Below are 230,886 nucleotides of genomic sequence, written 5' to 3' on the forward strand. Positions count from 1 at the left end.
TTACTATAAGTCATTTCATAACAAATCAATAATGCCAACTTTCTGATGGTGCTTGGCTGACTCACAACAGACTTCATCCTCACGGGGACAATGAATGTTCTGTATCGCATTTAAAGTAAATCTATCAGATAGAAATATTCAAAGAAGTAGACCAAACTTAAAGCAACTGTCCATAAAACCACCCTGCTCTCACTGATTTTAAAAAGTCTAGTGTAGCTGTCCTTAAAAGTTCATGATGTTAACTTTCCATCAGTATAAGTTCCTTTATAATCTGCAGTATCGCTACAAAGCGTGCCTACATTTCATCAGGGGAGAATATACAGCTCAGTGCGTATACCGCCCACCTTCCCTCTCCACAAGCAGCCCACAAGCCCCAGTGGTCGGGTACCTTGCCAAGGCCTTTTGTTCTCAGCCATAATACATCTTTATTAGTATAATCCCACTGCTCCTGTGCTTTACTCACACTCAATTAGTCTTTATCCAAATCATGTAGTTACAAACAGACTGTCATTGAAGGCAGAGAAATACTCTCAAGACGGCAACGATGGATAATTGCTTTAACTTTTCGACTAACTGTAAAGCCCATCAAGTCTCTGAAAAAAAGCCTTTGGCAAAGAGACACAAGCAGTCCACGTTTGGAGCTAAGCGCTGAAATGAAAAGCCTCTTTCTGACAGTTACACTGTTTCCTTGTGGAAGAAACCTGGCTCTGCTCAGTCCCCATTTCTCTCCCCGAGTCTGGATACAACAGTGTGCACAGGGGTCCCGAGATTTATGGCAGTAGCTCAAAGTAGCTGGTGGGGGAAAGTCTTTGGGGGTTTTCACATCCCTCCATTTGTTTTGCACATTACTGATGTTTCCCTTAATGTGCTCCGAGCATCCCCTTGAGAAGTTTAGATGGGGCTGTTCTCAAGTTCAGGCTTCATTTAGTTTCCCCCTGTTCTTCTCTGGAGATAAAACCTGACATACAGACCTCTCTGGCTCTCCTGAGGTGCTATTAATACGGGAAAAGAAACAGAGGAAAGGAGGTGGCGAGCCCCAGATCCACCTGGCAGACCATGCACTGCCATGTTTATTTGGATCGTACATGGGAAATGGATGAATAGGCAAGCAATGGCTTTTAGTAATGGTGGCAAACTGATGCTTTTCAGGTCCCTGATGAGCAGTGCCAGCCAGAGTTCTCTTGCACTAATCAGACACCGTCTAAACACCATTAATAACCATGAAATGTTCAAATCGTATATCTTCCTGAAAGACTTTCTAAAATAGTTGACTATCTTAGATGTATGGTCTCAAGTATTCAAGAGAAATGCAGGAACAATAAGTTTAGGCTTTGCGCCAGTGTATTCAATAATTTCAACATTCTTAGCATAGGAAAACACACACAAATGTCTCCGCTTACACATATAGGCATACATTTACATCTATTATGTAGTGAGGATGGCTGACCTCTTTCTTCTCACTGAATCCATAAACCATGAACATGCTGTACACAGTTAAAGGAAACTTTGGTAAACCCTGCACTCCTCTGACCTGAGTCTTGAGCGAGTCATTAAGGTTCTGACTTCATGGTGAATGCAGCATTCACTCGACAATGCAGATACACAATAAAGCTGAAAATAGGACAACATTTATTTGGGAATGCAGTAGAAAGGTTCATTGTATTGACCAGCCCTTTACTAAATCTTTTATCTAAAAGCAATGGACATGAAATGAAAAATGAAACTATCTACAAGAAGACAAACCCAACTTCCAAGGTTCTTTTTGCTGCTGCTCATAGACTGTGTATATGGAGATGGACGACACATCTCCACTCCCTTCCACTATCCAGAAATAATGCCAAAATATCCTGAATCCAAATGCTGCCATCTTGTGCCGATGATGTCATTTGGAGCCAGGGTCTCTACAGTTGCAACCGGGGGATGTGTCCAAGTCCCACTGATATATATCGCTTGACTAATCACGAGTTATTCTCAGCAGTCAATCATGATGATGTTTCACCCATTTAGTATATCAAATAACTTGAAAATATATCAGTGTGATAAGAACTTCCTGAAATTGACAGAAACGTTTGGTAAGTTCGGTTCCTGTGTCATCAGCAAACATGGAGGAGGCAGGGGTAATAACTTATACTGCAACCAGCCACTAGGGGGAGATCCAAGACACGTTGGCTGGACTTTTGTGGAGCCGTCATGTCGTCCATCTTTACATACACAGTCTATTAAACTCTACTAGTACTATTGATCTTTATTTTGGTGAAGTTTAATCTCTTGCTCGCTTAGAATTGAAGGATTTCTGTAAGTGAAAAACAATATTTGAAAAATAAATTAGCGGTACTTCTAATAAGCATTTGCCTTGTATTATAGTATTTGCATATATTGCTTAGCAAAGCTTGAGGCTGAGTCACACCCGAATTGTCCCGATTGCAGAAGTCAATGATATATGTACAACAAATATCAAGAAAGAAATCGGCTTCTTATACCAATGTGAACTACATTTATCGTTTGTGTAACTGAAACCAAGGTGATCAGCTGGAGATGCTCATGATATATTGTAGCCTATATTTGTTTTCAGAGCAAGGCTGCATTTGGTGGCCTTTCATTTAGATATGCAAATCCAATCGATGAAGTTCGAACAATTGTGTGAATGTGATTATCCTTGTGCTCATTTGTTTCTTTTTTTATTGTAGATTTCCACAACCAGCCCACGGAAATTCAACAAAAACAAATTCCATGGAATCTACCTTAGATAGATAAGCAGGGCTAATACTCACGGACAACACTTTATATGCTATATTCAGCAACATACATTTTCACCGCTCAGCCAGATCACTTGCCATGCCTCAGTCTCCTCTGGCTAGCAGTGCCTTAACATAAGGACAATGAAGAGAAGGCGATAAATCTTTATTGAAGCAATTATAGAGCAAATGTTATTTACACCACCTAATTGGGCCTGGGTATCTCTCTGCTCATAGAAATTAAGGCTCGAGGGGAGTTAAAATGGACACCAATTAATTTTTGCTGACAGAATCAGCAAAACAGCAAATGGCAACAAAGGCCGATTCCCCGGGAGGCAGTGACTTTAGAGGGAGGTGAGAATAACTCGACTAATGTAGTCACAACATCACACTATTTCCATATAAATAACTCTCAAAGAAATAAGAAACTCATTTGCGCAGCTGAAAAGAAATCAATTACGGCAACAAACAGACTGACTGCAATCGCCTAGACCTTGAAAAGTACAAATGACATGGTTATAGTACATTCTAATGCTCTGTTGGGGTTCGAGTAGAATATGCATAATGTGCGCTGACGGACAGGGAGGGGTAACGTCAGCTAGTAAATGTCAACTACACATACAGGACCACACACAGCTTATTAAAAAGCTGTCACTTGGGGAGAAGAAGCTAACAGGATGTACCAGACTTGATGAGGATTTATTACCCACTGCCATCTTTACTAAATGGCATTCTTAGACTGCCTGAGTCTTAAAATAAATCACCCTGCTGATGTGTGTGCGTGTGGCTGCGGGTGTGTGTGTGTTATTTGTTCACTTCGGAAAAGTCATTATGTTTGAGCATAGCTTTTAAGAGTATAGCCTCAGATTTAACTGCACTGTCATTGTACAGTAAATCTAATAATAAAGAGTAAATACGGCCGTGCTTATCCTTCAACCAAATTTTGGCTCCATTCGAGAGTTGTCAGTATGTATCAGGCGGTATATTGTTGCCACTTAAATACAAAAGCACACAGTCGGTTCCAGCAATCAGGGACGCCACAGGAGCGGGACTGGCCTGAATAATTTAGGGGGACCATATCTGAACAGAGCTGTGGTTCAGATATTTATTGTTCAAGAGCTCTTGAGTTGTTGCCAGGGGTCCCAGATATACAGCCACCCCGCAGGCAGATCAAAACAGGCTCTTTCTTTGACACGCACCAGTTCGGTATTGTCACAGTTCGTAAAATAAGCTTGTCTCAAAATGTGAATAACATTTCTGTTGGAAGTCTAGCCATATTTCTCTCCCTGAACGGACTGAATGAATGAATACACCAGACACAGGCATTCGTTTGACATTTAATTATAAAGTACACATGGAAAGAATCTCCTTTAAATAAAAGTGGTGAAATGTTGCTTGAACTCCACTGTTTCATTGTTTCTACCCATCTTCTTGTCCCCTGGGTCTTGGAAGGTATTGCCCAACAATGTAACGGAAACATATCATAAGAACACAGCCTAGCTCTGCTACATCCCTTCTTCACCTCTCACTTTTTCAGATGTGGACCTTTTATCCACAGTTATGTTTCAGAACATAAGCTGTGACCTGGGGAAAAACCCAACACACTGCATCAAGTGTTTCACCGCCTGACATGTCCATCTGTCTGGCTACTATCAACTTCAACCTGTGAACCACAGCACTGCTCACTACTCTGCCTGCAGGATGGTTTTACCTAGAACTTTGGAGATGTTGACTAAAAAGTTGTAGGGCTTTGCAAATATATTATTATACATTATCTTCAAGAGAATTAGAAGAATAGAGTTTTCTGCCGTATTTCATCTGAATAAGTTTAGCCAATACAGAACCTGTCACCCACAACCACTGATATTTGAAACAATTATCACTAATGATTTGGTAAGATTGGATTGAATTTGGCTATATTATGTAGTCTTTGTCGAGGCTGTCGCTATGTTTTTATATAAGTGTAATGTTTAAGATATATTTACTGCTGGTGTGAGAAAATCCTTGAGCATCAGTTGGTTCACACAGTACCTCATCTTCTATATAAACACATTCTGCTGAATTAAAGATATCTTTCACGTAAAACGTTTTCCATTGTAAGAGTTCAAATGTTGTAGCCCATAGAGAATGGAGGCCGAGTCAGTCAGCGGTGCAGCTGCGACACCATTTTTCGACCATCACATAGCTCCTCATCTTCTTTATGAACACTTTAGCTGAATTAAAAATATCATTCACACAGATAGAAAAACATTTTCCATGGAAGCGCTAAAAATGTTTTAGCACATTCAATAACTTTAAATTGAAGCAGCACACGTGTCAGCTGTTTAGAGGATAAGGTGATGGAATTCAATCTGTTGAACAAACTGGGAGCAGTCTTCATTTGGAGTCGAAATGAGTGGGGCACCAGTGGGAAAAAGCAATATTGCCTGCTCTTCCCTCACTGGACAAGGTCAATTAAAGAAGGACATGGATTGGCAATCAAACCTGACACCAAAGATTGACTATGGTGATTATAACCATGCAGATGGGAGGCTTTAAAGGTTATTAATAATGATTTATGGAATTAATTAAAGAAGTAAGATAGGATTCCGTGCTTTAAATACATTATATAAGTCCAGCTGAGGGGACATTTACCACTTGCAGGAACTCCAGTTATAAATGCAATACATTCCATGACTGGATGGTTTGTCATTTGGGCTGTGGTGGAGTTATGATTATGATTGCAGAGAGTGATGATAGATTATCTGAAGAGACGCAAAACATAAATATCACATTTGAGATTCCGTGGATTGATTCTGAACGTGTCGATTTTTCTAAGCATACATCATTTATGACAAATGCGTTGTCTCTTGAAGACATAATTGATTACTGGTCTGAATAAGGCATCAAAATGTAGATTGTGTCTGTCTTTAAAGAGGTGTTTCTGCACTTCACCCCAAGGGGACTGTTTGTGTCTGCACCTGTGTGTTCAGTGTTGCCTTTTGATGCTGAATTTTAGTTTCTGTGAGTGTGGTTTTTGTCTGTTCAGCTATTAAAGCTAGGGATGCACCAATTTATCGGCCGAACATCGGTAGCGGCCGATATTCGCCTCGTTTACTGATATCGGCTTATCGGTAATAAACTTGACTTTCACCGATATCATTGGCCGATGTTCATATTTGTGGTAAAACCGCTGGGCACGTGCCGCGGCTGGGGGAGCAGTCGCTCCGTCGCCCTCCTCTCCGCGCCGCCGAAGGCTCAGTGTGCGGCACCGGGAGGTCCTCATCCGGTGGCACCTCACGGCGTCACTGGTGGGGGGGCTTTCTTTCTCTTGTACCGCGGGGCGGTGTCCATCGCCGGCAAGGAAGGCGGGCCGTTGGAGGGGACCGGGTACGCGGTCAGCGGCGGCCACTCTGGACGCGTGTCGGGCCCTTCTCGCGGATCACCTCAGCTACGGCGACCGCTGGGGGAACCCTCCGGCTGGCGCCTAGCAGCTGACTGAGAACTGGTGCGGACCAGGGGAATCCGACTGTTTAATTAAAACAAGCATCGCGAAGGGCCACGGTGGGTGTTGACGCGATGTGATTTCTGCCCGACACTCAAAACAGGTAAAACTGAGGAGGGCTTGTTAAGTTATCTTGACTCACGCAGTGTAACTTGGTGTAAAAAGTATCAGCGTAGCGTCTGTTTAAGTACTTTATTCTCATGTGCACCGGCTCTATTCATCCATCTCATGCACAGGTAACAAGGGAATTGACAACATACGTCATACACACAGAAGCCGTAACACATCTAATAAACGGGCAATACTGCTACTGTAAAACAATGAGAAGAGTGTTCTCTATAATGATACTTTAACAGGGCTGTTTTAGACAGGGTAAAAAGGTGCTGTTTTAAATTACCCTTGTGGTATTTTGACCAAAATATGTTACAGACATTTCATTAAGATCCCAAGGAACCATTTCAACTTGCGGTAAAATGGGCATAATATGTCTCTGTTAAATAAAGTTTAGTTAAATCAAAGATTGTTTCATAAATCTGATTCAATCTGTGCTCATTAAAAGATAAGAGTGATGAAGGGCTGAAATTTTTTTAAATAGTGCTTTCTAAATAATGATTAAATTATTTTTCTGGCACAAAAGGGTGAATGAATAACAACAAAAAGAAAATAAACAAATATCGGTATCGGCTATCGGCCAGATTGTTATTTTAAATATCGGTATCGGCCAAGAATTTCCATATCGGTGCATCCCTAATTAAAGCTTTATGTTATTATAATAATTGGCAAAGGGTGCCACAAAATATTAATATTTTAATTTGTGTACATTTTGTACAATAAGAAGTTGTATACAATTAGGATTTATTTTGTTCTTATTGTTTTGTACAACAATAATACCCTAAATGCCCAGGCCACAATCTGCAAGCTCTTCTAGAGAATCAAGGGCTGGCCTTTTCGTCTTCTCTGTGTACCATGCACAGTTCACAGCAGAATAGATGGTTTAGGATCTTTTATCACAGTTTGTATGTCTATCTGTCAAATATGTCACAAACATAAATGTTTGCAACACTTCCTGTTTCAAAGTATAAGAACTCTCAAGTTTCTGTTGACTGAATCCATTGATCTGTTTTAACAAGGCTTTGATTGTTATTTCAGGAAGATGCATGGCTTCATACTGTATAGTACTGGCATTTAGTTGCGTAATATACAGCGATCATACCAGAAACATCACATTGCAGCTCTGCTGCAGAAGAGTCGTGCAGTTGCCGTGTCTTGTTTCCTTTATTTTTTCATTTTTGTGTCTGTAGCAGGTTAAATACATCATCGCTTACTAATAATGAATCGTGCAGGTGTTCACACATCGGCTCCTCCGGACTTTCTGCAAACATTTTGCCAGGGGACTGGCAAGAAAAAATCTGCAGTAACTCTGGAGGCTCTCACTCTGACATATGCAAACAATAATGCATACAATATCTGACTGACCTGAATTGTTTTGAGGTCCCAAAAGAATAACAATAATATTAATTCAATAAAAGAATGATTTTGAAGATCCTAAAATCATCCATAGAGTCAGCTGATGATTAAATATCAATATCAAGTAGGCTTGCACCTGGGCAACAATGCCTGTGCAAGTGGCAAATGACTGCACAGCAGATCTGTACCGCCATGTCTGTTGTTCACAAAGGCAGCTTGTCTGCTCTGTGCCGGTTGCTGTCTGTCTGCAGTGGAGCTACAATGTGAGAATTTATCTTTTCTTGAATAAAAGTACGGCTATACATGCAAGCAAATGACAGGAAACTATGCTATGAAGAAGTGCATCTTCCCATCCTGAAATAAAATTAAAATCCCTGTTTAAACAGATGCAAGCAAGCTTTTCCTTTGAAACATGAAATGTTGCAAATATTTTTTTGGCAAATTCAACAGATAAACACTGACATTTTCAGTCATTTTTTATGTGAACATTGCAGTACAGGGCTCACGCAGGTAGTGCGAATGGTCTAAAATGATAACATAGTCGCCAAAATTAAAGGCAAGACGTTTTTCATATCCAGCCAATGTGGCCTTGGCTTGACGCAGCAACGGGGCAGCTAATGACATAACAGGTTTGAGTTTTCCAGGTGCACAGCAGACAGACACGCCAACCATTAATCTCAACATAATCGGACATGACAAAACCTGAGATGGTCAATAGGTGCATCCCATGAAAATAATAACTATGTAGGACTGCCATCAATCTGACCCTTTCACTGTCGATTGTGCCACTGGGTGACCCTGTGTAGCACACGGAGAGGAAGAATGATATGATCTTAGAAATGAGCCGTTGTCTATTCTGGCTACACCAATGCTGCAGGCAATCCCTGTGCCCTATTATACTGTATTTCATAGGGACAACTATGTGGGAACTACAGCCACTGCATCTGTGTGCATGTCTGAACAGTAAAACCAACATTGACCTTCTATACCTATAGGCTGATACTTTTCTCCACAGTGGACACAATCTGTAAACACGGTTTCATTTCACTTTGGAGAAATTCTACAAGATGTAGCCCTCAAGCAGTTCAATATATAAATATTGCATGAAAGAAAGGTTTTCAATACACAGGTTGGATCTATTTTAGCCGAAAGGGCTCAACAACCAAAAGAAAAGCTACAGGCTGCATCTGTGATATATTGTATTGGTTTTCAATTAAGAAGAAATATATACTTTTAGTTTACGGAGAAATTGCTGCACCTTGCTTTTCTGGTAACAAAGCAAATCGCACATCGATGAGAGTAGCAACACAAACATTTATTTATTTGAAAATGTGCGCATACGTTATTGCCTTAAAGGCAAGTGCAACCCTGAAAAGTGAAGTCCTTTCTTTTTGCCCAATGGCCGTTTCAAACTGTGAGTAGCTCTTCTGTCTTGTTAATCATTCCCCAAGCACAGTCAAAACTGACATGATCATTTGATGCATTACTGTGCAATGCTCCAGTAATTATTCTTTCCTTTAACAAGGCAGGCAAGTGAAACCAGACTGCCCCCCTTGCCTCCCATGTCTTAGTCATTTATTTCTTCATTTTCTCTCAACTTAGGAACAATCCCAGTCGTACCAGAGCATGGAGGAAATGTGGCCACGGGAATGGTGCTCTTTAACTAATCTCGGATGGCTTATCAGTGTGAAAGTACTGTGGAACGCTTTCCTGAGACACATGATTTTTGTTCTTAACGTATATTTAGTCAGGCATAAATATCTTTATTTTCTTCTATATACGTTTCTACTTTCAAGCATACACCCACATGAGTTTCAGATTTTATCTCCACAGCCAAGTAAAGGGGTTAAAGGGCTTTGCCCAAAGGCACCTTGGTGGTAGCTTCTGACTAAGGTCAGCGTGTGACTCATTTGCTTCCTACGCAGACGCTTGAGCCTTTTTGGAAATTGAACCAGAGAACCTCGATGTTGCACGGCAAATTGTGATTCTTGCTGCAGCACTCTGTTGATTGTCAGAGGTTTCAGAGAGACACTGGCTGTAATTACAGGTCAAGGCTTTAGATTTTCAGGAGACCAATAAGTGAAATGTGTTTTTTTATATCGGAGTGAAGTCTTACTGCTTTAACCATGGAACCCCTCTCTACCTAGTTTTCCACTTACATCTGCAGAGCTGCAGGATGGAAGAAATGATTTGGGGGCTATGGTTATAGCAATCCTATGTAGATGTGGAACTCCTTCAAAGATAGATAATGGTATTCATAATGTTGGGTGACAGACAGTTGGAATACTTCCAACGATCGGAAGGACATGAATTTGTTTTGGGTGAATCATCAGGACAACATATGTGCAACTGGGTTTAAAATGTTCTGGTGACTAGATAAGAAGTCAAAAGTACAAGCTTGTTTATATTTACGACTTAAATACCACTCCTACGGTGAATTTAAAAAAGAATCATCCAATCTCCACTATTGGCAAGCAAGGGCTAAAAATAAGGGTTATAGGCCTGAGATAGCTCCTCCTTCTTTACAACTCTATTATATTTTCATTATCAAATGAAGGTCAATAGCAACAGGGGACAATGACTACTTAGTGTGTGTGTGTGTGTGTGTGTGTGTGTGTGTGTGTGTGTGTGCGATGGTCAGAGTCAGGTAGAGAGAGATGAACAGGTATAAAAGAAAGTCGGTGAGCCATCGAGAAACACATCCTACATGGTTCAAGAGACTAATTATACAAGAAGGCCAAGCTAAGTCGTCCACTTCAGAGAGTCCGCAGGCTACACAGGGACCAAGCGACATGGATACCCCATTCAGAGGAGAGAAACAGCTTCTCATGCATGCCTTATTACCCTAAAGACCAGCGTCTGTGGCAGATAAGTCACCCACTCCTTCTAGCCCTGCTCCTCTGTGGACACAGATCCTGTAATGATACATTTCACTTCTGGCGATTCCGGTTTGATGGGTTGAAACGTGAAAACAAAAAAAGGAAAAAGTGTGCAATGTGGGACGTCATCTCTGACCCCCATCAAAGAGTTCCCTCTTCACGTCGCGTGGTAAGGCGACACAGTGCCAACCCCTCATTTTCCTACGGTCCATCTCTAATGGGATTTGGTTTTATATTAAGTCCGCCATCCCCTCCCACCCTCCCCTTGTCCTGACACTGCGGTGTAAGAGATTTGAATTTAAAAAGTGACTAAATCCACAGAGCAGGCTTCAAATAGGATTCCAGGTAAGTCTGCCCTGGAAAATGACAGAGGAGGTGAGGGGTGCGGTTATGTAGGGCATCACTTATGCACGTGCCTGCTCACAAGACAAAGCTCTCTCAGATCATCTTGTACGACTCGGCAAAGCAGATTTTCTGTCTCAGAAATACCGTTGGCTGGTCCTCATCCAAAACATCAGCAGACTGTCAGTGGGGCAATTCGTGGACATGAACTGCTAGTGCACGTTTTTTTTCCACACTGCTCTCATTATGTGCAATAATGAAGGGGGATGAGAGCCTATTTAATAAATGGTTCAAGGTCAAGTACAGAGTAACATCAGTTACATGAAGCGTTAAACAGCTTTAGCTGTATACTCGATCATGTGCGACCACTGCAGCTATGATCTGACTGTATGATATTACAGAACCTTGGAAACATGTTGCATGGAAATTGTGTTTATCACAGTGTTCTGCAAAAGCTTCATGTTGTTTTCTGCTATGGCAAAGTAGCGTTTGATAATTACCACAAAACACAAGGTACAGCTGAGGCACATGGCATAACTTTGTTTATTGTCATAAACCAAAGTGAGAAAAACATGAGCTTAAGCCAAAGTTTCACCACCAAAGACAATATCAAAATGAAAAGAAAGTAATGTCAGTTGTGTATCTCAAAGGACGTGCTTGCGGACAACACCTGCAGTTTATCAAAGCCAAAAAAGATTATGAAACGAGAAAAGATCCTGGACGAGCCCTCACTTCATGTTCTGTCCCGTCTCTGTGTGGATCAGACACAACATGAGTTTGCAGATAAATAATCTAACAAGCATTATTTATCTTGAAGTCAAACATTGCAATAATCTATATAAATCTATCTATATATCTATAAATTAAATCACATTTCTATACGTTAATACCTTCTTAAGCAAAACAGGAGAAACAATTACTAAATGAAAGAGATGATAGTAAGGACCCTGCTAAGTCAACCAATCACCATTCCATCCTGGCACAGACCTGTTTGTAGGCATTACATACGCAGGCCAACTTTTACCAGGAGAGAGAAACACAAAAAGATTACAGATACAAAAGACAGCGAGCGCAGTTGTGACAATACATTTTATGACAAGAAAAGTTGTTTGAATTGATATCATTATTATAATTGATTGATGGTATAGGTCGGAGAGAAAACAACACAGAAAACACAATACATTTCAAGCAGTGGCATAATGCTTATATGAATAAATGCAATAGGAAATATGATTTAAATGTAAGTATTTTTACTACTTGCATGTGCATATATCAGTTCCATAAGTGTATGCTAGACTAGCAGTCTATAGAAGGTTTGACCAAAGAACTACTGTAGTTGAGCTTGTCCGTAATAGCCTCAAAATTGTGAATGCAGATGTCGGATCTACTCCTCTTCTCAGCCCAAACTTCTTTAACAGACATCTGCACATGCAAGCTCTAAACTACAAGCACGCTATGTTCTTAAGCAAAATAAATTCCTTCTTTCAGAGCAGTTACTGGGTTGGAAAAGCCCAGCCGTCTTTGTCATTGTCCCACAGTGCTTCTCGGGTGCAGGGCAGGTGGGCAGTTGTTCCTTCGGAGGGTTCCCATTCATCCACAGCCAATTTCCTGCCAGAAAACGCAGCCCTATCCACACCTCTTCTGTCTGAGCAACTAGGATGGCTTTTTTGGCGGAGTCAATGTCTCCAGAGGGCACGTAGAGGTGAGCGTCTGTATCAAGAGCCCAACAGTGTTCCAGAGCCTCCTCCCATGTCTTCTTCTCTTTCACTAAGATAAGATTATCTTCATAACACAAAAATTCCTTTTGAGAACTACATGAATAATCAGACCATAACTTCAAACTGTTGATTAGAACACAATCTTCGATTCCAGGAAGGCCATCGGGCTGCATCCAAAACGGATTCCAGTGAGTAAATGTTGCTGCCACACCCAGATATCAGAATGATCTTCATCTCTGTGAAGACCAATCCAACACTTTGACCACAACGGGCAAGCAGGCTGCATTCTATCTAATTCACTCTTCTCGTTAAAACTGACCAAATCGGTATGGTGCTCCCTGCAGTAGGTTTGAGCTTCAGTTCAGGTCACTTTGTGCGCCAAATGAAAATACTTGTGTTGGTGAGAGGAGCTCACGACCAGAGTGAGGATGAAGATAAAGTTGAGAGGAACGCTGAAGAGAATCCTGGAGCTGTTCTTCGTAGGCATGACTCCCCGAAGGTAAATTGACTTTGCTCAATGGCAGTTCTGACTTGCAGCATCCAGATCTTGACTGTGCTCTCTGAGTCACATCCCTGTTAAGTACCTTAGAAAATCTGTGTGGGTTGGGTTGTGCCAAAGTGATTGCTGTCTCACATGAGGTGACAGCATTTACCTATGAATTGAGCCTGGACTTCACTTGAAATTCACCATCACTCCCTTCATGGCTTCTACATCAAACTGACCAATAATGTCACTCACATTAGTAGAGGATAGTATCAGAACACACAACACACAGGCTCTTCCTATTTGTGACGGTTAATCATAGATAGTCACACTTGAAGTTGAATGTCTTAAAGAGTGTCAACCACCAAGGGTCATACTTTTCATTGATTTATAAACAATAGCGACAGCAGTCTCCTAAATGTATTTTGAGAGAAAGTGTATTTTGTTCTTAAAATGTAGTGAAGTGGTATCATTCTACAGGAGTGAATATACTGACATGTCCTCGCCAGGGTTCACAACCTCCTTTTTTTCTAATTTGGTTGGTAAATCTGGAAACCAGGCAAATCATCCTCTGCTTAATATACAAATAGGCTTGATGCTAGATAATCTGAAAGTCACATCATTGACAAAGTCAAGATCAAACTGGTCCGTGAAAAGAAAAGCACGGAGAAGGTTGCAGCTAAGGTCCTACACCACTGGGGTCAGCTTTACCTAAACGAAACAATTTTTATCTTTTTAATGTTCACATCCAACGTGACTTGAACCTCCTTATCTGGAAACGTTCTGCAGTATTCTTGTGTTTTTTAAGCTTATTACACAAACAGTGTAGCTCGAAAACACAAATGAAGAAACTCTCACAAGTTCTCACAAAAAAAGGATAATTCTCAAATGACATAATCAATGTCAAAAATATAATAATATAATATGTAATCAATGAACGCAAAACTGGAGAAATTTCAAATGACTCATATCCCTGAAAGCTGTATCCCTGTGACTGTCCCTCCATTTAGACAGCGCTGAGTGACACAACAGCTTCAGGGTCCAGGAAAACAACCGACTGACAGACACAGATACACGTTCAACCTGCTTTTCAGCCCAGTTCAGCTTGGCCTCTATGGGAGCATTGAGAAAAAGGGGCAGGTTAAATCTTGTTTTCACCAAAATACATATAACAATGATTTAAAAAATGTAAAAAAAAACATAAACCCAAACGACGCAAAAAAAACGGTTTGAAATCCAACTTCTGGATCAAAATGACACTTTCAACTCCCTGATGGAACATTCCTGGATTCATGTTGAGACCTGACGGTTAGATCTTTTGCAAGACGTCCTCCATGTGAATCAGTGCTCTGAAGATGACACTGTTGCCCTGGTTAGAATTACCTGACATAATCAATGTAAGCTTGTTAGTATTTGACCCCTTTAGGGTAAAGGGCATCACAGATGATATAGAATATGGTCAATACGTCTGACATGACTTGCTAAATGCTGTTAGTAGTTGTTGTAACACACAGTTCCACAAATATGATTCCAATAACTAAAGCGTTTCATTACTATATTTATTCAAGAGAGGGGGATTTTATTTTGAGAGCATTATTACCTTTGCTAAGGAGGTTATGTTTTCAGCCTGGTCCCTGTGCATTTGTGAGCAGTATTAAACAAATCTACTGGATGGATTACTGCAAAACGTGGTTGAAGGATGTAGTATGGGTCAGGGAACGTGTCGTTGCTTTAAACTGGGGCCTTCCTGCTAACGTCAGCACTTGTGCAGTTCAGGCGTTTTTTGTGTGCTCACAAAACATCTGTTCTCATATTCATGCTCTCACTCTTGTTTTGTTTGTTTTTTGACCCTGTCATAATTAGCCAAGCAATAGAATCTCAGGTATGTATGATCATCACTGCCTCATTCGGAGTAGTGACTGTTCAAGATCACCAGATCACTCGACCGCATAGTTGCTGAAAACTAATCAGGCTGCAAAGTTCTCGAAAGAAATTCACTTTATATTCACTTGCAACTGAGGCTACAACCACATCACGATGTTTTAATTTTAGAATGCATCCCTGTTGCCATGTTCTCGCCTGCCATCCAGACTGCTCCAGGGTTTTCAAGCACCTAAAACAGACAAACGCTGAAGGCTGCCTTGTTTTAGTTAGAAAGCTGCTTCTTGCTTACATTGGCATGCACATGCCCAATGTATTTGAATGGTTGCCTGCATCTTCAGAGTTTTTTGTATGGATAATTGAGAAGGCCTAAAATGCTTATATGGATGGACATCCTTTTAAAAATGTGGAATCTAGTATCATGGATGTTGCCGTAATGATTCATGAGTGAATGTGGAGTGATGATAGTCAGAGTCAGGATGGCTGCCCATCTATTTTTTCTTGTCCATGAAGTGATGTAATGTTTATGTGTATGAGCACTTTGGGATTCTTGAGGGTTATGGCCCTCTGTGAGGCCCCAGTGACTCACCATCCATGGATTTAATTGTTGTTGTTGTCATAGGTAGAGATTATTTAGTTTAGTTTGAGGTTTAATAAGTGAAAATGTTGACACCAGCTTGTTAGAGCAGGACTTCTGAGCTAACACCACAGCTTTTGCATTGCAAATACTGTGTGTTCCTGAAGATGCAAATGTGTCATTGTGTTTGCGTGTGTGTGTGTGTGTGTGTGTGTATGTATGTATGTATGTATGTATGTATGTATGTATGTATGTATGTGTGTGTGTGTGTGTGTGTGTGTGTGTGTGTGTGTGTGTGTGTGTGTGTGTGTGTGTGTGTGTGTGTGTGTGTGTGTGTGTGTGTGTGTGTGGTTATTTTGAGTGACAGTGACTATGAGTTCACAGATGAGCAGTGAGTAAATGGCAGCCTGCAGAGATGGAAATGAAGGAATTGCCTAGAACCTTAATTTACTTGATGCCATGTGATCGGAGACATGAGGTGATGTTGTGTTCCCTAAGCAGAACTGGTCCTCATCTCTCAAGTCACTGCGGAGCTGAACAAAACTAAGGCAAATATCTGATTTGCATCAGCTACCTATTGGTGTTGGTATCTCCCGCACATCCACAAACATCCCAGAGGTACAAACTGTTTATCACACTGATTTACAGCAGGTGAGCGATGTGGTCAGGATGGACAAGAGAAATAAACACCGGCCATAGACTTTACAAACACATCACCAAGACCCATCATTCTGCCCAGGGTAATGTCCCATGTCGCCATGTCAAATCAGTATTAACTATCTAGAGTGGAGGCCGGGCATATTCTAATATGTCCTACCAGTTTCATATTGAGCCAAAACATTAGTTTTACACATTCATAATAAAATGAGATCTCTTACTAGGTGTTTTGCTCTGTTTCTGCACTGTTTAGCTGTGTGCAGCGTTATTTGCTAGTGCTATTGTCCATTAGGTTGTTAATTACCACACTTACACAAAGTAAGAGAAATGAAAGTATTTGACATGCTAATTTATTCCAATCTGCACCAAACTTTAAATGGTTCTGCTCCTAACCCTTACAGCATTCTTCCACTAAGTTTCATGGTAAATCCATAGATTTTATGTAATCCTGTTAACTAACATACAGACAAACGAAATTGAAACATAGCCTTCTGGGCAGAGGTATTTAAAAGGGTACTTGCAGAGCACATACCTCTGACAGCCTTATCTTGCTATGTTAAAGAAAGTGGAATAAAACCACATGGATCCACCCCCTTAGTGGAATCCTCTCCAGAAGGTCATGTTAATCCTAACCCCACCCTTCCACCAAGTTTAAAAAAAGAGATTCACAGAAGAAATAATTCTCTCTAACCTTAAAACAGAAAGGAGCTGCGGCCTTGGCCTCACCTCCATGGTCTCCCTGAGAGATCGAGCTCTCAGCCTCAACTTGACCTGCTTCTGTGGAGTGACTGAGCGGTAGAGGAGCCCCCCCCCCCCAACTTGCCTGCGTGTGCTATAGCTGCAGGTGGCTGTGTCTTCTTTGTTATTTTGCTTCAGCCTTTTAGTAGTGAATCCAATTGTTAAAGATGAAGTGAATAATGTGTCTTTGATTTTATGATTTTAAGCACTTTCCTTTCTCTCTGATGCATTTTCCCAACTTAATTCTTAACCAAAGTGTAACCCCAACGTTGATGCATGAAAATAAAATGCTTTTCAGGTAAAGGTTTTCTAATCTAAACTATACTACATTTGGAATGTGGACATTTTACATCAGTGCCATCCACTAAAGATGGCCTCACAAGATACAACTGGTTACTCAGTGGCAATTTAAGAGGAATCACTCATCAACATTTTTATCATAATCATAATTGCGAGATAAAAGTGTTGTGATTTGAATTAACAGCACTGCTTTTACAAGATGCTTTTACTGATAATTGGTAGTGACAAACATTTTTATGTTTTTTTAGGGGATTCAGTGGAGATCACCCCATGATAGAATGCATTAGGAGTAAACAGGAAAAGGTCATCGCATGTGTTACCAGTACACAGACCAGCTCAGCATTGCAGTTTTAACGAGAGCACCAGGCCTTTGCCTTTATCTTATTTTCCTCCTTACTTCTTCTCTCAGTATCACCCTGATTACAATACAGTCATTTCATGGATATGAACAGGTGCCGTATTGCTGTCACGCTGCACCATGGACAGCTGTCACAAGCTATAACAGGTACTTTAAAAGCAATATGTCACTTTTGCAGGACATTTTTATTGTAATTTTTTGCACACTATGCATTACCACTGATATTGCCTTCTGCACATATTTCTAATACCTAATTTCCTTTCAGTTTTAACCACCTCATCCTTTAATCTTCTGTTGTTCTCAGCCATTTTTAAATGCCTTGTGCAGACTCAGGTGAACAACTTTGTGAAGCTCACAGAGAAACACTGAGATACCACTTGGAGGGAATTTCTTAATCATTAATCAACTACCTACAATTCAACTTTATATCAGTAAACACTGAATTAAACAACCCAGTGTCCATGAGTATGTGCGTGGGTTCCCATGTGATGGACCAAACGCTGGTTTAGCATCATTTCCATTTTAACTAATCACCTAAACAATGGCATCTGTTCTTGCCACTTTGGAAAGCCTGGATCCTACGTGATCCAGCATCCAGCATCACATTTACATTTAATCTTTAGGCATAAAGCAACATTATGACAAAATTCAGTTTAATACTAACAGACTAACTGTTTTGTTTAGCCCTCGGGAAAATAAGTTGTTTTGAAACAAACACATTTTAAATAGACTGGACTCATAATTAAAGATTAAAAATAAAGACATATACCACAAGTGTGGATGAAACACACTAAATGTTAAATATAATGTAGAGCCAGTAACATATTTACATCATATAACATAAAAAAATAAAAACCCTTTGTTATTAATATTACATAAAGGCTTTATTGTTTTTATTATCTATTGTGTTATTATATGATGTTAGTATTTTGTGTTTTCATTATTTTGTTATAATATAATATTACATTTTTATCAGTACATTAATGATATATAATATGTTGTGATACTTTGTAGTTATTTAATAACATTTTATTTATTAATATTATTTATTATATTTCATGTTTATGTCAATGTTTTCATCTTATTTTAATTCTTGGTGTTTTATATATTATTCTCAATATTATAGACATATTATACGGGCACCGTATGAAGAAGACAATATCATAAGGCCATTCAATTTGTATCAAGGATCATGGACAAATCTAGGTTTCAGTCTAAAATATCATTTTAAAGATTACTGTGATATTTCTTTAAGCATAAAGGCTCTATCCCATGTGAGTGGATTGTCATCTCAGATTTATCAGGCCAGCAAACGTGACAACAGCCCACTAGCAGCCTCTTCTTCGCCGGCCGGGAAGAGACACGATCGCTGCTGAAGTGTGAGGACATTCCGGCACCAGCTAATTAATTGTAATAAGGCTGGCTGGCAAATACGCTGGCAGTGACAGGCACGGGGTGAGAGGCGACGGCTCAGCTCCCCTACTAAAGCCAGTGTGGAGTTTGAGCCGTCAGGCCGCTGCGCTCCAGAGACTTGCTCTGGCACTCACCTAGATACACATCTGCTCTGATTAATCGCCTGCTTCGCCCAGTGCATACATTTCATTATCAGCTTTAAGTGGGCGAAAACAACAAGGATCAGGGCGTCGAGCAGGGCAGTGACAAGAGGAAAGATGATAGAGGGGAAACAGGGGTGGAATATATTGGGTGTGGATCTAATGGCTCTTCTCGTTTTCCTCTTAGTGACATTGAAGTAGGTTTGACCTTCATCAACCTCTATTGACAAGTAGCTGCAAGAGCAATTCCACAAATCGTATCTGCTGCTACACAAGTCCCCCAATCCCTTTATGGTCTTGAGCAACAGTAGCTTGCTATGACTGAAACAATCAATAGATAAAAAGACATCTAGAAAAAACAGCTAGTAAAGAGGTAACATATCACATATATGAAATGCTGGTGGATCAAATTGACTTTTCAGAGTTTGAGTCTAAAATCACTGGTTGTGGCAACGTGCTGTTGAAGGAGGGGGGTTGCTTTAGCCCCTTGCTACATGTCCCCGCTTTGATCAAAACCCAAAGCAAGATTCCCTACAACAGCTCACGGTAAAGAGCCTTGCTCAAGGGCAACTTGAAGTGAGGGATGGCGCAAACAAATGGTAAATGGTACTCGGTTTTAAAAAGCTGCATTCTGCAAGTGAAAGCAATTCGGATGAGGGGGCTTCACCCTCCACACTATACCAGCTGAAGGATGAACACTCACTCACGTAATTAACAAAGACTCTCTTGTCGATCAGCTCTCTCATTGATTTCATAATTTTTCGCGTCCTTCCTTGTCGAGAGCAAAACTTCTCTGAATTTGTTTTCAAGATATAAGAAAAACTCTAAAAAAGAAGGTTAAAAACACTTATTTTCCTCAAGGACCTTGGGTTTCTTGTCAAGCCATTTCACAGATTCCGCGTAGAGCAACACTGCCATCCCTTGGCAGCCTGTGTTCATTACTCTGACATTTACTCATGAAGCCAATGCTGCAGAGGGGCACCAAACCTTTAATAAAGAACCAGTTATGAAGGCCTAGTATGGAGCATTCAGAGGAGCACAGTGGAACTGGAAATGAAATGGGTCAAGGAGATTTAGATCTGGGCCATTATTGTCAAGAGAACAATGAGCATGGGTTTAAGAATAATTGGTGGAAAAAGGTAACAGGCATTTGTCATGTTAGTTCAGACTGGCTTCTGTGCATACTTAATACGGTTTCACACAATTTCCTGAGGCGTATTTTATCCATCACAGTCAACACTTTGTCCCCAAGTAGAATTAATACAGTTTGAGGAGTGTGTCATTCTTCAGCTGCTTGATAAAGAACAATTTAGAACATCACAGATTCAAACAGTTTACAGTGGGGATTTCACCTGTGATATTTCTGTTTGAAAGTATCAAAACAGCCATCAATTTAATTCAATGAAAAATTTTTGTTATGCTTTTAGTTAGACACTAAAATCAGAATACTAACTGACAATCCTAAACTGCTGATATCAAGAAGCTTATTTACCATGTCTTATTTTTAGCTTTCACGTCAGAATGCTAACGTTTGCTTACCAGCACTGAACTCAGGGGGAAGCTGAGGCTGATGGAGTTTTGCAAGTATTTGGTCCTGAACTAAAGCAATGGTGGTCAATGCAAAGTTGACAGAATAGCTTTCAAATTTCATAGCAGTCCAGCCAACCTATGTCAAGTTTACTAAAAGTATAAACTTTCACCTTCAAGGTGGCGCTATATTTTACGCCAGGGATCATCCAAGTATTTAGGCTTCATTCCTTGGAACCATGAATGTTATATAATATGAAAAAGACCTTGTCAGAAACAAGGTTCATGGCTTTTTTCAGTGGTTTACTGATCTGGTTAGTTTTGGTTTCACATTGTAATTTAAGGAGTGCACTAAAGACCTCTGTATGACATGCGTCTGCCTGTCGTCATCTCCTACGTGGGCTGCATCTGTAAAAAAAAAAAAGGATCGGTAGACGGTCCTGTGTCTGCCACTGACATGTTTTCAATTCAGCTACTGTATTCACTCACCACAACTTTCTTGAATAGAGTGCATTTAAAAAAAGTAGCCTTCTGCTTGAATGGAGAAAATGAATGAGCTGGTTCACTGAGTTCATTTTGATGCCTCTGTAACATCCTTATTCTATTACTACCTGAAAAATAGACGTCCTTGTCATTCAAACATTATGGTTTAAGATGGAAACTACAAGCAACCCTTCTGCCGCTTATGCATCGTTTATTGTGTAATGTTTAATTTAAAAAGAGAAATTGACACTGAAAATTAACCTAACCGTGGTTCAGTTTGATCAGGGTCAAGACTGCCTCCTTTGGACAAAACATTTAGGTTCCTTTCCCACCTGCAGACTAAACTGAAAAGTCCAAAGGGTCCAGACCAGAAGAGCATTGCGTGAAACTCAGAAACTCTATTCAATAGGTGAAATATTTTAAGTTCGGTCCAGAGTTGTGGACTCGTGGACCATCCTACAGAGTGTCACTGACATTCCTAAAGCTATAGCACCCATAGCATGGCTAAAAATAATGAAGACAACACCAGGGATGTCCTTATTGTATGAAGTGTAGCAGTGATAGACAAGGAAGTTACACAAATAAAACCAAAACTCCACTTAAAAAAAAAAGCTCCATTCCTATAAAGAGTTTCAGATGTACCGTATGACACAGAGGATCAGAGACTGTTTGTCTGTGTCACTGTCTGCCTCGCTGGACTGTCAGTGGGTCTGTCGTCATCCACACAAACACACACACACACACACACACACACACACACACACACACACACACACACACACACACACACACACTGCCTCCTGTTCAGAACAGATCAAACTCTAAGTTGGTCGGGAGTCACTGGATGAGCTTGCTTCAGGATACTCAGTAACCAGACTCAGTAGCAGACAGTGTGGCCTCACCGGATGAGCTTTTCTAGAGGAAGTCACAGTCCTACGTTGGAGTTAAAAGTCACTGAGGAAAAGCCCAGGAGCCACATGTGTTGTCTGTCTGTCTACATAACACAGAGAGCAAACAGCCTGAAGCCCAGAGGAACAGGTGGGAGTTGAAAAAGTCAACTGAGGGATAAATAAATTCATGGCATCTCATGAACGATTCAAAAATTCCTAACCCAACAACACTTTTAAGTTGCTTTCACAGTCTCTTCTATTATTCGTTTCTTTGTTGAGGTGGAGTCAACAAACATTAATCAATCCTACACATCATTTCCACGTTTATTCTATTTCCTCAATTTTTTGAGCAAAAACGTGGAAACAAATGGTAACAAAACAATCAAAATCTAAATCTGAACCAGGATGATAAACACAGGAAAGCACAAGATGCGTTTTGCATGGGAGACATTTTGAAAATGGCAGCTGTATTTATTTAGCATTAAAAAGGGGAGCACTCTATTTCCCTGAACTGTAGGTTCACCAGTTTCAGGGCCCTGCCAGTGTGCAGCCTCACTGACTGTGGCTTGAATGCAACAAAAGCACCATCGGTTGGTAACAATGACTCCTGTACTGTTCTGGCTATGAGAAGTTGAAATGAATACATTGTCTGATCATTTTGTCTGAGCAATGCCGAAACAAATGTGTTATATCATAATAATCCCAAAATCATTCCTACTATATGATCATAGATTATTTTACGATCTATGTAGATCCGCTTTCAAACATTTAGTGATCTCCGGATAATTTCCAAACCTTCTCCGGAGAGTCTCTATGTGAGAATGCAGATGCCCCAGTAAGAGCCTCCGTAGTTTCTCTGTCCAACTCCGTAGTGAAAACACCGTGAGAATATCCAAATGAGCCTGTGAGAACACAGCAAGCGATCCACTGCATTATTAACCAGGAACAAATGATGACATTCCTAAAACTTGACATACGCAAAAATAAAACATGAGGAAAATCAATATATCAGAATGAAAAAGTGGTGACATACATGAAGAAGACACCGATCAAGATGTCAAGGGAGCTTTTGGTGATAAGAGCCGACACCAGTATTGATGTGTAGTAAACAAAACACATGATCTCCACAGTCGGATTTCTGCGTTACATCCTCCGCCTGCTGCACCAACCCTCCCCTGAACAATCCCGAGATTCCAGATGTGTCTGAGCAGAGGATCTCCTGCTGCATTTTTCATGTGTGAAAGGCCAACTCCTGAGAAAGTCCAGACCCAACCCGACATCCTTTTCTGACTTCTTCATGAGATCACATGACCTCTCTCCTTGCATTTGGGTTATTTTGTATACACACACACACACACAGACACACACACGCACACAAACACACACACGCACACACAAGTTTAAACAGAAGTTTTTGCCATTGCTGGCTGACTCAGATCACTTGCCCTTACAACTGACACATTTGATCACTTACCATTATTCCAAATAATTGCCACTATTGGTCACAGTAGCTGCTGCTCAGCCACAAGTGGGACAACATTACCGTGATGTTTTAGTCTCAATTGGCCTTTTCTTAAGACATTTGGACATGTCACAGTGGGAAAAGTGCAGGTGTAAATCTGAACCGTCATTGCAGTCAAATTGAACAGATTGTTAGTGTTACTAGTAAAACTCACTGCTTTTCCTACTGTGACAGATGAAAATGTCTGCAGTGAAAGTTTCATGTTTCAGTTTCATGTCAATCTGCAGCAGTATCTTGTGCTGTGCTGGCTCGGGCATTAGAACCCTTGTCAATGGTTTTACTCACTCATACACAAATGATATTGTTTGGGCATATATTGACCTATGAAATATAGAAAATATGTACGTATAAAGTACAACCCTGTACACATGTACATATATGTAAGCAATGTATATTAAACCTATTGGTAATTGGAATAGTTTCTTATATTGACATACTGCATATGTCTAGCCCATATATTTGTTTGTATGTGTATAATAATTCTTTGACATATATTTCACGAACATAATAATCTACACATATACTTGTATTTATGTGCAATATACAAATTACAAAAACATGCATAGTAGACTACATATTTATATGTATATTTCACGTATATATATATATGTTATTCAAAGAGAAATTTTATATATATATAAGGTGTGTTTTGGCTCAGTGTACATTTTTCTTAAACAGATGTGTTAAATATTTACAAAATATATAACATAACATATGGTAACATTTATGTATATTATTTACACATATAATATATGCTGACACTGTAGATATTTATGTTACATACTGTACATATATATCCATCCCAAATCAAATATAGGGTAATATTGTAAATATTACCATGTATGTTTAAAATAAAAAAGAATGAACCACATAGAATGTTATATATATAATAACATATTGCCTTTATGGCAACTTCCCTCTTAATATCAGGGCATATGGGTAAATCAGCACATTTCCTGCTGTGACTTAAGACTTAAAGGAACAGTCAGTTTGAGAAATACGCTCTATTTTCTTGCCAGAAGTTGGATAAGATCGATTATATTCCCACAGCCTTCATTAAATATGAAGCCACAGCCAAAAGACGGTTAGTTTAGCGGAGCAATGACTCCCTGTGTTAATTAGTCAGCTTAAGAGGCGCTGGATGGCAGATTTTGTTGCATTTGGACTCTCTCAAAAAAGCGTATTTCACTGAGTGTCAGCTTACCCGAGGGATAATGGAATCCACTTGGGCATTAAACATCCCTCCTCCAGCCTGTTTCCCAGCTCTTTCTGATGGTTTGGGGCAGGAAGTTCAAGAGACAGACCCTGGAAGAAACAATATATTACAGTAAAAACTCCAACCAGCCCAGACTGGGAGCTTTTAAAACCAGGTCACCCATTTGGCACTACAATAATTCAAGGGAGGAGTTGATGCTATATTTTTGGCAATTGCTTTTATCTTTCCACACTCTGGGCCATTATAAACACAGATCCAACCATGTGAACGGGCGTGTATCTGTGTGAGAGTTGTATCTCTCCACCCTCTGCAGGTAGGTCTCTTTAGAACTGTATGTACAAACAGCTCGGTATGGCCACCGCCCTCACCGCGCCCTGTCCTCCTCTCCGTCATCTTGGCAGGTGAGACCCGTTCCTCTGTGTGTGTGTGTGGGTCAGAGTTTTGAGTTTATACCCTTCCAGGTATAGTTCAATGGCACCAGGCACATCCCGCATTTTGCAGGGAGCAATTACATGACAACAGTTGTGTTTCAAGCCATTACAGGCTCGGATCTAAGTCATATTTGTAGGTTTATTTGTTGGCAGGATTACACAGAAATTACTTGATGGAGAAATGGGGACTACATGGGAAGAATCTGTTCAATTTTGGTTCTTTTCATTGACTATGTTTTATAACTATTGAATCAGTTAGATTACCAGACCACCTAATTTCCTTTCTATAAGAGCATAATAATCATACATAGAATTGCTGGGCCTTGGCGGAGGTAGTTTTTTACATAAATAGACTAAAATTGAAATGGGAAGACTTACTCATGAGCAGTTATGACAATGCTCCTGCAGCGTGTTTATCTCTGAGAAGATTGTTATTGTAAAGATTAACTTTGATGTAAGGACAGGGATAGGGGCAAGTGATTAGGATACTCCACTGGTCAACTTCTTGTTGTAGTCACTTGATTACTACATACTATATAGATGTTCCCTGCGCCTGTAAAACCAAACTGAATAACATTTATTTGTTGCTATTCTTAGGATTTTTTTCATTCTATGCAACTAAATTACTTTTATTCTTCTGCCACCTATCTGACAGCTTAGCTCATAGTTCACTTTGAAGATTGAAAAATGCAAACCTGAGCCCCTAAAATGATGTAGTGTTGTAATATCAGCTTCTCTCCAATTAATGTATGTAAAATTAGTATAAAGTGCTTTAATATCTTAATTTCTCAATTTAAAAAGCTCTTTTTGTGATTATTATCATTTTCATAAATTTTCCATCATTGTCAGATAAAGTTGTAAAAGGAAAAATGACATTCAAGTTACAAATTAATCTACTATATGCATTTCTATATTTTGTTTGATCCCTGTTGCATCGAGTCCCTGAAGAAGATGAACCAGGTTTAAAGATTTGTCCTTCATCCCCCCTAATGAGCCACTCAGTGCATCCAGCTGTTCTGTCCCAGTGCTGCATCTCAGTAAGAAGTGTTCCACTGGTAACTTTAACATCTTGTGCTCCATTAAACCACTATGAGTACCGCTATAACATGGGAGTTAAGATGATAACAGAAAGAAGGCTGTTATTTAGTCATTTTACAGCAAGATATTGGAAATGCTCGTTTAATGTCCTTTGAAAGCTGTCATGATTCAGTCACCTGACCTCTGCCACCACTTCCTGGTTCTCTTATGCTCGGACGGTACCAAGCCCGTGTCTATCCACTCCTAGATATTCTTCTTCTTTTATCGCCCACTGAAACCTGCATCAAATTGTTCAGCCTCCCTGATATAAGATTACTCAGAAAGCATCTACAGGGAATAGAGTGACTTTGGTAACCATAACTTATAGCAAAGTTATTTATGGAGGGACTGCAATAGATCGGTAAGATTTATTATGTTCCTGGAGAGACCACTTAATTAAAAACTACAGTTTTTTGTGTGAACCCATTTGTTCATGTGGAAGATTTCTTTGAAGAGTCCTCAACTGAACTGTTTTCACGTTGTCATGTAAAATTTATAATTTTGACCTTGTTAAGAATTCTGTTCAATGGAGAGAGTTGTTCACTGACCTGCCTGCTCAGAGCCTGGAGATGTTTTTGTTCCAGGGTGGGGCATGCATGGAGCAGCTAGAAGGCCTCATGGGCCCTCTTCACCTCTCCGACCTGCAGCAGGTGAACAGCCGGCAGCTAACTGCACTGTGACTCTGTAAGAGTTGATATAGGCCACCAAGCCCGGACCTCATTGTCCACTAGCAGCAGTCTGGAGAAGAAAGTGTCAGTCCACCATTATGAGAATAAAAAAAAGACCTTGTCTGGACTCCCAGGCCATGATGAATTTTAAATGGGATAAATATGAACTCCTGATGAGAGACAAATGGATGATCGCATCGAGTTCATCGAAGAAAACAGCAGCAAAGTTACTGCAGCATAAATTAAAACTAAAATAGCACATGAATAAGGATGTCTGAACATCAACTGAGAAACCAGTGATTGTGTAAGGCTCGAATAAATGAACAAATAAACAAATGTGCTGTACAAAGAGTACAGCACAGAGGAAGTAGAGGAATTCTGACAAATAACAGATCATGAACTTAACTGAGAGCTGGTGGAGCAGGAGGTCCAGGGAAAACAGATCTGAATCTTCTTCAAATGAGGGAGGCTGATTCAGAGCATATGGAGAACAAAGGGTTAAGATACAGGCACAAGAAGCAAAGCCATCAAAACTCAGCAGAGTTCTGCCAAAGCAAAAGCACCCGGAGGTAGTTGACTTTCTGTCAGAGGAGGAGTGTCTGAGCCGGGTGCTCTTATACTGGTGCAGGTGAGTGAGTTGACTGATGGTTGACTGATAGCCTGTGTGAAGAGTGATATGCTAAACGGGGACCAGAATTCCTGACCCCAACAGTGACACGCAGCACCGTCATCACCACGTGCACTAGCTCACCTGCAGGTTTTTTGTCAAAAGTAAATAATTACATGCAATACCAACATGAACTGTGATATACATCTGAAAAAGACAACATACATCAAATCTTTCCTCTGGATGGTGGTGGCAGTAGACCGAGGATTTTAAATACCACCTGATCGTTTTGATCTACAATATGTCTGTTCACATACTGCTGTGACTGGTGTGATGAAAATTTGACCCATGGTGAGGCGCCTGAAATAAAGAGATCTGAGACCAGTAGTCTTTTAGTGAAGGTAGAAGGTCAGACAGTCATACAGCATGCGAGGAACATTCTGTAGAGGGAATGACGAAGAAACCTTCGCAGGCTAGCTCTTTTATGCAGATTAGGTGACCCTAGCGTTGAAGGGGTGAAGTGTGTGTGTGAATAGATTGAAAGGTGACATCCCAGGAGGTAGAAACATGCTGAGGGCCTCTTCAAGGTCTTTGCAGAGGATACGAATATACAGAGTATTATATCAGAGCTCTGATGTCTCCAGGTCGGGCTTTTAGGCCGTGGACCTTTCAGAGGTTGACACCAGCGTGAATCTGCTGTGAGGCCAGTTCATAAAGGTCACATTGGCAGTTACACAAGCAAAGATAGTATAATAGTAGTGTTATAGTATAGTGATAACTTTCATTACAGTCCTCTCTTTTGATTATACAATGATCACAGCTGTAGATACAAAACTCCATAATAGACATCAGACTCCATTGAACAAAAATTCCATCCAGAACGTCATCAACACGTTGATAAGAAAGCAATTGCTGTTTGTTAAAGAAGAAATTCTTATGTTATTGAGCAGGAATGGAGATTGTGCTCAAAGCATATTTACACTAAGTCATCGTCAGAATCAGTTTCAGTGCTGGAATCGCTGTGTGAGTGGCAGATGCATCACGATTATGGTAATTACAATGATTAACTCAATTCCGTTCCTCGTAGGCAATACCTCTATCAGTACCATTCCCACTGCTGCTTCCTTCATCTCATCAATGTTGTAAATATTGTTATTATGTTGATGTACTGTACTACACACGACAGACATCTGTTCTATATTATTCCCCCAGTTAAAACGTATTTTGGTAGCTTCAGCTAGTCCTTGTCGAGGGATAAGGACAGAGGATTGTCACAACTTGGGAAGCCGAGACTAATTGTGATTTGTGAATATGGACTATACAAACACAATTTGATTGATTGATTGGTTTTATGTGTGTGTGTGTGTGTGTGTGTGTGTGTGTGTGTGTGTGTGTGTGTGTGTGTGTACGCATTAATTACCTAACATAACAGTGGGACATTTACAAGGAAGACATTGAAACATGCACATAATGTAGCGCCCCCAGCTTTAGTCTTTCGAAATCTCTGTAAGTTTAAAGTTGTATCATTCCTGTAAGTGCTGCTGAAATCCATGTAGGTTTACTTAGGTCATCCACAATACGGAAGAAAACTTCACATCAGGGTCGCTCCCCTGTTAACCATCACAGAGAACATAGCCCTGGCTCCACCATGTTGGTTTTAGCGATGACTTGTCTCTCCCTTAAAGACTCTTCTCCCTTTATTCCCCTCTCTGACAGGAAGGTGTGAGGTCAGGGAGAGCAGGAGAACACCACCCTGCAGCTGGACTCCATTGTCTCTCTACAGCCTGCTACAGCTCTGCGGATGTTTGCTAATATGGGAATCACGCCACATGAACCAAGGTTGTCTACTTGAATGACTGCCTTTTAAATCACATTGCATTTTTGTCATGAGCTCATGGTCCTTATTCATACATGTACTTGTTAGTTAGCCCTCCACACAGAGAGTTGTTCTCCTGATACACTGAGATGAGGCAGGAACTTGACCGGTCAAGGCTGATTGACTGCACAGTACAGAAGTGCTTCAGTTCCTTTAAGTGACATAATCCATGCATGATGACCTCCTCCTCTACCTTCTCCTCTCTCACATACCAAACTTGATGGGGCTCCTGCTCCTCTGCCACGTCAGCAGCAAATGGGACCCGGAATGGATGAGCTGCTTGCACAGAGCGCCACCCTTAGGCAGAGCAGCACAGGAGCACTGCAGAGCAACGTCTGTTAGGAGGCCTTCAGAGCAGAGGCCTCTCTCAGGGCATCCAGCAGCCCAAGTTTCTCACATCATGGGGTCTTTGCAGTTATATTTATTTTCCCCTATCTTTATTCAAGCGTGTGGTCTTTCAGTTTGAGACCAGGACTTTTGGATTTCACCTTCAGATTTTTTGTAATGCTCTCACTCAAAACCCTGCCCTGTGCTCACACCAAATATACCCTGCTTGAACTCAGATTTCCTGGGCTCCCGCCTCAGCTCCTCTCGGGCTTACGCTGCCTGTGTACACACATGAAACGTTTGCTCTCTGCATCCTAATGGTTGGGAATTTTGACAGACTTTTTGCACATAAATATCCAAGAGCAGATGAAAAAATACAAGAGAGGACATTTCAGAAGCAGCATGAGCACGAGGAGAAGAGCTCCAGCTTCTCCTCGTGGTGGAGCAGGACTGAACAGAAACAAATTAACACAGTTTTACAACATCTTTCCTAGTGAGCTTTGTTTTTGTGTGCTGATTGTATATGCATATTTCTATCTGTATTACTGGTAAAAATGTGTGTGTATATACAAACAATTATATTGAATTATAATTATCACATTAAATAAGATTATATTGTACTGTATTAGATTGTATTAAATTCTATGACATTAGATAAGATTCCTCATCTATACTGCTTATCGAGGGTCACACACGGGCTGGAGCTAATACACATTTTATTGAATATAAATATTATTTTAGAAGCTACTCCTTTCAAATTGTATCAAAACGTAAATGATTATATTTTGGATGGTTTGCAGAAGTCATGATCATCATGGTGGGGCTTCTCTTGTGGTTTGCTCCTCAATATAGTTTGATGTGTTCCACATCACCCATCTAACAATGACATCGACCAGGATCACATGCATGCAATCCACATTATGTCACTAGAGTTGTCAACAGAGTGGAAATGAGACGACAGTGGCTGTAAGGAGAGGGGTGCAGTGGGGGAGGGTTAAGAGACCTTTAGGCTGCAGCAGATTTAAATCAATGGGCCTGTTAAGGCAACAGGATTGGTTCATAGATTAAGATAAAACTAGGTATAGACCCTCACTATGAAAATGTTTATCAATCAGTTAATTATTCTGTCTATAGAAATCTGTGACTTCCTCTGCTGTCTGATCATCAGTTCTCATCCTACAGATATTCAGTTTACATTCATATGAAGAAAAAAACAGCAAACATTCATTCAGTGTCTAAAATGTTAGTTTTTTGAAAGATTCCAAACTATGTATTGATTTACAAAAAAGTTGTTTTGTATTGATCAACTAATCAATAAGCTGCATGTAAGCTTGACTGCTCTTGGCACTGAGAGTTACAGTGACCTTTGGCACAACACTGGCATTCTCATAATTAATCTCAGTGGGAATGGACCGGGCAGTGATCTGCTGCACAGATGTGAAACAAATATCTGGACTTGGCAACATTTAAACAGTCAAACTTCACAACTGTGCTCAGAAAGGTAATGTCTATTTACGTGTTGTCTGACCAGGCTGCATTTACGCTGATAGAAACTCGGTGTTGTCCTGCTTTCAAAAGCTGTGAGTCCATGTGAAAAGAGGTGTGATGTTTTTGCACTCAGTGTGTACTTTTTACACGTATGTGGAAAAAGTGCCTGCAGCTCCTTAATTAAAACGTAACAGGCCTAGTCGCTGCAATGCATGCTGGTGTATCGAGTATTTTGCTGCTCTGGCACTTGGTGAGCCTGCTCTCTGACCTGAACACCGATCTCTCTCAACTAGTCACACGACGATTGCCCCAGTTTGACACCACACTGCTGCACACAGTTGTTACTTATGCAACGAGGCTTCTTCCTCATCTCAAGCTTCCTCCCGATGACGAGTAGAGTCAGACAGTAAAGAGAGCCTCCTGCTTGAATGATAAAAAACAGCTCTGATATGACTTTTGACAAGAAATCTCTTGTGCCACTTTTTTTTCTCATGTCAGTCTTGGGAAGAATATATATATATACACTTTTTCAACAGATGTATTCAGCTTATCACCTCATCAGTCAAACCACTGGCTGATGTTTGGGTAACGACTACAAGTTGCATTAATAATCAGGAGTGTTTGGATGGATATAGGAGGCCTCGGCCATAAGGGACAAATCACCCAAAAAACATACAACCTACATCATTACATTCTTCAATCTTCCTGCATACACTAAGTTAAAAGAACAATAGTTAAGAGTTATGTCAAAAGCCACACCACCATCCCAGGCACATCAAATACATTTAGACACCCCAGTGTCGAACAAAACCTCTGTAATGTTGACGCTGTTGGCAGGAGGATAGTGGCATGGGGCCTCGTTAGAGGGTTTTCAACAGTGGTGTCTTTTCAGTCTGCTGTACAAAGCCCATCAGAGACTTCAAGGGGGTTCTTACATAATTAACATTTCTGTGGACAAATCAGTCGTTCTCAGGGGCCCCCTTTCAGCTCAGGGCCATGGGAAATTACCTGCTTTCCAGACCCAGTTGCAAAGCTCATGTCAATATGATATCATAAAAGACAATGATGGCTCTATAACCTTTACTAAACACACACACACACACACACACAAATATGTATGTCCCATGTATTTTATCATTTGCATCATCACCATCTGGTAAAACTGTTTAATTTGTCCTGTAAAATATCTCAGCATTTGTCTGAGATTGTTAATGCTGACGGGCAGATGTTAGCATGCTAAACTATGATGGAGACCATGGTGAAAATTACAAGACAGAGACGTAATAATTGTCATTGTGAGCATCTCATCATGTTGACATTAGCTTTCAGCTAAAACTGCAGCATCCCAGAACCGCGAACAAACTTGTCATCTTGTTCATGGATAGTAATTAGTTTGACCTCTGAGATTTATTCAGCATTAACATATTAAATCCTTCTGATGTTTTCTAACCACACCAGAAGAAAGAATGGAGATATCACACTCAGGGGAGACATGATACAGCTGTTAGTGTTCTGTGTGCCAAAAAATAAATCACTTCACTTTATGCATGATGCCACATGTCATTATAGCCAATTTCTAAAAAAGCGTGTGTCATTCTATTGGGGCGTCAGGTAACAGACAGTCTTTGCAGGTGGGCAACCATCATCATCGATCAGCCCATTGTCTTCTCCACATGTGCTAGTTAGTTAACCAGCCAATTAGTTTAAACAGACAGGGACATACTGTGTTTACCATTAACTGCTGTCTGACAACTGCAGATCATATGCTACTTCTCTTTAGTTGATCATTGTTTTACTTCAGTCCCTACATGCATAATTCTCCCATTTAGAGAACTACACAGACTGTCCCAGATTACCCAAATTCACCCCAATAGATATAAACTCCTGACATAGAAATCCTCGACTATTCTCTATTTATATTTGTGTAAGAAAAACAGAAAATGTACGAATATAATGAAGTCCAACACCACATCGCTGCATTGTTATAGGAGCTTTTTATTGTCACTCAGTGGTTGACCAAAGGAATCCACAAGGGTTCTGGTTGTTATTACATCATTATAATTAACAAGATTAAGAATAATATATAATTTATGTTAGCATGTTGCCGCAAGTGTCACACAAAAATCTCAAAACACATTTTCCTGAACATTTAAATTCCCTTTGAAGAATTGCTGGTGCATTAGCACAGCACTTTAACAACAACACTACAGTCCAGTGTTAACTGTAAAATGAACCTGGATTAAGCCCCAGGACTGTAGCGATATTGGCACAGATTCTGGATAATATGACTGAACAAAGCCTGAAACCTGCTTGAACATGAGAAGCGTTCAGTGGATGGACAAATGGAAAACCCTTTGTTCAGAAATGTTATCCACATTACTCAAGTAAACCTCTGGGACAATGTATAATGATGACTTTTTGTTCATTTAGCTTAAACTTATAAGGTTTAGGTCATTCAAAAAAAAACACAGTTAACATGATCGGGTTATCAAAACCTGATTTACGTGGATGTCCTCTAACCTAAGACCTGAGATGTAAAAATGTTAAAAACAGTGAATTCAGTTTTTAAAAATAACATTAAACTGCTTTGACATTATGAGCAATTTACGTGAAAGGGCAGTCTGCAGTTTCTATAAAAAAGTCTAAAGTTTCTATAAAGATGAAAATACTGTTTGATTTCTTCAATCTTATTAAAGGAAACTGATGTAAATCTATGTGGAGGCAGCTACATTGCTGCTGTAAACAGAGGTGTTTAAAAAGGAGTGTGTAAATCATAAATAATAGTATTACTGATATTTTAATCATCTTCTAAACATAAGTACGCTAAAGGTTGCACAAAGGCTTAACACATAACCAATAAGTGATCTCTTATATTCTTCCCTCTTATATCAAGTACTGATGGGTGAACAACATGATGGAACATGGTAACCACAGCTGATCTGAAACCTGAACACTGGTCTAGGGGTTGGGATATACTAACAAGAGTAGCTTTGGGGAATTATGCTTATTTGCTTGCTCTTGCTGGTAGCTAACCATGAAGCTATACTCTAATGTCAGTCTGTTTAGTATGAAGACAGGAGGGGATTAGTTTAGACTGGCAAAAATACAGGAAGCAAGTTATAACCCTAACCACAATCAACACATTATGATTAATTTGTCTGGATTAGGACATAATGCTATTCAGCTCTACAACTGCTGGGATGCTCAGTGTTTCACCCTGCTTCCAGTCTTTATGTTGGGCTAAGCTAACAACTGCTGTAGCTTTATATTAACTGACCAGGCTTATGAGAGGTATCAATCCTGTCATCTGATTATTAACAAGAAAGCAACCATTTGTTTGTTCAAATCCATCTTGATTTACCTTTACTTTTAATAAGATAAACACTGTCATTATTTAAAAGAATCCTACAGGGAACAGCAAGAGCACCCTACAGTGCTGACCAGCCATTTGCAATATTTCCTTTACAACAGAGAAGTCAGTAAAATATTGTTCTATATGGGCGCTGCCTACATCTGCATAGTAGCCTTCAGTTCCTGGAGGATGTCTGTGCCGCTGCTCCAGGCAAGGACTCTGGCTCTCAAAGACGTGTCGTGTTCCTGCCCTTCACGTTTGGCCAGCAGTTTCTCCAGGGTGAACCCCTTCCTGGGCATCACAACATCATGCCTCCTCAGACAGGAAGTAGGGCAGAAATCGTTCCCGCCATCGCCCACGTAAAATATACGCTGATACTCCACACTTACATCTGACCGCCCTGACAGGTAAAGCTCCAGGACTTTCCTCTTACAGAGGTTGACGGGGCATCGGTCGCAATCGTGAGAGTGGTAGCACTTTACCTCCAAGTACCCGAGCTCGTTGAACTTAGCTGGGTTGGTGAAAACCTGGTCAACCGCCACCTGGAGCCCAGCTGCGTGGAGGATCCATTCTATGAACATGGTGTTGGAGTCGGAGATGACGATGCAGTCGATGGTGCTTTTATTCTGTGATATGAACGTCAGCAAGTCTGTCATTCCAGCTGTGAAGGGGATGGTCTCCATCACACTTCGGACACTGTCAGGGCTGACCTCCTGGTCTCCTGGGCGAATGGACAAGTAGAAGGGGGACTTACATTTTGTGCAGCTCTATGCGTGCATGAGTGAACACCAAATACAACTAATTCTCACCTATGTAGTTCATCACTCGGCCCATGAACTCAGTCCAGTGGCCTTTTCTGTAGGAATTCTTCACAGAGTCAGGGAGAGTCTGATCTGGAAGGCATCTGAAAACACAGAGAACAAGAATAGACCCACTGTGGAGAAGACTTTGGTATTGCTCTTCATACAAATATAAAGAAAACCTGTTGTAGATCTACAGTAATAAGGCCAACATTAAACTCGGTCACTGATAGTGTTATCTGGTGATGCAGTCAGTGTGGTACATTGATCTACTCGTGTAAAATGAAAGCAGCAGTTCAATAGATTAAAACACACGTTGAATATGTCAGTCTTACTTGTGGTTGTAGGGGATTATGTTGTGATTCATTCATTGATCAATCAATATGTAATTTACCTGATCACCCAGGTATCACTGTTGTCATCAACCACAGTGTGGTCAAAATCAAACACCATCAGAGTCTTCATTTCTCACCTAGAAAAAACAATAATATGGTCTTTAACATAAAGTCTCTTTAAATAGCTGCGCAACAATTCTTGCTAGATAAAGCCATAGTACACATATTAACTCAGTCCTGTAAATAAGGACTGTTCGTATATATTATTAACGTATTAATATGTATACATTATCTAAGTAGATCATGCTATCTCAGACCATTACCGTCTCCCAAAACACTCTTTCATATCAATAAATATTTTTCCTTCTAAAGCCGATTGAATCACAGCAACCGAAAACATCCTGCAATGTTTTGAGTTAATTTGTAATCACCACAAAGTTTAACTTTAAACTGACTACGTTTCAAATGACAGTTTAATCAAGAGACCGGTTTAATCTGGTCTGTTTACATCAGATCGGCCTAGCACAGCAGCTAGCCCTTCCATTAAAATGCTGCTACGACGACTCCCATAAAATAACACATATTACAGTGATTTAAGCATTAAATTAACCCAAAGTGCAACGCTATAAACACATGCAACTATAAGAAGCACAAGAAGTGATACGAGACGTTACCGGTGAACTGACGTCAGTCTGACGGACATGAATCTACCGCTGGCTTCTTCGTCTTCTTCTTCTTATGATACAAGAAAGACATGCCACAATTCTCACTGCAACACCGCCACCGGCTGTTGAAGTGTGTTACATCTACAATATTACTACAAAGTCTTCTTCTATTATTCCTAATACTACGACTACCACTAATAATAATACAAATAATACAAATATCATAATAATTCATGGATCTAGACACGTTTAATGGACAGATATGTATGACTTTGTGCTATTTTAAATAAAAACCCAGATCTAGGGAATTTTTATGAGAAGTCTGAAGCATTATTATTATTATAACTTTTTATTATTATAATTATTATTATTATTATTGCATATATAGCAGCTGTCGTTTATATGTTAAATATAAACATGTTATCATCATTTTTGTATATTCAATATAAGTTTGTTGACTTGTTGTGATGAAAATTTTGATTTGGTTTAATTTTTGACATTAATCCAATTAATTTCTTTTGCTATTTTCTTCAACAAAAGGTAAATAGACTGATAGTCAGTGGAGTGTCAAGTGAAAGATCTGCAACCTGTTGAACCAGAACACATTTGGGGCACCATTCCACCCTCTGAACACTGGGTGGCAGTAACAAGGAATTTAACTACACCTAAAAAACAACCATAAAAGAAGAGTATTTCCTGGTGGAATAATTCGACAGTCACCTACTGTCCTCGCTGTTTTTCTTACACTTAAGCTTAGTGTGGTTAGCAGCACCATGTTTAAGGGTCTGGGGTCGTGGTTGGGTTTGGAGAACCCGACGTTAGTGAAGACGTCAGATGACAGCGAGCAGGAGGAGCAGGAGGAGGTGAAGGTGGAGGAGAAGGTGGTGGAGGCTCAGAACGAGGTAAACAAACAGCAGCCAGCTGAGCAGCATGGAGGAGAAGCTGAGGCCAACCTGGAGAACACGGAGCAGGGCAAAGGACTGGGAGGTGAGGAGGAACTGTTCACTCTGGTTGTTTTACTCAAAGTGAGGTTGGTTAGGAGCTCTTTGTCTCCTCGGTGCGTGAGGACATTGTTGACATGTTCACGTGACGTGGATCCACCTGTCTGTGGTCACTCCTCATTAAACCATTACATCAGTAGAAAGCAGCTCTCGGTCAAAGGTTCCCTCACTCGGTTCTGCTAAGGCAACTTAGTCTAGACACAATCCGATGTCTGCTGATGGTGTAGTTACAGTGCTGGTTTACAGCTACTGCTTAGTGTGTTCAAGTTAGGGTGTGCAGACTGTGCACTAGGACATTTAATACAACTGCACGAAGGGTGTTGACATGATTGTTAGAACCAAGGATGACCACAAGCCAAATCGTCATGGCAGACCAAGTCATTAGTGTCGTGACCGAAGGGAAATATCTGGGTCACACCATTGACAATCATTTATGCAATGATGAAGATGTGCAGCCAACAAAAATGTTTCTGTGTGTACTGATGATTTTAAAATAACCTCCAGTCCTATTCTTCCTCCAAATGAAGACTACATCTTCAGTTTTGCCTCCAGTGCCAGCAAGAAGATCACTGAGTCCATGGCAGAGACGGCTCAGACCATCAAGAAGACGGTGGAAGAAGGAAAGATCGACGGCATCATAGACAAGGCACGTTGCTCTGTTGGCTCGCTCGACGAGTTCAGCAGCTTTAGGAAGCACTGAAACAGCCGCTCAGGGTTCACGAGGCAAATGTTGTTGTCGTGACTTTGCTCAGCATGACACTACAATATCATGACTATTGACTTTTGTGGGTTTGTTTGTGTGCGTGTGTGTGATCAGACGTTTCTGGGTGACTTCCAAAAGGAGCAGGAGAAGTTTGTTCAAGAGAAGAAATCAAAAAAATCTGGTAAGATCAGAAAAAACAAAGTATTATTTGCAATAAATGTCCAAATATTAAAAATTCTTCTGTAATGTCTCTTCTGGTAAAGAATGTTGCTTTTGAAGGTTAACTACCTTGCAGTAAAGTCACATGCTTTTCACATCACATACATTGTGGCAAACGCTGCCGAGTATTTCCCTTAAAGCTTGATGATTGTAAGTTGATAATGTCGCCTTTCCGCATACACAACTGTAGAAGTAAAATCCAAAAGAAATACATGGTATTCTATTCAGAGTATTAATTCAGCTTTATTGGATCGATAATATTGACATTGTGGTTTTCATAAGTACTCAAAATGAGACCGGCTTCTATTGTTATGCAGGTGATGTGACACCTCTCTGAAACTAGTTCTGTCTGATGCTCCTTTGTATGTTATGTCAATGTTGATGAAGTCACTGCACATCACTGAAGGTTTGTTTGTGTGTGTGTATGTGTGTGTATGTATGTATGTAGAAGCAGCAGTGCCTCCATGGGTGGGCTACAATGAGGAGGAGACAATCCAGCAGCAGATCCTTGCTCTGTCGGCTGTAAGCAAAGAGACATAAACCATATTAATAAGTGCAGTGTCATTATCACTGCATGTGTGTGATTCTAACTCTGTCTATTGATTCTAGGACAAGAGGAATTTCATGCGGGACCCCCCCGCAGGGGTTCAGTTCCACTTCGACATGGAGCAGATGTATCCTCTGGCTGCTACGATGCTGGAGGAAGATGAGCTTCTAAACCGCATGCGCTTCGACCTGGTTCCCAAACAGTGTGTAGCCTTTCAGCATTGTCACTTTGTGTGTCTGTGTGTCTGTCTGTGTGTGTGCGTGCGTGCCCCTGTGTGTGCCCCTGCGTGCGTGTGTGTTCGTGTGGTAACAGGAGACAAGTACTTTTAGCATTCATTAAAATGATATCACAGAATCGATATTGATGTGTTTCTGTTGTGACAGTGTGAAGGAGGAGGCGTTCTGGAGGAATTATTTCTACCGGGTGTCTCTGGTCAAGCAGTCGGCTCAGCTCACAGAGCTGGCAGCCCAGCAGCAGCAGAAGGACGGTGAGGACAGAGGAGCCAGTGTTTCACCTGAGGACGTCGTCTTAGCAGGTAATATGCCTCCTCTATGCTCTAACTAGGGTTCCAATCACAGGATATCATGGTATATTCTATTTCACTATTATTATCAGTATTACAGTGACCCTTCAATGAATGAGACATTAGGGTTATTTTGGTTTAACAAACATTTTATACAACATACAAGGGATATTCTCCATCTGTTCAGTTTAAAAATGCATCAAGGTGATGAGGTAACAAGCCAGTAGCCACTCAGATTTACCTTTAGCCTCAGCATATCAGCCTGTATCATTGATAACAAGGCCAAAACACTTAATGACGCTACGGTACACAACTTAAGTTATGTCCTTAACACCTGCTGGGAGAAATTCAAACGTACACGAGATATTCATCATCTTGTCCTGTATTCTAAAATATTATAGTTAAAGGTTGAATCTATTTTTGAATGGAGGTAAGGGTAAAAACTAGACTAAATAATGAAATAAAATAAATAAGAAATCAATGCATCTCCCATTAAAACAACAGAAAGAACTTGTACCGCATTATAGACAATATTCCCTGAGGATCCGTTTCTTTCAGAATTACACTACCGGTAGACAGTGTGAATTCTGTTTTTACACATTTCAGCTTTGTATCAGAAATAGTCTCCATCCATTATAACACACCTAAAAATGCATATCACATGGCCATTCACATCCACTGAGCTTGAGCGTGCCAGTGTAAACAGAAAGCAGATTTGAAAGGGAATTTTAGTTGCAGGCAAATATTATGAAAGAGAAACAGCATTGTTGAAAAATAAGGGCAGGGTTTTCTTTTCATGGTCCGATGACGAGGGGAAAGTGTGACTGACATGTTACTGTAGTCACTGCTGGTAGTCAAGTCGATGAGACCATACATGTATCAGGGAGAGAACATAGAGAGAGATAACACTGCATCATTGTTTCCAGAGGATCCTGTGTGTCCTTGTCCCGAGAACAACAGCTCCTATTTTAGTTCACAATCTGAAATAGGGTCAGCAGGATTTTCAAAGGTCACCGGAGTTTAATAAACTCCAGGTGTAACCAAAAGTGATGTCTTTTATACCTCACGTAGATAGGTTCTATCTAGTGATGTGTCCTCCCGTGTCGAGGCTTCGAAGCGTGTGTAGAGTAATCGAGGATGATTTTTGTGAAGCGCATATCGAGGCTTGTGTTGATGACGTATATGATGACGTTCGAAGCCTCGCGAGCCGGCCGAGCACGTCACTGATTCTGGAAATGGTTCGCGGGTTTGGTGTGCGATTCAAGATATAAGGGGCCACGAAACGCAATGGATTCCCCCTCACACTACTTGCCTTGGGACTTTATTGTGCGTTTGCTTGCAATATATTCTAGAGTATTGGGGGGGGGGAAATAATTTATTTCTTAACTTGTACAAACTTGCGGTATCTTTTCTTGTACCCCAGCTTCGTCTGTGCCCTTTGAAAGGATCGTTTCTAAAGCAGGCGAAAATAATTTCTAAAAAAGGAAACCGCCTGAAACCCATCACTGTTGAGAAGCTGTTGTTTTATAATAAAAATAAACTATTATCCCTATTGTACATGTGCCAAGTATTGGCATCACAAACATCATTAAATCATTTATTCAATTCAAAGCTTCACACACCAAAGCCGTTGTTTCATTATCATTACATTTACATTTAATGTCCACTTGATGGCGCAGTAGAGCAAATGAAGCATCATGAAGCTTCGGACCATGAGGAACCAATTGGATGGAAAGCTTCAAAGCTTCAGGAAGCTTCATCTCGCCATCACTAGTTCTATCTGTGTTGGTCGCTGAGGGGCAAAGAGTGGGACAGATCTGCCACAGACAGAGCTCTTGTAATGGAAACAGAGTTTATCTGTAATGAAAGAAACGTTAGGACATTTAATATTATGATAATCAAGTTCTCATTGTTTTTAAGATTGTGATCATTTATGAAGTTGATACAAAAAAACTCATGGCTGTGGTTTTATGGAATGGAACATTGTGATTTGCATAAAACTAAGTCACTGTTTTATTTCTTCACAGACAATGTCAGACCAAAAACTCCACCAGTTTCCATCAGTGACAAACAAAAGGTACGTTTGTTTGTGTATCTGTGTATATTCCAACATTACTTTAAAAGTTGATGAAGAGTCGCACAGGGACTTACTTTATCTGTCCCGTCTGCATCCTTGTCAGCCCCCTCAGGAGGAAGAGGAGGAGATGTCCACGAGTCCCGGAGTGTCCGAGTTTGTGAGCGATGCTTTTGACTCCACGGGGATCAACCAGGAGGACCTGAGGAAAGAGATGGAGCAGCTGGTGCTGGACAAGAAGGAGAGCCCGCCCTCCCCCGACGGTTAGTTTCAGAAGAGATTATATTTGATGTGCTTATTCACCCCAGTTAGGATTTTGTAAGAAAATATTTTGTGATTGATTTGCTCATAACCTATCTTCTCCTTCACATCCAGACGAGTCCGCAGACTGGGAGAAGGAGCTGCAGCAGGAGCTCCAAGAGTACGAGATGGTCGCTGAGTGCGACAACAAAGATGAGCAGTGGGATCAAGAGATCGAGAAGATGCTCCAGTCCGACGACAGCTAGACGACCACTGTGTGTCTGTCTCCTGTACAGGCGGTGATCTGGCACCAGACCTGATGAATAGTGACCAGTGATGCACATGGGGACGAACTTCCACATCTTCTGCCCCTCCCAACTGTGACTACAATCTTGTTATTGTGTAGATCCAGTTAGTGTGTCAGTTTGTCTTCTGTGCTGGAAGCAGTGGTTATGGTCAGGTATATTAGTGAAGTACTGCTTCATTCCTCCTTCTTAAATTTGTTTGCTGTTCTCGGTTTCCCTTCTCTTTCTCTTTCTGATGGGAACAGCAGCTAGGGGGCGCTGCAGGGCAGGTACCAGGGATTTTCTAATGGAGAGGGCTTGTTGGAAATCACAGATCTGCATCAAATTCTGTCTTTGTTTCCACTGCTGCTTTGTGGTGGTTCGTAAAGACTTAGTCTAGTTATTAAACGGTTAAATCAAATGTAAAGTTACATTTATGTAAATAAATGATTTAAAACTCTATACTTCACTTCAAGTTGCATTCCCCTGTCATTATATCCGCTATTTGTACCACGGCAAACTGTCCTGTCCGCATGTCTTCTTTAAATCGTTTTACATTGCAACTGTATGTTTTCTGTGTCATCAGTCATCCTTTAATAAATATTGATCTGTTATTATGGAAAATATACATCATGTTTGGACATGTGGACATAAATCAGTGGATCAACTTTATCGCTAAGAGGTGTGTCAGTTGTTTAGCTGATCCTCTGATTTCATTAAACATACTGTAATACAGAAATGGTCATATTAGTCTACATTGGTTTCAGCTAACTGGACCTACTAAACTGCCAAGTGAGTGTGACTTTATATACAATATATTTGGACATCAACATTAAAACAATTATTTAGTCTGTTGATTAATTCTCTTATGAAGAACTTTGTAACTATGCTAAGAAATGTGCTATACAAATAAAGCCTATCATTGTTATTATTCGATTTTACAGGATAAATAACTTTTTATTGACTAGTCCTTGGATATACAAAGAAATGCAAAGACCAGACCATAATAAATGAACAATGAATACAATGGACTGTACTTATATATTGAAACATATGTAGAAAATGGTCTTTTAGAAAGATCATCAGGACACAAACTAGAGTTTGAATCTGGTCTTGTTGATTTGCTTGGAGGCAGCAGAGAAGCATTTAGATGATATGACATAGTTTTGTAAAAATGCAGCAGTATATATTTGATTAGGTCGAGCTTATTTGATTGATGGCCCATTGGATAATAGATCAGACAAATGAACGCAATGACAAAGAGACCCCTTTGAAATGTCCTTGTACTTGTTTATTCATGCAATTGTAAGAAGATGATACATTTACATTGAAGAGGAAAGCTCTATCATCATGAAGGAATAGTTGAAAATAAGATTTGTTTTGCTTTATTGGTGAGAGTTGGCTGAGATCTTTGATACCACTCATCTGTCTGTGAAATAGAAGGTCACAGTCAGCAGCACTTGTTTTGTGTGGAGTTTGCATGTTCTCCTCGTGTGCGTGTGTTTCCTCCTGCTCCTCCAGCTCCCTCATGTCCAAAAACATGCAGATTTCTGTGAGGTGAATTGGAGACTCAAAAATGTACTGTAGGTGTGAATGTGAGTGTGAATGTGTGTTCTCTGTATGTCAGCCCTGTGATGGACTGGAGAGCTCTCCAGGGTTTTACCCCAACTCTCGCCCAATGTCAGCTGGGTTTGGCTCTAACTCGGCATTCCGACTATTGGATGGTATCTAAGAGGTCCAAGACATTAACTGTGCCTTTAGACTGAGATGTCTCACTGTGTTCAGCTCTTTAGAATCGCATGATCATTCCAGGAAAAAGCCCACATCCATCCACACAATATACTCTTTGAGCATGAAACTGGATATGTGGTTTACATGCACCAACACACTGCTAGGCGAATGTAAGGTGGAGTGAGGGCTGATTGCAGAGGTGGGCGAGAAGAAAGTCGTCGGGGAGAGTGAGTCAGTGAGTGAGGAATGAGGGAAAGAAGGCCTGGATGTTTTGGGAACAGAAAGTATGTAATCATGTTAAATGACACAAACGCATAGCTGTGCTGGTGCCAGCCAGACAGCCAGACGTGTCCCTGCATGCTCCTCACATTTCCGTAGAAAGCAGTTGCTGCAGCTGGAGTTTCAACACTTCTCCCACCACCATAAAATTAAGCAGAGGATAAATACTCATTTGCAAGTGGCAATCAATACTAGGATCAATCAATAAGCCAATGTGTGTTGTGCTCTCTTTTTCCTTCTTCTACTCAGCAAGGTGTGTGCCCTGGCATAATGTGGAAAACAGGCGGCTTAGCGAACAGACTAAGTGCTGCACAGTGTGTTCTCTCTTTTGTTATTTTGTCTGACACACACACACACACACACACACACACAAACCTGTCAATCCTATCTCAACATCACAGCCAGGGTCCACCAGCTGGTCGCATGCAGGTCACACAGTTGTCACCATGGTGACAAAGCTTGGCAGATGAGGGTCCCATGTGTGTGGTTTATTGCTTGTGTGTGATGTTGGTTTAACATTCGTTTAATAATGCATAAAGGCGTCTGTGTGTGTTTGCGTCTGTGTGTGTGTGTGTGTGTGTGTGTGTGTGTGTGTGTGTGTGTGTGTGTGTATGTGTGTGTGTGTTTGTAGCCCTCATAGCCTGCAGATCTCTTTGTGTGTATTCCAGACAAAGAGACAGAATAAATGGATGTATGATAACCACGTCGAGAGATTGTCTGAAATAACTCAACACATCAGAGATTGTGACCTTAATGTCACACACTATGAATCCAGCTTAACCACAACACAGTATTTTCTAATTTCGTTTATTTTAAAGCAAAGCTCAATAAAGCATGCTACATATACAGAAGGGATGGAGCCTTTATACAAAGGATCATTTAGTATATTTAGCATATTTTCAATTTTTTTAGTACAACTGTGTTTCAAAATTATTATTAAAATTGAAGGTGCAATACCTCCCAGGTCTAACTGATGTTAGCTGTTCACTGTAGTGCTTGTATTTCTGCTAGATGAAAATAAACATCATACCTTGGTCAAATAATGTCTACGGAAGCCAAATGAGGCCAATATTAAGTGTAATTTTATAAGCATACTACTGATGATGTATTAAAATAAACAGCATTGACATATTTTTATTTGAAAACCATCTGAACCTGTGAGGTTTAAAAGCTAAAATTCACATCGAAAGGCTCCCGGATTTTGATTCAGGTCAACTAAACATCATGTCTTTTGGATCATGTGACTGACCTGATGAAGGAGAGGTCAGATCAACTCCTTTCAGGTTTGACTCCATAAGAGAGTAGAACTTCAAGTGTTGTGTGTGAATTTTTTTTCCATTTCAGCAGCTGGATCTTAAAGGAAATGTCTGGTTCTATAGGAGATCAATACTTCATGATAACATAGCTGTTTGGCGCTGAGCAGGTGAGTTGGTTCAGCTTTCACTGAAAACAGCAACCTGCTGTGATCCAAAGCAGCAGGTGGTTGAGTCCCTGAGAGACCACAGAGACAGATACAATTGGTGTGTAAAATAAATAATGCAATTAAAATCAGATTTTCTGTGTCTCCCTCAACCTTTGGGGTATTTGTATTGTTTTTACATAGTAGGTAAGCTTCGGCCTTCTTGGTTTCATGCGTGTGTGACACAAACCACAGCAAACCTATATACAGACACTTGAAGTGAAAGTAGGAGTCACCAGTTCATCCAATGAGATCAAAGTAACTATTGATATGTGGCAGAAACTGAATTGATTCAGCTTCATTCACTTCAACCATTTTTGCAAACAGACCTGCTCGAAATGTGCTTGAACACAAACTTCTAAAGTATAAATGGCTGAACATGTGAAAGGTGTAGAGCTGATTTAAACCACTGTAAAACTGTTGTGTGAATGGTGAATGGTGCCTTTTCCTTGTTTTTATGATAGTGTTGTAAAGCCATTGAATGAACAGTGGGTGTGACCCTGAGGCCCCGAAACCTCGGAGGTCATTGTTGTTGAATTTAACAGGAACAGTGTGTGTATGAGTGGTCTGGAAAACAAGTCTGTGCTTTTTGAAACGTCCTCAGTGAGACTGACTCTGGGATACTTGAAGGATTTCGAGTTTGAGGATGTGAGAGCATTGCATGGAGGTGAGATTATAGGTTATGGTCAAAGTTCAGTTGCGGAGAGAATGCACATCAAGTCAGAGCTTGCATCGGGAGAAATGCATCATGATTATTAGCATGTTGGTCCTTGTAAGTGCAGTAATACCTGCATATGTTTTCAGCATGTACAGTGTATTATTGTTAAAAGCTCATGTATTGTGTTGTGTCTTACTCAGAGCAGGTTGTTTACACACGGACACTGGAATCAGACATTCACAGACACAACCCTTCATTATCAACGTGAGATTGGATTTCTGGATGTAATTCCTTAGTGGTTGCTGGTGGGAAACCACAACAGCAAGATGTTAGAAAGTGACTGAAACACCAAGTGCTGTTTATGTTACCTATCAGGCCGACGCTCATGTAACTTGTGCCGCATAACAGACAACAAAAAGTATTTTCTTCAGGTTCAGGCTCACACGGTTTCTTTTGACCATACTTGGAGCTTTTGACTGGAAATAGCGTTAGACACTCAGGGGCCATAACACAAGTGTATGACATTGTTTTTATGCTCACAAGTGTGCACAGACATTTGCTGCACCTTGCCCTGTTAACACTTATTGGTTAATGGTTAATATATTACTGTAAAGAAGGCTGCAGTCACCAACACTGTCTGTTAGAATATTGTTTATAGCATATGAAGATGAAGTGTGTCTGTGTACTTGTTTTTGTTGCCTCTTTAGGATATTTTTGTGAATAAACACTGATCTTGTCAGGACTGGTAGACCTCATGGGGACCAAAGCCCAGTCCTAATTTGGCAAAACACCATTCCTGAAGTTTTGTTTAAGTTTGATGGTGAGATGTGAAATGTGGTTAGGTTAAAGTAAGGGTCAATCATGAATTGGTCATGGTTAAGGTGAGGCACATTAAGGTTTTAGTTAGGCTGTCCAAAATGAATGGATGTCCTAAGGTCCTAATAAAGATGGCTGCACAAACCTGTATGTGTGTGTGTGTGTGTGTGTGTGTGTGTGTGTGTGTGTGTGTGTTGTTTGTGTGTATGTGTGATATTCCAAGCGCACCTGTCATCACCAAGACAGTGAGCCCTTTATTTCTCAAGCCACAGTTCAACTGACAAATCCTGATCCAGTAATTCACACACCCACACACCCACACACCCATCCCCCCCCCCACCCCCCCCCCCCCACACACACACACACATACACATACACGCACACACACACACACACACACACACACACACACACACACACACACACACACACACACACACACAAACTATCAGGCTCTATCAGCCAGGTGTTGAATCGAGCCATTTCCTACTCTCCCGCTCCCCCACATTTCTCTTCTTTATCTTTCAAAAAAAGACATTTGTCTAAACTCAGGAGTTTAGAGTGGCGTTTAATTGTGCTTTTAATTATCAGGAGAGCAGGAACAATGTCATCAGATAATGAGTGGGTTTAAACATTAACTATCCCCTGCAGCTTCAGCTGTATCACGGATGTGGTTTACTGGACAAAATGTATTGGCAAGGAAACACAGGATGATTTACATAAAAATGAAGAAACTGTAACTATTACAACAGAATAGAATAGAATAGGACAGAATAGAATAGAATAAAATAAGATAGAAAATAATATATCTTTATTGACCGCTAAGGGGGAAATGTGTCTTCGGCTCACCACCCACCAAAGAACAATATAAAACCAACATGCAGCAACCTCACGATGAAGCTGTGGTCTGAGGTTACTACTAAAACCAGTGAGCGTGCCAGCTGCCTGTGGCACTGAAGTAGCACAGGCCAAACAGTGTCACACACACTGATATCAAAGTCAAAGATTGGCATGAAGGAAGATAAAATACTTCTGGGGTCACTGATAAGATAAACTGCTGGAGCTGGGTAATGTATTTTCCTGTATTGAACTGTGGGACTGAACAGCACAACCATTATCACAATGTATAAGATAAATCCAATAGGGGGAGGATGTAACACCAAACGCCTAATACAATGAGGTGTTATGGGCCAATAACGATGACATTAGAGGGTTATTACACTGACTCTGCGATGCAGAGTGGGGAAAGTGAACGACCAGTGATCACTCACAGCCCTGCAGCCCCCCCCTCTCTGCCCACAGACACAGCCACCATGTCTGTTCTCCGCTCAACACCTTGCTGAGCTGACAACAGTCAAGCCAAACAGACAGCACAGGAAAACCCGGATGCTCGGCTCTTCAAAATAAAGGCCGAGCATCCGTTCAGGGGCAAACGCTGAAAGGATATCTGATAATAGTAATCATCCATCCATTATCTTTATCATTTATCCTTTAGAGGGTCACAGGGGGAGTAGGAGGCAAAACAATAATAATTATAATGATAGTAGTTAATAATAACAACCATTATAGTAATAGTAACTATAATAATGCATTAACTATTCTTTAAAAAGAATCAAGAAAAATATTTACAAAAAAACACCCTATCTCACAATATGAAAAAGAAAGAACAGAAGGTGAAAGAAAGAAAAAGATAAAAACAACTTAATTAACCAATTGGTCGAAATGATAACAATAATAATTATTATAATAATATTTATTATTATTGTTATTGTTATTATTATTCTAATAGAAGGTTTCTACATCTATTATTCAGCTTCTTATAAGACTTGACCGTTTAATTGTTAAGGTCCTTAGCGGAAGTAGCTCCCTTTCACTATATAACTTTACGGTAGCTTGCGCTCACACCTCGGTCTCGCTGACAGTCAGTCGCAGCCCGGCCAGACTCTCCGTGTGGCGGTCACAGTTCACACGTCAGCCCGGCCTCTGGTTCTCCGCGCTGCGTTCTTTTCTCCACTGTGAAAACATTTGTCACCGTGTGAGGAGCGTCTCAGAAATGATCTGAAGAATTAAAAGAGTGAGAGAAGTGAAGTCTTATCTCTGCGCGGACTCTCCCCGGGTCTGGTCTGGACTTGTACCTGACTGAAGAGGATCACAGCATCACAGACACGCCGACAGGGAAACTAGCGCCGGTAAGTCACCTCTACACCTTCATTTCAAATAGGACGCTCAGACTCAAGCGGTCACATCCATTTCAACTCATCACGAATCCACCAGTCCACCTCTGTGAGTGAGCTCTTTCAAACATGTAACACTATTTCAATCGTAAATACAAAAACATTAGTATCTATACATCTCTCTATCTATTTTCAATTATTTGTATAGACATATAGATGATGTGTCTGTGTGTATTTTGAATATATAAATATACGTGCTATATTTATATATTTATACTTGCATCTATCAATATACAGGACACTGAAATAAAGTTCTATACACGATTTGTTTCATTATGGAGAAACTATATATAGTTTTAGATTTTATTTCATTTCATATTATTTAATTTGGCCTGTAGAGTGTAACAACTAGGTGACACTCTGCTGTTGTATTACAAATGTAGTGTCGGCTCCATATGATTTCAGAATTATTTGCGTTTCATTCTGAAACCCCTCCCTGCAGTAGTGGAAGATGTTTGTCTTGTTACTGGTTTTGATGGGCAGACATCACAGGCAGCAGCACCTCTTCAGTGCTCTTTCTACAGCTGCGAATTGCGGTTTCCAGACTAAACACAATCAAAACACAGCATTCAGTTACCCGCTCTGAAAAGGGAGTTTTATTCTCTGTTCCTGAAGACAGCATGGCTTGAAATGCAAATTGCTGAGGATGTGTGACTCATTGCAAAAAGCCCATTCTCCTTTGTGCTGACTTCATTTTTTTATAATGAGGAAAAGAAAGGCCCTGATGGCTGACGGAACCCCGTGACCAACACTTATAAGGCCACACTGGGGGTGATTAAGTCCTAACAATATTCTGGCTTTTGTCTGTGTGTGTGTGTGTGTGTGTGTGTGTGTGTGTGTGTGTGTGTGTGTGTGTGTGTGTGTGTGTGTGTGTGTGTGTGTGTGTGTTGTTTTATTGATTTATTCATAGCCCCCAAGGAAATATCTGCTACATTCCACCTGCTCCTCCAATTTCCTCACGGAGGACATGAGGAAACAGATAAAGGAACTCGTACGCACTCACGCAGACACACGGCATCACTATGGTGCTATCACCAAGAATGCAAGGTCCTAATACAATTGTAGCCTAGGGAGCATTCCACATGCGCCATATCCCATCTAGTCTTCCACTTCAACTTGAGACGTATCTGTGTAGAGGGTCTTCGATGCTCATTCCTGCTTTTAGTGTTTGCTGCAGCTGGTGAGACGAAAAGAGAAGTCTAGTCATTCTGATTACTTTCAATTAGATGTTGTGAGTCTCACTTTCAGAAGGGTCCCCTGTAGCTGTGTGCCGTTCCCACACACAGGTCCTGAGCCGCTCGTGCTACGTGCTGTAAATCAACATGTCAGACAGCAGCCAGCTTTCTTGGGTAGGAGAACAAAACAAATCTTGTCTGTGAGCAGTTTGGCAGCCGCAGCGCTAGACATTGTTGCGCAGGGAAATCTACCCACAGCGACACAATGTGCAAAGGCAAAACTAAAACACACAAACAAGGTCAGGGTGTAACTTTCAGAAGAACAAGTGGGATGCTTTTGAGCACCGTTCGTTTGATTTCTGCCTAAGTCTCTCGGTGGGAACTCGAAATAGCTGGAACTTAAACCCGGAAAATGAAAATACTATCTACCACGGAGCTAAAGGCACTCATGGTACAATGTGAAGGCAGCTTCTCAAAGTAGTCTTTACCCTCAATACCTGGCCTTTCATTTTGTGTTGTGTTGTGCAGGGAGAGTGAACTGTTTGTGTGGGTGTGCGCGTCTCTGAGCCATCGACTTGAACAGCCACGAACCAGCCCCTGATCTTTGACCCTTATTCACGCTCGCTGTCACTTCAGCTCTGAGGCCCGACAACAAAGAGCAGCTTTTGTTCCCGGGATTACTCTTCCATGCACATGCATTCTTTGCTCCTTCAGTCTGCTGCGTGCAGAGGAGCCGACTGAATCTGTCCCAGGACAAACTCCCAAACTCTGTATTCAGTCTACTGTAGATGTAGGTGCAAGATAATGGTGTAGCTGTTGGTACCTGTATCTTAAATGTACTGTGCAACAAAAGTTTATAAATAAATTCTCCATGCAGATAGAAGAGACATTTTCTATCTGCATGGAGGCACACACCTCAATTTTAGATTGAGGTGCGTGAACAGCTACAGAAAATTTGTGCTCAAATTTAAAGCACTCATCTGTGGAAAACCTTTGAAAGTGCAGGAAGTGGTTTGTTAAAGGTACCTTATGCTACTGAAAACAGGTTATGTATTTCACAGGGTTTGAAATTGAGATCTGATCTGCAGCTTCGAACTTTAAAGCCAGATCAGTTGTTTCTCTGTAGTACATGACACTGCAGTTTGGACGGTTGAGCCTTGGGGCGTTTTATTAGCAGGCATGGGCCATGCTTGGAGCGCTGGGAGGCTGTGCTGCTTATACATATGTGCTCTTTGAGAAACTTATCAGAATCAGAATCAGAAGAATCAGAAGTATTTTATTGCCAAGTAGGTTTACACCTACAAGGAATTTGCTCTGGTAATTGGTGCTTACAATTAACATAGAAACATAAAAACGCAATAACATAAAAACGCAATAAATACAACATACATAGGAAAGCATTGAAAAATAGAAAACCAGTATACATTTACTCACTGTTTACTTATTATTTACTCACTTTTTTCCAATATCTATACAAAGTAACATTTATTTTGACATAAACATTTCTGAATAAAAATATATAAAAAATAAAAGATGTAAAAAGTGAAGTAAAGAGTGATATGCAAAATGCAAAACAGTAAACAGTGTCCGATTGCAATATGCAATGTAATGCAGTATAATATAATATGATGTAATGTGTTAATTTAACACATCCTCAACCAGAATGTTAAAGGCTCATTGATGCTACCTTTACAAAATAAGAGTGAAACGTCTATTTCTTGCAATGATTCCATTATCGTCTCCCATTCGTCCGTTCACTTATCTACTTCTTACACCATTGCATTTTTTTTTAACATGGTATACGTTTTTAGTTGATAACAATTTTTTTTTTTACAGAAAGACAAAATTGATCGACCAAGAAAAAGAAAAAACTAATTAGCCAAGGCAATAAATATTTACCTATTTATTGCATGTTCTAGACTAAACCAGAGTAGTTTGCTATTTCACTAAGTCTATTATTCCATTATAAGGTTTTACTCCATTGTTTTATGTGGTCTCTAATTGCAATGGTAAATTTCTCCATATCCAAAATTGTTTCTATTGTCTGTGATGTAAGTTTTGAAATGTCTACTTCAAACAATGTAACCATCACAGCTTGTTCGAGGTTAATTTCAAATATTAAATCCTTTTTAAAATGTGAGGAGTTACACAGTGTTGTCCATGTCTTTATATTTGAGATCAGAAATGCTGCATCTGTTACCGCTTTGAATTTCTACTTAAAACATTCCTCTTTAAAACGTTCATCTCCGGCTAAATTATTATTGATTTTACTTATTTATATTGCAAACATTTTTACCTTTTTTTAAGTTTTCCTCTTGTGAAGCACCGTGCCTTAATACTGACTTTGTCCAGAAACGTGCTGTACAAATAAGGAGTGCGTCATGTCGGATTTGAAGATTTGAAAAGATGATTAGTATGAGACTGAGTGAGTCAGAACCCTGAGATGAGACATTTTACTGGAAAAAAAAACAAGCGAAAGGATGTGTGATGGGGGGGGGGGTCTCTACTTGGCCCCTGTCTCGTTCACACATGCATGGGTTGCTGGAGGAATGTGTCAATGCATGCGCGCAAACAAAAACAATATCAGGCCCACGTCGGTCTGTATGTGTGTAGGAGTGACGCGAGCAGCGGAGCGGCAGGTTTCCTAGTCTGAGCCTGAGCTCGGTGCGGAAAAATGAGAAATGCTAAGTCTGCTGTGTGTCAGCAGCGTTCTTGTCTGCGTCTCAATCTCAACCACACACACACACACACACTCACACACACACACACACACACACACACACACACACACACACACACACATCCATTTAATGCAAGCTTTTGTCTGTGGCTTTCGCTCACACGCATAAACATGAGAGCTGTGAAGTAATAACAAAAGGGGAAATGATTGTGCCTGGGTGCCATGCAGGGACAATAGAGTGGGTGTGGGTGCAGAGGGAGAGAGAGAGAGTTAGTTTACAAGTCCTGGTATTTCAGCCAGTTGAAGTGTGAAAGTGTTAGACAGGGAGAATTTAGACTTGTGAGAAAGAGTAATGTCTTGTTGTCATGGATAGGAAATTCCACTTTATCGGGTTTAACCCACTCATCCATTCATACCCTGAGCATTTATTCGTAGTGTTAACACAGACCCCCACAGACTAGTGTAGAGTTGCTGCTTCTCTCGGACGTGTGCAGGGAATTGAACCTTCCACTGTGTGATCGTACCAGTTGTTGTCTGTGGGTGGGGTGACAGTGGTTCAACGTTTTGCCTCGTTGAAGTGGGGGCCTTTCTCCATCAGTATATTGTCGAGGGTCAGAGAGCTCCAGAAGGTTGAGTCAGGCTGACGTGAGTCACACATGAAAGCCGTGTGCAAATTCACCACCAGTGTGATGAAGACGAGGCTCGTTTCAAAATGATGTGTCATCGTCTCATTTAGAACTCGACTGTTTGCGCCTTGTTTGGTCTAAATTTAGTGTCAGAGAAATGTACACACTGAGTCATTCGAGAGAAAGTATGAAATTGATCAGCAGGAAATGTTTATTTGAGCCCATTAGCTCAACTTGTAGCACAGGGGGACATGGGGAGACGAGCTGGTGGGTGCAGTACAGTAGAAAGGGATGCAGTGAGATGTTGTTCAAAACCACATAGAAAAGTTGGAAAAGTTATTATTGTTTTGAATTATATCACAGACCTTACACTGCAAATGTAATGCTTCAGTAACTTAACCGAATGTTAGTGCTGTTGGTCATACCTATGTTGTCATCATTCAGATATATGTAAATATAAAGCATGAGGTGATGTAATGAGCTTTACTGTTCATGATCAAATTGTAGCTTTACATTCCCGACATTGTATCTCACATTATATTTTCACAAATGAGAAACCTGTTCGAGGAAAAAGTTTACAGTTCACAGCTACTTCTTGGAAAACCACTGCTTCACCCTGCCCCTCTCTGCAAGCTGTGGTGTGTGTGTGTGTGTGTGTGTGTGTGTGTGTGTGTGTGTGTGTGTGTGTGTGTGTGTGTGTGTGTGTGTGTGTGTGTGTGTGTGTGTGTATAACACCTTTATGTATTTGTTCAGTATCACAAGCCACTGCAGCGTCACATTTTAGCACCTTTTCCCACAAATGATTAATGCTGAACTTGAAAGATCAAAAAAGGGAAGTGCCCAAACCACAAAGTCATGTCATGTGAAGCCTGGGACAGTTTCACTATGTGCACTTAAACTGAAGTGTAAAGATATCACTGGATCTCTCTCGGTTGTACAGAATTAATATTTTAATCATTTATTATGAATAAAATAGGTTATGGTCCATAATCAAATGGTTGTATTGTAATTATGTTATCATAAATGTGTGTAAACTTTTGATGACGTGAAGAAGCTAGATTTCTTTTAATCATCCAATTGCGCTGATATATTTATCAAATAAGAAAGAGACTGACTAGAGGTTGAAAAGACAACGCTGTCCAAGCCTGACTTGAGTGATCTTAACAAATCAGATTAATCCTGATCTAATTCTGAGCCAGGATCAGTCCGTTTCACAATGTAAACTCTGAGCTAGAAGAACTCAGTATTTGATGGCTGTTTAAATATTGAAATATCACATGTCATTATGTGAGTAAGAATTTTTTTTTTTTTGTCTTTAATGATTTAACCTATTTTCTATGATGCATAGGTCAAACTTAAGTTTGAAATGGAAGTGCTTGAGTAGACTTAAGCCAGAGGAATGAATTTTACAGGCATTTGTGTGTTTGATTAACAGAAGTCAGAGATCTAACATTTTAATATTGCAGCGACCACTGAGCCCACGCATGAATTCCACAGGAACACTTTGCTGCAAGGAGTTTCCTGACAGCTTCTTATAAGATTGTAATATCATCTTAAGGTTAGCAAGCAAAATATCTATTATTATACAATTATTAAAGGGGACATATTATGCCCATTTTACCACGGTTGATATGGTTCCTTGGGGTCTTAATGAAATGTCTGTAACATATTTTGGTCAAAATACCACAAGGATCATTTAAAACAGCACCTTTTTACCCTGTCTAAAACAGCCCCCCCTCATTGACCTGTTTGTAGTGCCCCGCCCCCCTCACCCCCCGGTGAGCCTGGCTGTTAGAGCCCCAGCTCCCCAGCGCAGCCCCTCAGTGGGAGCAGTGGGAGCAGTGGGAGCTTGAGCTGGCGCAGCAGCAGCATCCTTCCACACTGTTGAGTCAACGTTTAGAGGTGTCCCGGGGGTCCCTTGTTTATGTGGCCACTTAAATGTCTGACGGGTAGCAGCAGCGAGCTAACCGGGCCACTGGAGCCCGGCTAGCGTTAGCTCACTCGTCCAAGGCCATGTAGCGAGACCCCCCTTTGATAATATGTCCCCTTTAAAGGTGTAAAAGAATAATTCTCAGTGTTGCTTCAACACCCTCCCCTGTTTGTGTTGGTTTATCAGTGTGAGTGTGTGCGTTGCTGTGTGGTAGACTAAGGATTCATCTGGAGTATCAGGTGTGAGCTTCATCAGACGTGGTTATAAATAAGCGGCTGACCCCCTGAGCTCTGCAGCCCTTCTCTCTCTTATTCTCTGTCTTTTCTGCTCTGTTCCCGTCTTTCTGCTTAGTCTGTGGTTGAACTGGTTCCTGTCTGTCTTGTGATGTTGAGGGCGACCGCGACGGCTGTGTTTCCCCTTTGAAACAGCATCTTCATCATGTGTCCACACTTTCTCGCACAGACCGTACAGTAACTCCACACAGTCACAGATCCAGTGTTGCACTGAAAGATAAGGTGATTCAGTGCGATGACAAAGATGTGTGATTAAAACTGATGGATGAGTAGGCATCCGTGGTAGAAATTGAAAATATGAAAGTACAATACACGTGGTTTAGTGACAGAGCTGTATGGTAACGCCCACATGATTCTCACGTTCTGTAACTCATGATGCAAATTGGTGTGTTTTTAGCTGGGAACTTTTTGTGTTGTAATTTCTGCAATTACTCATTTCCCTGCAACAAGAACAATCGGTATGCTATAGGGAACAAGTGAACTTGTCGTTGTTCATGGGTTTGTGTGGTAGAGCTCACGCTGCCATGGGAGGAGGGCTGTGAAGAAGCCCTTGAGAGAAAGGCCATTAAGCACAAGTCTCTGGCTGTAGAGTGCAGGGCCAAGGGTTGGGAGATCTGGCTCCCTGTAGAGATTGTCCACCGAGGTTTCCCACTGAAATGCAGGTGGTGGCTGTCATCTGCTCCTGGCCTGTTTGAAAAGACTCAGAATCAAGCAGCTGGTATGATGGAGGAGGAGGCAGGAAGGAGGGAAGCTGGAAGCTGTGAGCTGTGAGCTGATGGGCAGTGTTTGGCCACTATTGCAGGCCCACCAGCTGGAGAGTGTCCTGGGGAAGTAGTGGAAACACTCAGTGAAGGTTGGGTACCCCGGCTGCACGATACATCTCAAATCTACAGACACAACGGTATCAAAGACTGCTTGCACTGCGATAAATGCGACTCCATGTAACCTGCGTTCATGCTCTGGATTACATCGCAACACTCAACAACGTTATCGCACATCGCATGTTTCCCTAATATCGTGCAGCCCTATTGGATACCACCTGATGACATCAGCTCATGACTAGGCTGTCAACAATGAATGAAAGTCAATGCAAAGTCCTAATAAGGAGAGCTGTGTGTGTGTGTACCACTCAAAAGGGAAAGAGTGTTTCCATTGATAACAGCATAGAGAGGTCCCCTGTGTGTATTTTAAGCCCGAACTCATTTGTATTCATTGATAAGAGAGCGTAGGAGCAGGGGTCTGGATAAGCTCACTGTCATTTAAAACAAATAAGAAAACATTTTATTATGTCAGACCTGTTCTGGAGTTTGTTGTGGAATTTGTGTCTGCACATAGAACGAATATAAGAGATACTGTTAGCTTGTGTTGAAATGAGCTTTGTACACTGGACACAAACGTGGGGTTTCGTTTTTAGCGCACGGACAACACTCCCCGTCTGTGCAGAACGACATTATAGATCAGTTCCCTTTGTGCAACTGCATTTGACTCTTTGTTCTCCTGCTGCAGTTTCAATGGAGTCCCGGCTGACAGATAGTCTGAGGGTTGTGTTCATCTTGACCATCCTCCTCGCCAAGGGTAAGCAAACAGCTAAAACATTTGTATCTTAACTGCTATTCTTTTAGCCTCATGTTCATTCATACAATTGTGTTTCAATGTACTCCTCTCCAAACGCACCCGTGTCTGTGAGACAAAAACATCATATGATTGAGACCTCATACATGTGCCATATGTTTCCTCTGTGTTGCCGTGAGGTCTGGCATGTTAAATAAGGGGGGAAGAAAGAGACATACCTGCCTCTAGTGCAGTGTACAAAGAGCTGTGTGAGGTTCAGTACCCTGATGTAAGGTGTGGTTTATGGTTTCCAATATGGAATCGCAATACCCACAGAATCGCAATACTGATCATATCACCACCTAAGTATTGTGATATTATCGTATCGGAAGGTCCCTGCCGATTCCGTCCCTAGTTTCCATTGAGGCTCAATCAGATATTGAGCTTGTGAAATGGTGTTAAGATATAATTCAAAACCATAGTGGTTGTAAAATGCTCTTTGTAAACCTGTGTAAAAGGTCTAGAGACAGAAAAGCACAAAGCTGAAATGTACTGTATGTGTGATCAACAGAGGGAGGTTGCTCCACAGTGAATGAGCCTGCCCTTGTCTCTGGTCTTGCACTGATTACTGAGAGTTGGCACAACGAAGATCACGATCAGGAAAAACAAACATCAAGCCTCCTTTTGTCTCCTTTCAGGCTCAAGTGAAAACGACCAGAGCTTGAAGTTTTGCGGCACCTGGCGTCATGGCAAACAGTCGCTGGACGTGAGCTTCAACCTCTCTCCAGGATGCAAGGAGATCTCCATCTCAGCCAATAAGAGCTCTCTGTCTGTCGAAGGGCAGATCACAGCCAAGTGTAGCACGTCTGATGTGATTCACCTCGAACAGTTGGGACCCGAGGAAAGTGACTTCTGTCTGTACTGGGAACCATTGCTGGACCAGTTGAAGCTGCAGGTAAATCAGGGGAATATATTTGCACACAGTGGCTCCAAAATTATATTACATATTATAAGAAAAAGTTAATATAACACAGGTCATGTTTCCCCCATCATCTGGCTCAATAACGTGGTTATAGACAAAACAAGTCCATTGTTCTGCCAAAATAAATTAAAAAAAAATAACATCAAGAGTATTTTTTCTTGCCAACCTGCAGTATCTGTACTTGAATTCTTTGTTTATAGTAAGGGTTTTTGTGTTTGTTTTTCTTATTTGTGCTGCACAGATCAGAGAAAAAAACCACACTCTGTGCAGGCCAACCAGCCTGCAGGGCTCCTGCTGCACCGATCTGTCTCGGGGCCCCAATGAGCCCGAGGCCGACTACGGCATCGCCAATGGAAGAATCCAAACAGACGTCATCACCGACAAAACGCTCATCGCCTTCAAGTTCAATGGGGAATCCATCAGCTGCAGTAAGGAAGATATTCTGTATTGTTCTCTGCTCTAAAAAGCAAATTTGTGATTTTTGTTTAAGTACACAGTTTCTAGTTAAACTTGACCAACTAAAAATTGCTATTTTGTGTATCTTTCTTTTTGCAGAAGACTTATGTAATCAAACGAGACGAGGATCCACCCAAGTCAACATGTAATTTCCTGTTTTTTAATCAAATGAATGAATGACAGCTTGACAGGGTGTGTTTGTCATCATCCTTCCCTTCTATGGCTTTGTGTTAATTGCTGAGGCCACTGTTGTGAAACTTTAAGAACAGTAATCTACCACGTAAACCTGACCATTTACAGGACAACAAAACTTTGAAGTACACTCGGGTGGGGGGGTACACAGATAAACTTCTTTCTTCAAATGGCCACCTGACCACCAACCAGTTCCTCATGATTGTGTGTGTGTGTGTGTGTGTGTGTGTGTCTGTGTGTATGTCCAGGAATGGAGAAAATGCTGAAGATCCCTGTGCTACCAGCTTTGAGGTGGAGATGAACGATGATTTCAAAGGCTACAACGTCACATCTCCCGTAAGACAAACACACCAACAGCATGACTCACTGTTACAGTCTAGAGGAAAGTCAAACTTAAAGCAATAATCCTAAACCACAGTTTAGGACTAACAGCTTTTAACTTTCGCAGCCTGTATTTTGCGTTCAGTCTAGAGTTCCTTGGGTTCTAATAAAGACATAAGTCTTTACACCAAGGTCACTAATACCAACTTTTTGGTTTCATATCTTAATATGGCGAAGCTCTGTAGTTTTTAATCAGATATTACAAAATGACTTACTTACTTACTTACTCAAAATGTGATAAGTGAGTAATTATGACAGAAGAACTATGTGCAGGGATCTGCCCAGTGCTACAGTGTGGCTCACTTTCAACTGTTAGACTTTGTAGCATAATGGTCTGAGAAGATCACTATGGATACACAAAGACAGTAATGGTTAGTGGGATCACTTTGTTGTTGGTTTAGCTGCTGTTAGAATGCAAATGTCTTAGGAAGGGAGCGGTTGATATTATACTGACGAAGATGTCAAGAGAGCTTTTGGTGGTACAGGGCCGACACTGGTGTCAATGTGCTGTAAACAAAAACATGATTTCCACAGCAGAATTGATACCTTTCTCCCTGCCCCCTGCATGCTTTAACCCCACGCCACCTCTCACCTGAACACTGTCTCCTGCTGCATTCATTATATCATGTCCCATCTCAACTTCAATGACATCAAGAAAAACCTACCTCTGACCTTACAATCTCCTTCCCCTATATTTTTGTTTGTGCAGTATTTATTTGTGTTAAGAGAATTATGGCACTAGCTGGCTTAATACCTCTTCATTCTCCAACTCCAACATATCCCTGACATATTCTTGATGACTCTGCCGCCACGAAGGGTGATAGGAGATGAGTGGAAGGCAGGGAACTGGAGTGTTCAAAGTAAACAATGGTAGAAGGGAAGCATCAGCTACTGTTCCTGCCTCCAAACTGTCAAAACTGACTTTGATGAGTGACTGCAGGCGTATATGGGGAAGGATCGGTTTACCCTCCTCTCAGCCCTGTGCTGGCTACACTGCAGTCGTGCACCGGTCGCATTTGGTCTTTATATGCTAATATGGGAGGCAGCTCTTTTGTGTGTCACCAATAGTATAGTCCACACGGGCCACATTAGCTGTGTCTGTGGCCACACTGGTTTTGTCTTGATTTCATTTTGACCTCATACTTAAAACAAAACAAAGAACATTCCCTCCGAGGCATAAAGAGAAGATAAAATACATCTGTGTGAGAAAATAACTGAACACTTTTTTCAGGTTTGTAGGTCCCAGCATTAAACACAACCGTGCTCTCACAAGGGTTGCATAGGCAGTGGTTCATTAAAGTGATAATGTCTTGATAACCCCACTTGAGGGAGTAGGCGTCTTTACCTCTGAGGCAGATTTCTTCAGTTTGGATCAGTGGCTTAGCAGCGTTTCAAACAAGACAGTACGTTTTCATTCAAACGGAGGCCGTTGGTGATTTAGTTCACAAAAATAGGTGATAGCTTGACCACATGAAAGTGCCTGGTAGCTCCGTTTTACTCACAAGTAGAGGATGTATGTTTACAGCTGATGTTTATTTTCCTCCAAACTACCTTAAAATAGAGCTATGTGCATAAGTGGCCAGCAATCTACACACGGTCTACTAATTAGGGCCACAAGGCTGTGATGCACACTCAGGAGCAGAGCAGCACGGTGGTACAATGTCCTGTCAAAGCTTTAACTCAATTCTTTTGTTGCTATTGTTCCTACATCCTGGGTTGACTGGATAATTGCAGTTGTTTTTTTCAATTGCTAAAAAGCATCAATCAATACTGAAGCCACTGTTTCCAAACTCGTACAGTCTGCATAACCAACGCAAGTCAAATTTGAAACAGTCTAATTTGCCAAATAGCAAAAGTGATATTCAGTATCAGGTATTCAGCTGGGACATGCAACTTCACTACTAAATGTCACAAAATTCTACACACTGAACCTTTAAAACCAAGGAATCAACTAAAACAATAGCTGAGGGCAAAATAAGTTTTGATAAAAAACTTAAGTTGCCCTAAGGATATAAATATATTGTTTTGTCTGATGATAGATAGGAGATATCAGAGGTAAAAGACCAATAAGGGCCTCATAGATGAAAAAAAATCCAGTTTGTTTCTCCCCTAACAGAGAGAAAGGCATATTCACCCTTTTACAATAACTCTTATGGACGATGAGGATTGTATTTGTCACCAGCAATACATGTTCATACATGTCTCTAAATAAGATCATTCAACCAAACACAAGAACACACTATTCTCTTTCAGAAAGCAAAAGCTTTAACTCATAACACACTTTAAAAACACCATCAACAGGGCGCATCACATAAATTAAGAACTTCAATTTTCGAAGTTTGATGGTTTATCCAAATAAATCTGTATTTTATGATAGAATAAGAACACTCCTATACTTTGTTAAATGTACTCAAGTATTTTGTAACACAAAATAATCAGAAATTAGGTCAACCTTTTATATGTTCTTTTCCATATCCTTTATATGTTCTTTTCATATCCTGACACAATTATTGAAGCCAGGGCTTCAATAATTGTGTCAGGATTTAATATCTGAAGGAACCAAATGAAGGTGACGGACTTAGCAGCAAAGAACAAAATATAATTAAATATACCGACTTAGAGTGACAGGAAGGCAGGTACACAAACTGAAAATCCCCCCCCAAAAAAAACAACGAACAAAAGGCTGAGGATAGGGAAAAACTGAACCAGTAGTAGCGCAGAACAGAAAATGCAACCTGCTGAGGGGAACACAGGACAAACCCCAGGACAGAGACAGGAGTTAAAGAATTTAAGAAGGAAAGAAGTAAAGGAGTTTTAAATAAAACAGGAGACAAAGAACTCAGTGAGCAAACAAATAACCAAACACAGCACACACATTTTGAAAACGTCCATAAAGTAATTATGTCTTCTCTATATGCCTCATGGAAAGTACCTTGTGAAATGTGTAATCCACCCCTGTCCCTCTTCTGTCTCCACCAATCATGTTTCTAAACTAAATCATTCTGAAGCCATCCCGACTTGTTTGTTTGGTAATGAAATCAAACACCAGGGTTGGCTTTCAGCTGTAGGTACAACCTGCTGTGTTTGATCTGTGCATTTGATCTGTTCATGTTTTCAATGCCCAAAAAAGGAATGAATTGATGCTCAATGATTTGTCAGTTGGTGGCTGATAGTTCCCATGTTTACCATTCGTGTTTTGTCTTAAAGATGAATCTACCCAAACCCTGTTGAGCCGTCTTTAACTGTCCAGTGTCCACTCTACATATACTCTGTTCTTCAGGTCACTAAAGGTGTATTTCAAGAGCCCACCGCCACTGTCCATCTCCCAACTGCTCTCAAACAAGCTGCGAAGACGACGACCAAAGTAGTCTGCACATTCTTCAGAAACAACACCGAATTCCAGGTGAGGCTTTGTTTGTCCTCAGTCAACATGAGCAGCTGAGCCTCACACACCTGCCTGTCTGCCTAGTCTCAAGTCCACAGGCTACGACTTTGAAACAAATGAGTATGTGAAGGTCTGTTAACTGTGTGTGTGTGTGTGTGTATGTATGTGTGTGTGTGTGTGTGTGTGTGTGTGTGTGTGTGTGTGTGTGTGTGTGTGTGTGTGTGTGTGTGTGTGTGCATGTGTCTTTCAGGTGGGTCACAAGAAGGTCAGGATTCTCAGTGAGGTTGTGGAAATTACCGTGGAGAACGAAATCATCCTTGATCTGCCTGAGCCAATCAGGATTGACTTTTACCATGACGCCATGACGCCTGTAAGTCTTTGTGCTTTAGTCAGTATTAATATCCACATCGGAAAATGTGGGTTTACTTCAGGAAAAGTATTTCTTAGTCCGTGTTTGGCTCAGGTTTGAACAACACCTCTGGATATTCTTGAGCTTAGAGCGTCCCCTTCAAACTGAGACACAGTTGGGGACACATGTACTGTCACTTTGAGGTTTGTGCTGTAACAAACACAACTTCTCAAATGTGGGTTAGCTGCAGATGGTGTTTCAGTTCCGTGACGTGTTCCTACAGAGAACACACAGAAACCACTACGTTTTTTCTCTTAACTCACACTCACACTCACATTTCAGATATTTACAGTACCAGATGTTTCAGTCACTACTAAATCAAATACTGTAGTAATAACTTTGTTAATGTGATTAAAAATAATATTACATTCATATGAATAAAATAATATTAAATATAAATACACAATAGTGCTTTACGAGACCAAAATAGAGAATAGAGGGAAAATAAAGCAAAATATTTTTTTAAAAAAAGTGGTGTTTTTTTTTTTTAAAGATTATTTTTTGGCATTTTTATGCTTTTATTGATAGTTTGGAGACAGAGTTGAAATGGGGCAGAGAGGGGAGTGACATGCAGAGAACGTCCGCGGGCTGGAATCGAACCCGGGTCCGCTGCTGGCCGAGGCCCATGGGGGGGACGCCCTACCAACTGAGCTAAGGGCGCCCCCAAAAAAAAGTGGTGTTGATGATAAAAATGATTTGAATAGTCAGTAAGATGGGAGCTGGGAGAGAGACTTTGTGTAAATAAAAGGTTTTACAATGTGACATTTTGAAGAAAAAGAGAGCAAAATGTATTTTCAAGGGAAATAATTACAGCTCATCTCTTTGTCTTTATTTCAGAAAATGCATTCAAGGAAATGTGTTTCATGGGACACCAGGAAAGGTAGGAAGCCTTTAGAGCATTTATAATTTCATTCATGTAACATGTTTCCTGGTGTATTTACTGCCCAACCCATTGATGAGAATGAGATCTGTTTAACCCGTCACTGTCTGTGTGCAGACCCACTGCAGGTCAGGTGGTTGGAGGATGGGTGTATAACACAGCAGAGAGGAGAAGAGAACACAGAGTGTCTATGTAACCACCTGACCTACTTCTCCGTACTGGTGGTGAGAGAGTTGCGCACACATGCCGCCATTTTTCTTTTTCAAGAATCAAACAAACTAATTAATAAGATGCAGAAACAACAAATCTATATTTCGAACAATATTAACATAACTCAGAACTCACATGAACATCTCTAGATGATTTTACACAGAGACGCTATCTTCAGTGTGATGTGAAGAAACACACACATGATACATAGAAATGTATACACTTCATATTTTTGTGTATGAAGAGCTAGTTTCTATTTGCTGTGTGTGCCCATGACAGCAACTGGAGCCTCGACCAGTGCGCCATCTCCTGGCCCTGACCGCAATTACATCTCTGGGCTGTGCCGTGTCTGCGATCAGCTGTGTGGCTCTCATCACTTTTCTCTGCAGGAAGAGGTAACACTATAATGACGAATGTACCAAAAATAAAAGGAAAGTAATATAATTTTTGAATAATTGATAAACTTCTCTTTCTCTCTCCATCCTCCCTTATAGCAGGCGATCGAAGGAGCGGTCCATACCCATCCACCTGGGCTTAGCCGTGTCCCTCGCCGCCCTCAACCTGCTCTTCTTCTTTACTGGGGTCCTGGCCAATGTGGGCGGGGAGGGTCTGTGCACCTGGGTGGGGGCGGGCCTCCACTACAGCCTGCTCAGCGCCTTCACCTGGATGGGTATAGAAGTGTTCCACACATTCTGGTTGGTGTACATGGTTTTCACCCCCTCCCCAAAGCCCTACATATGGAACCTGGTCGGCTTCGGTGAGTGTCTGAAGTAAAATCTTTAAGGTTTACTTTACTTTAAAACGTTGGGCGTTGACATTAACGTGTGCCCCTTTCAAATGCGGCCTTTCAAATTTCCTTTCCAGTTCTCCCTGCTGTTCCTACTGTCATCCTGGCTGCAGTAGGTGACATCTATGGACTGAGAGAGGTGGTGCCAATCGAGGACGTCTCCAGCCCTTATCTGATGTAAGCAGGATTAAACGTTGTTATGCCAGGATAGTGAGAAGATCCTAAATACAGCTGCAGAGGATGATGAGATGTCTGTATTGGAAAAAGAACTGAAGCAATTTTCTTCCACCTTCTGGGATTATTTGTTTTCAACAGGTGCTGGATGAAAGCTAACCACAAGGCATTGCTGGCTCACTATTTCACCACCATGACGATCCTGGTCATCCTGGTGTTGTCGGGCATCGTGATGCTCTGCCTCGTCTACAGGAAGATCCGTCCCAGGGTTGAGTGGAAGCAGAACCGTGTGGCTTTTCTCAGTATCTGGGGCCTCAGCTGCCTCTTCGGAACATCTTGGGGTCTGACCTTCCTGGACTTTGGTCCCCTCTCTGACTTGGTTCTTTTCCTCTCCTGCATCCTCAACTCCTTTCAAGGTCAGTACAAAACAGGCTTCAGTCAGTCCAGATTGCACTTTGGCTTTATATTATGTTGTTAACCTCTTTTTTAGGAAACAGTGGCTACACAGTATATATCTAAACTTATATCAAAACTTATATCAACTTGTTTAGACTATTCTGTAGCTTTACCATCAGAGCAGATCAGAGACTCTGTGTGTTTGGATTGTTGGCTCAGACATTGGTGTCTGTGTATCGGTGAGTCAGATGTCCATTGTATCAGTGTGGGAATGAGACAATGACCATGTGGTTAATCATGACCTTCAGTCACTGTCGTCTATCAGAAGAAAAGCAGTTTCCTCTCACGTGCAGAACACTTGTTTTGGATTCAGGTCCATGTGGGAACTTGTTAACCCTGTTGTTGCTGCACAAATTCAGAAAGAAAATGTAAATGCTAAGTAGTTAACATGTGACACAAATATTTAAATCTCTGAAAAACCTTAATTAAAAAACGTTTTGGCGCAGAACTGAGTAAGGGAAGCTTCATGAATGTAATCTCACTGAAACTTTTTTTTTAATGATAACCGTCTCCGACATAAACCCGCATTAACCAATGAAAGCAGGCTGACATAAATCACAGACAGGAAAGAAGATCTGTCACTTTCTCAAACATCAAACAAAAAATACTGCAGCTTACAGTACAGGTTGCAAATGTGGTCGTTTTTTTATCAGTTAGTAAGATTAACAACATGCCTTTGATTTGGAGGAACAGGCTAGTTCGCTGTCAGTAGTGACAGTTATTTGAGCAGAAGTAAAGCGGTCAAAGGCTATTTCCCTTCAACAAAATACCTCATATAAGCTGATTTAGATGTTAAAAATACTGCACAATAATTTTAATTTAATTTATCCAGAAAGAAAACAAGTTCTCACCGGCTGCCTGCGTTTGATTCATGAATTTTAGAGCAATTAAATAAATCTTGGTTGTTGTCTGATCTCCCAGGCTTCCTTCTGATGCTGCGGTTCTACATGCTGGAGTGGATGAGGAAACAGGCTGGAGGCTCTGCTCTGGGCAGCAACAGCACCGGATCGACCAGGCAACACATGCTGAAGGCCCCGGAGAAGAGTTGAATGGACTGAAAAGGGAGTAGGACGGTCCAGCGGTCAAGCTTTTTGTGTAGAATTAAAGTGTTCCAATTAATGTAAATGATAAAATGGACACTGTAAATTCAAAGTTTGTTCAGTTGTGGTAACTGCTGGGAAATCCGCTGAAGAGTGAATTACAACGTGGCCCCAATAAGAACTCTTTGGAATCAAACATCACAGGATGGTTAACATAAGCACAATGAGTTAAATTCACAGAACACACCTTGTTGGATTTTAAAACTTGCCTTCACTCGGATTTCAGAGGTGATGGTGGTGGGTCAGCAGTTCTGTCAAAAGACCCCAGTACATTTAGCCCCAAGTTCTTGAGGGAGCAAGATTCCTTAGTTGTCTGATAGAATGAACATTCAGCTAAATTTGTTCAGATGCATTTGGAAAATAATCTTTTTTGTTTAAAGCTACTCTGGGAATCAAGCTGCACTTGCATGATCCTCAGCTAATGCAGGAATCTGGCTTTTATCAGCCTGTGACCCGGACATAATGACGTCTTCCAGCTGCTAACACTGTAGCATACTGTAGAGCAGAAGCATGGTCATTGGTCACATATTGACTGAAATGGATGAATATTTGCTAAATATCATTATAACATTGCTGGAAGTATTTTGCTCAGTCCAATGTGGTAAACTCCACATCTGACTGTCTAATCAGGTTAAAAAAATACTTGATTCTTCTTCTCTGGAGAAGAAATGACCCCCTCACTCAGGAACTCATTATTCAGGCCTGGAGCCTGTGTTTGTACATTACCTAGACTGGCTCTAGGCATAAAAGAAAAAATACTTTATTTGAGATTTTCAGTTTTAATCTGGGGATAAAGTTAAGCTTTATATCCAGACAGGGAAACTTGGGGGGAAGTGACATTGATTGCAGGTTAGTTACTGTGCTGTGATTTCCATTATATTAGCTGTAAAGAAATGACTATGGTTAATTTTTGAAGCTCTTCTTGTACCTTCGATAAGCTTTGATTTAGAATTTTGTACTGTGTACGCTTTTGTTTCCTAGCTGAGTCCTTTAAAGTAGCACTTTAGATTTTGTATTGTTCTAATATAATTGAAGACATTTCTGATACAATATGTGTGTGTGCATTGTAAAATAATAGCTGAATGTTTTATATTACATAGACTCCATATTTTCTCTTAACTGTATGCAAACATTGAGTCAAAATTATTTACTTAAAATATTATTATTTTCAGGTCTGAACCTGAAAAATTGACCAAACACATTGCAATTGAGTCATAGTTAAAGTATGTTTATTTGTCTGGCACAATATATTTTTGTTTCTTTTATTTTTTTTACATTTTTTGGATTCAATTAGAAATAAATAATTTCTGCATGTATAATTTTTGTTAAAATTACATGTGCCCATAATGGAGTTTATAGATACTGTGATGTTTGCACTGTTTTGTTCTCTAAAGGTAATTTGTACGCCACATGGATCATTGTGTATATTTGTGTTTTTGTGGATCTACCTTGTATAATAGATTATTAATTAAAAAAGTCTGTTGGTTAAAGAGTTACAGTGTACAATGCCTGTGTCTGTGTGTGTGAGTGGGTGTGCAGCATTGCACAGTAAGCACATTCAAGGCCTGCTGTCTTCCTGCTCTGTCGTCTCTCCTTATCTGTGGCTGCGTGTTTCCTCCCTGGAGGTTTGACGTTTGTTTTTCTCTCCTCACAAACTTGTTGCCTGTTCAACCATTGAAACTCTCAACGTCTCTGCAACGTGTGCCAACTTTTTTTTTCTTTTTTCTCTCTCCCCAAGAATCAGTGCCGCCTCGGAACAGGTTGGCTCAGGGGTCCTTCAGAAAAATGGTCTATATTTAGTCTCCTACTTAATTTGTATCTGTTGTGAAATCTGTGCAATCATGCAGACATGCAAGGTCAAAGTGAGATAGAGACGACCTGGAACCACGGCCGGAGATGTGGAGCTTAATATCGCTACAGTTCACATCAATGCTGCTGATGTGTTTCTGTATCTGCAGGTGGCTGTCAATGATCTGGTTGTATTAGCTTGGTGGTGATAAATCCAGTCTTTATTGTCTCCTCCTCAATGTGTAGTTGGGTGTGGCTTTATCATTATGACAAAAATCCAATTCACATGTCACGTACATCTTTAACTGCAATGTACATGTTGACCTAAGGTGGGAAACTTGCTCTGTGTCTGCTATGCAATCAACTGTATGGCTGTGAATGTCTCCTGTACTTCATGACCTCGGGGCAGCACATTGCTGTGTCACTCTCTCTGCAGAACTTCAGTTCGTCACGTCTTTGTGTAACCGGAGGAGACAAGCATTGTGAGCACTATGATTCATTGGGAACTGCCGGACCCTGAATATCTTTGGAGGCCATCTCTGACAGAAAGAGCCAGATAACAATATCCTCCAGTCGATTGTTTACAAATTTAGACTCTACACAAATTAAACAATAGGAATATGTTTGCATATACTACACAATAACTGTGAGATAGCAAGTAAACCTACAAACATAATACAAGAGAGTTCAAAATATGGAACATTGTTCAAAACAAAAAGTCACATAGGTCTCACACATAGAGTACAACAAAAACTCAAACTGAATAGAGGTCTCTGCTCTGTGGGGCAGCGGTGCAAGCTTAAGGCTGTTGCCATGGACACACCAATGAACGTGAACCACACAGGCCAAAGTTAACATTGGGAGATGGGGCACTTTCAGATGTGCCCCACGTAATCTGCCTAGCAACTCGACTCGAATAATGCGAAATGCGACTCGAGCTCCTAGCCTGTTGCCTGCTCGGCTTCACCTGAGCTAACAGGCTAACAGGCTAACACAACCTGAGTCTGTGGAGAGGTTTCACTCACATATCGGATGAATAATAAGCAAAGAACCACAGCGCCATCTTCTTTTTTAAGTGATCGGCATTGGTGAGTTATTTTTTGGAGCTGAAGGACATCGTCTTTTTTACAAAGTTTTGTTTGATAAAGTATGCAAGTTATTTGAGCTATGTGTCTGTCTAATATTTGTACTTTGTTACAATAATTTTACTTTAATGCTGTAGGCTATTATAGGCAACATCTTTGTGTCGCTACAGCATTAGAAATGAATTTGAAATAGGATTTTTACTCCCTGCTGGCACTCAAAATGCAGCCCATAGTATATCTTACTGGTCCTTATAGGCCTACTCCTTATAATAATCAGCTACCTCTATTTTTGTGAGGGTGACATGACGTCATACAAAATTGCCCCACCAGAAATTTCAGGCTAAAATCTCCACTGGAAGCACAGTATCTAGGAGTTCTTTCTCAAACAGTCCACATATCAATAATGGAGGCCTAAACATGTTAGGTAATAACTATTAACACAGAATTTGTGTAATTATATATTATAAATGTGTATTGGACTCTGTTACACATATCACGTATGACTGCCAATGACACGTGTGGGTGGTTGTGTGCGTGTGTGAGCGCACTTGAAAAGGTATCTTTGTGAGCACCATTTTGAGCCTAGACCTGATGGAGTGGGGAGTAAGGGGGTAGAAAATGCATTATGCCAATGAGTGTCCTCATTAGGATAGAACTATGTGTGTGCGTGTGTGTGTGTGTGTGTTATACCATCTTTGACACTTCTCTACCAGCAATGTCACATACTGTCCAGGGGCCTGCCCTCTCTGCACCGTCGGCTCCTAACAGGGCCCCTCTAATTGCATGTCTGCTCTTTGACACCGTCAGTGTCATGTTAATAGACGGAAGGGCCTGATTATATTGATACATTGGAGAGATATTGATACCAACACTTTTGAGCTTTTCTTTTTCTTCTCTACTCATTCTGAAACATGTCTTCCTATAAGTAATGATGGAGATGTATCACACACATGCGCACACACAAACACACACACACACACACACACACACACACACACACACACACACACACACACACACACACACACACACGCACACACACACACACACACACACACACACACACACACACTTCATACAGCGATGCCTTCATTGACCCTGGTGACTGTATATGCCGGGGTCTGAATGTCTGACCAATTGTATTTTCAGTATCACACACATGCGCACACACAAACACACACACACACACACACACACACACACACACACACACACACACACACACGCACACACACACACACACACAAAGAAACACACACACACACACACACGCACACACAGAAACACACACACACACGTTTGCATGTCCCACCCGTAGACTGTATATAGTAACGCCACGCTCCTATAGGCGCAGCAGCGTCACATGACGTGTGTTCCGAACATTATCAGCAGCAGCAGCAGATGATGGAGCATCTGTCTGCGGACTATGTGTGGATGTGAACCGCGCTCTGCCGGGAGGAGGACGAACACTGACCCAGCAGCTCAGGTAAGACAAAACACAGAGACAGAATGAAACCCACTGGGCAGAGGACAGAGTCCCCCCCCCGAGGAGGAGCTGCTCTCTGCCGCAGCGGGACCACGTCTCCGTGTGTCCCGAGAATGTAGACAAAGACCGGGAAGTTCCGTCCGTCCGCACCGGCTGAGGCGAGCTGAAACCCCGCAGAGAGCTGAGGCAGAGCCGGCGGTTAGGAGGCGGTGATAGCCGTGTATCGTGTGTGTTTTTAGTGAGATGGACATTTTTATTTGTCCGGAGCCCCGGTGCTGGTCAGACTGGATCAAAGCCAAGAAGAAGCTGGGACCTGTCCTCACACAGTCAGCTGTAACGTCTCCTAACATGCATTATAACCGCTTTAACAACAATGATCTTGGTTTGGTCTGATAACAACACATCTGGATTTGCGCTCTTGGTTATTGCTGTGGATCGAGCCGCTCCCTTGAATCCCCCCCCCCCCCCCCTGTTTATTCTCCACTTAAAACTTAGTTTTTGTCATCGATCAGAAAGTAGAATTGACATGTACACTATAAGATTTGGAGAAAAAGAGAGAAATACAACTTATTTCCAATACGGCATAATTGAAACTTTATTTTGAAAGTAATAAGCGGAAGTGACACAACGCCGGCTCCTGGACGCAAAACACTGCCTTTCTTTGTCGTGACAGTCAATATTATTTTTGTGATTTTTGTTATTTTTGTTCTTTCGTTTTTTTTTTTTTAATCCTACATCATATCAGCTGACCCAGCATTGAAAGTGAACCATACATCCTGAGCACGTAAAGAGCTATGGAGGTAGATGAATCCAAAGCTATATTATGAAACCGCTCAGTGGAGTGGACCGGACTCCGGGAGAAAGGTTCCTCTTGTGTCAGAATTACACCAACAGTTTTCACCTGACATGTTTACCTGCTCGCAGTCTGAAGCTCCTCCCACAAAGCGGCGGTGTTAGGTGACAAGCAGCCGCAGGTGGAAATGGTCTTATTTCTCTCACACACACAAACACACAACCAGGACAACATCTACATGCGCACACACAAGCTGAGAAGGGCAAAGCTACAGGGCCAACAATTGACAATTTAATTACCTAATTATCAATGAATCTGCTGATTAGTTTCTACATGAATCTATTTGTTGTTTGACCTGTACCTACATTTTAAGAAAATAGTCAAAGAAAGCCCAAAAGTTGAAAAAACAAACAGATAAACAGCGTATTTACTTGAAAAAGTAAATGTTGATTGAGTTCCTGGCAATCGGTTAATTGAGTAAAAGTTAAGATTAATGATTTGCCGATCTGAGACCATCACAGCACAGCAGTCGACCTCTTCTCAACATTAGTCAATGATTTACTCTGCATTACACTCTGCTTCCCTTTGTCTCTTGTGGTTATTTTTGGCCACTTGTAGGTCGGCATTAGAGAAACCTCAGAGAGAGAGAGAATTAAGTCCAAATTAAAATCAGGGACATCAGTGCAATGGTATTAAACAATTGTTAGACGTCCACGCATGGCCGCTCCTGTGTTCCAGCACTGGAGGTGAGACATGGTTTACTGAGATGTGTAGTGTTTCACAGGTTACACAGGCGGAAGCACACAAGTCCACACCAGTGCACATGAACACACACACACACACACACACTTCAGGCAACCAGGAAGTTGCCTCTGTCTTTATAAGCATTTCAGTTGACTTATGAGATTCAAATTCAAATTGTCTGAGTTATTGATTGGTCTGCTGTCATCAGATAATTTGCCTGCTGGCAAGTTTCGCACATAAGGAAGAGATGCTGATTGGTCGAACTGAGACGTGCAAGTTGACCCAGCACACGATGTCAAGTGGCCCCTTAGTCCACTTTGTACTCATGTTGTTAACTTATAAATTAGACATTCCACACCTACATTCCACGAGCAGCCCTACCTCTGCTCGTACGTCACCTCTCCAGCCTGCAGAGGGTTGGCACTGTTCTCTGACATGATGCCACCTTTACTTATATTTCTCTTTTTCACCATGAGTCATGGCAGGAGAGGTACCTGATCAGACTGACACAACACTGGGTAGACCTCTCTCAACAATCCCAGGTTATCACAGGATATAGTTTGTTGTGTGAGTTTGATGCATATTCCCTGTGGAAAAATATTGAAAGCAGCCTATCTCGCAATGTCAAAGAAAGTGATCAATGAACTCCCGCAGATGCTGATGCAGATCGTGATCAACATTTAATGGGTTCTTCCTGACTCTTACCACAACTTTTCACAAAGTTGTGTGGTCTCTGTATAATCTTACCCTAAAGAAAACTTCACAGTGTGTTTCTGCTCTCACTACCTGTTCACCTCTGTTACCTGCTCATCCTTTTACCAGTGTTTGATACATTAGAGATAAAAGATAGTTTTCTGACTAACCGTCTTTACTGCACCAACACTGACTTTCAAATGTCTTAAACAGGTTGTTCCAGAGTTCTTTTTAGAAAGAGACCAGGGCCTGTACTGTCCACAGCAGGTCTGTCCTCTCTCCTGCTGAGACGACGGCGCCATGGCCAACCATGAGGAATCCACGAAGATGAATGGCCAATCCTCCCATGGTGTGGATCCCCCCAAAGAGAGCATGCAGCTGAAGAAGGAGATCTCGCTGCTAAACGGTGTCAGCCTAATCGTGGGAAACATGATCGGCTCCGGAATCTTCGTCTCCCCAAAGGGCGTGCTGATCTACAGCGCTTCATACGGGCTGTCCCTGGTCATCTGGGTGATCGGAGGGCTGTTTTCTGTCTTCGGGGCCCTCTGCTACGCCGAGCTGGGCACCACCATCACCAAATCAGGAGCATCCTATGCATACATCCTGGAGTCCTTTGGCGGCTTCCTTGCGTTTATTCGCTTGTGGACATCTTTGTTGATCATCGAGCCCACCAGTCAGGCGGTCATCGCCATTACGTTTGCGAACTACCTGGTGCAGCCGCTCTTCCCGACATGTGAGCCACCGTACGTAGGGTCCCGGCTCCTCGCTGCAGCCTGCGTGTGTGAGTACATTCGATCTACCCTCATCCACTGCTGCTTGCTGATCTACCTGACCCCATCAAACTCTTACTGTCCCCACAGGCCTACTGACATTCGTCAACTCTGCCTACGTGAAGTGGGGCACCCGAGTTCAGGACATCTCCACCTACGCCAAGGTGGCGGCCCTCATCGTCATCATCGCCACCGGCCTCGTCAAGCTGTGCCAGGGTGTGTGTGTGTGTGTGTATGTGTGTATGTGTGTGTGTGGTGTCATCCTCCTGCACAACATTCTGTTATGTGGAGAATAAAAAAGAATTTGCAGCCCAGGTAGAAATGAAAGGAATGGCTCTGACAACTTATTGGCTGTAGTTAAATATCTACTGGCATGAACTGTATTGAGTCCTGGTCATCACAGTATTAGTCATAACATGTTTTCATGGGCTGTCATGGTAGAAAAGTGGGGACTGAAACAGAACGTTTCAGAGGAGTCATGAGGACTCAACTACAGCAGCATGAACTGTCATATATCAATGTTTCATCATCTCTTTCTTTATATGGATGCAATAACAACATCACCTATTAATTGTTGTGTCTGTCTCTTAGGTTACACAACCAACTTTGAGTCCTCCTTTCAGGGATCCTCTACAGATCCCGGGAACATTGCACTGGCGCTCTACTCCGCCCTCTTCTCATACTCGGGCTGGGACACCCTCAACTTTGTTACAGAGGAGATCAAAAACCCAGAAAGGTGATTTATCCTTGTTTTTCTCTTTTGACTTTCCTCGTATCAGTTTGATACTGATCCGGTGTCCTGTCACTGCAGGAACCTGCCATTAGCCATCGCCATCTCGATGCCCATTGTCACCATCATCTACATCCTCACCAATGTGGCCTACTATGCTGTTCTGGATGTTAGTGCTATACTGGCGAGTGACGCAGTGGCAGTGGTAAGCACACATCACTTTTATCCCTCTGTGTGTGTGTGTGTGTGTCAGCTGAAACTAGTTAAACCAGTGTATGTGTCTGGTTCAGACATTTGCAGATAACACACTTGGTGTGATGAGCTGGATCATCCCCCTCGCTGTGGCTCTGTCCTGCTATGGAGGCCTCAACGCCTCCATTATTGCCGCTTCCAGGTAGAACACACAAACAGAAACACACACTGTGGCTCAGAGGTTAATCTACAACTGATTATTCTTTTGTCTGGTGCATATTTTATGTTTTAATTTCTGTTTATTGTGTCCAGGTTGTTCTTTGTGGGCTCCCGTGAGGGCCATCTTCCAAATACTCTGTCCATGATCCACATCCAGAGATTCACTCCGATCCCTGCTCTCATCTTCAATGTATATACATGGATCAGTTGCGTATATAGTTATGTCCTATATATAGGATATATATATATGTATAGTATAATGTGCATCACTTTTTTTCTCCCTCTGTCCAGTGTGTCATGTCACTGATCTACCTGACAGTGGAGGACGTCTTCCAACTGATCAACTACTACAGCTTCAGCTACTGGTTCTTCATGGGTCTGTCCATCGCTGGCCAGATCTACCTCCGCTGGAAGGAGCCCGACAGACCCAGACCTCTCAAGGTGAGAGCAGCATCCAGCCATTCATATAAAGATCTGGGTTCTAATAGCAGAGCGTGTGCAGGATTTGAATTGAAATGACAATCAATAATCATTCTCTCATCATAAATAAAAAAGGAGATCATAGCAGAGAGGGTCAATACTGTTTTGCAAAATAATAATCTCAACATCATATTGATCATAAAATGATTCATCATATAATTGTCTTTGCATCCTATAGGACAGTAGACACAAACTAAAGCTTATACCCATAACCAGCAGGGTTTGCATTACCCCTTTTATAATTTTCATCACTTTTTTAGTTCTTTCTCATTAACAAATACATTTCCCTCTGCAAGCTTTGATAAGATAATGCAAGTTTGTCCGTAAAAATTAAACACCCATATACAGATACATAATTACATATAATTAAGGAGGAAAACCTGCACAGATTTAGAAATTATACAGTAAATTAAGTGCTCACATTCTTCCGTTCTTCTCTCCACAGCTGTCTTTATTTTTCCCGGTGGTGTTCTGTATGTGCGCCATCTTCCTGGTGGCCGTGCCTCTCTACAGCGACACCGTCAACTCTCTGATCGGCATCGCCATTGCCCTGTCAGGAGTCCCTGTCTACTTCCTGGGAGTCTACTTACCGGAGTCCAAGCGACCACCTATCATCACCAAGCTGCTGCGTGAGTTTCACTACACAACCCAGCACCCGAGGGTGACCGGCGCATTGTCGTCTCAGTGACACCGTTCATCAATAAGTATGTCATAACTGAATGATAATGTGACCATATGTGCTCTCTCTCTCTCTCTCTCATTCTGTGTGTGCAGGTTCTGTGACTCACTTAACCCAGCACACCTGCTACTGCGTGCTCACAGAGAGCGACAAAGGTGAATAGCATCCAGTGGGTTTCAAAACTTTACCCAGCAGCCTCAGCTGCCTCAGGGCTGACAATCACCAGAGGGACCTGACCAGGGATTCTGCTGTGGAATAAGGATTTATGACTACCATTTATTATTGCTTCGGACTGTACTCCACACTGAGGCTCTCTGATGTCACTGCATGGTTTACAACACTGAAAATGCTGCCACAGATGCACATGTTCACTCACAGCTTTATTTCCTGGAATTCAAGGACCTGCCAGGATTTCAACGTTCAGTCACCACAGTTCTCTGTGTCATATTTCATGTTGTGAGTACTGCAACACACAGTTTGATTTCTTCATCACACTATTTGATGACGAATAGTGACTTTCGTTATGATTACCTGTCCTATGGGTTTACAGGTAATAGTTATACAAATGCCTTGTGCCTGTGAGATTTTACAGGTCTGTGCACACGACCACAGCAACCTCATAAGTAGATTCTATTTAATGGATTTAAATCTTTGTTGTAATTGAAAGATATCGTGAGAGGTATATGTGAATGTTCTCGCCTGAGGATTTAAGTATTGTTAATTGTTTGTTCACTTCCTGAAATGAACTAAGGGAAGAACATGTTTTGTAAGCTGCCAACTGAAGATGTTGGATCATCGTTCTAATGTCATTGCCTTCATGTCAGTTTGGCGCCATTTTACCTCCACCCAAAAGTTATGCTTTTATCTGCACTTGTATGTTAGCAAGATAACGCAAGATCTACCAAACCGATTTCCATCAAATTTTCTGGAGGGGTGGGGGAGGACCTGAGGAAGAAGCCATTCAATTTTAAAGCAGATCCCAAAAATGTCAACGTGGCGAGATAGATATTCCTTCTTTGTAGGTGATATATGCGGGAAGTATGCTAACCCAAAAGGCTGAGGTGGGTTTAGTCTGCAGGATCCAGTCTGTTGATAAACCAGTTGTATTACCTTGTGCTAACAGTTGTATGGATATATTTCACTCTATGAACATTGGGCAGATTGAAGCTCGTGCAGTAATGTAGGAAATTAAAGGCGGTTTCCTGCAGTGCAGTTTAATAGACGGTGTCAATGAAATTTCCTTTTCAATCAAACACCATCTGCTCCTCAGTGCGTCCTGACAGGTCGCCGGGCTTCTACTAGATAAGAAAGGAATGTTTCCAAGATGAGAAGCTGATTCTAAGATTGTATTCCTGAGAGTTACAAGGACAATTCAAAACAAGTATGACCATTTCAGACCAGATTTGGTTCACATTTACCTCTCAATGGACTACCTCAAAATCAGAGAAAGACAAAGGCATTGCTTCAGGACAGTAACTCCATAGATCACCTACACCAGCACTAGAGAATGAAGTCTCAATTTTAACATTACACTTTTTGTTCCTCCACATGCTGGACATTTAATTTTAATACAATATGTACATCTCTTCAGTTGTGAATCACTGAGATTGATTTATTCTTCATACGGAAGTTTTGATTAGATTTGTCTGCCGTATACATGCATATAAGAAATATCAATAAACTCTGATAATGAACCAGTTTCTGTTTACATCATGCAGGAAAAAGAGTTGACACTGACATGTTTTATGTTTATTTTGAAAGCTTTCCTTTTATACACATCTACATATTTACAAAAGTGAAAGTCAACAAGTATCCAAGAGAAACAATCTGAATTTCAGCGGGAAATTATGAACTAAACAATCTCACACACCCACAACAAATATGGTGCACCACACTTTCCACATTATGCAAAAAATCTAACACGCACAGTTATACGTACACACACTACCATGCCAAAAAAAAATGCAAACACCCTAAATTGCAACCACACATTGCCCGACACACGTCGCTCACAGAATTGTTAACGGCACAAAGCATACGAGGCATATCACACTAATGTGCAACATTTCTAACACACATCCACTTTGAACAAACACACACGCAAACTTCACTCCACCACAGTAAAAAAAAATAAGACGCTGGACCTTTTGGAAATAACAGCAACCCCTTCAGAATCTGTGTAGTAAAGAGAGGCGTCAGATATACTGTATGTGATGCGTGAAATTTGTATTTTAGTTTAGAAGCTTTGAGGCTCAGTTACATTACAATACTTTGGCACATAAAAACTGAACTCTTTGAAAATATAGCATGTATTAAAAGGATTGAGTCAATTTTACCAGAAATTAGGATCGTAATAATAAAATCTGATGAGTGCCCCACATAATAGGAGATAGGATTTTTATCATATTCTGTGCCACTTAAGCATCTATGTTTCCCTCCACTCTCATCTACACAGACATCTGTGGAGTATGGCATTATGTGTGAAGAGGGCTTTGGGAAGATCCACTGACAGGTGCAGGTTAATGGTTAGATCAATCAGAATTAAGTTGGTCTCCGTCGTCATCGTCATCTTCCTCACGGACACCTTCCCCATTGCGGCCAAGCTCAAGCAGCACTTCCCTCTGGTAGTGCTCCCAGCTCCTCCGGCTGTACGAGTGGTCCTCCTCCAAGTAGCCTGCATACATGAGACACACATCAGCCAATCAGTGACAGGAAGGACAGAGTTCAGTACTAAAGTATATAATGTACAAGCTTATAACAGAGCTGCAGCATTACTCAAGCTAATGGAGCTTCTGACTATACAGGCTTTAGTATTGAAGGGTTTTAAAAAAAAAAAAAATACAGTATATGGACAAACCCCATTGCCTTTGGTTGGACTAGGCCCCTTAGTTCCAGTAAAGGGAATGAGTTGCTTCAGCCGACCAAGTCATTTTGGACAATTCTATCCTTTCAACTTTGTTGGAACAGTTTGGTGATGGTCATTTTCTGTTCCAGCAATACTCTGCCCCAGCGCTCAAATCAAGGTCCATAAAGGAATAACATTGGTTGGGGTTGGTCTGGTGTGGAAGAACTTGACTAGGCTGCACAGAGCCCTGACTCCAACCCCATCCAACACCTTTAGGCTGAACTAGAACGGAGATGGCGAGCGAGGCCCTTTAGTTCAACATCAGTGTCTGACCTCACTTAACATGTGTGTTATATAAGCAAGTTGGCTTATTGATATTCCCAACACTTGACGGATGCAAAACTAAAATGAAACAAATGTCTCAGGATGATAAAGAAAGGCCATACATGCAGGAGAAAGAAACCACGGTGTCAATTTAGAGAAGGGGTTGAGAGTTTTTGGACATGAGGGTCAATGCCGGTGTTGATGTGATGTAAACAAAAACGTGATCACTACAGCGGAAATAATGTTACGTCCTTTGAGCGGAGAATCTCCTGCTACATTGTTCATACGTGAAAAGAAAACTCTGGAGAAAGTCTGGACCCCATTGTGCAGACAATGACGTCTGAAAATCAGTGAATAAACACATACCACCATAGCGCTCCTCTCTGTCGCTGTCTGCATCACTTCCCTCATCAGGGTAGTCGTTCCTCCAGTTGCCTTCCTCGTTTTCATCATCCTCATCTTCATACACCTCCTCTTCATGAACCACAAGGTCAGGCACCTGGGACAGATGACAACTCCTTTGAAAGCCTGGTTTTTGTTTACCTGTTATTGCTTATTGTTTGAGACGTTGTTAATAATAAAGATAACGCCTGTTTCATTTTAGCTTCAGCCTTAGGTCTGAATTCTGAGTCTCCTTCTGAACACTTAAAATGTAATCTTAAATATTTCTAAGTTTTATGTTGGGAATTTTTATGCTAAAAACATTAAGACTGCAAGAAATGCAACATATGGACAATCAAGTTGACAATGGGACTAATAGACCTGAAGTCCTAATTCAGAGCCACGACTCATGAGTTAATAACAAAGAAAAATAAGTCAGATGGTATCAACAGAAATTACAGGTTGGCCTGTAATGACATTTGACATTTAGTGATTCATCCAAATACAAATTTCCCAGTTATTACATCTGGGAACTCAGACTCCTCCCCCCCCCCCCCCCATGTCTACTCTCCATTTCACCCATTCACTCACTCCGATTTCAGCATTCATTCATCTGTCTGTCCATCCATCCACACACACCAGTTCTCCCTCGTCGGCGTAGGCCCTGACAGACAGGATGTCCTGAATCCACCCTGGTGTGGTTGTTTCCTGGTAGTAAAGGTCGTAGACGTAGTCATCGTCCTGCCCACGCTGATCACCATCCAGCCTCTCTCCAGATATGCACAGACGCTCACGCAGCATCTTTGTGCTGTTACACAGGATCACTTCTGGGTCAGAACACGTCTTTAGTAAGATGGAGGACAAAAAGATAGTTAATTACTGTTGATACATCTTCCATATTCATATTAGAAATGTTTCCCAATGCCTTACATAATATGGATCAGATAAATCAAGGCAGTTGAAGCTAGAGATGGGTAGTGAACTCTTGTATTAAAACTAAAACGTGTGCATTATCTTTCTCAGGAGCAGCTCAGCATGCTGCATCATAGCCACACACAACTATTGTATTAACGGGGTGCATGTGTAAGAAGGTCAGCCATAAACAGTCAGAGTGAATTGTACAGACTGAAGAGTGAAAGATACGTTTTAGTGGGTGAGAGAGAACTGTGGTGCATGCCGCATCTGCACCTGAAACTATAAGAGGATGGTTAAAACGTTTAGGACCATAGTGTGAGCACAAGGTCGCAAGCACACAAAATAGCATTAGCGTGATGGTGCGGTTGAAAAGACAGCAAGCAGCTCTTGTTGTTAGAGATCTCTTATGTTGTGAGAAGTGTAAAAACTGTTTTTGGTTCATTATGAAACAGTGGTGGGACAAATTAGAATATGGCGGGCAGTCGGTCTAGATTATTAATGGGAAACATTGCACATTAGCTGATACCATTGTGTTCTTCTTCTGAGGTTATGGAAGAACAGGCACATGTGTAACGGTTTGACAGGAATTTTCCTGACTGAAATAGTGGCTTTTATTTGGAATGTTGACTACTTTGAGCTACACTCAATTAATGAACCAAATGACCACAGCTTGTACTGTTTACGGACAAACAGTTGAAAGAACAGGACCGTCAACAAATTAAATAATGAAGACAAAAAACAAATACCCTAGTGCCAGCTGTTGCAGCAGTTCTTCAAAGTTCTCCACTCTTTATTTGTAATAATACTGCAACTACTAACGGTACAAAGGTTTTTTTTATTGCTTTTTATTTTTATTAAGTAGAAGGAGCAAGGGATCATCAATATAGCACATTACACCAGTTCCGGTGTAACCAAAGGAAATTATATATAAATATTTTATTTGATAAAAAAAATAACCAGGATGATACCATTTAAGAAGATCAAAAGTAAATTACTATTTGATGCGATGTTTTTTTTGTGTCAGATGTAAAAGAAAAGTGGAGACCACTAGGTTCCTTTAAAAATGTGTTGTGTTTTAAGGATTATTATACCACCCAGTATTTGTGTAAATCAAATGATAATTCACCAAAATAGTAGAAAGAACTCAGCAGAAAGAACTTTTCCTAAAATCTAAATACCAAAATAAGGCGTATGGGTCAATGACAAATGAAGTTTAAATAAAAGGTATTTTTATTCACTGAAACAAAAATAATCGCACCAGTGTAATCAATTAATTTTTTTTGTCTGGAGCTCTGACTATGCAGTGTGGTAATTGATAGTCCAAACACACAAAATACCCATCTCAAGTGCACGACAGCAACTAAACTCACCTTGCCAGAAGATTTGCCCTGCTCCTCTACATCTTCATGTTCGAGATCGACCACCTGAATTTCACAAGGACCCAAACATTTGTCCTGCTCTTTCCCAGACTCCTCTGCACTCTCGGAGGCATCTGTCTGGAGGCTTTGCTGATCAGCTGGACTAGGAAGGCCCGTGCGGTGGCTGGAAAGTATTCTGTAGCGTTCCTCCCTCCGGGTGCTCCACTTAGTGCCTCGTAGGTCCCCAGTTATCCGTTGAGAGCTGGCGGCAGAGGGGCGCAGTGCGTGGGCCACTCGAGGCCTAGCCAGAGCCTGTCGGACCCGTGTCTGAACGGGAGCATCCTGGTGACGAGAAGACAATGAAAACCAAAAAAAACAAATAAATATCAAAATACATTTTAAAGACTTGGGGTTGATGTTTTACCGAGATTGAGAGACTCTAATATCAAAACAGTTACATGCGATTGCTTTTAGTTCCCTTCTGGCCTGAATATGGAAATTAATTATCTTCACCAGCATCCCTATTAGAAGACATGATGACGATCCTCAAACTAAAAGGAATCCATAAAATTTCCCATATGTGGATTAGCCCAAAAATGTCATTCTACCCAGTGGCTCCTCTCTTATTTTGAGCGATTAACACAATTTCCTACGATTATGACCACTTGATTGTGTGAACTCGAACACCTACAACTGACAAAAGGCAACTTCAAGTTAATTTGTACGTGATGATACACTCAGGTTTGACTTCTTTTCCACTATTAAACATTTTTTTATTGACATATTTGTATGTGTATTAATTATTTCTCGAATTATATTGCAATTTTCATTCTTATTGAGAACTGGGTGGGACGGGGCCAGGATCAAAAACTAAATATAGAGGTACAGCGTGTTATATGACATATCTTTTAGATATTAGTTTATGCTTCTGGCCTTGACTTGATTGCTTCTTTTAATTCTGTAAAGAACATTATCATGGCCTCTGTGTGTTCTCCTTTGATTTGGATTTCGGGTGAAGTCGAATAATTTTCGAGGCCCGAAAACACGCCACAGCTACGTTAAACACAAGATGAGCTAACACCACAGGCCAACGCGAATTAGGGCCGATGTGTGGCTAATGTTTGCTAACAGGGTGAATGGTATGCTAACAACAACTAGCATATCTGGCGCGTTGTCTTCTCCGACGACAACAGTAAGCTAGATACAGTTTGACATGGGCCAGCTGATTTTATTTTAAAAACGTGCGGTTATATCGAAGTGCTACCTAAAGTGTATTTTACCTGCAGCCAACTAGTAACGAATGTCCCCACCAGCAGCAGCGTTGACGTTAGCATGTAACATTGCTAGCTAATAGAGCAGCGGGCCTCTCACCTGTGTCGCTACGGTCGCCACGAGTTTGAAGACTGAGTTTTCCACCTCGGCCTCATTGGGCTCGGGGACCGGTTCACCGGAGCTCGGCGACGTTTCCGGACGGATCCGTTTGCACGCCAGCAACAAGGCGTCCGCGGGGTCGGTCCCTCGTTTTCTCTTGACTCGCAGGATGGTCGTGTTTGGGTCCATGTTGTTCCTCCGTCTGCTCCGTCTGCAGTTCAGAGAGGTGGGCGGGAGTGGCGAGCGCTCACTCCGCCTTTATTTGCCGGTACCGCAAATGTCACAGCACATCGGAGCCGTTGGAAATAATAATAAACGTAAATGCAACATCGCGAGATAACTTGTCCTAAATTTGATTTACTGATAACAACCATAACAAGACACCAATCCTTTGATACCCTTGAGACATTGATTTGTTGTTATCAGCAAATTAAAGGTATAGGACAAGTTAACTTAGAATGTTCCGTTTAATAGAAAACCTTTTAAACTATCAAGGGATAGTTCACAGCAATATTGAAATGTTGAGTCCACTTAACACTTTCACTGATTTCATTGGTACAGTTTTGCAGCCCCGACATTCAAACACGACATAGGTGTGAGTATAGGACACGTGTTTTTTCTAGTGTGACTATTATTGATTGAAACATACATTTATGAGTGTGAAATAAGCACATGACATTAGACTGTAACAGACAGTGTTTTGGCGAATCCATTTAAAATGAATGATATAAATGAGTAGATCCAATTACAATTTGAAGACAATATAATCAAACACAACTGCTATTTTGCATAATCAATAATCAAGGCTTTTTTTAAGTAGCCACATTCAAATTTAATGTAGGCATTTTACTGTATCAAATAACGAATACTTATAAGGATGAATGTATTTACTTATTTGTAGTCATGGCACCCTCTTGATAAACTGTTAAAGCGAACCATATGACAGCCACAACAACCTAAAACCTAATATCTTTATTGTCTGTTTTAGGGAAATCCTTAATACAATGGCATGACAAAAGTATTATAGATCACATTGAAAGAATAATAGGGCTCAAATAACCGAGGAGAATGATTAAGTACTTTGAAGGTGTGATTTACCAAATCCTAAACCTATACACATATTGCACTATTGTATCAAAGCTGCAGCAATGTTAAGAGTGGATCTATCAGAGAACTGGTAAATTTGTATTTATAGTGGAATGGAAATACTGGGATCAGCAGTTCAGCATCAATTCATTTTGTGAGCTTCTATGTCTTATGTTGTAGTGTGTTATGTTGTCTTATGATGTGTCTTCTGAACTCACCCTCTGACCAACAGCCTCATCTAGTCAGTCTTGCTGAACAGCTTCAGCAGCATTTTGTTGTAAACACACAGACTCACTCACGCACACACACAAAGAAACTTTGAAGCAAGAGGTGGGGCCAAAGTGATTGGTTGAACTCACAAACCCCCCCCAGTGTCTTTAAAAGGCTCTTGGAGCGACAGCTGCAGTCCATTCAAGACTCTGCTCCCACGAAGAACAATTGAAATTTGGTTCCTGCTGGTGAGTTCACATTTTAACTCTGTATATATCAGTTGTTTTAGCAGGTGCACATGAGACGACTCATTTCAACAGTCGAATAATTCAACATTTGAAGAATTCAACACTTCTGTTCTGACTTTATGTCAAATCCATACTTTAGGCCCCAGTGTGTTCAGCATGGCAGCTGTTAACTGTGTGCTGTGGGAGGACAACTTTCTGTGCCCTATCTGCCTGGATGTCTTCACAGCTCCCGTCACCACACAGTGTGGACACAACTTCTGCAAAGCCTGCCTCATCGAAAACTGGAGAATCAATAGATCACGCCAGTGTCCAGTCTGCAAACATTATTTCGACACCAGAACTGAGGTGCACGTCAATACCTTCATATCTGAGATGGTTGCTCAATTGAGGCAGTCGGCCGTGAAAAGATCCTTGGAAGTTGCCCTAGAAGGTGAGGTTCCCTGTGATATCTGCACTGGGACCAAGCTGAAGGCTCTCAAGTCCTGCCTGGTGTGTCTGTCCTCGTATTGTGAGACTCACCTGGAGCGACATCGGACAGTGTCAGGGCTGAAGAGACATACGCTCATCGAGCCTCTGGTAAACCTTGGAGGCAGAATGTGTTCAAAGCACAATGAACTCATGGAGCGGTTCTGCAAGACAGACCAGATGTGTGTGTGTCACCTTTGCTATGAGCTTGACCACAACTCACACCATGTTGTAGCCCTGAGTGAGGAATGTGAAGAAGAGAAGTCTAAGCTGGCGAGTAGGGAGGCTGATTTACTGTGCATGATCGATGAGAGGCAGCATAAAGTGCTGGAGCTCAGAGGGTCAGTGCAGCTCAGCAAAGAAGCTGCAGACAATGCAGCAGCAGATGGTGCACGTGTCTTCACTGTCCTGAAGCAGCATTTGGAGACAGATCTGTCCAGCCTCACTGAAGAGATCAAGAGGCAACAGGAAATTAAAGCAAATCACGCCAAGGGCCTTATGGAAGAGCTTGATCGGGAGATCTCTGAGCTGACAAGGAGAAACTGTGAGCTTAAGAAGCTGTCACGCTCTGATGATCCCCTCCACCTCCTCCAGAACTCCTCAACCCTGAGGACCGTCCCACCCATTAAAGACTGGAAGAGAGTCAGCCTCCATCAGCCATCGTTTGTGGGGACCGTGGCCAGAGCCGTGGCATGCCTCAAAGAGACACTCAGCAGAGACACAATGGACCTGCTCAAGGCTGAACTAAAGAGGGTGCGGCAGTACGCAGTGGACGTGACCCTCGACCCTAGCACGGCGCACCCCACACTCACTGTGTCTCTTGATGGGAAACAAGTGAATCACAGTGATATGGACGTGACTCTTCCAGACAACCCGGACAGATTCTCTACTTCCATCCTCGTCTTGGGGAGGCAGAGTTTCGCCTCAGGCAGTTTTTACTATGAAGTTGAGGTCAAAGGGAAGACTAAGTGGGATCTGGGAGTGGCCAGTGGTTTGGCAAACAGGAAAGGACTAGTCACATCAAGCCCAGAAGCTGGCTTCTGGACCTTGCAGCTAAGGAATGGAAATGAGTACACAGCACTTGCCGACCCTGACATCTTGCTCTCGGTGAAATCGCGACCTCACAGGGTGGGGGTGTTTGTAGATTATGAGGAGGGTTTAGTCTCATTTCATGACGTTGACACCGCAAATATTATCTACTCCTTCACTGGCTGTGTCTTCAATAACAGACTCCACCCTTTCTTCAGTCCTTGTTTCAATGAGGGAGGTTTAAACTCTGCCAGTCTCACAATCTCTCCTGTTCATGAAGCTGATGTTTTATAAAGCTATCCATTGATATTGTGGCAATAATCATCCACACACTTTAACATGGTTTTTAATTGTTTTGCCCAAGTAAATGTTGGTAGAGTTGTTTCATGTATCGGTGACTTTTACTTTTAGCAGTCTTGAAGTGTAGATATGCCATTTTTAATCCATTCATAGCAGAATGTTGTGCTAAATAAACGTATTATTATTGCTTAACAGAGATAGAATAACAGAAGTGGTGCACATGGCATACCTCACAATCCTCTTTCCAATGTTATTAACTTGTTATTAATTGTTTTAGACGTAATAGAGCATAGTGATTAAAATCTATCCAATGTAGTGTATTTAGTATTTCGGTTTTGTTTCAGGGTTGAAACAAATTCGTAAATTGAAAGAACTACAAATGATTTACCTCAATGTGATGTTGTATTTTATGTTTTATCAATGAATATTCTAGTTAATTTTTTATCTCTATTTATCTTTTGTAATCAGCAGTGGCTGGACAGTGTATGGTCACTTTCTTTTCCATGGTTTGTTGGATGATTAAATTGAATCTTGAATAAGCCGGTGCTCATCTGCCAATGTTACATGCAGCTGACCATAATTATAAAATTGACATTGTGTTTCTTTCGTCCAGTTTTTTTTTGTATGGCGCAGCAAGTGGAACAGGTTTAACTGTCACCCTGAAGTGCAGTGACAGAAACTGTCACAGGTTCTATCTCAAATTTGGATGGGTAGCGTGAGATGAGGGATATTAAGCTGCATAATGCAACTTCACCACTAGATGTCACTGAAGTCTATATATTGAAACTATAATTTAAGACAAAAGCCATTGAAAAAGATAACATATAAATTTGACATCCTGTAGGGAAAGTATTACACGTATAACATTTGAGAAAATGGCTTTGATATTTTATGTTTTTTGTGTCTTTATATCATGAGAAGGTGAAGAATTATAAAAAATATAGGAATCAAACACTAACTTCATAAAACACACGACAGAACAATTCAAATAAAGGAGTTTCAATCAATATTCATGCACTAATATGAACCTAGTCTACATAGTTCAGTGATGTACAGCAATACAAAGTTCAAAGGGAAGTGTGTCTGATGTAAACTTTGACATTAACCTGGTAGAGATTCAAAAGGTAGACTGTAACAACAATGCAAAGCTTTTAGGAAACAGGGAGTCTGGGGATGTGCCAGCAACCAAGATAACAAGCCAATAGTGTTTGCATTTCCATAATAACACTGCCTAGTAAAAATGTACTCACACGCACTGTCAGAAGAACTTGTTTTCTCCACACTGTCCATTTTGTTCATTTTTTTAATGAAAAGTTGTGTTTTGAACTTCAGGGCAACAGAACTTCCAGAAAGTTGAGTCTTATTTTCATTCTCTATTCCTCATTTCTGAGTATCAGCGCACTGGGGGGGACGTCTCCTTTATTTCCGAAGCTCCTCCTTCCATGGCGTTGTACCTCCTGCTGTGGTCCGAGCGACAGAATCTTCTCTACTTGTTCACATTAAATTCAAATTCATTCTAATTTATTTAGTCTCTTTTTTTCTCTCTCCTGATTGAAATTATTTAATGTTAATTACCTGAATAAATTGACACGAGTCCAAAGGTCAGTAAACACCTATTATAGGCAACAGATGGTACTGTATGTACACACATACAAATATAAATGATCAGTTATTGAGAGTGGTCATTTTCTGAGAGGACGAGTGAGTCGTAGATGAGTCTTTGTCGGATCGAGATTTGCAGGTCAAAGCCATGGACCACAGGAACAGAAATACACCTGAGACGGGAAAATAAAGGCTTTGAATTATTATGGGAAATCAGTACAACACAGTACATACTCTATTGCTGCACTGTATATACTGATGATCATGTTCATACTGACCCTGTAGGGAGTTAAGTATTGTGAACAGGTAGATCCCAGGGAGGGAGATGTACGTGGTGCTCGCTAAGCTCCAGGGTAACCCCAGCACACAGCTGAGGCCCAGCACTGTGACAAAGTCCTTCAATAACCTCTTCCCTGTGTTATTCTTCCAGCAACTGCTGCTGTCAGCGTCCCGACTACTTCCTCTAATGCGCCACAGCTTAAACACCACCAGCCCCAGCATGCAGGCATTGCACAGCATGACCATACATGGAAAGGCCACAGTTGTGATGTATTGGACCACAAGGCTTGGTGTGAAGTCACTCCTCATCCAGCATCTGTCAGTTATCATAGAGAGAAAGAAAATATGAAATTTGGAATTGAAATGGGAACAAAGCAGAGGATACATGTAACTGAAGTCAAGTTATGTAGAATCAAAGCAAACTGGGTGGTTGACTTTTTAAATCAATCACAAGGGATTTCTTACATCTGTACTGTTGAATTTTGGTCTTTGGCATCGCTTAGTTTCAGACTGTATTTGCCATAAACACCAAGACTTCCACAAACCACTGCAATAAGTGTAGGCAGACCTGCGGGAAATCAAGCACAATTCATAATATTACATAATTGAATTCAAAGACCAAAATCAAGTTTACCAAAGTCACAGATATAGTTTTAAATGTCTTGAGATCTGTATTGTTTACAGCTACTGCATGCCCCTTTGACTACACCCATACTGCAGTGTTTTCAAACTAAAATGGTATTTTTGTTCTGAAACACTTTTAATCCTTAACATACCTAAAACGTACATCAGGTGAAAACTCATATACAATAACATTTGGTCATTAGTTGCGGAATTCTCGCAGATTCTACACATCTACACAACTATTAGCAAAGACAACATGCTCAGCAGCTCTTGCAATTGATAATCCATGTTATGTTCCACACTGGTTCTTCGAGAGAGGGGGTCATGTGATAGGAACCTGCATTGTTTCTAAACATCTCTATTTCTGCCCCTCAAGACTAAAATGCTGAGTTTTCAAACTAGAACATGGCTGGAAGCGTTTCACAAACCAATGGGGGACATAATGGTGGGTTGCACATTAATAAAATGAAGGATTCAGCTGCAGATTAAACCTAACGTCGATATAACCCTGCCATAGAGGACATGAAATGCAAATAAGTTAACTAATGGTCCAAAACTTGAGTGGTTAACTCCACTAACCCCATCCCACCAAGCTGAGTTTGAGCAGGTATCTCCTGACGTAGATGTTGAAGACTTGGACGAGGAGGAGGTAAAGGTGGAATCCCTCCAGAGCCGTCCAGCAGAAGGTTGCCATCAGGGACCAGTGCAAAAAGAGGCCCAGAAAGCGGCAAACCCAGCCCTCATCGTCCTCGTTGATCAGCCATACACAGAAGCAGCACAACAGGAAGCTGAGGTGGAGGCAGAGCAGTGCACCTGAGAGCTGCATGTGCACACCGATAGCCTTGTCTGGACGCTGATGTCTGAAAGACAAACAGCAGACAGAATATCATGATCATCCTTCTACTTAGCAGACGCTTCCTCCTCAGCCTGTTCCTATATTGGTCAAAAAATATGTTAGTCACACACTTATTATGTAGCTGCTGATAAGAAAATTCTGTTGAGTCTTGCTGACTTACTAACCGCTCAAACACAACATCAGAAAGAGAAAGTTTTTTTTTTTTTTTTAGAAAAGTGTTTGCATCCGTGCAAGCAGTTTAAATCTAGTGGTTTCACTAATAGGCGGACGCACGCAAGCCGCCAGAGGGCACGAAGGGGGTGTGTTGCGTGTCTTGCATGCATGCGTGCGTGCATGCAACCCGACTATAATTCGGCCTTCACACGAACCAGTGGTGAGAGGGTAGCTGCTCTTCAAAAAGTGAATATCTCAAAGTGGTCACACAAAAGCTACACTCAGGAAACTGCCGTGTGACTATAAGCATGTGAAATAAAACCGTAAGTATGTCAAAACTCCTGGTACATTCCAGGCTGGTCTGAAAAGAGAACATGCACAGTTTCTATTCACGTGTGGTCTACACTTACAAATAAGCCTCTTTGACCTAAAACAACCTTCTCTACTAACAGGCTCTCATGCCCAGCTGCGTGTTTGAAAAGGAAGTGCAAGGTTCTTTGCAGAAGTGATATTTGTGCCTCAGATATAATTATATATATTATATATATTATATTTAGCTTCTTATACAAAAGGAGCACCGCCATGCTTCGACCCACAGGACTTAGGGTGTCAAACTCGAATAAGTAAGGAGTATAAAATGGCTGCAGTGCATAGCCATTTTCAGACATGACCTCCAGATGATGTCCTGAGAAATGGGTGTGGACTTGGTCCAAAGTTCGTCTTTCACACATGCACAACGCAGCAGAAGGTTGTCCACTCAGGTGAGGGATGCTGAGGCCTGTAACGTGATAACTCTGCTGGAGAGTCACAAGTTTTTGTTTACAGCACAACAACACTGGCGTCCGCCCTTATCACCCCTTTATTATCCTGAGATATTTGTTTTCGTTTGGGTTTTTTCCTATTTTTATCTATCACTCACAGGATCTGCTGCTGTGTTCTCACATCAGATCTTTCCAACTTTCTGCTAACTTTATACTAATGGGCTGGCTGCAGTAAGTCCACAGAAAGTCCAGATGGTCTCACTCTGACATTAGCTTTGACACAAACAGCCCCTCCAGAGAATGTTCACAGATCTCACAGAGTTCAGTGCATGTCTGAGAGCAGCTATGATAATTTATCTGCCCTATGGTTTGACCTCTGCAGGGGAGGAAAACACTGGTAACACAGGTATCATCCATGTCTCACTTCAGTTCCTTGACAAATAGGACAGAAGATGTCACCTCTGTTGATCATATTATTACAGGTATTCATGATCATTTATTACAATCTACCCTGTTATAAGTATAATATGAGAATAAAACTGAAATAAACTCACTGTAGACATATATAGATGATCAGGCTCATCACTGTGAAGACAACGGAGAGGGCTGATCCAATGTAGGTGATGTAGCTAAGACTCGTAGAATGAGTTTCATCCACTGACAAATTAGGGTTCTGGAACAAAGAGAAGAAGGATATATCAAAAATTACCTCAGAATGAAGTTTAGAATTCAGGAGGAGGTTGCATCCTTAGATTAGGTTTTGAAAACCTGCACTACTCACTTACTACATTAAATGTACATATATATGGATATAAAGGCAGGTATGGTCTACAAAACTGAACTTTAGTAAAAAATGATATGTTTAAATGGGTATTTATTAACCGTAGTCGACTAAATAGCATATTTAAAGGTAAATAGATAAAAAGGTATAAATTCCCAATAGTATATACTATGATATGGACATATACATTGTATGTAAGACTTTAAAAATGGAATAGGTTATACAGATAATGTGTAAGGGGACACTGATTTTCATGTGCAAGTAACGGTGAGTAGTTGCATATGGAAAAAACAGTGCAGCAGTTATTTTACAGTCTGAATGGAATACATAGTGTATGGCAGAAACAGTTACAGAGCAGGGGTTAAGGCAGCATCAGGTGACATGTGTTTGATGAAATAACCTGAGAAAATGATGTTGTTACTTTACCACTAGCACAGCAAAGAAACTGAGATGGTTGCAGCTGCAAATAACCTCAGCACCAGTGTCTTTGGTATTACAGCCGTACGTGCTCCAAATACCTAAAACACACACGGACACATGATCATTATTTGTAAATTGTCCATTTAAAAGAAACAAATTCTGATGACCTGTGGTTCACCTGTTCCATTGTCTAACTCCTGCCAAAACACACAGGTCCTGTATTCCATCTGAAACATATTCATAAGTCGATTAAGACCGGAGGAATTTTATTGTCTAAGTCAATATTAAATCATTTTCCATTTTACCTGTCGGGTCTGTGTGAAGGTTAGTTTAATAGGTTGAGGCAGGTTCCCGACAGGCTGGCTCCCTGCCATCACTGCCAGCACTAACCCTCCCATAACAGTGCCTTGCATGTGATCACGCTGGTCGTGTATGACCATTCTCCTCGCTGCTTTTGGACGGTTAAGCCTCAGCTGCAATGACAAGACAGATGTGGCATACGGGGTAAAGGGCAATTTAACCAGGTTCCAAGACATGTAGAGGAGTTTTATCAATCCAAGAGTAATGACTATAATAAATCCACAGCTCATGGAAATCAATGCAATAAAAACATTAAAAGCAGGGTTGGCAATTTCTTTGGAAAACACTTTTTTAAGCCTTATTAGTTGAAATCCTCTTCCCGTCCCTGTAGCCATCAAATTAAATTAAGTGGTCTGAGAAAAAAATGAAAAAAACCTGGTGTCTGTGGCCCTCGCAGGATTGTGATAAACACAGCCACGAGCAATTACAACCTGCATGCACTCTGCCCGAGCTCTTACTCTACATGACAGGGCGTAGCTTTAACTAGAGGGCCGATGAGAGGGGGTGGGATATCGGTTGCATATATTCAAAGTGTCTCCTACTCTTGCTTACTCTTTTCCAGGACTACCAACCCTAGCTTTAAGGTTCATTTCCTTATCCATCTGATTTGAAAGGGTTTAAAGACTTTCTCAATTCACCTGTACGGGCATCCAAGAAATGTATTGTTTACCTTAATAGCTTCAGGCCTACTGACTGTAAAGTAAGTGCTGTTGATCACCGTGGCAACCAGCACCACCTCCATCTGAGATTCATCACTTCTGCTTCTCTGAAGAGCTGAGGATGGGATGTGAACGCTGTGCATGTCAGTGGGACACTCTTCTGCCTAAAAGTCACAAGTAAACACAAAAGCACACCAAAAATGCTACAAATCAATTGATGGACATTGAGTTTGTTAATCTGATAATTTGAATTGTTCTATTGTTATGCATGTCAAGAGATAAACAAATATCTACAGGAAACTGTAACAAGATGTAGTAAACCTTTGTTTACTACACATTAGTTACTACTTTTTTTCACTTTTTTTCTTATTTGTTACTACACAACACATGAAAGATACATTTACTTCCAATAAAAAAACTAAAAAGCAATTGTGAACCAGACACGACAAGAGCCTGGGCCCAGTCACATGGCCTCACCTCTTGAGATGAGTTCACCAATTTATGAATGAAGTTTGGCATACGATTGCGTCCTTGGATACAGGTTGAAATTCTGTCTTCATAACACCTACCAACAGATATGTGACATTATTCAACATCATGAAGTTATAAAGTGGTATATACTATTGTTACTACCTTTAAGTTGGGGGTTATAATTCAATACACAAGTCTATATGCATAATTCTTATCCATTGTGTAATTTATGTCTATCAATCGGGTTTAAATATTTGAATTTGAGTGAAAAATCTGCGTGACGCAATATCGTGAAAGCAAACCAGTGCTGATAATGGAACTCACTGGACTCGGTCCTGTCACCAACCCAGGTTAAAGGGTGATCAAACCAGTCACTTGTTAGTCTTGGGTAGCGCTTCCAGACACAGCTCCCAGATGTGCGTCTCAAGGTGGTCTTGTGGACCCACACACAACTCCACTGGCTCATCCGGTGTTTACACAACATGTACAACACAGCTAGTCACTTCAGCCAGTGGTCCTTCCCTCCTCTTTTCCGGAGAACCAGGCAAATACGTGACGGCTCACAAGCAAAAATCCATGTGGGGTTTAGTGTGAATGCAGCATTACAGCGATTTTTTATTAAAACATCACCTCAAATAATGCTATCCTTACTCTGCTATCGCTGTGGGAGGACGCCTGGAAAAATGGCCACACTTAACTTACACTACCAGTGCTGTTTCAGAACTTCACAACTACTGGAAAGGCTAATACTGGTATCTTAAAATAATTCATTCCCACAATTATTTTCACAGTGGGGCATTGAAGCACAAAATTATCAATCTAACCCAAAGAATATAACGAATACCAAGACCGGCGCAGGTGTTTCAATGGTGGAGAGACCACAGGAAGTTTCCTCCGGACCATGCTCTGGCCAGACCACACACCAGTACGTAATTACATGGCTGATTCTGGTCGTTGAACGTGTAGTTTGTGTAAATACAGAAGGTGTATTCTGTCTACAGATAATGTTAATGTTTGTGATTTGTCGAGATCAGTCGTTCAATTTGGCAATGTGCGTGCATAAGGTTGGGGGGTAGAGTTTCTAAAGGAGCAGCGAAGGGAAGGGTGTATTTGTTTTCACACATCAATAGTCGTTACCCGAGCTTTTAATTGAAGTGAACATTGTAGCTGAACAAAAAGGACCCAGCTAAGTTGTCTTTGGCTCCTGTACAACAAAACTGATGAGTGAAAATCTTTGACGTGTACAGACAATGTCGACCATAAACTATTATCAAATGCTGATAAATACAGAGAAAAAGACATGTGCATTCAGCTGACAGCCTTTTCATTGACACCAATATGGTACGTTATGATAATCTACCACTCCAGCATTCATTAGAATGAAAAGGGCAATCAGGGGTATTCAGTTGTGTAGTAGATAGATGTGTTTCCCCTTAAAAAGAGGAGCATGAGACCTACAGCAGCAGCTCAGGCTCTGTTTGATGAGTTACCTGGTCCAGGGGACATTTTGAAGAGGGGCATCTCGATAGCACTCACTGACGACGTATTTACACAAATCTGTTAGTGACAGACACACACAGAGTCAATAATACTCCAATATATGGATGGACACACAATATAAGACTGAAAGTTTAATAAGATACGATTTTTAAGTGACAGATCTTGCTCCAGTGTAAGATTTAAGACAGGCTGTTTCTGTTTCTGTTGTCAGCCGGTCAATTTCATGAGTGACTTCCATTATTAGAAGTCCCAGACTTTAAAAGTTTAAGATGGTAGTTAACACACAAGCACACAACCATAAGACACACTATAATCAAACACAGGCAAGAGGTGAAGATACTCACTGCCAGCTTGAGCTGTAGAAAGCCAAGAAAGAGTGACGAGAAAAATCCACATCATGTCTAACACATATGATGGAACTGATTCATGCAAAGCGTTGGTCTGCCTGTTATTAAGCTGAGAAGACATACATCACATGGTCGTAACCAAGTGGGGGAGGTTTTGTCATAGGAACAGGAAATGATTCATATCACATGTGTTTTACCATTGCAGGACCGTTGTCTATAATCTAATATTTGTGAGCTGCTGATGTTGAGGTAATAATTGTTTCTGCTCATTAAAGTATTGTGGATTTATAGATAAGTGGTAGATCAGCATGCGAAGGAAGGTAATTCTCCACCATTGCAATTTTCTGTCTGTATTGTAAAATGACAAAATCTCCAACATTGGCAGTCCCTTGAGAAAGAGGAAGTTTTTACTATGCAATAAATAAGAAACAGGCCGAATGTCATGGCCAACAGGTACCGAAACTCAGAAGTGCAGCACACAATGTTTTACAAAGTTGGCAACCCACATTAACAATGCAAATGCACACTTGGCTTACTCGTGAATTATTCTGTGGGGATTTTAATGCAAATAAAATTCAGCAGAATCAACATCACAACATACATAAGAGTAGTTTTTCCGCTGTTTAAACAAATTTTACTACACATTTTTACTAGTCTATATAGCATGTATTATTCCAGTATTGACAATTATTCAGTTGTTAATATGATTTCCTTCGATTGAAACTTGATCAATCTCACATATTGATTATTGAAAAGTGACATCAACTACACAATGATTTAAATCAGTTTTATCAGTTTGTAGAATTAAGTGACATCTAGTGTTGAAGTTTCATGTTGCAGCTGAACACCTCTCAGCTCACCATCCTCTTCCAAACATGAAAGAGAACCTGTTGGAGTCTTCAATTGTATTAAAAACTAAAAAAGTGTTTAGTTTGTCCAGTCTGGGCTACTGTATAAAACATGATGGCCTCTGTAGCGAGGAGCCTCTCTCGATGTCGATATAAAGTATTTAAATATAAAGGGCCCATTCCATAGCAAAGAAAACAACAATTCGTACAATTTAGATGAACACACTAGTAGAAACATCACTAGGATTATTTTAAATTTAATTCCTGCCAATAGATCCATTTCACCTGAATCTTACACACTGAACCTTTAAAGTAGGTGCATGGAGGAAACATTTTATACGGTTCTTTACGAGTAAGGTAAGTAAAAACAAAAGAAAAAAACAGTCATTAAGGTCAGAGCTGGATTAAAAGGAAGTAAATAAATGCAATTAAAAAGTTAGAAGTGAATTCATCTGAGAAAACTATTTACAAGAGATTTCAAAGGAATATGAGGACTTTGTCAGACAGGGAGGTTGTTCCAAACAGTGGAAATCCTGAGAAGAAAGGTCTGGTCACCCTCGGTCCTCAGCTGTGACTGAGGTATAGTGTTATAAATAAATATGTGTAAGTGCCTTCTGAAAACAACAACTGGACAACTGTGTTGAATATGAATATTTAAGGTGAGATCATTATCAAACATGACACCATGGCTTAACTTTAAAGTGTGGGTAGTGAATGTCACGGCCAATAGTCCTGACCTTAGTCTTGTCAATATCTAACTGGAAGAATTTGTTTGCCTTCCAGCATTTTAAGTCAAAAAATCCACTTGATCAGAGTATCTCAAAAGAGATATAAATACAGTTGTGTGTCATCTGCATGTGAATGGAAGCTTACATCATGCTTGTGAATTTACAGGGGTAATATATAAAAAACAATGTATACAGGAGAGGTCCAAGGACAGAAGGTTACATGGAAGGGTATGATTAGGGAAGTCACAATCACAGGGTAGGTTTTATCATCCAGACAAAAGCAGGCGATGAAAGGGGGTCTAATCCGATTTGATTCCTGAGGTGTTGACAGTAGCAGAGGTCATCTTGTCCTCCATTACTTGCTTCATCTGCTTCTTTGCGGACAGACAGATCCATAAGAAGATAAAGAAACCTTGACAAAGAGACACAAACGGTGGGTTTAAATGCTGCTTCACACCAGGTCCATCTATTCCTAATACAGTTGAATAGCATGTATACAGTTCAAACACCCTCAGAGAGAAATGCTGTTCAAACCAAAGAACTCAGATACAAACTGACCTTGTGTGGAGTTCAGGATGCAGAAGAGGTAGAGGATGGGGTAGTTGACGTATCCTGAGCCCAGAAAGGCCAGGCCCCAGGTGGTCCCCAGCAGGCAGGTGAGACCCATCACAGTGAAGCCATTCTTGCAGGTATCTGGGTCTCTCCCTGCATTTCCCCCAGTCTTTGTTCCAAGCCTTGGCTGTAACTTACAGATCCTTGAGGCCACTGTTATCAGTATGCCAGAATTGAAGATGAATGTGAGGGTGAAATACGCCAGATTCAAGGAATAGAAGAAGGAGTCATCTGTGATCCAGCAGCTGTGGGGAAAAGAAGTAACCCACAGGTCATTTTATTGCCTCATTATATAGCAGAGAAGACAGATAATCGGTGGGTATACGGGGAACATTCATAAAGTAACATTTTAAGAAATAACGCTTTTGATTTTCTTTATAATTTACATAATTCAACAGTAGCAATTAAGTTACATTATGCAATTACCTTTCTGTATAAAAATCATGTAATTTAAATCCTTAAATTGTAATGTCAAAGGCATCAGCTTTATTTCATTGACATAAACTAGACTTTATGTAACCATGTTTAACATAAAACACTTAAAACCTTTTTCATATGAAATTTTATAAAAGACATACATACTTATATGTTTAGTGTGTTTTATGAGCATTTATACAGCATATTTCATATAAATCAGACAATATCTTTAATAGTTGTCTTGACTGAATTAAATGTTTGTTATATTTAGAACAACATTATAAATAAATTATACAAAATAAACGTATGTTTTCTAAGATATGCTAAAAATGTATTAAAATAGCCTGATGTTTAGTTGTCAGTTTTTTTAGATCGATTTGGTCAGATGAGACTATAATGTCTAAAACAATTTACCATATACTCACATGGCATTGGTTTGGTTTGTATCGGCCATGCTCATTTGTGTAACTCCATAAAACTGTTTGACGTCTTTCACTGCCAACGAGACTGCCACAATTACACCAGGGATCCCTGATAATTAAACACACGCACAGACACACACACCTGCTATTTGGGAATTTAAGGCAGAAAAATATGAATCCCAAAATATTGCTAGTGCACTCTAAAATCCAATAAGTTGCATTTACTTTTAAAAAATGCCAAATTATGTAAACTTAAGCTGGTGACATCAATTCACATCTAAACTGCTTAATGTATTTTAAAGGTTCAGTGTGTAAGATTTTGGTGTAAGGGATCTATTGGCATATATTGAATATAAAATAATCCTAGTGATGTTTTCACTAGTATTTCATCTAATTTGTACTACTTGTTGTTATCTTTGCTCTAGAATGGCCTTTATATTTAAGTACTTTATATTTACATCAGAAGCGGGGCCTCTCTATGGAGGCTGCCATGTTTTTTACAGTAGCCCACACAGGACAAATTAACACCTTTTGAGTTTGTATGTCAACTGAAGGCGACCACAGGTTCTCTCTCATGTTTGGAAGGGGAGGTTGAAGTGAGGGGAATTCAGCTGCAATCTGTAACTTCCCCACTAGATGTCACTAATCCTACAGAATCAACCTTTAAGTTGTTGACAACAATAAAGTGGACAGGAACTCAATAAAAGTAAGTATTGTTATATACTGTGCTGTGACTAGAGAAAGAAAGTAATAACAGTTTTTTATTAAATATGCCTTATATACTGCTCCAAGTAATTTACAGTGCTCTAATGTCCTGAAATGATATATAGGAAGGATCAAAAAAAGGTACAGCTTATCTTATTTTGTAAAACAAGGCATCGAACAACCAACAATACAATTGTGCCCATCATCTTCAATCTAACACCTGGTTCAGCACCTCTCGTCAAAAAGAAATTCTGTGAGTTTCCTCATAAAAAGTTCATTTTTTTACTGTGTCATGTGTCTGGGGTTTCCTGTCAGCATTCTCAGTTAAGGCCGGTGCATGCTTCTGCATTTTCAGAGACACACAAGGACACGCAAGCGCAAGAGCCCCTTGCGTGCTTGTGTACCCCTTCTTGTGTGCTTCGCCCAATTTTTGTAACTATACGACAAAGCTAAGCAAGCCTCACGCAACCCGCAAGGCTGTGATAGGTCTGCTAACTACATCCTTTCCAGAGTCACATTTCCGGTTTCATGCCCCATAATATGGGCAGAAACCAAGGAAGAATTAGAAGAACGAATATGGACCAAATAGAAAAGCGTTTGGCAGAATAGATCCGAAAGTATGACCACTTGTATAACCCGTCATTGACGGAATACAAGGACGCGCAGATGGCCTGCAATTCCTGGAAGGAGTTCTCGGATAACGTCGTTTTGCAGGTCGACGAGTGTACGAAGCTGTGGAGGAAGATCAGGGACAAATTTGTCTGCTAGAAAAAGGCTATGAGGAGCAGCAGTTGCGATGTAAATAAACAGTCGACGACGACTGCCACACACAAAGAAGCCATCTTTAAGGTCGTCTTCGACTAAAAACGTTACTCCACCTAGTGTTCTGGCGGTGAATTGCTTTGCAACACGCGCAACCCTTGGAAAACCATCAATTTAAACGAGTCCGTCGACACAACTGCGTGAAAAGCTGCAGCTGCAGTTGCAGAACCATGCGCCGGCCTTTAAACTGTTGTCACAATGTTGTCATCACAGCACATTCACATAGGCGCTCTAGCAATACTCACCCCATCCAAGTAGGGACAGCTTGACCAGGTAGTGTTTGTAGTAGGTGTTAAACACCTTTATTAGCATGAGATAGAGGTGAAGTGCCTCGATAGCCATCCAGGTGAAACAGCAGAGCAGGGAGTAATGCATGAAAGCTGCAACAAACACGCACACCCCGTCTAGCCCCACCTGAGCCCCCCACTCAGTCAGCAGGAAGGTTGAATTGAGCAGAAATAAGGCTCCGCTCAGAGATACATGAATAGAAATGGAAAAATCCATTTTTTGGTTTCTGAGGAAGAGAGAGAAGTAGATCAGTAGTAATCTACAAATCTACAGGAGCAGGTTAGATGGTGGCTGCTGGTAATCAGTCAGGATTCTGGATGTCGTTTCTTGATTTATGACAGCAGTGTTGTGTTGCCACTGTAATGTTACTGTAAGCCAGTGTTGTGTTGTAAAATACAAATAAAGCTGAATCCTCAGAGAATGTGTCTTGGATTTTAATTTTTTGTTTTATGTTCCTGTAAGGAGAATGTGTTCAAATACTTCATGGGACATAGTGGTAATGGTAACACAGATAACCACTCCTTACAACTGTGGAGAGCAGAAAAAATCCTCATACAAAAATACAAATGAAGAAGCTGTATTAGTGTGGTGTTCTTAATAAAGTGCTTGGGGGATGTGTATTTGCATAAACTGAAAAGAATAGACCTACCTACTAAAGACGTACCACAGAATGGACAAAGCAGTGAAGAAGGCAGACAGGCCGCAGCCTATGTAACTGATGTATGAGAGAATTTTCCAGTGGACCTCTGCAAGTTGTTTCGGTCTTGTCTAAAGACAAAAATGGGAAAGTGATGATCTGTCTGCAAGTTAACGTATAACATATAGAACCAAGTTAGGGATGTAAGATTTATATACCAGGGACGTCAAATTAAGTGTGTCTCTTACCAGAAGGACGGCAAAGGCTGTTGCATGGTTGCAGCTGCAAATAATGTAACTTTGGTTGTTCCTGACAGTCTGACATCCATCTGTTTTCCAAAGCCAAGCTGTGCACAAGAAAAATACATTTAGCTAAATAGGTCCACTTCTGTTGTTGGACAACACAATCCCATTAAAGGGCATACAAAAAATCCACCTTTTGTCAATTAAAGTATATTTATTAAAGTTAATATTTTATTTCACATTCAAATATAACTTTGATGTGTGCTGTATAAAACTGTAATCTAAAAGGCATTCATTGCATATTACTGTTGGCAAATCATAAATACTGACCAAATTCCAGTGCTTTACTGTGTATTTATAAACAAAAAGTATCATACACTTACCTTTTTCATCCAAATAGTGACACAATAGGTTGTCATTCTGTAAAAATACAAACATATAGAGCTACCTTGAAGTTCACATTCTTTATAAAGACCATTCAACAAGTTTAACCAACACATTTAACAAAATATTGAATAACCCAAGAGCTACAGTGCAGGGATCAAATCCTGTGAAAGTCTTTTTGTCTTTTCATTACTTTTAAAAGCCAAAGTGTTCTGTGCCACGCTAGTAAGTTTACACCAAGTTACTAGAATACAAAAGAAAGGTAGAAAACACCTCTTAATCTTCAGCAATGTTAAAATCAAGTCAAATCAGTCTTAGTTGTTACGTTCATTCTTCAAAGTCTGTACAGCAAACAACTACGTGTTTGTAGGAGCAAAGTTGACCATCAAACTATAAATTAAACATAAACACATAGACTTACTGTGTCTGCAGCGACTCTGAAAGTCATATTGATTGGCACAGGCAGATTCTGTAAGCGTCGTCCACCCAGTAGTTCAATCCTGAGAACCATAGATGAGAGCTCCTCCTGTTCAAGCTAATGAGAAGGAAACACAACATGCACTGTCTATATATAATATATGATAAAGATAATTGTGTCAGGATAAACAAATGCAGGAGAAAATATTTATATATATATATATATATATATATATATATATATATATATACTTTGAACGAGCCGTGCTGCATGTAGCTGACCAAACCAATAATCCTCTCCTCATCTTGGATGGATTGTAGGCTACCCACAGGCATACAAATCTCAGGGACAAGTGACTCCATCTGAGGCGACAGCTAAAGGTGGATGTAAAGAGAAGGTGATCAAGCAACATACAAAATAACTCATCAAGCAAACCACAACATTGGTCTACAAGGTTTATTTTAACAGGCTATTAATGTAACAAAGAAATTTACGTATTCGCCAAATTCATGCTATATTAATGAGGATTGTTCCCTCTGCACTCATCAGCGCCACCTTGAGCACAGCACAGTGTACCTGTGGAGCTTTCAGACGGATCCAGCTGTCTCCAGAGGAGCTGAGGCTAGCCGCACTGATATTCAACACATCCAGGGAAAAGGCCTTCAGGTTGTAAAGTATGGAGCCCTCAGTCTCTAACTTGGATGCTTCGATGATGTTGTGGATTATTTGTTTTTCCGCTCTGCAACCAAGAATGAATGAATGATAGATAAGCCGCTTTCAGACATGACCAAGCTTTCTCAGTTTGGATTTTTCACACCCTCAACGCAGCGGGAGGTTCTTAGCTCAGACGAGTTCACAACAGCAACAAACCTCCACAGGATTCACAAGAGGGGTAGAGCAGCAGGCAAAGGCAGAATGTAGAGTGTTCCGCTGCATATACCCCATCCACAAACTCTCTTGACATCTTTGTCTGTGTCTTCTACGTGTGTAACTCTGCTGATTTATTTGTTATCTTTTTGTTTATTTCTTGATTTTTGCGTCTGTGTTAAAAGCATAATCCACCCCTCCACTGGCTCGTATTGAATCCTGAGGATCTCCTGCTGTGTTCTCCCATCTACCTCTGCAGACTTTCTGCGGACTTTGTACCAGGGTTCCAGGCGGAGAAAGTCAGCAGAAACTCCACAGACTCTTACTTGGACATTTGCATTCACACAAACACTTACTCCGGAGACTACGCTCAGTGAATGTCTGAAAGCAGATATAGCTTGCTCGTGGTTTATCTGTTGGCATGTCTTTTAAGTTAAACTGAGACATGACATGTTAACCTGATAATGGTAGAATTTACCCTCAGGGGGTCATGAATGTGTGCACCACATTTCATGGCAATGAATCCCGATGTGGTTGAGACTTTTCATCATCAACCACAAATGTCACCCTCGCGTTGATGCAACGCAACTAGTCAAAGCAACAAAGTCAATGGGAAAAAGATTAAGCCTCTCGGAGCCGTGAATGTTAAAACCTGATTTTGTGTCAAGTTATCCAATAGTTTGAGTCCGCTCGCCAAGATTCCAATCAACTCTGTTAATATGGCACTAAAGTATTGAATCGTGAATCTAATTGTTGAGATATTTCAATCTGGACCATGTGTTGGACTGACTTTCCAACACAGAGCATATGAGGCCGTGATCCAGGTTTAAATGTCATATAAACATATGGAATTTGATTCGTTTTTTGATTTAACCGGTCCCTAACTGATCAGCAACTGCAAAGGTAATCCTGCTGAGGATATTCTGCTGTGTTCTCTCACAAGGACTCATTCTGACATTCTTTGGAGCTGTTGCTGAAGGGGTAGCTTTAAAATCAAATAAGTTGTAAGTGTAAGAAATCGATTGATGTTTCAATACAAACACAGCCCTCATGGTAAAGAAGGGGTTGGAAATAATGTTAGCTTTTCGTGTTTATACGACTTACACACATGAATCACAGCAGTACAACATTATTCTGTTGTAATGCTGCTTGCTTCCCAGCTTCCCGCTCTGAGCCTAATGTCAGAGGGAAATGGTTAGAATATGTAACACGTGCTTTCCCTAGGGGCCATGACTCTTGCAGGGCTAAAAACAATACAGAAAAAAATATGAACGAATGAAAGAGTCTATTCTTTTCAGCAGTACACTTACGTTATGAAGGCCATCTTAACTTCTTTACTATTGTTGAAGAGATCTGGACAGGAATCTCTGATGTATACGAGTTGCATCATTTCCTTCTGATAGGAGCTGGGAGTATTCAGAGTGCCAATCAATGGCACAATATCGTTCTCATTGCACAAGTATCGTGTACAGTTGCTGTCTGTGAAGAAACATAAAATCAAACTGTGCAGATTTCCATCAATTTGAATCAGCTGATGTATCTGTGAACACTTTCTGACCCCATCAGATACATGTATGTGTGTGTGTGTGTGTGTGTGTGTGTTTGCACCACATACTGTAGGTGGCAGTAATGCCCACCCTTTAACAGCTCTATACAGAGTCAGCAGTCTTCTCTAGAGCCAGTTTACTTACACTGTTGTATGATGTAATCAACCTTGAAAGGGTATTTTTTCACTGTGGCTTCCAAGCAAACAGACGATCCATCGAACGATGTCGTGTTGAACGTGCATACAAAGATGCATTTAAGTCCATACGCACCCGCGTTGCATTGCACATTACTGGACCGGTCAACAACGATGGAAGTGTTTGTTATGGTGATGTCCATGTTGTAAACGTTTGCAATGTTGATGCAAACTAAACAGAACAGAGAGACAAAGACAGAACACAAATACAACACAGGACAGTGCGACGCAGGAAATAACATATTTAATGATTTTTAGTGGCTGCTTCACTTCGTTGAAAAATTTGATGCCCATACACACATATTCAAGCCTTTTCAGATTTCCATATTCAATGCATATATTAAATTGAGACCGGGATTAACGGAAAGATAATCAGCTTTTTATACAATGTTCAAACATTCATAAAGAAAGCACCTCATTTGCACTGTGTGCACTTATCAGACTATTGTATCAAAATCAATCATAATAGAGAAAGATGTAATGAATAATACTTCTGGAGGTACTTTGTCTCATTGTTATCCTGCTTGTATTCCATGTACAACAAGGTAGGATGACAGAGGGAGAGATGCTGAGGTACATTAGATTTCTAGAGCTCTTAGGTATGAGCAGTGAGCTTTCAGCTATTGCCCCTGGAAACAGGTCTCAGCCAGTTCTGCTGTTAATAGATAATCGCTCTGTGCAGTTTTACAGCTACTTTGACTGTAATAAGATGATAGTTAACTCTGCCAAGGAGTTTATGTTTTCCCTTTATTCATTAGCAGGATTACGCAAAAAACTACTTTAATGATTTCCATGAAATTCTTTCAGGGTTTGGCCATGAAACAAGGCGAAGCCAATGGATTTAGGTGCAGATCCACGAAAGTTTTCTTCACTTTGTTTAACATAGATAGAGTTGGCTGTTCAGAATTTTGGTGGATTTCTCAGAGAAGAACTCATAGATGTAAAAAAACATCTGTTTTGGGGACTGATATTTATGAGTGTTTGTGTGACACACCTTAAATATAAGGTCACATTTTATGGAATTTGTCGCTATTTTGGTTAATGTTATTTCTGTGAAATGAATGTGTTAATTTGAGCCTCAATGTTATGTCCTTATGGTAAGGTATAAACCCTTATTTTTAGTGTATAACCTATTTAGAGTTTCTCAGTGTTGCCAGAAGGAGGCAGTGTGGTGCTGTGCTTCTCTCACGGATTGTACATTCACATCCTAATTCTACTGAGCGCAGCTGCACTGGTCAGAAGCACCTGCCGTCTGTCTCATTCTTTTTCCTGTTTATACAGGTTGGTGGTGTGTTAAATGTGAATAATGTCATACCGCTGCTGATTATCATTTCATTTACATTTGAGATTGATTGTGTGAGAATATTTGTTGTGTATATGTGGTTTGATGACGGTTTTCTGGTTATACAAGTTGGTAACAAACAAACATATACTCTGAAAAAGTTGTTGAAGTCCTGGGTTTTGTATTCTTAATATACATTGTAGCATTGTGTTCATCTATATAGTTATTTTCAGTATTACACTGCTTTATTTGCACCATATAAGTGAGATTACAATAGGGAAATATTTCCGGGTAATGTTTATTTGTCAACAGTTGTGAACATTTAGAATAACTCAGTTAATAGACTGAACGAGAATTTCATTGATATAATATCACACCCAAATTCACTGAATAGAGAAGTTGAGAATGTGTGTTTTGTTTTGAGCTGTTTGAAAGAAGGGTAGAGACAGAGGTCAAGATATATTTGTGTATTTGTAATGTTAAGATAACATTTGAATACATGAACAAAATGCAGCAAGATTATTATTTGAATATTTGTGAATAAATTCTACTGAGCGAAGCTGCACTGCACATAAGCACCTGCAGTCTGTCTCATTCTTTCTTCTGTAAACAGGAATCTTATCTGATTATGGAATCTCAAAACGAGAGTAACATTTGCAATTTGGTACAGATCCAGTCGAAAATCCAAATCTAATGAATAAAAATCCAGTTTCAAGAGGGCACTGTTAGGCCTTCATTGAGATACGCTCCAGACTGAGTGCTATTCAAGTTGAACTTTATTAGTTCCATGTCCACACTTCGTACAAGTTTGTAGCAAGTAAAAACATTTGTTTCCCCAAAAATATAAATCAATAAATAATATAAATTTCTGTAAATTGTTAATAGATGCATTACTTGCTATTAGATAAGCAAGGATTCTTACCTTGATCAGCCAGCGAGTTTGGCAGCAGCAGTATCAGTAGTAAGGGAACCATTGTGCTTCCTCTGAATGTGGGATTAATGCAAAGAATAAAAGTATCACAGTTTTACATTTGAAATCATTATCTGTTAAACTAATTACAATAATCACACTATCTGTGTAGAGTAATTAAACCAAAATATTTGACAGTTAATTTCACACTAAAATCATAATAATGCCTCATGTTAGTGATAATAAAAGACTTACATGAACACTGAGTTGATACACAGTCGTCCTCTCCTTACATCTGAAGTAAACAGGGTGAACCTGACAAACCTTATCGAGTGATGCTCATAACCTCATGCTTTACATAAAATACAATAGTACATGTGTTCGCCCTGCTGGAGCTATATGCAATATTTATTTATGGGGGCAACAATGTAACTGTAGGTGAGTTTGTTATATTTCTCTATTTCAACAGAATTATGATATGTAAAAAGACACGATGAAGCTCTTGTTAAATCTCAGATTTTTTGACAGCTTTTAATGAATCTGTAATGTTTGAAAGTGACATGCAAGCTGCATGAAAATACTGTACACACACTGTCATTGCTAGAAATATATTTATAGAAACCCAACCGTTCCCACAACAAGCAAGCATTGGCCCTTCCTTTTAGTTGTACATCTTAGCAACTTCTTTACTTCAAACTGTTTTGCCCTATGGATGGATAAGTAAACACCTCACCATAAAGTATAAACACAACAGGGTATGTTAATGAAAAAACTTTAAAACAGCATGGAAACTGAGAAATAAAATATTTTCATAATTAAACATCAGAGTCACTTACATGAGTGGATTTCAGTATGTACATTTGTTTAATTATTTGAGTATTACACACAGACACACACACGCACCCACACGCACACAAACAAACACACACACACACACACACACACACACACACACACACACACACACACACACACACACACACACACACACACACACACACACACACACACACACACACACACACACACACACACACACAAACACACCGCACACACATCTTGCTATATCCTTCGGCCTTAGCTTTTGGTGCTTTGTGTTACGCTCACAGTCGCTGACTTTCTGTTCTTTCTCAAAGACATCACAGACCACAGGAAGATGAAGACACCTGTGCGAGTCAAAGGAGGGAAAGAGAAATAAAGTATTAGAGCAGGCACAGGAAGAGATGACACAGGTATGATGCAAATCATTCAAATGTGCCACTGATAAACATCTAACTGTTGCACGTCAGTCCAGTATCCACAGCACGTAAAATCAAATATTTTAGAAATATGCAACATGAATTCATTACAATGCAGATGTGACTTCTGGTGAACTTTTTCCTTTTTCCTGTAATAACATCAGTTTACAAGTGTTAATGTCAACACTCTGCATGGTTCCGGGTCCCGAGACTTTGACCTTCTATTTATGACACACATGGATCACAGTTCCCGCTCTACAACAGTTGGTGAAGTCCCACCCTGCTGTGCCTCATCCTGAAGTCACCTGATAAATGTCCCTCCATTATAGGTGGACAACATACAGAATGTGCTGGGTGCCCTGGTCTGTCATATTTGCAGTAACATCAGCCTGTAATCGAGCAAGTGGACACTGGATGTGCTGACCTTGCAGTGAGTTCAGGATGCAGAAGAGGTAGAGGCCAGGAACCGTCAGGGAGCCAAATGAGAATAAGACCAGGCCCCAGGTGAGGCCGAGCAGAGTGGTGACACCCAGCAGGGTACAGGTGTCTCGCTTGGCTCTGTCAAAGTCAATCGTCCCAAACTGTCAGTTAATAAGAGATCAGAAAATACCAGTTAGAGACCATGAAATGGAGAATAATCAGATAATAATAAATAAATAATAAGAGAGACAGTTGTGATATAATTGTTAACCTATTCAATCAATCTAACATGAATTTAAGGTTGTCGCAACAGCAAAGCTTGAACAACCCGATGTATGCATATTGATTAAAAAGGAAATTGATCATTTCTTTAGACACATTTACATACTTATGTAAGACCTATTTTTTATATATTAGATTGACATAGGTATTCAGACCCTTTACTCAGTCATTAGTTGAAGCAGCTCTGGCAGTGATTAGAGCACAGAGTCTTCTTCTGTGTGACCTGACCAGCTTTGCACATGTGGATTTAGAACTTTCAGTGAACCTTAACCAGTCTCCGTCCCTGCCTCTAAAAACAGTATGATGCTGCCACCACCATGCTCTCCTGTTTGGATGGTATTGGAAAGGTGATAATTAGGGCCTGGTTACCTCCATATATGGCAATTAGAACCAAGGCCAAACCGTTCAAGCTTGGTGTCATCAGCCTAGAGACCTCACATTCTGGACTTTCATGTGTCTTTCACCGAGGAAATGCTTCTGTCAGGCTTCTGTCACGTAAGACCTGTGGAGCTCAGCCAGATTGACCATCGGGTTCCTCGTCTTATTTCTTACTGAGACCCATGTCCGCCCAAAGATCAGTTTGGGCGGATGACCAGCATTAGAAAAAGTTATTGTTGTTCTAAACCTTGTCCATTAGAATCACAGAGGCTCCTGAGAACCTTTTTTGGAGCAGAACTGTTTAGCCTTCCCCAGATCTGTGTCTCAACACAATCCTGTCTCTGAGCCCTGTGGGCAGGTGCCACAGGTGTAATCAAGGTGTAGAAACATCACGAAGAGGATCAAGAAACATGGAAGGCAAAAGATGTACAATTCAAGTGTCAAGGATCTGAATATGAATGTCAATATGATTTGAGGCTTTAGGATCATGAGGCTGCAACATAAAAATGTCAAAAACATAAAGGGATTCATTGCATATGTTACAATATGTGGCGTTTTAATGCTCCCCTCAAAAGATTACATTTGATAAGTCTAGTGAATAAATAAGACAAAAGTAAACGTAGCAGTGCAGATTGACCCGTACCTCTTTACTATGGTGGAGACTCACAACACGTCTGACTGTCAACCCAAACATGATCATGTTAAAGATGAACACCAAGCCAAATACTCCCATTGTAGTCACCACTTTTACTATGTCGTTGGCAATATAGCATCTGTGAAGAGAAGGAATATAAAAGCAATTTTAGCTCATATGCTGAAAAATCGAATAATCTGTAATTAAAACGAGACTAAAGACACAGGTGACTAAAGATGTCGCCAAATGCCATGAAATATACCCCTAGTGAGTTTCAGAATTCAGTGTTTCAATTTGAAGGGATGAGCTCGGACACACAAGTTTTGCACCCAAAGTAATGGAATTTCTGTTTCTGTTGTTAATTTGAATGTCAAACACACAGAAACTCTGTATGCAAATTATTAGTCTAGATTATACATGCAAATGTGTCCCACTTCTCTCTTACATTGCAGTGCTGTTGGGTTCAGATGAGTTCAAAGCAACGCGACCATAGGCGTCTCTGTCTATGATGACCACCAGGGCCACAATGATTGCAGGAATACCTGCAGGTAACACACAGATTCAAGGTTCAGTGTGTAGGATTTAGTGACATCTAGTGGTGGATTTGCATGTTGCAGCTGAATACCCCTCATCTCACCCTCCCGTTCCAGACATGAAAGAGAGCCTGCAGCCTCCACTTGTAATACAAATTAAAAAGGGTGTATAGTTTGTCAAGTTACTGTAAAAAATATAGCAGCCTCCGTTGAGAGGACAAGCTCCCAATGTAAATATAAAATATTTTAATATAAAGGCCTCATTCTAGGGTAAAAAAAAACCTAGAATTGAACCTTTGAGAAATTGAACACACATTGAACCTTTGAGAAATAAATTAAATCCTCAACTTAAATGTGCATTCCCCCAATTTTTTTTTAAACTGATGGTGTAGGTCCGGAGCCCTGGTAATTCTACTCACCCCAACCTACGAGAGCGAGTTTGAGCATGTATTTCTTGATGTAGATATTGAAGACTTTGACTATGAGAAGGTAGATGTGGAAACCCTCCAAGGCCATCCAGCTGAATGTGGCCAGCAGGGAATAATGAAGAAATAGAGCCATGTACAGGCAAAGCCCGTTGGAGGACTGTGCTGCCACTATGTGACTGGGGAGGAAATGTAGGTTGAGCAAAATCAGCGCAACAGCCAGGTTGACGTGGATCTTCATGGAGACATCTTCTCTGAGCTTTCTGTCAAACACAGGAGAAATGATCTGGGTTCAGCATTACCGTATATATAAACATGTCTGGCAATGAAATTCAGAAAGTGGTGAAAGAAATGAATAGTGGAGATGAAGAAAAAGATTAACAAGGGAGGGAGAGTAGAGTAGAAGAACCTAAGACGTGGTGGAAACAAGGACAGAGGGATGCCACTGTCACTGAAAACATGTAATAGGGAAGGATAGATTAAACGTAAGAAGGGATAAAGGACACTGAAACACAAGGAGATAAAGAAAGAGTAAATAACCTGTTTGTGATGAAGATTAAAACAGTGAAGACCAGGGCAATGACAGAAAGACTACAGCCAATCTGACTAATATATGTCAATATCTCCTGGTCCAAGTGTGTAAGGGGAGCAGACACCTGTGGAGAAAATACACAGGAATTTTGACTTGCTGTATTTCTATTATTCCATTTAGTCAGTCATGTAAATGCAGACACTAGATTTTGGATCAGATTATTCAGCATGGCGTACCGTTACTCAGTAAATTTATCTAAAATTTGATATAATTGTTTAAGATGTTTGCTTGCTTTTTTTTACATCTTATCTTATATGCTGCTTTTTTATTCCAGTAACTTCCCATCACTAGGCATATTGGATATTACGATTTACATACAAATTCTATCATTGGCTTTTAAGTTACGTTTCCCACTTCCATCTGAAACATACATAACATTGAGAAAACCAACTCTTCTGCCACCTTGCATTTATATGAAATCTCAGGAATGTTCATATGGAATGCATGTAATATGAGGGAATGTGCTGGGAGTTTTTACTCATATATTCTGGGATTACCCTTAAAATCTTAGATCACTGGAAATATGCCAAAAAAAGAGATCAAAGTATGATAGTATCGATTTCGATTTTCTTTTTTTTGATCCAAAACTTTACATTCTGTATATATTTCCTGGAGACCAGAAGTTTTACTTACTGACCAATCTGATCGTGATAGCAAATATGATGATTACAATTTCCTGTTTAAGGACGTAATCTGTTTCTTCTCTTTTGTTCGCCATTTATTTATTTTTAAATATCATAACCTGTATCAGAATTGCAAGTACCCCTTTTTGGTTTAGTATTAATAAGTGAAAAATAGCTATATGATCAATACAATGCATTGCAAATAACACTGTAAAGATTGCATAGGTAAACTTTGACATAGTGAATAAATTGTGGATTTTGCTATCAATACTTAATTTGTTACATAAGTGATTAGTTCAATGCAAGATTACGAGTAATTAGGCTTTACAGTGTTGTATTTCTGCTTTTGTAGAAAAACTGTGTAGAACTTGATTCATTTTCTAACTCTTCCGTCCTCTAGCGGTGGAGTCAAGAATGACACTGTGGTAAGATTGAAATGCAAAATACTACAGAGAAATGGACGCTGTTAAGCTGAAGAACACAACAGAATTGATGACATAATAAATTGCATATTCTCTACAAAATCATCCTTATCACAGTGTGCACTAAAATGCAGATCATATAGTTCACTTAGGATTGTTTTAGATGATGTAGGAGTCATGTCCCATGGTGACTCACTATATACTCTATTTGTTCTTTTTTAGAGTACAACACTGTGGTTTAAGTTAAGTATCCTCTGTTGTGCCAAACGTTTGTGATTTCTCACCATGCTATTTTTTAATAGTAAATTTGCTGTATTTATTATATGTTTCACAATATACAATATGTAGAAATGTTTTGCTGCTGGAATGCAGCCACGATGAGGTACCAGTCACTTTGTTGTGAATGTCTCTCCTACCATGAGCACGCCGAAGTATGTGAGGTGATCACAGGAGCAGGTGATGTGTTCCTGACCACGCTCCCAAAGGGTTACACAGCCACTACTGCTATATGCTGCCAAGTCAAACAGAGACAGACCCATCCATTATGCATATGAAAGATTTTGTGTCAGCTCTACTTATAACATGAAGAAATAATTGTCGGTTGTTATTACTTATTTCTAATGTGATGCTTGTTTACTCACCATGTGTTGTGACATTGTAAAACACACACCTGGGGACTCGGATCTCCTTTGACGATGACAAACCAGGTTCACAGTAGGTTAACAATGTACACATTTATGCTTTTTATACATATACAAATATAAACAAATATATGCTGTATTTGATTATAGGCCAATGCAGCAGACAGATCAAAGTAACTGAAATCTGTGAAATGAAGTTATATAGTTACATTTATGCCGATATTAAGATTCATGGTGATGTTGACAGGTTCCTGTAGTCCTGAAATCTTCTTATGACGCACACTCAGGCCAACCATTGTGTTCTCATACAGTTCATCTGAGGCTCCTGATGTCGTCTATAGTACAACATACAGTCCATGAGTTTGACAGTTTATCACTACCCTTTACAACCGGTAGTGTCAGAGGGAAAATGTCATCTTGTCACACTGTTTCATATCAGCTGTCATTCTAGGGAGAAGTTGTGGTTTACATTCACTGGTGCTAACCGATGTAGTACCTTTCCTGATCTTGTATTCAGTTACATTTTGCAAGTCACTGCAGCAGAGAAGAACAAAGAACAGTTGGTTCCCCTTACAAAAAAATCTATGACTGCATTAGGCGATATTGCAGCTTGTTACAAACTGACACCTCTTTCATGAAAGATGTGTCTGTGTGGTTGTTGGACAATTACGCATAAATGTTGACTGAGCCATTCGCTTATACAAAAAACTACCAACACTATATGTGTGAAATCAATATGGAATTCTCTTTATTTTACAAAGCAGGTATAAGTATCCTAAGTGTCTGCAACATTATGTGGCGATATTTGGAATTATTATTAATTATGAAAATTAAATGAAATGATGAAACAAACTATCAACAACTGGGCAAAACAATTTAAAGCCTCTATTTTAAAACCGATATTGATTTTTCTAGATAATTGATGCTACCTAAATCTCGAACTGAAATGGAGGACCATACTTGACTTAAGTGTAAATAAATACATAAATAAATGAATAAATAAAAAAGGGAATGAATAAATAAATACAGAAATAAGCTTCTCTGGTCACATCTGCTCAGAGATCAGCTGCTTCATGATCAGAGCAGAAGCTGCAGGTGGTTTGTACCGAGCTGGAGTTTCGGTTTCCTCCTTCTCCTCTCGGCTCGCTCATTGTGCTCAGTACAACACCAGACGTGATGCTCACAGTCAGAACTACTGACACTTAAATCATCCCAATAAAAAATAACCTTAACTAACCCTCTGAACTTGAACTAGTTCATTTTAAGTGTGAACTGGCTCAACGCTGCAAACAGCTACTGGACACCAGTCATCATCGAGAGGCAGAAGTAGAAGGGCTGGATCATTACACTCCTGTGACCAATCCTGCATGAGACTGCGGTTAGGCTCGCCTTTTAATTAGCATACGGACACAGAAATGTGGAAATAAATAAATGTGGAAATAAATAAATGTGGAAATATATTTAAGACATTTATGTATACATTTCTGTATCTATCTGTGTTTTTATTTATTTATTTCTGTATTTATTTATTTATTTCCTGTTTTTATTTATTCATTTATTTTTGTATTTATTTTTACATTTATTTATTTATTTATACTTAAGTCATGTATGGTCCTCCATAGAATATATAGTGTTAAATAGCAATTCAGATGTTTCTCTACTACATTTTACATATGTTTGTGTATTTGTGTCTCTGACCATATTTGTTTCAGGCCAGGTAAGCAGGCAAAATGCAATTGCGTTTTTTGGTCCAGCATCCAACTCTCTGGGCAGTTGAACATTCACTCTGGCGTTAGGGATATTCCTCTCTGACGATGCCTATACATCAGAAGCACGGTGCCAAAAACAAGAAGAGAAATAAATTGTTGTATGTAAATGCAACTCATTGAGATAGATTCGTATACATTTGTATTTTACATAAACTAATAAAGTACACTACCTGATGTCTAAACACATAAAAGCTTGTATCTGTTACAAAACAAGTATTTATATTAAACAAGAATTTCCTAGAACCGGCTAAACTTCAGTACAGTTGCGCTCAATGCAAATGTCTGCATGCAAATATGCTCACAATGAGTCAAAATGGCTGATGTTTGGGGGCGCCCTTAGCTCGGTTGGTAGGGCGTCCCCCCCATGGGCCTCGGCCAGCAGCGGACCCGGGTTCGATTCCAGCCCGCGGTCGTTCTCTGCATGTCACTCCCCTCTCTGCCCCATTTCAACTCTGTCTCTAAAAACTATCAATAAAGCATAAAAAATGCCAAAAAATAATCTTTAAAAAAAAAAAATGGCTGATGTTGAGTATGGACACCACGTTACTGTTAGCAAGTCAATATGCAAAATGAAACATTAGGGTGTGAAACATTTCGCTAGAAGCTTTAACTTCATGGTGGAATTACAGAGAGGAGTCATAGGATCGCCAGAGAGCAACTCATCATTTCAAAAGTGTGAAAGTTAAAGAATTTCAGCACATAAAACGGTTGTTGAGATATTTCTCAAGAGGTACAAGTGGTAGACGTTGCCTTCTCTACATGGCTTAAAATCTCCAACTCAGACTGAACACATCTTTACCTCATTCTCGCTGGCTTGAATTTTCAGGCCTTTGAAGGGGCCATTTGGCTTCTGCAGGAGAAACGCCACATGAGGGAAAGACATGTTCATATTTCTATCCACGTCGACTTCCTCAAGAAGGTCTTCCAGATCCAGCAAGATCCTTGTGGAAATGGACAAGCAAAAATAACTCATAACACAAAATCTATTATTTTTTATTACTAAACCACAAACTGCCTTAATGTTAGATCTGAATATTACAAAAGAGTTCGAACAAATATTAAGAAAGACAACAAATATGATTTGATATATAATTAAAATATTTACTCAGTAATGTTGTAAATTCTTCCTCTTTTCAAAGTGTCGCTTAGATCCTTCATACAGGGTGCGAGATCTGAAATACGAACAAAACATTTGTTAATATTCCAAATATGTATGTGTGTGTGTGTGTGTGTGTGTGGGTATGGGAGGGGGATAATATTGTTTTACCTCGAGTTTGGGGTGTTAATTGACAACAATAAGCTATTCCCTTATTTTGTCGATAGGATCTACATTTCTTTTTACCATAGCCGATGTTATGAGACACCAAATACAGGAGCAGCCACCAGAGGAGCCACCACTTTGTCCTGTGAAGTGGACAGAATTCATTTAAAAAGAAAGCCTGACTTTCATCTTTCGATGGACATATGAAATTTAATAACACACAATCAAAGGGAACAATGACAAAACTTCACAGGTGATGTGCTTCAGCGATAGGCTCTCCTCAGAAATGCGTAAGAAGGGAATGCCATAATTCAACACTGCTGTACACCAGAACCAAAGCAGGAGGATATTTTATTCAAGAATACTGCTGTGTCATGCATCAAATATATTACAGATAGTAGTAGATTTACATGTAGATTTAAAAGTAAGACAAGTATTGAAGCTTTGTTACATGTCATGATAGAAAATAGATATTCCAACTGACTTTAATGTTGAATATATAAATAAATGCATTGAACCTTTATTGATCTTAACTTTGAACACATTACAAATAATTACAATAGTCACTTCCACACAATTAGTTAAAGAACCATCACACATTCCTAAAGTCAGTGTCAGTATAGGAAGTTATGCCCTAAAGAGAATCAAAACGTAACTCACCTCTGCATGTTGCTGAGTTTCTGACGAAATAATTTAGTCTGAAGAGAAAAGCAGAACACACATGGTGTGACAGTGACACAAAACCAAGTGAGGAAACCTGCTCTCACCAAAGAGCTTCATGGGAACTTAAAACAAATCATGCATGACATTCTGAAATAAAGAGAGGAAGCAGAAACAGACAGAGGGCGGACAAGAAGGTGTGTCTCTTGGCTTTAAATCTACCATAAATATTTTCTCACTAGCAAATCTTTTTTGTTTACATATTCAGCTCTAATTCACAGATTTGATTAGATGCTAGTTTATCCTGAACTTACAGTTAATTTCCTGATATACACTGCACAGCACTTTATGGCAGCATGTCACTAGTACAACCAGCAGAGGAAAGAAGAACATTACAAAATAATCGAGGCAATGTCAGTTGAATACAAGCATTTAATTCAATGTGATTATGTTGGGAGGTTTTTCTCGACTCTGTCATTACGCGAATGAAAGCTTAAACCGACACCAGGAAGAATCAGTAATTTCAAAAATCGAATGTCACTGTCAAAAGTTGAGTCTCCTGGTCATTGTGTCAACTCAACAAATTCTCATTGTAAATGAAAATCCTCATAGTTTGAAAAAATCGATTCCATAGTGCTTACTTACAACATACTGCACAACCCCTCCCCTCAGTCTATCTTTACATTTAATTTTAGTTTCCCTTTTTATAATTTTTACATTCATACTACATTTACACCAGAGCAAATTCCTTGCATGTGTAAACCTGCTTGGCAATAAAACCCGATTCTGACATCCGTGTTGCAAATCAGGTTATTCTTATCCCCAAGACTTTCTATTTGTCATTTGTGACCTAATGGAGGAAAAAACGTAACAAAACTGTTTCTTATTAAGAATAGAAACAAAATGCCAGAGCTGTGTGAAGGGTGTGGTATTTGATAAAGAAATGTGTGCCAATAAAGAAATGTGTCCACTAAAGCACATACTGTATCCATGCAGCAAATAGGTAACATTCTTCAGATTATAATGGAATCTTTGACGAAAACTGACATTTCTAGTTGTTGAACGAGATGTCATGATAATCATTTTCCTAGTTAGTAAACTGGGAAAACAATGAAATGGCGAGGGATTAGCATTAGGACATACTGTCACAGACTGCTCACCTGGATAAAAAGGGACCGGCAAAGCAGAATGTCTCCCACAGAGCAAGTGTTGATCCTCATGGCAAACTGGAATAACCCGGATGAAAACACAACCTTTTGTCAAATCATCTTTGATATTATCGCTGCCAACTTGCACCAAGGACGTCATTTGGAACCAGAGTCTGTGCATGTAGACCACCTTACCAGAAACATTTGCATTAGAACATACATCAGTGTGAAGAACTACCTTACATGACAGACATCTTTTTATTATTATTATAACTGTTGTTGTTGTTTTCATTATTTTAACTTATTTTTTTGGTCCATGTCCCATCCACTATAAGAGGTGGGGTTCATGACCTATACTGCAGCCAGCCACAGCAAGACGTTTTATTTCACTTTAGGGGAGCTGTCATGTCATCTAATCAACCACTCACGCGCCCTCGTCCTCGCTGAATGAGAAATGACAAACTATACAATTCAGACACAAATATTGATTATTTAGTAGCTGTGGTGCTTATGATTTCCAGTCAACTCAACACCTGCTTCCTCTGGCCTTCGATCAGAATTTAATTTATTCAGGTGCTTCCTGGGATCATATTGACTACCACAAATATTTCTTAAATGAATTATTATGAGTAATTCAAACACAGGTAACTGTACACTCAGCTGTTAGTTTATTTGGTTTACGGGATTATGTATGGTCCATGTGAGAAATTGTTGACAAAGTTAAAGACCTGTCAATATAATACAGCAGTACAACTCAAGGGCACCACACATTTTGTCCTCTAAAATAATAATAATGTTGAATCAGCAACTCGGAAACTATGACCACAAAACCTACACATAACATCCTGATACAATAATCATCACAATGGGAATAATGGTGTAATGTGGAGGTAACGGTGCAGTTGTTTATCATTACTGTCACATGGCAAAGAATGAACCAGACATATAATCCATGCTGCTACTGTGAAGGGTAACCACTTCGCTTCGGTGCTTCAGCACATTTCTACCTGTAGGTGTGTCTCAACACAGTTACAATTTCACATTGGTTAGCCAATAGTGTTTTTATTACAAATACTGAGTCAGTTGTACTTTCCGATCCACAGATCATCCACGTCTACACAAAGCTCAGCGGGGAGCTTGGCTGCCAGTGTCTGTACATGTACCTGCCAACTGAGCTGCTGGTGGACCTGCTCCTGAAGCCGTCAGGTCAGGAGTTCATCCTGAAAACCCCCATGGAGAACAGGCCCAGCGGGTGGGCCGCGAATCCCGGGTGAGACTCAAGGCCAATTTATGCTTCTCCGAGTCCGTTACGGCGAACGGACGGACGGATCGGACGGACACTTTTTGATTTATTGCAGTGTTAATTTCGTTGACGAAGACGATGACGAAATATATTCGTTAACGACCTTTTTTCCATGACGAAGACGAGACGAAGACGTAACGAAAACGAATCTTTGAAAATAAAAACTATGACGAAATCTATTTTAATTTTCGTTGACGAGACGAGACGAGACGAAAATGTTGGTGGTTGACTAAGTCACAATAATTTTTAAAACATCATCGTATCAGGCCGTCATGAAGTATCAGGAGCGGGCGAGTGAATCTGTGTCTGTGTGTGTGTGTGCCTGTGCGCTCCCAGATAGCGCTCCGGTCCGTAGCTCCGCCCCCCGCCTCGCGCCATCGCTCAGAGAGACACAGTGAAAGCAGAGCGCGTTCTCGTGGAGCAGCCTCTCAGTGACCGACTGCTTCTTAACTATGGAAACAGTGAAAACCAGAGTTTCTATGGTCTCAGCTGCTCAGAGATCAGCGCAGCAGCTTCTTCATCAGAGCAGAAGCTGCAGTTGGTTTGTACCGATGTTCAGTTTCTGTGTCCGGCTCCAGTCTGACCTGCTCTCCCTTTTTGTTTTCACATTTAAAATTAAATATATATTTTTAAGCTATTAGGCTGCAGCTATATGTTTTTATAGAAAAGGAGTTTAATGTGGCTATTAAATGTGACTAAAACTAGACTAAAATGGAATTAGTTTTCGTCGACTAAAACTAGACTAAAATGTCATTTGTTTTCGTCGACTAAAACTAGACTAAAATGGAATTTGTTTTCGTCGACTAAAACTAGACTAAAATGGAATTTGTTTTCGTCGACTAAAACTAGACTAAAACTAAGAAGGATTAAAATGACTAAAAGGTGACTAAAACTAATATGCATTTTCGTCAAAAGACTAAGACTAAGACTAAATCAAAAATAGCTGCCAAAATTAACACTGATTTATTGTTCACCGTTGCTGAAAACAATTGGGCGCCAGAACAGTAGGTGGCGCAACGGAAGACGAGCTTTTAAATAGAGTCAGCACATTGTCCATTTCATCCAGGAGACCATTAACTTCTGGGTGTGTTTGACGTGAAGTAAACCAACACTGTCTGCATGTTGAGTTTGTAGAACAGAGGTATAAATCATATTTTAAATCGATATTAATAGGTTGATCTTTATTGGTATTTTATTTATTTGTATTTGGAGGATTGTCTGTTTTACTACATATGACCATAAAGACTCTTAAGTGTTGAATAAACTAAGATAACTTATGTTGTGCAATAGTAGGAGTAGATTTGATGTTGGCTAATATTAATAATCATGAAATATGATTATTAAAATAAAATGATTTATTAAAAATAATTAAAAATGTTAAAGCTATTAATTAAGAATAGTAAAATAATTAATTAGAAATGATACAGTTATCCATTAATAATAGTTAAATAATTAATGAAAACAATAGAATTATCAATTAAGAATAATACAATCTGTAATCATTGCTTATCGTCGCGGGGTACCACCCTGGCTACAGGGACCAACAATTCAATCTTTAAATATCAGTCTCAAATGATATAAGTTATATTAATAATCTCAATGTTTAATATTAAAGATTTTATAATAAACAATGAAGGATTTTAAGTTCGAGCACAGGCTATAGTAATCCAGCTGTATTCACATACATATGCACAAATAATCACAGAAATACAAATACTTTAATTACAAAAGTATTTATTAAAGGGAAATAAAGTTAATGTTATTCCATGATTCTTCATTTAACAAACTCCAATATTTTAAAGATGGCAACAGCAGCAGCAGCACTTATCACAATTGTCACACATGTGATACTGAGTATCTATGTGTGTGTGTGTGGTCGTGGGTGTGTCTGCCTGTCTGTGTCTCAATGTGTGTGTGTGTGTGTGTAAGAAAGAGAAAGGGGAGTGGCTATGGCGTAATGACGAGATCACGTGGTGACGTCGTCTGGCCGAAATCAAGAGGTTACGTTCAAGTAATCTCAAGATGGAGGTTTATGACCTCTGTGACGACATGAGGTTGAAGACAAGATGGCGGTCGGTCGCCAGTTACACAAAGGAATATTTCTAGACAAAGAGATTTCTTATCTCCTGGTTCTGGCGCCGAACGGCGTCGAGATGAATTTAGGCTCTTTTAGTCAAGATTTAGCTGTGTAACATGAAATGTATGGAAAGGTCGGGACGTGTATAAAATCAGGTTCAAGAGAAAAAAGAGAGAGCGAAGCTCACAAAACATCGTCAGAGACAAGGTTACAGAAACTTTGTCGGACGGTAACAGTGCGGCCAGAGACGTACCGTGACGGTGCGAAGCACTTTAAAAACATTCAACACGTTGAACAAAGGAACCGGATTTGACATCTCGGTTCGCCGTGTGTTACATAGCTGAAAATAGATCCGCGATCTTCAAACAAACATACACTCAAATAAAATGACACGCTAAGTATAAATACTAGTCTCTGCCCAGACAATAAAGCCTCTTACGATCCAGCGACCCCAGCAGATCCCCCGCCGCATCTGGTCGCGGTCGTGCTCCGAACTGCGACCCGGTAGAATCAATGGACTGTTTTGTTGAACCGCTGCTCGCGGAGCCGAGGAGGAAGCCGGCATGAAGCTGGCATGATGCCGCGGTGTTAAATCTGAGCGATGTCGTCGCCTTCCCGTGGGAGCCTCGTTAAGTTAACCCGGCGAAGCCTTGCACCGACGATCCGTAGGATTTGAACGATCTCTTGAATGCTGGGTCCGAACCTCTTTGGTACAATAATCATTGTCAAGATCCGACATAGATGAAAACGATGTGAATAAGCTAGATGAGCAACAGCTTGCGTTGTGCGAGTCACTGCATTGACGCTGGCTGAGGAAGAGAAGAGAAGGGATTTTTAAAGTTTGACAGCTGCTGTGTGACTGCCTGAAGGAACCTGTGCAGACCTGATTGGATGTTTGGGAACGATCAGCTGACAGTGTGCAGGTTAAGCCCTCCCGTGGGCGTTACCGATATTTATATCATTACAATACCTGTTTTGGTATTCCCCTCGTTACTGTTTTCCTTAGTTCGTTTAGGCAGCGGTTAATTCGGTCCCGTCTTCGTTTCTCGATGACTTTGTGAGAGATGGGAGTTCGCTGCATAACAGAGGGAGAAACAACATGAGCACATGGAATCACTGAAGTGAATCTCAACTTAAAGAGACATATTATAAAGTTAAAACACGCAGAAGTCCACTGAATTACCAAGAACGTGTTGCTGAGGACTGTACACTAAGAAAGAGAGAAGCCTACCTCATGAGTTCTCAAGTCCACGTTCATTCTTTACCTGCTCCCGGCTTTTCACACACACAGTGTACGATGGCAACTCAATAAAATAAAGTGACACCCAGCGAGTCAAAATGCTTATGTTATCGTTTCTGAGCGCAGCGGTTCCCCGGTCTTGTTTCCAAACTGCGTTGCTAATTCAACAGCTTGAAGCTACACGGAAGCAGCTAGCTTCCCCCCCAGCTTCCACACACACAGTTAGCAGGGACTCCCGATACTAACTACTACCAAGTACTTGCTTCTTACCTGACGGTAATTGAGAAACAGTCTCATGATAGCCGTGGAATTAAAGTATTGACAGCATGTTTTTTCACAGTTACCACCGCAGTTAGCATGGTGGCTAGGACGCTAGCGCCGTTATGAAAGTTCCTTATAACCGTATGTGACCGTACACACATGCCGTCAGGGCTCTAACCAGGCACCGTCAGCCGGACAACTCCGCTGGCTTAACACACTTGTCACACTAATCGTAGAATCATAGTTGTGTTTAGGTTTATTGTGATATAGGAAATGAAACAGGAAGTTTGAGGTTTATTGTGATATAGGAAATGAAACAGGAAGTTTGAGGTCCGCTAATACTTTCGTTAGCGGACCAATCACAGCCATTGGCTATCCGTAGGCTCTCCGCCATGCCGACGTGTAGTTAGAAAAATTTGAGCTGCCCGAAAAGCCCAGAGAGTAGCTTCCACGGCGAAAAAGGCGGTCCTATCGGTCCGTGCCCGTCAAAACGGAGAAGCATAAATAGGCCTTTAGTTAAACTGTTTTCACAATGTTGTCATCACAGCACATCCACATAGCAACACTCACCCCATCCAAGTAGGGACAGCTTGACCAGGTAGTGTTTTTAGTAGGTGTTAAACACCTTTATTAGCATGAGATAGAGGTGAAGTGCCTCGATAGCCATCCAGGTGAAACAGCACACCAGTGAGTAATGCATGAAAGCTGCGAAAAAACATGCATACCCAGTCTACAATATTTCTCTCCTTGCACGTATAGTGTAAAGTTGCTGTCTGTGAAGAAACACAAGATTCACACATTAGATGCAGACATAAAATGAAATTGTGCAGCTTTCCATCAATTTTAATCAGCTGCTGTATCTGTGAACACTTTCTGACTCCATCCTGTTCTCCTGACCTGGAAACTTTTTGCATCACCTGCAGACCGTTTTACTCTCCCAGTGAATTCACCTCTTTTATCCTGGCTGAAGGTTACATACCACCGCAAGCTGACGTGCGCGAGGCTCAAGGTCAACTCGCCGAGCAGATACTACTGGTGGAGAGAAGGAGAGAGAACATGTATTCCCCTGCTATTGTACTTGGGGACTTTAATAAGTGGAACTTATCTCACGAACTCCCCAAATACAAACAGTCAAATGCCCGACTAGGGGGGAGAATACTCTGGACCACTGCTACAGTACCATCAGCAAGTCATATCATGCAGTTTCCCGCGCTGCTCTGGGTCTATCCGACCACGCTCTTATTCACCTGATCCCGGCAGAAACTCATACATTCTAAACCTGCTGTGCTGAGATCCAAGAGCTGGAGCAGCAGAGAAGCCAGGTCCGGTTCTACGGGGGTGCATAAGCATGCATTGCACCCCCAAAAAAATTGTTTGCACCCTCAATTGAAAAAAAATAAAGATTTTTTTTTTTTATAAATATGATAAAAATAATAAAATACTTGCTCACAAAACAAATTGTAATGAAACTTGTGACTATTTCCATTAAATACCGTTGAGATATGAGCATCCGACATCACTCTGACTGTTCAACAAACTGACAAAATCACTCCGCATTTATGTATGGTGTTTTGTTTATATGTTGCTTGGCAACAGTCCGCTCAGTGGGAATTTATTTTTGTTGCCGGAAGCAATTTCATTCGTTTATATGATTAAATAAACAAACAAATCACAATCTATTGTCAATTATTATTATTAACAGTACATTTTACTAGTATATATTTTGCTTTATACTGTTGTATAAAGCAATATCACACTCGAGGGCGCAATGTTGTCGCTCTATATGATTGGCCGCCGGCCGGCATCGTGTGTCATGCCGGCGTCGTTTGCAAAATGCACGCACCCATAGTATATCTATAGCGCGCACGGTAGTGACGTTGAACTTCTTCGGCAGCAACAGTTATATATCCGTTGGATATCCATTTAGGAATGGATATCCGAAAATGGTTAAAAAAGAACACAGCAGAAGACATTAACCGGAGCAGGGAGGAGGATGGAGACAATGTGGGTCACGCGGCAGCCGGAACAGTTGACGTTACTTTGGCTTCTGTCAACGTCAGCTCTATAACCGTTGTGGAGGCTAGCACTAGCAACGCCAGCTCAATCCTGCCCGACTCGCTGCCTTTGCCTGCGCCGCCCTCACTCCCGGACAAGCAGCCTTCGGCTTCGACACTGCCACCCGTTGGCGGCCCGCAAGTGCCAGGGGATCTCGGATCAACACAGCCTACCCAGGTATTTCTTAAAACATATCCGACTCGCCTGTACAGTGGGGTAAAGCGGTCCTTTTGCAGCTCGTGGTTTGCTGCTAGAGAATGGCTAGAGTATTCGTGTGAGAAAGATTCAATTTTCTGCTATGCCTGCAGAAACTTTGGGTCAAATAAAAACAGCACCGATGCTTTCACCATGACTGGCTACAACAACTGGCGCCATGCTCTTGTACGTGGAAAGGGGCTGGGAAGGCACGAGTCCAGCAAAGAGCACATGAAGTCAGTGGCATTGTGGAAGGAGAGGCGTACAAGGAGTGTGACTGGTACAGAGATCTCCACACTTGTAAATACAGCACAACTGGAGAGGAACCGCACCTATGTAGCAGCTATTGTTGACATCATTCAATTTATAGCTTTAAACCAGCTGCCTTTTCGTGGCTCAGATGATGCTTTGGATGCAAGAGGTGAGGTGGGCAGTGGCATTTTTCTTGCATTGATGGACTACACCCTTAAAAAGGACAAGGACCTTGCTGAGATTTTTAGCACCATCCCTGCGAATGCCACATACACATCACATCACATCCAAAATGAAATTATTGAAATCATGAGAACAATCATCACAGAGGAAATAGTGAAAGATATAGGAGAGGCTTGGTACACATTAAAGGTTGATGGCACCAAAGATCCCACTGGCTGCGAAAATATATCCATAGTGCTTCGCTACGTGGACACAAGCAACACTGTAAGGGAGCGACTTGTCTCAATGGCCACTACCAAACAATGTGATGCCAAGTCTCTGACTCAGCTGGTTTTGGCACAGTTGAGAGACATTGGGCTAAATACAGCGAAGGTGCTCAGTCAGTGTTACGATGGGGCAAGTGTCATGTCTGGAGTACACGGAGGGATGCAGAAAATCGTGCAGGAAGAATTGCAGAGAGAGGTGCCATACGTACACTGCTTTAATCATCAGTTGCATTTGGTTGTGGTGCACGCCATGTCTTCTGATTTCGCACTGGAAAACTTTTTCAGTGTATGCACCTCACTCTACAAGTACTTCAAGAAACCTACAGTGGCTGCAGTGTACACGGGCGAGAAGTTGAAGAGGTTGCTTGAGCAACGGTGGACAGGCCACCTGGCCACAGTGACGGTGATCCTGAAATCAATTGATAACATTGTCCACTTGCTTCGTGGGATCGAAGGCTCCCAAACCAGTGCAGCAGAGGTGCGAATGGAGGCCACAGGGCTTTTGAAGGCCATTACCCAGCCCAGCTTCCTGTTCATTGCCTGCATGACGCATCAAATATTGAGTTTGCTTGATCCTCCCAACACTGCACTCCAAGCCAAATCCACAGACCTCTACACTGGTGTCAGACTGGTCCAAAGTGCCTTGGCGTGTGTTGAGAAGCTGAGATGTGATACTCAGTTTGACACATTTTGGGAGAAATTCTCTCAAGACAGACAGACCTCAGAACCTCCTGCAGCAGCACCCCCACAGAAACGACCAAGAAATTTGAGCCACTTGAGTGACTATGTGGTGGACACCACAGTTGGTCACCGTCAAAAGGAAGCGGAAGAGAGGACTGGGTGTAAAAGACTGTATTTCAGTACATTGGATGCTGTAGTGGGAGAGATTAAAGCAAGATTCAGCATAAGAAACAGCCAACTGGTGCAGGCCCTCTGCACCTTACACCCAGGGAGTGAAGATTTCCTGAACACAAACAAAGTGAGACCACTGCTTGACCTAACAGGCACAGAGATGAAGGAAGCTGAGTTTGCTGTAGCACAGCAGTTTCTGCAGGACGAAATGGCCAAATCAAATGAAAACTGGACTACACAGGACATTTTGATACGATACTGTGAGCCTCTAGCAGCCATGCCTACTGTGCTAAAAACACTCAAGCTGAGCCTTACCTTCGGTGCATCAACTGCAACATGTGAAAATTCATTTTCAACTCTCAAAAATGTGTTCAGTGAACACAGAAGGAGCATGCTCCACAAAAGAAAAGCCTGTCTCATCCAGATTGCTGTGGAGAAGGACCTCACCAAGAAGTTAACTGGAGAGTGGAAAGAGACGCTGCTAAGAAGATTCAGCACAGCTTCAAGGAGGCTGCAGCTCTTCTGAGGGTAAGAAATATTTTTTGTAATCACATTTCAGATTTTATTGTATCAAGTATTATGTTTATTTTAACATGATTATGTATCCTACACTGCTATAGTTGTTGGGTAATGTTAGTCATTTTATTCTACTGAGGGGGGAATACCTCGTTTGTATTAAATATAATAATGTACAATTTGTTATGTACATAGTTTAACCTTTGACTTTTGACTGTCCAACAAGGATCCTGTGCCCCCTGGTGGATCAAGTGTGCCCCTGTCTTGGAACCTGGGACAGTTTGAGAAAATGGCTGCTGACAGCCTGATGTCTACATACTGGTAGTTGTTACAATTTGAATGACATTGTAAAATTATTTGTTCATATATGTCAACAACAGCTTCTTTTATTAATGTATTAAATGTATTATGTTCATAAGAACCCATATTTCTTTTTATTGTATTTATTTACTGTTATGTTAACTTTAAGAATTATACTGATTACTTTTTGGACAAAGTTCAAAATCTGAAAGTGTTCTTTCCTTGTTCAGCTAAAATCTGTTTTATTTTTAAGTGGCAATGTAAAATTATTTGTTATGTCAAATATCCTGCCCCAATTTATAAAAAATAAACGTTATTTTTGAATTGCAGTCACATGTTTTTTTTTTTGTGTAGAATTCTGTTCTTTTTTACAACTCACACATCACACATATCAAAAACCTATCTCATATTCAAAGCTATCTAAGATATCAATAAGCAAATGTTGCAGCTGAAATGTTCTCCACATCACAAGACATGATATGATACCATCTTTTAAGCACAGTAATTGTTTGTTGTCTCAACATGTCAGTAGAACTACACAGAAGTGCTTGTCTATGGTAGAAAGGCCTGTGTGTAAAAAAGCGAAGTCTGAACTGAAGCTGGGTAGCTGGTTTGTATAGTACTGGTGCACCCCCTGTAATCTCAGATGCACCCCAAGGCATTCTGTTCTGGAACCGGGCCTGAGAGAAGCTGTGGAGGAGCTGCGTGATTGCCTGGACAACAGTAACTGGGAGATTTTTAGAACTGCTTCCAACAGCCTGGACGAATACACAGATGCTGTGACGTCATATATCAGCTTCTGTGAAGACAGATATATTCCAACACGCACCAGGGTGAGTGACAACAATGACAAGCCCTGGTTCACAGCAAAACTTGTTGGGATTTTAGATTTTAGCTTGTCTGTGTATGAGTCTGTGAAGAGGGTATTAGAGCTGAAACTCTTAGCAATAAAGATAGGAGGGGGGGCATGAACAGTTTGGGCCAGATAAATGGCCTTCACACAAATGATTTATAAATAATCTTTTCCTTCCTAGTGTTTAATCTTGAAATTAGCTAGAAATGTGTGTGCTTCACAACGCTGGTCAGTCTTACACCTGTCTTCATACAAGGTCTGCTAAGAGCTGCTACCTGTTGTGAGACAGGGAAATCTGGGACATACTATACACTGTACTTTAACTTGTTCTCATACTTAACTTTTACATTATAACGTAACTCCCTTAGCTTCATTCAACATTCCACAGAGTTCAAGCAGCTGATAAGTTCTGGAGGTCAGCCAGAGTAACATTGTTAACATTATTACGATAAAGCAGGAACATAATATTCTTTGCTCCAATGGACAACACCACTGGCCTACATGGCGTCAGCTATGTCAAGGCTTGTCAAGAAATTAACATTTTTCCTAGCAACTACCAGAGGAGGAGTGAGATTGGGAGTGGCTCCTGGTCACTTCCTTATTCCAATGCCAAGAGGTTGGACTACGCCTGCGCACCATCGAGGATTATACCGACTGTTATAAATAGTACAAACGCCTTCTGTTCGGCGCGACTATTGACTACCCCCGTGCTACTGATTGAGACGAGGCTGTGCATGATTGCCCATTGTTTCGCTGTTCATACCCTTTCATTGCTATCTAAATAAATACTTGATTGAACCAAACCGAGTTCGGCTCTTCTCATATTTAGGATAAACAACCACGCAACAACAAATTCAAACAGCTTTGTTTGGAGAAAGAGGTGGCCTTCAAGATGGATAGGTTAGCTAAATACGCCTTTGGCAAGGAGATTAAGGAGGCCAAACGACAGTATTCAAAGAAGCTGGAGCAACAGTTTGCAGCCAACGACTCCTCGTCAGTGTGGAAAGGCCTTTGGGTGATCACCGGCTGCAAAACCAAATGACAAGTTGACACAGCTGAGCGTGCCTGAGCCCACCTGCAGGTGGATCACTAACTTTGACCGACAGGAAGCAGCGCGTGAGGCTTGGCAAGCTAGCAGGCAAGATCATTGCTGATCCTTCCTATCCCGATCACCACCTTTTTCAGAGACTTCTATCGGGAAAAAGGGTTCCGGGCTATCAGGACTAAAACCTCACGCCACATGAACAGTTTTTTCCCCATGGCAGTGGGGCTCACAAACAATCCCCCTGCATCACACTGACTCTGCCCCCCATTGCACATAATTTATCTCCATAACTTATTGTTTCTTACTGTATATATTGTCATATTGTCTTCCTATATATATTGTTGTTTTGTTTTATGTGCACCAACCACACCATGGCAATTTCATATATATGCAAATATACGTTGCAATAAAAATTATTCTGATCAGAGATACATGTATGTATGTGTGTGTGTGTGTGTGTGTGTGCGTGTGTATGTGTGTGTGTGTGTGTGTGTGTGTGTGTGCGTGCGTGTGTGTGTGTTTGCACCACATACTGTAGGTGGCAGTAATGCCCACCCTTAAACAGCTCTATACAGAGTCAGCAGTCTTCTCTAGAGCCAGTTTACTTACACTGTTGTATGATGTAATCAACCTTGAAAGGGTATTTTTTCACTGTGGCTTCCAAGCAAACAGACGATCCATTGAACGATGTCGTGTTGAACGTGCATACAAAGATGCATTTAAGTCCATACGCACCCGCGTTGCATTGCACATTACTGGACCGGTCAACAACGATGGAAGTGTTTGTTATGGTGATGTCCATGTTGTAAACGTTTGCAATGTTGATGCAAACTAAACAGAACAGAGAGACAAAGACAGAACACAAATACAACACAGGACAGTGCGACGCAGGAAATAACATATTTAATGATTTTTAGTGGCTGCTTCACTGTGTTGAAAAATGTGATGCCCATACACACATATTCAAGCCTTTTCAGATTTCCATATTCATTACATATATTAAGTTGAGACCGTGATTAACGGAAAGATAATCAGCTTTTTATACAATGTATACAAAATCAATCATAATAGAGAAAGATGTAATGAATAGTACTTCTGGAGGTACTTTGTCTCATTGTTATCCTGCTTGTATTCCATGTACAACAAGGTAGGATGACAGAGGGAGAGATGCTGAGGTACATTAGATTTCTAGAGCTCTTAGGTATGAGCAGTGAGCTTTCAGCTATTGCCCCTGGAAACAGGTCTCAGCCAGTTCTGCTGTTAATAGATAATCGCTCTGTGCAGTTTTACAGCTACTTTGACTGTAATAAGATGATAGTTAACTCTGCCAAGGAGTTTATGTTTTCCCTTTGTTCATTAGCAGGATTACGCAAAAAACTACTTAAATGATTTCCATGAAATTCTTTCGGGGTTTGGCCATGACACAAGGCGAAGCCAATGGATTTAGGTGCGGATGAAGATCCACGAAAGTTTTCTTCGCTTTGTTTAACAAGATAGGCTGTTCAGCATTTTGGTGGATTTCTCAGAGAAGAACTCATAGATGTAAAAAAAAAAAAGAGCCACAATGTTATGTCCTTATGGTAAGGTATAAACCTTTATTTTTGGTGTACAACCTATTCAGAGCTTCTCAGTGTTGCCAGTGGGAGGCAGTGTGGTGCTATGACGGTTTTCTGGTTGTACAAGTTGGTTACAAACAAACATATACTCTGTAAAAGTTCTCAAAGTCCAGGGTTTTGTATTCTTAATATACATTGTAGCATTGTGTTAATTTATTTTGTTTATTTTCAGTATTACACTTCTTTATTTGCATCATATAATTGAGATTAAAATAGGCAAATATTTCCAGGTAATGTTTATAAGTCAATGGTTGTGAACAGTAAGAATAACTATAGGCTGAACGATAATATCATTGATATAATATCACACCCAAATTCACTGAATAGAGAAGTTGAGAATGTGTGTTTTGTTATGAGCTGTTTGAAAGAAGGGTAGAGACAGAGGTAAAGATAAATTTGTGTATTTGTTATGTTAAGATAACATTTGAATACATGAACAAAACGCAGCAAAATGATTATTTGCATATTTGTGAACAAATTTTACTGAGCGAAGCTGCACTGCACCGAAGCACCTGCAGTCTGTCTCATTCTTTCTCCTGTAAACAGGAATCTTATCTGATTATGGAATCACTCACGAGAGTAACATTTGCAATTTGGTAAAGATCCAGTCGAAAATCCTTTTCACACCTCTGTTTGAAGTTGTCCGGAACAGAGGACATGCGGCATCCTGGGAGACTGAGTTCCCTGTGCTCTGGCTTTTTCCAGAACAATGGAACATGTGCTTTCAGGTTTTTGACTACACATATAGGCCGAAGAGAAGGCCTTTGGTCTGTCCAAACAATAGATAAATCTGCGATTCTTACCTACATGTATTATAGTCTGTGCATACCCAAACTGTCAGAAGCCTTAAAGTATAAGGGTAGGGGATGGATCTTGTATGTATTTGTTTATTGAACGTGTCATTGTGTATATTTTTGTTTCTTTAACATCCAATATTATAAATGGGGGGAAGTGATGTCTCTGAGCTTTTTGTTTTTGTTTTGTGAGGGCTGGTGAGCGACCAGCTACGTTCGAGTCAACTGCGGACTTGAGGACCTACAAGGGATTAACTCTAAGAAACTGGATTATTGCCTGGGCGAAACTTTGAGGTATTACCGTGAGGACTGGACTCTTGTTCTGGGCGGTCAGAGGAGCTGAGGATAGCTTGACTTATTTTTGTATTGTTTGCGACATCTCACCACGCCATGACCTGTGTGAACTTAGCTTTGGGACGTTTTTTGGGGTTCAGGGTTATATGTGATAAGCTATTTCGTTGGATGAATTGTGGGACTGTATGAACCTGGGATTTGGGTAAAATATTGATGTATGGGATTTCTTTTAAATTGTGGGTTGTGTTCACTTTCCCGTCCTTGTTTGCGGGCACACTTCCAGGTGCTGCGTGTGTATGATTAGGTTTATTTTCTATTCAGGTAATTTTATGCAGAATTTAGGGTTTATTTCACTATTATATATATTATTTCATATGTGGTGGGGCCAGATGAAAAGGTTATTGGTCTTATAAGGTATTATTCGTTTATTGTAAGATGGTCAGGTGGCGGCGCCCGTACAAAGCTTGACAGAACAACCCGTGCTCCTTTACAATAATGTTGTAATTTTCCCTTTTAATCCTAAGCAAGTTGAATTGTTACAAATTGTTAAAAGATGCATTACTTGCTATTAGACAAGCAAAGATTCTTACTTTGATTAGCCAGTGAGTTTGGCAGCAGCAGTATCAGCAGTAAGGGAACTAGTGTGCTTCCTTTGAATGTGGGATTAATGCAAAGAATAAAAGTATCACAGTTTTACATTTGAAATCATTATCTGTTAAACTAATTACAATGATCAAATTATCTGGATAGATTCATTAAACAAAAGTATTTGACAGGTAATTTCACACTAAAATCCCAATAATGCCTCATGTTATGAGGGTAATAATATAAGTGTAGGTGAGTTTGTTATATATCTCTATTTCAACAGAAATATGATATGTAAAAAAACACGATGAAGCTCTTGTTATGTCTTAGATTTGTTGACAGCTTTTAATGAATCTGTAATGTTTGAAAATGACATACAAACTGCATGAAGGTACTATACACGCACTGTCATTGCTAGAAATATATTTATAGAAACCCAACCGTTCCCACAACGAGCAAGCATTGGCAACTGTAGAGAGACAAAACCCCTCTTTTTAGTTGTTCATCTAATCAACTTCTTTACTTCAAACTGTTTTGCCCAATGGATGGATAAGTAAACACCTCACCATAAAGTATAAACACAACAGGGTATGTTAATGACAAAGCTTTAAAACAGTATGGAAACTGAGATATTGAATTTCATCAGATCACATCAGAGTCACTAACATGACTAACATTTCAGTATGTACATTTGCTTCATTATTTCAGTATTACACACAGAAACACACACACCGCACACACATCTTGCTATATCCTTCGGCCTTAGCTTTTGGTGCTTTGTGTTACGCTCACAGTCGCTGACTTTCTGTTCTTTCTCAAAGACATCACAGACCACAGGAAGATGAAGACACCTGTGCGAGTCAAAGGAGGGAAAGATAAATAAAGTATTAGAGCAGGCACAGTTAGATATGACACAGGTATGATGTAAATCATTCAAATGTGCCACTGATAAACATCTAACTGTTGCACGTCAGTCCAGTATCCACAGCACGTAAAATCAACATGAATTCATTACAATGCAGATGTGACTTCTGGTGAACTTTTTCCTTTTTCCTGTAATAACATCAGTTTGCAAGTGTTAATGTCAACACTCTGCATGGTTCCGGGTCCCGAGACTTTGACCTTCTATTTATGACACACATGGATCACAGTTCCCGCTCTACAACAGTTGGTGAAGTCCCACCCTGCTGTGCCTCATCCTGAAGTCACCTGATAAATGTCCCTCCATTATAGGTGGACAACATACAGAATGTGCTGGGTGCCCTGGTCTGTCATATTTGCAGTAACATCAGCCTGTAATCGAGCAAGTGGACACTGGATGTGCTGACCTTGCAGTGAGTTCAGGATGCAGAAGAGGTAGAGGCCAGGAACCGTCAGGGAGCCAAATGAGAATAAGACCAGGCCCCAGGTGAGGCCGAGCAGAGTGGTGACACCCAGCAGGGTACAGGTGTCTCGCTTGGCTCTGTCAAAGTCAATCGTCCCAAACTGTCAGTTAATAAGAGATCAGAAAATACCAGTTAGAGACCATGAAATGTTTGTTCTCTGGCAGATTGAACAATAAAAACTGAGAATAATCAAATAATAATAAATAAATAATAAGAGAGACAGTTGTGATATAAATGTAACATATTCAATCAATCTAACATGAATTTAAAGTTGTCGCAACAACAAAGCTTTAACAACCCAATATGGATTAAAAGGAAATTTATTATTTATTTAGACACATTTACATACTTATGTTGCAGCAGTTTTTTATAAACTATTAAAGGAGACCTATTAGACATATTCATATTCAGACCCTTTACTCAGTAATTAGTTGAAGCAACTCTGGCAGCGATAAGACTCTTCTTCGGTGTGACCTGATCAGCTTTGCACATGTGGATTTGGAGCTTTTCCAACTATCCTTTCCTGCAGATCCTCTCAAAATGGATCAGGTTAAGTGTGGGTGTGGCATACACAGACTTTCAAGATTCTGATGTTCGACTGGAGCATTCCACGACTTTCACAGGGTTGTCTTCAAACCACTCCTGCATTGGCTTGACAGTGTGCTTTGGGTCATTGTCTGTTATATTCTGAGGTCCTCAGCACTCTGAACCAGGCCTTCATTAATGATAAGTCTGCACTTTGCTCTTTTCAGCTTTCAGTCAACCCTGACCAGTCTCCGTCCCTGCCTCTAAAAACAGTATGATGCTGCCACCACCATGCTCTCCTGTTTGGATGGTATTGCAAAGGTGATAATTAGTGCCTGGTTACCTCCATATATGCCAATTAGAACCAAGGCCAAACAGTTCAAGCTTGGCGTCATCAGACCATAGAATCTCACATTCTGGACTTTCATGTGTCATGTGAAGGAGATGCTTCTGTCAGGCTTCTGTCACGTAAGACCTGTGGAGCTCAGCCAGATTGACCATCGGGTTCCTCGTCTTATTTCTTACTGAGACCCATGTCCGCCCGATGACCAGCATTAGAAAAAGTTATTGTTGTTCTAAACCTTGTCCATTAGAATCACAGAGGCTCCTGAGAACCTTTTTTGGAGCAGAACTGTTTAGCCTTCCCCAGATCTGTGTCTCAACACAATCCTGTCTCTGAGCCTTGTGGGCAGGTGCCACAGGTGTAATCAAGGTGTAGAAACATCACGAAGAGGATCAAGAAACATGGAAGGCAAAAGATGTACAATTCAAGTGTCAAGGATCTGAATATGAATGTCAATATGATTTGAGGCTTTAGGATCATGAGGCTGCAACATAAAAATGTCAAAAACATAAAGGGATTCATTGCATATGTTACAATATGTGGCGTTTTAATGCTCCCCTCAAAAGATTACATTTGATAAGTCTAGTGAATAAATAAGGCACAAAAGTACCCGTACCTCTTTACTATGGTGGAGACTCACAACACGTCTGACTGTCAACCCAAACATGATCATGTTAAAGATGAACACCAAGCCAAATACTCCCATTGTAGTCACCACTTTTACTATGTCGTTGGCAATATAGCATCTGTGAAGAGAAGGAATATAAAAGCAATTTTAGCTCATATGCTGAAAAATCGAATAATCTGTAATTAAAATGAGACTAAAGACACAGGTGACTAAAGATGTCGCCAAATGCCATGAAATATACCCCTAGAGAGTTTCAGAATTCAGTGTTCAATTTCAAGGGATGAGCTCTGACACACAAGTTTTGCACCCAAAGTAATGGAATTTCTGTTTCTGTTGTTAATTTGAATGTCAAACACACAGAAACTCTGTATGCAAATTATTAGTCTAGATTATACATGCAAATGTGTCCCACTTCTCTCTTACATTGCAGTGCTGTTGGCTTCAGATGAGTTCAAAGCAACGCGACCATAGGCGTCTCTGTCTATGATGACCACCAGGGCCACAATGATTGCAGGAATACCTGCAGGTAACACACAGATTCAAGGTTCAGTGTGTAGGATTTAGTGACATCTAGTGGTGGATTTGCATGTTGCAGCTGATTACCCCTCATCTCACCCTCCCGTTCTAGACATGCAGCCTCAAGTTGTAATCAAATTAAAAAGGGTGTATAGTTTGTCAAGTTAGTGTAAAAAATATAGCAGCCTCCATTGAGAGAACAAGCTCCCAATGTAAATATAAAAAATTTTAATATAAAGGCCTCATTCTAGGACAAAGAAAACTAGAATTTGTACAATTTAGATGAAATACAGTAGTGAAAGCATTATATTATTTTACATTACATTTCTGCCAATAGAACCCTTCACCTAAATCGTACACATTGAGAAATGAATTAATTCCTCAACTTAAATGTGCATTCCCCCAATTTTTTTAAACTGATGGTGTAGGTCCGGAGCCCTGGTAATTCTACTCACCCCAACCTACGAGAGCGAGTTTGAATATGTATTTCTTGATGTAGATATTGAAGACTTTGACTATGAGAAGGTAGATGTGGAAACCCTCCAAGGCCATCCAGCTGAATGTGGCCAGCAGGGAGTAATGAAGAAATAGAGCCATGTACAGGCAAAGCCCGTTGGAGGACTGTGCTGCCACTATGTGACTGGGGAGGAAATGTAGGTTGAGCAAAATCAGCGCAACAGCCAGGTTGACGAGGATCTTCATGGAGACATCTTCTCTGAGCTTTCTGTCAAACACAGGAGAAATGATCTGGGTTCAGCATTAACTTAAATGAAAACATTAAGCAAGGACAGAGGAATGCCACTGTCACTGAAAACATGTAATAGGGAAGGATAGATTAAACGTAAGAAGGGATAAAGGACACTGAAACACAAGGAGATAAAGAAAGAGTAAATAACCTGTTTGTGATGAAGATTAAAACAGTGAAGACCAGGGCAATGACAGAAAGACTACAGCTAATCTGACTAATATATGTCAGGATCTCCTGGTCCAAGTGTGTAAGGGGAGCAGACACCTGTGGAGAAAATACTTAGGAATTTTGATCAGATTATTCAGCATGGCATACCGTTTCTCAATAACATTATCTAAATACTGTATGTAACTACAACTTTGATATAATTTTGAAGGTATTTGCTTGTTTTTTTTTACATCTTATCTTATATGCTGCTTTTTTATTCCAGTAACTTCCCATCACTAGGCATATAGGATATTACGATTTACATACAAATTCTATCATTAGCTCTTAAGTTATGTTTCCCACTTTCATCTGAAACATACATAATAATAATAATAATACATTTTATTTGTAAGGCACTCTTCATCCGAGAATCTCAGAGTGCCACATAGTTGAAATCAAAGTCCCAAAAATCTAAAAAAATAAAAACTCAACTCAAAGTAAAAACGCCTTCTTGAATAAAAAGGTTTTTAGGCCAGTCTTAAAAGAGTCTAGGGTCTGTGTTGCCCTCAGGTGGTCAGGGAGACCGTTCCATAGGCGGGGCGCAGCTGAGCAAAAGGCCCGGTCGCCCATGGTGCGGAGCTTGGTGTTTGGAACCCGAAGGAGCGAGCTACTTGTAGATCTGAGGGTGCGGGTGGAGGTTTGGGGAGTGATGAGTTCTTGTAGGTAAGGAGGTGCATGTCCATTTATGCATTTATACATGACATTGAGAAAACCAACTCTTCTGCCACCTTGCATTTATATGAAATCTCTTTGTAATATGTCTGAGTTAGAGTTATTAGTGAAGAGGCATGCTAAGTGAATTTACTTTAAGTTTTGTTAAAGAATTGGTAAATATTATTGATACAAACTGCGATGAATGTGTTAAGACTGTCTTATGATCAGAGTAAGTTATACTTTTGGGTAGAGACTGATATTAATTAATTACTGAAACAGGAATCATTATGTGCAAATCTCCATACGTGTCTTGTTTTATTATGTGTTGGAGATATAAAAAGTAAAATATTTGTGACGCATCTGCTATCAGTAATTACAAAAAATAAGTGTATGATAAATACGATGCATTGCAAATAACACTGCATAGGTACACTTTTACATTGTGAGTAATTTTTGGTAATTTTCTATAATAGCTATAATATCATGAGGATTACGGGTAATTAGGCTTTACATTGTTGTATTTCTGCTTTTGTAGAAAAACTGTGTAGAACTATTTTTCGAACTCTTCCGTCCTCTAGCGGTGGAGTCACTTTGTTGTGAATGTCTCTCCTACCATGAGCACGCCGAAGTATGTGAGGTGATCACAGGAGCAGGTGATGTGTTCCTGACCACGCTCCCAAAGGGTTACACAGCCACTACTGCTATATGCTGCCAAGTCAAACAGAGACAGACCCATCCATTATGCATATGAAAGATTTTGTGTCAGCTCTACTTATAACATGAAGAAATAATTGTCGGTTGTTATTACTTATTTCTAATGTGATGCTTGTTTACTCACCATGTGTTGTGACATTGTAAAACACACACCTGGGGACTCGGGTCTCCTTTAACAATGACAAACCAGGTTCACAGTAGGTTAATAATGTACACATTGATGCTTTTTATACATATACAAATATAAACAAATATATGCTGTATTTGATTATAGGCCAATGATGCAGGCAGATCAAAGTAACTGAAATGTGTGAAATGAAGTTATATAGTTACATTTATGCCGATATTAAGAATCATGGTGATGTTGACAGGTTCCTGTAGTCCTGAAATCTTCTTATGACGCACACTCAGGCCAACCATTGTGTTCTCATACAGTTCATCTGAGGCTCCTGATGTCTTCTAAAGTACAACATACAGTCCATGAGTTTGACAGTTTATCACTACCCTTTACAACCGGTAGTGTCAGAGGGAAAATGTCATCTTGTCACACTGTTTCATATCAGCTGTCATTCTAGGGAGAAGTTGTGGTTTACATTCACTGGTGCTAACAGATGTAGTACCTTTCCTGATCCTGATCTTGTATTCAGTTACATTTTGCATGTCACTGCAGCAGAGAAGAACAAAAAGCAGTTTGTTCCCATGACTGCATTAGGTGATATTGCAGCTTGTTACAAACAGACACCTATTTTATGAAATATGTGTTGTGGTTGTTGGACAATTGTACAAAGTTATGACTACAAAAAAGCCATTCTCTTTTTGAAAAAACTACCAAAACTTTATGTGTGATATCAATATTGAATTCTCTTCATTTTAAGTGTGCGCAACATTATGTGACGGTATTTGGAAGTATTATTAATTATGAAAATGAAATGAAATGATAAAATATCAACAACTGGGCAAAACAAGAGCCAGGAGTGCCTCTATTTTAAAACCGGTATAAATTTTTCTGGATAAATGATCTCGAACGGAAAGATGCAAATCCATGAGGGATATTTTAATGTGCAGAATTAGTATGTTTAAACGCAATTCAGATGCTTCTCTACTACATTTTACATATGTTTGTGTATTTGTGTCTCTGACCATATTTGTTTCCGGCCAGGTAAGCAGGCAAAATGCAATTGCGTTTTTTTGTCCAGCATCCAACTCTCTGGGCAGTTGAACATTCACTCTGGCGTTAGGGATATTCCTCTCTGACGATGCCTATACATCAGAAGCACGGTGCCAAAAACAGGAAGAGAAATATATTATTGTATGTATATGCAACTCATTCCGATTCAGATTCGTATATATTTGTATTTTACATCAACTAATAAAGTACACTACCTGATGGCTAAACATATAAAAGCTTGTATCTGTTACAAAACAAGTATTTATATTAAACAAGAATTTCCTAGAACCGGTTGAACTTTAGTACAGTTGCGCTCAATGCAAATGTCTGCATGCAAATATGCTCACAATGAGTCCAAATGGCTGATGTTGAGTATGGACACCACGTTACTGTTAGCAAGTCAATATGCAAAATGAAACATTAGGGTGTGAAACATTTCGCTAGAAGCTTTAACTTCATGGTGGAATTACAGAGAGGAGTCATAGGATCGCCAGAGAGCAACTCATCATTTCAAAAGCGTGAAAGTTAAAGAATTTCAGCACATAAAACGGTTGTTGAGATATTTCTCAAGAGGTACAAGTGGTAGACGTTGCCTTCTCTACATGGCTTAAAATCTCCAACTCAGACTGAACACATCTTTACCTCATTCTCGCTGGCTTGAATTTTCAGGCCTTCGAAGGGGCCATTTGGCTTCTGCAGGAGAAACGCCACATGAGGGTGAAAGATGACCTTATTGTTATCCCCGTCGTATTTCTCAAGAAGGTCGTCCAGATCCGGAAAGTTCCTTGTGGAAAAGGAGAAGCAATTATACTAAATAACGCAAAATCTATTATTTTTTATTACTAAACCACAAACTGCCTTAATGTTAGATCTGAATATTACAAAAGAGTTCGAACAAACATTATAACAAACATTATAATTTCATATATAATTAAATAATTACTCAGCATTGTTTTTCTTTCCTCCACTTTTCAAAGTGTTGCTTAGATTTTTCAAAAAGGTGTCGAGAACTGAAATAAGAAAAAAACATTTGTTAATATCTCAAGTGTGTGTGTGTGTGTTTGTGTATGTGTGTGTGTGTGTGTGTGTGTGTGCGTATGGAAGGGGGATTTTACTGTTTTACCATCTTTGACCTTTTTTTTGCATAGACCTTCCATATGGGTTTTGAAATCTGAAATAAGAAAAAAACATTTGTCAATATTTCAAGTGTGTGTGTGTGTGTGTGTGTGCGTATGGGAGGGGGATTATACTGTTTTACCATCTTTGTCGTATTTTTGGCATAGATCTTCGATAAGGGTTTTGAAATCTGAAATAAGAAAAAAACATTTGTCAATATTTCAAGTGTGTGTGTGTGTGTGTGTGTGCGTATGGGAGGGGGATTAAACTGTTTTACCACCTTTGTCGTATTTTTTGCATAGATCTTCGATAAGGGTTTTGAAATCTGAAATAAGAAAAAAACATTTGTTAATATTTCAAGTGTGTGTGTGTGTGTGTGTGTGTGTGTGTGTGTGTGTGTGTGTGTGTGTGTGTGCGTATGGGAGGGGGATTATACTGTTTTACCCTCGTTGTCTTTTTTTTGCATAGATCTCCGATAAGGGTTTTGAAATCTGAAATAAGAAAAAAACATTTGTTAATATTTCAAGTGAGTGTGTGTGTGTGTGTGTGTGTGAGTGTGTGTGTGTGTGTGTGTGTGTGTGTGTGTGTGTGTGTGCATATGGGAGGGGGATTATACTGTTTTAGCATCTTTATCAGCTTTTTTTTTTCCGGATGAGTTTTTTTTACCTCTAGAAGTTTCATTTTTTTTGTTCACATGATTCACCATTCCTTTCACAATAGGATAATAATAATAATAAGACTATTATTGAATCTGTGTTGCATGTCATGATAGAAAATAGATATTCCCGCTGACTTTAATGTTGAATATATAAATAAATGCATTGAACCTTATTGATCTTAACTTTGAACACATAAGCAAATCATTACAAAAGTCACTTCCACACAATTAGTTAAAGAACCATCACATATTCCCAGTGATGCCGGTAACGCGCTACTTAGTAACGCGTTACTCTAATCTGACCACTTTTTTCAGTAACGAGTAATCTAACGCGTTACTATTTCCAAACCAGTAATCAGATTAAAATTACTTGTCCAAGTCACCTTGCGTTACTATTTCGGTATTTGTGGTTAACCCGCTGGGCACGTCCTGAGGCTGGGGGAGCAGTCGCCCCGTCGCCCTCCTCACCACGCCGCCGGAGGCTCGGTGTGCGGCACGCCTCGACGTTTTTTTAGGGGGGGAGGTGCTCATCCGCGGTGCGGGGGCTTTCCTTCTAGTATGCCGCGGGGCGGTGTCCGTCGGCGCTGCGGAAGGCGGGGACCGGTTGGAGGGGACCGGGTACGACGGTCGGCGGCAGCGACTCTGGACGCGTGTCGGTCCCGTCAGATCACCTCAGCTACAGCGCCCGTTGGGGGAACCCTCCGTTCGCGCGGGGGGGGGGGGGGGACCTCCGGCGGTGTCTAATAAAGTTAGTGTTGGCAAAACCGGTTGTCATTTTTATGTTGAGGCGGCGGGGGTGTTGTCGGCAGCTGCTGAATGTAACTAATAAAGTAACTTGTAATCTAACTTAGTTACTTTTAAAATCAAGTAACTTGTAATCTAACTTAGTTACTTTTAAAATCAAGTAACTTGTAAAGTAACTAAGTTACTTTTTCAAAGTAACTATGGCAACACTGCATATTCCTAAAGTCAGTGTCAGTATAGGAAGTTATGCCCTAAAGAGAATCAAAACGTAACTCACCTCTGCATGTTGCTGAGTTTCTGACGAAATAATTTAGTCTGAAGAGAAAAGCAGAACACACATGGTGTGACAGTGACACAAAACCAAGTGAGGAAACCTGCTCTCACCAAAGAGCTTCATGGGAACTTAAAACAAATCATGCATGACATTCTGAAATAAAGAGAGGAAGCAGAAACAGACAGAGGGCGGACAAGAAGGTGTGTCTCTTGGCTATAAATCTATCATAAATATTTTCTCACTAGCAAATCTATTTTGTTTACATATTCAGCTCTAATTCACAGATTTGATTAGATGCTAGTTTTTCCTGAACTTACAGTTAATTCCCTGATATACACTGCACAGCACTTTATGGCAGCATGTCACTAGTACAACCAGCAGAGGGAAGAAGAACATTAAAAAAAAATCAAGGCAATGTCAGTTGAATACAAGCATTTAAGTCGACAATGTGTAAATGTTGGGAGGTTTTCTCTACTGTGTAATTACACGATTAGAAGCTGAAACAGACACCAGGAAGAATCAGTAATTAATAATCCTTACAATTTCAATAGGGCCTCCCACTGTCAGTGCTTGGGCCCTAATAAATAAATAATAAAACCCGATTCTGACATCTGGGTTGCAAATCAGGTAATTCTTATCCCCAAGACTTTCTATTTCTGATTTGTGAGTTATTGGAGGAAAAAACTTAAAAAACTGTTTCTTATTAAGAATAGAAACAAAAATGCCAGAGCTATGTGAAGGGTGTGGTATTTGATAAAGAAATGTGTGCTATTTGGAGCTGATATTGTCATTATCATGAAAATGCAGACCCACACACTGTGTTTACAGACCCACCTGTAGCTTGTGAGACTGTGCATGCATTCTGGGGCTGTACATGCGTTTGTGTGTGTGTGTGTGTGTGTGTGTGTGTGTGTGTGTGTGTGCGTGTGTGTGTGTGTGTTTTGTGTGAGTGCTTTAACCATTAGCATGTTTACTGGATGGGCATGCAGGTGGCCTTTCTGCCAGGTGGCCCATGTGGCATCGAGACAATAAAACAGACCAGACTAGACTTGTTTACACCTACATTCAGTAAAATACCTTTGAGTCATAGAAATGAATGCATCCTGAAAGTATGTTTTGCTCTTTGAATCATTGGAATTACAAACCAATAGAACAAATGTCTAAAGCCCACTAAAGCATATACTACATCCACTATAACAGAGGTGGGGTTCATGACCTATACTGCAGCCAGCCACAGCAAGACGTTTTGTTTCACTTTAGGGGAGCTCTCATGTCATCTTTCCGTATATACAATCTAAGTTGAGACCTCATGGACCGACCATGTCTTTAAATACGAGAGACCCTTATTATCTAATCAACCACTCACGCGCCCTCGTCCCTTTTTGTGATTCCTCGCTGAATGAGAAATGACAAACTATACAATTCAGACACAAATATTGATTATTTAGTAGCTGTGGTGCTTATGATTTCCAGTCAACACCTGCTTCCTCTGGCCTTCGAGCAGGATTTAATTTATTCAGGTGCTTCCTGGGATCATATTGACTTCCACAGTATTTCTTAAACTAATTATTATGAGTATAATTCAAAGTAACACATGTAACTTTACACTCAGCTGTTAGTTTATTTGGTTGACGGGATCATGTATGGTCAATGTGAGAAATTGTTGACATAGTTAAAAATGTACTAAAGACCTGTCAATATAATACAGCAGTACAACTCAAGGGCACCACACATTTTGTCCTCTTAAATAATAATAACGTTGAATCAACAACTCTGAAGCTATGACCACAAAACCTACACATAACATCCTAATACAACAATCATCACAATGGGAATAATGGTGTAATGTGGAGGTAACGGTGCAGTTGCTTATCATTACTGTCACATGGCAAAGAATGAACCAGACATATAATCAATGCTTCAACTGTCAAGGGTAACCACTTCGCTTCGGTGCTGTTGTGTTTCAGCACATTTCTACCTGTAGGTGTGTCTCAACACAGTTACATTCTCAAATTGGTTAATGAATAGGGGTGGTTTTAAGTCTTTTATCTTATCAGTATCTGATACTGTGTGTGTGTGTGTGTGTGTGTGCGTGCCTGTGTGTGCGGTGGAGCTATAAAGAAGAGGGGGAGGGTCATGTTTTCCCTCGAGCTCTTTCTCTGCTCCTGCTCCACCTCCACCTCCATCCGTCTGGTTGATCAGGCATCGTAGTGGTGACTCCATCTATTTAGAAGGGCAAGACAATACAGGAAATTAGATTGGCCTTCAAAATAAACGCTGAGAGTTATAGATTTTAAAAACTAACAGAGATCCACGTGCTAAACAAAAAATAAACATTAAATAAGAAAAAAAACACAACTAATAATAATAATAATAATAATAATGATAAATACAGAGAAATGAAGAAATTCATATATTTTTTAACCATGGGTAAGGGCAGAGAACACATTAACACAAATAATTAATTAATGTGATAATACAGTGTATGAACACAAGGAATAAAGTTGTTGTTCCCTGTACACCACTGAATACTTCACTGTTTGCTCCTTAACAGATAGTTAATTGTAAAACTGGAGCCGTGCTTCCGCGGCTGTCTTTTTATTTTGAAGGTGGAGACAGGAAGCCGTGGTGCTGCTGTTGTCAGACTTGCAGCCGTCACGTTAGGTACAGAAACAACCGCGGACCCAGCGGCTCACTGACCGTCCTGCTCCGATGCAGACAACATAAGGGAAACACCGACAGCACCGAGATCAACCGACTGAACACCGGCTCCTGAGGTCTTTCCCCGGGGAACAGGCAGGAACTGGATATAAAGGGCGCAGACATCATTTTCCACAAGCAAGCTGAAGCAAGCGGTGACAGAACGTGCTGCTGGTGAAGTTTCAGCTTCATCGCTTGTTCTGAACAGCTGAAACTTTACTCCCCTCTCTGGATGTGGACATGTCAGCGGCGGCCGGGGTTTTGTGCTGCGGAGCCGAGCTGCTGCTCGTCCCGGCTCCTCAGTGAACTGCTGCACGTCCCTCAGTGGACTCGGTCTGAGTCCGCTCATCCCATCAGAGCCGAGTGAAGACACTCCACCGACCTCCATGGAGGGGTCACCGCGCCTCTGACTCGAACCCAGGAATGGAGCGCTCCTCCGGGACACAGGTGCACTGCTGAAGACCGCGGCAGCTCTCCCGTTAGCGAACACTTCAAAGCAGTACTTGTACCTTGAAAACGTGTAGCACTGCCATTAAAAGTCGGTGAAGACATCATTACACCATGTCCCCCCCCTCGCGGGCCCGCTGCCCCTGGTTGCTCTGGAGATGGACCCTGCTCGCGCTGTTGCTGTGCGCGCTCGGGGCGCGTGCAGCGGAGGAGGGCGCCTTCAACGCGGAGGTAAAAACTTGGATTCACTGTTTTAGCACTAAACTCTTTGAAGAAGGCGAAAATCAACGTACAACGTACAAAATACATCGAATATTCTTCTGATAACATTAAATATTTACACAAACAAACAGCTCCGCTCCCAGTAGAACGACACACACCCATTATGGACTGCACCACAACTGTGGCTCAACTCTTTTAACTGTGCCTTATTCATTCTGTCTGTAAACTACAATGGTTCATGTTCAATCCATTCACTACACATGTTGCACTCTGCACATATTAGCTATGTATGTACTTATTTTGACATTGTCTATGTTAGTTTTTATTCCAATCACATTTTTCTATATTTTTTACATTTCCTTACACTTAAGTTTTATTATACTCACACTTAAGTATTGCCTGTTACTTATTATTACCAACTGATGCCTAATTTTGACCCTTGCTGCTGTAATAATGCAATTTCCCCCTTCTGGGCCTAATAAAGGATTATCTTATTTGATCTACATATATTTGTAAGTTATAGTTAGTTACATAACTGAATGGTCGAATGGTGCGCCTCACTTCCAGTAACTGATATAAAGGAATGATGTTAACCTGTGTACTATCTTATAAACCAGCGAATCAGAACTGAGGCAGGACCCTCTGCACTGCAATCAATTCACTTGTAACCTATTAGTATACAATACAACATCCATTATTTCAAGGAACTTAGTAATTTTGATACTTTACATTACCAGAGTTCACACAACGAGCAAGAACTTGACCTTGGAGTAAAGTTAAATTGAATGGGGTTAGACCTCCAGCAGAACCAGACACAATGTGAGCGTCCAACTGACTCGAGTGGTTGGGGGGAGAGGAGAGAGAGACCAGGGACTGCTGTGTAACGGTCATATTTAAACTCTATTAAATTGGTTGTCACAATGAAAATAATGAGACGTAGGGAGGTTATTAATGAAAGCAGCACCAGTTATTAAGTTGGTGTATGTTACTTATATGTTTACATTATCATTTTTATTATAACCTTTGTTACTATTGTTATATTTCCCTCAACCTTGCAGGTTGTATGTCTACATATATAACATCATATCCTCAGAAATGACCTTTGTGTTTGTTTATAAACATTACAAGGGTTCCAGAAATGTTCCTGTCAGGAGCCAACTCCTGGCCATTCATGTGCCTTTCCCCTCAAATGAATGTGCAAACATAAAGAGAAGTCAAGCATTATACTCGTGGTCATCGCCACTTGTACTGAGTGTTACTTTACAAGCCATTGTCTTGTTAACTTAACTTGCTCCGTTAGTCATCGCGATACCTAGCACAATCAGCATGATATATGAAAACTCAAGATACTCGAGTGGGTGATTCCTCCTTGCCAGGTAATTTTCATATCGCTCGAATCGCCTCATCCTCTGACCTCTTAACCTTTAAGGACACAATTTGTGAATAGTTATTCCTTATTGTACACCTCGAAACTCTTAACTTGAAACATCACATCTCAGATTCTTGTTCCATCAGTCCATCAATGTGTTGATAGACTATTGACTCTAAGAGAAAAGGGCTTAGCTTGTGTGTGTTCCTATTAGAAGGTGATTAGTGGTGGAGCTCTTGTTTCTGTGTAGGAGAGAAAAGCAGAAAGACACACAAAGAGGCCAGGCGGTGATTAGAGGTGAGATTGCATCACCAAACCCAGTGACCAGGGGTCTGGTTGTCTCTCAGGTTGCAACACACACTGATGGGGTATTAACATAGCTGTGGTTTGTGCAGGCGTATGTGTGCTAATGTTTCTTACTGAGACAAGAGATGTTAGTTTTACATAATGTGCGGACTGATGAGAAATTCCTCATTATGTGTTGCTAAATGTGTGTGTGGGTTTGTGTGTCAGCTCAAGCAATAACAACTGCATTATCTGTGGTGTCTTTTTAACATTCAGACTCCTCCATACAAGAAGAATTCTAGAAATGATCTGGGAACTAAAGAAAGCCATGAAAATCGAGGAAGCCATAAATAATCATGTCAATGTGTCATATTGTACTTGATGGCTATTTGTTTAATAGCACACATTTTATTAACATATTACATAAGTATAGGTGGTCCAACTACTGTTGTTTGATTGGAAATGATTGAAACCATGTAAGGGTGTTTAGACACTTTCATTACTCTGAATATTGATATTGTTAGAAATATTGTGATGTGCCATATCCTGGACAGCTGCACCCAGAGGCTGTGATGTGACAAAAAGCCCATCTCCATGTATTTTTGACAGTTTAATCGATATCCGATACAAGAGAGCCTTCCCTTAGTAAAAGGGTACATATGCTAGCTAACTTGAGTCTTGTAAGTCCGGCAACACTCCTCATCCCTTTTTTCCAATTACAATCTACACTCATCTCATTCATGAGCCCTCAAGAATACAGTTAACTTGAGTCTGTGTTAGAGACAGACAACTTTAAAGGTTCAGTGTGTGATTTTACATTTATGGTTGTCTTCAGGTAACATAAAAACAGGAAACGCCCTCTCTAGAGTCACTGTTTGGTTTGTCCGTGAAAGAGAACCTGCTCCAGACGTATAAAAGCCTCAGTAAATGTTAACCACAACAATTCTTAGTATCAGGAGATTACACACTAATGAAAACATAAGTTTGAATAATGCATTCTCTTTCTGTCAATGTTTGCCCCTGAATCCTACACACTGGACCTTTAGTTGTTTAGTTTTTGTGTTATCTTGGAGTAAATTAGAACAAGCTCCTGTCGACAAGTTCAGGTCATTTGAATGTGTGAGTGTTTTTTTATTAATAGTTACGCCCAAAAATCAGCAGTGGTCCAGAAAATAGGAAAAATAATGGAGGCTTTTATGTGTTAGAATCCAGTTAAACTGCAAGTGATTGTTGAGGACTAAAATAGAAACTCATGCTGTTGGTTTGATGATGGGCCTGCTTATCTCCATGATCTGCCCACTAGTCTTTATGTCAAGGGAGACTCAACTTTTATGAAATCGCTGATGGCCATACATCTAGCGGATGCATGTTTCTCTTGAGTCCGGTAAGGTAATTGGCTCTCACCCACAACAGCCATAAAAGTGGTGATAGAAACTTTTATGTGTGGACAGAGGGTTGTCTTGAATTTCAGTGGTGATAAGGTGGTATATAAAGCACATACTGTACAGTCTTCTATCAAAGATAAAGGACAGGTGAGGGGACTGAATGTGTGTCTTTGCCTCGGTTGTGTATGCCTCTCCGACTGAAGACTTGACTGAAGACAGTCAGGCAGGTCAGTTAGTGACAGACAGGTAGGCCAGCCAATCATGTCATTGGATTATTACAGTCCAGCGAGGACCACATCACATCACGTCGGGACATGAAGAGGATTTCAACAAATAGAACGAGGGTTAGGGTTTCAGAAACAAATGACCAAACCTTCCTTTAATTTACATCAAACAAATTCTCATTCTTGAAATGTAAAAGTAAATTTTTCAAAGTTGGTCTGAGAAACTCAACTTCGCTCTGTCTGAACTAAATGGATGAGGTGGGAGGTCAGAGGACTGAGGGGAAAAGAGATGGATTATTAAATGTGTGAGTGTGACCAGACTCAGAGAAATCTTAATTTGAAAAAGGGAGGAAATGTCACAGCATGTCGCGGCCAAGAGGAATCAGTGATTGAGTTATTTCTAAAAAGGGAGAGAGAAAGTTAACAGGGATTGTAGTGGTCACTCTCAGCTGTGCAGCATGTGATGGCTGAATGTGACAGCTGTTCTGTAACTGGGACACCCACACACACACACACACACACACACACACACACACACACACACACACACACACACACACACACACACACACACACACACACACACACACACACACACACACACACACACACACACACACACACACACGCTGCTGCACAGGCATGCTGGGCCTGGGACTCCAAGGCAGCGAAATACAATGGAGCCTCTTGTCTGAAAAGAGATTGCCCTGACAGAAAAGTTGTGAATAGGAGAGGAGGAGGATGAGAGAGCACAGAGAGAAACATGGTCATGATAACGCAGGCCGTATAGAAGGAGTGAAATAGAGTGCAACTGCAACCTGCAGCTCCAGCAAAGTAATATCAGCGAGGGGAGGAGTAATCAGTGGCTCATTGCAGCACATAACTCAACACGCTCCTCAGTCCATGTCCTCTTTGTATCCATGTAATGTGCAACGTGGTGTCTCTTCACAGTCTTCCTGCTCCCCCCTGCTCCTGTGTGATTGGCTATCACCGTGTCCACAAAGACTCACATTGCTACAGGGAAGGGATGGGGCAGGGGACGGCCATGAGATGGGAACTATCTCTGAGTGCCCTAGGGTGATCGTGCATTTGTGCACATGGTTTCTGTTTGACTCTCTGTGGTGATATGTGCTTCAAGAAATATCAAATCTAATTCCCTTCATCCTCTCTGTCCATCTCAATTTCTCTCCCACTTCTCCATTTACTTCCTCCTGGTAGGACTTTGGGGGGTAAGAGATGGCAGCAGACCAAGCCTCAGAATAAAAGCTCTGTTAGTATCTTGGCTGACATTGTGTTGGACACACACACACACACACACACACACACACACACACACACACACACACACACACACACACACACACACATACATACAGTCCTGGCAGGTTTTACAACACTTGTATATTGCTCGGTCTAGGTTTTGGCAGGTAAGCCCAAGGACTCTTTGAAAGCCAATTTAATAGACAAGGTCTATACGCTGCAAGCGCGCACATGCACATATACTCACTCACACATTCATACACACACAAGCAAAAAACGTATTCCATGTTGTGTCTAAGACTTGTCCTTATTTAGCTCAGCTGATCAGGGGAAGCTAACGTCCAGATTCTGTTTCTTTACAGCAGGATTGGTCGGGTGATCTATGATGATCAGAGCAAATCAAGACAATACGTGCTTTGTTCTTTTGAATTTTTTTAGATCAATAATAATAATAATTCGTTTTTTAAATCATAGTTGTATCACCCATATACAGACACATGCAGACACTCTCCGACCAACACAACTCTAGTCATTTCCAGACATGAACTCTGGAGTATGTCCACACAATTGAGTCACGACTTTCTTCAGGTTTGACTTTCACACATGAACTAAGCAGCTGGAGAATCTCCGCTCAGACACGTTCACAACGACGAATCCTGCAGAGGATCTGCGTTCTCACATGGGGTCATTCGGTCATTCTGGTCATATCCAGAGTTTTTACAAGGAACCTGGCAGGAAAAGCTCTGGAGAAAGTTTGAAGCTTCTCTAGCAGACATTTTGCGTTCAAACAATCAGGCCCTCCAGATAATTTCAGGAGATTATCCTGTGTTCAGTGCATATCTGAATGCAATTTCTAACTGCTTTGGATTTTTTATACTCCAAATTTAATTTAAATTTTAATGAGTTAGGACGAGTTTCCCGTACTCAAGTAAATCAGCAAACACTGTTGAGCTGCAGCTGATCAGATCTGCCAGCCTTAGTCATTTCAGTAGGAAAAATAAGAACCCTACTCTGATCCGTCTCTCTTTGAAATCAAGGAGCCATTGTTTGAAAAATTCCCCAAATATTGAATTAATAAATCTGGCTCAATAATTGTCTCAGCCTGTTACATGTACTGTAACTGTTGGAGTCTTAGTTTAGATTGTGTGTAACATGGAACGTACATGTTCAAATTATTTGACTAGAGAAGAGTGTTCTGTGATCCCTGCCACCTGTTTCCCCTTGAGTCAGAGTGTCTGTGTGTGTGTGTTTGTGTGTGTGTGTGTGTGTGTGTGTGTGTGTGTGTGTGTGTATGTGAGAGAAAGAGATAGAGTACTTAGATAGTGTTTCAGGAAGTGCATGTTTGTTTTTTAAGTGTATGTCTGTGTGTCCGTGTTTGAAGCTTCCTTATCTAAAGTCAGAGGTGGGTCCGGGTCATGTCCAGTTCAGCCCTCCCTGTGCCTCGTCCTGCTCCCACGCACACACACTTTGTATCTGTAAATCTGTTTGGAGAATTATCATAAAGATGAATCAGGTTTTGAATGTTTCAGCGCCTCAGGCCAAGTGCTCTAAAGCCTGAGGGCTCAAACTCTTTGTGTTTTCATCTTTAGCCTCCTGACGATCTGTGCATAGACTCTAAAGACGTGAGGTCTCAGGTGCAGAGTAAAAGAGAGTGCTGCCTCACTGCACTGTACCTTTAAATTTACCAGTACCTGTGTTTTCACAATGAGAGAACTGTAAAATAGAATCTATATGGTTATGTATATTAGCTGTAAAAGGAAGTGACGAGTCCAGACCGTCAGTCAGATGATTAGGTTGTTTGACATTTGAAATTATTTTATTTCTGTCCATTTCTTTTTTTTTTTAAAGCTTACAGCTTTGCAGGATTTTCAGCGTTTTTTTTCTTATGCTGTCAAAAAGTGAAACATCAACAAAGGACCAATGTTAGATGGGTGACTGTAGCCATGTACTTTCTTAACTTATCTCAATGGCGTCGATGGTGATGCCGTCAGAACTCATCTTAGCATTTGACGCCAATTGTTTGATCATTTCCTGGTAGCAAATCACAGCAGTCCTGTAATGACTGGTCTAATGCTGGAGGCACATACACTTTGAATGGAGCACAGGTCACAAGTTTGGCCCTTTTCAGTAAAACCAGTCATACTGTAGCTGTGTAGAAGGAGCAGGACGGTCAGGCAGAGGGTGTATAAAGTTAATCAAGGAATTTATAAACCTGTGTTATTTGTTTTAATTGGATTGTGGATATATGTAACACACGTTTAGTGAGAAAAAAAACCTTTGTCTAGTTGAGTATTTTAAATTGTATAAGATTCATGTGCCAAATGTGTGTGTGCAAAAGAAAGACTGAAAGAAGTGAGTTTGTTTTTATGGCTTTAAAGGAGTGGGTAAGTAAATACACAGCTTTATCAACTTGTATTTTACCGTGTAAAAGAATGGGCGTCGACTTGAGACGACATCTGCACACACAGATGTTCACAAATCAACATGCATGAGCACACGTGCACACTCATATAGACACACACCCTGTTTTTACATTCCCTGCACCAGCAAAGGGGAGTGTGTGTCCATGTGTAGGCGTATTTAGTATCTCAGAGTACCCGATATGCAAGTGCTTGCATGAGTGTGTGTGAATGTGTGCGTATGATATAAGGTTTCTGCAAAACAGGTGGGATAGACTTTGCGTCATCTTTGATTGGTTCAAGTATCACGTTTTCTCCCTAATGTCTGCCATTAACCCCCCCACCCTCTCCGGCTCTCCCAGTCACATACTCTCAAAATACAGGAGGTTGCCTTCCTCCTTTTATATACAAAACTCTAAATGCAACCTGATACTTTCACTTTTTGTGTTATGATTTGCCTTTTGATTTATGTTGACTTTGTGTCGGTGGTCAGCTATAGGAATATAGTTCCAATGATCACATATGAGTAGATGGCACTTCCTCATTTGTACATTTTCTAAATTGTTGTCTTCCAGTCATGGCTGAGGATGTATGGTTACCTGCCCCAGGCCAGCAGACAGATGTCGACCATGCGATCAGCTCAGATCCTGTCCAGCTCCATCAGCGATATGCAGCGGTTCTATGGCCTGGAGGTCACCGGACAGATGGACCCTCAAACCATCAGGTTAGCTGGACTTAGCTTCAGTAACAGTCATTGAGCATGGCCTATGTTCTCTCTTTTTGCTTGAGAGGAGCAGTACTCTGGCTGCACGAGGCAGCTCACAGGTACACTTTCAATTAAACAACAGAAATGTACAGAGACATCAAGGGGAGAAAGTAGGGGTTGTGCTGTCGTACTCCCCTTCATCTCCTCTCTTGGGGGCCTCTTGCTTTTCAACACTCTGTGGCATACCTCTTGCTGTTCCTGATCTTCTTTCAACTCCTTCAGTGCCATGAAGAGACCCCGCTGTGGTGTGCCTGACAAGTTTGGAGGCCAGATCAAAACCAATGTGAGGCGGAAGCGCTACGCCCTCACCGGACATAAATGGAACAAGAACCACCTCACATATAGGTAACAAAAAAAGACACTTGAACAGTATGAGCATCAACTCTTATCTTTGGTGTAGGTTGCTACTGTAAAACATTATGGGTTCAAGGTCTTATGTATGATTAAAATCGAACTATGTATCAGACTAGATACGCATTTAGTTTTTTGCTACTTTTGGTATGAAGTTGTAATTCCCATAATCTTTCTCAAATTACTAACGATATATACAAATAAAATACATATGACATAGGAATCTACAAAAGGATTTATTTGACCCCCCTCCCTCTCCTGTCTTTGTTCCCATAGCATCCAGAACTACACTCCCAAGATCGGAGAGTATAATTCATACGAAGCCATCCGGCGGGCCTTTAAAGTCTGGCAAAGGGTCACTCCATTGACCTTCGACGAAATCCCTTACCAGGAGATCAAATATGGACGACGCAAGGAGCCCGACATCATGATCTTCTTTGCTTCAGGTTTTCATGGAGACAGCTCTCCTTTTGATGGAGAGGGAGGATTCCTCGCCCACGCCTACTTCCCTGGACCTGGAATGGGCGGGGACACGCACTTTGATTCCGATGAGCCGTGGACCATAGGAAACCAGAACATACAAGGTAAATGTTGACTGTCAGAATAATTTGAAATGCCTTTTGGATTTCAGAGACAGTAGTTTTCATCTTTGACTACAACCAAACGCTACAGAAAAGCAGTGATAATAGAAATGTGAACCTCTTTGTTTGATCAGCCCATATAACGGGTAAATCGGCCATTACCCTCGCTTGTTTCTTAAGGATTCATCCAAGTCAGGGGATTTCACTGTTGCCTCAGAGTTACTTGCTCAACTTTCAGGGTGAGATGGAGGATATGGGGGTTATTAGTTCATTGATCATGTGTAGGTGTTATGTTGTGGAGGCTGTAATGGACCTAGAACCTGTGATTGCAAACAGCTGATCCCATGACTGTGGAGTTGCCATTGTTCAGCGGGCTACATCATCTCTTATTTGTCACACTCAAGTGTACCTCCTCATAGGTCTGAGTTAAACCCAGTGATGTTGCTGAGAAACACACTTATCAATGAATTCCATGCATCAGTGTCTGTACAATCTGTGTCAGGCGCACACACACACACACACACACACACACACACACACACACACACACACACACAAACACACACAAACAGACCTAAGATGTGTTTTCTTCTGTGAGGACTACAGTTTGCAAAAATCATGTCCTAAATCTAACTTCATCCCACTTTTCTTGAGATGAACCCTAAAACCAATTACAACTTTTAACACCAATTTCCAGCTCTAATCTAAGGATTAAGAAAATATCCCAATTTGAAAGAAAGTGCGAGAAGTCCCCAGAGTTCCTGTTCTTGCGGTGCACCCATTAACCCTGCTGACCAGAAAGGGATTTTTTGCAACAATGGGCTTTCCTTCCCTGTTATCTACATACATACACCAGACACAGACAGCTAAAGCTTGTGTGTGTGTGGGTGTGTGTGTGTGTGTGTGTGTGTGTGTGTGTGTGTGTGTGTGTGTGTGTGTGTGTGTGTGTGTGTGTGTGTGTGTGCGCGTGCGCGTGTGTGTGTGCGCATGTGTGCGTGTGTGTGTGTGTGAGTGTGTGTGTGGGATGTCCTGCAAGACAGATCACAGAGACCCTGGGAGGGTGTTCCACTCGGGGAGATCTGCAGACTGCTCTACTTAAACAGCTTAAAAGCAAAGTACAACCAAATTACAGTCCTGTCTGACTTTAGTTAGACACACGTCTACCTTCTTGAACTTTTCACAGATGCACTCTTCATTTAACTGTGGCATTTTTACAACGTCCAGTTACATTATGGTTGATATTTAGCCCCTACACTTAAAATGTTGGCCTCTGTACTTTAAAACACACGCAGTTATCCAGCATCTGGCTGTTGGAAATATACCATTAAGGCAAGCCAGCAGCAATCAAGTTAATTCAGGTAATTGTTTAAGTTAATACGTCAAATAAAAAAGCCAAATATCTTAAAGAGTTGCTTATTTCACTATAAATTAAATAAGATCAAATTAAATTAAATTTTCTATTTTAATCTTGGGCCCCTAGAAAATGATCTTCATAAAGTCTAAATGAGAAATCAGTGAATCCGAAAAAGAACAGGTTTAAAAAGGAAATAACATTTTTGGGTCAGGGTTATTTTCAATGACATAATTTATATTATTTTGGTAGTGCAGGAATATTATATTATAGTATCATTCCTTCAGAATTGCCCCTCTTCAAATCCTAGTGCAAACACAATCTCACTTGAGGGAGCAGAAGAAGTGAGATTTGATGAGCATCTGCTGCACTGAAGTCAGTGTCCTGAAGCATGAAACAGAATCAGCCCTGACCTCTGACCTCCTTTTGGATTGGGCCAAACAAAAACAGATTTAAACTCAGAGATCAATAGTCACACATAAAAAATTTAAACGACAGTGAAAATCTATACCATTGGAGTCCTTTGCGGCTGTACTGTTTCCCTCGCCTTTCCCTGACCTCGGTTTCATTTGTTGGCGAATAACATTTCTATTGGACTTGAGTTTTTCGGTGTAAACCTTGTGACACACAGTGTGATTAATCAGCGTGGTCTGATAAAAAATAGCTTTTGCACTTCCTCCAGAGCAACCCACTGATACGCACTCTCAAACACACCTTACACAATGACACCCTGTAGCAATAAAACGTCAGAAGCCTTTGTTGTTCTTTGAGGTCAGATGAGACAAACATGAGTAAGTCACTGGCAAAAGGCAGAGTGAACGTGGAGAGAGCATTCTGGTTGTCAGGGTGCAGCTTTGTACTGTGGGTCGTCTCACTTGTTGGTGAAAAAGCTGTGAGACCCGGTAAATAAGTGAAATAAGACTTGAATGACCGAATGTGTGTGTAGTGAGAATTAGACGTGTTGGCTGAACTTTGCTGAGATGTTTGAAGTTTTTTTTAGCCTTTCTCTTTTCGGACTAAATGGTTGTCACGGTGACCTCACAAAGACTTCTTTATCTGCTTTCAGTGCTCTCTCGCTCTCTGTTTCTTTATTCATCCCCGGTCCTGCCCTCTGCTGTTTTCTCTCCTGTAAGCAGTAGCTTAGCATGCCATGAGGACATTCATGTGACTCGGAAATTATAGATGGTTGGGGAGATGAACTCGTGTGTGTGTGTGTATGTGTGTATGTGTGTGTGTGTGTTGTAAAGTAGAAATTAGGAGACCATCTTCTCCATTCCCTTCAATGCACGTTAGTGACATCACCAAGTCACCAACAGCGTGATGTCACTGGCCCAGATCTGACCAATAATCAGGAGCCATTGGGGTGGATAAAATGACTTGCAAGTTCAAAGTTCACAGAAAGCAGGGCAGGGCAACAAAGAGGTATTGACTGAGAGGGGAAGTACCCAACTGTGCACTGGCTTCAATATATGAACTTGTTGGTCAATTCTCAACCAGGTTTTCTTTGGTTTTACTTTTCAGAAAAAAATCCATGAGAAGTCTTTTGTGTAGAGAGGAAGTTGATGCAATGGTCATTATGGCTCAGCTGTGTTGTGGCCTTGTCAGTGTGTACTTGTTGCAGTGTGGCAGTGGACAGCAGTATCCTCTGACAGCTACAAAATGCCAGGAATGTATGCTGATTCATATCAGCTGTCATCAGCATGCCTTTTGTGATTCATGTGTCGGATCAGTGGAGATTTGTAGTGACATCACAAGTGAGAGAGATTCTGATACATCAACTACATGGATATAAACAGCGGGCAGCACAGTGGTGCCTCAGAGTAAGATTAAGGGTGCTGGTTTGAATCCCAGCTTGCCTGGGGTCTTTCTGTGTTGAGTGAAGTTTGCATTTTCTTTGTTCCAGGCTAAATGAATGTGAGCATGAATGGTTGATTGTCTCTATATGTCGGCTGGGATTGTCACAGCTCTCCTTGCAACCCCTCAGAGGATGAGCGGTGTGGATAATGGATGATGGATATCCACGGATCACCTTATTAGAAACACTTGCCAGCCTCTGTATAGTCATGTCATTATCCAAACAGTCAATCTCTTGTCAGCACTGCCATGTGTAACACCATGTCAGATGCAGCAGGTAAAGTTCCATCAAGCGTCAGAATGGGGAATAAATGTAATGTCTGGGACTTTTTGTAATGTCAACATCAGTTTTGTCTGAGTTGGGATCAGCCTCCTCCTCTTTCCTCTTTTTATAACAGCAAAATATTGTTTCACATCTTATATCATCATCACACGTGTAAGTGCAGGCAGGGACGAGCCAGGGAAGAAGAAAAGAAGTGCTGCTTTCAACTACAATTGTTAATGCAGTACCTGAATCACACTAAATCAGACTAATGATCATCATGCACTCACACAAATGCGGCCACGTGAAATATTAACTTATACACTCTGCAAAAACAGTCACATATTAATTTTGGGCACACAGTCTGGAGCCATGCCCTCAGTATCAGTATGAGGGACTTTCTTCCATATGTAGCCTGTACCATATGGGTTGCTATGTGTGTTTTTCTTGAGACACTAATGTTTGAATGCAGATGGACATACGTGTATTTTGTCTTTCTCAATGAAGTTCCCCTCCCCCTACCTCATCTCTTTGCTTCGCAATGTTCACACAGGTAATGACCTCTTCCTGGTCGCAGTCCACGAGCTGGGTCATGCCCTGGGTTTGGAGCACTCCAACAACCCACTGGCCATCATGGCTCCCTTCTACCAATGGATGGAGACTGAGAACTTCCAGCTGCCTGAGGACGACAGGAGGGGCATACAGCAGATCTATGGTAGGGTGGGCCGTGCACGTTGGATGCTTTCCTATTCACTGGTGTATAAGTGACTTTCTCGAACTTTGAAAAGTAGTGTTACTGCATTTTTCCAACAACAAAGTGATCACTCTCTCAAATATGTTTTTCTTCTTTCTTATTTCAAACCATTTTTACATCTTACAGTTATCAGTTAATATTTCAAAATTTTTTAAGGAAGTATAAAATATCTTGTTTAATGACTCTATTTCCAGAAAACCAGCAGACACTCATTGAGATTTAAAATGTAACATGAATTAGTGAATATTAGAAGCCGATTTGGATAGAGACAGATTTTAGAGGTTTTTCCATATTTCTCCACTAGATGCTGAATAAGTTTGTTTATGAAAGACATACTGTGTATGATGGTGGTATCAGTGATTGTAACTTACCCTCAGTAAGAACGCAAAAAAGCTTTGATACTAACCCCGTCTTCTCTTAATACCTGTTTTATTTGATTGTAATTGCATCAAACAGGTTTAACCCACTTCGTCTGTTTTCCCCATCAGGTCACTCCGACATTGGGCCCACCCAGGCCCTGCCCACAGTGACGCCACGCCGCCCGGAACCTCGGCCACCTCAAACACCACCTCGACATCCTGACCGTCCCAGAACCACTGAAAGACCAGATCACTATGGACCCAATATCTGTGAGGGGAACTTTGACACAGTCGCCATGCTCCGAGGAGAGATGTTTGTTTTCAAGGTAAAGGCTTTAAGGTTTGAGATATAAGGGGGATTTGTAACTGCTTGCTGGGTCTGCAGTAATGAGCACACAAAGTCCAAAAAAACCCATTATGTGTACCATTATAATGGTTTATTATAGGACCTTACTTGTCTTTCAGTCGGCCTCCAGCAGAGGAGCTGCTCTGACAAGTTAACAGCGTCAATAAATTAGTTGTACTTTCCTGGAGAATCGGTTTAAGACAAATGGCGTGTGCAGCGCCAGCAAGCGGCCTGTTTTCAATCAGGTCCTTGTGGATTGTAAAGCCACAGGGTTGGTGTTTTTATGACACTGAACACTGTTAAAAGGGTGGGGTGTTCTCAGGTGTTTTCCTTAAAGAGCCTCTGGACCCACACAAAACATTCACAGGGGCCGAAGCAGCAGCGAGCTATTAGTGAAGGTCCAAGAGATATTTCTTAGAAAGCTCTTATTTTGCTGTAGGCTTTTTATTATTCGTTTTAATTGGCATTTTTTGGCCGGACAGTCAGCAGTTGAGAGGCAGACAGGAAATATAGGGAGGAGAAGGGGCATCACATGCAACAATGATATCGGTCCTGATTCAAACCATGGACATTGCGGTTATTTGGCATGTGCTGTAAACATTTGCTTACCGGAGAACTCAAATATTGGATTATTAATCAAGGTTCTTGATATCATTCAACCCAGACCTGTGGCCATCTGGCATATGTTTTACTCTAAACATGGAAGTAGCGTTTCCTGGTCAATGTCAGTTGAAGGAACGAAGCAGCAAACAGGACTCAATTTTACCACTTCACTGACAACCTGTACATTGAGCCGCTCTATAAAGATAAGTAAAGATGTGTTTCAGTGGGAGAGGTCAAAGGAGGCGTTGACTTTTGGCAGCGCTGAACACTGAGGAGGTTTGTAGATATAAGAGGGAGCTGGACAGTGAACAGCCTCAGATTCACTTCCAAAAACCTCACGTTTATTTTTTGTCTCATATACATAAGAGGGAGTTCTGCTGTGTTTAATATCGACAGGATGTTGTTCAGTTATACCACAGCTCACAGAACTCTGAGGGCAGCAAAACAAAGTATATGGTTATTATGTTTTTTTAACATTCTGTGAGCAAATAACATAACTTAAAAAAAATAATGAATAAAAATCAAAGCAATTCAGTTCAATTTTAAGCACCAGATCATACCATCAACATGTATAGAGAAACCAAATAGTTAACATAATGAAAAATCAGTTTGGCGACTGTGAAGAAAAAAACCTCTGTCATTAATTGAAAAAAAACCTCCAGCAGAACCAGACTCGGTGCGTGCGGCCATCTCTCTTGACCGGTTGGGGTGAGCAGAGAATAATGGGGAGCAGCCGTGATCTGATTTTACATGGCACACGGTGTGAAGCTGTGAGCAGCAGGACACCGTGACAGGAGGTGGTCACCTCTCTCTGTGAAGTTGGAGTTTTGCAGCCTGTCTCCTGCAGCTCTTCATCAAACAGCTCATTGCTGCCGCGCTTGACTCCTCCATTTCTCCCTGCAGTATTTCAAACTCATCTGCTGTCAGAAAATGCTGAGTGTGACCATTGTCTTCTTTCTTAGATGCCTTTTTGATGAACGATAGCAGTGAGTGCTAAGGTCAATGACAAACACATTGAGTTTTCTGTTATAGTTCAGTTAACTGATTTTAATGTCAAGCTGCAGAATTGGAAGATGTGTGGTTTGCATATATATCAATTGCAATACATTCTTCTGTGGACCATAGGCTCAAAAACCATTGTTACCTTATCTGGCGATAGTCAGTCTTAACAGACTTTTATTTAAATGAAAATGTTCAAGATTGCAACTTTAAAGCAGATAGCACTGTTTCAAAGCTCTCCTCTCAGATAGCCCTGTCCCTCCACACACACACACACACACACACACACACACACACACACACACACACACACACAGATCAGTCTATGAATATCTCTTATCTCAGACCCTTAGTGTGCCTGACACTGACCAGTAGCTGTAAGACTTGGCATCCATCTGCCTGGATGTGTGCTACGCATGGTCACACAGTTATATCTGTGCTCTTAGATTTCATTTCAGCCAGTGATGTCTATGTTCTTGGGTTTTATCCACAGTCACGGAGCTCGTCTGGACAACATTAATCAGCGTCCAAAACTCACTTTTTCCCTGACCGCCACTGGTTTCTAAATTAATACATATGACTCCAATCTGATTCAGTGCAGACGAAAAGCAATAATATTCGTTTAAGTCATCAGATACATTTTGTGAATACAAATCAATGCAATTTAATTATCATGTGCAGTGTAAAAAATTGTAATCAACCTGCCACACCGTGCCTCAGCCCACCCTCCAAGTGCCCAGATAATGACAAATCATCAAGTGTTGTGTAATCACATCATACTATAGTGTAACTATAGTGAATATGAACTAGATTCTTCTTTCCTAGTAACAGTTACGGGGATGCAAATTATTTCAGGCTGCATTTTCTTCCTAGCGTTTTAATTACTTTCTTAGTACTTGGTTTTGGTTGCAGTTTCCAACATGCTGCTTTTAGTCGTTGCACCAGTGTGGGAGTGATGCCTCCTTTGTGAGGACATTTTAGTTACTAATGGTAGACATTATTCATCTCTGTTATTCCTCTGCACAGGCAAAATCACTCACTTTGAGCTCTAAGAGTGGGCGTAATTTGTGAGACATCAGTACCACTCTCTCTTTCCCACAGAGTCCTGTCCATTAAAACTAACAAGTGGTTGTCATTCTCGAGAGAAATGGCTCCTTTCTTTTATTCACATCTACTATTTATTCTGCGCCCAGGGCTGGACACAGAGACAGTCAGCAGAGCAACACTTAGCTGCTCCCAGTATTGAACCTCCCACACTGAAGTCTGGTCTCTTCTGCGGAGGACTAATATGGTCAATTCAGTCTTAATCTGGTCAAAGCAAGGAGCTGTCAGACCACACAAATCAAAGAGCACGCTCCCCTGTTCAGTTCAGCCCTGTTCTGTTTCTCTCCGCTCTCGTTAAACACATTTTCATTCTGTTCCTTTCTGTCCCGCGTCGCGCCGTCCTGTCTGCCAGGGTGTTCTTACGTGAAGGACAAAACTAGGTGTGCTTGCCAGAAAGAAGCAGCACTGAGCATTTTACCGTTACATTATCCAGGACAAGCAGAGCTACTGACTCACCACTTATGAATGGGACTGGTGTAAATCTGTCTGCTGGCTTGTGTGCGCAGATAGTAGATATGACTGTTCATAAGTTTCTTTGTGTGTTCATGGGTCAAATTTGATGCTGCGATGCACACATGACAGTTCATTATCAACGTTAGTCTGTGATCAGCAGATAGAGTAGGAGGTTAGGACGTGATAGAGCCACCAGAGCGGAGACTTGACTATTATTAGCCTGCCACTGTTCCGCTATTGTTGGTTTATTGTACGTTTTGGTCCAGTTATACTTCAGAGCTCATAGTGACCAGCAAGCAGTTCATGAAAGTGACTTACAACCTTTTTTTTCCTAAAGCTACATGTAGACCATGTGCTTTCCATTCCTGTTTAGTCCAGCCAGTTACTTTATCAACTCCACCAAGGGGGTTATGTTTTCACCCTGAAAACACCGGTGTTATTATTGACCATAAATTAGGTTTTACTTGATACAGTGAAACTTCAATAAATACAAACATAAATAAGGTTTAAAGCTTCCAAATTACAATAGTTCGGATCAGGACATGTTTTGAATATTAATAGCTGTTTACAGACTGTGTGGGCTGAAATGGACAAGTGACATAATTTTCCTTTACCTTAACTTACTAAAATATGCAATAATAAGGATAGTGTGATTGATTTAATAGTTCCATTATATATGTCAGAAGCCACAAAATTTGGGATTTCTGTGGGGGGATAATGCCCCTGAACCCCTCATAGTTGACTTCTGTTTCCCTCAAGCTGGCTTCTCCATATTCTTTTTGAAAGTTGTCTGCTTTTGATGAGATGTGTTTCAAACCAACTTTTTCAATTCGGTCTTCTTAGGGCCTCTGGTTCTGGCGGGTGCGTCGGAACAGGGTGCTGGATAACTACCCCATGCCCATCAGTCACTTCTGGCGGGGTCTGCCTGGAGATATCGATGCGGCCTATGAAAGACATGACGGCAGGTTCGTCTTCTTTAAAGGTAAGCAGGAAATACTCACAAACACTGATGGATGCATGCGCCTAAGCTCCGAAACAGAATATGATGACGCACTTGCTCATGCTGACAGCATCCTAAAGTCATAAACAAAATTGCATTGCACTTGTAATTTTGTACCTCGCAGCTCAGTGGAAAAGGTCAAATGATGATTGATCATTTTTCATTTATCAAACCATCTCCTGGTGACTGTTTCTGTAAAACAGGCCTGATTCAACTAACCTTTTAAGAGCATGACAGTTTTCCAGGAGCAGCTGCCTTTTAGAACATACCGGATTTTTCAACTGCTGACTTACACAGTGTGCGGGAAAGCAATGGTGACAAACAGCACTAGTGTGTAACAGGCAATCATTGTTCAGACTCAGCAGAGGGTGTGGTATCACTGCATCCAGGTTTTATCTGAAGTCAGTCGGTCTTACATCTGCATCAGCGTGTCAGAGCTTTAGGGTAAAATTGTTCTTTCACTGTCATCTTTATAGAAAAATGTCAATCGGAGCATATGGAAGATAAATCTCCCCTATACATAAGTATACTCTTCCTCTATATAAACCCAGCCACCATCTGGTTTCTTCTTAACAACCTTAACACAGTTATATTGCACAATGGTCATTTTAAACCGCCATGTCTTAATGCTATCACACTTTAATGGTAAAACTGATTGTGGAGCTTTAGTCATCTTCTGCAGATAATGTTGGAGATATACTGTAAGTGCCCACGCTTCCTCAAGAAAGCAGCACTACATAATATGTTCTACATGCAGAGTATAAATCTCCTTTAGCCCAGCTCATTATTCACACTGAGTCACTGAGAGCGGCTCGTGTTTTACAATAGTGGATGATGTTGGTGAAGGAAAAAGAGAGCGCTCAGGTCTTCAGTGCAGCTTGAACCCGGGGGAGCCACAGGCTCTGGGGCAGCTGTTGGTGGTGAGGAGCATGATGTCATCGGCAAGTCCCTCAGTGTGACACTTGGCTGCGAGCCATTCACAAAAAAAGAACAAGAGGAGGAAGCGAAAAGGAGGGAAAGAGAGTGGAAAGGCTGTGAGAGCCCTCGGGGAGCAAGAGAAAGGGGGACCAGCAATAGCAGCTGGATATCTTTTCCCAAGACCTATGGACCAGTTGGTTCAGCAACAGTCAGAATGAGAAGTCCTTTCTTCATCTGTGTTCCTGTGCAAAGTTCTGCACATTAAGCTGATTTGTTTGATCTGTGATTGGTGGTTGACAAGTATCTACTAATACATTTCACATTAATCAGCTGTGAAGGCAGGAAACAACTAAACCCACAACCATCACAGAATTTAAACTCCACTCCCGGCTGTGGTGAGCTTGATGTTTCCTCCTGGAGTAACCAGCATTATGATCCATTGTAAGCATGTTGGGTATTCTCAAATGTTATTGAGTGTTCAATAATGAATGCTTGAAGTTTTTATTTACCTGTCAGTCCTGGAGCCGCCCTTTTCAATGAGATCTGCATTTGAATTTAGTGGATTCTTACTTGACCAGGGCTCCAACCCTCCAACAAGTTAATTGCAAATCAGTTCAACATTTTTTGTGTAATCCCAGTGACAAACAAACTAACAGACACAAGTGTATGATGTCACATCCTTAATATGCAAGGATACTGAGGATCACTGGCACTGTTGTCATGTGTGAAATCACATGAACTTTCCTGAGTTGGGGAAGTCAACAAAAACACTGTTCTAGCAGTTTACTGTAAGTTGAGAGATCCATGTCTTACTGTTCTTGTTGATCTCTATATTCAATGTTGTGGTGTTTATTGAGAAAGAATAGGAATGACTATGTATTTATTAGGTGCAAATGCGAAGCTGTAGTCCAAACCGGGAAAAGAAATTTTACAAATCCTCAGTACTGGATCAAAGATTTATTAATCCAGCTGTTGTATTACCCAGAGGTTGTCCCGTTTTTTTAATCCTAAACAAATCACACTGTTTATCCCTTTAGAAAAACCGCAGTTTCATAGCAGGAAGGGGTGACATCTTGAGGTCACTGTAGCTCTTGTTCAGTGGTGAAAAGTCGTGGAATAAGTCATGGGATTTTACATCAGGGCCGAGCACCACAGGAACCCTGGGATGCATTGCGTCAACCCTCTTATTCTCTATGCTGAGTGTTGAGCTTTCATTTTAAACGAGGAGCAAGGGGATGGAGGTGGGTGGGTGAATGGATGGATGGATGGTTGGCTGGGTGGGTGGGGGAAAAGAAGGACTGGAGCCAAAGAGGAAAGATGTAATGGTGCCAGGAGGAATGGAGTACCCCTGCCTGACATAATAAAAACAATAAAACCTTCCCTTCAGCGAGAAATCTGCTACATGAGACAAGCCGCTCCGAACGGATAATTACAAGCCAAACCCAAAGTCCTTAGTCAATGATGTCGTACTCGCGTTTGCTGAGTCTTTTTGATTGCCTGCCAACAAATCCTTATTACATTCATTTAATTTACTAGTGTGTGTAAATGCTGGTTTGGTTTCCCATGTTGTTCTCTTTTTATTCCTCATTTAACTTCAATTACTCAACATATTGTGTGCCAGCACCTAAAATGTGCACACTCTCAGGATTGGTCTGTTTACATCTGTTCGCATGTGTGGACCCATGTGAATCCAAACATACACAGCAGGATCCACAAGAGTCCACTAATGGTCCTCTCCTCTCCTCTTGTCTCCCTGTGTCTCCTCTCCTCAGGAAACAGATTCTGGCTTTTCAGGGAAGCTAACCTGGAACACGGCTATCCAATGGAGCTGACTGATTATGGTCAGGATATTCCCTACGACCGAATAGACACGGCCATCTGGTGGGAGCCGTCCGGCTTCACTTACTTCTTTCAAGGAGACTGGTAATTTAGCCTACAACCTCTCAGCATTACGGAAACTCACCTGCTACCATGTTTATTAGTTTATAATCAAACTCATTTAAGCCTTATAACATCTAGCTTTTGTCTGCAATGGGAATGAATACAATCACTCCCAGGTTAAATGACTCTGCATTGGACATAGGTTTTAATCAGCTCGAGCTCTGATCCAATGGAAATGTGACACCCAGGTAAACGTGCTAATTGGGCAGGAGCGCCGCTGATGTTGGTGCATTTGTGACGTCAAACATGACTCACTGAGGAAAAACATGGTTTGGCAAACTCTTCCACTGGCAAGGAGAAAGGAGTCATAACCCTTTTAGGGGTTTACCCATGTTAAAAAAACCTGTGTGTACAGGCTCAGTTAGGTTTATAAGAGTATCAATAGTTTGATCACTTTTTATAGTTCAGCCAGCACAGTTGAGCATGATTTCGAAAGCTGTGGAGACATTCATAATCTCCAGATAATGAATCTCACTCACAGTGGTTCGCATCCGTAGTGACTCTTTTACGCAAAGACAATGCATCTCAATCTACTCTGGTAAAAAAAAATTGTTGTTTACGATTTATGTTTCAAAGCACATCCCTGTGCATTTCTACTAATGAACTGGATAGCTTGTATTTTATTGTAGTTCTATCAAATGGACTCAGGAAATAACTCTCTCCCAAATATGGAATGAAAATATTTCAAGATCACACAACTTATTTATAAGTTTAATTATAGCTTTTCCCTATGAGGATTAAGCTGTAAATGAGGAATAGAAGCAGCTGTATATGTGCAGTTCTTAGTTAACAAAGTTAGAAAGTTCTATGAACAAAACAAACATTTGGAAGACACTGTGGACCAGAACAAACACCAGTGTATGAAAGGGGAACATATTTTTGAAAAACACTCATAGGAAAGTAAGTAATTACACCGGGGGCTTCTGGTGCATTTATACTCGGCTCAATTTGAATGTCCTGTATAAACTGTGATGTTATATATACACCATGCAGGCCCCCACCATGCTCTTGTTTAGACAGCTGATAAACAATGACGGCCATTTTCTCCACTGCTGTCTGCAGGTACTGGCGTTTCAATGAGCAGTCGCGCTCAGCTGACAGAGGCTACCCGAAACCAATCAGCGTCTGGGGATCGTCAGTGCCCTCTGCTCCCAAGGGGGCTTTCCTCAGCGATGACGGAGGTGAGCTGAGACAAGAGTGGTTTGTGTGTGTGTATGTGTGTGTGTGTGTGTGTGTGTGTGTGTCTGTGTGTGTCAGCAAAAAGGACAAGAAGGGGCTAAAGCAGACAGAGACAAGCCTGAAACAAAGAACTAAGGTGTGGCCATGCGATTATTATGAGGGAGGGGATGGTGAGTGCGTGACTTTGTGTCTTCTGGGAAGTGAAGTGTATGTCTTGTGCTTTTCAATGCCTCGGTTAGAGCAGCCAGTTGCTTAGGCTACATCCATACTACTACATTTTCCTTTGAAAACACATTCACTCTAAAATTCCGGAGTTTTTAAGCCACTAAAACAAAGTAGTGGGGCTGTGGTTTAGTCGGGACAAACAGAAACTGAGATGTTTGGAAACGATGACGTAGACACTCACAACCACTTGCTGATTTGCTCCTGTTGGTCATGACTTAGCCTTTGTTGAGGAATTCTATCACATGACACTCCTCCGGAAGATTCCAACCAGCATTAGCTCGTGTACCAGTGTAGACTGCAACAGGGATAAACAATTAAAAGTGTTGCTGACCCTGTTGTTTTTGCTAACAGTTACTGTGCAGATACAACCCCTTACATAAGTAGGAGTCAAGCTATTATTCCTATTTACACCGGCACCGCTTGCACAATGTACGTGAATGGTCTTGTGATGTGCACGTTCAGGCATGTTAGTATGGAGGGATGCAAACTAATGTGAAAACCAGTTTGCAAACGAAAAAATTGTAGTAAGAATGTAGCCTTAGTTAAGCAAGAGATCTGGAAATGGGCTAACAGCTAGCCTTTCATGGAACCAGTGTGAATCTACATGGTAAACTAAGCTAACCAGCTGCCAGATCCAGCTTAAGACTCAACAGACAGATACAAACTCTTTGTTTAAATTGAAATACTGACTGAAATCTTCTGTTCTCCTCGCCTCCTCCAGCTTACACTTTCTTCTACAAGGGTTCCAAGTACTGGAAGTTTGACAACCACCGCATGAAGAGCGAACCAGGCTACCCCAAGTCCATACTAAGAGACTTCATGGGCTGCAGTGTAGACCTGGACCCGGACAGAGACAAGGACACAGACTCAGGGCGTAAAGTCCCAGATGTGAACCGTCCGCCGTTCAACCCAGACGCAGGACGTGAAGGTGACAAAGGCAAAGATCGGGACGGGACGGATCAAGGTGGTACAGACAAAGACACGGGCAAAGGATCAGACGGTGACAAAGACGAGGACTACCGTGAGGGTCGGGAGGAGGGCACCAATGAGGTTGACGTGGTGCTGAAGGTGGACGACAGCGAGGAGCGGACCATGAACATCCTGATGGTAACCATCCCACTGGTCCTGGTGCTGTGCATCCTGGGACTGATCTACGCCATCATCAACACGCTGCAGAGCAAAGGGGCGCCGCGGCTTCTGGTGCACTGTAAGCGCTCCCTGCAGGACTGGGTGTGACCCTGGACATTAGGGGGACACTGAACTTTGAACTTGAATCGGACCTTAGACACCCGCCTCGTCTAATCCTAACCCCTCCATCTCTGTGCTCAGTGGCTCCTGAAACTCTTAATACTTGTGGTAGTAGATCCATACACTCACAAATAGAATCAAGCATAAATTATGTCTTACATATACACACACAAACACACACATCATCCTAACCTCCTCTTGTCTCCCATGGTGCTCTACAATGCGTTGACTGTAGTCTATTTATATGAGAGAAGTTTGCACTTTTTTTTTTTTTTTTTTTTGTCTGGATTCATTTTGTGTGACTTTTTGTTATTATTATTTTTATTTCTAAACCAGGAAGGCCGCTCTGTTCTCTCTTCCTCCCCCTTTCCCCAATCTCAGTGGGAGCTTTTTCCTCTTTGATAACTTGACATCTGTGTATGCTATCAGTCTTGCCACAAAAGAAAGACACATGTAAAAGGCTCGAACAGACGGGTCACTGAACGTCCGCATGAGGTTTAGCTGTGTTCCTTCCTCCTTTCATCGTCTTCTCCACCCCGCTCCATCTCCTCGCTTGTTTCTGCCATAGAGCACAGTCTTCCGGATGTGAGAGCTGAGATAGAACGCAGCAGGGTTTGGTCACAGCAGACATTTCACTATAGTTTTGACGTGGTTGTTAGTCTGAAGGTTGAATCTGGAGTTCTGCTTGTTGTTCATACAGACACTGCTTTGGTTTTAAGGGATAATTCCAGTCAATTCACATCTTCATTTTGCAGTTTTATCCGTTGATTGTCAAAGTTGCTAGAGTTCTTGTTGTGATGGGATCACTCCAGTCTGCTGACATACTCACAGGTCGAACCAGACCCACCTCTCTTCATTTGGATCTCAGGTACAAACTTGTAGAGTTCATGAGAGCATCTTGCACTGTTGTGTTGTACTGAGCCGTAAAATGTTAACGACTCATTTTTCATGATGTTTAAATGCAGCCTCATAAACTCTGAATCGAATCAAACAAACACCAAGTGATCTTCATGTACCGATCAAGTCCCAATAACTTGTGATGAGTGTTAGAGTTTATTAGTTAAATTTAATCAACCACTGGCTCTTGAGAGCTGGGGGTGGGAGGCAGTGAAAGAAGCGGCTGCAGGTGCAGCGTTAGTGAGACTTTCCTCAGCAATTCACATTCTAATCGCCCTAGGACATAGGCAATTGCCTAGTTTGCCTATATGGACGCACCGGCTTTGCTCACATCGGCTCCTCCAGGCAGAGAAAGTCCGGAGGGTCTCCCTCGGAAATTTGCGTTCACACACACAGCCCCTCCAGAGAAACTCCTAAGTGTCTCCAGGTCCATATTTTTCCCATGATCACACCTAGTTAAATGCTGAGATCTGTGACTTGGGCACGCAGCATTATTGCCAAAAGGAATTCAAACACTTGGCTTAAATGAGGACAGATATGAAAACTATCACCCAAACATAAATTAGTTCACTAACTACTCACTAAATAATTCACTAAATAATCACTATCCACAGTCATCTTTATAAGCCCTATATAATAAAAAAAAAACACGATGGCTAAATCTACAAAAATAAATCCCCAACACACCTTAATTATCTTTTGAAGTCAGACTACTTGCCCCTTGTTTTCCTTCTTTATCTTGTGCCCACACAGCTGGACAATAGGTCTACCTCTTTTCCTCTCCTTACTTGGAAACCATTAAAAGACCTCTTTGGCTGAAAAGGTAAACAGACGTTTGAGGGTAACCTCTTCCTTTAGCTTTCATTTATGTGGCTAATTCTCATAGAGCCTCTTCTCTGTCAACAGTGAGACTCCAGAGGAGACAGACTAATGGTTAATTTAAAGTCAGCTCACTATGAAATAACACAGGAGAGGCCGCATTTATTGCATCTCTGTGCGTGTGACAAAACAAGAGACAAAGCAAAGCCACAGCTTTTAATTTCAGAGCAGGATGTTGCACCACAAAACAACCCAGCAGTCACAGGGTGCAGCTAATGTACCGAGGACCTAATAACGGCCTTTTTACTGCTCGTGCTTTTTAAAAAGGAAGAAACCTCCCTGACAACCTGTGGTCTTTTAGTTATAAAGATAGCGAAGCTGTGAGCACTAGGGTGGGCTCAGGCCATGCAGGATCATGTGATCACAGACTAATCCTCTTCATTAAAAAACAGCAGGTGTGCGCAAATGCTGTTCACCCCCTTGACCCCTAAACTAAACCTTGAACTTCCAGAATGAAAACACTACCCACTCGCGTTTCATCTCCCACGAACAGAGATAGGATGAATGGGAGTGTGTGCGCAGGAAAAATTGTATCATGTTTTTTAACATTTAGCTACTTAAATACACATGTTTGCCAATTCTTTCAAATACATGCTATAAAATGTTGTGTTTATTCTTTCTGGTGTTTGCAGCCTTTGGTTTCCATTCATTTATTTAAGATATGAAAGTCACAAATCTGCCTAAAGATTTTCATGCTGTGACAAAATTAATGGAAACCAATTGCTGCCATGAAAACATACACTTAAAAAAGGACATTCTTTTCAATATGATTGATGTAAATGGTCACCAGAGGTTTTTAAACAGCAGGACCAATACCTGCAAAACCAGTGGTGTTGTCCTGTAAAAGCTTGTCCTTGATTCATCAATGGCAAATTATGATCATTTCCTGAGCTCATTATTGATACATTTTCAAGAAATTATTTTGAAAGGAATGTTTCAAGATTTTAAATGATAAGACCATCCTTGTTTTGTTTTTTTTTACAATTTTTTTTTCGGAATCCAGGCTGAAGTGAGTGAGAGCGGGTGGAAGACTTGAGAGAGTGACTTCAAATAGGAATAGGAAGAAGGCTTATCTGAGGCAGCATTAGGTAAGCTGCCACCCTGACCAGAGGGGGCTCAGCACCCCCGGCTCAGGTTACACAGATGTGGACGGGGAGGACGAGGAGAGGCCAAATTTCCTGCAGCTGAGACAAGGGAAGGGGGGATGGGGGATGGGGGAGGGAGGCTGACCTCCTCTCCCTGAGCTTGCAAAGTTTGGATTTCAGGAACAAGAAGGGGGGGGGGGGGGGTGTCAGAGAAAGAGAGAGGACTCTGATGGCTCTATCCCACTGGCAACCGCCCATGTGACCCAAATTCTCTCTGCTGGCTCAACAACAGTGCTGGTCAGAGAGGAAACTTCAGCTTACACTAGGAGACAGACCTTTTTGAGGAATGTGCGCTGTAAGTGCTCTGCTTGTAGTTGTCAGTTTGCCCCGTTACATTTTTTGACTTTTTAAAAACAAACCGGCCCCTGCGTACTTAGAGCTGCCTTTGTGGTAGTGAAGCGGTTTTCAACACACCGGGGGATTCTGCGCCCAGACACGTTCACGATAGCAACAAAACCCTCTGGAGGATTTAGGTGAGGGGTGGTGCAGGGGCAGGACGTAACGCATTCACTCTGCTGCAGAGAGTGTTTTTGTTTGCAGCACGTCATCACGTGTGTCGACGCTTGTCACCAAAAGCTCTGTTGTCTTCTACGTGTATGGCTCCGTCCTCCTGACCCACCTGCACAGAGCATCTCAACACCCCCCACCACCATCCCCCGGCCATATCGCTGCAACAGCTCTTGGTACAGGATTGATTTTTTCCGGTTGTAAAATTTAAAGACTTTCCTTTCAAAGGAGAGCAGGGTTATGACTGCAATGAAAAAAGGTTAAAGAGCAGTCATCATTTAATTTTCTTTACTTCAGGTACATTATTTTTTAGTCCCATGAACAAATGTGAGCTGGAACTCTCAAGCACTAGCATTTGGGCTTCTTCTGTTTTGTGCAGCTTTTATGTGGACGTACCCATCAGGTGCGTGACCTCGCTGCTGTGTTCGGCCTCCAGCGACGTGAGGACAGGTTGAGGTGAGGTACCTCAGCAGACAGAGTCACGGTTACTGGGACGCTCTTGCTGAAAGGTGGAAAAAAGGAAGAGCAGATGCAGCTTCCACCAGAGGTCTGGAGATTGATCCGTGGCCAGTCGATAAACGTTGCCAGGAAACGGTTTCCTGTGTCCATCGCTCACCTCCTCATCATCAGGGTTGGTGTGGGGGGGCAGTGTCTGGTTGGTTGGCGGACACAGCTAATCAGTGTTAAAAGCACCCCCTCCCTCCTCTTCCTTCTCCTCCCCCTGCCCTGCTCTTCCCCGATCCTACAGGCACATCAGAGAGTGCTTAGACAGTCAAGCGTCTGGACAGGCTCCGAAAATGCAGACTCATTGACAAAAAGTTGTGTATCGAGTAAATGTTGTATATATATAAGATTTCAATCCTCATCTTCTTTCCTCTGTAACCTCCATACAGAAGCCCACAGGGACATAACCACTTCAAAGTGAAAAGCAACAACTTCAACGTTGAATAAGTCGAGAGCACCTGAGTTTTCTTTACTTAAAATCACAGTTTCAGCAGTTTGAGAGATTCTCTGTGAAGGTGACACTGACTGGGATTGAATTCAGGACAGCTGATCGTCTCAGGACAGCGAGCAGAGGAGGAATGTCGAGAGGTTTGGGGAGAAATCCGTCAGGGTTGATTGATGAGTGTGGGTGTGCGTGGACTTAATCAGCTCTACAATAAGCAGGGGCTGTTTTCCGACTGTAAATTTCCCACACTGTCTCGATCCCACCCCTCTTCATACTCAGCCCGGCCCTCTAAGCCCCGAGGGGATCATAATAACAACAATGGCCTTCTCTCTCTCTCCCTCCCTCTCTTTTCACTCTCTCTTTCTCCTCCCCCCATTTTGTCTCTCCCCTATACACACACAAACACATTATTCTCTTCCCGAGCCTCACCTTCCTCCCCTCCCCACCCCTCCATCAGGAAACGAGTCCAGGCCAAGGTCCAGCCTTACGCAGCAGAGCCTGTTTTTAGATCCACCTCCTTGTTCAGCAACATTCAACACTGTGGAGGGCGTCACTTAAGCAAAGACACCATACTCTGTCAGGTTTTGAGTTTGAGGAACAAACACTTGGCACTGGCAGGTCACATTTATATCTAAAGTTGCAAAAGACTTGAGTTGTTCTATGTTAATGCCTTGTTTGTTTCAAAGTACGGGGCCTTGATGCAAAGTTTGGGTAAGGTTAGGATGTGGCTGAGCTTGTGTGAGCTCTCGTCTCTTTCAAGATGTGTTTGCCTTCCTGATTCAGCCCTGCTGTTTTGGCTCTGAGCCTGGGATTTATACTATTTTTTTTATTTTATTTTGTTATATTTTCATGAACATCTCAGTTGAAACTGTCACAATCATTCAGAAGACTGCTTTGTCTGTGCTCTCCACTCTGTATTTGTTGTGTTCCCGCTTCCTGCGATCGCAGTGTATCCCCACACTGCCTAATAACCAGAAGGTTCTAACAGCCATTGCATCAGCAATGGCTGAAATGATGTCAAAAACAGATGAAAAAAAACAGATCAATAAATAAAACTGAAGAGATCACAGAGAAAAGAATCAGTCCAAACTGACATAGAGTAAGACTGTGATCTGTTTCACAATCACTGGGGATAGCTCTGTGGCTTTTGATGGCTCAACCCCAAAAGGATTGTGGGTTCTCCTTTTTCCCAGACTGCATCTCACCTTGCCCATTGAGCCCATGCACTCTGAAACCACTCATCAGAAATCATCACTCAGCCAACTCATCCGCTCACCGTGGAACAGGACGGAACAGGAAAGATGGCTGACAAATGACTTTCAGCATCCGTGTCGTCGCTTTTTCCAGAGCGAGTGCAGCGGCTCTGATGGAGCTTCAGACGAGCATCCAAACTGACAAGCAGCCCACTTAAAGGAAACTGCTTTCATCCACTAACTGCCGCTACAGTAGATTTTATGGGAGCCAGTGGATTCTGTACTGACCGTCAGTACTTAGCATCTCAAACTAGGTCCTCCTTACCTTTTGCCTTCATTACTACCTGGGTATTGGTTAAGTGACTTTCTGAACAAAAAAAACTCATCATCATCCCTGATTGGGTTAAAATGGTGGGGAAAAATACAAAAAAGCAGCCAATCAAAACATGAGGTTATTGTTGGTCCTTGATGATTTGTCTTATTTTGATTTTAATTTGTGATTATTTTGTTTCCTCTTTTTTGTTAATAACATTCCAATTAGATTTTTTGGGATTGGTTGTTAGTGGGTGTGGTTTTTTCTGTAGAAAATGTAAGATTTTATACATATGTGTTGTTGTGTGTTCACCTCTAGTTGAGTGTGTTAACAAGCCATGCTGGACATGTACACATTAAAAATTGCTCTGAAAATATTCAATGTGGTGCTTTTTTTGCTTTTGGGCAGAACAATGCTTTGTGACCCAACTAAAGAGAACTGAGTTACAATCCTGTGCACTCACGTACATGTACACGCACACACCCTCACTCTCTTCCTGCAGTGAGCTCACTGTCCAGAGGGCCTTACTTCCTGTCCCACATGGGACAGGCAGCAGAGCGGCCTTAGAGTCTGGCACATTTCCAGCAAGCCACATGAGTGGGGCGGAAGTTAGCAGTAGTGTGTAGAGTCTGTAGGAAACTCACCGGGCAATGGTGTCATCTCACTGAAAGGGAATTCTTTGTTCACGGCACCCCTGTGTGTGTTTCTTTCTTGTGGTGGAGTTTATCGAACCACCAAAAGTATAGAAAGAAACTGATGACAGAGTTTAATTAGAGGGACACTTACTGACATCCTGTGGCCGACGTAATTGACACCAAATGATGGTTGTTTTGTCTTCATCATGACTCCTAATGAAGAGGTCGAGCTGTGAGCTGCAAGATTTTAACAGAGAGAAAAGGGAATTCATGACTGGGATGAGGAAGAGGAGGTTTCGTAGAGTCTATCTGCCTGTCCAGTATTAAATAGTTGAAATTAGGGACAGATAACAATGATGAATCAAAACTTAAAGGACTATCTTGTCAACAAAAGCAGCTCGATACCCTCCTGCTTCATTACCCTGTGTGTGGCACTCAGCCCTGTGCCCCTTTACTTCCACTGAAGTCATAAAGATTAAAACTGCAAGAGAGTGTATAAGGGATCGACTTTATATAAGATGCCCATGTTCACAGTAATGAAGAAAGACCCAGAGTTTTAGTTACCGTACAACAATAAAGGTAAAAGGCACAAAGGCATCAGTACTACCAAGCTTTGAATACATAAACAGCACTGGACTTCAGTTAATTGCTGGTTTGACCTTTTAAAAGCGCTTTGTTGAAAAAGAGAAATTATCACTTTTCTTATTCTTGAAGATACACTTCTTGAAGAAACACTTAATACAATTCTGTATTAACTGTCAAGCCTCGTCGCTTTGAAAAAACGAAGGCCATAACTATAGCATAAATACAATAGATTCCTATCAGCTCCACCGTTTTGCTCTGTTTTGTACCTCTTCAGGTACATTTCTGTGACACTAACTAAATATGTTCCACTATAATCACAAGCTGCTTGCTAACTGCTTTGCAATGCTCATCCACTTAACATAAACACTTTCACATCTTTTTGGCAGTAATAAGCCTTAAACATCAACAACACTGGTAAAAGTGGAAACTGTACCTGGAGACTGTGAAAGGAAAAATAAGCTCAAAGAGGCTAAAATGTTAGACTGTAGAGTGTAGTATGAGTAAAGTTGACTAACAGTGACATATTTTACTTTATAGATAATCTCTACAGCTATGAAATTGATTAAAACAGCTTTACTGAGAAAAGTACGTTCATGTAACTGTTTGGAATAACTGGTACTAACATCTGGATGAATGCCCTGGTCCCATGTCAGCTTATTTATCTGAACCTGTTATAAAACAGGAGATGGATGGATGCACTACCTGTGTATAAACTTACTGACCTACTTTCAGATGCACTCTCAACCATTACAAGGCAGGACGTACCTCGGTGCTCTTTGTAAACAAGCTATTTAAATGCTTCATTTTGTGTGTGTGCATGTGGTATTTTAATATGTTGGCCTGCTTTGCACCTTGTTTACATGACTTTAATGCTTCCCTGCTGCGTATGCGTTTGCATGTGAAGTCTGGGTCTGGCCTGGATCACTGCTTGTTAAACCTATCTGCTCCAGTTATCACCAGGTGCACCCTGCGGAGCACTCTAATTACTTGCAGCTATCTCTTTCCTCTGGATAGAAAATGAACTCACTTTCAGTCCCACAACACAGGAGTGTGCACGCACAAACAGTTAATCACTAGCAGCTTCGGCAAGTTCTCTGCTGAAATGTGTGAAGTTGAACCACCTGTTTAACAACACACCTGTTGGGCATTTTAAGTGGTGTTTACACACGGGCAAGGATTTAAATGCAAAGGACTTTCGAATAGATTTTAAGGGTAGTTTGTTTTTGGAACTACTTTCTTTACATTGATTAAAGACGACGGCTCCCCAAAAGTGAAGACACAGGGACTCAATTGCCACCTGGTGTCTGGCTGCAGTACTGGTTATAAATCCCACCTCCTCCATGTTAGTAGATGCAAAGTCAAAGGGCATGACAACATATTGTATAGATATGCATAAAAGATTGGTTCTGTCATTTTATGTAGTTCCCTATCACAATGATATATATTCAGGGGCTGATTTCTGTGTTAAGTTTGGTTCTAACTATTTGATGCTTTAAAAATAAGGTGAAACATCATGATTGACACCTGAGCCTGATCGGTCGGACCTCGCTACTGCCGACACTGGCTCCAAATGTACAAGATGGCAATGCTCATATCCGGCATATGTTGGCTTCATTTCTGGAAAGTGGGAGGTTTGCAGATCATCCAGTGAAACCAGGACCTCACAGCTAAGTTTTTCAGTCATGATAGAGATGTAGCACAAGGGACGGCAAGTTAATCAGGTCGATCGCCCTTTTATGTTCAGACTGAGATATCTCAGCAAATCAATATTTGTGCAATTCTGAGCTTTGCGGATTAAGCCAATGACTTTGGAAATAACTTTTCATCACGCCCAGTAAAATTCCACTTGGGTATGAAATGAAATTTACTTTCAGACATTGTAAATGGTCTGTATTTATATAGAGCATTTCTCTTCATTCACATTCACCCATTCACACAAACATTCATACATTGCATCTATGGGCAGCATTTTTCTATGAGAGGGGACTATTTGGGGGTTCAGTATCTTGGACACTGGCATGCAGATTGGGAAGACTGGGATCGAACCGCCGACCACCTAGTTAGAGGGCGACCGCTCTACGCCCCCTCAGCCAGAGCTGCCTTGACATTCATGTCCCCCTCTTAAAATCTTTTTAAAAGTTTTATCTAGTTCCATAAACACATCAGTTTATTACTAAAGAACTACAAAACAAATGGCAGTTCCCATCAGCCTCGGATGTGTTTTGTGTTTACTGCCAATTATCAAATAGCAGCAATGTAACGCACACAGTGAACATATAGTTCATGGTTATTTCATAACATCGGCATGTTCGCATTGTCATTAAAAGTTTGCATCATGTTTCCTGTTTGTTTAATAGGTATAGTATAAATTAGCCATCTTAAAAGCACAGTTTCCATCCCCCTTTCTCCTTCACTCTCATTGTTTCACACTTAGATAATGTTGAGGTAACATCTGGAGCTGTAGTCGAGCCTGGCTCAGGGGTTGTGAGGATAGATGTGTCATTCCCTCAGCAGACAGTAGATGTGCTGCCACAGGACTGCTCAGGGTCACTACTGTGAGAAATTTACTTTAGCCAGTCTTTTGGGCCGTGCCACAATGCTCCTAATTCTTGTAAAAAGCTGGTGGGGGTGTATACATAATAGCTAGAGCTTAGCATAGCTACACTTCTGAAAAGCGATACACAAAACTTCAGTCATCAATGTTGTAGTGTTTTTGTCTCAGTCTTTGGGGGATGCCTATCAAAGCCACTCTTTCCCCCTTTTAATTTCCTGTTCATTAAGTTCTTCTCTTTTCTTTGTCTGTTTAACGATTAGTGCTGATGCTTCTTCGCTTTCTGATAAAGACCAGAAACCAACTGCGCTGACGCATTTAAACTGTCATGTGTCCACCTCCGCTTCATGAAACCATCTTCAGTTATCTCACAGACTCTGTTCGATAGCTACGACAATTTACTCCATAGTTTCAAGCCACGTATATATATATATATATATATATATATATGGTGAGTAAAAAAAATGGTACTTTGATAAAGTTGTTTGCTGAAAAGGTCACCTATAAATCAAAGCTGGGTCTTGAAAATGTCAAATGAGAATTCATGAGTGATAAACTTGAAAAATGTGAAGAATATTTTTGTCACAAAGTGGTGAGACATAAAAATCTATTCTGTTTTACGAAGTCGAGGTCAGGAGCTCTTGATAGTTTCACAACCTGTGCCACTCGTATATCAAAATAAATGTTAATTACATAATAGAGATTTTAATGTTTTCATGAATTGGATGGTTCAGACTGTCCTGGATTGTTACCCCAACATCATGCTCCCATGTCACGAACTGTTTCATGGAATCACTGTCATTTGGATTATTTTAAAGTAAAAAGTACAAATTAAATTCAGCTTAAATCCTCAGCCCAGCTTAAAACAATAGACCAAAAGATTGTGAAGATCAAAGACTGCAGGCCACCCAGCGGCACAGGAAGTCCTTCTGGACTAAAATAACACCTGGAAGTTCCATCTGGACACACAAATATAAACAGGTTACCATGCACAGATGCAGGTGCCTGGGTACACATGCTGACCGTGTTGGTAGAGCAGATCATGTGGTGGATAATGATCCTTAAAGGCTTGTCACTATTTGCTACGGTGTTTGTTTTATTCTCTAAGATGGAAGCTGTTGCTTCATTAGCAGCTGATTTGAATTTCACTCTCATTTCCACTTCTCTGAGCTGCCAAACGCAAAACTAGGTCAGTGTTTACCATTAACTGCAGCAGTCTGTCGTTTTAATGCAGCAGGAAACACACTCAGTATATGTACTGTGCAGATCCTCAACAAGCAAGTGTTTTTATTGACAATTTAAGGGGGGGATGGGGGTCTTCTTTTCCTGAGAAAAGCTCCGACCCTGTCTCCACAGCAGCTGGCTCTTCACTTCCCACAAGCCCCTTGTGTAATCAACCTTTGACCTTCACGGAACCCAGAGATGAGACACTCTCAAGATTAATCCTCCCTCATATCTGTGAAGATACTGTGTTCACACTACTCGGGGAATGAAGAGGCAGCTAACTCATAATTTGGTAACAGAAGCTTAACTGACTCATTTCGTGATAATGACATAATGAAAGAGATTAGTTTGGATGGAACTTAAAGGTGGAGAATGATTTCCCTCTCCCAGAGGTCTCTTTAATTATTATACACTTACATCACTGTCTCTGAGATGAACAATCACACCGAGAACATCCCTCAGCCTGTGGGGAGCCGCTCTGAGACAAGCTACCAAACTGCTTTCAGCTCACGCATCAACTCCACCAGGAAATGGCATAACAGCCATGAGAAGACTTACCTGGTCATCATGTTCTGCTGACTTTATATTACTGTCTCTAAACTTTTATTGCATCCTCCATCAAATCTTGATGTGTAGCGCTGCACAGAGATTCTTTATGAAACGTACTTCCCTCATCTGTCCAATAAAACCTGCATCGTTGTGTGTGTGTGTCTGTGTGTGTGTGTGTGTGTGTGTGTGTGTGTGTGTGTGTGTGTGTGTCTGTGTGTGTGTGTGTGTGTGTGTGTTTGCAGATCAAACCTACACAGAGTCAGGTTTCACACTGATGTTAAACCTATTATCATAACAACCGCCAAGAAAGATCATAAAAATTATGCGATGTAATAAAGTTAATGAGCAAAACATCACCAGGGACACATGGTGTGTGCGTGTGTTTGTGTGTGTGTGTGTGTCTGTGTGTGAGTGTGTGTGTGTGGTGGGTGGGTGGGTTGACAAGGTTTTACTTATGTTGTGGGGATCTAAATCTGTTTTCCCACTACTTTTGACATTATGGAGACTTGTCTTCTTTATGGTGACAAAAAGCAGGTCCCCATGACGTAAACCATAAAGTTAAGGGAAATGTTTTAAGGTTAAGGTTTCAGTAAATTAAGGTTAGGGTTATGGTAAGGGTGAGAGAAGTAGTAACTATGGTCAAGACTAGAGTAGTCTTCAGGATATCAAAGTAAGTCAATGTAATGTCTATTCATGGAGACACTGCTCCCAAGGGGGCCGTCCTCCGCGATGATGGAGATGAACTGAGACAAGAAGTTGTTTGTGTGTTTGTTTGTGTGTGTGTGTGTGTGTGTGTGTGTGTGTGTGTGTGTGTGTGTGTGTGTGTGTGTGTGTGTGTGTGTTTGTGTGCTTGTTACTGCAATGAGAGAAAGTATTGGAGATCTACTGTATTTGTCTGTGTCAATGTGCAGCTCAGGACTGCTGGTGTTCAACGGTTTATTGAAGTAACATTATTGTTCCTTATCCTACTGATGCATATTTAATTTGACAGTTGGTTAGTGTGGATTGTTACAACAAGTTAAAATGGAAACATGTACAAATGCTCAGAAAACTTGAAAGATGTCAAATGCTAGAAGCAACTAAATAAACAACAGCACTTAAATCCAAAGTTCCAGTGTTGCTGTTTTTTTATCCACTTGTAGTCGTTGTGTGTCCATTGTTACTTAAAAACAGACGATTTTTTGTTGTGAGGATGTGGCCATGTGTGATAAGAGTGTTTATTTCAGGTTATACAGCTGACACTGCAGAAAACACAGACAGACACGCTAACATACTGAGCGTCTGGATTCAAGATCAGTCAAACATTCTCTAGGCATGATGTCTGGCAATGTAACAGCTGCTAGGGTGGCACCCACACAAACACACACACACACACAGCCACACAACCACACACACACACACACCAAGTACTTTCATCTGGAGGAACCCTGCAACCATCAGGTCGGGGACATCTGGAGCTGGCAGAGTCCAGTGAGAGGCAGTGGTACTGAGCCGCTCAGCAGGAGGAGAGCCCGTGGTGCTGAGGAGACTGGAGATGTTGTCATGTTTTCCAGGCAGCTGCAGGAATGGTGGGGCAGAGTTCTAACTAGCACAAAACAATGCCACATGGAGCAGATGCCAAAAGAGGAAAGGCATGTAAATGTGCCCAAGTGCATGTGTGTTTGAGTGTTAATATCTGTGAGGAAATGAGAACCTTTTATGACCCAGGTGGAGTCTTATGTCACATTACTCATGATTGGCTTTTTTCGAGATGAAAAAAAAGGATTATTCATATGAGGTATATCAAGAATAAAGTTAGTTTGTTATGTTGGGAAAATTATCTTGCATTTCAGAGTTAGAGGAACATATCAATACAACTGTCAAGGGGTGAGTGGAGGGGTGAAAGTAAAAAAACAGCTCTCTAATGTATCTTGTTTCCTTCATACAAACAAAACATTTTAAACAGCAATAAGTCATAGTAGTTTTCCTCAACCTAGCTTTGTTTGGAATTAAGAAAGAAACATGCTACTGCTCAGTCTGTATGCAAACTTAAGCTAATCACCTTTTTACCAGCTCTGTACCCAATGAACAGGAAGCGAATAAAAGCTTCCCTCTAAATATCTACCTCTAAACAATACAACTACCTGTAATTTGATAATAAAGCTCAATTAATCCATAGAGACTGATACTGTAGAAATGAAAGCATGCATTTCGATTCTTGTCATTTTGCATTCTTCATAACACAAGACAAGACTGCTTGAACGCACTAAACAGGAAGACGTCCTGCACTGTCAGCAGAAATAGATCCAACATCCTGTTTGTAAGAAAAAGCAATGTAGGAGTATGGTTCTGTTTCGAGAGACATTAGCATGGACATCATGTACAACTGCCTGACTACATGTGGCAAATGCAATATGGCTGCTTTTTCAATTTGCGTCTCTGGGGGATTTTTATAAGAATGAGTCCTTCAGTCTCTACATGCAACAGCCAGACTCTGCACTCACAGATCCTGCTGTGACAGAGATAAGATTTCTTTCCAGCTCGGGCCTCTGCATCTCGGCTCCCATTCTCTCTCTTTCATCTTTTTTCATGGCAGAATCACATCTTGCCTTGCTTCATCTCCCACTGTCATTCCAGCTCATTCACCGCGCCGCCGAGCGAATCTGTTCCCTCCACGTTTCAGCTTTCAGCTCCGTCAGTTTCCCCGCCCGGGGCCAGAAGGATTCCTGTGATAACATCCTCAAAGTTGAGATATGGCTGCAAACTGACACACATGAAAGCGAGAGAAGAAGAGGCTGCGAGTCAGTGAGAGAGGGCGAGCAAGAGTCTGACTTGAAATGTGTCTGTTGGCAGTTCAGGTTTCAATTTGTCTGATTTTCTAATGTTACATTTAAAATCCTGCACATTACAGCAGCAAGGGAAACTACTTTCTTTTAATATTATTTATAAAGATGAAAAAAAGAGTCTGTAAAAGACCATCTTTTTGATTTCCAGGTTTTTCATTCATCAGAGAACATATTGAGGTGAGCCCTGCTTCAGAAATGTCCCTGGCTGTTTTTGATGTCTATAACTTCACTCATTCTCTCAAGACAGCTGGTTATCAGGCTCTTCTTGCCCCCTCCTTCCACCGGCCCAAACTACTGTGCATTCTCTCATGTCTCCCTCAGAAGAAAGGATTCTTGTGCACAGTGAGAGCAATGGTGCTCGACTCTCGCCTCTACATGCATTCCAGCCTCCATCTCATCTAGCCCGGGGGTGAGTGTATCGAGACAATGGCTTCAGTCTTGATGGACTCCTGACTGGCTGAGTGGGCTGAGGAGGTGGTTGCTTGTCTATCTGCAGTCTATGACTTTCTAGCAGGCTGACAGGGTTGATAATCAGTTAAGTGTGGGTGTTACATGGAGCTCTGGTTTATGACAATAGGCCCATTTCAATTTTAAACAGCCAATCAGTTTTTTCATGCATCTAACTCCATGGAGTCCAACCCGGAGGTCGGCCTTTAGCAAGAGGTGGATGCAAAGTGATGAAAAGAAAAAAAACAAAGACCTGAGGTGGCTTAGTTCATAATAATCAGATTCTGACATCAATTGATTTGTGATCATTTTACACAAAGATATGCCTGCCTTGCTTCTCTACGTGTTAGAACGTATCTAGCATTCCACTCAGGAGAGGATTTTGCTGCACTTTCAAAACTCTGGTTGTTTAGGTTGAAACCTTGTAAGAATGGGACTGATATAAATTCAGAGGGACTCCACCTGCTGTGCACCATGAAGGACAAACCTAGAAACAGTTTACAGCAACCTTTCAAGTCCACAGGAGTTAATGTTGGACTCCAGTAATATATTTTGGCTGGAGTGCTACTTAAATGTTTGAAGCACTGACTCTGTGTAGAAAATGAAGACTGTTGGGAAAATAAAATCTAAACAGAAAACGCAAACTTCATTGTCATCTGAATACAAGGCAGCCATCTAAATGACAATAAATCACAAAGAGTGGTGTAAAGAGAGGATTTTACAACATTAGTTTGTACAACTACACTGATTTGACAACTCAACAACTGTTCCTCTATTGTTTGTTAGGTCTTTAATCTAAAAAAGAGTCCCGCCTACATACATGGAGAATGTCAGTATAACAAACCTAAGCTCTAACGGCCACACGGTGCCTCCAGCGGTCAATACTTGCAAAACAACTAGCAAACGATCAGCGATATAAACAATATTTGGACAATATTTCAGTTTTAACTATTTCTTTAACAGATTCAGTATTTCAAATGCTGAACTAATTAATTCATCCACGAAATTATATTTTAAAGGGGACCTATTATGAAAATTCCACTTTTGTAGTGCTTCTACACGTTAATTTGGGTATCTGGCATGTCTACCGTTCCAAAAACTCTATAAAAAAACAACTCCAGCGATTTGTTGTGATTCCTCTATGTCAGAAACGATACGCTAGATGGTGTCGAATGGGATTACGACCGAAATAATCGTCATGTTCCAACCATGCCCATGTAGGGAGTGTCGCTACATGGCCTTGGACCACCCCCCACCATCATCTCACCGGCTCCGGGGAGAGGCGGCCCGGCTAACATTGCAAGATTGTATCTTCGTCTACAGAAGCCATATTTCTACAGAGGTAATGGATAGCTAAAAATCTGTGCGCTTGTATCTCGTGAAGGAGGGAGGAGGGGGGGGGGGGGGGAGAGGGGGAGAGGGGGGCGGTCACTCAAAACAGGTCAATCTGAGGAGGGCTGTTTTAGACAGGGTAAAAAGCTGCTGTTTTAAATGATCCTTGTGGTATTTTGACCAAAATATGTTACAGACATTTCATTAAGACCCCAAGGAACCATATCAACGATGGTGAAATGGGCATACGATGGGTCCTTTAAATAACTATAAGATTGCTGCCTTGCTTCGCTAAAACAAACCAAAGACTGGATCAAATTCAGGGTTTTCACAATCGTCCAGTCCTGATGTTTTCCTCAAAAGCCTGGGTTGCAATTAGTTAATGTTATGTACAATATGGGACTGTGGCCACTAAGAACTCTCAGTCAAATCAATAACAAAAGACCTAATTTGATGATGTGGTGAAGCAGCTTGGGATCATGCTGGTTGTGTTCTCCACCACCATTGCTGATCAAAATCTACCTGATACAACTCAGACGCAAATCATGTTCATGGAGGAGGTAAGTTTTATTCATGTAACGCAGCAAATGGTAATGAAAGATGGTGATCCACTGAAAGTGACTAAAATAAGTAGGGTAAGGAAAACAACAGGGCTAGCTAACTGGCTAGCAGCGTGTTCTTCCTTCGCCAAATGTTTTTTGCTGTGAAAGTTACTGCAGAGACGGGCAAAGCCACTGGTGGATATGAGGTGAGTAACAGATGACTACACGAAGCGTCCTGTTGCCTTGAATAAAAAGGTGGATTTCTCTGGGTTTGAACATTGTTGAAGACATTTCGGACAATGTGAGTAGACAGGTCAAATATATGGCATAGTTCTAGTTGTTTTTAGACATTTTAATGCATTTTGTTGTTATTAATTATATCTTTGAACACTGTGAATCAGGCCCTTGCTGCGGACTTGTTGACTTGCGGGCTGGCTGAATAGTAGCGTTGTCCTCACACTGTGACCCATTTAAATTACATCCTTGCGATCACCGGGCCATGTTGTCAGCATAGCTGAGGGGGAGCGCTGTTCCATCTGACATGTACAGTCTATAAACTGCCTGGGGCTGTCCTGTTGGAACAGCGACACAAACATGTCTGTCTGGGAAAAAGAGAGGAATGCATTGTGAAGTTCAGGTTTGAGCGAGGTTGTTACTGTGTTGGTATGTTTAACACATGTTTAACGTATGGAAAAAAGGGGTCTATAGCGATTAGCAGAGCTTAGCAAATGCAGTGAGCCTGTTGACGCTTAAGGCTAAAAATATCCTTTACTGTAAAGCCTAACCAATGTGTCAATTGTGACAGTGTGGAGGTGCATGTGTCTCTTTTGGTAAATGGTCACTATTTATATAACTGTTCTAGTCTTGATGACCACTCAAAGCACTTTACAGTATAGGTTATTGCCCTTCACACATTCACACACACATTCATACAGTGCCCCTATGGACAGTACTTTTTTCTATGAGGGGCACGTTGGGGTTTAGACCCTTTGGCATGCACATGGGGAAGACTGGGATCGAACCGCCCACCTTCTTTTTTGAGGAGGTCCGCTCTAACATCTTTATACACTGCTGTCTCATTAGAGGAAAAAGTATCCTGAGTGCTAACTGTGGCAACACTTACAACACACGCTTGTTTACTGGTGTCCCTGTTGTGCACAATCGAGTGCACATTGAAACATGATAACTAACTAATTAAAAAACTCTCACAGTCATTATTGTAAGACTCCCAGTGGTTTGTGAGTGAGACATAATGAAACCAGGAGTCCGTAACAGAGAGGTGTGACATGGAAATGTACAGCAGGGGCTGGAACAAGAAAAAGAAGAAATGAACAAGTGTGGAAGTGGAGCAGGGAACAGCTAATCACTTCAGTCAGTGTAATCTTCTCGGTTTTCTGCTTAAGAATAAAACTTTGATGGTGAAATGTTCTAACATTTCAATACGTTCTCATTCCAGAGCATCAACTACTGTACACGTTGCTGTACTTAAAGGGATAGTTCAGCCAAAAATTAAAAAAGACGATATCAGTGACTGCAGCAGTAACTAGAAGGAGGACAATGGTGGACATATAGGCTTAAAACATGGTGTAAATTAGGCCGTTTTGAGTCGCATTTGAATGTCGGGGCTTGCGGTCACTTGGATGACACCACAGGAGCAGAATGGAGGCATATTATGTTTTTTTTTATGTTTGAAGTGATCACCATTTACTTCAAATGCATTGGATTTGGTTGCAACGCTGTTTACCCCTGAGATTTCAAAAGTCTTTTGTGGACTCGAACCCTTCACCCACCCCTCCATCGGCATAGTGGTGAGAAGATAATGAGTGAACTCAGATTTTTGGATAACCTATCCCTTTAAGTCAATTTTTTCATGTATCTGTACTTAAGTAGATTTTGAGCCACTTTTCAATTTTGCTCCACTTCATATATCTGTGCTTCTCACTACAAAAATGAGAGGAGAAGTGGTGAAATGATCCAATCAGAGCGAGCAGGTAACATGAGACCCCGCCTCCTGCTTCAGAGGAGGCCAAGACTCATGATGCCATGACAATCAATTTGTTAAATTACGGAATAGGCTCCGCTCGCCAAGAGCCTAAAGTAAAACAAGTACTTAGTCAAGTAGAAACTTTAATGTGGTACTTTTACTTTTACCTGAGTATATATTTGTCAATTCATATTTATTTCCACTGAAGAAAATTGTTCTTCTTCACTGGTACCAGCACCAAGAGATGTTAGAATGCAAGCTGGTCAAAATTTAGTGAGACTGTATGAGCATGTTTACCATCTGTGACAGCCGACTTGTTCTCTGAAGCATGTCTTTGCATTGGTAATTGTATTGTGTTGTCTTGTTATTTCATCTCACTCAGGAATGCAGACAGATAGCAAGCTAGCAACCACCTCTATTTTGACTTATATCTATAGGGTGATGCACACACACTGACAACCACATACACACACAGAGAGAGAGAAAGAGAGACATGCACCACAGACAGTAGGCAGCCCATTATATTTATTGGGCTATTTATTGTGTCAGTTGTCCCACTGTCTCGTTCTCATCTATTCTAGACACTCAGCTGCGTAGGTGTGGATTAAACCTCCTCTTGGATGATGCTCACCACAAGTACAAGTCACTTAACAGAAATGGGTGCTATTTAGACAGTTCTGCCGCCAGACCTGGCCGGACACATAAGGAAATGAAGGTCGTATTCCGCCTGGTGCAACTGCAGCACATGCTGAAGCAACCAGAGACAGTTCATGGGAAATTGTCTTTCTCTGGCTCCCTGGGGGCACAAGGAGCTATAAGAGGCATATCGCACTGTCTGGTTCATGACCTCTGCTGCGTGTCATCTTCCCTGCCACAATTCTTCTCCGTCGTCTTTGTTTTCTCCCCCCTTTGTACGATCTAGTGCTGTGAATTAGCAATCCCCCTAAAAATAGTGTGTTTTCAAAGCTCTGCGGCTTCTGTGACAGGTGTGGCAGCTCTGGCAAATTGCAACAGAAGCAACAGAGAGGGATGCTAGAGTGGGAAATGTCGTGTTGTGTCAGAGCAGCATCCTCAACCACCCCAACAACAACCCCATAACAAGCACAACCCACACGCAAGGTTTTGTGGTTTTAAAATAACTACATCGAAACAAGATCAAGTACAAAATGAGAGGGCGAGACAGGAATGATGAGAATGAGCCTGAGGATGTAATGAAGTGAGACCTCAACCATGAGCAGACAAGAGGTGAGGGGGTCGGCTGGGTACAGCCAAACAAGACTAAGTTATGGGCTTCCTGCCTCATCGGGAGAATAAGAATGAAGTCTGCCCCCCTTAGGACATAAACAATTGTCTGTTGTATACAATGTCTTGTGTTTGTGGGTGTTTGCATGTTTGTGTTGCTTCAGGATAATGTGAAGTTTTCCCTGTCTGACGGTGACAGATATAGCACTGTAGCACCAGACACTATACTGGTATATCACTGGGCCTCAGACTGCACTAGGAATCAAAGATCTTGAAGGTTCTGAGAGATAACCTTTTTTGGGTGTAAAGAATTTTTTGCATGAATAATTCCTTCTGATTTTGTCACGTGTCTCAGTAACTTCCACTGACATATACAAGACATAAAAACGTAGTGACTTAAATTTCCCCATTTAAATGAGCAGTCACAGTGGTCTGGATGATAATTTAATGTGCAGTAAGTGCTTTTAAGAAGGTGTTCTGGTTCATTTGTTCAACTTCAGACATTGACAATATCTAAGAAATATACTTATTTAATCAAAAAGATGCAATAAGAGATCTGTGCATTGTGGGTCTTGGGCAGCAGTTTCTCTCAATAACGGCATATCCTAAAAAAAATTGTGCAGTATTATGTTCAAACAATGTAAAGCCTTGTATTTCTGAAAAATATTAGTTCAGGACATGTTTTGCCAGATACGTTGTTGTTCTGGACAGATGGCTATGAGTTTGTCCACATGGCTTCTGTGACCAGATGCCTCGCAGGCTGCATTAGAAAGGGAAGACCCACAACCTGAGAGGACCAATTGATTTCAACAACCAGCTGCTGGACAATACGTTGTGTGGTTTAAACCCATCTGGACAACTTAACTTACAACTAAAAATTACACAACTGCATCACACAGCTTCATGCGAATACCACCTCATGACCACAATCACACACACACACACGCACGCACGCACGCACGCACGCACGCACGCACACACACACACACACACACACACACACACACTTCTTCCCATTTCCAAGTTTTCTGCTCCCTCAACTGCTCTGAGCGTTGTACTTTACTAAGTTTACAGACATTTGTCCTTAACATTGACAAATCGACTGTGGGCCTGACAGACATGTGTTATCTTCATGACACTTGCCGTCAGCAACGGTTTCACACTTCCATCCCCTGCTGTGCAAACACCTGGACCAACAATTGGGCGTTTCCAGTTAACAAACAAAGACCAGGATCTGCACAGCCAGCTCACTGGAATGCACCACTGCTATAGAACCAAACCACAGAGACCAGGGTTAATTACACTGGTCCATTGCTCGGTAATTGTCTGTTGTCATCCAGTATAGAGAATTCAAATTTGAGATTTAGTCAATCGCTCAATATATTCATTTATTTTTGTAGTTGTAATTGTATTATTTGTTTTGAAATTCTCTGATCAATCCTTTCATGAGAACCATTCAATAAGAGGATAAGTTTGATCTAGGTCAAAGGAAGTATAATGAACCATCGGTCACAGCAGGCAGCTGCTTTTAGCAAAATAGCTGTGGTAAACAAACTGTAACCAAAGTTAGTGACCAGCTGATGCACACTGGGAACATTTGGAAGCTAAAGAGACAGAAGTTGATTGAGACCAAAATCAGTCCTAGAAGAGTGAATAGTGGACATCTGGTCGTCTGACACACGACTGTAGATGAATGCTAATGTTGCCCCACATTGGTTGGACATGCACATTGGCGACTGTTTGCTCTAATGTTCAACACAGAAAAGAGTTGGCACTACGTGATGGACATTTCGCCCTAGTAAATGTGGCACATGTTAAATACAAAACCTAGCCTACAACCAAAATACCATTTGGCTGTTTTGTTTATAATTGATCATTCGTACAATTTTTATTTAATTGTGGTCATGAGGGAAATTACTGCCAGTGAATATTTTTCATCACCGCCTTCAAAAGAGAAATTAAAACTGGCCATCTTCTTCGAGAAGGTTAATTATCTGTGCACATGTGATTTAGCACCACTTTAGCACCACTGCTGCCTGTGATTTGCGGGGCATGCTTGTGCGTTGGGGTTGTGGGGGGGGGGGGGGGGAGTAAAGAGTGAGTGCTTGCCAAGTCATGAGATCACCCAATCCACTGCCCCGTCATCTGGCACAGAGCATTGTGGGAGGTGAGCCGGTGTATCGTCCTCCATGGTAAATGGCGAGATGTCTGTGCCTTGATCCTCGCTGCCATCTCTCTAGTGAAAACAAACAAAACGAAGTGTGGGACATGATTAGTGAGGAGACTGGCAGCTTCATCCTGACCTGTTCCCACTGGAGCATTCATCTCTCACATGAAAAAATCTACCATCACTTTGATTTGTATCACTTCAATTCTGTATGGGTCCTTGCAAAAAACAAGGTGGACACAGACTCTCCCCTCATAATACCATCCATGTCTATCATTTGATATGTCTAATAGTATTTTTGTGGATCTAGTCTGCAAACGTATTATAAGGTTGTCAGTCCAGCACTAACATAGTACCATCATTTGCTTGAAATTACTCAATCAATCTCTGTGTGAACGCTGGCATGACATCTGTTCAAATTGTGGATATGTCACTCCGGAATGAAACTCTTAAATTATTTACATACCAATTAGTCAAACCACAGCCGGGAGCAAATGCAGTTGCTTAAAGTGAGTTGAGGTGATCCATAGGGGCTAAAGGTAGAGTAAGTGTATGATTCTTCACATCCTGTCTTTACACACAAATCAGCACTTTCCAACGTTTTTTGCAAACAATAAAAATGTGTCAGTTGAAAACCACAAAGCACTGGATTCCTTTGTGCATCTGATGAAAAAAATAAATTCTGAAAGGTTTGTTTGTGTAATTTAAAGCCAAGCCATTACTTTGAAATGCCAGCATGTGATTATGTGATTGGTTGAAAGAAGGGGAGGCGAAACTGGTCACAGCATCTGTGTCATGAAAAGGGCAATTATAAAATATAGAAAAATTATATCTAATGAAACAAAGCATGTTTATTTATTTATTTAATTATCCCATTTCCTGTCTTCAAACTCTGTCCATGCTCCAGGCTAGACTGAGTGCCAGCCACTGGTTCACATCACACTGTCACACTAACCAGGAAATGAGTCAGTGTTACCAAGGAGACCGGCTGTCAGGGTCAGCTAATAGCAGGGGCACAGGGGATTGTTGCACTAAATGATACAACATTTAATTAATATGAGACAGAGAGACAAGTACACGCTCTTCACTCCTCTGCTACTGCGCACATACTTTAACACATAGTTATTATTCCCCACAACATGCTTATGTGGTGAGGCAAAAGTATTCAATAAAGTAAATTGCTCACAATCTGCTTAATACTAGTATCCAAATATTCAGAGATCATTGGAAAATATTCATCAACTTTCTGTAAGTCTGTTGAAAGGCTGAACAACATTGTACATGTAACTGTTTAATTGGAGGGTTTATGTACTGGATTAATCCCAAGTGTTGTCTTGTTAGCTAGCATTACACTAACATAATGCTGAATGGTTTTAGTGGTTTTATATGTAAATGGATACATTTACATCTTATTTCTCTGTGGATGCAATAAGGGGTAATCTGATTAAAGTGCTGTAGCTAAGGATTACTGCCTCAGTTGAAAGTGTTTTGTTTATATTTGTTATATTAATCCTGTGTAAGGCCAGTGAAGAAGGAAGTGGAACACAGCTACAGACTCTGCTCATGTCCTCCAGTGTCTCACCCTGGCTGGTGCTTATCCAGCCATTCATTATTCATACCACTTATTCTGTGTGGGTCACAAGTGGGGGGGGCACTGAAGCCAATCACTGCTTCCACTGGACGAGCGGTGCACTCTGGACAGGCCGCCAGTCCATCACGTACACACCTCCAATCTCCGGTCACCATCTCCAGTCCCTGTGGGAGGTTCAAACCCAGAACCTTGCTGTGAGTGGACAGCGCTAACCACTGATCATCACGTGTGCTTATGCTCACTTATATTTATTCAGAATGTCTGTCCATGAAAGTGAACCCTGAGTATGGAGCTGGGAAATGTTTGACGAATGTGCTATAAGGACAGAGTGTGGGTCAAATCCTGGTGGGCTGCCACATCACTGGTCCCATGGACTGTCTCCATCAGACCACATGAGAGTGTGCAGGGTGTGTGTTGGACTTGCTGTGAACGTACAGTAAAACACACAGTCAGCTGCAGATGTTGTCAACATTTTAGATGAAAGACTTAGCTATTCATCCATGTATCTAAGGCTCTATCTCTAGTGTAGGTTGATGTCCCTGTAATTGCTTCCACTTACTCCCTCTCTCCCTCTCTCCCTCTCTCTGACATACACACAGACACACACATATAAATCAGACAATACAGACAGGGCTTTTTATATTGAAATTTCTTCTTTCATGTCTTCGTTTATGTAAATTGCAGGAGATTCATCAGATTGCGTCTGCCTACCCTGCTTGAATGCGCCAATTCTCTTGTGTTTCAAAGGATTTCCATATGAATCTGGTAATTGCGTCTCGCTATTCGGCCAACACACAGGGACACTGCGCCATGGGTGGTAGACCGACAGTAGTTCATTGAAAGGTCAATAAGTTAACAGGCGTATCATCTTTCATGTGGTTCTGCTACCTCTTCTGCTCATGGGTGTGTCTGTTACTGTGTGTATATATGTGTGTGTGTGGTCATGAAATGTTGAGCTTCGTATTAAACCACACTGAGCCACTTTAAAGAGAATTGATCAATTCCCAGGAGTCGGGCTAATAGTGAAAGTCCCCCATCATTGATAGTGGACCTACATTTGAATTCAATACTATTTCCTTTGCAAAGATCAATGCCATGATTCAGTGGCTATTTTTCACTCAGCAAGTGGACTACAGGCCATGTGTGTGTGTGTGTGTGTGTGTGTGTGTGTGTGTGCGTGTGCGTGTGTGTGTCTCTGTCTGTGTGTGTTCCCTTAGCTACAGCTAATCAGGTTGTGATAGTAATGTGATACTTTCAAAATAAATTCCCATTTGCACACTCTGTTCGTGACATACATTAATATGCATTGAGGTACCAGTTTATTAACCACACTTTGAGCAGTGAATAAATGCTCTGGTTGGCAACCTTTTTTGCTTGTCAGCCTTTAAACACGGAGCCATGACTCCTTGTCAAAGGTTTGACAACTATGAGCTATGAGCTGTGAGCAGTGTTCAATAATCTATCATTTCATCTTATTAGGTTTTAGATATTTACTTTGTTACATTACCAGTCATCGTTGGATCCCTTGGAGGATCCTTAACTCTGGATCCTACAAAGTTGAATGTACAATACAATGTCAACAAAAAGAGTGTAAAAAGAGTGTAAAAAGTTTGATGATTACATGGCTATTGGACTGAATAGACATGTAACTCAGTGAGCAACACAGTATTTTCACTTAATGAATTTATTCATTTATTCAATTTATTTAAGAAATCTCTTTGGGACAGAAGCCTTAAACAGTTTGTGTGCAGTGATAACTGCCATAGATGAGACAAACATACAAATAGTTTGAGCCAGCATGTGTGCCCAGTGTTGATCCTAATCATTTTACCATACACTTATTAGCTTTCATCTGCTTGTTTAAAACTTTGCCTGCAACGTGTATGAGCTGCATCCTTTCTGAATGCTGATACTAGTGGAGAGAGTATTTACTTCCTTCATCTTCTTTCTGCTTCTTTATCTGCATCTACTAATTCCAGAAATCTGTCTGTCTGTCTGTGGCTCCCACATCTAAAGAGCCGCTCATCTTATTGGCTTCACACTTGGTTGTGAATTGTTAATGGCCTAAGAAAGAGTAGTGTTGAACTTGGTGGGATTTGGACACACGATATGTTCGATATTAATAACTTTGAATAAACAGGTGACCAGCGATCTGTAGCAGCGGCAGCTGGGACTTATCGGCGTGTCTATCATGTCAACAGCTACAACTGATTCTGCAGTTCAGGGTCCTGCTTATTAAGTCGAGTTTGACTGAACTTTGAATAAACTGGTGGACAGCACTTTGTGCAGCAAGGGTTGCTCAAAGATTCTGTGGACTGAGTCCTGCAGCAGGTCTTTATTTGCCGCAGCTCAATCACTGCAGTTTCTGAAGCAAAGCAGCAACTAGCATCACCACAGGCCAAGCAATCAGCCCATTCCAAACAGGCAGGTTTAGAACGGCTACAGCAGTACAAACCAACAACAACTGTAACAAAGCGTGTTATTTTTTGTCTCTTCCTTTGAAAGAATAGTGCAAAGGAAGTCTTGTAATCATGGCAGCATGTCTCTGAGAGGAAGTGCCATATGTATTGAGCCCCAGGGATCTCATGATGTATAAATCACTTCCTTGATTGGTTTACTCATTGATTGTTTAAATTTGACCGTATCACTCATTTCATGTAACACTCGAGTAGATATAATAACCAGCCTTGTGGTACTGTTTTTATTGCTGTCATTTCTAATGGATTTTTTAACTGGCATGTTTGGTCTGTTTTTTTATGTGGGTTTCAAGCAGGAATAAAGATGCATGCTACACTCACTACTCTGACAGCCACAAGGGCAAAGGGCAAAATCATGATGAATTGGATAGTCAGGAAGAGGAGGAGGACTTTGAGGAGAAAATGAGGTTAAAGGAGAATAATAAAGAAGAAGAGGATGAGTGGAAACAGTGGCTCATTGTCTGACCACATGCTCCCAGACCAGAGGCTTTCAAAGTGGAGGCCCTCAAGAAAAATTGTTTCAATTAAGTAGAGTGATCCTCATTAGGATTTATGCTCTGACACTTACTCCAGGTTCTGTCTTGATTCTGTTTTGGGATTGTTGTTTTTCATCTTAACTGTGGATCAGTAGTTTCTGTGCAGCTGCAATATCCAGTCTTACCTGGATCTGCACTCTGATGTGTTGCTTATGAGTCCATGACATGAAAACATTTGGGGTCAGTGCATGCTCAGAAATAGATGAGATGAATTTAACTGCACTGCGTGAAAATTCAAACATGGTGAGAAACATCTCACCTCCAGTGTGCAAGAGACAGAGTCATTGACATTCCTCAGTGGGAAGTGAGACCCAGTATCTTCAACCACCATAAATTAGTTGCTTCTTGTCTTTCTGCATGAAAGGAACACAACATGAGGATTCAGCCTGTGAAAACAAATACATAACACATCATGTCACGAAAATACCCCTGATGATGACATTAGGGTCATACTGACTGGGCTTGACACTTGAGTTTAAAACAAGTAGTCCAGTGTCAGGGAAATGTAAAATAGGAATTGCAGTTCCCAGTAGCTGCAGGTTAAAGCATGACTATGTTACTTTTAATAGACAGCAGTGACTCTGGCCACAAATAGGAATTCCTGTAACAGTTCATACTATATGATGCAAACGCAACAGTATAGATAACGTTGAGATTAGTTGTAAAGTTTGACTCAGTAATGTCTTTAACTTCTCCCCTGTGTGCTGACATGAAACATCACACTGGCCATACCTAGTGGCTGAAGTGAGGCTGTAATACAATTTTGTTATTTTCCACTTTTAAAAGTTACATTATATATTGGTTGCACCACAAGGGACTCTACATCACCATATCTCTACATCTGCTGCTTTATTTTATCCATAACATCCCTCCACACGAAGGCACAATACTAAATTGTTGTAACATCCCTTAAAGGCTACAAAGCCAACAATGCGGTATAGTCCTGTGACTTACCCCATCGTCCACATGATGATGATGTATTCGTATTAAAGACTACATATTTATGTATTTGTGTGTAGCCTGTAGTTATTATATATTAAATGATCACCACCTATAATGTTCCAAGCACACAACTTATAGTTGAGTCAAATCCTTCAAACCCCTTTTCTTTTCTTTTTTAAGGGCACTCACTCCGGTTAAATGATTTAGCTGGCAGAGATACCCAGGGGCATAACTCACCAGGAGCTTTTCTGATGGAGGGGGTCACAGGTCATAGCAATTCATCATAGCCAGGTGGAGGAGAGTGAATGAGGCAGCAAAACACACACACATGAAAAACACACACAAATGTGCACACACATAAAGTGGCAGCTCTTTAATGTCAAGCATGATGGCCCAGTAAGGAACCTGAAGAGGAAATGCTATCGCATATTAACCAGTGACCTCTGAGTTCTCACTTAGGTAGACACTATTATGGCTTGTATACAAGCTGAAGCTGCCTTTCATGTTGTAGCAGTGTGTTTTCTTATTTGTTTGCTCCTCCACCACACACTTAATCCCTTTCTTCCTTCCCTCCCTTTTCCTTTATTGAAGCACGAATATTCTAAAAAAGAACTTGCTGTGTTATCTTGTTCACAGTGCTTGAGCATTTTTTCATTTACGCAACTACACAAGTTACGGGCGGAAGATGGAGAACAGTGGTGGAAGTGTGGAGAGGTGGAGTGCAGGAGAGGAGGAAGAGATTCAGGTGACATCACCCCCTTCCTTTTTACAACCACGTTTGGGACTACGTGCTGCTACTGGAGGAAGTGGTACTGGAGCAGCTTCTGTGTGTGTGTGTGTGTATGTGTGTGTGTGTGTGTGTGTGTTTGTGTGTGTGTGTGTGTGTGTGTGTGTTAAGGACGGGCTGTGGTGAGACAGGATGATATGTAACATTGTCGTCACCTCCCTGTTTCTCGCACATTTATGATGTAAAATGCCGGAAAATAATCAAACACCACCGCAACTTCCAGTAGTTGACCCCCAATAACCAAGATCACCAGGAAAGGGAGTGAATCATTTAATAACATGTTCGTTTATATCAAAATGTTCTGGACAAAACATTGTTAGATATCATCCTGTTTAAAAAGGCTAATAATGTAAATGCTAATTTGAAATAGTTAATCAGTATTATATCAAAGTTAAAACACACTATGCAGTCATGATAGGTGCTGATTTATCTCAATGAACTTTTAGTACTACATATTGAATAAATAGTACATTTGAAGTTAACTAGGTCTCATGTTAAGTCCCTTTCAGATAGAAAGGGGTTTGCACTGCACTTGGTGCAGGGTTCAGTGCAAGGACCTCCTTACATACAACGAGCTACCTGACGTGTCTACTTGACTCGAAACAGAACTCCGACATACACTTTAGATCGTTTATATCGTTATAGTTCTTCTCTTGGGCTCAGTAAGGTAATAAAAATATGGCCTGATTCATACTAAAACAAACAATATCCGTCTTTCCTCCATTGTGCATTCCGTACCTGGTTGGAATCTTTGATTCTATTGGATGCGTGACTGTTCGTCACAGGGCTCAACATTGTAGAACACTTGCAAAGCAGACCAAGAAACTCTCCTTGCACAGAGCAAGGCATTGAAAAGAATGGGTTTCAGAGTGCAGTGATGTTATGTATTATCTGAAGTGGTCTTAAGAAACAGGTAGAGTATGTGCATAGCTAGATTTCATGGAACCCTCAAACTGAACATTCAGCACACACAGTCCCAAGGACAAGAAGTGAATTTATGGATGTCAAAATCCCTAATCTTGAGAAGGACTGGAGCTGGAGATGTGAAACTCTATTGTATTCATTTTCCATAAGGCTCTAATTTGTGATTCACGTTTTTGTTTAAAATTTACAGCGCTTTGCCGTAAGAATGTTGCTGTAAGGCTATAAATCTGTCAGCTGGTTAATGTCATATTAACTGCTCTCATGGGTTATTCAAGGCAAACCCCTCCTTCAACCTAAGATAGATGTTAACATTTCAGTTACTGCCATTGGTTGAGAATAACTCCGTCCCATACGTATCTGGCAGGTCAGGTTTCATACAAAACAAGGCTTAATCTAGCCACAGACAGAACTCTGGAGGCAAACCCCCGTCTGAGTGTGACAGTCATGTGGTCTTTCTGCCCATCATCCTAAACCATCTCCTGGTGAGACACGATTGAAGGGAAAAAGCTGACCTTCAAATGTTTTGAGCCTCCTTTCTCCTGCATCATTCCACTCTGGCTTATTGCTGTCTCTGTGTTCATTTTGCTTGCTCATCTTATTCAGATGGCACAGATATATTTAAAGTTACTCTGACATGTGTTTTGGAACCACTCAGGCAATGGAAAGTGTCACTGGCACATAATTATTAACAAAGTCATGTTAGAGCTGCATTACAGTTTTTTTCAGTCGCTAACAAGCGTTTTTCTAAACAGTAGTCACATTTTCAAAACTCTAAACACGATTAGCACAACATCGGTCCTTTGTGGCCATACCATTCACACATTTCATGTTGTTTTCACACAATATGCAGTCAGTGAACACATTTATATAATGCTTACATTTTCTTAACAGACAAGCTATACCTCCAAACAAAATTATGGATTGTTTTTGTATTATTTACAAATGTTAACACACAACATCCCACAATTGCAAACACAATATTCCAAACCTTAGATACAGTATAAAAACCTCTGCTTCTGTAATACAGTAATATCAGTTCTAAAACAATATATCTCAGCTGATAATAAACAAACAATTGAATAATTGACACACAGCTGATGTATGTTGGGTATATTGGGTCAACCACAGCTGATTCCACTCTGGCTTAGAATCAATGGCATTACTAAAAGGAGGACTTTGAGGAGTGATGTTTTTGGAAACAGAAACCGAAAAAGATGTCTGGACGAGGAAGAGTTAGAGCAAGGGGCCCAGGGAGAAGAGCAGGCCCAGTGAGAGGAGCAGTGAGAGGTGTAGTAGTGAGAGGAGCAGGAGTAGTGAGAGGAGCAGGAGTAGTGAGAGGAGCAGGAGTAGTGAGAGGAGCAGGAGAAGTGAGAGGAGCAGGAGTAGTGAGAGGAGCAGGAGAAGTGAGAGGAGCAGGAGTAGTGAGAGGAGCAGGTCCAAGGAGAAGAGCAGGCCTAAGGAGAGGGCAAGGTAGAGGTATAAGAATGCGTGGTGGTGGCATTCTAAGGGCTACAAGGGCAGTGGTGAGTGATGGAATTCGTGCCACTATCATTGACCATGTGATAAACCACGGTCTTTCACTAAGGGAGGCTGGTGAAAGAGTACAGCCCAATTTGGGGCGGTCAACGGTTGCGTCAATTATACGCATCTTTCAACAAACCAACAGGTAAGTTTGCATTTTACATGGATTGTTTCTATTCTCACTTGACATGTCAATGAGGCCATACAGTAATGCATATGTTGATTTTTTTTTTGTCCCTCAAAAGAATGCAACGTCTTCCTCCCTCTGGGGGAAGAGGTAAGCTCCTTAATCATCAACAAGAGCTTGCCATAGTAGATATGGTTGTTGCAAATAACGCAATTAAACTGCATGAGATTCAAAGCAGAATTTTGGAGGACCAAGAGATATTTCACAATAACAATAGCATCAGCCTCGCAACCATTACGCGGACATTGTCCAAACACAGAGTGCGGATGAAACAGCTCTACACTGTTCCCATTGAGAGGAACAGTGAGCGAGTCAAGGTGCTACGACAACAATATGTCCAGGTATAGTGTGTATATTCAATTCAATGTACAGTTCTATAAGCTTTGCACTTTTCAAGTAGGTAACCTACTCAGTAATAGGTTACAGTACTGTATGGTATATAGTACTATAATGGCATGATTTACATAAATTTTGTTTCAGAGAGTTATGGAATTGGAGGCCAACCAGGCCCCTCATGAATTCGTATACGTGGATGAGGCAGGATTTAATCTGGCCAAAAGGCGTCGACGTGGAAGAAATGTCATTGGAAAAAGGGCCACAGTTGATGTTCCTGGACAGAGAGGGGCAAATATCACTATGTGTGCGGCAATTTCAAATGCAGGATCACTCCTCCACAAATGTCAGGTTGGACCTTACAACACCGAGCGCCTCCTTGCTTTTCTCGATGATCTCCACCAGCGCCTGGTTCTAGAGCAGGATCAGGAGGGTGAAAACAGGAGGACCTTCGTTATCACCTGGGACAACGTGGCCTTCCATCACTCACAAGCAGTTACAGCATGGTTTGAGGTCCACCCAAGACTGATTCGTCTATTTCTTCCACCCTATTCACCTTTCCTCAACCCCATAGAGGAGTTCTTTTCTACATGGAGGTGGAAAGTCTATGACCATCAGCCACATGACCAGTTGTCCCTCCTTGAAGCCATGGATGCTGGCTGCAGGGACATCACAGTTGATGATTGTCAAGGGTGGATCAGGCATTCCAAGCGGTTTTATCCAAGGTGTATCGCCTTGGATAACATCAGATGCGATGTGGATGAAAACTTGTGGCCTAACCCTGAAGATCGCAGGGATTAGATAAAGGAATTTTGTGCTTTTTTTTAGTTCTCCCTTTTTACTGGGCTTTTTGCTGTTGCTTTTTTGTTCATGGATATTTTGTTAACTTTACAGTAAACAATACTGTAAAACGTTTTCTGTTGTATCATACTGTAAACAGTATTTCTACTATACCTACTGTAGTAAACAGTAAAGAAAAAAAAACTGATTCGCTTTTTACTGGAATGCTTTTGAATGTGAACATTACATGTGGATATACAGTACAGTTCCCAACCAAAAAAGTTGGCGTAAAAAACAGTGGATTGCATGTTTTGCATGCAAATACCTGTAAAACTGAAACATAAAAGTCTATGCAGTTTTTGTAATGTCCACAATAGCCAGTATTTTGAAACCTGGTGTTCTTTGATTGGCTGCATGTTCCTTGTGAAGTGAAAACAAGAGTTATTCTTTGAAAGAATAATTTCATTTTGAGTCAGATGTCCAGTGTTTTGGTAAAGTTAGTGTGTGCAGAGAAAGATGTCTTCTATTTTGAAGAGGAGGAGACCTTTTCACCTGTTTTACATGCTTGGATTTAACACTGTTTTGTAAATCGTATCTCCCATGTTGTTTCTACATATTTGCTGTTTTTATCTTGACTGTATGTTTTATTATTCACATTTTACATTGACTGTGTGCTCTGTTTGATTTTATTGTGTAAATCACTTTGTTGCTGTGTTTTGAGAAGGGATATTTAAGGTTAGCATTCATCCACACAAGTGACACAGGCGCTTGTATAAAAGACAGACACAGGTCTCATGTGTTTTGTGGACTAATATAAATCTCTCAGAAGAAATAGACTATACAGTATGTGTCTTACAAGAGCAGATAACAAACAGCAGACCGCTCAAACTCGATTACCAACGACATGGATTTGACATTGTTGACCTGGAGCCTGTTTTTATTAGAGAGAGAGAGAGAGAGAGAGAGAGAGAGAGAGAGAGAGAGAGAGAGAGAGAGAGAGAGAGAGAGAGAGAGAGAGAGAGAGAGAGAGAGAGAGAGAGAGAGAGAGAGAGAGAGAGAGAGAGAGAGAGAGAGAGAGAGAGAGAGAGAGAGAGAGAGAGAGAGAGAGAGAGAGAGAGAGACCAAGGCCCTATGTCTCAGTCTGTCTGCTACACAACCAGAACCTGGTTTGCTTCGCTTAGTGTAAAGACTGGAAACTGAAGGGGAACAGTTTGTCTGTCCTCGAACAAGAAACTCACAACGGTCACACAAAACTCCTCACTGCTGTTCTTTGTGAGTAATATCCCCATGCTACTTTTTCTCTGTCCCAATCCAACTGTAAAGTGTGTTTGACCATGACCAAACCTACAGAGTATACATCCCTCCTCCCACGTGGCCCCAGCTGTTTACTGTGTCTGATTCCCAGGACCCAAGGACAGGAGACCCTGGGAGCAACAACACACACACAAATATAGACATATAGATGGATGACTTGGGGTCAGGACAGAGACGGCCTATCGATCAGCATAGTGGTAATGATAATAAAGTCTTTGTCCTTTGTGCTCCCGAGAAGTGTACAATAGCTTATTTTGTAACAGCTTGTTGTCTACCTCCTGCGTACACACAAACACACACACACACACACACACACACACACACACACACACACACACACACACACACACACAAACTACTACAAAACCCTGAGGGTCAGTTCTCAGTGTACACGTAGACACAGTTAAGATCCTGGGGCTGATGAATAGTGTTATTTTGATGACATTTGAAGACATTTATTCTATTGCTGCATTTTAACATGCTTAGGAGTTAAAAGGTTGCCAGTTTATTGAGAGTTGGGTTTAAAAATAAAGTATATTATATTGTACAGTACAATACAGTATTTAATCCACATTTTTATTTCATTTATTGTTGTTCTATTGCGTTTCATACTCTTGTGAAACATTTTGTAATTTTGTTAAGAATCATAATAAAGCCTGTTGTTATTATAATTATTAATTATTAAAAAAAAATTCAGATTACATTAGATTAGTTCTGAATCCTCCTCCTCAGAAAGTTAGATTAGTGTAGCACAGATATGAAGCAGAAATAGAATACAGAAACCAAATAGAAAATAATAATAGTAGGCAGAGAATAAGAAAAAAATTCGGGGTCACAGATAACAGAATGGAAAACGAGCAGAAGATGAACGGGCCTTTAAAACGAATGAATCACTTAAAGAGACCTTTTCTCTTGTCTGCTTTACTTGCGGAGGACCTTATTTATCATGTTAAATTTGATACAGATTGACTGTAAGCATCTGAATGTAATAACAGAGGAAACAGCTGACACGAAGAAAGGTTGAAAAAAGATGGATGGTTTAAACAAGAAAGAAAAGGAGTTAAGGAGAGAGGGGAACAAAAAAAGAGGGCAAATTACTGCGACAGATGGTACAAAGTGGCACACGTTAACCATTAACCAATCACAGAGGCTTAACACATGAGGTAAGCGATGAGGTCACTACCTGTAACCACTACAGGTTTCAATATGTGGTAGAGGGATTTTGAGGTAAGGGACCTTTAACTGAAAGTGTGTGTGTGTGTGTGTGTGTGTGTGTGTGTGTGTGTGTGTGTGTGTGTGTGTGTGTTTTATGTGAGTCCACATGTTTCTAATGAGGAGGAATTTATCTGAAAATATAAAAATTCCTCTTTGAAAGTCAAACAGAACAACATGTTATTACCACCAAGCAAATTACACTTGAGATGTTTTAACGGAGCATATATGAGGTCAAGTATTTTGTTATGGATGCTGTTTGACCTGGATGTGAGTGTGTTTGTGTGGGTGTGTGTTTGATGTCTGACACTGTTCTCAGCAGAACAGAGAAACCCTATCGCTGCCAGAAGTGCATTATAAGGGATGTCTGCACATAGAGACCTAGTGTCACCTTGGACAATTAAAGATAGATGTTTCCTTACTCAGCTACACAAACACACACAGACACACTCACACACACACACACACTTACACACTCAATGGGACATAGCAGACGCCACTGGTACATTAGTTTGTCTGTGACCAAGCCGGTCATTATTAGAATAGTTGCTGTTGATGCAGACCTTAATTTATACCTGGCTAATGGCTCACTGTCGCCTACACAAACACACACACAAACAAACACACACACACACACACACACACACACACAAACACATGCTGACACACTGATAATTAGACATTCCAGGGACATGCTGTCTCAGTATATGCAAGTCTGTCTCCATGCATCCATCTCTTTTTCGTGTCCCAGTCATCTCTTGAAGTTTCCACAAACTCATTACCTTTATCATCCGGGCCGGACATCCCAGGATAGCTTGTGGTAAAAAGACACAAACACACACACACACGTTAAGATATTGTTTGTTCTTCTGATGTTTATGAGTTTGCTTATTTGTCTTGTTTTAATGAGTTGCAGGTTCTTTTTTTTTTTAATTTGGGACTTTCAGGCTCCCCTCATTTCCTGCAATTAATTTCTGTCTTTTAGAATTAATACACATTGTATCCGCATAACTTTGAATATATACTAAACAAAATGTTTGCCTCCCTCACCCTCCAACTGACCTTTAAATACTTTTTTAATTTAATTTTGCTACTCACTTTAATTTTTGATCTTCATATGAAGCTCATGAGCTTGTGGTTGGGATATAAGGCGAGTACATGCACATGCATGGTGGAGATACACATCAATTGCCCTTCCTGCTTCCCTGTATTTACAAGGGCTTGTCATTTTCCTGTCCGCTCTCAGATCATAACTCCCCCCTCCATTGCCCCCACCCCGTCACTGCCTGCAGAACCTCCACAAATGAGATAAGAGCACTAATGTGATTGGGGGAGAGAGAAAGAAAGAGAGAGAGGGTTTCTAATTTAATAGAAACTCCATCAGGCTAATGGAACTGTGGACTGACTGCGTGCACACACACACACAGTCCTTTGCTCTCCACTATATTGTACCTTGTGAGTGTGGGAACCTATTAGCATTCACCACAATACGTTGTGCCACAGAGTTAAATGAATACGCAGAACACAGGGACAAGGGAGGTTGAAAGAGGAGGATAAACCAATGAGTGTGATAGATGGAGTGCAGAGGAAGAAAAATTAAATGACACTTTCAAATGAATGTTTTTAAAAAAAGGCTCAGAATAAGATGGAACAAAGCACAATGGCGGACGACTGACGTGGCGCTTTGTCCAGTGCAGACAAGTCACCGATAATGGCCTTACATGTTTCTGGTACTTGTTGAAGATGGGACAATGTGACTGGAGACTCGGTAGGGTGGAGTCAGGTTGGGGGCGGGGTCAGAGATGACGGATGGTTTTTCACTCCCAATCTGTCTGGTACGTTTGTAATAAATGAGTTTGTACTCCTTCTCTTACTATCTCGCGCACGCACAAACACTGATGATTCACATTCGCACACGGCGGCTCGCCGGCTGATTTATTTCCACTTATGCTCTCAAGTGCGGATATTTGGACGAGTGACAAAAAGCACAAACAGGACGTGTCCTTGAGCTGCGTTGTTCTTGCTTGTCTATCGTTCTTTCTCTCTCTTTACTTCTTCTTTTTCGTCCACTTCCTCTCAGCTGTAGTGCCTCTTTTCACCACCAGTCAGAACCAGTCTCATTATCTGACATCTTCATTTCTGAAAACAAAGCTACATTTTGTTCTGCACAGGTGATTCATTCCTTTTAGTTTGTGACCTTGATGAACAAGACAAGACGTTTGCGGAGCCCTCTACAAATCGTTTACACAGGTAATCAGGCTGAGCCGCCATCTTGAATGTATGACTCGACAATCAAGTGATTGGTTAAGAAAGCTTAAACCTTAACGCTCATTCGAAGCATGAAAATCCTTATCATTTTTAAGTCTAGAAACTTACTGCAGCTTTAGATGTATTCTCTGACATTTTGAAATGGAGAAAAAAGTTAAATAAGCAATTACATTTTTTTTTTGTGCTGGGGTTGGTGGGGGGTGGGGGGGATGAGTTTATTTGCTTTCTAGCCAAGAGTTAGATGAGAAGATCAATAACGCTGATGTATCTGTCCGCTAAATAGAAGGCTGTTGCCAACAACAGGTTAGATCAACCTTGCATCAAGGGCAGAGGGTTGATAGGGACATTTTTTGTCAGGTGGCCAAAATAATATGCACACTTGTACTCTGTCTCACTCTCATTCCCATGCAAACGTGTCTGCACACACACATAGAGAGCCTGGCTCTGTTTCCAAATATTACTTTATGTTTCTTGTTTTTGTTTGATTTGAGACAGATTTTTTACTTTTTTATTTGATAGAAACCTTGATGTGACAGACTTTCAAGAATTCTGCATGTCTGTCCTCCTCTAAGTTTGTTGATTTTGGCGACAAAAATCTTATGACAGAGCAACGTGAAGGGAATCTTTAGATTACATCAAAACATGTATTTTTGCCTTGTTTATCTTTTATTATTTTTTACATCAGAGAGCCTGCAGCTCACCTGTCTTTGTGTCTGAGGTGCTCGGGCTGCTGCTGACAGGATTTACTCAATGTTTTCTGAGACAACAGCTTATTTTTCTTTCTGTTTTGCACAATAAGAGTGGTTAAAGTCATATTTTAAAAGACATATTACTACTCTGCCCTGACATTACATCCAACTAGTGTTTCTGGCAATATCAACATCCCAGGCATTAGAAATGAGAAAAGTTAAAGGTTGCATTTGTAAAAAGCAACATCAGATTTTCTCGTGTTAAATTTATTTTGCTGCTGTGTTTCTGTCCTTGATTGGGCTAATCTGGTTTTTCTATTCAAGGTCAAATTTTTAAACACTTTATATTTAATATTTATGTACTTTCTTAATCACAGTCAGTACACAGTAAAACAACTTTGAGAACATTGCTGCCAAACCTGTGCTAGTACAAATAATCCGAGTGGAATGGCTTAAGGTGTAAAGACTTTTACAACAAGGAATACATTATTGGGGTAGACAATGTCAGCTCAGACATCCTCAATCCTGCTAAGTAAAACAATTAAGCTTAAGTAAGCAAGCAATGAAGAAGGGCTGTCTGTCTTAAGCTGCTCCACTGTCTATCTTCTTTTCCCTGAGTCACTGTTGTTTCGGGTTTGCAGTAGCAAATAAGAGGGAAGATGAGGAAGTTGTTGCACTCATCAAGGAGAGGCCAAGCTTTGATAACCAGACTGATACCGTTAATATGATTTGTAATGAGATAACTGCATTTTAAATCCTACAGCTCAGTGCATGTTTGTGATCCATAATGCATTACATTTTCTGTCAGCCCTTATCATCCAAGATCTAAAAGCATTTTCACAAATGCCAAAATACTGGTAGAAAGTAAATGTCACTGTTTGTCTGGAGCAAACTTTATTGCTGAGGTGTCATGATGACTAACATTCAGTGTCCAACGTGATTCCACTGTCACTCCAAGTCATTAAACCTCCAGGAAATCACCTTGGGATGGATCAGCTAAACAGCTAAAATGATATGATAAATACTGATCATTTCACAAAAGAAACTTTCATTGTAAAATGGTTTCCCTAATATAAAAGTCTGTGGCGGTTTGCTCCTCTTTCTCACCTCCTGAAAATGATGAGCTCCTGTCAGTAAATTTGCTTTAAAAAATACAGATGATGATATCCTTTACTTTTCTCTTTGTCAACAACCCCCATGAAAAGACCAAAGCCTACGATAGCTTGATGCTACTAACAGGTGTTGTTTATGCATCTTTATCTGTGTCTCAGAGCTCCATTGTTGTTCAAAGACTGTTACATGAGACACTATTCTACTGTCATTTTGAGTTTAGAAGAACTCACAATAAAGCCTTTAGGCAAATGTGTGTTGATACACATGGCAGAAACACCTTTGAAATATAAGAGGCCATCAGTTGAATGGGATTATCCACCGTGTGCCTCCTGACTACTACTATAATGTACTATGTATATGTTTTGAGTACTTAATATGTTGAGTACTAATACATTTCTGTGTGCTTTGTACGTTTTTTTCTCTTTTTTTTTAACAAGTCTGAATTTACCGTGAATTCAGCTTCAGTTTTCAGACATGCCCTCTGGCTAAAGTGGGGAGAATTGGGTCTGGACTTGGTCTTCATCTTTGAGCCTGTCGCGTGTTACAAGCATCTATCTAAGTCTTACTTGATCAAACTAAGCCTCAGTTCAAATCTGTCTTTGTGTAACTGAGTGTCAATGTGACCTTTAGGTGTCCCAACAGTGTCATGTCAGGTTCAATATCCAAGGTCCACGGAGGGAGGAGGTCAGGGTGGATGGATGGTTCAACAAAGCACTACAGCCAGTAGAACAATCAGGCACACTTTGGGGTTCAGTGTCTTGCACAAGGACAATGGCACCAATGGAATGGAGGAATGAGGCAGCCATTAATCAAACCTACCTCCTGAACCAGAGGACGTCTTTTTGACATCTTGTTTTCTTTTAACACAAAACTCACTAGAGCATGTACAATCCAAGACACCATCAAACTCTACCCACAGCATACTTCTAGTAACAACAGGTTCAGCTAACCTTCTAATCCGATTGTGTTTGTGTGTGTAGTGTACTTTGACGGTGTGAATGGGTAAATGGGAAGGTGTGCGGATGGAGGTGGGGTGTGGAAATGTGACTATGTATGCCAAGGACTGGTGCACAGGAAGACACATGCACGCAGGCACACACACACACACACACACACACACACACACACACACACACATGCACGCACGCACACACACATGAGAAGGCCTGTGGACAGACTGGGAACATAAATGGCGGACAAGCCTCAGAATGGACTCAGCTGGCACTTTGCCAACTTGCTGCCAGCGGAAACTGGTGTGTGTGTTTGTGAGTGTGTGCGTGTGTGTGTTTGTATTTGTGTGTGTTTTAAGTACGTATGTGTGTGGGTAGGAGATAAAAACTAAAACAGAAAGAAAGACGTTTTTCTATACTATAAAATGAGTTCACTTTCTATCGTTTTCACCCTCACCTGCAACACTTCCTGAATGTCACTGTCTGGATGAGGATATTAACTACGAGGCCACATTCAGCTATTCATGGCAGCAGCTGTTTTGACATTAGCCGCATAAATCTAGTGACATTCCCTCTGTCTAAAAACAGCTCTCCCACAAAGCCCAGCCTCTAGATCACTGTGGCAGCCACTGATGGGAATCAGCAGCGAGATTTTGTTAAGCCTGGCAGGACGACAGAGGAGACAGAAGTGTGTTCGTGCATATACAAGCAGACTTACTGTACATTCATTTATAGGTTTCCCCACCTTGGACGTTTTAATGCTTTCATATAGGTAAACGTTCAAATGAGTATACTGTCTGGTGTTATTGTATCAAAATAGAATTTAATCTTTAATGCCTTCAATTTTAAATTGAACACTACAGTAATTATATATCAAAAATGTAACATGCTATATAACATGTTATAACTTTCAAGGTGCTTCAGCAGATCGCTGTATATTCACACCAAACGACTCATCTGTGACTGAGAGGCACAAGTTAGATGATTGATTCAAGAACATTCCCAAGTTCACTTGAAGTCCAGCTGAGTCAATCATTAAGAAATGGAAAGAGCGTGACACCGCTGTAAATCTGCTGGGAGCAGCCTCGTCCTCAGACCCTGAGGGAGCAGGCACGAAGGATATCAGCCAGCGACACCACCAAGAGACCTTCAACAACTCTGAAGGAGAAAGACAAGAGAAGCTTTGGACACAGACAATGGAAAACGATGCTCCTCGAGTTGCAGCTTCAGGATATAAGGCATAAAGAAAACTTAAAATAAAGCTAAAAAAAATACGATTAGAAAAAATTTGTATGGTCTAATGAGACTGAGCTTTCTTTTTCTGTGATCAAGGAGATTTGTGTTTCGGGTTCAAGGATAAAGTTAAAGCTGTGCAAAAATCCGACTTCAAAACATTTGAGTCCTGCAGGGACGAGCCAGAGTGCACTTTTATTGAAGGTAACAAGTTAACTTAGGGCCTCGCCTCAACCACACCTCTAATCACCTGTCAAGTCCAGTCAACCCATCAGGCTCCCTTTGTGTCCGGTTCTTCAATCCCCCGTCCCTGAAGCGAGGAAAAAAGAAATAAACAAAGGAAAAAAGCCCAACCCACATCCATTTAGCTCTCATACCGTCATCCTCCTTCCCTTGTTCCTGTCTTCATCACTTCCTCTTCCTTCCCTTATCCCGACCCACATCTACTCGTCCTCCTTCAGTTATCCCTACTTACATCCATTCACCTCTCATTCCTTCATCCCCCATCCCTCATCCCTTCTAACATCCATTCATCCTCCTTCCCTTGTGCCTACTCTAATTCCATCTTCCTGTCTTACCTCATCCCTTCCTCCCTCATCGCTTCTTATCCAGTCTGGTGCAAACAATTTGCACGTCTTGTTTGAGGTACTGTCAAGGGGCCTGTAATAAGCTCGGGCTGAATGATGCCTGATTCCCCACACTAAGTCTCCCTCTGCCCGGTCCATCACCAGTGCATCCTCCCAGACCAGCCTATGAGATTCCATCTTACCTTATCCTCTTCACTCAACGTCCATTAATTTCTTCTCAGCAGCCAACAAACCACTTTCCATTCAAACCTTTAAATCACATATTTTGGGGTGTGGTCCTTTCTAGGGAAAATCCAATGTCCATGCAACCTTATGGAGCATGAACTCTTTACGAAGGAGAATGAATGGGGGGGAAGGCAGCAGAGGTAGTGGTGACCAATTAACAGTCCAAACATTTAATTATGTAAATTGCCAGTGTTAAAAAAACTCTTAAAACCTTATATTCAAAGTTGTATAATCAGGAAAAAACTTGTTAGCAGAGATTGATGGAAATGTACTTATGACTTCATTTCTTTCTAGCTATATAGAACTTTCCCTCTACCCAGGAAGCGATGAACCCCAGGGCCTCCAGTCAATGTGAGCCAACTGTTCTCAGGCAAGCACAGAATGTTACTGATCCTGAGTTCTTAGCCTTTAGCAATAGTTAATAGAGTATCATTTTGTAAATACATTTGTTTTTAAAAACTAATTTGTGCCTACTTCAGTCAAACTGTTAGTGGAGTTGCTTGATGCTGCCAGGGCTGTGTAATAAGCTTTCATGTGTTCTCATCACTGTCTGTTTACTATTATATGTGTGATAGATTGTTATTGCTTTTATATTGTTATGGAGGCTATTATATGTGTGCAGCATTTGAGTCAAAGACAATTTCCCCCATGGGGACAATATGTTTTATGTCAAACATATAGAAGAAATGTTACACTTTATGCTCTCATGAATAATATCACCTTATTAACGACCCTGCACATCCTGCACATGGACACAAGAAAGCATCCATGCAGCTGTGCACTAACTGGGTCAGTAAACACACTTTGACCACAGAAGACATAAAGAGGGAAGGGAGCCAGTGGGACTTTTCCCAAACCTAAACACCGGCAGCAAACACACCCAAACATTGAATAGATGTACAAACACTTGAGAGTGGCTTTTGATTAAGGGAAAAAGTAAAAGTTCCACGTTATTTTCTGACTTCATAGCGATGACATCATTCTTTACCAATATGCTTACCATAACAATCTTTAGGTCCTGTCTGCAGTCCTGTGGGGAAACATTAAAAAGGAGTCATTTGAACTGTGCATGTCTGAAAATGTAATCATCTGGACGTACCCTCACAAGTAATATTGCACCAACACACACACACACACACACACACACACACACACACACACACACACACACACACACACACACACACACACACACACACACACACACACACACACACACACAGAGGAATACCCTGGCTTCAGATTGCCACTGGACAGACAGGAAAAAGGAAGTGGGGAAAGGAAGTGCAGAGTGGCTGATGACAATGCCTTCTACTTCCTACTGCTCTGTACAGAACAGCTGGGTCAGATATTCCATTCATCAACAGCCACTATCATTCTAAAAAATTTAGAAACTACTGTTGTAAAAAGCTCAGAGAAAGTAATTGGGTAGAAATTTACAGATTTTGAACTCCCAAAAAAAGCAAGGAAATTATTTATTCACAGCGGATTTCAAAGCTTTTGAGAAATAGTGATATACACTTATCCAGGGAGTTTGGGTTCTGTGACCTTTAACTCTGAAAGGAGATCTCTTCAAAAATAATCCTAAACCAGTATTGAGGGTGTACCCTGTATTCACTGGTAAACAGTGTGTGTATATTCAGCTGGCTTACAGGGATGGGAATAAATGGGCCTGCTGCTTGATGTTCATTGTTGTGGGCTTAAACATCAGTAAATCCTCTGAAGTGACACAGGACATGTGCACAGAACTCGCTCATGTATCGACAACAATAGCCAAAAGGCAAGAGTTGGAAAAATCAAATCTCTCTGCAGCTCCCTGCAGTTATGGAGACAGTTTGAGCTTCCTGTTGGTATTGATTTCCTGTCGGTGTTAAAACTGTACCAACACCACAATTTCCACATCATTGCACCATCTTGCTTATTTATTAACTCTCTGTTGGGGAAACAGTCGTGTTGTCCACGAACCAGAAAGACGGTGGTTCAATGCCCCATTACCCCCTTCTGTGTGCTGAAGTGTACTTGGGCAAGATACCGAACCAAAACTTGCCCAAAGCTTCGAAACTGAAATATAAATACAGACCATGTACCATTTTGTTTTCACCTTTTGCTGAAAAATAAATATACAGCAGTTTTAATATAAGCAGACACAACCTGAATTAGAGGCGTTTTAATTCCAGGTGTAAATGAAGTCAGTATCAAGTAGTACTAATATCTGTTTTTCCGCTTTCTTGGTTTCAGGATGTCCAGTCTAATACGTGCGTTTCTGGTCGTGCAGCAAATGACAAATCCACTGATAAGCTTTGTTAACAACCACTGGTCCCTAATGACTTCCAGGCTCTGAGAGCAGAAATGAGCTGAGCAGATGGAAAGGACTCGACTCCATAAACCACATGGTATCACAGAGGGAGTCAAGGTATCCTGAGCAATGATCTACATGAGTCGATGACACCGTCAAAGGAGGAATCATGAGCCCAGTAACACGGGAGGAATGATGAATTGAGACACAACCCAACCTGTGTCCTGGAAATGATATTATATGTGATAATAATTCAGAGAAAACAGTAGTTAAGCTGTATATAAGCATACTTTCAATGCACAGCATTGGGTTTATAGTCAGCACATTTGGTAATGGCTGGGTGGGGAGATCCAGGTCAAATTAAGGGGTGGGGACGAGATCATATGTTTCGAGCTGTCCCACTGGATGAAGGTGAGGAGGAGAACAGGGAACATTAAGGGGATGGGGAGACATATAGATGGACAGAGGGAGCTGCAGGCGGGTGTGGATGGGCGTGGGTTCAGGGTGTGTGTGTGTGTGTGTGTGTGTGTGTATAGAGAGCCTTGCATGGTTTTACAGTCCCTGCAGACCTGCATTCGTCACTATATAAGAGTGTACGTTCCACGGCTGAGCTGTTCATAAAATGCAACATGTGTTCCCCCTTTATTTCTGGCTCTGGTTCTGGCGGAGTTTCCCTGGCTTGGTATCAGCGCTGGAACCGACAAGCAAAGGTCAAAGCTAATAATGTGGCAAGGAATAACTGAGCTCAGCATTAAGATGGCTATAGTAGAATAGATTAATACGGGGAGAGCTGTGGTTAACGTGTGAAACAAAGCTAGAAAGCAGCTCGACTGCCAACATAAGGGAATATCGAACACTTTTTACAGATGTGACTAAAATGCTGACATCACACTGGGCATTTGTTATCAACCTAAGGTTCTACTTGAGATAATAGAAAAGACGAGGGATTGGATTGCTGTCATCATGTTTAATCTATACAGTGCAGAGTTTTAATGGTTTGTGATTGTGGCAAGTGTGATTGAAGGTAATGGAAGAGTGATTGCCCCTTGTGATTTATTAAAGAGAAAGCTATTAGGAGCTGTGTGAGGCAATGCTGCCGCTTCAATTATCATTAGATCCAGTTCAGACCAGTCAGCTAATTGGGGAGGGGGAAATGCACAGCTCGTTCAACATCTCTTAAAGAAAGAAAGAGGCCTTTGCGTTGTCGAGAAACTGTGACATTTAAACTTATCTTATTTATCCACTTTGGTAAACAGACAGAGGTCAGGCATGGTTGCAAGGCAGTAGATTTGTTGTGGATTTAGTGCCTTGCTCAACGTCACTAAAAGAGAGGGGTTGTGCGGAGTGTATCTCAAGTCGCCCTAACAAATATCTGACATTATTTTCACATCTGGCTTCCATAGAAACTGTTTGTTGGATTTGAAGCACTTCACTCTAAACTCTGGTGCAATATAAGAGGCTGACGTGTGTTAATGGGATGACTCTACAAGAACGTAGTGCACAAACTGTTAAAATGCCAGAGTTTCTTCTGGGTTGATGTGAAGTTGAGTGCTGAGTTTATAGCTTGGATGATTGTTTCTGCAAAAAAAGTTTTATTGGTTTGTTTTTGGTTAATTGTTGCTGCTCCATCTTTTTTCTTGGATTCTAATATCATGTATGAAGCCTTCGCCTGCATATATAAGGATTCAGTGTGTGAGATTTAGTGGCATCTAGTGATGAAGTTGTACATAGCAACAAACTGAATACCACTCATGTCAACTTCCTCTTCCAAGAGTGTAGGAGAGCCAACGGTGGAAAGGTAAAAACACGAAAAGGCCCTCACTGATTTGAAATGTTTTCATTCTGAGCTGCTGTAGAAACACGTTGGTGCAGCAGGATGGACTTCATGGAAGGGGACTGCGCCTGATGAAGATGTAAATGGTTCGTTCAGTTTTTGGCTACACTTTGAGTGAGATGTCATGCTGTCCATCTTTATCAACAGTCACTGGACCTGCCAAAGTCTGACACCCAAATTGCCATCAGTGGCTGTTGTTGTCACTGGATGCCTTGCAAGTTAATATCCCAGATTCTGGAGAAGGGTGCGGCCTGATGAGGCCGGGAAAATGTGGTCAGAGGGCGTCCTTGATGCTGAAGCTGTGCCCAGTTTGGCAGCTCCAGTGAATCCAGTGCCAGCTCATATCCGTTACCCCACTCCCACCCCTCTGGACAACTGGCTGTCACCAGCCTGCTACACAGACCCTCACTCCCACAGGTGCATGACCGCCGTTTCCAGAGCAACCAAACATGTCAAACAAATCCACGCCTTGTGGAAACAACCCGCCTGTTTCTTCTGTATGTGCAATCATGCTGGAGAATGCATTTGTGTCTTTGTGTGTGCATGGTGGAAGTTCATAAGCCCGTCTGTCCTCCGGTTTTGTTTCCAGAAGTAAATTTAAATATTGTCGATCTCTGAGCATCATTTATAATCCGGAGACCGATGGAAGGGTAACAACAGCGGAAGCAGCTCCCCTGCAGCTCTGTCAAGCTCAGTTTGGTTCGGTGTTAACAGAGCAGAATTCAAGCTGTTCAAGTGGAGTCTGTCTATCAACACAGGAGAAGTAGGAAGTGAAGCTTAATTGACTCCCACACTCTGAACACAGGCAGTTTTGCTCCTGAGCTCCTGCTGGTTTGGCCGCTGATGTGTGAGGAACCCTGACGCCATGTTTCACAAAACTTGTTAATATGAGTTGTAGCATCTACAACCAATCATTTTTTCTCACCACATCTGCTATGGATTTGTGAAACAGCCTCAGAATCCTTTTTTAATCCCTCTAATTCTTTCCCTGCTCGTAATCCTTTTTCAATTCAGCTCTCTAGGTGACCTAATGAGTCAGGCCAAAAATGTGACTCCAGGATTCTGTAAGCGTATTTTTTTGTCTACACAATTACAAGACTTTCAGAGTTAAGGTGAGACGTGTAGTCTGGAAGGAAAGAATATTTTGGTTATGGAGCCATTTAGTTCAAGTTGCTGCTTAACTGAGGAGGAACAGAAATTAGACCATATGCTTATTTCCAAAGATCCTAAAGCAGCCACTGCATTGTTATAATAACAATGATAATCTCTATTTGTATACCATTTGTCAAACACGGTTAGAAAGTCATTAACTTGTTGAAAAATAACAAATTGAAGGCAAACTGAAGGAAACTGCACAGCTGCATGAGAGATCACACAGCATTAGAGCACAAATACAAAAATAAAAAGTGTTAAGGAAGAAAAAAGATTAAAAAAAAGAAGATAATAACACATTATAAAATGATTGACAAAGTTGCTTACATCAGAACAAGGAGGAAGTATACCTAAAAATATGTCAAGCTAGGGTTATGTGTTTATTTCTGTTTTTATTAAGGCTGATCAGTATTAATCACATGTCCCGACATTTAACGTCCCACTAGTGGGGCTCTTTGTGTTTAGTCTGACGGTCAGTGTGGCTGTATCACCGGTCCATTAGCTAATAAGACAGACCAGGTCAGAGGTCAGAGGTCAGAGGAGCTCAGGGGGTAAAAGGACGGAAGATGAGTAGAAACATAAAGAAAAAACAACAGAGGAGTTGAGTGATGCTGTTGTTGTCAAACAGATGAGATGAGTACAACAACGGAAACGGACGTGTAAGGCTGTAGGAAGTAGGAAGTAGGAAGTAGGAGAACACAACAGCCACAGCAGTGACTCTGTCAGGCTTCACTTTGGTTCACTGATTTAAACTAGAAGATTCTAAACTGCTCTCATGACAATTCAAACATGCTGATGTTCAGTAGTAATGTGGTGTCGGACTGATCAGTAAAATGTGTTCACGACTGGGAAGATTCTCGTGAACACCATCTTAAGTCTGAACAACAACTAGGGAAGTATTAGTAGTAATGCCTAACACCAGACTTAGTATTAGGGCCCGAGTACTGACAGTGGGAGGCCTTATTGAAATTGTAATGATTGTTATTATTATTATTATTATTATTATTATTTTTATTATTCAGGCAAATTAATTCATTAATTGGCTCAAATTCTTGCAGAAAGTTAGAAAGTAGTGAAAATGTACGTATTCTGGAGGAATTTTCAATGGGCATCACAAAATGGCTCAATGGTGACCCCCGAGACCCCTGGACCGTGTTCTAGTGACCGATCTTCACAAAAATCGATACACAGGTTTATCATGACCAGACAAACAAAAAAGTCTTTAGGTGGAAAAACGCAACAGGAAGCCTGCTATTTTGCATTTACTGGCCATTTTGGCCATATTCCACATTTTTACTTTGATACACTTGTACCAGGGCTTTCATCAGATCAACTTTAAATTGAGATCAGTGTCATCACAACAAGATGGAGATAAAAAGCAAAACGATGCAACACTTCAAAATGCATGTGTTCGGGCCTGCTCAGTGCTGCTTTGCAGTCCTAAAAGTTTTAGAAATTGTATTTATATTTATTTATTATTCAATAATGGTTCTTTCTCAACCCACATTTACTTCTCAGAGTAGATGGTCAATTAATATAATGCACATTGTAACTAGAAATGGTGTCACCTCCCACACATATTTTCGTGTAGTGTGTGTAGTGTGGTGTCTAGATTGCTGCAAATGTTTTCTCTACATTATCCATCGGCTGTAATTGAGTGCTAAATCTTATCTTATCTTATCTTGCGCTTTTGCCATCATTTGGAGCCAGAGTCGTTTTACTTAATTTGATTTGTCTTTATCTACACCTTACACTTCAGCATTGACGACCTATCAACTGACCTTGACCCCTTGTGGTTTTGTGTATAAGCATGTGTGAGCTTGTCTGGGCTATAGGGGCTGTATCACTATACTGTTACTACTGCTTCAAATAGGACAGGTAATCCTGACAGTGATATTTACTCTTGTTTTACTTGAAGTCTCATTTAGATTCGATCTAAAACAGTTCAGTATTGTACTTTTGTCAAATATTGTCCCAAGAACTCTGCAGTCCTCTGTTTTTTTGGGGGATTCTTGGGAAAAGGGGAAATGTAAAGTTATGTTCCCATGTATGTTTTCATAATTGAAATGTGAGGAAGAACAGAACAAAAAAAAATGAACATTTTATTCATTTCAAGTAATATTTCCCACATGAGTTTCCATTGAAATCTCTAATTGTATTTTGAATATTTATTTATATTTCCTTGCATTCATAGTAAGTATTACATGTACTTATTATTACTGTTCTTGTTAGGCTTTCTCAGGTTAAGGACTCAATTGCAGATCAATGATGCAAAAACTTATTTATTTCCAAAAACAGGGAAAAAACAAGGATCCAAAAGGGCAAAAACATAAGAGCAAAAAACAGAAAGTCCAATTCAAAAAACAGAATTCCAAAAGGCAAAAATCACAGAGGATCAAAAAATCAGAGTTTACTACTTTACTAGGTAAAACAGGGCTCAAAATACTGCAGAACCTTCTCACATACAAACGATGACAATCCGACAGGGGACAACAGAAAGACTGGGCTTAAATAGCAGGGTGAACAAAGACAAGACACAGGTGAACAATCAGGCAAACACTCAGGGTGACGATAGGGAACAGGTGAGGGAGAAAAAGAGCGGGAAGCAGCAGAGGGCGGAGTCTCCGGACAATAACAGGACACACATGGTCTGACAACATAAATACAAGCACATGACAACATAAATAAACAGGGGGAAACACATGACATAACAAAACACAAGCAGGAGGCACAAGGGAAAATGTCTTAGATTGCCCGGGATCTTAACAGTTCTGGTGTCTATTTTTGACTGTTCCCTTTGCTGCTGTAACAAGGCAGAGGGTGTCGCTCCTTGTACAGTTTGTTAAGCCCTATGAGGCGAATTATGATTTGTGAATTGTGGACTATACAAATAAAAAAAAGTTTGGATTTGATTCTGGCTCTCCGTCCACTGAGATGTTAAATGGGAAAGACAGTTTAGAAAATGTATGGAAATATTATTCAGATTTATCCCTTTATACAACAATAAAATCGTAATAACCAAACAGATAAATACAGATTTATAAAGTGGACAGAAGTTTTTTATAAAGAGTTTAAGCATATCATCTTAAAGAAAGCTTCTAGTTAATTCTTAAGTAAACAAATGAAGTGGACAACATGATCAGATTAACTCAACTTGGAGCTGCACTATCAGAAAGTGTGTGAATATTAGGGATGCACCGATATGGAAATTCTTGGCCGATACCGATATTTAAAATAACAATCTGGCCGATAGCCGATACCGATATTTGTTTATTTTCTTTTTGTTGTTATTCATTCACCCTTTTGTGCCAGAAAAATAATTAAATCATTATTTAAAAAGCACTATTCATCACTCTTATCTTTTAATGAGCACAAATTGAATCAGATTTATGAAACAATCTCTGATTTAACTAAACTTTATTTAACAGAGACATATTAGGCCCATTTTACCGCCAGTTGAAATGGTTCCTTGGGATCTTACTGAAATGTCTGTAACATATTTTGGTCAAAATACCACAAGGATAATTTAAAACAGCACCTTTTACCCTGTCTAAAACAGCCCTGTTAAAGTATCATTATAGAGAACGCTCTTCTCATTGATTTACGGTAGCAGTATTGCCCGTTTATTAGATGTGTTACGGCTTCTGTGTGTATAACGTATGTTGTCAGTTCCCTTGTTACCTGTGCATGAGACGGATGAATAGAGCCGATGCACATGAGAATAAAGTACTTAAACAGACGCTACGCTCATACTTTTTACACCAAGTTACACTGCGTGAGTCAAGATAACTTAACAAGCCCTCCTCAGTTTTACCTGTTGTTAGTGTCGGGCAGAAATCACATCGCGTCAACACCCACCGTGGCCCTTCGTGATGCTTGTTTTAATTAAACAGTCGGATTCCCCTGGTCCGCACCAGTTCTCAGTCAGCTGCTAGGCGCCAGCCGGAGGGTTCCCCCAGCGGTCGCCGTAGCTGAGGTGATCCGCGAGAAGGGCCCGACACGCGTCCAGAGTGGCCGCCGCTGACCGCCGTACCCGGTCGCCTCCAACGGCCCGCCTTCCGCGCCGGCGCCGTGAGGTGCCACCGGATGAGGACCTCCCGGTGCCGCACACTGAGCCTCCGGCGGCGCGGAGAGGAGGGCGACGGAGCGACTGCTCCCCCAGCCGCGGCACGTGCCCAGCGGTTTTACCACAAATATGAACATCGGCCAATGATATCGGTGAAAGTCAAGTTTATTACCGATAAGCCGATATCAGTAAACGAGGCGAATATCGGCCGCTACCGATGTTCGGCCGATATATCGGTGCATCCCTAGTGAATATCAGTCTGTTTTCGGGATTGGTTATGTTTCCTTCGCTTCCTTCATAACTACTGGATGCAGCAGTTACGGCGATTAGAAATCACAAACCGATATCACACTCTGTGTAATATCACGTCATATCGTTTATTTAAATTAGAAAAAAGCACAAGTGTATTTACATTGACATGTACAGTGGCATACAATACAAGACAACTTTACAATAACGGCGTTCTCCAAAGTCTGTACAGGGTTAAAGTGACAAATGTTAAATTTACAGTGTGGATTGATGAAGACGAGGTGGAAACTGTACAAACCTCTGATTTCTTATTATAATAGTAATTTATATATGTCTGTCGCATCTGATCCATTTTCTCCAGCCATTGTTTTAATTGTCTAAATACATCAATACAACACATTTTGTTGACACCATCCATCTTTTTTCCACATTCTGACTTCAATGCACAACTCAAAAAGCTGCTTACACATGAATGCATCAGTGATAATTATCCAACTCGGTAAACACTCACCCAGCACATAGGGGTAGTTCCTCTATACTCTCTTAAACAGCCTCATCTATCCAGAGCACAGACAAATGACAAAAGTCAGAACAACAAAAGTCACAAGCCTGGGAATAGGACTCTCTGAGGAGTAGGTGAATGCACAGGTAGACCTTAGGCTGGTGGGAATGTCACACTGCCTGATCTGAAAACTGAATGGGTCATCAATTCTGAGGGGAACATGAATGTAAATTTCATGGCAATCCATCCAGTATGGAAACATTTCAATCTAAAAAGAACAAATGTAAACCCCATGGTGAGCCTTCAGGGGAAAGTCAGGGGATTACCAAAGCCAGTGGGAAACTTTGTCTGAAAACCATGAATGACTGTGTTAAAATGTATGGCCGTACATCAAGTCTAGATATTTCAGGCTGGACCAAAGTGGTGGGCTGACTGACCAGTGGACAGATATATTGCCATTCTTAGAGTCACTGATGCTCGGAGGAAGCAAGACTTCAGAGACCCCCTTTTTTGTTGCTCATCTGTTGAAGCAGAGGAAATAAAAGAAAGACACGGGCAGTATATGTAACCATCAAACTCAAGCACAAGGAATCAACATTATGAAATCTAGAATTGCTCCTTTGCCACAATCCACAAGTCCACCTCGCCTCACCCACCGTAATGTGATTATTAGGCCTTCTGAGGCCTGGAATGCTCTTTAGTGGTCGACTGTGCTTTGTGGTGTATGTGGATTGTCAGTCCACGCAATTTGCTGACAAATCATGTATTTTCCTCCCTCTGAGCCCCCCCCCCCCCCCTTCTCCTGCTGGCTTTTGACACTCACCCACAGTCTCCACCCCCCCCCCCCCCCCCCCCCCCCCCCCCCCCAAAAAAAAACTTCCAATAAAAGCTAATGTGGCCTCACGGGAAATCAAGCCAACTTTAGCTGAGGAGTGGCACAAACTCCAACTATCATTCTCTCATTCTCTCTGCCACTCACACAAAGCCGGGACCTATCTCTCTCTCAGTGACCCCCACCTGCCCCTCGCTGCAGATGAATGTGCAGCTGCAATAGGAGGGGGGCTTCCACAATGTGGTTACTGTGTACACTTGACATCTTAAACGGATGGGTGCTCGATCCCCACTTGCAAATTCAATAGTCTAGCTTTTAGTGTCATCCCTTTCTTCAGATTTCCATCTCTTTTACAGAGGGCTATTTGTCAACGTGGTTATGAGTGAACCTGACCATTTCACACTGTGGAGCCCCCTCTGCCTCATGCGAGTCTTCCTCGCCATCAGGGATGATTTGAGAATCAGTTGACCTGGAAAGAAGAATTGATGGTAATATGGCTCCGTGTGATGCAATGTAATGAATCGGGTACATATTGCATTAGCGTTGAACCAAGGCAAGAGGAATCAATGAGTCCTCCATTACCCTAACTGATTAACATCCATAATGCTCATAGGAGATGTAGTGATGGTGAGGTTCAGGGAGCAGGCCAGTGCTTACATGGCATAATAGGCCTTCAGGTCTGATGGATTACAGAAGCAATTGAGAGGAAGCTGTCAAATTATAAACGGCAAACGTCTTTACCGACTATGATCCACGTTACACATGTAGATTAGATGGCAGATTCAAGGGAACTTCAAGAATATCTTTGGTTAAATTGAAAAATCCTCCTTCTCCCCACTAGAACCAGTTAGTAGCTGTTTTGCAGCTTTCAGTCAAATCATTTCAGTTTTCCCAAATATTATTAAATTGAGATTAATTTTTCCTTCATCAATTTGATGGCTTGTCATTCATGTTCATCTATGAGACAACACTTTAAAAACAAAAATCACCTCAAAATCCATCTAACAGCTGTTTCTGAAATTTTGATCATATCATGTGTTCTTCTGCAGAAATTCATATTTTTCTTTCCAGGATTGTTGTTCACTGTATCCAAGGATTTATTTTATTTCGTGTGGTATAAAAAAATAACCTTAATCACATTTATCCTGACTTTCCTTTATTTATTAAAAATAACTTTCCGAACGGTTGTGTGTTTATGGATACGTGTCATGTCCGTTCTGAGTTCATGATTCACAGAAGGTCCAGTTGTTGGTAGAAATGTTGCTGAGATTGCAGTTTGTGTGCACCTATATTTTAAATAAACCCGTTCCAAATTCTAAGCTTAAACAACCTAATGTTACAACTACAACTTGGATACAAATACTGGCTCATTACTGGCATTAGCAGCCCTCTGCTGCCCCCTACTGTTATACATTAAAGACCCAAGCTGCTGTTACTTTTCTGTTAGAAAGTTAACAGACGTCAAGATAATTATTTAGAGATTAAAAATACAAATAGTAAAATGTTTCTTGTTCTGCCTCGGAGCAGGTAACACTGGTTATACAGCCTGGAATACAAACTGCATATATACCATCACAAATTTATATATTGTTAGAGGTAAACATGAAAAGAGTCAAATACAAATACAAGCATGTTATTTTTGTGTGTCTGATCCATGTGCACTGTTCACGTCAAGGGAGAAATAATCCTCCTTTGAATTATTAAAAGTTTATCAATTGCTACACAAAGATGAAGATTTCTGAGGGGGAAACTATTATTTATTAAAGGTGGCTTGACGGTGTAATGTACTGTCGTTATTTGACCCATGGAATTAAAGGTTCAGTGAGAAGAATTTAGTGACATCTAGTGGTGAAGTTGCACGTTGCTGCTGAATACCCCTCACCTCAACCTCCCCTTCCAAACGTAACAGAGAATCTGTGGTAGCTTCAGATGTCTTAAAAACTCCAAAGGTGATTAGTTTGTCCAGTTTAGTCTACTGCAAAAAAACATGGCAGCCTCCATAGAGAGATGGAGGATCTAAAATGATCTATCACAATCCATCCTAAATGTTTTCAACAATGTTCAAACCCAGTGTTAATTTTATTCAAGGCAAAGGAACGTTTCATTTAGGTTGCCCGTTAATTCCATCATATCCGCTTTACCACGGCTTTGTCTATATCTGCTACAATTTCAAACAACGTATGATGAAGAAAAACACACTGCCGCTGTTTTTTACTTCGTGAATTAGACTTCAGTAGATTACGCCATGAACACGATTTGTCAGGTTGATTTTCATCAGCAAGGGCGGGGAAGACAAGAAGTCCCATGATCCCACACTGCTTCACATCATCAAGCTAGGTCTTAGTGTTAGGGTTGTTACTGTTGATTGAGAGACTGCTTCAGTATGTTGGATCTCCCCGTCCCCTCTGGAGTCAGTGTTTGGTTTGTGCCTTCTGGGCTACTGTAGGGACATGGCAGTGCAACATGGCAGACTGGCTTATTCACAACCATTCTTTATGTCAAAATACTAAATACACTAATGAAACACAATTATGACTTATATACCATTTCTGATGGTAGTCTCTCCTTACTCCTGCAAAATAGACCTTCAAAATGTAACATCGCTTCCTGACTTTAGTTACGTTTTCCTGTTATTAAACAATGTCCTGTTTTATTTTGTTAACTTGTGTCTCATTTCAACTACCTCAAAGTTATTGTTCTTGTTTCTTGTACATCTGCATATTTCTTAAGGAATCAGCGTAAAATGAATCAACGTCAAACCAGCTGGCCTCTCCTTGGTCACCTTTCCCAGTTGGTGGTCTGGTCTTGACTGCAGCAGTGACTTCATCAAGTGAACCTACTGTACCCTGTATAAACTGAAAAACTGTTGTTGAAGGAGGAAATCATAAAGGATCTGACTTTGAAATGAATTCTGAATAGGTTAAACTCTAAATGTACATCATTTATTTTATGACTAAAGTGTGAGACAGGAGTTTAGTCACCTCACTTTTGCTGCTATGATCTGAATTATGATAGACTTTGTTGCCGCAGTAATAACTAGGCTATGACTGTGTTGGCAAAATTAATATTTCTTATTGTCTTTAAACTAAAGAAAAAAATAATAGATTTCATTTGAACGGTGGCTTTCACACGTATTGCCCAGTAATACTGCTTTATTTATTTTGAAAACACATACAAACTGATGGCAGATAAACCCAACAGCTACACTAAGTAGTAGCGATTCATAAAAATAACTAATCCATTTGCTCATCAACTCGCATAATAGTCCAGCCCATGCAAAGGCACACTGATCATCATTGTGCAGCAGATCCCGCTCCGTTTCCCCTCAGCTCTGCGCCGTAGGTAGCTTATCAATCACTAAAGGCCAGTGTTCTGCCTTCCTGGGGAATTCACAGCCGGACTGGCCCTTACGCACTGCAGCAGGTAATATGTTGTCAGTTTTTATGAGGTAATGGACACCATGTTGTTTGGACTCAGGATCTCAATCCAGTAGCCGTCAGGGTCCTGAATGAAGGCCAAGCCTTTCATTTTACCTAAGAAAAAAATAAGAGGAAGGACAATTATTTGTGAATAAATGTAAGATTTCCATCATGATGCGTACTAATCGTAGCACAGGTGAAATGATGAAAATGCATCCATTTCATCAGTAAACCTAATGTTCACCAATGCTTCACATCTTACCATCATCTGGCTTCTTGACAAACGTGACTCCTTGTTCTTCAAACAACTTACAGGCTGCAGCGACGTCAGGAACTGCGATTCCAATGTGTCCTGTCAAATGTCAGGTAGACTGAGAGTGAGAACTCTAAATCCAGACAACAGCTCCACAAATCCACACTTTGCTTTATGATCTGACACATTAACATATACGTCAACAGTTTTAAAAAATGATAACTGGCAGGTGAATGGATATGTGGATGAATTTTTTAAGAGATTTAAAATTAGTATGAACCTTAATAGAGCGCATTCCTTAACCAAGGCACAACACTTGCCTTATGAAACAACATCTACATTCTCTAGATTCTGTGTTTATTCTCTGAGAAATCGAGGAAAATGTTGAACGCCTTGCCTCCACAAAAGTAGTTTTTCCTTGGCAGAAGTATATATGTATGTGTTACTATTACACATATACACATACAAGAAGCCTGTTTAGTAATATAACTGTGTTGTAATATTACTGTTTTGTTGCAATATATACAAGATATTGCATGTTTTCATGGAAAATTACATTTGAGACTCAATGCTGTTGTGTGTATGCTATTGCCTCAATATTCTGTAAATGATCTGAGACTATGGCAGTGTACTACACATGATGATGTATGGATTTCATCTCATTTGAAAATATCTTTAACTCACTCAACCTGGTATTCCATTACCCCCCCGCCCCCTTTGTATAGTTCTATTGATCTTAAGTGTACAAGAGGCAAACATCTTACCAAAGCCACGTGGATCAGAGTTCCCATTGTGATAAGACAGACTCTCGTCAGACTCAGAGCCCCAGTTACTGCCCGACAGGAGAAAGAGGTGAGAGAGGACATGAAGAGAAGAAGTGAATAGATTATTATACAGTTTTAATTACTTGCAACTCTAACTATAACTGGAAAAAAAAATCTGCTTTTATTTAATTTTTCAAAGCAGATTTTAAAAATATTACACCCTCTGTGCACTGGTGGGACATACATGCAACAAGTAAATATCATTTTTTTTGTACGGATGGTTATTTTAATCATTTCATGCACTTATCACACAGCTCAAACTCTAGGATGGGGACCCTCACTGTGTCAGCTCAATGGTGGCTCTTCTGGAGAAGGTCCAGGCCGTCTGCTCCTTCATGTCTGTAGGAATATCCTTCTTGTCCTCGTAGCCCAAGAAGAAGAGCGAGAAACGCATGGGGGGGAAGTCAAACTTTTGCAGGAGCCTGCAAGAATTTACACACCAGAGAGAAAAACCTCACGTTAGTCCTGGCTATGAGTGAGAAAGTGCCTTGACCACACACAGGCACAAACACAAACACACACGCACGCACGCACGCACGCACGCACGCACGCACGCACGCACGCACACACACACACACACACAGGGTTGAAAAATGTATTCTGTAAAATCTTATTTTGTACCAATAACCAGAACAGATCGATTTAAACTTCAACAAACTGAGTTTCACTCTAATACTCACGTCATGCCGAGGATTCTGGTGTAGAAATCCAAGGATTTAATTGGATCTTTGACTCGCAGCATAGTTTGCTGCATCATGAAATCCTACGACAGAAATGCAGGGACAGAACTTTACACATACATACAGTTACATTGTAATAAAATGAACAGTAATGCTGATAGTCAATCACTTAAATAACAAGGTGATATCTTATTTGTTCTTTCAAATACAAGACAAACTCAAATATGGTGCCTGTGGTGACAGTAAAAGGCCTGAACATGAGCACTAATGGACAAGTCTTCGTAGTAGAATGTAAAAAGTAAGCAGTGAATTAAGATGTGCTGCTCCCCAGTGCAATAGAAACAGTGTTGAGTAATTTGTGGGCATTGCTGGTTAGCCACATCCCAAACAGGAAACAAGTGTGGGTAATCAGCCACATTGTTGTTGCACCTTTACCCATCATCTTTATGAGCAATTCGATTGTGCATGAAGAATCTAGGCCCTGCTGCCACAGTGTAAAACTGAGTATAACGACATGTGTGATTATTGGAAATACACTGGAGATAGTGGTGTAGGGATGGGATTTATCAATATTAAAACTGATGCTGCTTATCGATACCTTTTCAATACTATTATTGTATACATCTCTATAGTTTTGATGGTCTCAATATGGATTTGACACTTATTCAGTTAAGGCTGGGGAGTGGAGAGGGAGGATGCAAGACAGTTAGGTCTGATGTGTGTCTTCCCTAATCCTGAAGCCGGGGCAGTAAGGATTTAACCCTGGCTGGCTGCATAGCGGAAACCCTGAACGTAACATAACTAACAGGCTTATCAAGATTTTAATAATGGCCGATGGGAAACTGGTACCAATTTAGTAACAGTTCCAGCTCCATACCCCTCCCCTAAAAAGTAGTAGTATGGGGATAGTAATCACTGTATGATATTCTTGTGTTAGAAAGTGCAGCACGTGTTGGCTGTTCCTGGATTTCACTCGCTCTTAAAAAGGGATCTTAGCTAAACGGCACCTCAGGGCAACCGAGTGCACATGATCGCCTCATGCGTTTGAGCTACAGAGCAGCCAGTGTTACAGACTCATTAGATCAGGTCTGTTCAGATCAGTAACTTCCTTATTGTCTGGGAAGCAACTACGTTTTACAAGCTAAGGGTCTGAAGTCGTTATAAACTGATACCACACTGTAATTGGACACATTTTACTCAAAGCAATCCACAAACAGCTTCACCTTACCTTCACAATTGGTTGTTGCTTTTAAGATGCAGATAACAAGCCCCAAATGTTTTCATTGTTGAGAGGTGTCAAAACTATATCAATTTAATATAATGCAGCTAGCATGTTGACAATTAGATAAAACCAGTTCTAAAGTGTATGAGAACTAAACTTCTGGTGTGTGTTTCCCAGTCGAGTGTTATCTCTGTGGCGAGCTACTCTTCCCCTTCCCCTTCCTCCAAACACTGACAAGTTGTCTACACGTCCATAGAAACTCACTCAACTGGCTAAATCCATTACTTCTGCAAAAATATTCAAAATCTCCAAACCAGTTTGAGTGGTTTCTGTAAATAGTGCTTTAGAATCTTACTTTTCTCAGGTCAAAAGAGAACAACTATGAACTTTGACCTGAAGATCTGACTGAACTAGTGCAGCACACAGATGTGTTAACACATTCCACAAAGTCTTCAGCCTGCACTTCAACAAATGTGAATGAATATTCACAGAAACCAGTGGCAGTGGATCTAGAGTCAAGTTTGTTGAACAATGGCCTACGGAATCTCCAGGTCGTGTGCAGCCAGTCTGATAACTAATGATTAAGAGACAGTAATAACAAGAAGTGGTTTATGGGTCATTCTGTGTCAAATCATCAGCCTTTGGGATGAACCATTACAATTTCTAACAATTTGTGACATTGAGTGGCAAAGTATCTCCCTCAAAATATGTAACAGAGAAACGGTTAAACAGTGTGTGATCCTTAACATAAAAAATAACAGGATTATGAGTAATTGTAACAGTTAACGTTCAAATACAATAAAAAATCTTGTGATAGTTTTAACCAAGTTATGAAAGAGGTATGGAAAGTGGAGGGTGCATCTATCGCCTGTGGTTTCCATAGTTTGAATATTAATCTAATACTACAAGTCTAGATGGCAGTATATCCTTGTGGTTCTACTGTCTATGCATAGTGCTGACTACAAGGGGCGGGTCCAGGGGGAATTGGCCTAAGCTGAAATCTGATTGGTCCCTGAAGGGCCCCTTTCCTGTGAGTAATCTCTTTTTTAATACATCTAATGCTGTTATTAATTGTTATTATGCATCTCGTATATTAACATAAATATTATGAATTTTAATTAAGCTTTTACAGAAGACAAAGTGCTTGAAAAAAAAAGCTGACAGTAAACTAGGCATGACTTAAAAGTGCATCAAACTGAATTAGGAATGCTGCATGGATGGTGGCTATATCTCTGGGCAAGTTGTGGCCCCTGATTAAGAAACAGCCTAGATCCGCCCCTGGCACAGTAAGGGAAGTTTTATCAGGACTTAAAGGGACAGACGTGGCGGAGACATGTTTCTAAAAGCTGCACACTGCTGAGCCAGAGGCTGTGTGAGTCGGTGAAGTGGACATGTTGTCTTCAGCTCCTCGCTTCTCCTGCTTCACCTGAGCTATTTCCAGGTGGGACCGCGCCTAAATACCGACACTGCTCAGCACAGCGCTGTATCCATGCGAGTTGAACAATGAGAGCAGCTAGCTTCCAGCAGCTTGTTATGAAACCACTTCTTATTAGACCTGAAACGTCTATAGTATCGTTAAACCCACCAGAAGCGTTGACAGACATGTTCCGCATAAAGCTAATGACTTGTCACCGCGGAACTTATGTGCGGCCGAGCGGAGGACCTTTACACCCATGTGACTGTCCGATAATTGACGCATAGCCGAGTCGCTGGCCTAGCTTGACAGAGTCTCGCAGAAGTTGAGTCCAGATCTGGGACAGACAGTCTCTTACCTTAGTGATCGAGTCTCCATCTTTACAAGCTGCAGCCACCGCCTCGTCTGTCAAACCTTTGTCGCTCATTTTCTCTGAATGACGCTAGTTAGCAGACTGGAGACAGCTCTACTGGAGAGAGATAGAGAGAGACGGAGAGAGAGAGAGAGAGACAGAGAAAGGGGCTATACACACAAAGCTTCCGCTACGAGCTTTCAAAATAAAAGGCATAACAACAGAATCAACCAAGGGTAGTAAGTGTAAACATGTTTAACATTTCTGATATTTCACTTACATAAGTAAAATAAAAATAAAAATTGGAACATTAAAACCTTCTGATATCTAAAATAGAACATTTCTAGAAGAATAAAAAATAGCCAGTGTTTTAAATTAGCAGACATGAGTTGGCACCCTATAAATATATGAAACATAATAATAGCTACAAACAACAATAAAAATATAAACTAAATTATAACTCACATTATAAGGCGAGTACTGTAATAGCTGATGTTCCATATGAAAATTATATACTAGCCATGGCAGGAACAATTTTACTTTGATCCGGGCAAAAGTGTTTTGAAGTTTCAATGCTGATTGAACTACTGGGTTTGTTTATCTTTCCTCATCATCTCGTTTTCTGTCTCTTTTTACTGACAGATGGAAACTCCTCTGGATTTTCCTTTACTTTCATTTTCAATTCAAACTTTGTGAATAAAGCAGAACACACAGTGGCTTTTTCTTTTTCAACTGTCTCCAATTCAAAGAATCTCATGAAAGGATGGTTTTAAAATGCATCTTGGATACTGTTGATAATAATACACAAATTTGATCAGCAAATTCCTTGTTCTTAAATGATCTTCAACCTGTGTCAGTGTTATGTTTGTGAAACCAGGTTAAAGGTTTTCCACCAGTTTGTCAAGTTTTACTTTGAAAAAAAATAAACACCGGAAGTGCCTCTTTATCAGTTGGCCAGACGAGGCTTAATATTATATAA

General features: G+C 41.0%; 13 protein-coding genes across 21 annotated transcripts; 6 read left to right on the forward strand and 7 right to left on the reverse strand.

The window, feature by feature from the left end:
* Positions 1–33,260: 33,260 nt before the first annotated feature.
* Positions 33,261–36,527, reverse strand: phospho2 (phosphatase, orphan 2). The gene is made up of 4 exons (XM_053420139.1): positions 36,447–36,527; positions 35,832–35,909; positions 35,447–35,541; positions 33,261–35,358 (listed from the first exon to the last, which is right to left on the reverse strand). The coding sequence occupies exons 2-4, from the start codon at positions 35,900–35,902 to the stop codon at positions 34,793–34,795; spliced, it is 732 nt and encodes a 243-aa protein (XP_053276114.1). The 5' UTR covers positions 35,903–35,909; positions 36,447–36,527; the 3' UTR covers positions 33,261–34,792.
* A 583-nt stretch (positions 36,528–37,110) lies between these two features.
* On the forward strand, positions 37,111–42,964 carry LOC128437740 (synapse-associated protein 1). Its single transcript, XM_053420022.1, has 9 exons — positions 37,111–37,424; positions 37,966–38,084; positions 38,256–38,322; positions 38,809–38,882; positions 38,970–39,109; positions 39,291–39,442; positions 41,458–41,507; positions 41,611–41,767; positions 41,880–42,964. The coding sequence occupies exons 1-9, from the start codon at positions 37,211–37,213 to the stop codon at positions 42,008–42,010; spliced, it is 1,104 nt and encodes a 367-aa protein (XP_053275997.1). The 5' UTR covers positions 37,111–37,210; the 3' UTR covers positions 42,011–42,964.
* Positions 42,965–48,867: 5,903 nt separating this feature from the next.
* Positions 48,868–68,364, forward strand: adgrg1 (adhesion G protein-coupled receptor G1). Its single transcript, XM_053419744.1, has 15 exons — positions 48,868–49,160; positions 57,416–57,484; positions 58,159–58,415; positions 58,684–58,870; positions 58,998–59,043; positions 59,339–59,426; positions 62,752–62,874; positions 63,107–63,226; positions 64,103–64,145; positions 64,263–64,369; positions 64,635–64,750; positions 64,850–65,112; positions 65,220–65,319; positions 65,458–65,732; positions 66,694–68,364. Exons 2-15 carry the CDS (start codon positions 57,421–57,423, stop codon positions 66,819–66,821), a joined length of 1,917 nt encoding a protein of 638 aa, XP_053275719.1. The 5' UTR covers positions 48,868–49,160; positions 57,416–57,420; the 3' UTR covers positions 66,822–68,364.
* A 2,656-nt stretch (positions 68,365–71,020) lies between these two features.
* Positions 71,021–78,817, forward strand: slc7a6 (solute carrier family 7 member 6). 2 transcript variants are annotated; one of them, XM_053424688.1, is made up of 10 exons: positions 71,021–71,231; positions 73,675–74,242; positions 74,322–74,447; positions 74,823–74,967; positions 75,043–75,166; positions 75,252–75,355; positions 75,466–75,578; positions 75,664–75,813; positions 76,298–76,481; positions 76,627–78,817. In XM_053424688.1, exons 2-10 carry the CDS (start codon positions 73,762–73,764, stop codon positions 76,688–76,690), a joined length of 1,491 nt encoding a protein of 496 aa, XP_053280663.1. In that variant the 5' UTR covers positions 71,021–71,231; positions 73,675–73,761; the 3' UTR covers positions 76,691–78,817. The 2 variants fall into 2 exon arrangements, with proteins under 2 accessions (XP_053280663.1, XP_053280669.1); XM_053424694.1 differs by having other exon boundaries at positions 71,023–71,231; positions 75,466–75,562.
* Positions 78,259–83,954, reverse strand: slc7a6os (solute carrier family 7 member 6 opposite strand). The gene is made up of 5 exons (XM_053424701.1): positions 83,726–83,954; positions 82,367–82,696; positions 80,721–80,924; positions 80,067–80,199; positions 78,259–79,205 (listed from the first exon to the last, which is right to left on the reverse strand). The coding sequence occupies exons 1-5, from the start codon at positions 83,912–83,914 to the stop codon at positions 79,063–79,065; spliced, it is 999 nt and encodes a 332-aa protein (XP_053280676.1). The 5' UTR covers positions 83,915–83,954; the 3' UTR covers positions 78,259–79,062.
* Positions 83,955–85,194: 1,240 nt separating this feature from the next.
* Positions 85,195–87,664, forward strand: LOC128442264 (nuclear factor 7, ovary). The gene is made up of 2 exons (XM_053424647.1): positions 85,195–85,269; positions 85,409–87,664. The coding sequence occupies exon 2, from the start codon at positions 85,426–85,428 to the stop codon at positions 87,055–87,057; it is 1,632 nt and encodes a 543-aa protein (XP_053280622.1). The 5' UTR covers positions 85,195–85,269; positions 85,409–85,425; the 3' UTR covers positions 87,058–87,664.
* A 382-nt stretch (positions 87,665–88,046) lies between these two features.
* LOC128442253 (adhesion G-protein coupled receptor G1) lies at positions 88,047–96,038 on the reverse strand. Of its 2 annotated transcripts, XM_053424626.1 has the most exons (12): positions 95,874–96,032; positions 95,520–95,586; positions 94,036–94,123; positions 93,570–93,722; positions 92,845–93,012; positions 92,718–92,766; positions 92,546–92,637; positions 91,893–92,011; positions 90,148–90,428; positions 89,410–89,512; positions 88,944–89,260; positions 88,047–88,838 (listed from the first exon to the last, which is right to left on the reverse strand). In XM_053424626.1, the coding sequence occupies exons 1-12, from the start codon at positions 95,995–95,997 to the stop codon at positions 88,729–88,731; spliced, it is 1,671 nt and encodes a 556-aa protein (XP_053280601.1). In that variant the 5' UTR covers positions 95,998–96,032; the 3' UTR covers positions 88,047–88,728. The 2 variants fall into 2 exon arrangements, with proteins under 2 accessions (XP_053280601.1, XP_053280611.1); XM_053424636.1 differs by lacking the exon at positions 94,036–94,123 and having other exon boundaries at positions 95,874–96,038.
* Positions 96,039–96,419: 381 nt separating this feature from the next.
* Positions 96,420–130,506, reverse strand: LOC128442232 (adhesion G-protein coupled receptor G6). 5 transcript variants are annotated; one of them, XM_053424603.1, is made up of 14 exons: positions 107,455–107,576; positions 107,212–107,273; positions 105,084–105,179; positions 104,577–104,745; positions 102,976–103,138; positions 102,651–102,773; positions 102,403–102,516; positions 101,981–102,017; positions 101,604–101,701; positions 101,368–101,486; positions 100,676–100,944; positions 98,907–99,012; positions 98,011–98,309; positions 96,420–97,864 (listed from the first exon to the last, which is right to left on the reverse strand). In XM_053424603.1, the coding sequence occupies exons 2-14, from the start codon at positions 107,261–107,263 to the stop codon at positions 97,752–97,754; spliced, it is 1,758 nt and encodes a 585-aa protein (XP_053280578.1). In that variant the 5' UTR covers positions 107,264–107,273; positions 107,455–107,576; the 3' UTR covers positions 96,420–97,751. The 5 variants fall into 5 exon arrangements, with proteins under 5 accessions (XP_053280578.1, XP_053280559.1, XP_053280552.1 ...); XM_053424584.1 differs by having other exon boundaries at positions 102,681–102,773; positions 104,958–105,179; XM_053424577.1 differs by having other exon boundaries at positions 104,958–105,179.
* Positions 107,722–117,214, reverse strand: LOC128442273 (adhesion G-protein coupled receptor G5). 2 transcript variants are annotated; one of them, XM_053424666.1, is made up of 14 exons: positions 117,078–117,214; positions 116,499–116,560; positions 116,262–116,328; positions 115,956–116,097; positions 115,086–115,205; positions 113,597–113,722; positions 113,388–113,433; positions 113,163–113,257; positions 111,650–111,765; positions 111,104–111,372; positions 110,597–110,693; positions 110,161–110,290; positions 108,862–109,018; positions 107,722–108,365 (listed from the first exon to the last, which is right to left on the reverse strand). In XM_053424666.1, exons 1-14 carry the CDS (start codon positions 117,083–117,085, stop codon positions 108,277–108,279), a joined length of 1,524 nt encoding a protein of 507 aa, XP_053280641.1. In that variant the 5' UTR covers positions 117,086–117,214; the 3' UTR covers positions 107,722–108,276. The 2 variants fall into 2 exon arrangements, with proteins under 2 accessions (XP_053280641.1, XP_053280634.1); XM_053424659.1 differs by having other exon boundaries at positions 107,733–108,365; positions 116,424–116,560; positions 117,078–117,205.
* Positions 125,858–128,367, forward strand: LOC128442280 (uncharacterized). Its single transcript, XM_053424678.1, has 2 exons — positions 125,858–127,437; positions 127,652–128,367. Exon 1 carries the CDS (start codon positions 125,918–125,920, stop codon positions 127,433–127,435), a length of 1,518 nt encoding a protein of 505 aa, XP_053280653.1. The 5' UTR covers positions 125,858–125,917; the 3' UTR covers positions 127,436–127,437; positions 127,652–128,367.
* Positions 130,507–133,254: 2,748 nt separating the features above from the next.
* LOC128442312 (adhesion G-protein coupled receptor G5) lies at positions 133,255–142,726 on the reverse strand. Of its 2 annotated transcripts, XM_053424705.1 has the most exons (17): positions 142,596–142,726; positions 141,361–141,407; positions 141,197–141,241; positions 141,059–141,106; positions 140,924–140,971; positions 140,744–140,810; positions 140,443–140,584; positions 139,773–139,892; positions 138,966–139,091; positions 138,757–138,802; positions 138,532–138,626; positions 137,206–137,321; positions 136,765–137,033; positions 136,217–136,313; positions 135,782–135,911; positions 134,241–134,397; positions 133,255–133,763 (listed from the first exon to the last, which is right to left on the reverse strand). In XM_053424705.1, exons 1-17 carry the CDS (start codon positions 142,601–142,603, stop codon positions 133,675–133,677), a joined length of 1,650 nt encoding a protein of 549 aa, XP_053280680.1. In that variant the 5' UTR covers positions 142,604–142,726; the 3' UTR covers positions 133,255–133,674. The 2 variants fall into 2 exon arrangements, with proteins under 2 accessions (XP_053280680.1, XP_053280690.1); XM_053424715.1 differs by lacking the exon at positions 139,773–139,892.
* Positions 142,727–153,464: 10,738 nt separating this feature from the next.
* mmp15b (matrix metallopeptidase 15b) lies at positions 153,465–175,436 on the forward strand. The gene is made up of 9 exons (XM_053427160.1): positions 153,465–153,607; positions 153,872–153,994; positions 154,277–154,584; positions 158,602–158,763; positions 159,291–159,487; positions 163,510–163,648; positions 166,357–166,507; positions 167,588–167,706; positions 168,651–175,436. The coding sequence occupies exons 1-9, from the start codon at positions 153,471–153,473 to the stop codon at positions 169,163–169,165; spliced, it is 1,851 nt and encodes a 616-aa protein (XP_053283135.1). The 5' UTR covers positions 153,465–153,470; the 3' UTR covers positions 169,166–175,436.
* Positions 175,437–224,877: 49,441 nt separating this feature from the next.
* LOC128454042 (lactoylglutathione lyase) lies at positions 224,878–230,095 on the reverse strand. The gene is made up of 6 exons (XM_053437238.1): positions 229,914–230,095; positions 226,920–227,002; positions 226,521–226,661; positions 226,180–226,247; positions 225,425–225,514; positions 224,878–225,276 (listed from the first exon to the last, which is right to left on the reverse strand). Exons 1-6 carry the CDS (start codon positions 229,980–229,982, stop codon positions 225,185–225,187), a joined length of 543 nt encoding a protein of 180 aa, XP_053293213.1. The 5' UTR covers positions 229,983–230,095; the 3' UTR covers positions 224,878–225,184.
* Between the last annotated feature and the right edge of the window lie 791 nt (positions 230,096–230,886).

This window comes from Pleuronectes platessa, chromosome 1 (assembly GCF_947347685.1).
Source record: "Pleuronectes platessa chromosome 1, fPlePla1.1, whole genome shotgun sequence".
NCBI lineage: Eukaryota > Metazoa > Chordata > Actinopteri > Pleuronectiformes > Pleuronectidae > Pleuronectes > Pleuronectes platessa.

Coding starts and splice junctions, on each gene's coding strand:
- phospho2 (XM_053420139.1), bottom strand. CDS start 35,902: ATGAAGACTCTGATGGTGTTTGATTTTGACCACACTGTGGTTGATGAC. Junction 35,542..35,831: donor AGTGATACCTGGGTGATCAG/GTAAATTACATA, acceptor CTGTGTTTTCAG/ATGCCTTCCAGATCAGACTC. Junction 35,359..35,446: donor CCGAGTGATGAACTACATAG/GTGAGAATTAGT, acceptor CCATTCGCCCAG/GAGACCAGGAGGTCAGCCCT.
- LOC128437740 (XM_053420022.1), top strand. CDS start 37,211: ATGTTTAAGGGTCTGGGGTCGTGGTTGGGTTTGGAGAACCCGACGTTA. Junction 38,883..38,969: donor AGATCCTTGCTCTGTCGGCT/GTAAGCAAAGAG, acceptor TATTGATTCTAG/GACAAGAGGAATTTCATGCG. Junction 39,443..41,457: donor TGAGGACGTCGTCTTAGCAG/GTAATATGCCTC, acceptor ATTTCTTCACAG/ACAATGTCAGACCAAAAACT.
- adgrg1 (XM_053419744.1), top strand. CDS start 57,421: ATGGAGTCCCGGCTGACAGATAGTCTGAGGGTTGTGTTCATCTTGACC. Junction 63,227..64,102: donor ACCATGACGCCATGACGCCT/GTAAGTCTTTGT, acceptor TCTTTATTTCAG/AAAATGCATTCAAGGAAATG. Junction 64,370..64,634: donor CCTACTTCTCCGTACTGGTG/GTGAGAGAGTTG, acceptor TGCCCATGACAG/CAACTGGAGCCTCGACCAGT.
- slc7a6 (XM_053424688.1), top strand. CDS start 73,762: ATGGCCAACCATGAGGAATCCACGAAGATGAATGGCCAATCCTCCCAT. Junction 75,356..75,465: donor TCCATTATTGCCGCTTCCAG/GTAGAACACACA, acceptor TATTGTGTCCAG/GTTGTTCTTTGTGGGCTCCC. Junction 75,579..75,663: donor CAATGTATATACATGGATCA/GTTGCGTATATA, acceptor CCCTCTGTCCAG/TGTGTCATGTCACTGATCTA.
- slc7a6os (XM_053424701.1), bottom strand. CDS start 83,914: ATGGACCCAAACACGACCATCCTGCGAGTCAAGAGAAAACGAGGGACC. Junction 80,200..80,720: donor ACGCCGACGAGGGAGAACTG/GTGTGTGTGGAT, acceptor CATCTGTCCCAG/GTGCCTGACCTTGTGGTTCA. Junction 79,206..80,066: donor CAGAGAGGAGCGCTATGGTG/GTATGTGTTTAT, acceptor TCATGTATGCAG/GCTACTTGGAGGAGGACCAC.
- LOC128442264 (XM_053424647.1), top strand. CDS start 85,426: ATGGCAGCTGTTAACTGTGTGCTGTGGGAGGACAACTTTCTGTGCCCT.
- LOC128442253 (XM_053424626.1), bottom strand. CDS start 95,997: ATGTCTTCTCAGCTTAATAACAGGCAGACCAACGCTTTGCATGAATCA. Junction 92,638..92,717: donor GGAGTTAGACAATGGAACAG/GTGAACCACAGG, acceptor TGTGTGTTTTAG/GTATTTGGAGCACGTACGGC. Junction 90,429..91,892: donor ATCATCTATATATGTCTACA/GTGAGTTTATTT, acceptor TTTGTCTTTCAG/ACATCAGCGTCCAGACAAGG.
- LOC128442232 (XM_053424577.1), bottom strand. CDS start 107,263: ATGGTTCCCTTACTACTGATACTGCTGCTGCCAAACTCGCTGGCTGAT. Junction 102,018..102,402: donor TCAGAGTCGCTGCAGACACA/GTAAGTCTATGT, acceptor GTATTTTTACAG/AATGACAACCTATTGTGTCA. Junction 97,865..98,010: donor CATCCTGAACTCCACACAAG/GTCAGTTTGTAT, acceptor CTCTTTGTCAAG/GTTTCTTTATCTTCTTATGG.
- LOC128442273 (XM_053424659.1), bottom strand. Junction 116,329..116,423: donor ATTAACACCCCAAACTCGAG/GTAAAACAATAT, acceptor TTCGTATTTCAG/ATCTCGCACCCTGTATGAAG. Junction 113,434..113,596: donor ATCTTAATATCGGCATAAAT/GTAACTATATAA, acceptor TCATCGTCAAAG/GAGATCCGAGTCCCCAGGTG.
- LOC128442280 (XM_053424678.1), top strand. CDS start 125,918: ATGAGAACAATCATCACAGAGGAAATAGTGAAAGATATAGGAGAGGCT.
- LOC128442312 (XM_053424705.1), bottom strand. Junction 140,585..140,743: donor GGAAAGAAAAACAATGCTGA/GTAATTATTTAA, acceptor CTTTTCCACAAG/GAACTTTCCGGATCTGGACG. Junction 138,627..138,756: donor TTACAATGTCACAACACATG/GTGAGTAAACAA, acceptor TTGACTTGGCAG/CATATAGCAGTAGTGGCTGT.
- mmp15b (XM_053427160.1), top strand. CDS start 153,471: ATGTATGGTTACCTGCCCCAGGCCAGCAGACAGATGTCGACCATGCGA. Junction 153,608..153,871: donor ATGGACCCTCAAACCATCAG/GTTAGCTGGACT, acceptor CAACTCCTTCAG/TGCCATGAAGAGACCCCGCT. Junction 167,707..168,650: donor TTTCCTCAGCGATGACGGAG/GTGAGCTGAGAC, acceptor CGCCTCCTCCAG/CTTACACTTTCTTCTACAAG.
- LOC128454042 (XM_053437238.1), bottom strand. CDS start 229,982: ATGAGCGACAAAGGTTTGACAGACGAGGCGGTGGCTGCAGCTTGTAAA. Junction 226,662..226,919: donor ACCAGAATCCTCGGCATGAC/GTGAGTATTAGA, acceptor AAATTCTTGCAG/GCTCCTGCAAAAGTTTGACT. Junction 225,515..226,179: donor CTCTGATCCACGTGGCTTTG/GTAAGATGTTTG, acceptor GACATTTGACAG/GACACATTGGAATCGCAGTT.